General features: G+C 44.9%; 1 protein-coding gene across 1 annotated transcript; it reads left to right on the forward strand.

The window, feature by feature from the left end:
- Nucleotides 1-49,487: 49,487 nt before the first annotated feature.
- On the forward strand, nt 49,488-189,247 carry LOC138581799 (baculoviral IAP repeat-containing protein 5.1-like). Its single transcript, XM_069652817.1, has 4 exons — nt 49,488-50,128; nt 76,673-76,782; nt 120,852-120,969; nt 188,467-189,247. Exons 1-4 carry the CDS (start codon nt 50,021-50,023, stop codon nt 188,581-188,583), a joined length of 453 nt encoding a protein of 150 aa, XP_069508918.1. The 5' UTR covers nt 49,488-50,020; the 3' UTR covers nt 188,584-189,247.
- Nucleotides 189,248-288,358: the final 99,111 nt, after the last annotated feature.

Raw genomic sequence — 288,358 nt, forward strand, 5'->3', positions numbered from 1 at the left:
GATGAGGACAGAACTGATGAGATGGTATTCAAACAGAACAAATGGTTGGGAGGTCAGATTTTATTGAAACTCGATGGTAAAGGCATTGAGGATGTGAGACAAAAGGGAGAGTCAGACGATTCAAAATGGAAAGAGAAGGAAAAGGAAAAACGATTGACAGGCGAAAGATACAAGAAAAAAAGATAGACAGAGACAAGAGCAGCTATATTGCGAAGAGCAAGAAAGGAAATGCAATCATAAGCCAAGAGCAGCTAATGATCAGGACAGGCAGGAACAGCGAATAATAGAAGAAGAAGAACAAAAGATACGGGAGAAGAGAATAAAGAGACGGAGGGCAAATGAACGTAAAGATGCAAAGAGACAGGAAGAAGATAGTGTCAGAGAGGAAGCGAGAAAGCATAAAGTGTTTGATGACGACATAGAACGCAAGCAAAGAAAGAGGGCAGGGGATCTTGAATATCTAGAAAGAGAGGTTAAGAAACCCGATCCAGTAGTAGACTGGGAGGACATAGAAGAATTCTTTCCGGAGTACGATTCAGTACCAGGCACGTCTAGGGAAAATATCGAAGATGACTTCGACACCAGAAGCATCGGAGAGACGATCGATAGAATATATGATAAAATGGGACTAGAGCAGGTACCCCAAGGGAGAGGAGAGGTCGAGCGTCTTGAGAGCACTCAGTTGTATGACACTGAGGACGCCTCCCGAAGTAGCAGAAATAGAGAGCTGTCCCTAGATAGGTTGACACTAAATAGGAATGAGGAGGATAAGAGGAGTTACACGAGTTGGGCACAAACAATATCAGACCCAGAAAGAGAGGAATATGAGGAAAAGAAAGATGAGAGAAGACGTGAAAAACACTTCTCAAGGGGAAAGGGAATAAGATGGTCAGATTCTAGTGAGTCTGCACCTAAGGCATCAGAGTCAGCCACACAATCAGACCGACACGAAGGAGTATCTTACGGTCAGAGGGTGGTGTCTCCACCACCCTATGTGATCAGACTAAGTACATTACCAGCTAGATGGCGCTGCAGGAATATTACCCCTGCAGTGGATAGGAAAATGATGAGAGAGAAGTGCCATGTGTTAAAATTCCCGTTACTCAAAAAAGGAGGAACAAGGCCACAGTATATACCCTGGCCACACATGGATCGAGAAAATCTGAAAAATAAGCTTCCAATGTTAACATCGGGAGCCGGAAAATGGATACAAGAGCTCAAAAAAATGAAGAGAGGGAACACGTTAGCTATCGGGCATATTAAGGGTCTTTTAGTCACCATACTTGGTGATAGGGCTGACGATGTGTGGACACGTGCAGATTACCCTGGTGTAACTACAGTTAATACTGCGCATGATGGAGCTCCATTTAACAGTTGCAGACCCACTGTATGGAAAGCATTACGATTGCTACACCGGATACTTCTGACATGGGAGCTATAATGACACGAAAAATGAAGGAATCAGAGGATCCTTTGCTTTACATCCAGAATTTCCAAGACACATGGATGCTGGAAACACGTGAATCTTGGGGGAAATCCATACCCGTGTTTTACCATACATTGTGCCAAGGCCTGCCAGATCAGGTACAGAAGCAGCTCAAGAAATTGGTAGGAATTGAGGCCAAACCATGGTCTGACATACAGTTGACCATATCTCACTATTGCAGGCTATTGCAAGAGAAAAATTAAAAAAAAGAGGCTGCACGAAAAGAAATTGTCAAAAATATGCCATTGAAGGGGCAATAATAACTAGCACAGACGGATCGAACATACAGCAGGTTAATAACCAAAGGCAGGTTGATCAAGGCAATAACAGGTTTTACCCCAGAGGGAGAGGCTTCGAGGAAGAGGACGGCAGAGTAATCAGGGAGGTTTCCAAGGTAATTATGGAGGCTTTCAAAACATGCAAATTGGCAATCAGGATATGTCAAATGGGCAATAATCAGACCACCGCCAATATGTTGGACGTGTGGGATAGCAGGGCATCTAGGGATGGTGAATCCACCTATGTTTCTACAGCAGGGTGGAAATGAAGTTGCACAAAATCATACAGTGCAACAACAAGCGCCGGGAGCACAACAAAGCTTGCAACCTCAGAATCGCGACAGAGGAAACGTGCAGACACGATTCTGTTAAGCTATTGACTGTATTGGCAGAAAAAGGATATAAAGTTGACAAAGAGAAGCCACAATACTGTTGTAATGCACCAGCCGTAGAAGGTCTGGTTCCGTTGGAAATACACCTAACATGGTGGCTAGGAACTTCTCTTAGCGGTCTATGCCTCTTCCAAGACGGCCACCAGCACGTATTTACGTGTTACGCACCGGGGCTCTGGTTCGTTTTATCTGATTACTTCCGTATTCCCCCAACGCTTGTCACTGAGCTCTTTTTGCTGTATTTTAATACTTCAGACTATTATCGGATTTCTATGATTAGACTTTCATATCACCGTGGCTTGCATCTTTAGTGCGTAACTATTTTTGTGGGTTGTATCTCTGTTATTTGCACCAAGAGATAAGCTTTTGAACTCCTCAGTCATTGTTCCTTTTCTCGTTAACGCTACTTTCATTTGTTTACTTAGTTCCTGGCTACCGACTCCTTCCTTTACTTACTTTTGTTTATTTCCTATTCTGATATCTTCTGCCTATTTCTTGCTACCTGTTTTCTGTTCTGTCCAACCTTTGGTCCAGTTTGGATCAGTCTCAGCGCCGTTCCTGGCGTTCCTGGACTCATCCGGTCATTACAGTTCCAGTGTACCCTGTGCTGCTTACCCTCATTTCCCTGCTTGCCAGCCTGTTGAGCACCTTTTTCGTCCATCTGTACTTGCTGCTTGCAGAATCCGAACTTCAGCTACAGAACATTCTGATTACTCTACCACCCCTATTCTGTCCAGTATCTGCTATTTCCACAATTTCTGTGGGAGAACTTACAGAATGGACTTTCCACCTCCTGCCTTCCGGAACCAGAGTCCATGCTATACTGAATAACTGGTTCGGATTCATTTCAACTCTCCAACCTAAAAGAAGAATACCATCGAAACAGGCTTTTTTTCCAGCCGTACCGCTTTTTCCCTGGAATTGGGGGCTGACTCCTGGGAGGCTCCTGAGATTTGGTTCTCATCCGGTCACGGGGGCCTCCGGGGAGTCACATCCGCATTTGCATCAAAGGAAGAGTAAGGAGTCCAGAAACTCTAGAAGGAAAAAGAAGACGGGACCCCAAGAAGACTTTGCAAAGAACTCAGGTGAGGAGGAGCTGGTAAAAAGGGGTACTAAGGTTGCGAGTTTTTTGTCAGTATACAACGCCCAAAAAGAAAGACAATGGCCACGCCAGAAGGGATTCAGGAAATATGTAATGCAATTCAAGCCCTACGAGTCGATATGCAGAAGCTACAGGCAGAGAAACAGACCGTTCACCAGCAGGTAGCTACCAGAGACGAAGGTAGAGGTGAACTACCCCCGATGCCCTTTTCTATGAACAAATATGATGGAAATCCTAAGGGAATGAAGGAATTCCTCGACGCTTGTGCCGTATATTTTTCATTCAGTATGGAAGTATTGAATCTGGAAGGTCTCGGGTTGGGTTCTTGATCGCTAACCTGACGGGTAGTGCTTTGAAATGGGCAACACCACTTGTGACACCGGATGAACCTTCGGTTAATGACTACGATCTATTTGTTCTCAATTTCAAGGCAAGGTTCGAAAGACCAGAGGTCCAGTACTCTAGATATGAAGCCCTATTGGACGTCAAGCAAGGGAACCAAGATGTCCAATCTTATATATCTCAATTCCAAGGGTTGGCGGCATTGGCAGGTTGGCCAGACACTGCCCAGCAGACCATATTTCGTAGAGGGTTGCACGAAGATGTAAAAGATGAACTGGCGCGGGTGGCAAGACCCTAGACATTCTCCGAATTGGTATCCTTGGTCCTCCAGATAGAATTCAGATTGAATGAGAGACATGAGAAGAGAAGAAGCCGAGGGCTTCAATGGAACTATCAAACGGTTCCACACTCTAAGGATCATGCTTCCCACAGAGGAGCCAATGCAAATAGGTGCTACAAGAGGACCTCTGTCTACTAATGAAAGAAGATGTAGAAGGGAACAAAATTTGTGCATGTATTGTGGTTTATCGGAACACCAGTTGAAAGACTGCACAGAGATTCCATCCCGGCGTTTGGGAAACGCACAACCCCGAGTCTACGCGGAAGGTTGCACAAACCCTTGCAACACCACTAAATCAGGAGAAGACAACCAACTGATGATTTTTCAGGTTTCTTTAAACGCTTCAACTGGAATCTCTATTCCAGTATTGGCCTTGTTGGACTGCGGAGCAGCAGGCAACTTTATAGACATCTCATGGGCGCAGGATAAGAGGATTCCGCTCAAACCTAAGAGGAGAACCATTCCTGTAGAAGGGGTAGATGGACGCCCTTTGTCGTCAGGACCTGTTACTACGGAGACCCTGCCTTTACAAGTATCCATGGGAAACCATACAGAAGAGATTATCTTCGATGTCATCAGGACTGCACACTTCCCTTTCATACTTGGAATCTCTTGGTTAAGACTTCACAACCCCTGCATTGACTGGAGTTCAAATCGAGTTTCAATTCAGATTTTTGTGGACGGTATTGCATCAAGGAACAGCCGGTAGAAGTGCTTGGCTATCTAGCCAACCAGCCTGCCATATCCATATCAGCTATTCCTATACAGTACAAGGAATACAAAGAGGTTTTTGAAGATGTTTTACCCAAGCTCCTCCCACCTCACCGACCAGAAGATTGCAGGATAGATCTTAAGGAGGAAGTGTCCCTACCATTCGGAAGGATGTTTCCGTTAACCCAGCAGGAACGGATTGTCTTGAAGGATTATCTCGATTCCAATCTTAAAAACGGATTAATAAGGAAGTCAAGGTCTTCCGGAGGGGCATCTCTTTTTTTGTTGCCAAGAAGGGAACTAAGGCGCTACGCCCTTGTATCGACTACCGGGAACTAAACAGAATTACAGTTCGAGACCGATATCCTATGCCCCTGATAAGGGACATTATCGAAGCATTAAAAGATTTTCACAAAGATCAATCTACGCGGAGCCTACCACTTACTCAGGATACATTCAGGCGATGAATGGGAGACTGCTTTTCAAACACCGTTGGGGTTGTTTGAATATTGTGTAATGCCTTTTGGACTTGTCAACGCCCCAGCCGTGTTCCAGAGATTCATGGACCACATTTTTGCGGATATGCTTGGTACTTCGGTTGTGGTGTACTTAGATGATATTCTGATATACTCCTCTATGCTTCAGGAACATCAGAATCAGGTGAAATAGGTACTACAAAGGCTCAAGGAAAATCATCTGTGCGCTAAGGCTGAGAAGTGTACTTTTGAGACAGCCGAGGTACCCTACCTTGGTTTTATCTTATTCTCAAGTGGAGTACGGATGGACCCCGACAAGGTAAAGGCCATTCTCAGATAGCCAGAACCTTCCTCCATTAAGGAGATTCAATGTTTTCTTGGCCTGGCAAATTTTAATCGCCTTTTCATTCCTCACTTCTCAGAGATGGTACTCCCTTTGACTCTACTTCTCAAGAAAGGAAGTACCTTTGATTGGAACCCTGCAGCTCAATCTGCCTTTTCTAAACTCAAGAAGCTGTTCACCACGGCTCCGGTGCTTATCCAACCGGATCAGTCTAAGCCCTTTATAGTGGAGAAAGATGCTTCGGGCAGAGCCATAGGAGCAGTTCTGTTACAAGAAGATAGCGAAGGTTTAGAACATCCTATCGCCTACTACTCACGTACCCTGACGGTCAGTGAAAGAAACTATTCTGTACTTGAGCGAGAACTATTAGCAATGAGAAGAGCATGCGAGGAGTGGAGACACGTGTTACAAGGAGCTACAAATCCGTTTCTAATCCGCACTGATCACAGAAACTTGCGGGTCCTCCAGCAGATGGAATGCTGCAATTCTCGTCATGCCAGATGGGCCTACTATTTCTCCAACTTTGATTTCCAGATTATGTACATACCTGGTACACAGAACGGGGTAGCAGACGCTCTTTCTAGAAGCTGGTCTAATGAAGAACAGGAGACGGGAACTACGCCTACAGAAAAGGAAAGAATACTGCCTAACCCAAGATTTATAGCAGTAATCAACAGTTTCCTCCAGAATGTGCAGGATGAGTACAAGACATGGACTAGACAGAAACTATTGTCTCAGGGTCTCCAAGAAAGGGAAGGACTATGGTTTCTCGAATCAGCTCTCTTTCTTCCCACTCAGAAACTCCAAGAACACGCTCTACGCCTTTGCCATGATCTCCCCTTAGCTGGACATAGGGGGCAAAAGGCCACATACAAACTGTTGACCAGAAGTTTTTGGTGGCCTTCGGTACGAGCAGATGTACACTCATACGTTAGGTCCTGTTCAGTTTGTGTCAGTTCCAAGGTCTCTAGACAGAAACCTCTCTGTCTTTTATAACAAGCTGACTTACCTTCTCGTCCTTGGGAGAATCTATCTATGGACTTCATTGTGGAATGACCTCCCTCTCAGGGAAAGACAGCAATAATGGTTACTGTTGATTCATTCTCCAAGCAGGCCCATTTTCCTCCCTAACAGGAGTACCTTCTGCTACTGAAACTGCTTCTGTGTTTCTTAGAGACATCATAAGACTACGTGGACTACCTCGAGTCATTATATCAGACAGAGGGGTACAATTCACCTCTAGATTCTGGTCCATTTTGTCCAAGGAACTAGGGATTCATAGGGCATTATCGTCAAGGTATCACCCTCAGTCAAACGGATAAACGGAGAGACTTAATGCCACTCTTGAAGAGTACCTTCGGTGTTTCTGTAATAAGGAACAGGATAATTGGGCATCTCTGTTACCGATGGCAGAGTTCACCTATAACAACACCGTTCATACCACCATGGGAATTAGTCCTTTTCAGTGTACCTATGGTTACCATCCGCATTTTCTACCTGCTATAGCCGCTGGAGGTACTAAGGCTCCTGCGTAGATGAGATTGTGTCCAAGATCCAGCGAATTCATAGATCTGCCCTACAGACATTGGAGGAAAGCCGGAGGATTTATAAGAAATATGCCGATGCCAAAAGAAGACCGAATCCACAATGGGGTCCTGGTTCAATAGTTTGGTTATCCACCAGATACTTGCCTCGCTGGACACGAATGGGCAAGTTTTCTCCAAGATACATAGGTCCATACAGGATAGAGGCAAAGATCAATCCTGTTGCCTACATGCTGAAGCTACCTCTTCGACTCAAAAAAATACACCCGGTCTTTCATACTTCCCTTCTAAAGGGACAAGATCAATTTCATAGGAGTACCAAGAAGACGAGTGTAGCGGATCCCAAAGAACCACAGGAGTACGAGGTAGCCAGACTGGTGGATTCTCGTTATCAACAAGGAACCTTACAGTATTTGGTACACTGGAAGGGATATCCCAGATCTGAGAGAACCTGGGAGCCCAAAGCCCATATAAGTGCACCAAGAACGGTTCAGAAGTTCCACAGATTGGACCCGAGTAAACCAGGTGGACCCAGACATCGAAGGGGGCAAACTGTAATGCACCAGCCGTGGAAGGTCTGGTACCGTTGGAAACACGCCTAACAGGGTGGCTAGGAACTTCTCTTAGCGGTCTATGCCTCTTCCAAGATGGCCACCAGCACAGCACGTATTTACGTGTTACGCACCGGGGCTCCGGTGCATTGTATCTGATTGCTTCCGTATTCCCCCAACGCTTGTCACTGAGCTCTTTTTGCTGTATTTTAATACTTCAGACTATTATCGCATTTCTCTGATTAGACTTTCATATCACCGTGGCTTGCATCTTTAGTGGGTAACTATTTTTGCGGGTTATATCTCTACTATTTGCACCAAGAGGTAAGCTCTTGAACTCCTCAGTCATTGTTCTTTTTCTCGTTACCGCTACTTTCATTTGTTTACTTAGTTCCTGGCTACCGACTCCTTCCTTTATTTACTTTTGTTTATTTCCTATTCTGATATCTTCTGCCTATTTCTTGCTACCTGTTTTCTGTTCTGTCCAACCTTTGGTCCAGTTTTGATCAGTCTCGACACCGTTCCTGGCGTTCCTGGACTCACCCAGTCATTACAGTTCCAGTGCACCCTGTGCTGCTTACCCTCATTTCCCTGCTTGCCATCCTGTTGAGCGCCTTCTCTTCCATCTGTACTTGCTGCTTGCAGAATCCGAACTTCAGCTACAGGACATTCTGATTACTATACCACCCCTATTCTGTCCAGTACCACAATTTCTGTGGGAGAATTTACAGAATGGACTTTCCGCCTCCTGCCTTCCGGAACCAGAGTCCATGCTACGCTGAATAACTGGTCGGATTCATTTCAACTCTCCAACCTAAAAGAAGAATACCATCGAAACAGGTTTTTTTTCCAGCCGTACAGCTTTTTCCCTGGAATTTGGGGCTGACTCCTGGGAGGCTCCTGGGATTTGGTTCTCATCCGGTCACGGTGGCCTCCGGGGAGTCACGTCCGTATTTGCATCAAAGGAAGAGTAAGGAGTCCAGAAAGTCTAGAAGGAAAAAGAAGACGGGACCCCAAGAAGACTCCGCAGAGAACTCAGATGAGGAGGAGCTGGTAAAAAGGGGTACTAAGGTTGCGAGTTTTGACAACTGTCAACAAGAAGTGCTGTACATAGGCCAGCTGATATCACATGAGGTTTCCAGGATTATGCAATTATGTCAGGGCATGGGTCTTTGACTACAGCTCTTATACCAAGCCCTTGTTACAAGCCCTAAAGAAGGCACCGGGGACGAAAGAAAAAATTGAATTGGACCGAGACCATGGAAGAAGGATTTATGGAACTGAAGAGTTCCATTTGCACGGCACCAGTTTTAGGAATTCCCAATTATGCTGAGGAATTCTACCTGTTTTCACACACGAATGGCAGTGTTATGACAGCAGTACTCACACAGAGAACCACGTTAGGGTACAAGCCCCTGGCATACTACAGTGGGAATTTCGACCCAGTGATGAGAGGTCACTTCCAGTGCGAACAAGGTTTAACTGCCGCAGCGTTCGTGTCAGGGTTCCATTTTATGCCCCATCGGACAATCAGAGGAGGATTTCACATAATAACCAACTGTCTAGTAAACCCAGGGGATCTAACGTTTTTGGGTCCAAATTGAGAGGGTGTCAAGCGGGGTCTCCTCCTCCCCAGACTCCTCCTCACCTGTTTGCTCAGGTACCTCCTCCACTCTGACCGACCTCTTCTTCTTGGTCTTGATCTTGGTCTTCTTCTCAGGTTTCTTCTCTTTTTTTTGTCATAAGTAGGGCCGCGCTCCCTCGGCCGCCTCTGTGGTCTGAATACAGTATAGATCCGGAGGTAAACCGAGGAGCACGCCCTAAAATGGGGAAAAAGCCATTAGGCAGAAAAAAAACCAAAGATCACGAGACTGTTGTGATGGGAAGGTCCAGATAATTACTAGAAGGCTAGCTGAAGTGAGGAATCCGGTCTGACGATACCACAGACGCTACCCTCTGATCTTGGATGAGGAGGCTGGTTGCTGGGTCTCTAGTACCCTTCGGGAACCAGGGATAATAGGTGTGTAGTGAGACCGTAGATCCAAACGGTCTCACAGACTTCCGTGAAAGTATCTGCACCGCTGGACTGAGGCAGAAAAGTACAGAACAGAGAAGGTAAACAATAGAGGAAACAATAAAAATAGAATAGAACAGAGTAAAAACAGAGTCTCCCTTCCGCTCCAGCAGGTTCTGACAGTGGAGAAAAAAGTGGGTGGCAGAGATAGACACGTACAAGGAATACGCGTGGTAAATAGAAAACACGTAGTGAAAGCGAAAGTAGCTTGAAAAGATCCCAATCACCTTACCTGAAGACCTTAGGACACCACGAGTGGCAAAGAACAGGAAAGGCTAGAGCAAAGCGATATGGGAAGAGGATAAAGGCAAGTCACTGTAAGAGACTGGCAGTGCAAGTAACAATTACGATACAACGCGCCGTGCGCTAGTTTGATCAGCCAGTTATAGGTTCCGTCGGCCATCTTGGAATAAACTAGACCGTTGGGTTTTCTCCTGGAATCCATGTTAGTAGTACTTCCAACGGTAAACTAGCTTCCAGAGCTGGTGCATGACAGAGGGTCTGCTATGACTCAGACCCGTTCTCCCTTGTTTCTTGCATGTCCTTTTGCAGAACGCTATGGGTTACCGTGGAAATGCTGGCAGCCATGGTATTCGCGTAGATGCTCAGGTCTACGGCGCCATCCCATGCATAAGGTCAGGTGACCGTATTTAAGCCACGCCTCCGCGCACGGCGGCGCTTCTGAATTTGTCTAAATTCCTAAAGCTCCTTACCTTCTATCTTATTTTCTTGGCTTCTTGTATCCCCAGCCCTGTCTTGTTACCTGCATTACCTCCTCCTTGACATTGCTACCAAGTCTTACCTGCTTGTACCCGACCCGGAACAGCCACGGATTGCATTTGTCTGAATCATCAAGTCTTACCTGTTCTTACCCGACCCGGAATGGCCACGGACTGCATTCGTCTGAATCCTCAAGTCTTACCTGCTCATACCCGACCCGGAACGGCCACGGACTGCGTTCGTCTGAATCCTCAAGTCTTACCTGCTCATACCGGACCCGGAAAGGGCCACTGACTACATTCGTCTAACCCTCCAAGTCTTAACTGGTCTTACCAAAACGGAACGTCCACGGATTGCAACTTCTTCATCCCACAAGTCTTACCTGTGTTTAATCTTCTTTCTGGAACTGTCAAAAGACTTTTTTGGACATTCAGAATTAACGCGCATAAGCGCAAGGACCAAAGGACATTGGCGCATTGGCGCAGGATTTAGGGAACATCAGCGCAATGGTGCCAGGATCAATGAATTTTTTAGGCATCCTCAGGCGGGCGGGTATAGGAAAACCAAAGACATTGGGCCTCATTACGAGGTTGGAGGTAATGGAAAAACGATGCCGGTAAAGGATTACTGGCATTGTTTAGCGCTCCGGTGTATTATGACCCGGAAACCTGCTATTAGCGGCACCCTAAATAATGGTGCCTCTAATAGCGGCATGGACGCGTACACGCGCCCCTTTGGGGAGCAAATACTGGAATGCCGGTAATAGAAGGACATCCCAACCCACGCGGACATGCAAATACCGGCATCCAGAAGCCGGTAATCACGGGCTGCACGATGCAGGCCATACAGGCATCGCGGACCACCCGCAAACAGCAATCAGCAATCAAGCGAGCTGCCACAGGTGCACACAATCACCACAGGTGGAGTCAAAGGAGGCTGGGCCAGTATAAAATGAGCACACCCACACACCACACCCCTTCCAACACCAAAATGCTACCACTAGCTGTTGCAATCCTGGCGCTGGAGGACATGCCTATACTGCTACAACTACAGCAACAACACCAACTACAACAACAACTACAGCAGCAACAACAGGCAGCACAGAGGAAACGCAGGAGGAGAGGAAGGGTGAGACAGGCCCAGCAATTACCACCAGCGCAGCGAGCAGTGCCTAGTAGGCAGCCACCAATTTCTCGCATCAGACCTAGGCCATTCAACCTAACCCCTGAGCAGATCCACACCCTGTACCGGTTGGACCGGGACACCATCACCACCATAGTGGACATGATGCACAACGACATTGCCAGCCTCATAGAAATATGCACTGCCATCCCCCCGCTACTAAAGGTGGTGTCCGTGCTCTACTTCCTGGCCACAGGCACTTATCAACACACAGTGGGGCAGCTGCATGGCATTTCGCAACCACTATTTTCACACATGTTGAACCAAGTGCTGCATGCCCTCCTGAAGCACGCAAGCACCCACATATCCCTACCACGGACTGCCCAGGAGATAGCCGACACCAAAGTAGGCTTCCATGCACTGGCAGGCATGCCCAATTGTGTTCGTGTCCTGAACTGCACCCATGTGGAATTGGTAGTCCCCCATGCCATAGAGCCGGTGTACCGCAATCGCAAGCAATACCACTCCATCAATGTGCAGATGGTATGTGACTCCAGCAAGATCATCACACATTGCTGCGCCCAATTTCCCGGATCAACACATGATGTCATGGTGCTGCGCAACTCCACGCTATCCCGTCACATGGAGCGACATGCTGGACCATGTGCCTGGCTGCTTGGTGAGTTGCCCAACTGGCCCATGGCAGTGCTTTGGGGCTCTGATGTGTAGGGATGCATACTCCACCTAGGTGGGAAAGGGGGGGGTGCATACTCTACCTGGGTGGGAAAGGGGGGGTGCATACTCCACCTGGGTGGCATATGTCAGTGATTGTAGAATGCATGCAAAGCTAAACACTCCTGACCTGAACCTCACAAACAGAACATGACACATCACTGGCACACATTTTACCATTTATGCATATCGAAGACAACAAGTAACTGTGCCAATGTGGCTAGTGTGACCATGCACAGTGCAGAATACACAGCATGAACAGGAGGCTAAACATTGTCGTACAACCACAGTACATCCGCCTCAGCATGCATTATTACACCCTGCATCATCTATAGAATGCCATCCAGACTACCACACCTCATAACATTATAGTATGCATTAACGTAACAATCTTGCATACGTACAGGGACATGTGCATGTCCACACCAAATAGCTGCAGCCATGACTGTGCTTCCTGGTGTATTTGCTTGCAGGTGATGGAGGATATCCCTTGAGGCTGTGGCTACTTACCCCTGTGCGGAACCCGCAGAACAGCCATGAAGAGGAGTACAATCGTGTGCACACTCGTGCCCATGTTGTGATTGAGCATACCTTTGGCCTGTGAAGGCGCGTTTCCGCTGCCTAAGCAGATCTGGTGGGGCACTCCTATATAGTCCTGAGAAGGTGGCAAAGATCACCATGGCCTGTGTCATGCTACACAACATGTGCGTCCGGAGAAATGTACCACTGCCACCTGACATTGACATGCATGCACCGGGTGAGGATGATGAGGATGGAGACGGAGGTGAAGTAGCCCCCCTGCCAGTACGTGATGCACGGGATGGCCATGCAGTACGCCAATCACTGATTCACAAATACTTCTGAACCACAGGGACTATGATAGACATGTGCCACTGACACACTGGTTCCATGTGGACATGCACACTGGGATTGTTGGGAGTTGGCCACTGAACACCGTCACACATTAAATGGATATACACAAAATGAACAATGTCCAGCCATTGAATTATTTTGCACACAACGGGTGTATTTGTTCTAACACAGAAAAATGTGACCACTCCCTCCCAACCCCCAGTGAACTCCCAAACCCACCGAACAAACCCCAAAAAACCCCAGTCAACTCCCAAACCCACCCAACAAGCCCAAAAAAAACCCAGTCAACTCCCAAACCCACCCAACAAATCCCAAAAGTCCCCAAATGTACTCCATGAAATGGTCCCCTTCACCCACAACCATGTGTCCCACTCCCACTGTCTGACCACACTACTTCCGGGACTTTTTGCGGTCCAGGGGTGGCATCTCTGAGTGCCATGCACTCCTCCGGGTCTGGCGCACAGGGCTTGCAGGGACTGAGGATGCAGGTGGCTGTGGACGAGTCCGAGGCAGGTTCCACGCCTGCTCCAAGCGTGGCCGCTGCATATGGAGCAGGATGGAAGTGAGGACTTGGGTTACTGCCCCCAGACAGTCCCTCATGAGCATAGCTGACGCATTTGCGGCGGCTGTGTTCGCTGAGACGGCCGCTGTGGTCCCCGCAATGGCAGTTGCAATACCCCTCCTTGTGTCCTCACCATCGGCAATATACTGCTGCAGGAGATCCAACATGGCCTCCTCCACCCTCGACAGGCATGACTCCAGGGTGTTGGTGGGAGCTGGAGTGGTGGGAGCTGGAGTGGTGGATGGTGCATGCACGGGGCCTACATCCTGGGTGCTGTCCTCCTCGAAGGGGCACAGGTCCGAATCCCTCAGGTCAGAGTCATGGAGGCAGGGATCGTCACTGCTGTAGGTGGTTGAGGGCTCCATAAGCGGGGGTTGGCAGGGGGGCTTGGGGTGGGTGTATAAGTCACTACTGTGACTCCCTCAAGGTCCACATTGCCATCCAAGATGTCCTCGGTGGTGGGTGGTGCAGGAAGGGACCCCCTCCAACTGGTGTGGGTGTGGGCTGCTGGTCCTGATGTGTGTCCGGCACACTGGCAGCAGGTGTTGGTGGCTGTGTTTCCACCCGGTCAGGCACACTGCCTGTGTGTGTGGCCTGCTTGGCTGCCAGGGGGTGGTGGTGGCGGTGGCCCTTTTCTTATGGTGTGATGTGGATGCCCTTGTGGTCTTCTCCTGGCTGGCATCTTCCTCATCGGTGCCTGGGGGGCAGAAGAGATGCAGGTCATCAGTGATGGTGTCACATGCCAGAGGCATACAATTGTGTTGTTCAATATTCATACATACATGCATCCATGTCTTACAGGTGTGTCACACTTGGTGTTCTGAGGGGGCATATCGGCATTCAATGCATGGCAGGTGGCATGCCGTTGATTTGGGGTTTGTGTGATGTGTTACATGGGCACGGTCCAGGTGTGTTGGCCGTGTGTTGGTTATGGGATTGTCACTCAGCATGCATTTATGTGTGGCAGGGTTTGGCCCGCAATCTTGACTTGGATATGCTGATGTGGGTGTAGGGACATGCATTGCCTTGCCTAGGCTCTCTTTCACATCACTTGTGCTACGTCATGGTTTCCCCTACTTGGATGTGCAGGGTCACTCACCTCCTTCTGGGGATGATGCTGCACACATCTCCATCTCCCCGAATCCCTCTATCGACTCAGGATCGATGAAGCTGCTAGCAATCTCCTCCGAGGGCATCATCTTTGCAGCTGAGTGGGGACCCCTACCTGTCGCCATGGCCGCCCTCCTTTTGCTCAACATGATGTTTCTGACCCTCAAGCGTAGGTCGCCCCACCTCTTACGGCAGTCACGGACAGTAGGTGGGGTGGTCCCCACGGCCGACACCTTCCGGGCAACCTCCTGCCAGATTTCCTTTTTCTTGAGATGGGCCTCACCCTTCATATCGTTTGCTTTAATGATGTCTGCATGTGCAGCGAGAGTGTCCGCCAACATATTGAGCTCTGCATCAGAGAAACGCTGTTTCCGCTGCCTGGAGGTTGGTCTTCCAGGTAGTCTTGGACATCCTCAGGGTATTTCCACAAAGCACAACAGGATTCGACTGGTGGTTTGGGAGGATTGCAATGGATTGTGTTTTTAAAGATGACCATCGGCCAATTTCCGGTTCCGACGCAATGACGTTATTTCCGGGTCCGGTTTTACAAGCCCGGTATTAGCATGTTGGTATTACCGGGTCAGTATTTAGGGGCTCCTCCTAGGCGGTGGTGGTATCGGCAGGTCCCGTGATGCCGCTATCTGGGGGTTGGAGGGCCTTTAGCAGCATGCCGGTATGGCCATTACCGGCATGGGTGTTCACGCGTGCTCGCACACTCGTAATCACCCGCTATTTGTGGCGTCATACGAGCACGGACCCGCTCGTTCCACCGTGCCGGTAATGAGCACGGTTTTACCGCGCTACTCGTAACGCGGCCCATTGTGTTTCCCGGACTACCAACTCATTTCCTACATTTTCTGCAGCGACTATCCAGGACACTCATTTGGTAAGCACAAGACTCTTATTTCTGCTTTCCTAGTTATTTCTTGTGCTCTTGGTAATAGTCCCTTTTTGCTTTCAGGGTACTCAATGATCTAACTTGGAACATTCGGTCCCAGTCTGATTTTCTTGTTTGTGAGTATCAGTTTGGTATCTTGCTTTGGAGTTCTCATTGCATTTAGCGTCATGTTAATGCCTGATTCGTTTTCTTGCAGCCAGCTGTTGAAGTACCAGGGTGTACCTTATTTCGGGCAGTACTCACATCAAACTGTCCTTATGTACACTTGAGGGGTATATTGTCAGAAAGCCTAAATTGCATCACGACGTGTCAAGCCACCACTACTATATTGCGCTCCTGGTTCCTGACATATTCAGAAGCCTAGAAAATGGAAGAGGCCATTGATCATTTGGCAGCTCTATCCAAAGTGGTGGAAGACCTGAGGGCTGACATGACAGCCGCTCATGATGCTACCCAACGTTGTATTAATGAATTACATGCTGGCCTGCAGTCAGGGGCTGGAGCAACTAGTCCAGGAGTGAGTTCAACTCCGGGAAGAGCTCAGTCAGGAAATGAGTCAAGTCAGTCTATATGACTGCACAGTTTCCTCTAGCCCACCCAGAAAGGTTCTCAGGAGACCATAGGACTTTTCGAACATTCATTAATCACTGTCGTTTACACTTCTTGTATAGGCATGCATCTTTTCCAGATGCTACTACTAAGGCAGCCTTTGTTCTGTCTAACCTTGGGGGCACTGCTGCAGTGTGGGCCAATCCCCTGCTGGAACAGAGTAGCCCGTTACTTTACGATTGTGAAGCCCTGATTACAGCTATGAGACGTGTGTTTGATACCAGATATAAGTCACAGGCAATGGATTTGGAATTGCTTTCTCTACAATAGAAAGACAAATCATTTTTGGTGTATTTGGCAAAATTTAACCAGTTGGTTGCCGAAACTGATTGGCCTGACGAAAAGAAATCTGCACTGTTTTACAAGGGTCTTTCGGAAGGCTTAAAGGATGTTTTGGCAACAGTACCAGTGGTTCCTACTGGTTTCCCAGAACTGGTTGATCTGGTCTTACAAATCGATGCCCGTCAGGCGGAACGTAAAGGAGAACAAAGAACCACCCTAACTGTTCCTATGCCAGTGACCTGTTTCAGCTTCAGAACCAATGCAAATTGGTGCAATTCAAGGTCGGCTTACTCCCTCAGAAAGGGAGCTTCGAAGGCTCAACCATTTATGCTTCTATTGTGGTTCATCAGGTAATTTCCTGAAACTTTGTCCTAAGAAACCTAAGAAGGCGGGAAATGCCAAAGCTCGACAATAGAAGGGGTCCCTTTGTCCAGTCAAACTGTCATGACCCCAGATCCTCGGTTCCTTTCTCAGTTTTGGCTACTTTGTCTTGTACTCCTGAGACTACTTGGTCTGTTGAACCTATGATTGATTCCGGTGCAACTGGAAACTATGTTGATGCACAATTTGTACGTGTCACACCGCGGGGAATCTGGCGGCTGTGGAATAGGTGGAGACTGCGTCCGCCTTTGCTGGCACCATCACGTCCAATGTAAACGTGAGGTGTCGGTCTAGTTGTTTCCTGCAGCCTCCCGACACCGGTATTTATACATTTCACTTCCGGGGTCGGGTTGCGTTGCAACGTACAGTTTTCGTTCTGTCTCTTGCCTGCGCTATCTCCGTTTGGTATTCCCTTTCTGGGTATTACTGTTTTCTTCCATAGTTTCCTCCCCGCCTGTTTTTCTGATCCTCTTAATATTCCCTTCCACCCTCCCGTCTTCCGTGAGTGCGCTTCCCTTCGTTTCTTTCAGTTTTCTTTTTCCTGGCTACCCTGGTCCCTTCCTCTCTCGCGGAGTTTGTTCTCCTTCCTCTCTCCTTCTTTTCTTTTCCTTCCACTGATTTCCCGGTTCCAACTTTTGCCTGCATATCGGATTGCCCTGCCTCGCCCATTCCTGCTTGGATTTACCTGTTGCTCCTCCCGTGTATCGACCACTGCCTGCATTTCGGATTGCCCTGCCTCGCCCATTCCTGCTTGGATTTACCAATTGCTCCTCCCGTGTATCGACCACTGCCTGTTATTCGGATTGCCTTGCCTACCATTTCTGGCTGGAGTGCTTACGGCTTCACTCTTTCTATCGCTATCTGCCTTTCTTGTCAGCACCTCCACCCCCGCTGTGTTGGATCCATTCCTACTTCACTACAGTATCCTTTGGAGTCATAATACTCGAGCTTCCTTCAGCTGCGGAATCTCATCTCTTCTGGGGTTTTTTATGCCTTTGGCTTTTTCCCCAGTACTCGGCGGCTGCGGAGGGTTGCCACAGATCACCCTTTGGGTGTCACTGTGGCGTCCTACCTTGGTCGCCTTCATCTGCAAAAAAAAGGAGTAAAGACTCGAGCAAAAGACAACCCAACGCTGTCACAACGCCGGAGACTTCAAGGTGAGGTGGAAAGGGAGGAAGGGGAGTCGGGGGCATATTCGGAAGAAGAGGATAAGTTAGACCAACCTGACAGTTTGCAACGCCCAGAATCAGATATGGCTACGCCGCAACAGGTCCAGGAATTGATCGCGGCGGTTCAAAGCCTGAACTTGGAAGTTCAAAACCTCAAGAGCGCCAACGTTGCGCTACAACAAAGAGTAGCAGAGCGGGATCCACCCACTGCTGACTTACCCCCTTTGCCACTGGTGTCTGGGAAGTTTGATGGGTCGCCTAAGAGGTTACAAGAATTCTTGGATGCCTGCCACCTGGATTTTTCTTTTCGGGCTCATGCCTTTTCTACGGGTCATGCCAAGGTGGGATACATGATAACTCATATGTCTGGCAATGCCTTGGCTTGGGCCACCCCACTGGTTAACAGAACCGAACCGGTTCTCCAGGATTATGATGCTTTCAAAACCCTGATGAGACAGACATTTCTACGAACCGAAAGCACCTACATGGCCTCTGAGGACCTCTTAGATATCAGGCAAGGAAGCTCTGACCTGATGTCCTACATTACCTCGTTTAAGCAGGTCGCAGCAGAAGCTGGGTGGCAAGAACAGGCCCAGTATGCCATTTTTCGAAGGGGTCTTCGAGAAGAGTTGAAGGATGAACTTGCACGTATTGAACGTCCCCTAAACTTTGCAGATTTGATCACTGCAACACTTCGGATCGACTTCCGACTGTCCGAACGTCGAGCGGAGCGCCGCAAGATCAAGAGTGGTGGTGCCATGCCCCTTGTCCCTCCTTCCTCGATGCCACCTCCCTCTACACGTCTTTCACGAGAAGAACCTATGCAAATCGGAACCACTCGTTCCCCTCTCACTACTGAAGAACGCAGACGACGAAGAGAAGGAAATCTATGCATGTATTGCGGATCCTCATCTCATTTACTTCGGGATTGTCCGTCTGTTCCTCCCCGGCGCTCGGGAAACGAGCACCCTCGGTAAACTTAGGGACTTATTACCGAGGGAGTGATTCCAGTCCCTTTGTTACTCTTTCAGTCACTACTTCAGACCGTTCAGATGAATCAGATGATGCCCGACTCATGGTAATGGCCGTTACTCTTCTGATTGGCAAGAACACCATTCAAACCCAAGCACTTCTTGATTGCGGGGCTGCTGGGAACTTTATGGATACTCATTGGGCAGAAAGCCAGGGCTTGTCACGGATTGCCAAGACGGAAGATCAAAAGGTGGAAGGTGTTGATGGGGAACCTTTGAGCTCAGGCCTCATCACTCATGCCACTGAAATCCTCACGATGCACATCAGGCAGCATTCCGAACGTCTTTCTTTTGATTTAATCCGAGCGGCCCACTTTCCCCTGATCATTGGCATTGGATGGTTACGTAAACACAATCCCACCATAGACTGGTCCAGAAACCTGTTGAGTTTTCACTCCGAGTACTGCAAGACAAACTGTTTGGCAAAACCCACTTTTTCTACCATCCAAACCTCATGTGGAGAAGAGGAAGCAAAGACCATTCATTGTATACCCGCCTATCTCCAAGAATATACCGAAGTAGTTACGGAAAAGATCCCTTTGGAACTTCCCCCCCACCGACCAGAAGACTGTAGCATCGATTTACATCCAGAGGCTTTGGTCCCGTTTTGTCGGATGTATCCTTTGACGGTACTAGAAAGACAGTTTCTGCGAGACTACCTTGATAAGAATCTGGCCAACGATCTAATCAAATCCTCCAAATCCCCTGCAGGCGCTTCTTTGTTTTTTATACCTAAAAAAGACACCCAGGAGCTACGACCTTGTATAGACTACCGGGGGCTGAACAAAGTTACTGTCAAGGACAGGTACCCGATGCCCCTGATCTCAGAAATCATCCATGCTGTAGAGTCAGCCACGGTGTTTACCAAACTCGATCTCCGTAATGCATACCATTTGCTTAGGATCCAAGCAGGGGACGAGTGGAAGATGGCGTTCAGAACCCCTTTCGGGTTATATGAGTACCAAGTGATGCCCTTTGGCTTGGTGAACGCACCGTCCACATTCCAACGTTTTATGGACAGACTCTTTTCGGATCTCTTAGGACACTCAGTCATCGTATATCTCGATGACATTTTGGTCTTTTCCTTCTCTAAAGAAGAACATGTTGCACATGTCAAAGAGGTGTTCCGCAGACTCAAAGACAACCACCTTTCTGTCAAGTTGGAAAAATGTAAGTTTTCTGTGACATCTATCTCGTATCTGGGTTACGTTCTTTCCTCAGAGGGAATATCGATGGATCCTCAGAAGGTTAAATCTATCTTGGACTGGCCGTCCCCTAAATCTGTGAAGGAGATCCAAAGATTCCTAGGATTGTCAAATTTCTATCGGAAGTTTATTCCGAACTTCTCTCAATTAGTACTCCCGATGACCACACTCCTTAAAAAGTCCTCCCTACCATTTCAGTGGACTTCTCAAGCAGAGAAAGGATTTCTACAACTAAAACAGGCCTTTTGCTCCGCTCCCATACTAAGACAACCTGATCAACACAAACCCTTCATCGTGGAGACGGACGCCTCTTCAGCTGCAGTAGGAGCAGTCTTGCTGCAGGAATATCAGGGTGAAGAACATCCAGTGTCGTACTACTCTAGGACACTGAATCCTAGCCAGCGTAATTATTCTGTTATAGAGAGGGAACTGCTGGCCATGAAGTTAGCTTGCACTGAATGGCGACATCTCCTTCAAGGTGGTGAACACCCTTTCACCCTTCGTACAGACCATAAGAATCTACAAGTGTTGCGTCAATTTGAATGTTACAATACTAGGCAGGCTAGGTGGGCTCATTTCTTTGCTCAATTTGACTTTAACATAACCTACATCCCGGGAGAGCAAAACGTTGTGGCTGATGCCCTGTCCCGACGTAGTGACTACTTGTCAGAACAGGAAACCACCGTTGAATTGATGTTTGCCAGATCTCCCTGTATCGGTTTGGTATCGACTTTCCTACAACAAGTCAAGGATGATTCAAGAGAGAGATTTGAAGATGAAATGCAGGGAGAGAAGCCGGAGTACGTTCTGAAGGATGGGTTGTATCTAGTCAACGCAAGGTTATACTTGCCAACCGCATCCTTGAGAAGGACGGCCTTGTTCTGGTGTCATGATACCAAGATAGCGGGTCATCGTGGAGTAAAAAACACTCAAGATCTCTTATCGCGTTATTTCTTCTGGCCAAAGATGAGGGAAGAAGCCAGACTATACGTACAATCTTGTATCACCTGTCTCCGTAACAAGTCTTCTACCCAAAGACCATTGGGATTGTTGGAATCATGCCCGGTTCCCACAGGCCCGTGGACCACATTATCTACCGATTTCATCGTGGAATTGCCCGAATCTCAAGGATGCACCTGTATAATGGTGGTCGTTGATTCTTTTACCAAGATGGCACATTTTACACCTTTACCCGGAGTGCCTTCAGCCTCCAAGATGGCAGGGGTATTTCTCAAAGACATATTTAGACTACACGGTCTGCCTACCAAAATCATTTCTGACCGTGGCACCCAATACACTTCGCATTTTTGGGCAGCCTTTTGTCGGCGGTTGGGCATAGAAAGAGCTCTGACCTCTGGGTTCCACCCACAATCAAATGGTCAGACGGAACGTCTCAATGGTACATTAGAGCAGTATCTTCGATGTTTCGTTAATCAACAACAAGACGATTGGGTCCAGTTGCTTCCTACTGCTGAATTTTCGTACAATAATTCTTCCCATTCTGCCATCGGTACCAGCCCTTTTTTTTGTACTTACGGTTTCCATCCCCATATTTTTCTACCATTGACTGACATAGAGTCCTCAGTCCCTTTTGTTGAAACAACATTAGCAACCGTAAAAGAGGCCCAAGACCGGGCTAGACAGGGACTCAAAGATACACAAGACAGAAACAGGCTCCAAGCCAACAAACACCGGAGACCTGTCCCAGATTGGACAGTCGGTTCTAGAGTGCTTCTCTCCACTAAATACTTACCACGGTGGGTGCGTCCTTCAAAATTGTCACCTAAATTCATCGGACCATACAAGATAACACACGTGGTTAATCCAGTGGCCTTTCGTCTCCTATTACCCACACAACTACGCCGAGTGCACCCAGTGTTTCACACCTCCCAACTAAAGACATTTGTTGAAGACAAATGGCTTCGGACGAAAGGGAAGGAATCTGTACCTCCGGATCCCTCTAAAGGTTTTTATGAGGTCTCCCGTATTTGCGACTCTCGTTATCATCAAGGTCGATTGGAGTACCTGGTCCACTGGAAAGGCTATCCAAGCTCTGAGGACACATGGGAACCCAGATCCCACTTACGTACCCCCTTCCTTCTACGACAGTTCCATGCCAAGAACCCTTCTAAACCTGGGGGTGTGGACCTGGGGAGGGGGCATACTGTCACACCGCGGGGAATCTGGCGGCTGTGGAATAGGTGGAGACTGCGTCCGCCTTTGCTGGCACCATCACGTCCAATGTAAACGTGAGGTGTCGGTCTAGTTGTTTCCTGCAGCCTCCCGACACCGGTATTTATACATTTCACTTCCGGGGTCGGGTTGCGTTGCAACGTACAGTTTTCGTTCTGTCTCTTGCCTGCGCTATCTCCGTTTGGTATTCCCTTTCTGGGTATTACTGTTTTCTTCCATCGTTTCCTCCCCGCCTGTTTTTCTGATCCTCTTAATATTCCCTTCCACCCTCCCGTCTTCCGTGAGTGCGCTTCCCTTCGTTTCTTTCAGTTTTCTTTTTCCTGGCTACCCTGGTCCCTTCCTCTCTCGCGGAGTTTGTTCTCCTTCCTCTCTCCTTCTTTTCTTTTCCTTCCACTGATTTCCCGGTTCCAACTTTTGCCTGCATATCGGATTGCCCTGCCTCGCCCATTCCTGCTTGGATTTACCTGTTGCTCCTCCCGTGTATAGACCACTGCCTGCATTTCGGATTGACCTGCCTCGCCCATTCCTGCTTGGATTTACCAATTGCTCCTCCCGTGTATCGACCACTGCCTGTTATTCGGATTGCCTTGCCTACCATTTCTGGCTGGAGTGCTTACGGCTTCACTCTTTCTATCGCTATCTGCCTTTCTTGTCAGCACCTCCACCCCCGCTGTGTTGGATCCATTCCTACTTCACTATAGTATCCTTTGGAGTCATTATACTCGAGCTTCCTTCAGCTGCTGAATCTCATCTCTTCCGGGGTTTTTTATGCCTTTGGCTTTTTCCCCAGTACTCGGCGGCTGCGGAGGGTTGCCACAGATCACCCTTTGGGTGTCACTGTGGCGTCCTACCTTGGTCGCCTTCATCTGCAAAAAAAAGGAGTAAAGACTCGAGCAAAAGACAACCCAACGCTGTCACAACGCCGGAGACTTCAAGGTGAGGTGGAAAGGGAGGAAGGGGAGTCGGGGGCATATTCGGAAGAAGAGGATAAGTTAGACCAACCTGACAGTACGTGATAATTTCATTCCTCTAATTCCCAAGAAAACACCAGAATTAGTGAATGCAGTAGATGGTACATCACTGATTTCTGGGCTGCTGACAGAACAAACCATCGACCTTGTTTTGTCGATTGGTGACAGTCATTCGGAGAACATCCAGTTCGATGTAATTTCAGCTCCTCAACTTAAACTGATTTTGGGGTTTGAAACACAACCCTTCCATTGATTGGAGGTCACATGCGGTCGAGTTTACCTCAGACCAATGTCCGTAGTTTTGTCATACAGACGTAGTTGAACTAGGAAGCCCCAGTGCAAGACTCCTAGATTCAGCCTTAACTATTGGGGTGGTTACCACTATGCTTCTTCCACATGAATAAGATTCTTTTAAGGACGTGTTTGATAAGAAGGCAGAGGGAAAACTACCCCCTCATCGCCTTTATTATTGTCCAATAGAATTAATGGCTGATGCCCGTATTCCCTCTGGAAGAATCTATTCGCTTACACAAAAGGAGGATGTGATACTAAAAGAGTATTTAGATCAAGCACTCCGGACAGGGTTAATCTGCGCCTCCACTTCTCCAGCAGCGTCACTGTTTTTCTTTGTACCTAAGAAAGAGGGAGACTTACGCCCCTGCATTGATTATAGAGAGTTGAATGCTGTGACTGTATGGAATCAGTATCCAATTCCCATAATATCTGTTCTGTTGGATCAACTAGGTTCTTCCAGGTTTTTTACCAAGCTTGATCTAAGGGGGATTATAATCTGGTGAAAATCAGAGAAGGCGATGAATGGAAGACAGCTTTCAAAACCAAGTATGGGTTGTTCGAGTACTTGGTTATGCCATTCGGCCTTTGCAATGCCCCAGCCACCTTCCAGTATTTCATCAACGATGTCTTCAAGGATTTACTGGATCGGTTCATGATTGTTTAATTTGATGATATACTCATTTATTCTTCTACTTATAAGGAACACGTCAAACATGTATCCACTGTTTTACAGAGATTGCATGAAAACAATCTGTATGCTAAATTGGAAAAGTGTGTCTTTCATGTTGACCAGGTGGAATTCTTAGGCTACGATATTACCAGTGAGGGGGTGAAGATGAGCAAAAATAAAGTTAAAGTCATCTTGGACTGGCCTGTCCAAAAAGATGTAAAGTCCCTTCAGTCTTTTCTAGGGTTTGCAAACTTTTACAGGCGGTTCATACACTCTTTTTCGGCCATCGCAGCACCCTTGACTGCATTAACCAGTGCTAAGAAACACTTTGTATGGTCTGATCAAGCCCAAACAGCCTTTGAAACACTAAAGTCCACGTTCACTTCTGCCCCGGTCCTACAAAATCCAGATCAAAAGCGCCCGTTTATTGTTGAGGCCGATGCCTCGGATGTGGCTGTGGGAGCGGTGCTGTCTCAAAGATGTGAAGACTCTGGTCTTCTACATCCTGTGGCATACCATTCCAGAAGGCTCACTAAGTACGAGATGAACTATACAATCACAGAACGTGAACTTTTGTCTATACGCGATGCGTTCTTGGTATGGAGACACCATCTATTCGGTACTATTACTCCCGTACAAGTCTTCACTGATCATCATAATCTTCTTGCTCTCAAGTCTGTCTGGTGTACCACCGCTCGCCACGCAAGGTGGCATGAATTCTTTTCCATGTATAATTTCCAGATCACGTACCGTCCCGGCAAGATACATTCTAAGGCTGATGCATTATCAAGAGTGAATGAAGGCGATCTGACGCCTCACAGGGAAAGCATTGTGCTACAACCATCGTTTGTCATTTGTTCTTGTACCATAGACTCATCCCTGAAGGGTATGATTACATCTTGGATGGAGACGAACCCTTCTGAACTCCTGAAAAACATATCATCAATTCCATGCCTTATGTACAAGAACGGTTGTATCTCCCTACCTCAGAAACACATATCTTGGCCCTGCACTGGTGTCATGATGCCCTGATGGCCTCACATCCAGGGAGACACAAAATGCTCGAATTGTTAAAACGTTATGCATTCTGGCCTTCTATGGTTAATGATGTTTCGGATTACATCAAGAAATGTGCAGTTTGTGCTTAGTGTAAAGGTATGGTGTCTAAACCTATGGGTTTAATTCAGCCTGTCCCTGTTCCTAAAAAACCCTGGCTGATGATCTCTATGGATTTTGTGGTGGAACTACCTCATGTTGAAGGTTATGATACCATATGGGTGGTCGTTGACTACTTTTCCAAGATGGCCTTGTTTGTACCATGCCAGGGTATACCTACAGCTCCGGTTCTAGCAGATGTGTTCTTGCAGAATGTGTTCCGTCATTTTGGACTCCCTGAGATCATCATTACAGATCGTGGCTCACAGTTTACCTCCCTTTTCTGGCACCACCTGGTTACTGCACTGGGCATCGATGCTCGCTACTCTACAGCTTATCTGTCACCAGGATCGGTGATATCCTCGTCAGAGAACGTAGAATCCGATTCTCCACCCTCCCCTAACTCCTCACCTTCATCACTTCTTCCTGTACCCTTCTTTCCTTTACTTCTTGGTCACTCCTTTTTTTTTATGTAGGTAGGGGCGCCCACAGAAGGAAGCCACCGTGTCACCCAAAAAGGGTTCCCGGTGCCTCCTCCCGGGAACGCCGGGAAGGGGAAAAAGCCAAAAGGCACAAAAAAACCCTAAGCGACCTGCGTGACTCTCCTAGGAATGAGCTGGTATGCTGGGAGAATGCAGTCGGCTTAAACTGAACTCCGTGGTAGAAAGGATGATGCTCCGGAGGAAGGTAGTCAGTAAGTAGTACGGAATCTCACAAGGGGAACAAAGTCCATAGGTGTAGCACAATAGGGGGCAGGCAGAAGGAGAAAAACAGGAAGGGGAAAAATAAGGTAGAAGAACGGAAAACAGAGAAAAGCCAGGAGAAGGAGGGTGGCGAGGAGAGAGGAAGGAAAATAGCAGAAGAAAAAGGGCAGCAGGCAAAACAAGGGGAAAGAGGACAAGGACCCGATAGAGATCGGGTAATACTGCAACAAGGGCGAGCGAGGGAAGAGCAGGCAAAAGGCAGACAGCACTAACGGAGGAAACCGGAAGCATTGCAACGCGTACGCAACCCGGAAGGAGCTGTATTTAAACTCCGGGCTGCGTCAGCGCGCAAACGCACGGGCAGAGCTGCAGGTGGGATTGACAGGCTACCAGCGTGCACGGCGGAATAATGTCCGCGCCGCCAGCGGTTCCACAGCCGCCAAGTGCCGCGTGGCATGACATTATCATCCCGAAACGGATGGACAAACCGAAAGAGCTAATGCCACTATGGAACAATTCTTACGTTGTTTGATTATCCAGCATCAGCAATCATTGTTAAAAGTGCTGGGAGTGGAAGTATTTGCATACAACAACTCAGTACATTCATCTAACGGTACTTCTCCATTCTTTCCTCTTTACGGTCTCCATCCTAAGTCATTTCCTGAGGATCTGATACCTACCACTGAAAATCCGGCAGCCCAGGCTTGCATTCGTGATTTCATCTCCCTTAGGGAAACGGTCTTTGATCATTTCAAAACCGCTTAACAGCAAGCCAAACATTACACTGACAAACACCGGAGGCCGGCTCCTGATTATCAAACTGGAATGTTGGTCTGGTTATCCTCCAAGAACCTCTGTTTGACTGGTCGTAAATGTTTGGTGCCTCGTTTTGTGGGACCTTTCCCTATTAAGGAAGTGATCCATCCTTTGTTGGTTCGTTTAGATCTGCCTTCCCAATGGAAGATCCATCCGGTATTTCATGTATCCCTGCTAAAGCCATGTCCTGCAGGTACCCGTCTCCCCTCTCGTCCAGCTCCAGTGATAGTGGAAGGAGTAGAGGAGTACGTGGTTAAGGCCATTCTGTATACTAAGTTGGTGCAGGGAGTCCGTCATTTCATTATTGATTGGGAAGGTTATGGTCCAGAGGAGCGTACCTGGGAACCAGAGTCTAATGTACATGCTCCACGTCTCTTGTCTGAGTTCTTGGCTGCACACTCCGGGGAGGCATCTTTGGGGGAGGAAACTGTCAGGGTTCCATTGTATGCCCCATTGTATAATCAGAGGAGGAGTTCACATAATAACCAACTGTCTAGGAAACCCAGGGGATCTAATGTTTTTGGGTCCAAATTGAGAGGGTCTGCTATGACTCAGACCCGTTCTCCCTTGTTTCTTGCACATCCTTTTGCAGAATGCTATGGGTTACCATGGAAACGTTGGCGGCCATGGTATTCGCGTAAACGCTCAGGTCTACAGCGCTGTCCCGTGCGTAAGGTCAGGTGACCGTATTTAAGCCGCGCCTCCACGCACGGCAGCGCTTCTGAATTTGTCTAAATTCCTAAAGCTCCTTACCTCGTATCTTGCTTTCTTGGCTTCTTGTATACCTGGCCCTGTCTTGTTACCTGCATTACCTCCTCCTTGTCATTGCTACCAAGTCTTACCTGCTTGTACCTGACCTGGAACGGCCACGGACTGCATTCGTCTGAATCCTCAAGTCTTACCTGTTCTCACCCGACCCGGAACGGTCACGGACTGCATTTGTCTGAATCCTCTTATCTTACCTGCTCATACCAGACCCGGAACGGCCACGGACTGCTTCATACTCGACCCGGCAATATAGTAGTGGTGGCTTTACACGTCGTGATGCAATTTACGCTTTCTGACAATATACCCCTCAAGTGTACATAAGGACAGTTTGAGGTGAGTACTGCCCGAAATAAGGTACACCCTGGTACTTCAACAGCTGGTTGCAAGAAAATTAATCAGGCATTAACATGAAGCTAAATGCAATGAGAACTCCAAAGCAAGATACCGATACCGAACTGATACTCACAAACAAACAATTGCACTCCTGGTTCCTGACAGTTCGCCATAGAGAAGGCTACAACCATTGTGATGGGATGCTCAATGACGTTGTTCGGCGAGCACGCACTATTTGCTATTCTAGAGAAACCAAAAGGCACCTTAACCTCTAAGAGAGCTTCTGCATATGAAGTGATCATATCAAATCCATCGATTAAGATGATTCAATGTAAGATAGTGAACCCAGCTATGTTTATAGCAGAGCATAGGGAATGACATAGCAAATGAATACAGCCCAACCTTGCTGCTGCAAGTGAACGGGCAAAGCCGTGAATTTCTCATAGACACCGGAGCCACAGTGAATGTCATCAATCAAGAAACATATAAGTCCCTCAACCAAAAGAAGGAACTGAAGAAAGGGAACACTGACATATATTCATACGGCACAAACAAACCGCTTGACTGCAAAGGAATGTTCACAGCCACGTGTATGTATAAAGATAAGAGTCTAAAAGTCAAGATATATGTGGTAAAGGGAGAAGTTCCAGGGGGAAGCATTCTCAGTTTTCGGTCGGCCATCCAGATGGGCTTAGTACATGTGATGTACCAGATCATGTCAGTTTACACGGCAAGTCCGAAAGAGATGATGATGAAAATGTTCCCGGCACTGTTCAAATGGCTCAGGAACTTCAAAAGGAAACAAATTAAGCTGCACATAAACACTCATGTTCAACCGACGGCTCAACACTATCGGGGTATACTGCTTGACATTCAAAGACACGTGGAGGACGAGATACAGTCCTTACTAGGGCAAGACATCATTGAGCCAGCTTCGGGACCCACACCCTGGGTATCCCCCATCGTACCCATGCCAAAGAAGGACAACAACACGAGCATTCGCATTTGTGTGGACATGAGAGCCCCCAACATTGCGATAGAAAGAGAACGATACCTATCACCCCAAATGACTGATATGATGCACTTGTTGCACGGGGCAAAAGTCTTTTCCAAACTTGACTTAAATAAAGGCTACCATCAGCTCAAATTAGATCCAGACTCCAGATCTATAACTACTTACTCCACACACCTCTGGCTTTTCAGATATAAACGGCTCAGCTAAACACCAAGTCATCAAGCACATCCCTCACTGCTTAAACTACAACGATGACATTTTAATCTTTGGAGCCACACAAGAAGCACACAATGACACACTCAGGAGGGTGTGCATGGCGCTTGAAGAGGCAAACTGTCACGCTTCAGCGCATGCTCCCGGCGCTCCCAGCATTATCCACACATAAGGGCAGGCAGACTCACTTGAAAACAGGCATTGGCAGGGTTACAGCTCTCAGGCATGGCGTACAGGGCTTTGCAGCTCTATTCCTCACTCGGTGGAAGCTGCCCTGGAGACGGGCTACTGCAGTCGTAGTCGTGAATGACTCTGTCTACGTTTCCCAGAAGGCTCAGGTCACCACTTGAAGTGCGCCGCCAAACGAGAGTCTTGTTTTCATCAAGCTTTGTCATACATTTAAACCAACGCAGCCCGCCGAACGCTGCTTCTTTACAAAGTTGCTACCAGCACATTGAAGTCTCGTTTTCGGTTGCCAGCGTTCCTCTTTAATATCCAATTCCTTTTGTGCCAGACCTTGCTCATGCCTATCAGACTTCTTTTAATTCCCTCGGCATTGAAACTGTTAACCCGTGTGCCAAACCCTTTGTGGTCATATATATTACTAGTTACTGATCGGTTGTCCTTTCTTTCAGCTCGGTCTGTGGCGGTGTGTTCTCCCTGCTTTTTTAGGTGATCATTTCCTTTTTCTGGTTCAGTATTCTGCAAAGGGGCATATCTTCGAAAATAGTTTTTTCCCTCATTGAGAGGAGGCTCGGGTGGAGGCTCCAACCCGAGCTCTTCAATCAACAACCCAGAGAAACTAAGCAGAAGTGGTCTCCTGCCTCGGCCATTCACCCGTCCACAAACCTGACATTAAATGCTGACAAGTGGGAACTCAGCAAATCGACGCTCAAATTCTTTGAGCACATCTTCTTCCACAATGATCTACAACCGGGCCAGGACAAAGTGCAAGCACTAGTGGAAGCTCCCGCAACAACCTCAGTATCTGCGGCCAGATTGTTTCTAAGAATGGAAAGTTATTGCACCAGATAGAATCAGGACTTTGCTTCAGTTAGCACGCCCCTCCGATTACTCACAGGAAAAAGGCAAGAAATTTCCTGGTCGGCAGCTTGCGAAGAGGCATTTGAAGAGATCAAAAAACGCATTGCCTCTGCATCATGCATGGCATACTACGACCCTGAACTTGAAACTGAAGTGACAGTAGATGCCAGCCATGTCGGTCTGGGGGCGATTTTAGCACAAATAAAACCAGGTGCTCCATCTAATTCGGCAAGGCACATAGTAGTGTACGCGATTTGCAGCCTATCCACCACAGAGTGTGCATACTCGCAACCCGAGAAAGAGAGTCTCGCCGTCGTATGGGCATGTGAACATTACCATTTGTTCTTATATGGGCGCTCAGTCACCATCATTACGAACCATCAAGCCCTCACAACCATATATGGCAAACCAACGGCCAAGATGCCCCCTCGCATCGCAATCCTGCATACTTCCTATCCCGATATCCGTTGCCAGCAAAGATGAGAGACAGTCCATTAAGGCCAATCAATATCTAAACTACCTTGTTTGCAATGCACTACCCAAATCAGTCACAAGAGTGCAACTGCTAGAAGGCATGAAGAATGACCAGCTGCTCATGAAGATACGGAAGTGTGTATCATCGGGCCAGTGGCACCTCAAAAGAAAGCCCGACCAGCCACTATCAGCAACAGAAGAGAAACACTTGCAGACATTCCGACTCATAAGACATACTCTGTCAATCTCCCGGAGGAGTTATTGCTAAAAGAAAACAGGATTGTCATCCCTGCAAACCTACAAGACCAAGTACTCGTTCTGGCACACATGGGACACCGGGGCATTGTGTCCATGAAAAGAAAGCTCAGGACCAAAGTGTGGTTCGAGCAGATGGACGACAGATTGGTACAGGTACTAGGGAAATGCATAGGGTGTAAGGCTGTCACCCCGCGCACATTTCCTGAACCCCTCAAGATGACAACAATGCCACTACAAGTATGGGATGAGGTTGCCATTGACATGTTTGGTCTGCTAACCAATGGTAAATATGTACTGGTAATCATTGACGAGATGTCCAGGTTCCCTGAATTCAATTTGATCCACTCCACCAGTGCTCAGGCGGTGATTCCAGCGCTAGACAAAACATTTGCCGACTATGGAATTCCCTCCATCGTTTAGTGGGCATGACTTTGCCTTGCTCGCAGAGCACCTTGGTTTCCAGCATCGCAAGCACACACCTCTTTGGCCACAAGCCAATGCAACAGTGGAAAGATTCATGGGCAACTTAAAACGCACTCTACAAATCTACTCAATCACCAAATCTGCTCAATCGACAAGGGATCCTTCATGCAGGCCCTCTACACACTACTCTGGGACTACAGGAACACGTGACATAGCTCCAAAGGAACCTGTCCGGTAGCACTCATGATTGGGCGCATGGTAAGAACCACTCTTCCCCACAATCCCCACAGCGCCCCATCAAGCAAATGCGCAGACCCAGCCCGGACAAGGGATCGTGAGAGCAAATGCAAAATCAAGGAGTACGCAGACCATTGACGAAAGGCTAAACCCAGCAATTTCCAGATCGGGGAACAAGTACTTGTACGTCAAGCACAAGACTCCAAGGAGGTCCCCGCATTTAAGCCAGAACCGTTGACAGTGACTCACGTTCAAGGGACCATGGTAACACCTGCCAGTCCCACTGGCAGTGTCACCTGAAACTCCTCATTCTTTCTTGTGAAGGCGAGATGAATCATGAGAAAGATGATTAAACAGTCTGTGAGGATTCGTCTGACATGGACTCGGAGTTCATGGAAGGTGACGTGGATACTGATGATAGCGATAGTGATCGCAATGTGGAAGACACTCCCCTCCTGCGAAGACCCTCTAGAACAGCAGTATTAAACTGTGTGGCGCACCCCCGCAGGGGACCGCGGCCTCATCCCTGGGGGGCTGTGAGAGCCCAGCATGAAATGTAAAAAGTAAATAAATAAAATGTAAAAAAAAGATTTTTTTACATTGGAAATGGGCAGGGGCGGCTCACATAGTCTGCTGAAGCATAAAACTGTCTCAGGCACCAATGAAAAAGTGGCCCGTATTTGAAAATGGATATTTATTCCTTTAGTCACAGACTGTTTGAATAGTACCCAATGGGGTGCTTTGTGTTAAAATATAAGTAGATTGTGATCTTTAAAGAATATATTTTTTTTATTTGTGCAGTGGATGATCGATTTCCTCAGTATAGTCTATTGTCTGTTGATTTTTTGCTCTGCCCTCTAAGTCAAGGCTCTGGAGGATCTTTGCTGCTGCGATGGTCAGGGATGTGTTCTCGCCACACATCATCCTGTTCTACCAGGTCTCTTCCTCAAGTATGTATGACTCTTGCCAATGGTGTTTCAGGGAAGTGGTTCTTAAGTTGGCTGTTCCTGAGCATAACTATATTTGTACTATATTTTTAATATTTTGTCATGTTGCTGTAATGTGTAAAAAACCATGATTTGGTTATATCACAAACAAAAAAAAAAAAAGATTTCACACATTTTCGATTTGATTTCCGTCCTTACAGTAGCGGCACGTGTTACTAGGGGATTGACATCTAATAGCTAGCACCTCATTAGTTTTCCGGACGTTCAGTCGTGCCCTTAGGTATATTGTGTGCACATTTTTGTCAGGGAATTTCTTTAGGTATTTTCGGACCTCGTCCACTTTTTGCCTATTCGTGGGCAGGTGGGTGGTCAATTTGTATTTGTTTGATTTGTCCAGGGTCTCAATCCAATCCCAGATTTTTAATTTTGTTATCACTTTGTCCGGAATGCGCTCTAGTTCCTCTTGTGAGCTTCCAATAGTCTTGAGTAGGTCCGTGTTTTTATTAAGCCAGGCTGTCAGCATCCGGTTTCTCCCGCTCGTCATTTCGTTATGAATGATTTCTGATATTTTTGGTCGGGCTTTCTTTGAATTTTCCTAAGGAATAGCAGACTATTTCTGTCTGTCACCGATTTCCATGAGGACAGGCTAAGTTCCCTTCTAATTACAGCCACAGGAGTTGATGATGGTAGTTTTAAGACCTTGCGCCAGAATAAGCCCTCAAGTTTATTCCAAAGTGTGGGTGGAAGTTGAGGCATCGCTTCTACGCCGTAGGTGATTGCCGGTATGACCTTGGCTTTGTAAAGGTTGATCACTGTTAATAGTTAAAACCTGCTTTGAAGTTGGCTACTGTTTCCAGTCTCTGGGATTCAATGTGCCAATGTAGGTTTTCTGCCTTTTTTGATGTTTTCTCTATTACCATGACCTTAGGTTTGTTTGGGTTGATGTCCAGGTCGTTTTTTTTCCAGGTATGACAGGAGGCTGTTTATCTGACGCTGTAGTCCAATTTCTGTCTGGTCCAGAAGGATTATGTCTTCCGCATAAAGGAGCCTTGTGATTTTTGACTCTCCAATGGTCGGCGGGAAAGAACGAGTGTTCTTTTCAATATCTACTATGTCGGCCATGTATGCATTGTATAGTGCTGGTGCCAAGGGACACCCCTGTTTAACCCCTCTGTTGGTCTCTATGGGGTTAGACAGGTGGCCTGCTGCGTTTACCCGTACTCTTATAGAGGTGTTTGAATATAGGCTTTTGATGGGTTCTAGGATGGCGGTTGGACATTTTGCTTTCATTAGTTTAGACCATAGCTTTTCTCTATTCACACAGTGGAATGCTTGGACCAGATCTATGGAGGCTAAAAATATTCTGGGTCGCCCTTCCATGACACTAGCCTTGAGGATACTGATCATCATTATGTTGGCAGTTGTACCAAGATTTTTAACAAATCCAGTTTGCTAAGGGTCCCGCCGGCCTGTCTCCTTCAGCCAATCTAAGAAGTTATCCAAGAGTAAGGAACCAAATAGCTTGCCTATGACATCGAACAATGCTATTGGGCGGTAGTTCTTAGGCTCACTTTTTGAACCTTTCTTGTATATTGGGACGATGTTTGCAGTTTTCCATGTTTCAGGTAGGTTTTTTTGGGCTACACATCTGCTGCTGATCTCCGAGAACAAGGTCGCCCATTCGTCCGGGTCACCTTTTAGTTGAATATTCGAGATCCCATCGGGGCATGGGGCTCTTGAATTTTTATCTTCTTCAGAATTGAGGGTTTGTCATGAGTGACGTCTCATTCACACAGGCTGGGTTTTTCGTCAGGGTTTGCTCCTGTTATGGGATGTTGGAACAGGTCAGTAAAATGTGATAACCATGCTTGCTCACTAACACAGTTTTGTAAAGCGTTTTCCATTGTCGATGTTGTATCTTTGACCAAAGTCCAGAAGTCTTTGGAATTCCTGCTGCAGATCACTCGCAACATTATTTTAGAGTCTTGTTGGTATAATGTTTATAATGGTAAGAATAATGGTAAGAATATTTATTCAGCAACAATGGTCACAATTACTAACTGCATAGTGAAATACCTCATCAAACTGGCTCACATTGGCCAAAAAGGTGTCCCATTTTGAATGGCCAACACTAACATTTTTGGTAATGGCATTGCCTTATTGCCCTTTAGGCCAGCCCTAGCCTGGCGGCTCATCCATAATGGCGAGGGGGTGCCCACCCAGTGGCCCCTCACCCATTATGGAGGAGCTAAGGAGCCAGCCCAGTGAAACAATGGGCACTCCCTCAGCTGCTTTATCCAGCTGAGGGAGTGCTCCTGGGCTGGCTGAACTGTCAAAGGTAAACACTATTTCCCTTTAACAGTTCAGTTCCCCCGCCGCACATGCTCGCTGAGCCATGCAAGGCTGGGGCGTTTTGCTTCACCAGCATTGCATAGCTCATTGGAAATGCTGGCTGGGCAGTGCATGTCTGAATGTGCTAGGGGAGCTCCTGCGCCGCCTCGCACATATGGACAGAGCAGCCTGGAGAGGGGCGTTTCAGCACCCATACGCAGGCCAATACAGAGGTACGTTTATGTTTATTTTATTTTATTTAAACATGTGTATGGATGCGTGTATGGTTGGGTTATGAGTGAGTGTATGGTGATGGATGCTCGTGTGAATGATAGAGTGATTGCTGTATGAATGTGTGTGTTAGTCTGTTGTGGTCCGTTACGCTGATTTTGGCAAGTGGTGGATAGAGGGGGGAAGGAGGGTTGTACAACAAAGGCATTTGAAAAATGCCTAATGCCTTTGTTGCACAATCCCCTACCCACCTGCCAAAATCAGCTCTCCTTCTGAGTCGCTGTGGATCCCAGGGGACAGGGATGGTATTTTTTTTACTGGATTTCTTTCATAAATGTCCAGTCAAAAATACCATGCCTTCCCCCTTGGCACCCCAGCGCCTTGCATACACACATAATCATGTTGATTGTGTTAGGCCCAGTGGGGCCCAGGGGACAGGCATGGTATCTTTTTACTGGACATCTAACATAGATGTCCAGTAAAAATGTCACGCCTGCCCCCTCGGCCCCCCAGCACTAATTGAAAACTGTTTGGCTATTTTTTTTTTTTTTTTGATCTGTTTTATTATTTTCATTGTGTCATCAACGTGAATATACACAAAAAACAAAGTGCAATCACACCCATCCCACCCTCCCCCCTCCCTATCCCAACTTGTCCGGGCCCAAACGTGTTACACCACCAGTTCATCCACGTGATTGTTGTGAGTCATCTGTGTCATTGCCAGAGGAGCTTCCCTTGTTGGGGCTGAACAGCGTAACCGTTAGCTCCACCCATTGTAGTAGGTCGTCTGAGGTGTCCTGCCTTTGTTGGCACTGCGCCATCTCCCAGACCGCTGTCTCTGCGTTCGTCCATTTGCGGAGGTCTTGCCACCAAGTCAACAAGCAGGGGGCCCGCGGGCGCTTCCAATTCATTGCAATGCGTCTCTTCGCCAGTATATACATTAGGTCTTTTAGTTTATTGAGTGGTCTGTTCTTCTTGCTTCCGGGGTATCTGCCGAGGAGGCATGCTTTTGGCGTGTGGACTTCTAGGGTGATGTTCGCCTCGGCCACCTTGGCTTTGACCTGGGCCCAGAAAGACTGAATGGCGGGGCATCCCCAAAACATATGTATCATCGCCGTGTGGGCTTCGCTGCATTTGGGGCACCCAGTGGTCTCAGCCCCACTAAATCTGGAGATGACGTCTGGTGTGAGATACGCTCTATTCGTAATGTAGAATTGGATGAGTTGGAACCTGGCGTTCCTGGATACTTTCCTGTGGTATCCCATTATGGCCCCCCATTCATTGTCTTCGAATTGTGATCCTAGTTCCTGTTCCCACGCTGCCTTACACTGGAGGTTTCGTTGGGTGACGCTGTCTAGCAGTGTGTCATATATTCTCGAGGTCTCATGGCCACCCTCGGCCGCCCCGAGCAGGTCCTCAATGTGTTCGTGACCAGTGTTTAACGGATCCGTCGATGGCCAGCGGGTCACCAGTTTCCTAACCACTGCGTTGTGGAGTAAGAACTGTCCCGTGTGGATGCCAGAGATTTTTTGTAACTCCGCGAAGGTTAATATTCCCTGATCGTCCGCCAGGTCGCCCAGGGTGGCTACGCCGCAAGGTTCCCAAGTGTCTCTTATTATCCTATGGCTTCCCGGTCTGTTGGCCATGATGGCGGCTATAGGGATCTGAGGAGAGTAGGGGTCAGAGATCAGTGCAGCCTTACAGGCCCTCCGCCAGATTTGGACGCCCAAGAGAATCAGGTATGAGTGAGGTTGTTTAGACTTGGGTTCAGACCATAGCAGGTCCCTGAGGAGCAATTGCGGGACTTGCGGCTGTAGCAAGCGAGTGTCCGTAGTGGCCTCGTCGGCCATCCATTGTATCACGTGCTTCAATTGTCCGGCCAGGTAATACAGTTCGAAGTTGGGCACTCTGAGGCCCCCCTTGTCATACGGTCTCCGCATCGTTTCGAGGGCGACCCTACGCCTGCCATCCTGCCACAAGAATGTTCTGCACAGTCTGTGTAGTTCGTTGAAAAATTGTCGTGGTATGTTGTGTGGTACGTTGGTGAAGAAATATAGTAGTCTGGGAAGCGCCACCATTTTCAGTAGGCCCACCCTGCCCGCTACCGATAGCGGCAGCCTGCTCCAGAACTCCATTGACCTTGCCAGGCTTCCTTTGCCCTCACTGTGTTCAGTACGTGCTCAGTCTTGGGGTCTCTGTGCACTCTGATGCCCAGGTATTTGAAGGAGGAGGGTTCCCAGTTTAGGGCAAGATCGGGGAGCTGACCGGCCATTTTCCCGCTCAAGGCGGCGAGGGGGAATAGGCATGATTTGTCCCGGTTGATCTGGATCCCCGTGTATCTGTGAAATCTATCTAAGGTTTCCAGTATGTAGGGCAGTATGTGTGTAGGGTTTGTTAGATAGAGGAGCATATCGTCGGCGTACATGGAAATCACATGGTTCACCCCGTCTACTAGTATGCCTCCATCTCCGTATTCCTGTCTCACATATGCTGCCACGGTTTCTATAGCTATAATATATAGCATGGGTGACAGGGGGCATCCCTGCCTAGTTCCTCGAGAAAGCTCCCATTTGTGTGAGAAGGTGCTGTTGGTGCGTACTCTGGCCTCTGGATTGGTGTAGAGGAGTGTGACCCATTTTATGTAGCTGTGCCCTATCCCCATCTTAGACATGGTGGCCAGGAGCCATCTCCAGCGCACTGAGTCAAATGCTTTAGAGGCGTCAAGGGATGCTACTGCACATTGTGTCCGTCTGCCTTCAGTGCTGTAGATGACATGGTGCAGTCTACGTAGGTTTTCCGTAATGGTTCTACCGGGCACATATGCTGTCTGGTCTTGGTGGATCAGAGACGGGATAACTCTGCGTAACCTCATGGCCAGGATTGCCGCAAGAATCTTGCTATCTGTGTTCAGTAAGGATAGCGGCCTGTACGAGCCGCACTCTGCGCCATCTTTATCAGGTTTCAAGAGGGGTATGATGGTTGCCTCCCTCATGGTGCTGGGTAGTCGGCCTGTGTCGTATGCCTCGTTGAAGACTTGGGTAAGTAGTGGGGCTAGTTCGTCTTCATAGGCCTTATAGAACTCGCCCGGGAGCCCATCCGGGCCTGGGGTTTTCCCTGCGGGGAGCGTTCTAATGATCACTGCGACCTCATCGTGGGTTATTGGCCCTTCCAGGGATTCAGCCGCGTGTTCCTCGAGGTGTGGTAAATCAATGATGTCCAATACATCCTCTATTTCAGTGTCTGTTGGCTGTGAGGGGTCGGTGTAGAGGGCCTGATAGTACCTCGTGAATATATGGTTTATGGCTGCTTGTGAGTACGTGTCTACGCCTTCATCATCGCGCATGTGGCAGATAGGTATTCTAGGGGTTTCCCGCTTGCAAAGCCACGCTAGTAGCTTGCCCGGTTTGTCACCGAGGGCGTGGTTTCTTTCGATGTATTTTGTGTAGCTGAGTTTCCCGAGGGCCTCCCAGTGTTGTAGACAGGCCTTCTTTAGTTCGATTATGCTATGTACGTGGGCTGGGTCTGAGGAGGCCAAAGATTCTAGTTGCTGCAGCTCGTTTTCAGCAATAGCCAACTTAGCTGTGATAGACTTTTGGGCCCCCCCTATGATGGCTATCGCCTCCCCCCTAATCACTACTTTGTAAGCTTCCCATGCCGTGCTGACATGTTGGACGCTGTCCTTATTTGTCAGCCAATAGTTCGCCGTGCATTGCCTAATCTGTTCTTGGAAAGCCTTGTCTAACAGTGCTTCGCCTCTGAGTCTCCATGTGGGAATGGGGGGTCGCGGTGCCGTTAATGTCCAGGAGGTTACTATGGGGGAGTGATCAGACAGCACTCTAGCGAGGTATTGCGTGTCTTCAAATGTGTCTAAGTGTTCCTCGCTCACCAGTAGGCTGTCAATTCTAGTGTAGACCGCGTGAGGGGGTGAGTAAGAGGAGTAGCCTCTGTCTTCCGGGTGCTGAGTCCTCCAGAGGTCTAGTAGGGCATATTGATGTAAGAGGGCTTTCAGTATTTTAGCGGGAGGGGAGGGGCGGGTATGTTTGCTATCCGATCTGTCCATACGCGGGTCAAGGGTGCAGTTATGATCGCCACCCCATATGAGCGTGCCGTCTCTGTCCGGGCTAAGCCGGGTGTATAAGGAGCGAAAGAAGACCGTCGCATCATGGTTGGGGGCATAGGTGTTTACTAGGCAGAATTCTCTGCCGTCTATGGTGCCTCTGAGCAAGGCCATCCTACCTTCGTTATCGATGTGGGTGCATGTGAGGTTGACGGGAATGGAGGGGGCAATCCATATTAGGACTCCCCGTGCATAGCTAGAGTACGTGGTGCCTATCAGGGTTCCTCTCCATCTCTTAGCCAGTGCCGCTAGTTTCTGTGCATTCAGGTGGGTTTCCTGCAATAGGGCGATTCCTATCTTGTGGCGTTTGAGGAAGGTGTGGACCCTGTGTTGTTTGATGTAGCTGTTCAGGCCCCTAACGTTCCATGACATGACTTTAACAACGTTAGTCATGGGTGTAGCATGAGTGTGAGGACGTGGGTGGGCTGCCCTGTGGTGTCGCCCCCCGGCTTATCAGTGTGTGGTTCAGTGGCCTGCTCTGGCGGTGGCATTTAACAATACTAGTTTGAAGTGGTGATGTGTGGTGGTCAAGGTGGTTCCGGACTTTCCCATTAACTAACTGGGACGGGATGCTAACGGGCGATTTCCCGACCCTGCAAACAGTGAACTTGGCGTTAGCCAATAACAGAACTAGTCTAACGGGGTTCCCCCCATCCTGACATCCCCGTTTCTGCTCCATTAGACCTACGGTCCTCTGGTGCCCTACGGGCGGGTTAGATACCCAAAGAGATTCGGGGGTGCGGGCCAATCCCCTTGGTAGTGTCCGATACCAAGCGGTGCCATTCGGTCAGCTCCAAGGCACTCGATGGTGCCACAATCTGCAAGGTGAGATTACTTCGCATACGTCCCGATAAAGTGGTTTCATTAGGCTTCCTTGGGGGTGCCGTTTTCTCTTGTTTTCCGCTGCCTTCCTTCTATGTCAGGGATCTGCTCCCTGTCCATCCATTCATTTATATCTGTCGGTGATTCGAAGAGGTGCGTTCGATTGTTATGGATGATCTTAAGTCTGGCCGGGTATAGTAGCATGTATCGCAAGCCCGCATTTTTCAATCTGGCCTTGATGTGGGCGAATTGAGCTCTGCTCCTTTGGACCTGGAGGGTATAGTCCGGGTAGATTGCGATTTTGGCGGAGCCAGACTCAATGTGGCCCCCATTCCGTGAGTGAGCCAGGATAGTCTCTCTGTCTTTGTAATTGAGGACTTTAGCTATTATCGGCCTTGGCGGGTTCCCCGGTGGTGGGCGCTTAGTGAGAGATCTGTGCGCCCTCTCGATGGTGAACCCCTGAGACAATTTGCCGGCACCGACCTCTTGCAGCAGCAGATTTTCGACAAAGTTCGTGGGGTCGTTCCCTTCCGTCCCCTCCGGCAATCCGATAATTCTTATGTTATTGCGGCGTGCCCGTCCTTCCGCCTCGTCCGCCCTGTCTTCGAGGTTCTTGACTTTCTGGGCTAGGGCATCTACCTCACTTAAGAGGCGAGTTTTGGCGTCAGTATTTTCTTTAACCTGGGACTCCAATGCCTCCGTTCTGCCCGCAATGGAGCGCACATCTTGTCTGAGTAGGTTTAAGTCGATGGCCACGGCATCTATCTTGCCCTCCATGGTTTTTTGGAGCGCCATAATGGCTTCCAGTAGTTGCGAGTTCGTGGGTTCAGAGGGTCCTACCTCCGAGGTCGTCGAGGCGGCATCTGGTTTGAGGGCGCCAGTGGCTGCGAACGCCTCCATGGTTGTCTGCTTGTGCTTGTTCCTGGCGCCTTTTGCAGACATCTCTTGTGCGGGCGGGCTTGAAATGGGGGGCGCCGGCGGGTTGGGGTGATGGGGGGCGAGGATTATGATCTCGGCAAAACCATTGCTTCCGGAGCGCCCCGGCCTCCAATAGGGCCGGTGGTAGAGTGCAACCTCTCTCAGGGATGATGCAGCAGGTTCGGTCGACGAGCCGAATGTCCCCCCAGCCCTGTTCCCACTTCGTACCTCGTAGCGCTGTTACCGGGTCTGGGCCCTTCGGTGTGCGCCTCTACCGCAGGGGAGGCGCACGGGGCAGATGCAGTCTCCGGCCGTCGGTCGATTGGGCCAGCAATTCCCCCTGGTAGCCGGAGTCCGAGGCGAGCCTCCTTTTTCGCTCTGTGTTGGGCGCGATCCGGCGCTCGTCTCTTCCGCGGTCAGCAAGCGGTCGCCATTTTGAGTCGTGCGCTTTCCTCCTACACCACGGCGTTTCTCCTCGGTGAGGCCACGCACCGGCCCCAAAACACCGTCGGAAGGTCAGCCGACTGTACCGAAGCGATCTTCGGGTCGCAGGTGTAGTTTCATTTAAGGTGGATGCAGGTTGTGGGCAAAATGATGAGCGCATCAACGGAGCTGCTACGAAGCGCGGCTTTCTCACATGGCGGTCGGCCACGCCCCCCCAACTGTTTGGCTATTTACCCATTTTTTTTAAAGAATGCTCTACAATGCAACATTTTAACACATTATTTTCAAGAAAATTCATGGGGGGAAACCCCCCAAACTCCCCTCGATTGGTTCAGGCTCCCTGACTGCGTTCAGTCGCTATGGCATTTTTGGGGGAAATAGTTATGCCCCTCCACTTAAAACATTCACCAGCCGCCACTGACCCTCGGACTGTGTTGTGAACGCGATGGGGGGAGCCCAGGGACTGTGGTGGGAGCAGGATGGGCGGGAACCATGGGATAGTGGTCAGAACAGGATGGGGAGAGTCCAGGGTATGTGATGGGGTGGGCAGAGCCCAGGGACTGGGTAGGAGTGGGATGAGGGAGCCCAGCGACTTTGATGGGTGCAGGTGGGGGAGCCCAGGGACTATACTGGGAGTAGGGTGCAGTGACTGCGCGCAATACATACTGTCCATTTGGCATTTTTGGGGGGCTCAGCCTGCCCAAATTTTGCTCAGGGGGGGCCCAGGCCAAAAACGTTTGAAGACCACTGCTCTAGAAGGATAGTTTGCAAGCCGTCTAGATGGATTGAGGAAATGGGTTGAGAGCCCCAAGTACTTTACTGAGCAAGGGGGAGATGTAAAGTCCCATCTTTATGTTGATTATGTGTGTGAAGGGCAGGCCCCTGTCCTCTTTCCTTTGTTGTGTTTTGTTGTGGGTTGCGACCCATATAATGTTGAAGGCGGGGCTACCGGCTTCGAGCCAGTTCAAGATTAATCATTACATTAGTATTTAATTGCATATTGATATAATATCGTTATTTTCTCTGCTTCCCTCGTGTGTCCTGTCATGTTGTTTTGTCTTTGATTTTCCCCTGCCGTCGTCTCCCCTTTACACAATTCTATGGCACGACAAGGAGGCTCATATTATGCCAACAATCTTTACTACTGACATAAATAGCAGCAAGAAAGTTTTTTTTGTTTAACAGTAACTTTTTCATTTATAAAGAGAAAAACACATAGTTCATATGAACACAATGAAATAGCCCAATCCAAGATGGGGGCTAACCAACAGTCCATCATCCAATCAGGATGAACCGCCACCCATAAATGTCCTTTACTCTATCAGCAACTCCTCTTTCTTTGCTGCTGACGCACAAGATAAGTCCTTTGTTACACACTCGTCCTTTCTTCAATGTGAAGGGGGGTTTAGTGTTACTTTGTTGCTTGGTTCTTTGTTGTTAAGCTACTTTAGCCTCTAGCGTTCGCTCGTTCGAACGTTCATTGTTTCTATTGTTTGTGGAGCCGCTCGGCGTGAGGCGTTCACCCGCCTCAGTCACGCCTCGAGTCGGCCCCTTTCTACAGCCTGCCCGCCTCCTGCCCCTCCTCCCCCGGCATTATTATCTAGCCTCGCCTGCTCGGCGAGGGGTGTGCCGTTTAGCGCTGCTCGCGCCTCCTCCCCAGTGGTGTACTGTTCGCGCCTGCTTGGCGCACGTGTATTTATTTTCATAAGCTTCCCCTCAGCTCGATTCCGAGCGTTCTAAAAGGGGTGGCGCGGTCACGCTGCATGTGAGAGAAGCTATTTTAGGAGTGCAGCATTCGCCTGCTCGGGGTCGCTTGTGTCAGTCTGCCTCAAACGTTTGATTTCTCCCAGTACTGCGTTGCACACGCGAGTTTGTGAGGGCATTGCCTTCCCTCTGAATTGTGCCTGTTTATACACAGGTTGTTCCAACACCGGTTGGTTGTTTGTATATGTGTTTGCACACATCCTAACGTTCCACATACTTAGGTGGAAATCTTTGTCAGGCCTGCTTGGTCCTTCCCTTCAGTCACAGTGCACTTGGGGGTGTGGGTGTGTGTGCTTTTCCCTATACTTTTGTCATAATGCAGTCTAATAAGAGGTCTGAGGGGGTTCCTTATGTGGATGCAAGTACCCAGGTTAGGGTAGCTTCGAAGAAAACAGATAAGCCCAGAGAAGAGGGTGTGATGAGGGGGTTTCTCCTCCTTCAGTCTCAAGAGCGATAAAGGATTCCATGGATTTGGCTCTGGGGAATTTAAACTCTACCCTCGCCTCAGCCTTTGACAGGCTAATTGATAAAATTTTGGATTTTCATCCGGGTCCTGTGCAGGGACCTTCGATAGCCCCCAGAAAGTGCACTTCCAAAACTAAGCATTTGCAAGGGCAAATAAACCCAGTTTTAAGTTCATCTTCCCCGTGTTCCCCGTTAGGACCCTCAAACGTAAGTTTGGTGAGGGGGTGGCCCAGTCTTCTGCCCCTATTAGAGTGACTTCTACCCCGTTATTATCCCCTGAGTCCTCTGAGGATTCTGATTCCCCTCCTAAAAGGAGAAAAAGAAAAGTAGCCGCACCAGAAATGTCACATTCTGTTGGGGAACAGTTGTTAGATGGCAGTGGAGTACCGTTTTTTGACCCTTCCCTCATCCAACATCCGCGGTCGGCGGAGTGGCGTCCATCAGAGGCAGTATCCTCTTTCCTTCACCATTGTGTTAGGAGGGCTCTCCCCAATGAGGATAGGAGTAAGCTGCGCTCAGAATGCCCCGTCCCGTTATCCCGGATAAGGTGGCGGTAACCCCCAGCATTGACCAGTCCATGGTGGCCTTTCTGTCCCAAAGGGGTAAAGATCCTAAGAAGGGTGTGGATGGGGCTCTTAAGATCTGTCAGGATAAACTTTTGGACGTATTGGGGCCCTTGACCCAAATCTTCGACTTGGCAGAAGAAGCGGCTATGCATGAGTCGCAAATTGATGTTGAAGCACTCAGAGGCGCTCCATTTGCCTGCTTGGCAATGCTAACTCCTGTATTTCCAAGGAGAGGCACAAGGCACTATTAAGGTGCATTGATCCCAAACTTCAGGATATGGCGGAGGGAGAGGCTGGTCCCAAAGCTCAAGGGAACCTTTTTGGAGATAAGTTTATTAAGGACCTTTCAGCTTACGTCCATACTTCCACGGCCTTAGACAGGGCCCAGACGAATATTAGAAAGGTTTTTGCACCCCGAATTTTTGATAGGGCCGGAAAAGGAAGAGCCCGCTCCTCTGGCCGTTCATCCTTCAGGGACTCTGCCAGACCTCAGCAATACACCTCTAGACGGGCCCATCATTCCTCCTCTGCTAGAGAAGTGCAGACCTTCTATCCCCAGAGAGGAAATCAATGGAGAGGTCGGCGTGGCAGAGGTTCGAGTAGAGCGAGATCCGCTCCAGGTATTGGCTCGTCTTGTAAAGGTTTCTTCCCACAGAGGTTTGGGGGACAGGTTGGTGCGATTTCTTCGGCATTCGGAAAATCTCACAGCAGATCCTTGGGTCTTACAGACAGTGTGGGGGTTTCAGATAGAATTCTACTCCCCTGCTTGTCAACTCTTTCCCCCTCCACCTCTTGTGTTCAATCAAGAGAAGCAGAAGCTGGTGGATGCGGAGATCCAAGATCTTATTTTCAAGGGTGCGGTGGTCCCGGCCACGTTCAGAGCTTCCCAGTTTCTCAGTATGAGTTTTCTGGTCCCAAAACCCGACGGGGGATTCCGCCCGGTGATAAATCTCAAGGCCCTCAACGCCTTTGTGGTTTACCGTCATTTCAAAATGGAGGGTATTCATCTTCTGAGGGATACACGGTTCCTGGGGATTGGATGGTCAAGTTGGATCTCAAAGATGCGTATCTGGTGGTCCCGGGGTTTCCCCATCACCAGGAGTTCCTTCAGTTTCATTGGGGGGGTCGCCTTTGGCAATTCGCCTCTCTCCCATTCGGCCTGTCATCAGCCCCGTGGTGTTTCACCAAACTAATGAAACCAGTGATGGCTTTCCTCAGGTCGAAGGGGGTCAGGAGCATAATTTATCTGGACGACATACTTCTCTTAGCCCAGGATCTCCAAGTTTTACAAGACCAGTTGGATCTCACAATCTCCCTGTTGCAGGATCTATGGTTTGTTCTAAATGCAAAAAAGTCCACATGTTGTCCTACTCAATGTATCCAATTTCTGGGCTTCGATATTGATTCCAAAGAGTGCATCCTTCTTCTCCCAGACTCCAGACTTTTGAAGATTCAGAAAGAAATTCGCCTTGTCCTCAGGCTGGGAGTGGTTTCCCTTCGATAGTTAGCAAGGGTAGTAGGGATGTTGTCAGCATCTATTCAGGCTATTTTCCCAGCTCCCCTGCATTACCTGGCGCTTCAACATCTCAAGGGAAGGCACCTGCGCAGAAGCCTGTCTTATGCTCAGAAGGTGAAACTGGACCCGGAGGCCAGATTGGAACTAATTTGGTGGCTCAAACATATGAATGCCTGGAATGGCAGGGCGATTTTTGGGCCTTCTCCAGATATGGTTCTCGAGTCAGACGCCAGCAGATCCAGTTGGGGGGCCAGAGTAGGTCAGATTGCCACGGGGGGAAAATGGTCCAAACAGGAGACTCTACTTCATATAAATTGCCTAGAATTGCTCGCAGGTTCCTTTGCTGTCAAGAGCCTGCTCAAGGATCAGGGAAATTTCTGTGTCCTCCTTCGGATGGACAATGTGTCAGCAGTTTGTTACATCAACCATCTGGGGGGGACCCACTCGAAGGCTGTAGAGCATCTGGCAAGGGAGTTCTGGCACTATTACCTAGACAGAAACATTCTGCTTCAGGCAGAGTACCTCCGGGGATAAGCAATTCCATGGCAGATTGGAATTCCCATTACCTTCAGGACAGCAGCGACTGGATGCTGGACAGGAGGGTATTTGCATTGATTCAATCTCTGTGGGGTCCCATTCACATGGACCTTTTTGTCTCCCTGCTCAATTGTCAAGTTCCCAGGTTTTACAGTTGGAGACCGGATCCTCGGGCTCTGGCCACCGATGCCTTTCTCCAAGATTGGTCAGGTCAACTTCCCTATGCTTTCCCTCCTTTCGCCATGATAGCCAGGGCTCTGGTTCAAATACGCAGGCAGCGAGCTTCCCTGGTAATGGTGACCCCGTTCTGGCCTTCTCAGGTTTGGTTTCCCGCTCTCCTAGAACTGGCAGTGGATTTTCCTCGCCTCTTGCCGTCTCATCCCCAGCTCCTGACGGATGCTTCAAGGACATCTTTCCCTTATGGTTTGGAAGATTTCAGCACTTCCTGGTGCTTCAGAGGTCTTTTGCAGGACTCTATTGGGGTCATCAGGGATTCCTGGGCAGCCTCCACCAACGCAGGATATTCATCAGCATGGGCCGCTGGGTTAGCTGGTGTTTGGTTAGGCACCTCAATCCCGTTTTTGCTCCTCCAGTAGACATAGTAAACTTTCTGGTGGAATTGGTTAAGGAGGGTAAAGCCTATCGAACAATTAATGGGTTTAGGTCAGCAATATCGGCTGGCCATATTCTGGTTAAGGGAGAGCCAGTGGGTAAACATTTCCTGGTCAGGAAGGCTCTTAAGTCAATCAGGGTTAAGGTTCCCCCTAAGCCTAGATATTCAGTTTTGTAGGATCGAACCTAACGTAAGGTTCTGAATTTGTTTGTATCGTGGCCTCATAATCAGGATTTATCCCATCAACAACTTTTTTCAAAGTTAACAATGCTCTTATGCCTTGTCTCCATTAAGAGGGTTTCTGACATTCGAGCGCTTGATGTGGACAATAAGATATTCTCGCCACAGGGAGTAATCTTTTTTATTACTAGAAGAACTAAATGTATGATTTCTTCGGTTTCATATCCGGCATTTCCTGAAAATAATAAATTATGTGTAGTCCATTGTTTGAAATGTTTTGAAGATAGAACTGTGGAATTTCGTCCCCCAGGTACCTCTCAGCTGCTTATTTCCTATCGTAGGCCTTATAAGGCAGTGTCCTCAGCTACCCTCGCTAGGTGGGTTCGATGGGTGATGCAAGAGTCTGGTATTGACATCTCTTCATTCGGAGCTCATTCAGTTAGGGGTGCCATGGCCTCTAAGGCCGCTTTCCTTGGGGGAGGTTTGGAACAAATCCTTAAAGCAGCTGACTGGTCCAGGGAATCCACATTTAAGACGTTTTATCATAAACGGATTGATCACGTGGTTTTCAATGTGATGCAAGAGCTTTAAACTTGCATAATATGAGCCTCCTTGTCGTGCCATAGAATACCTAATCCCCCGCACTATCGTGAGTGGGGGTTTAGATTATATTAAAGACAAGGAGGCGAGTATTATCCCGCCCACCCGCCCAATTTTAACATCTGTCTCCTTTTTTCAGCTTCGGGTTGATCACCTTGGGAGATTCCATCGGCGGAGGGTCTTCGGAATCTACACCTGGATGATGTCTGGATTGTTTCCTCGGTTGGACTTGATCGTGTTATGTTTCACTGTTAAAGCGTCATTGCAGCTTCAGAAGAGGAGTTGCTGATAGAGTAAAGTACATTTATGGGTGGGGGTTCTCCTGATTGGATGATGGGCTGTTGGCTAGCCCCCATCTTGAATTGGGCTATTTCATTGTGTTCATATGAACTATGTGTTTTTCTCTTTAGAAATGAAAAAGATACTGTTAAATAAAAAAAAAACTTGCTGCTATTTATGTCAGCAGTAAAGATTGTTGTCATAATACTTGTGGTGTCGCCAGTCTCATTGTGTTTGGAAGACGAGTCCTCTGTCTGTTGCCATTGATTAGTGGGCTGTGACCCACGGGAAGTTAAGGGGCGGGGTTACCACCCAACCGTTAGTTCCAGATACGAAGTTGATGAATAAAGACCTGTTGCACCCCAGCTCTGTGTCGGCTCATCCTTAGTGATATGTTGCATGAGTGACACTACAGCGTGACGCGGTCCACGTAGCAGAACATCACAATACTCGCCTCCTTTTCTTTAATAGAATCTAAACCCTCACTCACGATAGTGCGGGGGATTAGGTTTTCTAATATGATTATTGACTTAGATTTAAATAACGCTTATTGACACTCTGTTTTACTCGGTTTTGACATGTTATTTGATTTTTTGTTGTACTTTTCTCAGTTCACCAGTTGGTTTTACATCATTATGTTCTTATTTAAAATTAATAAAAACAGGTAAAGGGGCTACAACTACTGCGGACGTCTCCTGGTGTTTTATTTTAATGCACCATCATTGTATGTAGGCTCGTGGTGAACTCGCAAGAGCAGATTTAACACCGAACTCAGTATTAAAAACTGTCATGAAAGCTTGCAAGGCCTCCATCCATGGAGATGTGGCACATATGAGGGTACTGCAAACCCCCACCCTCACCCCTAGTATTCCAAAGTTTAGCCAAGACGCAGAATTAGGGTGCTTTCCGGCATTGCATGGGCAAGGTAGTCGCCTCACAATAACATCCCGCAAAATATTCTTGGAAATCTGGGAATTGTAGTTTTTAAAAATGTTAAACTGCTAAGAAAACGCAAAACCGCGACGCCAAAGAAATAAAAACAGGACTGGGTGGCCTTCCCACGGGAAACTTGAACGCTCTGAATCTCTCTGCATTCTCTGATAAAAGAGTGGCGGGCATTCCATTATAGACGCATACTTACTTGTGCGATACAGTGCTGCCATGTTAGTAGTCAGTTGCATTTTGGGACTTGTATATTCCCCCCACCTCATTACACGAATGTTCCTACGCCTCCCAGAACGCAGTTACCTAAAAGTAATCACAAATTAACTGAAAATACGTGATACGCGACCGCTCCGCAGCTATGTTGAGTGCATGTATATTCGTGTAGAACGTTTGCAATAGCGCCAGAGAGAGGCGAAGAGTTTATTTTTTCCAACGTGCAATCCGCGTATTTCCCCACTAGAGAAAGTACGGCCGATTGCATGTGTTTTTAAGGGTGTTTGGATGGGTTCTTACGTGGGATGGTGATTAAGGCCTCGGTCGGGGCTCAGGGCAAGACGTGAGCTGAAAAGTGACAGCTTGAGTCGGGCGTAAAAGTGGGGCTGCCTTGTATTCTGATGCAGGCAGGATTCGCGGTGGGTGTGGCTTGTGAATCCGAGGGAAACAAGGTTTAAGCCAGGGTGTTGTGTGGCCTGTCAGTCTGAGCGATAGGTAGGCCGTAGGAAGCAGGCCTCCTGGTTGCTGACTCGTGGTAGTCATTGGCTACGCTTTAAATTGCCTATTTTCCGGTTGCAAGGTCTGGAGTTTTTGGGGCGTTTTCCATCGGAGGGTCTTGGGGGGTGAGTTAATGATGGACTTGCTACACCAGTACAGTGAGATGTACGAATACACCAACCGCCTCAAGACCTTCGTAGACTGGCCGTTCACGGAGAACTGCTCGTGCACTCCCGAAAACGTAAGTTTCTCAGTGACTTGTCTACCCCCTAACCGTCCCCGCTTCCCAAAAATATAACAAACCCCGTGTCTTTCTTGAGCAACAAATATACTGCACGAATGAAAGGGCGATGATATGATAGATGCTAAACTTCCCCCGAATTGTTATTTATTTTATTGATGTGCGTTTTTAATTAGTTCGTAGATTACATAATCAATCCCCCTCCCCGCCCCCCCCTCTACGTTTAAGCTGTTGAACTGTATTGTTTATTGTCAAATTCACTGTAAATGCAATGGTGGTACATGATCGCAAGAACACGTTACCTCCACGTCCCAGTACTTGCACATGAGAGCATGCCTCCCTCACAGGCCCACCCCCTTTACTTTGGAGGTATAATGCCCCCATACCTTCCCACAGTTCATTCTTTTTATTCCAGTCTCTGACAGGGACTGGATTCCTTTTTGGAGTGGGGTCGAGGGAGCAACTTGCAGTTACTTCCCTGGTGGCACCTGCCCAGCGGTATAGTGGCTATTGTATCACTGTGGTGCTTGGATTCTGCAATTGTCTCTCTGACCCTCTTGGTCCTCTTGTTGGGTCTGGGGCTCCAGGTGAAGTGACACGTTGGCCTCCTGCTTCATGCCTCTGTTCTGGGAAAGGGGGCGGGGGGTGTTTATTGCGGCCCATTCTTGCGCCCCTCTCTTTGTACGGGTCCTTCCTGATGCGGCCTGTGTTGCTGGGTGTGTGCTGCACTCCCTTGCTATGATTGGCGAATGTGCTGTCACTCCCCCTGCTGGTGACCGGTTGCAGCATCTGTTTTTTTGTGCAGCCTGTGAGTGGGCTGGGTTGGTGTGCGGACTGTGGATACCTCTTCTTGCTATGGGGAAGCACAAGGAGAAGAAGAAGCATGTTGGAACTGAGGGTGATTACTCTTGTCCAGAGCAGCATTCAAGATCCCCTCATGCCTGAAGAGACCTGGCATGCCCTATATGTCCGATGGTGGGTCTTGGAATACCTTTCTGGGACGTAGGGGTTTCAGTGGTCAGACAGTAGTCTCCTGGTGGCTTTTGGGCAGGAAGGAGTCTGTGGTGTCCACCAGTTGATGGAGTAAGCCTGCGTTGCTTTGGCTTCTGGGTTGCAGGTTCTGCTGTCGATGAGCGGCATGGTGGTCCCCTGGGCTGATGCAAAGGAGGTCTCTCTTCACAAGATCTGTAGAGCGGCGACCTAGGCGGATCCCAAAACTTTAATCACGCACTACAGACTTAATGTGAATAACCCCAGGGATGGTTCCTGTGGGGAAGGGGTGTTGTCAGTGGGCCAACTATAGCCTTAGGTTGGTTGCTTCTACAAAATAATTGGTGGTGGCTGCAGGATCGATGCAGTGTCTTGGTTTGTCTCGTTGCGCCCTCCACATGCATTGTGGCTTGTTTACACCTCCTAGATAAGTATTGGGACGAGAAAGAGCGGTATGGAGGTAATGCTACTCTTCCTCGTCACAGTACTGACAACCTGCCCGATGTGTGGATGGTACCATGATCTGACTTGGAATTAAATGAACTGAGGATTGTGGGTAAGTAAGGGACATTCTACTTCCAAGTTCTAGGCGTAATGCCGGTATGATATGGCATTTATAACGTGCCTGTACGTGTTTCTAGGCGCAACAAGACAAATGGGGGGAAAAGGGAGGACAAAATAACGATCTTACTAGGCCTTGTCCCATTCAGATCGTGCAAGTGCGGGGAAGAGGGAATGGGAGAAGTGCCAGGGGTGGGGAAGTGCAGTTAACGCACCAGTACAGCTAGCACTGGCTCATAAGTGCAGAGAAAAGGGAGTGTAGGGTTGCAGATACATACCTTAAGTGCTTGGGAGCCCGAAAGATGTGCGAGGGCGGCTGGATATGCAGGAGCTTGGGCCCAGGTTCAGGGGGTGACCAGGTCACCAGTGGACGCAGCAGTCGGGTGCATCAGCAGGAGAGAGGAAGAGAGAAAGCGGAAGCGAAAAGGAAGGTCTTGAGTTGCTTCCGGTACCGAAGGTGGTTCTGCTCAAGTTGCAGAGAGGCACGGAGGCTGTTCAGAGGGAGGCCCCAGCCGAGGAAATGGGTCTGTCCTCAACTCTTTGCTTGGAGAAGCGCCTGACCCTCTGTGAGTTTTATGAGCAGAGAGCTCGAAGAATGTGTACTGTTTGCATATTGGCTAACGAGGAAAGAAATCGGAGCAATATTTGTCATTTTCACCACCGGCTGTAAACTTCACTGTATTATTCAATTTCTACCAGAAACGAAAAGCAGGTACTGTTGTGGTGTTCCTGCGGTCCATGAGCCAGGGTGCTGGAGGATCAGGCCGCACTGTGTAACATGCAAATCATTGACAGACACTGATTCCCGGTGTCATTGGCTCCCCGCTCGTAACTGCTTTGAAGGTGAGCATGGGGCTGTCTTTTAGGGCACCCTGTGACATGCAACCTCATAGTGTGTCTTCACACCACATCACACTCCTCCCTTTTCATACAAAACCTGAACATTTGACAACCAAACACATAACTGTGCAATTTATCAACACATGTTTGTATCATAGTCTTGCAGGTATGCCTGCTGGCACCTGGACTTGCGTATGGGATATTGTCGCTTTCTTATCAGTTCTGGCACATCTCCCACCTGGTTGATGTGCCCTCTGGGTTCGGGTCAGTCGCTCCATCCTGTGATGGCCCTCAATGCTCATCATTGTCACCATTACTCATCAGGTGCGGAGTGCGACCACTCAATCTTCTCCAGTGCCTTTCTTTTCTTGGCTTGGAGAACCTGCTAGCTTATGGAAGAAGCTTGATTTCCTAGTAATTTGTCCTTGGCTGTCTGCTGCTCTCACTTGCAAGCCGTGTACCGTCACTACCTTGAGTGGCGTTTTTATTTGTAGAGCGCACCAAGCCCCGAGGCATCTGGGCGCATTTCTTAGGTAAAGATACGTTGCATACAGGTTAGTGAAATACAGTAGGTTCAGTAAAGTACAAGACAGGAGTGCAGTCAAGCAAAAAAGTGGAGTGAAAGTTTCTAAATCTCTTGTGTGAAGAACCACATTTTTGCGTTTTTCCTGAATACATGGTAGGAAGGTACTGCTCTTAAAGTTATAGGTAGAGTGTTCCACATCTTAGCTGCTCGTACAGCAAAGCTACTACCTCGTGCCTTCTGGAGTTTGAACCTAGGGATCTTGAGGCAATGTGACTGTGCAGATCTGGTAGGACGATCTGCAATGTTGCGTGAGAAACTGTTGGTCAAATATCTGGGTGCTAGATTTGCGAGGCACTTCTGTGTAGGGGACAGGGTTTTGAAAGCAATCCTTTGACAGATGGCCAGTTCAGATTGCAACTAGATTCGAAGATGTGTTGCTATCTAGGGATGTTCAGCGCTGATCTGATGGCATTGTTTTGTAATACTCTATGTTCCGTTGGTTAGTTCCCAGGTAGAGCGCATTACAATAGTCTAGTTTTGATAGGACTAATGCTCTGGCTATGGACATGCAATGTAGCTGTGGTTAGGAACGGTCTACAAACAGTAATTCATTTGCCGGTGTAAGCCGTCGAGGAGGCTTTCACATTGATTTGTCTTGATAAAGTTAGTGCACAGTCAATATAGGTGCCTAATGTTTTCACATCCTAAGAGACCTTGCTGATCTTACCATCAATATTGAAGGCGTTACTGCCCATCTAGTCTATTGAGTTTTGTTTGGGATCCTAAGAGGAGTAACTCTGTCTTATCGTTTAGACAGTCTGTGCTTATCCATCCAGGCTTGACTGATGAGGCAGATGTCATTAAGTGCTTTTGCGTCGGTTGTGTAGTCTCCAGTGATAGGCATGAGTATTTGGGTGCTGTCAGCATAATTAGTGTAGCTGACACCCAAATACTCAAGGTCATTGAACAGTGGCTTTGTGAACACATTATATATGGTTGGGGATACGCAGGATCCTTGGGGGGGGGGGGGGGGGTGGGAAGACTCCACACAAGACTGGTGCTGGCTCAGCAGAAGCCGAAGGTGCGAAGACCCTCATCAATCTGAAATCAAGGAAAGACTGGATCAAAGCATTAGCTTTATCGGAGAAATGTTCTGCTGAGGTTAGATGATTACAGGATTTTGTGATTTACTAAGTGGAATGCAGCCGGCATGTCTAATAATAGGAGGGCAAGTTTGTCTTTTAGATCTTCAATTTGAGTCTTGAGGTCAATCGGAGCAGTTTCCGTACCATTTTTGGGTCTCAAGCCTGATTGCCTGAGACCAAGGAGGTTATTTGTTCTTGAATCTGCAGGTAGGCTTCTCTATCCTGAATTTTTAATAGAAACAGAACCGTAGTGATTGGTCTGTAGTTAGTGGGGATGTTTGGGTCTGGAGTCGTGTTTTTTTTTTTTTTTGTTAGAGGAGGACCAAGGCGTCTTATAAATTGTTCAGGATTATGCTATTTTCAAATGAGGCGTTGATTAGGGACGTGATGAATAGGGCCAGTTCCTTGGCTGCTTCTTTGATGATAGGAGCAGGGCAGATGTCTCCCCGACATCTTGAAGTTTTTAATTTTGTGATTATGTCCTCAACCTCTTTAGTAGAGAGAGGAGAAAAGTTAAATAGTTTGTGAGTGTTCAAGTGTGGCACTGATGGGATTGGTTGAGAGGTGACAGAGGAGAGACTAAGTTTCTTAGATTCTATTTTACCTTGTAACCTCGTTATTTTATCCAATAATGCTTTCTGAATATTAGTGCACCTGGTAATATCTTTAGTGCAAGTGTTTGGTGGTGAGGCTGGGGATTCCAAAGTTCTTTAGTACTAGATTTGGCATGTATGATACGGTCATTGTAAGGTTTTTATTTATTTAATTTTTGGTCTGGGCAATAGCCTCTTTGTTAAGCGATGCTATTATGAATTTGTCTTTGTTGGACTCTGATGGAAGATTCTTCCAGCGAGCATCTGCATTTCTTTAGATTTTGCGTAATGATCTAAGGCATGAACCACAAGTTTAGGTGCACACAGGGTTGGGCTTTGTGCAATTTTAAGGCTGCTATTGTGTTTATAGCCTTGAGTAAGGTGTGGTTGTACAAAAACAGTGGGGTTTCTAAGTGTAGTACAGGCGTTGATGATCGGCTGTAACAGGGGTAGTAATTACTCTGTTGCTTGGAGAAAGGTTCTGGTGGTTGGGTTCGTTACTTTCCTTTATGGTGAATGTGATAAGGTGATGGTCCGACCAGGCACACAGTGTGTTGGAAAGGATATGTGTGTCACAATTGAGATCGCCCAAATCTACCAATCTAGTGTCCTTCCTTTTTTTGTGTGTAGGTTCAGTGATGTGATGTATAAAGCCTAATTCAGAGATCGTATTAGCGAGGGCTTGCGCCTTGCGATCTTTAGGATCCTGAAAGCTTATGTTCAGATCACCCTTTAGGATAATTTGAGATCCTGGCTTAGTATTAGCATTGAGGAGGACGGTAATGTCCTCTTCGAAGGTAGATAGAGGCCCAGGAGGTCTATATATGAGGTGTATAGTAATCGTTCTGGATGCTGAGATAGGTAATGGACAGTAGTTCTGCTGAAGGAATAGATTGGCTTGGTATGTGCGGCCTAGAGTAGTTTTGACAATGAAGGCGAATTCCCCTCCCTCCCCTCACACCTCCCTTTTAGCTTGATTAAAATCTGTCATGACAGATGATGGAATAGTGAGGGAGTGAGGACCCCACGGCAGCATGAAGCCAAGCCTCTGTAATTTCTAGAAAGTCGAGGTCATGAGATGTTATGAAGTCGGCAATATATAAGGTGTGAGCTGGCATTAATGAGTGCGCCCTTAGTGGAAGCATTTTTCAGATTACGTTTTGTATGGGATGTGTTTTACCTGGGCGAGTTAGCGTTCTATACTGTGTTCTTTAGGCGGTTAACAACTTTGGTAGTGTTTTTGGAGTTGGGTGAGTAGTGAACTGGCGAAAATCTAGAGCCTAGTCCCGAGTTCCTACTTTTTAGTGAGCATGGTTGGTTTGGTGTGGGTCTTGTGGTAAATCGTTTGCTCCGTTGGGCCGGTGTGAGGAGATGGGGATTGCTTATTGTAGATGGTGTAGTGAGCACGGGTTTGGATACTGCTTGAAGGCAGGATGATAGGAATTCTGAGGGTGGTATGCTATCAGATGAGGGTAGTCTCACTGACATGGATAGAGAGATACTAGGAGTCCTGGGCGTATTGTTGGGGTCACGGTTAGAAGGCAGTGGGTCATTGCTGACATCAAAGGAGGTCATGGTAGAAAGGCGCATGGAGCGGAGCAAAATTAGAAGGTGCAATATAATTAGGAACATGACTTAGCACCGTAAGTGTTACTCTAGGGTTGGTTGAGTGACTTGGCTCCTATTACTGTTTAGCAAGCTAGGAGGTCGGGTGGGCTACTAATTGGAAGAGTAGGATATGGTCTAGGATGGGGGAGGGGAGTAGCAGTTGGAATAGGATCATAAAGCAGTCTTCCTGACTCACAGGAGTGTCTAGAGTGATCATACATATGTGAGTGAACTCAGTTGCAGTAGCGCACACCAATTTAGTGGGTACATACATGCAATAAATTACAATACATGTATGGTAAAATGAATGTTTGACAAATATGTTGGAGTCTAAGCACGTAAGGCTCTAAGCAGGTTAGGGAGTATTTCAAGGCAAGGAATAATCAATAATTGGGATTTGCAGGATATCGCAAAACTTATGAGCATAGGATGCAGGAGTACATGTGTATACCAAATATACAGTCGATAGGCACAGAATGCATCCTGGGGAAAATCGAGGCAATTGCAGAACAGTGAGGGCGCAGCCATCCAGGTGTATGTGACTATAGATTGAAGGGATAGACTGATAGTAGCCACATGCCTGATTAGCAGCAACATAGAGGAGCAAGATGGATTGTGGAAAAATGGTTCAAGGAGTAGAGCAGTTGGTAGCAGTCTAATAACAGACGTGCTAGGAGAGAGTAACTTGAGCGTTGGCGGTCGCCACTGTAGCTCCGAGTTAACAGGACGCAGAGACTCGGTGATAAGTAATTTTTGCACGGTTCTTTGCTCAACGTAGCAAAGAGAAGCGGGTTCCCAAGCTGGCAGGTGGTATGGGTTGCCCACTTTTGTAAGTGTCTGTAATTCCGGTAATGATGTTGGTGAGTTAGGAGTTAATGCAAGGGATGGGCAGAGGATGCAAAGCTTGCTTACCCTATGGTCTGTTTGGAGCAGGCGATGGTGCAGGTAGTGGTACAGTCAGTGTGGAGGGGCCCGGTTCACTGCTACGGCCCGGACAGGCACAGACAGGTTTGGGCCTTGTACTGTAGACCTTTGACTGACCGGCGACGAAGATTGGTCAAAAATGAGTTCCTGGCCAATCCAAGCTGTGATAGGATTGTTGCTTAGTAAGGAAGAAGCGGCAAGGTGGTGGCCATTTTTGAATCGTTGTGTAGATGCATACAGGAAATACAAATAAGGTGGATTTGCAGGATATTTTGAGCTGATCGATGCAGATCAGTCAATAATTTGAGGCGCAGATGCCCTGACAGAATCACAATGCAAACATGTGGTCGCAGCTCAGCTTACCAGCATAGAATGTGCAAGTGACATCTTCCCAGCAGGGTTTAGGGTGGGCACGAGGACCAGTCGCCAACAGATCTGCCGTAAGCCTCTCTGTGCATTTTCCCAGTTAATCAGCATCTCTCTATTTACACGTACTGCTTAATTGTCTAGGGTGCCTGGGTGGGCACCTTTGAAATGGGGCTTCTGCCAGGGCCATACCAGTTGAACAGTGTTGGGTGGTGCGGTATTCAAGTAAACATTGTAATTGTGCCCTTTTCTCACATGGACTGACTTTGAGCAATTCTACAAGTTATGTTAAGGGTCCGCATGAGTCTCTCTGCCTCCCCATCCGCCCGTGGCAACGGAGGGGTGATCTTCCATTGCTGTATTCCTTGCTCTACCAGAATTTCTTCCAGACCTGTGCTTTGAAAGCTGGGTCCTTGTCTGAGCAGATTGTCCTTGGGGGGGGGGGGGGGGGGGGGGGGACAGAATGGTGTCTCCAACACGGGCACTACGTCGTGCAGGGCCACGGATTGAACAAATTCTACTAGGGTATCGGGACCATTGGTCCACCATGACAAGAAAATGACACCTGCTGCGTTGAGCCAGGTCCATGTGAACACAGTCCCAAGGTTCTTCACTCCTTGGCATGCAGTGGATTCTTTGGGTCTCGGGGCAGTTCCCTGGCACCACATACAATTCTTCACAAATTCATCCGCTTTTTATTCTAGGTCGGGAAACTACACTTTCAGCCGGAGATGACTCTTCGTCTTTACTGTCCCTTGATGTCCATGGCGGGCTAGTGCGATCATCCTCTCAAGTGCAGTGGGGACCACCATCCGCGAGCCTCTCGGGAGGAGGCCATCCTCGGTAAAGGTCAGCTCGTGTTTTACTTTCCAGAGCTGTTCTAAGGTCGCTTTTGCCTCACGTGTCTTGTTTCTGAAACTTTCTAGGGCAGTTTTCCACTGCCTTGACTCCATGGCACCCCTCAGGAATCGCGAACATCTGTCACTTGCCGACGCTTCTTTCAATTCAGCGACTTACATGGAGTTTGGTATCGTTTCAGCAGCAACTAACCTCACAAACTCTACCATCTCCGAGACACTGTCGTGCCCACCATCAGTACATTCGTTTGCATGCCTGGATGCAAAGTTCACCCCCGGTCTGTACGCTAAGTTCACCCCATACTATACTCTTGCAGCGCCAACAGCCACCTTTCTATGCGCGGTGGGGCGGGGTGTTAGCCGAGCCACCCGTCATGATGGGAAGTAACGGTTTATGATCAGTGACTACCTGTACTGGCTTACCATAATCCTAAAAAAGGTAGTGGCCGAATTCCTGGAGTACAGCCGAGGTTTATATCTCAGTTCTGAGAGTATCTCTGTTGAGTTGGGGACAGAGCGTGACTGGCATAGGCAACTGCTTGTCGATTTCAATCTTAGTCTGCTTGCGTGAGCATGGCTCCTAATCCGAAAGGGTGGGCATCTGCACCGATTTTTGGTGCTTTTGCCAGGGTTAAATAATGCCAACGTGCAGTCGTCAGGGTGGTTTTGATGTCATTCAACGATTGTTGCTCTAGCGGTGCCCATTGCCACGGCGTAGATTGTTTTGTGAGGTTCTGCTAGGGTTGCCAGGTCTTTTATAAACCTCCTGCAGTAAGTAACCATGCCCAGGCAACTTCTTATTTCAGAGATCGTGTCTGGTACTTTGGCTTCGCGGATGTCTCAGACTTTGGTTGGGTCGGCTGATCTTCCACCTTCTTGGAATAGGAACACAATTCAATTACTTTCTTTAAGAACTAACATTTCTCGCGCTGGAGGGTGAGCCCTTGTGACCATATTCTTTCCAGTACTGCCCCCAGGCGTTCCAGATGTTCAACTTCTGATTACTCAAACAAGGATGTCGTCACTTCTATTCGAGTCCCTTGTAGTTCGTCCAGGGCTCCTCGGATAGTGTTCTGAAACACTTTGGCCTTCTACTAGATTCAGAAGTGGAGCCGTTTGTACCGGAACAGGCCGACAGTCATGCCTGTGCCACTGGCGCCCACATTGGCAACCATCATGGACTATTTGGAACTCATTTATCTTCATAATACTCTTTGAACAACTCCTATCCACACTTTGGTCCTTCATTTCCATTTGCACGACTTTGGTACTTTCTTATTTAATTCACCTAACTACATGTACCATAATGCACCTTGCTACAGTTATTATTTCCTGGCTATTCCCATTCATCAGTATTGGAACCACAATCCCCAGAAACCCTAGCGATCAGTACTGCTTCCACCTTCTCAGGACCAGAGAGGGAAGAGGCAGATTACCTTCAGGTGTGTTGCTCCAGGTGCTGCCAATTAGCCAGCCTCAGTACAGGGCCGGGCTGTATTTAAGTAACTGCCTGCAGGAGCACAGTCTCTTGCATCAAGAGTTCTCCCAGCCCCTTTTTGTCTTGAGCCACGATTTGTTTGCTGTTCCTGTTGCCGTATTATCCTGCTTCTGATCCAGTGCCCTTTGCCGGTTCCTCTGGGCTCCCTGCCTTACAGCCTGCTACACTCCTCTGCCTGCAGCCCTGCTCCTCTGCCTGCAGCCCTGCTCCTCTGGGCTCCTCTGCCTGCTGCCCTGCTCCTCTGGGCTCCTCTGCCTCGCTGCCCTGCTCCTCTGGGCTCCTCTGCCTCGCTGCCCTGCTCCTCTGGGCTCGTTCCTTGCTGCCCTGCTCCTCTGGGCTCTCTGTCTGCAGCCTACTACAGCTCTCTGTCCGGCTCCTCTGGACTCCCTGCTACAGTCCTCTGCAGTCCACAACAGTTTGCCTGCACCTTGTGCCATCTGCTACTGCAGCCCTGGTTCCTTGTTTGCAGCCCCCCTGTTTCCTGGCTACTGCTCCCTTGCTCTCCTCCTTGTTTGCAACCCCCTGTTCTTGATCCCTGTCCTTCTCTTCCTTGAGTCTTCTGTCCTCCCCTTAGGTTATCCATTTCCGTTATACTGTTTCCTTCTTTTCCTTCTGCTAGCTTTCTCTTGTCTTTCCAGCCCTGAGTTACTGTTCTACTATTCCGTGTACAGTTTCCGGTCACCATTCCCTACAGTTAGATACTAGGTTCTGCCCTTCCTTTCTTCCGGATCCTGTTCTGAACCTTGTTCTCTTTGACTTCCTTTTCCCTGGATATTTCTGTTCTTGTCTTCACTTGTGTCTTATGTAAATCCTTTGTACAGAGCTTGACTATTGGTTTCCGGCAGGCAACCTCTGCCCCTTACCTTGTCGCGTTTCCAGTGTCATTGTTTGGTTCCTGCTGGACCAGTACAGGCTTCAGTCTTGTGAAGTACTGTTACCTTGTTCGTGCCTTAGGGTTCAGTTGTTCCCAGCCATGAGCATACTGAGTGGGCCCCCGTAATAGCAATCTGTGCAGAAGGCTGGAGTTTCCAAAGGTCCGTGGAACACTCTTTCCCATTTCTGCATACACCCCAAGAGGGAATCCAGTTTTTTTGTACCTTTGTAATCCCTGCCCTTTTTTGTTCACAGCTACTGTTGCCTATTCTTCTTTCTTGTTGAGCTTCCTGCTGTGTGTGCTTATCTGTCACCTTACATCAGCGCAGCCACCCAAAACCTACCCGGGTGCCCTGTGCCACTCTTGACAGAGTGCCATTCCTGACAGACATGTGTTGTGAATTATGTACCTGGGTTCTTAGTGTAGCACAAGCTAGTGATAACCTGCTTGTGGATCCAGTTTAGAGAAGAAAGTAGCGCCTTCAGGTTGGCCACAATGTTGTCGATCGCTGGCGTAATATGGTGCTGCCTTTTGATCGCTTTATTTGGAAGCCTCATGTTGACGCATATTCTTACACTATCGGGTTGCTTTGACTTCTGAGTGACAACTATTAAGGACACCCACAGTGTCGGTCCAACTAAGGGATCAATGAATCCAGATCAATGAGGTTCTGTATTTTCTTTCTCAACACTTTACAGTAGGTAGAAGGGTACTCTCCTGTGCTTCAGTGCCACGGGCTGGACCGTTTCATCTATGTAAAGGTGTACGGGTTCCTCTGTCATCCACCCAACGCCTGTAAAAACCTCCTTGAATTGCTCCTCTAGCTCTTCCACGTTTTCCACAAAGACTCTGTGTGCGAATTGTACTAGCTTCAGGGCCTCTGCACACCCTAGCAGGGTTTGGTTGCCCACTTTAGACACAAAGAATTGCTCTTTAAACGTTCTTTCCTCGTACTGTACTGGGGTTATGAATGCTCCTGCAGAGGTAGTGGAGTCTGGCTCCCAAAAGGGCAAATCCACACACCCAGTGCTTTAAAGTGGCTGCATAGTTTCTGGTAGTGGGTTATCACGTTCACTGACACCCCGGTTTCCAGGAGTACTGGGATTGTGGTGTTTAGTGTCCCCACCGAGCATTTCGGCTGACTTCCTCTTTCCACTGATGCTCAGTACTGGCGATATGAAGAATGTCTTCATCGCCACCCTCTTGAGTTTGTCTCACAACCTCTGATGATGCAGCATTGTGGTGCTCTGTCAGGCGCCATTCATTTCCTCGGGGCACTAGGGCTGGTGTCGGTGCTTTGCACACATGGCAAAGTTATTTTGAGTTCTGCATCTGGTACCGGTGTACCCTTTTGCTGGACAGTCTTTGCTGTGCGGAAGGCCATAGCTGCATTGTGTGCATGGAGTCGGGTGGCACTGTTACGTTGCTTTCTTTGTAGCCAGTTACCTCTGCTACCAGGGTTTCTTGCTTGCGTTTTTCCCTTGCGCGCACCTCCTCCAGTTTGACAGACTTCAGTGGCTGCTCCATCCTGGATGCCCTGACGTCAGCCAGTTGTTCGCATCCCATCTCTAGGATTCTGGGTAGCGTGATCCCGGGCTCACAGAAATTCTGTCAGCGTAGTTTGACTGAAGAGCACCCAATGGTTATTTGCAGTCTTAACTTCTCTTCCTCTTTAGTCCACGCATAGGTAGATGCAAGTCGCAGTAGGCGGCTGTGGTATGCATCCAGACTCTCGTCACCTTTTTTGCAATGCGATTGTTATTACGAATTTCTCATAGTCTGTATTGACCATCGGCATGAAATACTCCGACAAGGCTGCAGCTGCGTTCAATCTATTAGTTGGGCTCAACGTTTTAATATCTTGTGGACTGCAGGGCCAGCTGAATAAATTGGTGTGGACTTTTTGGCTGCGTCATCGTACTCTGCTGTGGCATCAAAGTGCATTTCCAGGTATTTGTGGCAGTTACCAGTGTGGGCCTAGACTGGCAGGGGCCCCATCAATGTCAAATTCAGAGTGAGGCTAAGGAGCCTTGTTGATCGAACGCCCTCCCTCAGGGTGGTGTTGCCGGCATGCCATCCTCCCCTTCAGACAGGAGGACGTGTAACCACTGCCCTTTGGGCTTGGACAGCTACAGTGCGCGCCCCTTGCTGGTGGGCTCACAGGCACTCCCGGGTGGAGGCGCAACCCTCTTACACCTGGCCAGGTGTTACCCCAGATGACTCGAGCGAGTGGGCGCCCAAGCACTCTCGCGATAGAGCAGCACACACTGTTGCACAACATGGGGTAGATGTATCCTTCCTGCCACCAACCCTACTGAGGAGTAGGCTAGTGTGGGGCAATGAAAATAAGGAAGTCTGGCGTGCAGACTCGAAAAAGGTTTCAAAATTAGTGGTGGGGTACCTCATAATAATGTGAGGGGACAGTAACTTTGAGCATGGCCCGTGCCTCTTATTGGCGGGATGGCGTTGGATGGTGAATCCCTCCAGACACAGCGAGTCTTTGCAAACGTCAGTGTTGGATAATATGCTAATTGCATATTAGCGTGCCCGCGCGCGTATCATCTGCCTCTCGTCACCATTTGTTGTGTCGTGCCTGTGGCCCATGAGCCGGGGCCACAGGCCAGACCGCACTGCGCAAAGTGACAGACACTGATTTCATTGTCATCGGTCCCCCACTTTTAACTGCCTTGATGGCGAGCATGGGGCCGTCTTTATTAGGGCACACCATGGCATGCATCGTTACAGCTTGTCTTCACGCCACATCACGGGACCAGTCATTTTTACTGTAAACGAATGATTACATTCCCCTTTCAAATCCTCACCACTCGCTTTGTAGAACATCTAATCTGCCATTTCCCATAAGCCTCGTCACTGCTGAAAACAGGATTTGTCAATTTGAAATTTCTTGTTGTCTTACTCATTTGAAATGTTAGTTAAACGAATTTGGCTGTAGAGTTAGTTAATTAGTGCGGCTACTGCCGGCAGATTTTAGAGGTTAAGGACGAAAGAAGCTACTTAAAACGTGGGGGACTTTTCAAACCAGATTTGGCAAAGCCAACATGTCTGCTAGTATGCGGATGACCGGCTAGTCCGATCTGGTGTAGGTGAGAGGGAAGACTGATGAGCCACAGAGGGGGAAGGCATGTTATTGAGTGGATCAATAGGTTGGTGTTAGTGGACGGATGATAGGTGAGTGAGTTTGTTTCAGTGCTCCAACTCGCCCTCCCCCCGCCCCTTTTATGGAGGGGAGCGGACTGTCAGTGATGTGGGCGGGACTGGGGCTTAGTTGTCAGTGGTGTAGGCAGAAATGCAGGGGCAGAGCAAGTTTCAATTGATGTGGGTGCCCTGAATATAGGATGCTAAAAAAAAGTGCTTTTTGGGAACATAAAATGACCACTAATTTATTAAACGTGTCTGTTCTAGTAATTCAAAGGTTCATTGCTTCTGAGCATGTAATACACACTTGGTCTGTCAGAATAGTCACCCTGACGGTAAAATATGTGCGAAGCATGAGCCATATATACAGCGTTGGACGGTTTCATTGTTTGAGCTTAGGCTGTTGAGCAAAGGACTACTTTCAGATGCAGAAACAACTCTCTCTCTATAGGTGTGATATGCAGAAAGTGCTGTAGCCCCACCACCCCCCAACCACAAGGAAGCTCTTTGCCCCAGACTGCTGCGTTCAGGAGACTCATGGCAGTCGAGGGGGCAGAGAGCCTCCCCAACCCGGGGCGTGCGGTGTGAGTGTGCGCTTTGTGTCTGCAAGAACTGCACTCCGGCAAGACCGTTTTAACCGGAGTACAACACCGTCTTGTTCCGGCCCAATTCCTCTGCTGGATTGTTTGCATTTTGTGGATGTCTCTGTTCCGCCTCCATCTTTCTCAATGTCGCTTGGCCACCCGCTCAGTGCCCGACCCTGGTTCTTGCACTTTGAAAATGCCTTCCCGCCCCAGCTTCCAATTTTGTCTTTCCCGTCATGTTTCTCTGTGGCATCCATTGCGTGCTGTGCACCAGACTACTGGAGCAGGAACTTAGTTCTGCTACTATAACTTTGTTGCTGTTAATAGTTTCACGACGGAAAAGACCCAAAGAAAATGGAGGAGGCAGCATGGTCACCGCTGCAGGGTCCTCACACAACTTGTTCCCCCCCCCAAGCCCCTGGGGAAAGGAGAGGGTACAGGGCGGAACGGCGCCAAAACACCCCGAAGCCCGCGAAGGGCAAAACAAAGGAAAGGGGCGGGGCAAGCCCCTTTATAATCAGCAGGGTCCAACTACAGAGACATCTTGCTCCGGCAGAAGGGCCCTACAGACTCGCCGTGCTGAAAGGATTTCGTGTGGATTTGTTTGTGTTGCTGTTCCTGAGGAAGTGTTGCTGTGGGCCGTTACAGATTAAGAAGGGTTCCGGTGATTGGGTGGGGGTTCCAGCAAAGGAGGATCGGCATTATGGCAAGGAAGGGGCATCGGGGTATGGAGCAGGGTAAATAGAGAGCGAGTGGGACTCTGCTGAAATGGGGACTCTGCTGAAATGGGGACTCTGCTGAAATGGGGACTCTGCTGAAATGGGGACTCTGCTGCGGGTATACCGAGATCGAGATAAAGTGAGGGCTGGTACAGCAACTATTACGTGCTCCGGTGGGGAGAGCGAGCTTCTAGATAAATAGCAGGCAGTGGTTGCAGCAGTTAGATGTTGAATTGGTGGCTAAATGTCATGCCAAGGGGAAGGGGCCTCAGGCTTTACTAGCTACCCCTTGCCTAGTTGCTTTTTGGCGGGAGTTAGCGGGTTAACCGCGTTATTTAAAACTGCACTCAGATGGCCACGGTCATGCAAAATGTTTGATGCTGGTTTCACATGTACACGTGCGTTAGCCGCGTTAACTCAAAAAACACGTGCACAAGCGGGGGGTGTTTTCTTGTTGCCGTATGTGGGTGGTTGGGCCTGGCCTGTGCGCCGTGCGTTGCCTTGGTTGATTTTAATGTAAAGGGGATGGCGAGTTACCCATGGGACCTCAATAGCTCGATGGGTGGAGCATCAGTCCACTGGAAGCCACACGCACGGCGTCAAGCAACTTCTCAGGCATGTGAATACAAAAGGGCAGTTTGGGGTACACGTCGATATCTGGCCTCCGGGACGCACACCTTTTATGCAAGTATTCTGTAGAAATGTTTATAATAAGCGCACCTGCGGGTTAACCCCCCTCCCTGGGGTATCTGGACACTTATCTACTGGCATTTACGCTCAGCTGCGCATTTTATACATGCGGCAGCGGCCATTGCAGAATGAGACGGGGGAATAGACGTTTTTGCAGGCCTTTTGCTACTGGCTGCCTACTTGTTATGAACATGATAGCCGTGTTGATTAAGTCTCCCGGGCAGGGGACAAATTATGTGGTGGAACTGCAGTCTTTGAGGGAGAAAGGTCCACCTTGTTAGGTTACATGCACGGGGCATGTACAGCCCCCCCCCCATATGCGTACGATGTTGTGAAGTAAGTTCTCGCTTGTGTTCCCCAGCTGGTGTGTGGGCAGCTAAAGTGGGGGTGGTGAGCACGCCAGCGTAGCAGCTCGTCCATGGACACCGCCCACACCAGTTTGAAAACCAATTTGGCCATATGGACTACACGAGGGGGGGTTATTGCCAGGAACTGGAATGAGATGCTTTGCTCCAAAGCATCTGGGCGAGGAGTGGGGCCCGTGACTTCTGGGCTGCGGGGCGGCCAGGTCAGGGGTTGATGGAGTGGGCATCCTTCGGCCGTAGCTGCCAGCAGGCACAAGGGAGTGAGTTTTGGTCTGTGTAGGGATGCGACGGGGAGCTAGGTGAGTTTGGGCATCTTTGGGGACAAACGAGATAATGTGGGATGAAGCGGTAGCGCTGCCCATTGTTCAGCGAGTATCCTGTTCCTCCCACATGTTATTTGGGATGCTAAGCAGACCAACAGCTTTCAATTTTGGAAACTCTAGCTTGTCAGCCTCCAATTAGGTGGGGCGATGTTTACGATGAAAGTCAGCAATTCCATCTTGAAGTGCGAGCCATACCTGGGTTTTGGCATAGTGTCTGGTAGTTCATTAATTAGTAGTTCACAAAGTCACACCTGATTTGTATTGTACACTTGCCCACACTGAGTTTGGGCCAGCCATGGCTGGCTGTGTGTATTCTCCTCTAGACTACTTTTCTCTGCTGTAGTCAGCGGTACAGAAGGCTGGGAAGTGTCTTTCTTTGACCCTTTCTGAGAGGTTGGGTAACCTCCCTCTAGCCCAGGAAGCTCTCATGAGCGCCCTGAGAAAAGAGCTTCAAAGTGGCACACGTTAAACAAAAGGCCAGCCTTACACTGGGATGTTGCGTTCCAAAGGGCCTTTGAATTTGCAGGTTTGGGAAGGAGGCAGGATTAGACTGAGCAAGGGTTCCTCCATCTTGGTTTTCTGTGGGCTTATCCTTCCTTCCTGTCTCGCCTCCCCTCATAGCCAAGCCTGTTGAGTAGGATGCAAGAAGGCAAGTCACTTGTTACCTAAACAGGGATTGGACACCGTAAATCGGGCTTACTTTTACCCATTCCCTTGGGCCTTTTACCTCTACATGGAAAGACATCAATCACTCCTTCCTTGATTCGTTCTTGACCTTGTAGGACTCTTAAATTTGTTTTGGACCCTTTTTGGGTAGCAGTCCTTTCCGAAGTCCTACAGTAGTGCAGTGAAGGCAGGTAATCCACAAGGTCTGCTCCTTACCCATCCCCAGGGCACATTGGGGTGAGCTGCGGTTGGACCAAGGCTAGCAAGCCTCCCCGTGGTGGGAGTGATGTGAACAAGAACCAATGATCAATCGGCACCAGAAGAAATGAAGCAGCTGAGCGCCTGCACTATACAGGGTTGGACCATCATTGATGTGATATGGCATTAATAACGTGCCTATACACAAGTGTTTCAAGGCGCGACGAGGCAAGGGAGGGGAACAGAGGGAAGATGGGAGACCATGATCCTACTAGGTCAGGTGTCATTCAGATCGCACGTGCATGGGGAAGGGGACAGTGCAGTATATGGGATAATAGAATAAATAAACCGTAAGTAAAAAGTGCTGGAAGTGGGACTGTAGGGATACAGAAAACGGTCCCCAAGTGCGGGGGTTGCCAGAAGGCAGTGCAGGTATGCGACTGACTGGGGAGGGGACCTGGGCCAGAGGGTAGAGGGTGGCCAGGTAACCAGTTGTCTTGCTTGCCAAGTGTGCACGGACAGTTATTTATCACCAGTACATTGCAGAGCAAATACTTTGAACGCTGGTAGGCAGAAGCAATGACTCACACCCACACTCTCAGTTGGAGAATAAGTGCTCTTATACAGCTATTTATTCATAGTTAAGCATACATAAAGCAATAAGTGGTAACACAGAAATAAATCACAGAAAAGATAATAAGCTAACAAAAATACATTACCATGGGCGTAACTGAATTCCTCACCTCGCCAGAAGCGGCTGGAAGACCCCGGTAACAACCAGGCTGAGAGCACAACGGCCCACATGTATTTCGGAGCAAAGCGTCCCCCCTCTGACTGAGGTCTTTGTGTTTTTCCGCCTGACCTTTCCAGAGCCCTGCATTATATGCCCTCCTCAAAGGGGTGGACATTTCTCACACCTTCTGGCATTAGCGATTGTGCGTTGATGAGCAACCGTTGGTTGCCGGCTGCGTCGACCGAGGGTAACCCCAAGGAGCAAAGTGCTTCTCTCTCCTAAAGCACCACGGAAAACGCGTCAATAACTCCTCTTCAACCTTGGCACGGGCATAGCAAACCTTATCTGGTACCAGCCGGCACCTGCAGATTCTATCCTCTCCGAGCTCCGTGTCCCTGGACGAGCCATGCAAACCAACACAAGCAACGAATAACGCTGAAAACATGTTTTTCAGTGAAATACTGCTAACCAAGCTGAAAATCTGTGTACAAGTGCAGCTTCCGCTGAGGCATGGAATAAATATCCATTATGGCTCTGAGTGCCCCCAGAATGCACTGCGCACCAGCGCCCTATTTTAGCTCCAGCATCACAATCCACCCTTGGATATTTACCTTCCATAGCCCAGTGGCAGAGGAGCTGGTCTCTGAAACTGACAAAACATTAGAACTAAGTTGCGAATGCATTGAATAAAATAACCAGCAATTATAATAGCTAATATAATACAAATGCAAGCAAAGGCGTAACGCAGTGTACCCCCAACATCAGGAATCCATGAAAATAACCAATCCCACCAATTCCCAGTACGAGCTTGAGACAGTTGGGGATATTCAGTCCCTCAAACCTCGAATATGACTTTCGTTGGATTGTGAATGGTCACTCAGATTAAAACAACACATACCTTCAACTGCGTTACAACCCAAGTTATGTTTCAGCAATAGATGATAAACAGCAGCCCTGTTTTGCAAAGCTGTTTTTCTAATAACTTTGCTATCAAGGAGCAACTCTTCTAATGCTCGAGGTATGATTACGTCCTTTTACCACTAAACATTTGATTAAAGATTTATAACCTCCAGCAGCTTACCCCCAAACTCCCACCAATGACGGGGCCAATGCTAATACCTCATCCTCTGATAACAAATGCACCTTTGAATCACAATTTGGAGATAGACCCAAAGATTCGAAAGTTGATCTTTTGCTTCGATATGTTGCCTGGTGTAAAGGAAACATCAGCCCTAATCGAGTTAAGGCACATGGACCTCAAGAAATGTTATCTGGAATGTATGTGTATGTGATATTGTCACATGAGAAAAGCCATTCTATTGGATGTTTTAAGACTAGCCGCTACCACTGTGTGATTGCAGGTCATGGTGTTATTCACATTGGCACATGTGCTTGGAACTCATGCACACAATCTCTTCTCAAATGCAGCTTGATTTTCCTGTTTGGTTAAATTCAGCTGTTTGCATTTGCCAATTTCTCTTGCATTGCAGGTCATGATGTAACACACATCGCGTTGGGAGATGTTAAAGGTTATAAATCGTGTCAAGTTTTTCCACGTGCGATCTGTTTCCTGGCAAATCCTGCATTACTCATAAACAGACTGCCTGACATCGCAATCCTGTACCGCAGAATCATTGTGCATGATGCCGAAAATGTGCCTCAAGATTGGAGCCGGCGTCGGCACCGCTACTAAACAGGTAGTCGGCAAAGCTTCTGCACGATGCACGTCAGTTAGGCAGAAATGGGAGATGTTCAGGACGTACTGAGCGAGATACGTCCACATGTTCTTGGTTTGGGCAATCATCGGTGCATGTCGCCGTCGCCCTAAAGACCGCTCTTGCATAGCTGAAATCAACTTTGTTTGCGTTTGCACCTGACGTGTTATCCGCATTCCACAAATCCAGTTCTTCGGTCTGGATGGCTTGTCGGCATCAGCATTGGGCTGCTTTCAGACATCATTGCTCGTCATCAGTTTCCCAGGGATCACTGGCACAGATGTGACATTTCTCACTGGTTGCAGCTTGCCGTTTGACTCTCCCAAACGTAGCCCATTTAGTCCCACAATTACACCAGCCAGACACAGGATCTACAAAGCAAACCCATAAAAGAGATCTCTTAAAGTAACATATGTCTGCAGGCACATGCCATTTTCTTTGCCGGGTTCCATTACTAAGACTACCTGGTCTTTGCCTGATGTATTGACATCTGCGGGCACCAGTGGACCACTTTGGCTTTCGACCCACACCTTTGCACCCGGTACCATACTGTCTGAAGAGCCAAAACCACAATCCCCACAAGTAGTTAACACTCTGGGAGGCTCCCCCTTTTTGATCATGAACAATAAACTGGGCCACTCGGTTGCCCTTATGAATTGGTAACACTTGGTCTCCACTATTCATTAAGATGACATTGATCTCGCCTTGGTAATCGTCGTCTCTGACCCCTCCTAGCACTTGAACCCCCTTCATTGCTAATCCAGATCTAGGGGCAATACATCCCATATGTTATGGAGGAATTTGTACTCCAATCCCTGTTTCAATCACAACGATCCCTCTCGGGTCTAATCTGATTTCTTCATGAGAATGCAAGTCTACCCCTGATGATTCTGGGGTCACTCGATAGGGAGCTAAAGAACCTGGGGTAATTTCCCAGTACAATAGGGTCTCTCTAACTGAGTTGGGTTGAATCTGTAAAGCGGGAGTCATTAATCGCAACAATGGAGTCTCATGATTATTCACTGGCCTATTGTTTGGTGTTTGGTAGAGGGGGCAAAAGTTATGGGGGGGGGTCCCAAAACATATTTTTTCCGCATAGACTGAATGGAGGAAAAACTTTGAGCATGCCTACAGGTGAAACTGTTGGACGGATTTTCACCAAATTTGCGGCAGGGCCTTGGTCTGGAAAGCGTGCTTTTGTAAATTTGGTGACAATCCGTCCAGTAGCTTCCTTTTTAAAACGACCAAAAAAATGAGTGTTATCTATGTCCGCTTCGCGGTCACACTTCCCTGTTCGCTCCGCAGACAAGGTACTGATTGGCCAGGGGGTGGCGTCATGACCGCGGAAACGTAACGTCTTACCCGATTGGCTGCAGAGAGCCGTAATGTGCGTCAGATTGTGTGGATGCGCCTGACCTCTTGGATCCCAGGACAGAGCGGTCGCTAGCAGAGCCCAAATGTTTCCGAAACTGTTTTTCTGTCCTAAAGTGTGTGGGGAGGTTTACAGCATAAGAGATGGGTTACATAATGCACTTGTTTGGCCGACAGTTGTTAATGATCTATTCTCCATGAGAATTGCTGTTATAGGAACCTACTTTGATCTCCTACAGTGCTTGAGGGGGGTCAGATAGTTAGAAATGGGTGTAATACTGTACTTGTTGGTCAACTGGCGTTGGTGATGTATTCTCTATGTGCACCTTTTTTGGGATTTTGTACATGCAGAAAGTGAGGGATCTAGTAAGGGTAGTGTTTTAGTCCATGCTGTGGCCAGGTACCTTTTTAACTGATGTGAGAACATGTGTGGTGTTAGCAACTGCTGCAATTGTACATATCTGTAGTACATTTCCAATTTAGTGTGGATGTGCTATTGATTACTACGCTGTCATGGGTGTGACATACTGCGGTGGTTGTGGCCAGGGGCTAGAGTCTTGGATGAATGGCCGTAGGCCTAAGGCCATACTTCCAAGACTCTAGCCCCAGGCCACAAACACTGCGGCTTGTCAGAGCAATGCATACACCTGCACTATTGATTGCCGATTACATGGTTGTATGGAGTGTGTACAGTGTTGGGAGCATGGGCAAAGGCCATGCACCCAGAAACGACATTATACGCAGTGATGTCATAAGCCAATGTACCCCCATACATTCTCATACTTATGGCCTTATTCCACATGCCTAGGTCCTGCACACAACCGCTACTGCATATCACACAGGTACGTTAGTGGATGTGTTCTTATGGTGTGGTTCCTGTTTGCTTAGGAGGAGCACTTTTTGGGTGCCTTGCACATCTCTCCCCCTTGGACGATTCCTCACCAAAGTTTGTGAAAAACAAATATATCAGACGCTCTGCTTTTCCTTGCACATTTTCATGATGTGTAGTGCAGCTGGTGGAAGGCTATAAGCGGGATCGTTCCTCACAATGTGTCTTTTCAGCTTAGACTGATTGGGGGAAAAAGTTTGTGCCCTCTAATGGGAGCACAAACTGAAAAAGTGCAAGTTTTTGTGTCTCCTAATTCATACGTTTAAATGGAAGTTCGTCCTTACAGTACCATTTGCGCGCACTGGGTGTGGTTGAAAATGTTTTTGGAATACTATTGCCGTCAGACTGGAGTCCTAAGTTTTCAAACCTACGCCAACATCTGCACTCTTGCTAGAAACAACGATTCCTTTGTGTATTAATTTGCACACTATTTTGAATTTCTTTGAAATCACGCGACGTAATAATTTTTTATTTGTCCATTCATTTTGCTTCCCAACCTTCATTATCGCCTTCCTGTTTAGTTCGCATTTTTTTTCCTCTTACGGTGCATGCAGATTTTCAGCCTTTGTAGCCTGTTACGTCATTTTCACATGCTCATTAGGACGTTTTCAGTACAATGTTATGTTTGACCACTAATATTTGTGTATGACTTTGCACCTTTTTTTTTGTGTCTTTTTGGCAATCTTTTGGTCCAGGTTGCTTATTGATAAGTATTTTCCTGTAACTTTTCACCCCCTAGATATATATTGCCGTACTATCCGTGCCACGGCTTTCAGATGCCAAGTGTAGGCTTCTTCGGACGGCAAGTAAAGTGCTTGTGGCCGATTGCCTGTCCATAACAATTATGTGGGATGACACCCTAATTCCGCTTTGTCCCTACGCTGAACCCTCTATTCGGAGCAACATCACGTCCTTTATGGTGCTGTAGGCCGCATTTCATGATGCCTTCTTGGAAATCACTGTGTACACAAAGCGCCTACTTTATCGGAGAACCCAACATTTTTGTATGCGAACCAACCCACTTGTTCCTCTACATAAACATTTGCAAATCTGCCCTTACAACTATTGTTAACGTTGCTTTGAAAATGGCATTACTCCGATGGTTCTCTGACATTTTGCTGTTAAATAAACCTACTGTATGAACTCTAAAATGTTCACGTTTGTTTTTACAATGCAGTGTATTATTTCGATATTCTTAGTGTGCAACTCGCTGTACCTTTATTTACAGGTCCTGCGTCACGTCCTTTACTTGTGTTTTTGGCAGCCTACCATTGAAAGGGAAGAGGGACTACGTACATAATAACCACCTTCCCTTTCTATGGCGGCCATATTGACAAAGATTTTTCTTTTGTACTCCGACCCGCCAAAACCGCCACAGATTACCCACGTAATCTTTCTTTTAATTACCATATGTTTTGCAAATTTACACTATTACTGGCAAGAATTATCTATGTATTCCACTGAGATATATGCATTAAATGGAGTGTATGCACATTTTTTTATTTTATTGTTCCTTTCACTGTGACCCGATGTCATTACCGCATTATTACGTCTGTTTACGGGAGGCTTTAATTTTTGGTACGGCAGCTCATAAACCTTTTGATTACGGCAATGCGCAAAGAGGCACCAAACGGTAATATGGGTCGGTAGATGTACGGCGCCAACTTTTGTGCCTTTGTCATTTGTACGGTAGCGCCACTGTTTCTCATGCTGCATCATTACAGAAATGCGACTGTTTCTTAGGAAGGCAAGATGTCTTTAGCTGATGTCATTTTCAGATAAGTTCAACTTTTGCTAAAGATATATAATGTGTCGTGGATTGCTAATTGCCGCATACCAATACGTGTTGGCATTGTGTAAAGGAAGTGTTGAAGTTGGGCGTTCCTACATCCATACCAAATGTATTTCCACACTGTGCAGGTGGCATACGTGTTACTGGTAAGTGTGTACTGCTTCTGGGAACATGCTACCGTTCTGTATGCCCGCATATTGTCATGTTGCTTCTTGCTAAAGGAACGTTACGGTTAGGTTGCCCTACTGATAATCTGTGTCAATCACTACAACATATTTTTATAACCCGCACGTTCTGCTTAAATTGAGCTACTAAAAATCTTTAAAATTCACTAAAAAAAAAAAAGTTAAGGCGATGTTATGATTAAGTTGCCCTACCAAAAATCTGTGGGCTTCCAATAAAAAATGTATTCGCACATCCCATTATGGTTGGAAATAAAAACCGAAAAACCCCTGAAATTCGCCAGTTATGGTCGGCTAAGCACCCATACCTGCCCTCACCACTCTGCACTGCTAACACTAGCCCCCAGGACATGGGAGATGGCATCACAAATGTCATTGATGACATGATATGTTTAGGTTAAGTTTTGTGGATAATATGGCCCTGGGGAAGTTGTAAGTGCGCACCTCTGCAATAAAGAGGGACCTTTGTTAATATGTGCAGTATATGGACGGCTGCAGCCGTGTGGTTAGGCTGGTTATTTTCCACTATTACCTATATGGAAAATATGTCTTGAGAAATGCTAGGCTCACAGACTGCACTCGTGCAAACATAATGGAACACAGTTGTATTGGTTGGTAGGGTTTTGGATTGTAAAGTAAAGATGAGAAGCAATTTCTGAGTATGTAAAGTAAAGTTCCTTTATTTAAATACAGCAATAAACAAATGTATTAATACATTATCTCAACAATAGACCATTGTATTCCATACATTGTCTGCATACATTTGTGTATTAGTTTCATACGTTATTCCATTTTGACATTTATATGAGTAACTTTGTCACGCCATAGGTTAGACAATTGCATTCATGAAAGAAAACTCTTCGTCACGCCAACACGTGTTTCAACCTAACTAGGCAGTCTTCAGGGCGTAATGGCAGTGATAATTGGCACAACTAGCACTTATGTTCTATTTGTTAGTAATTCTTTTGCAAAAAGGGAGCCTGACTATATGTTCGGCTGTCGGAGTATCTTTGGAATCCTACTCCTGGATTAAGTTCGATAGATTCATAGGCGGATCGGCATAGGTGTGTTGCGTTTAGGCCAGTTGTCGGCTCAGTTCTGATTCACGGACTGGTGTCAGAACTGAGACGAATACGGCATGAATATATGAAGCTGCTCAATGATGGCGGACTACCTATAACTGAAAAGCAATATATATATACACCAGACAACTGGCCTAAACGCAACACACCAATGCCGTTCTGCCTATGAATCGATCAAACTTAATCCAGGAGTACAAGTTTGTACTCGGTCTCAGACTACCCGGACAGTACTTTTACGGGACCACCTCCATGCACTGGCACACCAAATCCAACCACTGCAATGCTCTAACAAAGATTATTCCTTTCTTAGCAAGTAGTAGGCTGTCTTCCTCACCTTCCTCAACCAATACTGTAACCACACCGCCTACTTCTGTGGGACACAAAATGCTACCAGCTACCTTGCAAGCAATAAAAGGGTCCGTTGATCCATATCTTTCGAGACAACAGTCCTCTGTATATACTGCAACACAGCACCCTCAAACAAATAAATGCGGGTACGCTACGCCAAACACTGTACGGTGTGCGCGCGCGAGTCTGCTCCTAAATCACACGCCCATCAAACATACTATTCATAAGAATAAGGAAAAGCACTTAACTCGCTGCCGAGCAGCAGAGAAAGAGTATGTGAAGGGACACTGTGGTCATGGACAAGGACTATACTGATTCGTTAAGTTTGTCACATGATCAATTTGAGGACCAATAATATCAGAACTACCGAAGACTAGTTTTTAAAAACTTTTTTATCATAAATATTATTGGTTGTACGTTGCTGCTGAAGTAATAAAATGGAAAGAGAAGCATAATCCGAGCCTCCGGTCTTGACATAGAATTTAGGCTTTGTCGTACACAGGATTTCGCCGGATTTTGATCTTCTGGTGGCCATCACAGTTGCTGGTTCCCTTTTCTAATCTGGGTACCTGCGCATTTCTCCATCTTTATTTTCATTACTATTTTGCGCTGTTGTTGCACCCGAAAAAACATTGATTCTTTTTACAATTTTGATCTTGTTTTCAATGTTATAGGAGCCAGGTGCAAGCCATTAGCCATTTGGACAGTTGTCTTTCTTTGAGCATCTATAGCAGAAAAGGTTCTAAACTTCTGACAGATTCCATTACCTTTGTTTGCTTTAAGCATATGCTGGCAAGGAAAAGTCTGACCTCTCCAACCCATTGTTTACAGCAACATTTCATTAACATGACTCGTCATGAGTTTAACTCGTATCGCCGCCCCAATCTCTTGACCCTGCTAATTGGTGAGTTTCACCCCTTTCATTAATGGCATTTCCTTTATTTTGCAGATGGCGAAGGCTGGCTTTATCCACAGTCCGAGCCAGAATGAGCCAGATGTGGCACGCTGCTTCTTTTGCCTGAAGGAGTTGGAGGGCTGGGAGCCAGATGATGATCCCTGGTGAGTTAGAGCTGCAGGATCCTTATTTTCAACCCCACCCCAGTTTGCCGTACATGGATTTTTTGCAGGCAGTAAGCAGACTTTCTCCACTTATACCTGGGACCCTATTTTACCTTTGGCTGTTCGGTGACTGCTTAATCTGTTTGTAGCCCTTGGGCAAATTTGGGCCTGGCTAGGCAGGGCTACATGCTTGTTCCCTGAGGGAAATGGACGTGAACATCAGGATTGAGTAAAATATATTGTATTTAGTGGCTTGTTGGTGTGTTTACATTCACTTACTTGTTTCTGAGTGGATGATACCGTCCAGCCCACCGGGGGTTGGATGAATGCAGAGAAATAAGAACCATGAACATAGCCGCCCCAGCCCGTAGAGGTCAACCAGGCTAGGTCCTGACCAGTGATACACAGGCTGTGTCAGATTATTAAGCAGGATACCGTGGTTCACTGTGAAGCAGAGGATAGATCGAGGACTGAAGGAAGATTGGAGTCTAGATCAGAGAGCAAGTCCTCACGGGTGTTCAGGGGGGCAGTTTCTGTGCTTCTGGCTGCTCTGAAGCCAGACTGGTGGTCATAGAGACAACCAACAGATTCAGTGTTTACATTAAGCTGGGAGATGGCCAGCTTTTCCACGAGTTGGCCCAGGACAGGAGTGATGGAGCTCGGACGGTAGTTTCCCGTAGTGGACGGATCGAAAGAGTGCTTGTTAAGGAGGGGGTGCACAAGGGCCTACTGAAGGGGCAGGGGAAGGTTCCAGTGACAAATTAGTGATTGCAGAAATTGTTGTTAAGGCTGGGGCAATGGTTCTGGAGGAGCAGGGGAGCACCTGCTTTGACCAGACTTTCATAGATCCGGGGAGACTGGGAGAAGGTTTCACCCCAAGAAACCATTTTTGTCCCCAGTAAACCATCAAAGATTCTTGGCAAGATGGTCACTGTGGGCTCTTGGTGTCTGTTGCCTTTTACCTTGTTTCCGAAGTCCTGGGAAGCCCTGACTCTGTCCCTTCCTCCTGACTGGCTGTTGGGTGGAAATACCATAGATGGCTCTGGGGAGGCCTCTTGTCGGACTGACCGGTGCCTTCCTAGGGGCTGTGTGTTGTGCGTGCACCCTTGGGGTGGGACCTGTGTGAATGGAGTCTGAAGTGAACCCACATTCTGTGTTGTGGGTGTCTGGTTTGTGTGTGTGTGACGCAATGCTGGAGACAGCCCCGACTGAAACTGACATGAATGCAGTATAGTTTGCTGAAAGGCTGGGTACTCGCCACAATCCACATTATTTGTTATGGGTCTCTGGCAGAGTGAATGGCCTGAATGCCTGTGAGCCTGGTTGGTTGGCTGGCTGCCTGCGGTATGAATGCCTTTCTGCATGATTGGTTGACTGAGCCTGGCCCAGCCTGAGTGAATGGGACCAAATGTGTATAACCAGATACCTCTCCCTCACCAATTTGTTCAGAGCTGAAGTCTCAGCTCAAGCAAGAAGAAGCTGTTCCTTGAAGCCCAGCTGGAGGAGAAGTCTGCTGCCGCAATCTCTTCATGCAAACCGAAAGCTCCTGGGATCTTCCAAGGACTGATCCAAGAGAGGGCCTGCAAAGGAGACCTATCCCCGATACGAGGAACCATTGTGCAACCTGCTGCTCTTCATCCGAAGTACCCTGGAATCCAATTCTGTGTGCCTGCTGTCCGGAGAAGGGGTCTTCGTGAGTCCTGAAGAAGAGTGCCTGGGCATTTCGAGTCGAAGTCCATTGGTGTCACCCAGGGTCCGGAGGAGCGTTTGTGACCGATGGAAGCCTGTTGCAGTTTGCCGCCCAGAATAGAGGGTACCTTGGCATAGTGCTGCTTGACACCGGATCTGCGAGTTTCAAACTGCTGAAGAATACCTCCAGGAACATCCTTGCCATCATCACTGACCACTTTTTTCCCCCACTGGCGGAGGTCCAGGGCTGCTGAGTGCAGAGGAAGGTCAGCTGGTGGGGTTCACACCACCAGATTCCAACAAAGACGTTCTGAGGGTTCAGACTTGGTGAGGGTCCGTGGTGGAGTCCAAGTCGCCAGAAGCCATCCAGCTGTCCATAATGTGGCCGCAGCATTGAAGAACCAAAAGTTGGAAAAACTACGTAATTCTGAAACCTGACCCCAAAGTGCAAAAAGAGGTCCAGGCACCCCTCTGTAAGAAAGAACACGGCATGATAACCTGTTCTGTGGGAATGTACCACAGCCACATATATTAGCTCACTGTACTGTCACAAAGGAGGAATATCCATTAATTCTTTGTCCCGCCCAGTTGAGCAGTCCAGCACCGAAATGCTATGGCAATCCTCCTTTGAACAAGTGTACCAACAGCAACCCCAGACACATGTTTCGGCCTAGTCCGGCCTCATCTGTGAGGTGGAGCTGTGCCTCTCTGAGCACAGTGAGCAAGGGGTCCAAAAGTGGCCTATGCACCCGTCGCCGCCAGGAGTCAACTAGGGTCCCTTGAGGTCTCATTCTCGTCTGCCAAGCCTTTAAGGAGCCCACAGCAAGTTTCCTCCTTCCAAGACTTCTACAGTCGGAGAAATGGTCAACCAACAGAGAGCACTCCAAAGAGCAAATGTTGGGATGGAGATGAGCCTCTAGGACGCTTTCAAGTTGGGCGGACCCCACAAGAGGCGATCTGAACTACAAGGGAGGGGGCGGGAGTAGCCCCTGGCCCATCTGGAGCCATATCGAGTAGGATGAACCAGCCAATTAGCACCTGGCATCCCCCAGTAGTAGGCACTTGTATATGTATTGTACCAACCGGCAATGGGGCTTTCCATTCTATAAAATGTCACGGATGACGCCTCAGGCCATTTTAATGTGCTGCCTGTGTAATTTTTGGCAAAGCACTCTCGGGCAGCTTAGTTCTTTGCTGGCATTAATATTATATAAACTTACTATCTCTTGGTTTTTTTTTTTTTTTTTTTTTTTTCTTTCCCTAGCAGGGTGTATTTACTATGGAGTGTACCTTGAGTGGTCTAAGCCTTCATTTGGTGACCCATGCGATGTGATTCCTTAGCTCCCGTACTTGCAGCGATATCTAGGGACCCTCGCTGGAAAGGCTGTGCCCACCTACAGCTGACCAGTCCCCCTAAAACATGTACGCAGCAGAAGCGGCTCTTGTGGGTTCCAGCTTTGCGAAAGTCCCACCTGCTCGTTGAAGCGTGGTGCGGCCCCAGGGAGAAGCCCAGACATGTTGTGGATTAACCGCGAATGGAGGCTTTTGGAAGAACGCTGTCACGACCACTAGGCCAACCCTGCCACAACCAGAGCATTCATTGACATGCTGCTCCCATTCCTCTACTATGGAGCCATCACATAGGAGGGCCGTGAGTAGTGCAGGGCCAAGAGAGACCAGCAAGACGCAAAGAAAGAAAGGACGAAAGGACACTGTCTTGGCGCCTTTAGCACCAAACTCATGGGTGGACTGTTAATTGAACTACTTCCTGTTCTCCTAACATGGCTGACTCCCTAGTTCCTGGGTTTCAATCCATGCCCTCTAGTATTTAGGGGTGTTTGGGTGTGGCTGCCTATATTAGCCACACCCTGCATCTGGAGACTTGCTTCGCGTCATTCTGCAGCAGCAGCGTGATGCTCACCGTGACCTGTGGGAAGAAACATCAAGAGCACATGGCTTGCATGCATCAAGCATTCAGCATCCGCAAGCAGTCAGTCCACAACATCCTGAACACCCATCTGGCGGCAAATCATCGTGCGTAAGAAATCGAGGGCTGGATTGTGCATCAAAAGCAGCGCAAACTTACAAACCTGGAAAACTGCAGCCCACATCAGCGCGAACAGAAGCCTGCGGACGGAAGAAGAGAAGGAGACTTTAAACATTAAACTAAGCATACGCTACCATACCGTGCAGAGAAAGCAGCGCTAGCAAACTTAACTCGGCTGTTTCAACACCCATCCATGCGAACAAAAACCTGCAGAAGGACAGGTAGAGACCTTTATTAAACAGTGCAATTCCATACGTGCACAGCATAATTCGCAGCATAAGGGAAAATACTTACATCTGCATCGCCGCAACAGTGCGATCCACGGCATTCCATCCCAACAAGGCCAAACCTGTGAAAAAACAAGAAGGCAGAGAGTGAACTAAGATGGAGGAAAACGCTGCAACAAGGCGGGACAAAGGTTGTGACACAAGCACGACTAGAATTGCAAAATTCAACACACCAGCACCGCAGCAGGACTGGGTCTGGCTCTCACTTCCGAGTCAGTGAAGTAACTGGACTTGGACAAGCACGGACATTGCGCCCCTGTGGAAGAGTAGGACGGAGAGCCCACCTACTAATACAATTGGGTTAGCAGCAGTTAACTTGGAGAAGTAGGGGGTGAAGTTACCGGGAGAAGAGGCTGAGAGGGGTCCCACTACATTCCAATTCCTATTCCCTTGATGTAGGATTTGTGCCACAAAAGCGAGTCGGGGAGGAGTGAGGACAGGACAAGCGCACATCTCAGCACCCAGTATCGAGGCTCACCCCCGCAGAGACAAGGTGAGCATAACCGGATGCAAAGCCTTATCGGAACCTCTGCCTGGGTGTCATGGAGACCTCTGATGTAGACCAACTAGCCCAAGTGTTGGTGACTTACGAGCCGAGGTACATGTGGCACGACAAGAGACCAATGCTTTGAGGAGGGAACTGGTGGTAAACCGGGATCGCACGGACGAACTGGCATGGCAGTTGCTCCAGACGCAGGCAGGTCAAGCTCAGCTACCTGGAAGTAGCCCCACGGTACAAGCACCATTGACTTCACCAGTGCAAGTTGTTCTTCGGGTTGGTTTACTGGAGATTCAAGTAAATGCTCCATATTCATGAACCAATGTCGCCTACACTTTCTTTGTAGGCCAGGAGTGTTCCCCACAGAGCAGGCAAAGGTTGCCTTCATATTGTCCTACCTGGGTGGCAGTGTGGCAGATTGGTCGATTCCTTTGGTGAACAGGGATGATCCGTTGTTACGGGACTTCATGGGCTTTCAGCGAGAACTCGAAAAACTATTTGCCCGTCATACTCTGGGGCCAAGCATTGGACAATGAGCTGCTGTCACTCGGGCAAGGTGGCCAGGACCTGTTAACCTACATTGCTACCTTCAACCGATTGGTCGCAGAGGCCAATTGGCAGGAGGAGAAAAGGATCACCTTATTTTACCAGGGCTTGCGCGGAGAGCTCGAAGACGTTTTAGCCCAAGTGGTGAATCTTCCGGACGGCTGTGCTGAATATATCAATCTAACCGTACAATTGGATCACAGGCTGCAGAACAGGAAAACCCACTGGGTTCGGTCGGAAGGGAGGGCTGTCTATATACGACCCCGAGAAAATCAGGCCAAGCAGCCGTAAAACCATCCGGAACCAATGCAGATAGGTGGGGTACGGAGCCCCCTTACCAAGGCTGAAAGAGAAAAAAGGAGACAACAGCTATGTTTATATTGTGGCAAGGCTTGGCATTTTCTGCGTGAATGTCCAGTTAAACCACCTCGAAAGATGGTAGGCGCTATTGACAAGCCAAGTGAAGAACAAATCTCGTACCACTACACATGCTAGGCACTGAAGTTTTCCATTTGCTGAGCAAGAAGAACGTACAGACCTCATCTGGTCATCCCAGTAATCTTGATCTGCCAACAACCGCCATCTCGAATGCATGCTCTGAAAGCATACGTGGACAGTGGGGCCGTCGGCAATTACTTAGACCAGGATCTGGCAAAAAAGGATTGGACTTCCCATTCGTCTGAAGGCAACAACAGAAAATATCACGGCAGTCAACGGAAGTTATCGTCTGGGCCTGTGACCCACTGTACTGAAGCAGTGACTGTTCTGTGCCAGGACAGCCACAGGGAGGATATCGTCTTCGACCTTATTAGCGTACCGCAATTCCAGGTAATCCGGGGGATGCCCTGGTTGGAGTCCCACATTCCTTGCATTGACTGGTGTGTAAAGAGTCTTACCTTCTCCAATGAGTGTGCACTTACCTGCTATGTGAAAGGATCGTATCCAGGGACACCGATGGAGTCTATACCAAAGAAGGAAGCAGTGTGAGTGTGACGGGTACGTTGCCTTCTGAATACAGTGACTTTCAGGATGTTTTCAGGAAGGAGCAGGGAAACCTGCTTCCACCCCATCGCCCTTACGACTGCCAGATCGACCTTGTACCAGGTGCACAGATACCCTGCAGCCTGATTTACGCACTAACTGTAAAAGAGAACCATCATTTAAGAGAATATCTGGACCAGTATCTTGCACGGTTTCATTCGACCGTCCAGATCCCCAGCAGCCTCACCTCTCCTTTGTGCCCAAGAAGGAGCGGGACCTGAGGATCTGCATTGATTATCGGTCATTAAATCAAGTCACGGTAAAGAATCGATATCAGTTACCACTCATCCCGGAACTCCTGGACCAGGTGAAGGATGCACGCATCTATGCCAATCTGGATCTTGGAGGGGCGTATCACTTAGTACGAAAGGCAGTTTTCCACTCGTCCCCTTCTTACGCGTACTAAGTATGGTCTCTACGAGTACCATGTTATGCCCTTTGGGCTCTGCAACGCCCCAGCCGCATTTCAATATTTTATAAATGATGTGCTGTGGGGATTGCTTCAGATCTGTGCATTGATTTAGATCAATGACATCTTGATATACTCCGCAACTGAGCAAGACCATGTCACCCACGTACGAGCTGTCCTTCAAAAACTCTGACAACATTGTCTCTTTGCCAAGTTGGAAAGTTTGTTCCATGTTTCAGAGGTCGAGTTTCTAGGGTTCATCCTCACCCCTCAAGGAATTAGAATGAATAACCTGAAGATGGATGCTATCCTCCATTGGCCCCCGCCATCGTCTGTGAAAGGAGTCCAGAGCTTTCTTGGTTTTGTGAACTTTTATTGCTGGTTCATCCCTGGCTTTTCACAGACAGTTCAAGCAATTACGTCCTTGCTCCAAAAAAAATAAACCTTTTCATTGGTCTACTGAGGCAGAGGAAGCCTTTCAAGTCCTAAGCAGAAGTTCACTTCAGCCTCGATTCTACAACACCTGAAACCCGATCTTCCATAAGTAGTCGAAAACAACGCTTTCAATATAGCCATGGGAGCAGTCCTCGCAAAGGAACCCAGAAACCACCCAATTGGTCTTGTAATTCACAGCACTTGAGTTAAACTACGCAATCACAGATAAAGAACTCCTTGCGATCAAGTTGGCATTCAAGGTATGGAGAAATTACCTCTTGGGGGCCGGACGCAAGGTTACTGTTATCGCAGACCATCGTAACTTGCAATATCTGAAGTCAGCCAGGGCCCAGTCATCACGCCTACTTGGATGGGCCCTATTCTTTGCTGAATATGATCATCACATACCGTCCCAGAGTGCGTAATGGGAAGGCTGACGCCCTATCTCACCTTGGTGAAGGTGACAACGCGTATACAACAACGGATCCCATAACCATCATTCCAGAAGAGAAGGTTTACTCCCCACAACCTCTCCCCTTGAAAACCTGAAGACCGAAGTTCATCGAAGCATGAATAAGAAGGAACTACAAAATTGGACCGCCAAAGACTCGCCACACTGTTGAAGATGGTTTGCCATATTCTCCAGCATTGGATCTTTCATGGATTTGCATGCTTAGGATATTCCCCGTCGACAGACTGGGAACCCTCTGTGCGCTTATAAAGTCGTTTCCCATATAACAAAAGTGTCGGAAGTTTTCCTATCTACGTCGTTTTTGGGGCCGCCCACGCATGCCCCACTAGGACGTAGTAGTATAAATGCCCCGCCCCCGCGGCTCCCTTCAGATTTCAACCGTCTCCAAAGTAGTGGGAGCACCTTGTGTAGTGTACTGTTTTGTCTAGGTTGTGCTGTTTGGAGTTTTCTCCTGATGTCAGGAAAAGCGCTGTTCCGCCCGTGCGCTACGTGCGGGTTGAAGGTGTACGAGGGGGGCGGACATATGGATTGCATATATTGTCTACACCCTCATCATTCGGCAGACAAGTGCGACATATGTAAGGGCTTCTCCCAGAAGACTCTTAAATCGAAGTCAAAGACTAGTGGCATGGTTAAACAATGGAGCGGGGGCATACCCGCCTTCGGAGGTGGGCTCCACGCACAGCGTGGCCTCCGTTTCAAAATCTTCAGGGGCCCCGCGCCGCTAGACATCGTCGGAACCCCCGGTGAAGAAATTACGACCGGCGGAGAAGGAATCATCGAGAAGCCATTCTAAGGAGTCTTCGTCGAAGAAAGCCTCGTCATCCTCATCTTCGACGAAGAAAGACGGAAAAGAAAAATCGAAATCCTCCTCGGGCGATCATCGTAGATCGACCTTGAGTCGAGATGCAGAGAAGCGTAGGTCGAGTTCAGAAAAGGCGTGACCGCCTCAAGGACCTACACGACCACCACCGTCGTCGACGGCAGGGCAGTCGTCGACCACTTCTCTGCCACTGACACAATTGGTCTCAACCGTTCTTGGGCCGCAGACGGTGACGACGACAGGGCCAGCTTTAGCCTCGTCGACAGAGATCCCGCAAGAGGCCTGGCGACCAGAAGTATTTGACCCAGTTTTCCGGTTACCCTACTGCAGCAAGAGGCCTTGTCGGTGTCCTCGGGAGATGAGGATGTGAGAGTAGCTGGCCCTGCAGACCTCGGGTTACGAGGGATTACCAGGCCTCTATCAGGGAGCATTCCGGGGTCTACCCCTCTTCTCAATCCGCAGTCACTCTTGTCGCTGGAGGTTTTATCCACGTTAAACGTTGCTGAAGACACCGGACGAGAGACTACCTCAAGCAACTCTGGCCAGGTCGGCCATCGACGAACCGGGCCCGTCTCGTCAGCCACCTCCGTCAACCCCCACGGCAGTGCCAGCAGGTGTAGACCTCTCAGCTCCACGCCACGAGGAAGGAGAGCTGATAGATTCGGACTCGGACAGTAGAGCCTTATCGGATGTCTCACTTTCCCCCTCCAGGGATCCAACCTGGGAGCCTGAAGCGAAATTAGAAACCCAGAGAAGCCCGGCTCAGCCGTCTCCCCCGGACGAGATTGGGTCATTTCACACCATGATGGCCAAGGCTTGTACAGTCCTCCCAACCAACCCCTGACTCGGTGGTGTCGGCAGCGAGAAAGGGGGCCGAGCACAAGTGCACGAACCTCCCTCCCCTCCGGGAAATTGAAGCCAGAAGACAGGTTGTCTTCGACAAAAAAGTGCTTTTGGTAGGTGCAACCACAGTGAAAGCGGCCAATTCTCTGGCCATAGTAGCCAGATACGACAGGGAGATGTGGCACCGACTGGCTCCTATGCTGGAGCATCTTCCAGAAGGACATCGTAAGGCGGCAATGTTACTGGTCAGGGAAGGTGAAGAGGCCTCCAATCATGCCATAAACATCGCGGTGGACCTCGCAGAATCGGGGTTTAAGAAGGTGAATAACGGTGTAGTTCTCCGAAGGCGAGCATGGCTGAAATGCACCAACTTTAGACCAGAGGTGCAATACAAGGTGCTGGATATGCCTTTTGAGGGAGACCTTCTGTTCGGCGAGAAGGTGGACGAGACCCTGAAGGGCATGAAAGAGGACTCGGACACGGCGCGTTCCTTGGGGCCCCTCCAAAGTGGTCGAAGTATCAGGTCTTTTCGTCCCTTTAGGGGAGCATCGGGAAACTCCAGATTCTAGGCATTGAGAGACAGATCCTTCAGTAGGCCAGCATACCCCTCCCAGGCATAAAGACGGGCTTCTCAAGCGGCAAAACGACGCTGAGACTACCAGGCCCCCAAGAATAGAACAGGTTAATCATCGTCGACTAGGGATAAGCAGACCAAGGAACAGCAATGACGGGCATCGGAACGTTCTGGGAGGCAGGGTATCGTGCTACATCAACGAATGGGAGCAAGTAACAACGGATCAATAGGTGTTGGACACTGTAAGATATGGACATTCCCTGCAATTCAAAAGCAACCCTCTGCACATTCCACCGGCGTTTGTAGCTCAACCCCATCTGAGCGTGTTGCAGCAGGAAGTAGCACTTATGTTACAAAAATGTGCTATAGAATTGGTTCCGTCGTCGCAGAGGGGTCAAGGGGTTTATTCCCGATACTTTGTGGTGAAAAAACCAAATGGAAAGTGGCGTCCCATTCTAGACCTGCGTGATCTAAGCAAGACGTTGAAAAGCCTAAAATTCAAGATGCTCCCGCTCCAGGAAGTGATCCGGTCAGTTCAGGAAGGGGACTTTCTGGCGTCTCTGGACCTGCAGGACGCGTACTTCCACATACCAATGTGTCGGCGGCACAGAGTTCCTAAGGTTTGTGGTAGGACGGACTCACTACCAGTTCACAGTACTTCCTCTTGGGCTGAAATCCTCTCCCAGAACGTTCACGAAATGTTTGGCCCCAGTGGCGGCCTGGCTGAGAAGGCAAGGCCATCATGTATACCCGTATCTCGACGACTGGTTGGTGAGGGGTTCCTCCCCTATGTCGACTCACACAAGTTTGCAGGCCACCATGCACCTCTTACAACAGCTGGGGTTTGCGGTCAACTTTGAGAAATCCTGGTTAACGCCATCGAGAAGCTTGGTGTTCCTGGTCATACAATTCGAGACCCTGTCGGGGTTAGTGAAGCCATCCCTCGACACAATCACCAAACTCCATCGATTGGCAGGTCAGCTGAAAATCAATACCAGGCTATCGGTGAGAAAATGTGTCGATTCTTGGCACTGTGGCGTCCTGCATTCCTCTGGTGGGCAACTGCCGCCTGTTCATGAGGCCGGTTCAAGAGTTTCTGGTGGACGCAGGCCCAAGGGCTCTGGTCAGACAAACTGACCGTCGACGACGACAAGCTCCTACTAGCTCTTCAGTGGTGGCAGAGCTTTCAGAATCTATCCAGAGGGGTACCCCTACAGGAGCCGGAGTTTCGTTTAACCATATTCACGGACGCGTTGCTGACAGGCTGGTGAGCACACATGGGCACTCTACAAACGCAATGTTGTTGGTCTCGGAGGGAATCTCTCCTGCACATCAACGTTCTGGAACTGAGAGCAGTGCGCTGGGCCCTGAAGTTTTTCCTGCCGCACATCAGAGGGTCCATAGTGAGAATATTGACAGACAACAAGACGGCGATGTTTTACTTGAGGAAGCAAGGGGGCCCGCGATCCAGAACCCTTTCCACCGAGGCTCAGAAGGTGTGGCATTGGGCTCTGAAACACGATATATCCATCGTACCTCATCATCTTCCGGGAGTAAGGAAAGAGCAAGCAGACTCACTCAGCAGAAAAATGGACCAAATACACAAATGGGAGATAGACAGCGTTCAATTATCGAAGGTCTTCGAGAAATGGGGACGGCCTCCGCTGGATCTCTTCGCTACGAAGAGGAACAAGAAGTGCGAAATGTATGCCAGCAGGTGGCCACAGGAAGGTTCTCTGGGGGAAGCGCTCTTCTTCCCGTGGACGGACCAGTTCCTCTACGCCTTCCCTCCGTTCCCTCTTATACGGAGAACTCTGCAGTGGATACGCAGGTACAGGTGCCGGGTCATCCTAGTGGCACCGTGTTGGCCGAGGCAGCCGTGGTTTTCCGACCTGCTTCACCTGTCAGTGGATCAACCAATAACGTTCCCGAAGGTTCCCAATCTCCTGTCCCGGCATCACAATCCAGACAGTCTCAATCTCACAGCTTGGCTCCTGACTTTTCGGAATTTGGTGCCTTGAGCATTTTGTCGGATTGTCGGAGAATCCTGCAAGCCGCGTGGGCCCCTTCCACCAACAAGTCGTACGAGTGTAAGTGGAGAAGGTTCTGTATGTGGTGTCAAGGACAGACGGGAGTGCAACCTCTAAGGGTAACTCCGGAACAGCTTCTGACGTATCTGCTACACCTGGCGAAGAGTGGATTATCTTTTTCATCAATAAAGGTACACCTGGCGGCCATCTGTAGGTTCACGAGGAGGAGGCTGTCGTCTCCCTTATTTAGTGACAGGTTGGTGAAAAACTTCATGAGGGGTTTGTTCCGGACGTTCCCTCCGGCTAAATGTTTTCCACCAACGTGGAGCCTTAATGTGGTGCTAGCAGGGTTAATGGAAGCACCCTTTGAACCAATGGCCACATCATCGATGACGTTCTTGTCATGGAAAGTGGCTTTTCTAATAGCTATAACATCAGCTAGGCGGATCTCGGAGTTTCAAGCGTTGGTCGTAGACCCGCCGTACCTATGGTTTTTTAGGGACAAAGTGGTTCTGTCAACTAATCCTAGTTTCATTCCAAAAGTTCCTACGGCTTATCATAAACACTCATCGATTGTCCTGCCCACCTTTTTCGCGACCCCCCCCCCCACCCCCCTCCCTCATCAGCTGCGGAAAAGTCCTTCATACCTTGGACGTAAAGAGAGCTCTAAAATGTTACCTTCATCGGACTCAGCAGCTTAGATCTACGCAACAACTCTTCGTTGCATATGGTCCTTCGGCGAAAGGAAAAGCAATTTCAAAGCAGGGACTGGCCCGATAGGTCTTGTCAACGATTGCCTTCTGTGATTCCAAAGCGGGAAAACCGCTACAAGGGCGTCCGAGAGCTCATTCCACAAGGGCAACTTTGTCGTCGTCGACGGCGTTGTGTGCAGGAATCCCGCTGACAGACATTTGCCAGGCGGCGGCATGGTCAGTGCCTCACACGTTTACCCGCCATTACTGCCTCAAGGCAGCATGCGGACGAGATACAAATGGGAAGAGCAGTTTTACGCCATCTGTTTCAATAAGGTAAGCCCTTTTCACAAAGGGTCTGTACTTATTTTGACGTGTGTGTGTGTGTGTGTATATATATATATATATATATATATATATATATATATATATATATATATATATATATTAATTACATGGCCACGTTAGTGGCCATGTAGTTATGGTTAAGTTGGTGTTTCCATAGGAACAGCACTTTTTGGGTGGCTTATAACTTAGCTCTCCCTGGACGAATCCTCACCAAACTTTGCAAAAAAAAGAATTTGGGTCACTCAGAATTTTTGTGTGAGTTTGGTGAGGATTCGTCCAGGGGGGCAAAGTTATAGGGGGGGGGTCCCAAAACTTATTTTTTTTTCCCGTAGACTGAATGGGAAAACTTTTTTGCTTGCGTCTACAACCCAAACCGCTGGACGGATTTTCACCAAATTTGGACCAGGAGCAGCGGCTTGGTCCCGAAAGCGTGCTTTTGCAAATTTGGGCAAAATCCGTCCAGTAGTTTTTTTTAAAATGACCAAAAAGTAGGTAGTAAAAAATTAGTGATATGTGTTCGCTCCGCGGACAGTGTCCTGATTGGCCAATCGGCTTGCGTGATGTCCACGGACATGCAACGTGTTCGCTGATTGGACGGCGTGGAGCGTGACGCGCGTCAGATTTTCGGTAGCGCCCGCCATCTTGGATTCGCGGACAGCGCAGTGAAATTTTGTTCAAAATTTGTATTTAGTAGTGTGTTGGTATGTAGGAGTGTTTGGGGAGGGTGGGAGTGTATGAGGATGAAAGTTGTGTTTTTTTATGTGTTAGGCGTTCTTTTTGTGTTCGATTTGTCTGCGGACTTCACGGGTGTTCTGAAATGTTCTAAATAAACTGAATGGGGGGTGTTCTGAGGACTCAATATGTGTCCGTTTTGTTCGCAAGCAAGCTGAAACTGTTCTAAGAACACTTGCGGTGTCCTGAAATGTTCGCAAATGAACAAAATGGGGGTGTCCTGAGGACGCTGTCCGTATTGTTAGTTGTCAAGTTGAATGTGTTCTAAGAACACTGGCGTTGTTCTGAAATGTTCGTAGGGGGTGTCCTGAAGATGCTGTTTGTATTGTTCGATGGCAAGTTGAATATGTTCTTAGAACACTCATGGTGTCCTGAAATGTTTGCAAATAAACGAAATGGTGGTGTTCTGAGGACACTGTCGAATTGTTCGCTGGCAAGTTGAAAGTGTTCTAAGAACACTCGTAATGTCCGTGGAAATTAAAAGTTTCCATAGACCATAGTTGAAATGTTTGACCATGCACCCAAGACTCTATGCCCTGGCAACAACCACTGCAGCATATCACATTCATATTTGCTTATAACTTTGGGTGAAAAACAAATGTATAAGGTACAAAGGTATTAGATACTATGGATGTGATATGCTGCTATGGTTCTCCTTATTATTGTATACTTACTGTTTGGTCTGGTAACCGGAGTACATGTATTTCTTGTTAATTTCTGTGATAAAAGAAAATAGCATGTTAGTATTAGTATTTTGTAATGACTTATTACATTGTATAATCAACATATTTTTTTTTTTGGATCCTCCTTTAGTAGATTACATCAGAGTACTGTGCAATTTGCTCAGTTTCTGTATTTGTTGCTAAAATCATTGGGTCTGTGGGAGAAAAAAAAATCCATGTTGGATTAAAAAAAACCCTTTTTCTGTTATGCTACAGTTTGTTTTCAGTGTTCACTTGTTGTTTCTGGCTGGCTAATGCTTTACACTTTGGCTTGTTGCATTCTTTTGGAGCAGTAACATATTATTTATTCGTTTGGATATTGTTAAATTTTGGGACAGTTAGATACCAATTGGCGTATTCTAACTGTATTTTCTGGTCTAATTTAGTGGTATTCATTTATCTGATTAGTTTTTGTAGAATCTTTGAGCAGTTAGATAGCTTTTGAAGTATTCTAACAGTTTATATTTTTTTAACACAAGTTTACTTAGGGTTTAAATACAGTTTAGTTATCAAATTTTGGTTTTAAGAACATCAAATAAGCGTTTGTAAGATTTGCTGGTAATCTCTGCTTTAGAGTAATCGTACTATCATTACATTCAAACCATCCACATTTCTTTTTTATATATGCAGTGTAGTGCCCTGAATTGGTTGTGGCTCCTGCGTGGTAGATTATACCTATTGTTGTGAAGGTTTTCTTACCAAGTGATATTTGACCATGTGTGAATCTAGTCCGCTTGCAGTTGTTTTTGGTACCATCTGCATTGTAACGTAGAAGCATTAGTATCATGTATTTACTATGTGTTTGTATTACTAACGTGGAGCGATTATCTGAATAGCCGGTAGAGCATAATCTACCATGGTTTGCATTTTGTACAAGTTGCTGAAATGGAATGGATTCACAATTTGGTATTGATATATATATATATATATATAGCGTTCATTGGGGATTTCTTCTTGTCACATTGTTGCAGAGTGCATGTATGTTTCCACATGTATGAAATCTGAAAGATTTCATTTATAGGTATGTTTTTGTTTTCCAGTACTTGTAGTAAGTACATTAGAAATTCTTGTGGATCTTCCTGTGAGTTTATAGTGAATTTCACCATTCCAGCACAGTAGTCCAATTGTTGTCTTATTCCATAAACAAGATACGTGTTGTCAGGATTGTTTGCTGCATTTCTGTGAAGTACTAACATTTGCAAACACAATGGGTCTGTACTGTGTAAGTAAATGTTGTCAACAATTGGTGGTAATTGAAATAGAATATTCATTTGCGTAGCAACTTACACCAACTATATTTGAGAATTTAAATGGTCCAGGTAGTTCTGTATCTAACTGCTTTTTTTGGAGTTTGTCTTCCTTCTTTAAAGAAGTACCTGGTTTACTTTCCTAATTTGATTTTTTTTGCTTTTGGTACTTGATGAAGTATTAGTTTCTTTTCCTCTCTTTGGAGGATTTGCAGTGACATCCTGTTGCATTTCTGTTTGATTTATTTTTCTTTTATAACGTTTTACTTTTTGTGGAACAGAATGTGTTTAGGTGGGGGGTGTATAGTGAGTGAAGTCTATTGTATTCTAAAATGCAATGAATATCAGCGTTTATTTTACTTGCATCAAAGTTGATTAGAAATAGACCGTCAAGTGTACGTAAGCGTGATAGTGCTATGTAGCTCATGCCTTCTTTAAAGACTGTTACCAATATCTATCATTGCTTTGTCTAGGGTAAGACCTTGTGATTTATGAATCTTGACTGCGTATGCAAAAGTTAGAGAAAATTGTTCTCTGCGTACATACATGTCTTTGAAGAGAAGGAATCTAGCTGTTGAGCATCCTATCCTTTTTACTTCTGAAAGTTTGTCAAAGAGTATATTGACAAACTGAATTTTGTTGTCGCGTGGGTATGTTTGAAAGCCAACAACTGTACCCAGTGCTCCATTAACTAGTCCTTGGTCCACGTCAAGGTTACGTTTAAGCATTACTCTGCAATTTAAGGATAATTTTAATATCTTTTCTAAGCTTGCTGTGTTTGAGATTGATTTTTCTAAACTATTTAGTCTTGTTGTGGCTTGGTCACATATGGGTAGTGTCATACCATGTACATCTAGTTTGTCTGTGGCGCTAATTTCCATGATTGGTTGCATTTCTTTACTTAACATGATTTCATTGAATGTGAAACAGCTTGCAAGAGTTGGCATTAAGGCCATACAATTGACATTTTTGTCGGCTAATTGTTCCATAACATCTGTAGCACATGCATTATCGCCATAAAGTGCATTAATGTGCCGGGTTTTCAATATTGCTTCTGCTTCTTTAGAAAGTATACCAACTCTGATGCTTTTTAAAATGTTGGCATAAGTGCGATCTGCAGATTGCCGCATGTTTTCTGTTAATTCTCTGTATTGGAAATGTTGCCAAAGGTTGACATTTCCAATGCTGCCAACAGTTTTACGGCAGAGTTTGTGCCCTAATGTTTTAAAAATAGGTTCACCTTTTACTGGTGTTAATTGAAGCAGATCCCCAAAAACAATGTGTTTTCCTGCAAAGAGCTCTTCATAGTCTGTTTTGAGTACTTCTTGTAATCTGAGGTGAATCAAAGCTAACATCAGGTTGGAGACCATGCTCACTTCATCTATTAGTAGCATTTTCAATTGTTTAAATACTCTGCGTAATTCCATTGCAGCTTAATCGTCGAATTTGTTCTGGTGTTCTACTGGTAATAGTAGTAATCTGTGTAATGTAACACCACCTATGTTGTAGGCAACTAAACCTGTGGGGGCAGTGACAACAGCTGACAGTTTGTTGTTTGTCAATTGTTGAAGGAACTTACTAATGATTTTGATTAGGAATGTTTTGCCAGAACCAGCTTCACCACTGACGTACAGTAGTATAGGTTTATAATTATGGCAGGAACATTCTTTATTTTCATGTTTTACACCATGTGCAATTTGTTTTGATACTTCTTGAAAAATGCTACTTTGCTCATTGTTTAGTTTTGATTGTAGTATAGTTAAGTCTTCTTTATCTTCATACCGACACATGGTGTTTTCTACTTTATCATAGATAATTCTGCCTCATTTATTATTAGTGGTTCTCCCAGTGGTTTTTGGCTTCCTGTTACAGAAGGTTGACTACTGTCAGGAGTGTCATTATCTAGTTGGGCTTGGAGTTCTTCTTCGTGATGCTGTTCTTTGTGCAACATTGTTTTGTACTGTGTAAAGTTTACATCAGGTATAGTGCTTTCATTTGCTTTGAAAGTATCGTCATATGAGTCATAGTTATCTAGTATTTGTTCTTCTTTTCTCCATGGTTTGAAGAGTTGTAGCAGGGACATGTAATATACTTCTTTATGTTGAGGAGTCTTTAATGACAATTTGATATGATTAATTAAATTTGGTTTAGTGAGTTTAACTAAGCTGCCTTCAGTTTGTCACTCTATATTTACCTTTTTTTCCATCAGGTTTCATATTATTTTTGTATGTGTAGTTTTGGGCTATGTGGTATAGACATGTTTTCCAGTTTTACTTCTGTTTGGGTAGTATGTGTCCAATAAATTGTTTTTTAAAATGTCTTGGCTGTTGGGATCACGTTTGGCTATTGTTTCTATATCTTCATATGATTTTAGAACTCTTTTTCTAGATTTAGCTGGACCAAGACTTAGCCATACTATATTTTCAGATTTACCATACAATGCAGTACCAGTTAAACGATCAGCTGCTTCATATGATCCACATTCTCTATGGTTGAGCATTTTTATGCCCAAGCTGTATAATTTCTGAGATACTGTTTTATCTGATGACGGGTCATTCCAGAGGTCTTGGAGCTCTGTCTTTTCTGCTTTAGTTAAGTATGCTGTGACATATCGTGCAACTGCAGTAGAATTGTCTGCAATGTACTGCACATCTATGTTTGCATTCCATAAGTGGGCAATGATTGCATTATAATTAATATATTTTTCTTCTTATTTTCTTTTTTATCTAATATGTATTTTTAGGTGACTTACCTTTAACACTATGTCTAACTGAAGACATGAGGTTGTTCACTTGACCTGTATTTGTAACTGGTTTAGGGAAACCAAATCGGCATTTGGTGTAGTATTTCCCTTTTGTTTTTGTATTTGCGACGACAATATTTTCCACATTTGTGTCTTTGAAATTGTACAATTTGTGCATGAAGATCACTATTTGTGGCTTCTGATGGAATTTCAGAAGTGACCTATTTTTCAATAAACTGTAAAACAGTGGCATCACTGTCTTGACCAAATTTAGGAGCATCTTTAATCCATAAAAGCATGTGGATATGTGGTGCTCCGCTGGCTTGGTATTCTTTTCTCCAAAAGAAGTGTTGCACTTCTCCAAGGGGAGGAACATTTTTTTATTACAAATAAAATGTAGCATAGCAATGAAGCGATGGTGAAAATATCTTGAAACATTAACAGGATCCAAAGAACAAAGCTCTCCAGGTGTTAGTATATCTATGTTTGTTTTGTTTTTATTTGATATGCGTAGGAAATCATGTAAATCTTCCCATGCATATTCTGCACAACTTAATGTAACAGACCAAGTGGGTGGGCAAGGTTTCTGATCATACAACGTACATCTCCATGATGTCGAAACCAGTACACTTTAGTACCACGCATATTTGCTAATAGATTTGTAATATTTGATTGTAAAACCTCATCCTTTTGTTGCACTGTTTGTAATAATTGTGTAGCTGTCATATTTTGAAAGTATGATCCTGATTTTAATGTGTGCAACTCCGTAACATAAAGTTGCTAGTTCACTTTCAAAGAGTAGGTGGAATATGTATTCCCAGATTTAGACAAAATGTGGATCTTCAGAATACATCCGTAATGAGCGGTATTCTGAAGCTGATATTTGAATAGGTCTATCATCATACCTTCCTCCTTTGCCAGTAGGAAAGAGTAGAGGAAAAGCATGTGCTTCTATACTTTTTTCCCATATGCTGATTGGCGATCCTTTTGTTTGACGCATTTGGTACGTTTCCAGTACATCTTCTACGGTGTCATTAGAGTGCAAAGGATGAATTGTATAATGGTCTAAAGTATTTGATATTGTAGCAGGATCTAGTAGCTCAAATTGACCAGCTTCTTGTGTTTCTTGAATTATTTCAGTTGTATCTTTCAAGATTTCTTCAATATTAATTTCTTTGTAATATTCATTATTCTCTTTAAGATATTCGAAGGCTTGTCTAACTTTATATAAATCTACCAGCTGTTGCCATATTGTTTTGTCTTTTGTAGGTACTCCATTTACTAAGATAATTAAAGATTGCTGCATTGGATGTTGCACTCCTAGAGTATGCGCATTTTCTTTTAGATCTAATGGTAAATAAACTACTTTTCCACGAATGCCTTTTACCAATTCAGAGGGCGGTAATTTTGCTGTTTTTGGTTGAAGGCGTATTATTGCTTGAAATGGGTGTACTGTTTGAATCATGATGCTCGCATATAAATTAAGTTGTTGTAGGAGTTTTGGTACTAGGTATAATTCCAAATTATTTGTGATAGCACATGAAGGAGTTTGGTTGTTGTCAAGTTTTGTAGTGCAGTAACTGCAAAGTATTAAGGGCTCAGTTATTTCGTATGTTTTCTGCTACAAGGCAGAGAGCTAATTCAACCATTTAGAAACTTCATTGTCTTCTATTTTGTATGATGGGTCTACAGTTTTTGTGTTACTTTTATAAAAAGTTCTACGGCAACCTATACATACATGGTTTGGTACTTCAGCTGATGTACTTTTAAATTTTAGTATTTCTTTTTTGTATGTGTTTAGCAAAAGGTTGCCATGTGTAGAATTGTTGCTTAATTGGTTTAAAGCTATTTCATTCTGTAAATGGCTTTCACTTCCAAAATATTTTTTTCTGGATATAGTGAATTTCTTCAAGTAGGTCTTTTGCTGTACCATGTAGAAGGATGTTATTTAAATTTGCTAGTGCTAAAGCAGCACTTTTAGCATAGTACAGTTTATAGACTAGATTTCTTATAGTTGAATGATGTGTTGATATCCTTTTGATATCATGGAAAGTGGTTTTACAAGTAGGTCCTGTAATGCAGGCCAATGAATGTCCTTGTAGTCCTGTGTACTTGCGCACTGGACAGGTATCCATATTTTGCAGTAATTTAAATTTTGATTTTGTCTTTGCTTTTTACATATTTATTGTGGAATTGGCCTAAAGACTTGAAACATTGTTTGGGAATGTTACACATTGACGTGCATTTCCATTTGTACAGTAGAGGTTCTGATTTAGTTGAATGGAGGGTTAATTCTAAGTTTTCAGGGCATATTTTTGTAAGGAGTACTTCTTGTTCCATTATGGTATTATTCACTTTTTCATAACCTCGACCACTGCTATGTATTGCAATTGTATTTGTTTGCTTTTGTTTGTACGCTTCTTCATTAAAATATGGTTCTGTGCTCGTAGTGTGATTCCATTCACCTCCGCAGATACTTAAGAAGTTCTTTCTGTTGACATTTCGCTTATTGAGAAGTCTTTTTTGTAATTTAGTTATTAGTTTTGTTAGTGGTTTCATTTTGTTTAATAGTAAAATAAATAACTTTCTTTTGAGAAGAATTGCACTGTCCAACGCTTTTAAGATTAATTTCCTACGATAGGTTTTAAGCATTGAACCTGATTTCTCTCCTGTTTTTATAAGATTTTGAAGGACTTTGTGATGGTACATTTTGGCTAAAATACTTTTCTTGGTATGCTTACTTTGCACTATATTAAAATTTGAGGAAGTAGTTTTATCTGTAGTGATAGCTGATTTTCTTGTTTTCTGGTTTGTTTTACATTTTGATAGAGGAGGCAAAGTTTTGTATAGCGCTATTTTTAATTTAGATATTGATTTTTTTTAATTGAAATCCTCAGTGCCTTCTTTAAAACCATTAAACTCATTTATTTACATAAGATACATTGCATCAGTTCAGTACATATGATATGTTCTTAATGAACAAATTGTATTGAATGACTAACTGTAGCAAAAAAAATATCTTTACTATGTCTTGTGAAATTTTATAATATACCAGTGAATACCAATATTTCTGTAACTTAGCTGTTCTAGGTAATAGAGCCTCAATGTCATGTCTAAATTAAAGTAATTAAGTAAATAAATAAAAACAAATAAATATGAAATTGCATAAGTATTTTTTTAAAAGATTTAAACATAGATTGTGCTTGCATGCAATTTTGTTTGAATATATGTAGTCTATATATTTCATTTAAATTTTTTAGTTTAACCTGATTTGAGTGTGTGCGTCTGTATAAAGAAATAAATAGTAGTTTATAAGTGATAGTTGATTTTAGGAAATTGAAAAAAATACAGTAAATTCATTTTACAGATTACACAAGCTAAATGTCTGTTTAGAAATGTGTTCATCTACTGTACAGAAAATATGCATACCTGAAGTTTGTGTTCATGCATATGGATATGCATGGAGCTGCAAGTAGAAATATTGGAGACTTGTACAGTATTTCTGGTAGATGGTGCTTGCCAATGATATGACACTTGTACTCGGAGAGATTCACAGTACATTTGCAGTGCTGATCTATGAGGATGCAGTGAGATGTAGAGGTCTTCAATGTGATTGGTGCATGGTCATGTGATTTCTTAGCTACATCCAATGAGGGAATGGCAGAGAGAGTGAAGTGGAAATTGTAGAAGGGCTTTTCATGTTACGATATGTCCGCGGACATGGCGGTAGTTCGCGGACATCGGGAGTTGCATCCGGGGATTTCTGGGTTCAGAAGTCATGCAAATGAGAAGGAGTACTAAAAGGGATTGGTCAGGAAAGTTTAGTGGGTGTGTTGTGCCAGAAGAGAGTTTCTCATATACTGTTTTTGCTGAGAGAACAACAGATAGCTATGTCTGTGTATTTTAGGAAAAAGATTGTATGGATTTTGGGAGATTCATGGATATATTGGTTGAAGGTGCATGCAGAAAGCTGTGGAGTAGCTGTAGATCTTGGATTACCACATGTGGAAGTACACTGGCATGGAGTACGTGGAATGAAGTGGTTGAACTTGCTACCTCTCTGTGCTACTTTGGAGACAGAGCAACATCCAGACATAATTGTAATTCATTGCGGAGGGAACAGTTTAGGGCATGTGACTGGAATTTTTTTGCAATTTGCTATGAAAGAAGGACTTGGGAAGGTTATGGACATGTTACCTAATTATCAAATTATATTTTCACGGATTGCGCAGAGAAAAATGTTCTTCATTTGGTCCACAAATAGAAAGAGCAAGGCACAATGTTAAAAAAGCTGTTTGTGCCTTTCTAAAAGATTTTGGCATGTCTTCTTTTCACAATGAAAATATTCTGTTTCGTAGTACAAATTTTTCGCAAAGATGGAGTCCATCTTACTTATGGTGGCAATCAGATTTTTCTGAGAAATGTACGAAATGCATTGCAACCTTTTTTGGAATTACAACATCCATTTTGAAGTAGGTGTTAAGCATTTATAATTTTTGACTTACAAACACCTCCCAAAGGCTCTTTTCAGAGCCACCACTTCCCAGAGAAAATTGCAATGCTTGTGATAGGGTAGCAACCCAATTTTTTAAATGTTCGCGAACTGTCCGCGGACTTCTAAAAAATACAAAGAGCCCTGCTTCATTTATTTTCACTTCTATTTTTTAACTCTGAAAGGCGGCTCTGAAAAGAGCCTTTTTATTTTTTTTTTATTTTTGATATTTTGTATTTTTTTTTTTTTGGTTTTTTATACACGACACACTAGGAGAGGAGGGGAAAGGAAGGTAAAGGGGGGGACACCAACCACAGGGATAAGAAAGGGCAAGCTGAGAGCGGAAGATGTATAGTGGGTTTTATTTGGGTAGTGAGCAGATCTTCTCGTGCTCTGAGACGATAGTCTCAAAAGCACTACGAAGTCGCTCCCCCCTGCAGAGTACTGTGTCACAGTACATACATACAACTGTGACCCCCGAAAGGTAAGGGTCATCAGCATTCTGTATGGCCTGTGAGGCAGCTTGAGGAAGACGCTGTCCCACAGAGGTGGTCCTTGTGATGACAGGATCAGAAACTGAGGATGAAGTAGAGGAAATCAACCTGCTACGTTCTTCGCAAGGTACAACCCTGCGAATAGCCCCAGAGTGAAATGACCTCAGGTGTCGCTTCATAGTAGTGGTCCCAAAGCTGTACTTGCCGTGCTTCCCGCAACGGAGTATCATTTTGCACTCATTGCAGGTAACGCGGTTCGCACGAGCCTTAGGAACATTCCCATGAATGGTAAATAACCGCCACGCCCAAGACGCACGCCTAGTGCGGGTAGTAGGGATTTCCTCTACCCTCATTCTCATCATCTTCTTCCTCCTCTGCATCCTCACTCCTGTTCCCCTCTTCAGGCCCTTGGGGAGGTGGTGGTGGTGGTGGAGGGGGTGGTGCTGAAGCAGGTGCAGCACCAGGTGGCAGTTCAGCAGCCAGGGATGCCATCTCGATGATGGTGTAATCTGCAGGTGGCAGCAAAAATCGCTGTGTTCTGAAGAACAGCCAGAAACACAATGAGAATAAGCTCTAGGGCGTGGTCTTTTATAGGGGTGCTTGTGCGCGGTCCGCGGACATGCGCGCTGTCCGCGGACAGATCGAACACAAAAAAAAGTTCGAAAAGTTTCAAAAGGTATGTAGAAACTCAGGATTACTATGTGGGACTTGTGCCATGGTGAGATTTTATTGAAAAATATTATGGATTAATTGAAAATGTACTTTTAATTTGTTCGGGGACACGAACCGTGTCCGCATTCAGAACATGCGATCAGCGTGGGCGCGGTCATATGATCCGTTCGCGAACAAGTCCGCATGTCCGCAGGACACCAAATGCACAGAGATTGGCTAGCGCATGCGCGTTGATGTTCTACGGACACTGTTTGGGTCCTGAACTAATTAAAATTGCGTCACACGTGAAACGAACATTTCAGGACACCAATTGTGTTCTTAGAACATTTTCAACTTGCTAGCGAACAGTACGGACAGGAATAGTGTTCTTTAAGACACCTCCATTTTCGTTTAAATACAAACATTTCAGAACACCTGCACTGTCCGCGAACACCTACATTGTTTTTTTTAAAAAAAACGAAACTATTTACAACGCATTATAAAAATATAACTTTATTTAAAATATATTAATAATTTATGACAGAGAAGGTGAGGCAGAAACAGAAACAAAAACAGGAGAATTAGGGGTTTCAACATGATTGTTATTAGGTGAAGAAGGGATGGAAGTCTCATCAAAACGTTTGTGTTATGGAGAGGGTTTGGGGATAATTGACTGGGATATGGTGAGGAGGGACAAGCACATGTGGGGCAATGGTACGAGGTTTTTGGTTTAAAATGATCTTCCACAAAAGTTTTCAAATGATTAAAATTAGTCAACAATAAATACATTTTTTCTTCTATACTGTGAAAAGTGTTATCCATAACAAGTTTTTCTGAAGTATTTTCTATTTTGGTATGCTCTGTACAAAAAAAATGATAAATGTATACAAAATAATAATAATTAAATGGTTTATATTATAAAGTGTTTACCATTAGTTTCACTATCTTGTGACTTTTCTTCATGTGGGAAATGCTCCTCTAGCCATTCTAGAGTGCTAGACATTTCTGTGAGAGAAAAAAAAAAGATAATATATTTTTTTTATCTAATACAGAAAGTTTATAAACATATGAATAAAATTAAGTACATTTACTATTTCAGTTAAGATATGTCCTATGTACTCAGTGGGTCTGCTCTTGTTCTCAGTTCTGTCGTGTTTGTGAGGTAATTATGTTGGAAGCCAATTTATCTTCTTGTGGTATATTCCATTTTAGAACATAGTGCATTTAAATGAATGGTTCGTGTGTTGTATATATGGGTTACATTTCTTATGCATTAGTATATATAATGTGTTTGTGTGTTCCTTTTTGAATTTGTTAAATGTTCCTATGTTATGATATAACAATCAAACATACCCCCCGGAGTTTTTAGGTAGTGGTTCTGTTCTTCGAACATGTCCGCGAACATTAAATGAGTTCGCGGACATCGAGTACAGTAGAAGAGCTTCAGTCAGTTCCATATAACATGTATATAAAGTCAGTCATTATTGTTAAGTTGCACTACTAAAAACCTTAGAAATTCAGTGAAAAAACTTTGTTAAAGGGACGTTATGGTTCCAAGTAAAACCGAAAAACCCTTGAAATTCGCCAGTTATGGTAAGCTAAGCAACCATAACTCGCGCCACCACCGTGCACTGCTAAGACTAACACCCAGGACATCAAAGATTACATCACAAATGTCATTGATGACATCACATGTGTATGTACTTTTCATGAAAGGTGTACAAGGGATTCTTATTATAATGTTGCGAAACAAGTGTCAACGATCATTGCCCTAAATATCATACCCTAATTGGTGCATTGAACGATGCATTGATCTAAATAGCATTCTATTATGGGGTTCTATCTAGTATACTAAGCTACTCATACAGAAACATAACATTGTGTGCAGTGTACAAGATGAAGGTATAATATTCGTAATGTTAATATGTTGAATAATGATAATTGTTTTCTTAATAGATTTTTGTGTACTGTGAAATATGTAATCGGTATCTAATAAAACACATGCATTACATAATTGCATTACTATAGACAAACCACAAAGACACAAGAACACATACCAATATGGGTATATACAGGGAAAGTGAAGTTAGCAAAAAAGCACAAGTAGTAGCAGAAACAATTCATAATCTAACTGATTATTTTCATGCAAATAAATGATTGCTCTGTTTCATAGCTGCTATTTACCCTAGGTATATGTATCACTTGATGTGATTGGACCCTAAGGAAAGTAGTGTGAGTACAATGTATACAAATATGACCATATAAAGTGAAAGTACAGCCATAAAAAAAACAGAACTATCAGAAAGTGCTATTGATTATCTTTATGCACAAAAAGGATTGCTGTCTTTCAAGCTTGTGTCTTCCCGTATGTATATGTTTCATATGATGTGACTGGACTCTAAGGGAATTACTGTAAGAACCTACTTGAAGGATACGTCTACAAATAAAATCAAATGTTTAGTTTCTGACTGTTACTGAAGAAAACCATGTGGCCTAGATATGTCAGCAAAAGAAAGAGTGAGCCAGACATGTGATGTCATCAGTGATGTCATCAATGCCATTTGTGATGTCATCTTTGATGTCCTGGGTGTTAGTCTTAGCAGTGCACGGTGGTGGCGCGAGTTATGCTTGCTTAGCTTACCATAACTGGCGAATTTCAAGGGTTTTTCGGTTTTACTTGGAACCATAACGTCCCTTTTTGTTTTTTCACTGAATATATATATATATATATATATATATATGTACTGTTCCGTATTTTTAAATTGGCATTTTACGTAAGCGTGGTTCGCTATACATATGCTTAGGAGGGTGCCGGAATGCATTCACACCTCTTTTTCAGGATCGCTGCTGTGCATTCTATTCTAAGCATGTGAATCCATGAAAGATCCAATGCTGGAGAAGGGAATAGTTTCTTACCTGTAACTCCATTTCTCCAGCATTGGTATCTTTCATGGATTCATATGCGCCCGCCGGCCTCCCCGGAATGTAATTGTCTTGTATAACTAGGTTTTCACCCCATTCTGCTTTGGAGGGGTCGAAATCTGAAGGGAGCCGCAGGGGCGGGGCATTTATACCGCTACGTCCTAGTGGGGCATGCGTGGGCAGCCCCAAAAACGACATAGATAGGACACAAAAGTGTCGGAAGTTTTCCTATGGGAAACGGCTTTATAAGCGTACCGAGGGTTCCCAGTCTGTCGACGGGGAATATTCCAAGCATGTGAATCCATGAAGGAAACCAATGGTGGAGAAATGGAGTTACAGGTAAGAAACTATTCCCTTATCATGGACTTTTGTATCTTCCAATAAAGGACCTGCAGGAACAAATCATCTCGAGCTACCACAACACGCTGGTGGAAGGACACCCAGGGATATACAAAACTTATGCAGGACCTGTGCACAAAACAAATCCTACAGGAAAAGACCTGCACGCCTACTACACCCCTTAACAGTACCGCCTTCCCCATGGCACACATTATCACTTGACTTTATTAGAGATCTGCCAACCTGTAATCGGTACAAGACCATCTTAGTCGTGGTAGACCTATTCTTCAAAATGGCCCTTTTTTATACCACTGAAGGGCCTACCTACAGCAACTACGTTGGCAAAGGTCTTCCTAGAACAGATTGTTTGTTTACATGGATTCCCTTTGATACTGATCTCGGACCGAGGCAGTCAATTTATTTCAAAATTCTGGAAACTGAGTTGTGAGCTTGCACAGATCGACATTCGACTGTCTACGAATCACCATCCCCAGACAGATGGCCAGATCGAACGCACCAACCAAACACTCGAGCAATATCTGAGGTGCATGTTACATCAGTCGGAAGGCACTTGGAAGGACATGTTATGGATAGCAGAATATGCATACAATAATTCCAAACATACCAGCACTGAACAAATGGCACCCATGAACATTTATCTTTGATTCACCTTAGGTATTGGAAATGCCTGCAGTGAAGACCTTGCACACCACCATTACTCAAGTATTTAAAGATGCAATGGAACATCTCACAAAAGCAAAAGAGACACAAGAAATCTGCAGACCAACATCGAGATATGGCGCCAACGTAGCAAGTTGGGGACGCAGTTTGGTTGGCCTCGAAACCTATTCCTCTGAAAGGAACATGGAAATCACCCAAGATACCTGGGTCCTTACACCATTGAAGCAATAATGCATCCGGTTGCCATGAAGCTGACCTTGCCTCCAAACATGAAAATCCATCCAGTATTCCACGTATCCCTACTGAAACCCATCCCGCCTTGCACTCGAATCATAGGCGCACCACCTCACATTTTGATAGACTGGAAACCGGAATGTGAAGTCGAGGACATTCTGGACTCCAAGACAATCAGGTCCAGGTTATATTACCCGATTGACTGGAAAGGATACGGACCCCAGGATAGGACATGGGAACCTGGTGACCACATCCATGTTGCCCGTTTGATAATAAAATTCCACCGCAATAACCCGGACAAACCAGGACCAAGGGGGAACCCGTCTTTGATAGGGGCCCTAGGGGGCAGTGCTGTCACGACCACTAGGCCAACCACATCACAACCGGAGCATTGATTGGCATGCTGCTCCCATTCCTCTGCTATGAAGCAATCACATAGGAGGGCCGTGAGTAGTGCAGGGCCAAGAGAGACCAGCAAGAAGCAAAGGAAGGGAGTATGGACACTGGCTTGGCGCCAAGCTCATTGGTGGACTGTTAAATGAGCTACTTCATGTTCTCCTAACATGGCTGACTCCCTAGTTCCTGGGTTTCAATCCATGCGCTCTAGTGTTTAGAGGTGTTTGGGTGTGGCTGCCTATATAAGCCACACCCTGCATCTGGAGTCTTGCTTCGCGTCATTCTGCAGCAGCAGCGTGATGCTCACCGTGACCTGTGGGAAGAAACGTGAAGAGCACGTGGCTTACCTGCATCAAGTCTTCAGCATCCACGATCTGTTACCGAGTACACCGCATCCTGAACACCCATCTGTCGGCGAATCATCGCGAGTAAGGAATCTAGGTCTGAATCGTGCATCAAGAGCAGCGCAAACCTACAAACCTGGAAAACTGCAGCCCGCATCAGCGCAAACAGAAGCCTGCGGAAGGAAGAAGAGAAAGAGACTTTAAACATTATGAATACACTGCCATACCGTGCAGAGCAAGCGCGCTAGCAAACTTACTCAGCTGTTTGAATGCCCATTCATGAGAACGAAAACCTGCAGAAGGAAAGGTAGAGACATTTATTAAACAGTGCAATTCCATATGTGCACAGCATAAGGGAAAATACTTACATCTGCATCGCCGCAACAGTGCAATCCACTGCATTCCATCCCAACAAGGCCGAACCTGCGAAAAGACAAAGCAGAGAGTGAACTAAGATGGAGGAAAACGCTGCACCAAGGTTGTGACACAAGCACGACTAGAACTGCAACATTCAACACGCCAGCACCGCAGCTGGACTGGGTCTGGCTCTCACTTCTGAGTCAGTGAAGTAACTGGACTTGGACAACGGACATTGTGCCCCTGTCGAAGAGCAGGACGGAGAGCCCACCTAATACAATCAGGTGAGCAGCAGTTCATGGGAAGGAGAAGCAGGGGGTGAAGTTACCGGGAGGAGAGGCTGAGAGGGGTCCCGCTACGTTCTAATTCCTATTCCCTTGCTGTAGGTTTTGTGCCACGAAAGCGAGTCGGGGAGGAGTGGAGTGAGGACAGGACAAGCACACATCCCAGCACCCATTATCGAGGCTCCGGACACCCCTGCAGAGACCAGGTGAGCATACAAACACAGACACGCGAGTATAGACTGCAAGGGATAACAAAGTTTGGGGTCTTGGGTATAGAGCAGTATGATTGTAGGGAACATTCTGTGATTGAAAGTGAATGAACGGTTTGATTATTTGGATATTTTTGATGGCCATTTTTTAAAATTTTTTTCAAATTTTTATTTATATGGAGAATATTAAAGAGGAAGGAAAGGGAACCTATCCCCAAAAAGGGAATAGAAGGTGGCTCCACGGTACACCCTTATAATTAGAGGGCTCGGGAACAAGTAGTGGTTGTTGTTTTAACTTGTTATTTTAGTTTATTTTCAGTGGTTTTTTATTTTATTTTTTAAATGTAGGCTGGAGGCCCAGGAGAAGTGCAGGTGTGATGTGAATGAGAGGCGAGTAAGGGGAATGCTCTATGGGAAAGAAGCAGGATTAAGTATATATTTTGTATGTGTTTTTGTGGTTACAAATGTTTTGTGTCCATCTTGTTTCGACCATGCAAAAGGCAGTTTTAACACACATGGGATGTTTATTAATTGACTGACACTGTGGGACTTAGAGAGGCGGGTGAAGGAAAATCTGTATGAATATTTTTTGTGACGCACATTCTAGAGAAGGCGACAAACAATGAGGATAGACTCCCCCACCCCCCTATCCCATATATGTGAATGTTGGCCAGAGGAAGGGTCCTTCGACAAGGATGCTTAAGACCATACAGCCACATATCTGACTGATAAATACAAGCGTAAGACACTGCAAAATAGTAGAGAAATATTAGGTTTGTGGCAAATGTGTGAAGAAACACCCGCCACAGAAAAGAGAGAAACGGCATAAGAAAATGTGACCACGGGTGATGGGAACCAGGGAGAAGGGGAAACAAAGAAAATATACCCGTTACTAACACGACCAGCTGAGGGGTACTCCAATCTGACCTATGTATCAGGGGGGGGTGGAAGTGCTCAAGCAAATGCGAGTACAGCACCGCCCCCACCATATGACCCATCGACCACAACCTCTGCCCCCACAGGTGTAAGCGCAAGGGACATCAAAGTAGCATTGACCCTCCACCAGTACAGAGTTGGCTAGATTACGAGGAGTATCCGAGGCAGCGAGAGGATCAGAGAGTGTATCTCGACCCCCGAGTATCCTCCTCCACGGCCAGAAGACAAGTGGAAATCTAGAGACTTTCTCTTTAGAATTGATAGCGCACCCATAAGGGCTGTGCGCGTAGAAAGGGAGGCGGAAACAGACAGTTTGGGATATGAGAACGTTGGGTCATTGAGGGATGAAGAGTACTGGAGTGACTTTGAGGATATGGAATAAGGGGCCGTGGGAGGGGTTCAAAAAGTACATTTGACGACACCAAGGGTGGAAGGGACATGGGAAAGGGAGGTTAAGGGAGAGGTTTGGGAGAATGGCTTTGGCAAAAAAGAAAGGGAGCAGGACGAAAGGTGGAAATGCCCCTGATCCACAAATGAGCACGTGGACCTCATGTCCCATGGGCCCAGACGGATAAAAACCTCCCTAGATCCCCCCCACCCCCCAACTTACAGCGGGCACAGGAAAATGGATATATGCCTTTGAGAAACAGACAGCGGGGTGCCCATCACCATAGGAGATATCCAAAGCCTACTAGTATCTGCAGTGGGAGACCAAGCGGAGTGACCATAAGCAATGACTCCCATGATGGGGCGTAAAATTTAACTGTTTGTGTGTGTTGGATGCACTGTAGAGAGCCTTCCCCGATACACACCCCATAATGCAATGCACTATTAGAGATGAGGAAGACGCTGTGCAGTTAATTCTTCGGGTCCAAGAGATGTGGAGAGCAGAGACTGGTACCAATCAACATCACTATTTTATCAAAGTGGGGACTCCCAAAGGAGGTACAAAAGGCCATTGATAAGATAGCAGGGATAGAAGCGAAAGGTTGGCCCGAAATTCAAAGCATTACAGTACACCATTGTAGGAGGTTCAAAGAGGGAAAAATCTATTCAGAGAAGGCAAGCCGAGGAAGGAAAAACTAGTGCAGATGAAACTAGTGAAGATAGATGCCGCCCACATAGCAGGTGGGGGGGGAAAGAGTGAAGGGAGATGTCTGTCGCTGCACAAGCAAGGATGGCAGCTGTGGGGGCAATTAACTGGCAAGAACAGTGGGAAGGAAATCAGCAATATACGGGACCTCAGTGGCAAGGAAGAACTAGAGGACAAGGTGGGTCCTGAGGGCAAAGGGGAGGAGGATTCGGAGGACAAGGACCCAGAGGGGGTAGCCTGGAGCAGTGCTGGTCGTGAGATAGCTGGGGACATTTTGCCAGGGAATGTCGTAGCAGAATGGGAGGAAACTATCCATACAACCAACAGCAATGCAGGAAGCTCCACCCCGGTAGCCCACAGGGGCTAGCGCAAGGAGCATATGAGATATATCCCTACCCCCAGTTACCTCCCCATATGCCTGGCGCCAGCACCTATCGCCACCCCTCAAATGCAAGGCAGATACGCCAGACTCGCCCCAAATAGGGAGGGTGGGGGGAACAGAAACCCTTTTGCCACTGACGAACGGCACACCCATGCCATGTCAAGGTACTAGTGTGCTAGGAGGGGACCTCTTCACTTGCCCAGGGACAGACGATCCTGACTAGGACAGCCTGAAGAGCACACTCGCGTATCCAGTACTATCGACGACCTTGCATCCAGAAGAGGAACCACTGGTGGGAGCAGAGATGGGGAAACAAATAGTTCATCTTTATGGTGGACTCGGGGACTGAAAAGTCATGCATTTTCGAAGGTGACTTCCCGTTATTGGGCCAACTCGATACGCAAGGATTCTCTGGGGCTGTGGTCACGGTTCCTTACACAGAAGATTTAGACGTCAAGATTGGGTAGAACGTAGTGCGAGCACCGTGCATTTTTACGAGACCTGCTCAGTAAATTTAAATATGACCATATCATTCACTGAGCAAGGGGTTGTTTGTTCCACCCCCGATATGTGCTCCCTCAGAGCAATGTTGGCAATCCATGCAGTGGCGAATAAAATAATGTTGAGAGGGATACCTGTGAACCCTGATATGTCTATCGATGTGGTTCGAGTGTTGGCAAGAGCAGTACCCGAACTTACTAGGAAAGAATGGAGAGTGCCGCAGACTTTGTCTTTCACCCCTTAGCACCCTCTGAGGTAGTAGCTGGTACCATTCTATCTCTAGATCTAGAATGGGTGCAAGTGTCTGGCAAAAGAATTGTCGTACTCGGTACTGACATCCATGGGTGCGAGTGGCGCACAGTGCTGTGCATTGACTTCAATATACCATTGCACAAACTGTTCGCGGACAACAATAATGATGGGGAGATTGTTAGAAATTTGCATTCCCTGTGATATTATGGTACAATACTGTAAAGTGCCAAGCCCCCTAATGGCTGTCAGCGGACCCCCATCATTCTATGAAGCAGACATGCAGCTGGTTCCACCCCACCTATGGACCACTAACTCGCATGATGTGGGAATGCTAAAGGAAGTGACCCCTGTAAAAATAACGCTTGAGCCAGGAGCTATACTACCACAAGTGAAACAATACCCCCCTGTCTAGGGAAGCAGAGGAAGGGATACAGGAAACACTGCAAGCTCTTTTACAACAGGACATAATTGGCCCCTCTATGTCCCCTTGTAACACTGCTATCTATCCAATCAGAAAATGCCACAGGTGAAGTTGGAGGATGATCCAGGACCTATGCCCCCTAAACAATATTGTACAGAAAGAATTTCCTCTTGTCCCAAATCCTGCCTCCATCCAGTGCAGCATCCCAAAACAGGCCACCCACTTAACTGTAGTGGATCTAAAAAACACCTTTCTTGGCTCACAATACCTCACAGCATTCACCCTGGGACGGAGGAGATGGACGCATCGACGTTTACCTCAGGGGTACTATGAAAGCCCCAGCATATTCAATAGGATATTGCACGAAGACCATGGCAATATTCAGGTCCCGAGCACAATCATTCAGTATGTAGATGGATCTATTGGTCTGAAGTGACAGCGAAGAGAGCTGTCGGAGGGACTTCCGTTATTCTGCTCCAGCTACCAGCACAAAAAGGGTACAAAGTGGACAAAAAAAACCTCCAGTACTACTTGGCAGAAGTCTTATACTTGGGCCAGCTTATTTCCAAAGACGATAACAGAATAATTCCAGACAGAGCGGCAACAGTACGTGCCATTGCCAAACCAATCGCCGTAAAAGAAATGCAGAAGTTCCTGGGACTTTGTAATTACTGCAGGGCCTGGATATTAGATTATGCAGCTTACACCAGGCCGCTCCTGCAAGGGCTAAAGGAAGCACAAAAGGGGAAAGCGCCTATCAAATGGACAGCAGAAATGATAACAAGTTTCAATGACCTGAAGAATCGGACTTCAACAGCACCAGTACTAGTGACCCCTGACTATGATCAGGAATTTTATTTATTCTCACACTCAACTGGCACCCTTATGACCGCAGTACTGACACAAAAAAAGCTCAATGGGACACAAGCCACTTTCCTACTATAGTGGCACACTCAACTCTGTCATGCAGGGTCGGTACGCTTGTGAACCGGCGCTTCCAGCGGCCGCGTTTGCCTTTTTAAAAAAAGCTCTACCATTGTCATGGGCTGCTCAGTCACTTTATACGTCGAGCACTCATTGTTCGCAATACTAGAAGGATCAAAGTCCACCCTAACAACCCAGAGCATCAGCATATGAAATAATTCTGTCCAGCCCAAATATCCATGTGGTAAGGTGTAAGACAGTAAATCCTGCCATGTTCATTACAAAATCATGCACTGTTGAGGACATGCAAGAACACAACTGCAACATATGAGGGAGAAGTTGATGACATACCAAAGGCAAAGGAGTATGGCCTAGAAGAGGGAGAAGTGTTCTTCGTTGATGGGTCCGTGTCCATTGACTAGGACACGGGAAAACATGTAGGGGCTGCCGTAGTGAGATTGGGAGATGTGGGGGGGGAGGGGGTACGAAACAATGATCATGAAATTATTGCTGATGCATTATTCCGCACAGGCAGCAGAACTTGCAGCACTCGTTGAAGCCCTTTACTATCCAAATGATGCTGCATGACAATTTATTCTGATTCGGCGTACATCATCACAACGGTACATGCTGGACTGTCCAGATGGAGAAGGTTCAGGAGGGCGGACGGATCCCCAGTGCAACATACAGAATTGTTAAACAAATTGATTTTGGCCCTTGCAGAACCTTCAGTGGTGGCCGTCGTCAAATGCATTGCACACAAACAGAACACAGACGAAATATCTCTGGGGAAACTCGGCAGCAGACGTAGCAGCGAAAGAAGCCGTGCATCTCCAATACATATGGGTGCAGAATGCATCCTGACAAGTAAAGAAGCAACACAAAAATCAGACTCATACGCAGCGCTCCCCATAGCTCAAATAATAGAATTGCAAAGCAGGGCACTGAGTGCAGAACAAGACTATGGCTCAAAAAAGGGTGTAACCAGTCACCAATTGATCTGCAATGGAGGCCACAAACGACAGGGAAGGTTGTCATGCTGAATTACTATAGATGGCATTTAAGCAACTACATTTCCCAGCACACAGTTCGAAACGACACATAGCTGCCGATCTCCAGGAAGATTGGTTTATTCCAAATTTACTGGAATACCTGAACAAAATGGTGGTCCAGTGTAGCACGTGCCAACTATTGAGCACAGGGATGACTCTAAGAACACTGCAGGGCACTCTGCCCTGCGGGTCCCTTCCATGAACTACACATTGATTACGTGGATATAGGGGAAAGGTGCTATGGGGCCCGCTACTTGATTGTGGTGGTGTCCCCTTCTCTCGATGGGTGGAGTCGGGACCCTGTGCCCACTGAGATGCAAAAGTGTGCAGCGAAGTTCCTAGTTGGAGAATTGTTCCCCCGAAGGGGAGTGTGTGAGGTCATACGGTCAGACAACAGAACGCACTTCTTCAATTAACTGTTCAAAGTGGTCACGTCCCTCCTAGCGATAAAATAGAAGATGTGCTCGATTGCCCACCAGCAAGCAAATGGGGTGGTAGAGAAAATAAATGTCCTCAAAAGTAGACTATCCAAACTGTAACTCTTTAATGAAGAACTGGGTGTACTGCCTACCCCTGGCATTGTTCCAACTAAGCACACAGCCTAGCAAGGACCACCGCTTGTCCCCCCATGAAATCTTGACTGTGCGACGAATGCAAACGCCACTGTCCCCAGTAAGAAGAGCCTCTGATGCTCAGAACAGCAACGGTCCTACGGGAAGAGTTCAAAGAATCTCACACAAAGCACACGTGCAATAAAATGTATTACAAAACAACTTGCACCCCTGCTCACAGCAGAAAGTGAGACAACTATGGGACCCCAGTAGAAAGCAGCCCCGTCCAACCCTTAATACCAGAAGAATGTATTTATATGCAAAGCCTCATTCGGAAATGGAACGCTCCAAGGTTCCACGGACCGTAGGAAGTGGTGTACTGCACCTCACTCACTGTAAAAGTGAAAGGGTTGCGGTACTGGATCCACCTCTCAGATGTACGCCCAAGCACCCAGGTTGGGGACCAGACAACTACCACCATGCCCTCATAAGTAGAAGTCATTTTGCATTAGTGCACGTGAAAAAGTAAGAAAGAACATGCATTGCTGCTAGAGTATGAGATCGTTTTCTTTCTTTCTTCCCATCGCATTCCTCATCTCTAGCCTTTTGAGCCAATTGCCTTTGTTGAACCATGCCATATGGCTGGGCTTTTCAAGCCAGCTTGATCAATTGCCCCTCTGTCTCAAATTAGGTGAATAAACTATAGCCACTACAGACTGCACCACATTGTTGGACCATCTAGAGCCAACTTGATTTGTCCGTATGCATTTGATTTTGATGCATCACCACCTCGAAACCTCTTGATGCCAACTTGACCCATTTCAAACACTTAGACGCTGGACTCTGAAATGCTCATCCTCAAACCCAAAACAGTTCTTTCTCCCTGGCCACCCATAAAAAAAGCCCTGGTGACTTTTAAGACCCCATTCTAGATATTCTGCTTTCTTTTTCCATTTCTTTTGTTTTAATGCTCTCCAATAACTTTGGGTTTGTAGACCGGGATGCACAGGCAAGGATTTAATATTGTCAGTGTCGCTTTATTATTGTGGGCCATTAGTGCTTTATTTAGTATAATGAAAGCATCCTCGACTGGACGTTTTTTATTTTGGTACCAGAGTTAAATGATATGGCATTTATAACGCACCTATACACAAATGTTTCAAGACGCGACGAGGCAAGGGAGGGGGAACAGAGGGAAGACTGAGACAACCATCTTACTAGGCCAGGTGACATTGAGATTGTGCAAGTGCAGGGGACACTTGTGTGGACTGCTTCTGTGCTTGTCCCGACTCCCCCTGAAGAGCACAGCCTGTCCTTTACTTGTGCTACCCTGAAAGGTGAAGGAGGTATACCTGTCGAGCTTTTGTCAATTTCACCTTTGATTGGAATCACTTTTGATCTAGTTGTAGAGCAAGGCTGGGAATGAATTGTACCAATTTATCCACCCACATAGGAGTACTCCCTACTCATTTCGTCAATGAGAATATTCATTTTGTGTCTTTGAGGCTGTTGCACTATATGCTCTTTATCCATAATTTCATTTTTCTTTCTGGCATCGAGCTAACCTAGATCAATGCCACAGCTAATCCCACTATATCAACAGAGGAACTCTACAAGCAACTGACATACTTTCAGTTGAAATATCCTTCGCATCAGGGCAGCAAAACACTGCCATTGCACAACTGTTCATCTGCCCATCAATTGTTTCACTAATTCAGACATACAGGTCTGTGTCTATACGTTTTTAATTTCCTTCTATTCAAAGGCATTGGTATCCTCTACAGTCCTGTTCCAGTCAAGGATTACGAAACTCACTGGGCCTCCTCAGCAAAGAACGGGAAACATGAATTGATCACTCCTCTAGTCTGGTATAGTTTGTGAAATCACAACCTGACACTCTGGGCTACTGTGGGGGTAGGGAAGAGAGTTTAAATCCACCTAGCTACAAACCTACATCCCGACTTGATGATCCATTTTCACCCCAAATTGTTACTGTATGTGGTGCTTGAGGGCTCCATTTCCAGAAAGATGTGCTGGATATCTTCCAAGCAGGGTTTAGACAAACTCATAGAACGGAAATTAAGATGTGTCTAGGCAGCAATATGTAGCAGTGCTGGCACCCTGATATTCCACCTGACTGCAGCCGTAAACCGCGTCAACCATGCAAACCTGCTGTGACAATAACATGGTTTGGGGATAAGTTACATGGTCCTGGAGTGGGTTATTTCAATGTTTTCCCCAATTGCAGGCAAGCCATCCCAGTAGCCTTAAGAAATGCCACGCCTTGCCCTATTCTCCCTCCCCCTACATAAACTGTTGACTCATATATATATATATATATATATATATATATATATATCTCAGCCTCCAGCCTATTCTCCCAACCTCAAACTCCCTGTCCCGCCCTGTATATTTATTGTTTTAACCTGTCCTTCACCACCTGGCATCCCTTTTGTGATATCATGGAGATCACTTTCACTCCTAGGCTGATGTTGCCGATTTCTTCCGATGTTTGGAGGCAACCTCTGCCAGGTGGCTACTAGCTTCCACAGATGTATGCTAGAGGTGGGTTCTTGGACTGCAGTTCAACCCTCTTTGGGTGACGGTGCACTCGGGTGTAGCGATAGGGAATTTTGTAATCCCAGTTGATTGGAACTCTTCCCTTATTGTATAGACCTGGAATCCTGAGCTGTTGATTTGCAAACTCGCACTTCTTGATGGGGACACCCACCCCAGATCCTAAAATACTACTGGTGGCCATATTTAAGAAAGCGCTGAAAACCACACTTTAAGCCAGGAGGCAATCCTGCTTTTGTCTGTGGAATATCTCTAATGTCTGTGCTTGCCAAGATGCCTGCCTGCGTGTAAGAGTTCTATAAACTGTATTTCTTGTGTGTAGGGTGAAATTACAAATCTCCATAACGAGTAATGTTGTGCTGAACTGTACAATGCTATTGCAGGGCTTCCAGTACACCCACACAGGGCATTGTGGTTGACTCCAGAAGGTCCCTATATTGAATCGTCCATCATTCTGTCCATTTTGGGAGTGGTGGTTTAGCACTGAAATTACGCCCTCTGGCATCAGGAATTGCAGCAAAGCATTAGTGCCTGTACTTTATTTGCTTTGGGCACCGCAAATGGCATTGATTATTCAGCCTTTAATTGAAATGTCCTTTACATTTTCAGTCCTGTACTGCTGAACTAGTCAATTCTTTGACTGCAGTTATCCGAAACATGGATGTTTATCTGAAAAATCAGTCAAGGAAGATATCGCCTATGGCGAAATGCCCCCCAACGCACATTGCTCAGGGTAGAATAATTAACTGCAGATGAAACTCAGAACATATGTTCTCCAGTCCAATAATAGCCCTATCCATCCACCAATAGTGCCATTGGTTGTGGATGTGTGTCTCTGCTTCTGGGCATAGATGTGATGACACCAACTTTAACCATAGCACGATTTGCATTCCAGATCCCTTATTTGATATATTTTGTTTTCCTCTCTAATATATAATGGCTGTCTGATCTAAAAATGAGCAATTGCTAATCGCCCAAGTTACAGTACTTGGTGATGTGTGGTAACCTCTGGTGAGGCTAGCTGTGCTGAACGGCGACAGTCGCACTCTCAAAGGAGAGCACTTCAGCTCTTCTCATATGTCCCAACAATTTTCTTGAGCCAGGTGGTACCCCTCTAGTCCCACTGGCCAAATGCACAGGGTTGCTTTCTTCCCTCCTGTTACTGAATCTTCCCCCCCCTCTGAAAGACCCCCCCCCGTTCCACACACACTTTGCAAGTGATGTCTCTAGACCACCTCGGCCATCTGCTGGAGATGCTTTAGTGGCTTATTAAGCCCCCATCTCCTTGTCCTTTCCGGAAGCATGCTGTGTAAAATGGCTTTGGATCTGTGCAATTGCTAGACTGCATAGATACCTGTTTAGAGTCTGTTCCTGTGGCTCAGGTTGGCAAGTAAATACCACCATAAACTCTAAAGCCTCCACCCGGAAAGAAAAGACATTACGGCGTGAAGTACATTATACCAGCAACAGACACCCGGGCCTGGGAAGGGCCATTATCCCACAATGTAGACAGATCACAGCATGGTTACAGAGTTTAGGTTGCTGGTTGCATACCCTAATGTAGTATCTTCCCATCTGAGTGCAATGGGAAGCTTGTATTTATCCTGTTTTCTGTCCTTTCGTCATGCACCCCTTTGTTGAAAGATGGAAGAAACCCCAAGTGCATTAAAAAGATTTGACTTCCCCAGAGGGTGCAATTTTATAATGCTGTAAATGGGGGCAGGGTGCTTAAGAGGGCAGTGGTGTTCGATAGTTTTGGTTTGGCTGTGGAGATGTGCACTCACTGGCATTCAACTCCGCTTGTTGGTGGAATGTCTGTGGGGAACATATGATTTCAGAAAGAACAGCTGCCCCTGAAAAGGGGATGGGAATAACTATAGAGCCACTGCCGAATTTCTAGGGAGCCAGTAGTCTATTGAAACGTGTATATTTATTTTTTTATTTTTATTTTTTCTTCTTCTTCACCTCCTTGCTGTACCACTTTAATAGCAGGTGGAAAGGATTTTCAACCATTCGAGCGCAGGCGTAGGTCTTTAAGACAGATGCCCCACTTGAAGAATCACTAGGCTCAGAAGGTCTAAAAGTTTGGCAAGGAAAATTCTACCAAATCCACAGCTGGGTCGTGTTCCCATTCTCTGTAATTGCCCACGAGTTCCAGTCCTCAGAAGAGGAGTCCTTTGTGAGAATTACCATGTCCTAGTCCCATGACCAAGCCCACTTCCACTCAGAATTTTCCCTTGGACCTGCTTGCTCTGTGTTCGCTGCCACCCATGGGTTTGCCCTCCCCGATATCCCACACTTTTCCTCAATAATCCCCACCCAGCTTCTTACCCTACAGCCTACCCTTCCCACTCACTTTCCCTTTTTACCATTGCTGGTGGTATTGGTAGTAATAGTGTAAGTAGCAGTACTTGAAAAGGTCTAATACGTGGTAATAGTTGTAGTACTTGGAAGTATTATTACTTTTGTAATGTATATGTATGTGATTTTACACAAACCATACAAAGTTAATTGCAGTGTTTAAAAGAGGATTTAAAAAATATGAAAATCCAGTATCACAAAACCTATAATTTGAACACATTTTTAAATAACGCAACAGTGCCAAAGACACTATTTGTCGACTCGACATCATACATAACCAAAAGGTTTTAGAATCCTTAAAATCCAGGTTGTTGCAATCTCTGAGCACAAAGCTACTGCATTCAGTGCATAGATGGAAAAAGAGCTTCAACGTATAAAGCGTTGGAAGAGAAAATTGTATTTGTCGTATTTCGCAATCGCATGTCTTCAATTTCTCGAGATGGAGAAAGATTGTATCGAAAAATACACCTTATATGAAACCTCTTCACATGGGGATGAATATCCAAATGTTTAGTAAAATATTCTACATGAGGATTAAAAAAAAGATATTGTTCTTAAGTCCATTCCCATAGCAACACCTTGTATATTAAACTTTAATGTCATTCCCTTTTTTTTTCGAGTATTGCTGAATCTTTATTGCATAGTCCACATTTTTCCATTTCAAGTAATCCAGAACTGATGATGCTGATTGCGTATTAGAGTTCTTGAATGCTTGGAAAATAATAGTTCTGTACGACTAGCCTGTATAGGAGACAACTCCGGGAGGCCTAGAAGGCCTTTCCATATCCTTCCTACCAACAAATTCAATTGTTTAGAAGACGCAGATGGAATATCTGAATGCTGTACAGAAGAGAATGCACTTCTTGTTTTGTGTATATAACTTAATGAGAAAAAAATCTTACTTAGAAAGGAAAAAGCATTTATGAAAATTCTTTGCAAGGACTACATGGCAATCCATCTTTGTTTCTATGAAAAGTATTTTATTAGTAATATTTATACCCTGGGTATTTCAAACCCTGGTATTTCAACCAAAGGACTTCCCAGGTTAATTGTAAAAACTGAAATCGGCATTCAAGACCTACTTGTATTCTATCTACTTATATAATATCTGTGTATGCTAACCAAGCAAAAGCAAACTCCCCAAGCCTAGAAGGCAAATTACAAACTGAATTATTATAAAGGCCCAAGATATAAGTAAAATATATGTGGCTGAAATGCAGTCCTGTATTAGTCTGACCTTTTGTTTAAATTGGCTGGGTTGGAGAACCCCTGGAATCTAGACTAATTTGGATTATGGTGTACCCGAATTTGCGTGTTTCAAGCATACTTAATTTCAATTGACTTAGTCAAATGATGCCTGACAATCTAAAAAGGATACATGTAGATTATTTGTGGTTCCCACTCCAACCAGTTTGATACGCATATTTAACAAAACCAAAATTAGTAAGGTTAAGATTGTCACAAGTCTTGTTTGATAAATAGATATGATTGTTTAACTTGAGCCCAAATTTGGATTTTGACAGGCAAAAGGGAACACAACTTCGTTGGAAGCATACAATAAGCCTAAATGGGCCAGTAATTCTCTGGAAGATTTCTTGAATACAGGAATGATGGATGAATATTGTTGGTATACTTCTACGACCTCCAACAAGCCAGATACATTGTGAGACCCCCTTTTTAAAATTGAAGTATTCACAGTACTGCAAGTAGTAATCCTAGTCGTATTGTAGTGGTATACAGAAATCGAGAAAATATTGCAGTGTAGACTGAGTCCTGATCACCCATTTGTTCACTTATTCCAACAAAGGGTCTGCGATCTCCTGAAATGAAATCCTTTTTCCCAAGCAGGTTCTCTGACATGCCCTCATTTAGGGCATGCTGCACTGGTTTCCGTTTCTTACTTTGCACCCCAACAGTATATAGAGCTCGGTGATGACACTGATGTCAATGACTGGTAAATCAATTGCAGCAAGCTGCCTCTGCCTGGCAGTGAAACTCCTTTGAGATGGCAGCCTTCCTGTCCTATGCAGGAGTAGAAGACCACACACAAGTAATATTCTAAAACAAGAAAACATCAAACATCAAATATCAAGGTGCTCACTTAATACATTTGATTTATTAATGAAGTTCACCAAAGCGTATTTCATGTAATAGTCCACTTAGTATAGGGACCAGTGCTTAAATCCAGGTCAAGGATCAGAGTAGTTATTTCTGGAAAATGTACAATGTGAAGGCACCGCTTATAATACCGGGGCATTTTAATAATCATATTTGTGTCAACCCATGAAGTCACAGTCCCAAGCATGGCCAAAGGCAGTCAATGAATGGGTAAATGGGCATTACCATGGCCATAGGCAGTCAATGGATAGGTAAATGACCAAACACTCAAAATCTATGTGTACCCCTTCCAATATCATCTCTCTCTCCTAGCTGTACTCCAATGCAATAGATTCAGCATATAGGTGTTGCTGAAGCGCCACCTAATAGTCAAAACTAAAAATGGATAGGTTGCATGCACTTACCGCTTAACCTTCGAACTTCCTTAAGATAACCGTCAGCTAGTACAGTGAGCTGTGCGTTCGCCTTTGATGTTTGTGCCAGGTTTGAATCCCAGCAGGGTCAACTCAGCCTTTCATCCTTCTGAGGTTGATAATGGAGTACCACTCTGTGAGATAATGTCTTCTGCTATTTCAGTGCTGAGACCTATGGGTGTGTAGTGCTGTATAAGAAATGTATTATTATTAAGTATTCTATACTAGATGTTGGTGTAATTGGAGGAAAGTCCCATAACCTAAAGGAGGGGCAAAATGGGAAAGTACTGACTTTGTGGGCTACCTTTCCTGTATGGCATCAACATATTCTGTATCACTCTTGTATTGCTATGTCTGTGACTGCCTTTATAGATCCACTAACCTTGACACTATCCCTATCGACCATTTTGTGGCCAGATTCTATTTGTAACCTTATCCATCTGTGATTGGCACTTGTTAAAGTGAGCTTAAGTATCTTCATAGATCATGTTCACCCGGCCATTAACCGCAATTACAATTCATGAAATGAGAAAGTTGCCGATTTTCGGATTCATGTGTGCGCTAAAGCAATATTATTGACTTGCACCCTGTAGAAATTGCAGATTCTGACCCTGCACATTTTTAGCAGGATGCTGGTCTTACTTTGGAGTGATGGGAGGAATTTTCATGGGTAACATCTGGCAATTTTGCCGTGGAAATGTCCTACCATATGATCGCATGTAGAAAAAGGTTTTTTACGCCACTTTCCAGTGTGCAAGTGTTTTGACGCTTTAACCAGAATCTCCCTCGGACCATGAGCGCATTCTTTGGAGCTGCATCGTATTTTTATTTTTGATTTATAGAGGCTGTTCTATTTGATTTCTGTTGTAACCATTTAAAGAAATAATTCCTTCTCCTTTACCTTAGGAATGAACACGCTAGACGCTCCGCAACCTGTGGCTTTCTTAGCATGCAGAAGGACCATCGGGCTCTTGCAATGGATGAATTCTTGAAACTGGAGCTGGAGCGGTTCAAATGTTATGTTGTAAGTATGATTGCCTGTGCTCCAGAGTGGGAATTGCTGGGAAATAGATCTTTGTAACAATGTTTCTCTCTGATTTTATTTTTTTTTTCGTTTTCTAAAACATGGCAAATTAGCTCGCTTTTGTACCCTTTTATATGGGACGCTTAGCTAGGGCAATGCCAGACCTAGTGCTAAGCCATGGACACTACTTTTTCCCATTGGTTATATTGTATTGCCAAATAAACAAATTACACTAAAAATAGATCAGGAAACAGGCTAAACGTGTACCTTTTTATGCTTCTTTAAAAACTCCCAGACACAATAAGACATTTACGTGCACCATGTATGAGACAACATTAGGAAAAAGAAACATTTGCAATGCATCAACTTGGATGTGCAGTTTGTAATTGGAAGAAAAGAGAAGAACATATAATTTTACATTGGAGGAAAACAGTATAATTTGCAGGCCAGTGCAGCCTCATTTGCCATTTACCATTCCTTCCTCGTATACTTTTAGTGGACTGATGATAACATCGGGAAATCTCCTTCCCATATAGTTCAATAATGCATAGTCCCCTTTATTCGCTCCCACCCACAGCAGAGATTTATCTTTTCTCTTATTGAGACTATTTATAAATCAGCACTTGGCAGAAGACATGTGTTTCTTTTTATCTGTATCCTTGGAACTAAACTGACAGCCTTTAGCGCTTCTGCAGGATCTTCAGCATGGGGTCTGGCATGGATTCACATGCTCATGAATATTCCCCATCGTCAGGTTGGGAATCCTCGATCAAGAAAAAATCAGTATCAGTTTAGTTTCTGATCTGTCTTTCTTAATAGTAACCATTCACTGGTCTCTGGGTCATACTGCCCCAGACAATGACTGCCCTCTCCCTAAGCCCCTCCCCCGGCAGCCGTCCTCAGATTTGTACCGCACGTTCAAGTGCTGGGAGTCCTCGTGCTATAGCTCTCGAGCTTTTACTGCGTTTTCCTGCTTTTTTCAAAAAGATTTTCTCATTTTCTGGTTAAATCGAGCCTCGAGCTCCACCGTTCTACCTCCGATCAACGGGGACCCGTTTCGGAATTTTCTACACCCCTCAAGCGTGAAGTTTTCGTCGAGTTACGCTTCTTGGAGGATTCCAGAAGATCTGAGGCCTGACATGGCCCAGGACAAGGGAAGCTTGACGCCCGGATCCAAGCTGTTAAGGAACTGCCCTGCATGCGGGTTACAGAATGTTTTCAAGGAGGACGAGCATTCGAGATGTCTCTAATGCCTTCATGAGGACAAGACGCACGTGGAGAAGGACTGTGCGTTCTGCAAGAACCTATCGGAACGAACCATGAAGGATCGTCATTCCCGCCTCGCTGCTGGCTGGAGAATGGCCCAGCAGTTGAGAAGAAGAAAAGGTCAGAGCGGTCTTCTAAGTCCTGTGAGAGTGCCCCGGCGACGGGGGTCCCACAGAAGGCTAAGCACTGCGAGTCCGCGGGCACCGGGAGTGCCGAACGGTCAGGCTCTACGGCTGCCAGGCAGGGCGCACCTTCCCTGGCACCATCGACCACGAGCCAATGCCCTGGTTCGGGGAAGAGGAAATCCAAGAACCTGGATAAGCTTCTGAAGAGGCCCCGGTCGATCTTGAAGGATTCGGCCGAGGGGGAGCGAGGCAGTGACCCTCCACCCAAGGTGAAGGCCTCAAGTGCGCCAAAAGTGGCGAAGGCCTTGATTCACCCGGCTAAGGCCTCTATCGAGGGAGTTGCGGCGGCCCTGGCGAAGCCTGGGGAGGCTACACCAGTGGAGGCGATATCGGGGCCCAGAGTTTCCCTGCCACCGCGAAGGGAATCCTCTTTCCAGCCCATCGACAAGACCTTGGTGGAAAAAGAGTGGGCTGGCGGGCAGTGGCCATCAGACATGGATTCAGCCTCTGAGGAGTTGCTGGTGGAAACCGTGAAGAATCTCAACGAGAGGTTCGAGAAGGTACGATCCAACGGGAGGATCCCGAAGAGGTGGTCGAAGAAAGCGACGGTGATGCCGACGAGGCCCCAGTGGAGGAGCAGCCATCCCTCCCGTCGCAGCCATTGTCCGAGCCTCAGGACAACTCGGCGGCCATTTTGATGGCAATCCAAACCTTATGCACAGAGATGAGGACAAGATTACCAAGAACCCCGGCGGATTATCCAGAACCGGGCCCGTCGGGAATCCCTCCGAACAAGCGGAGGAGAGTTCATCCCTCCCCGTCCTTCATGCCCCCACGACCCGTGGAGCCCTCATCGGACCCCAGGATGACACGGCGACGGATACGGGGACGGATGACAATGACGACGGTGGTGACGACGGGACCGACCGACCCTCCATCACCACTCCCTCGGGCTTCCTCGCCCGACGAAATTGGCTCCTTTCACGCCATGATCGCCAGGGCATGAGAGCTCTTCCAGCTCTACCCCGAATAATAGGAGGGATTCCTCTATCAACGGCGAGAGGCCAAGAGAAAGACGGTCCTCGCGGTACCGTTACTCGACGATATCTGGGACAAGGGACTTGCGATACTGAAGAACCCGTCCACGACGCCTGCCAAGAGGGACAGGTATGAGAAGTAGTACCGGGTCCCCGACGCTGCCCCTTTGTGCCTCAGGGCTCAACCTATGCCGGATTCGGTCATCTCAGCGGCGGCCAAGAAGAAGGTGGCGGGGGCGACAGCCTCAACCTCTACTTCCCCACCTGACGGCGAGGGTAAGAAATTGGATGCCATGGGGCGATGGGTCTTCTCGGCGGCGACGACAATTAAGATAGCCCCCCTACTGGACTTCCTACCAGAGGAGAAGAGGGCGGAGGCCCTGGAGATTCTGCAGCAAGGTGAGGTGGCGTCGGACCACGCCATAACGGTGGCAACGGACATTGCAGACACCGGGTTTTGCCAGTAAGGCAACAGTGTTTGCCTTCGACGAGGCTGGCTCAAGGCGACAGACTTCCGTCAGGACATGCAGACCAGGGTTTTGGACATGCCGTTCGACGGTAACAATCTGTTTGGGAAAACAGTGGATGAGTCGCTGCAGGCCATCAAGGCCGACAGACGGGCCGAGCCCTGGGAGTCCTTCAGCAATGACAGCCCTTTCGGAGCACCGCGGGCAGACAGGGGGCCTCCCAGGGATCAGGCGGTGGCTCCTCTACGTACCGCCAGGCGGCCCGATCCTCGTCCAAGGAGGCTTACAGAGGTCGCTGCAAGCAAGGAGGATCTTGGTGTCGTCGCCAAGGAGGCAAGGCCGCCTCCAAGCAAGATTGAACCGGCTGTAGCGTCGGGTCCCCACCGAAGCACTCCGGTGGGAGGCTGGCTGGTGAAGTTCGTCAGCGTGTGGGAGTCCATCTCCACCGACCGTTGGGTGCTGGATGCCCTGGCCCTCGGGCACACGCTCTAATTCCGAAAGAAGTGTCCCCGCATTCCTCCCGTGGCCAGGAAGGAAAATCACGTCCCTCAACTGCTGTTGGAGCTAAAGGCGATGCTCAAGAAAGGTGCCATCAAGCTCGTCCCCAAGAGGTTCCGGGGCTTCGAGTATACTCAAGATACTTCGTCAGAAAGAAGACAGGCGGTTGGTGCCCCATCCTGGACCTACATCGGTTGAACAAATACATCAAGGCATAGAAGTAAAGGATGGTCACTCTCCAGCACGTGCTGGGTCAGCTGGAGGAGGGAGACTTCCTATCGTCGGACTTCGAGGATGCTTACTTCCACATCCCCATCCTAAAAGGACACCGAAAGTTGCTCAGATTCGTAGTCTAAGGATGCCACTGTCATGCCTCGGCGACAGTGGCGGATTTGGAACCGCTGGCGCTATGGTCCGTCATAGTCAGTTCCGTCACGTTTGTTCTTTGGGTTGTATTACTGGTCTAGTTGTTGCACGCGTACGTGGCCAGAGGTAATTCTACAACCACTTCCGGTTTACGGACGCGTTGCAACGCTTCCTGGTTACCCACCTGTTTGTTGCCTAACGCTTCTCCTGCGTTCCTTTCCCATTGTTTGCGGACTGTGTCCGTTCCTTCTCCTCCCTCCAACTACTCTTGCTCTCTTGTTTATTTGTTACTCCTGCTCCCTCTCCCGCCTTCTTCCTTATCTACTCTGTTTTCCCGTGTATTTCTCTCCCTCCTCAGCTGTACTCTCTTCCCTTGTACTCCTCTGAACTCTTCTGTCCGCCTGTGTACCAGACCTCAGCCCACCTTTTGGATTGCCTCACCACCTTGACTCTATCTGCATCGCATACCATCTCGTCTACCGGCCCACTCCAGTCAACTAAAGAGGTCGCTCAGGGTTTTTGTGTGCCGTTGGCTTTTTCCCCTTCTCGACGTTCCCAGAGGATTGCCCTTTGTCACCCTTGTAGGTGGCACGGTGGCATCCTTCCGTGAACGTCCCTACCTCCACAAAAAAAAGGAGGGACCCAGAAGAAAAGATAAGAGGGGTACCAAGAAGGACGAAGGTGAGGAGCTCGGGGAGGGTGGTGAATCGGACTCTTCCGTTGAAAACGAGGATATTACTGACTCCAGTCACAGCAACTACCAATTCAGAGCTCTGCCTTTCGGATTGAAGTAAGCACCCAGGGTGTTCACCAAATGCCTAGCACCAGTGTCGGCGCGCCTGCAGGGGATCCACATCTACCCCAACCTGGACGACTGGCTCATCCGTGCAAGGACAAGAGAACTCGCCGTCGACCACACGGCGAAGACCGTCCGCTTACTCACAGAGTTGGGTTTCTCCATCAACTAACTGAAATCCCATTTGGTTCCGTTGCAGGTGGCACTGTTTCTGGGAGCGAAGCTCGATACAGTGGACCGATTGGCGTCTCCGTCGGAGGAAAGGACGAAGGACATCTTAGGCAAGGTGCAGCGCCTGCTAGCCACGGACATGGCCAGGGTGAGATCCATCAAGTCCCTCCTTGGAATGATGTCCTCATGCATCTATCTAGTGCGCCTTTGCAGGCTACGGATGCGTCCTCTACAGGAGTTCGACGCCCGCTGGATGCAAGCGGCGGGCAGCTTCGAAGACCAGATCCCGCTCAACAAGGTTTTATGTCGGGTGATTCAGTGGTGGGGCACCCATGCTCACCTCACGGTGGGCACGAACTTCCAGACCCCGGCACATCAGGAGACGGTGACGACGGACGCCTCCCTGGAGGGATGGGATCCGCACACCGGAGATCTCCATGCAAGAGGCCTTTGGCTCCCGGAGGAGAGGTCTCTCCACATCAACATCTTGGAGCTCCGCGCCGTGTTCTGGGCGCTCAAAGTCGTTCCTCCCATCCCTCAAGGGCAAGGTCATGATCTTCACCGACAACACCACCACGATGTTCTACATCCAGAAGCAGGGAGGCACCAGATCCCCAGCCCTATCCAAGGAGGCCCAGGATCTGTGGCACTGGGCCATCACCCAGGGGATGTTTCTGGTTCCCCTTCCATCTGGCAGGAATAAAAAACACCATCGCTGACTCACTCAGCAGGGCGCTCGTGCAACGAGTGGGAACTACGCCAGGATCAAGTGGATCGGCTCTTCCAACGATGGGGCAAACCCCAGATCGACCTGTTCACGACGGCGACAAACTCCAGTGCCAGAGGTTCGCCAGCAGGTTTCCCCAGCCGAGGAGCATGGGCGATGCTTTCTCGTTCCCCTGGGACGGCCTGTTATTGTGTGCGTTTCCTCCGTTGCCGCTGCTTCGACTCATCAGCCAGCTCAAGAGGTCCCAGTGCAGGATGATCCTCGTTGCACCGGCGTGGCAGACAGAGATCTGGTTCCCGGACCTTCTGGACTTCTCAGCGTCCCCACCAGTCAAGTTGCCGACAGACGCAGATTTTCTCTCCAGAGAGGGAGGCGCCATTCTTTATCACAACCCGGAGTCGCTGAACTTGCAGGCCTGGCTCCTGCAGTACTAGAGTTTGGAGGGTACGATATCCCGGCTGACTGCAGAGAGGTTCTTGCGAAGGCCAGGGCGTCCAACTCTCAAGTGCTACGGACCTAAGTGGAAGAGGTTCTTTGTCTGGTGCTGTGCACAGAAGATCAACCGTCTAAGGATTACGGCACCTCAAGTGCTACCATACCTACTGTCGCTGGGCAAAGCAGGACTAGCTCACTCTTCCATCAAGATACATCTGGCAGTGATATCCCGATACACCAGAACTGCAGGACGGCCGTCCTTGTGGTCTCATCGACTGGTGAAGGAATTTATGAAGGGACTGTTCCGATCGTTCCCGCCGGTGAAGGCTCCAGTCCCGGCGTGGGAGCTCAACGTGGTGCTGACCAGGCTCATGGGGCCACCATTCGGGCCTTTGCATTCGGCTCTGTTGAAGTTCCTGTCATGGAAGACCGTGTTCCTTGTGGCCATGACCTCCGCACGACGCGTGGGAGAGATTCAGGCCCTATCCTGCAAGCCTCCATATTTGACTTTTCACGCTACGAGGGTGGTGCTGAGGATGAACCCCCCCCTCCCCTTTCATGCCCACGGTGCCATCGGACTTCCATCTTAATGAGCCCTTGGTGTTGCCTTCGTCGCCGGCCGAGAGGACTTTGCACTCACTGGATGTGGCTAGAGCACAAGTTCTAAATGGACCGAACAAAGAGTTTTCGCAAGACATCACAGCTGTTTGTGAACTTTGGACCTGTGAACCAAGGGAAGGCTCTCTCGAAGGCTTCCATTTCCAGATGGCTCTCCGGCTGCATGATGCACTGTCATCGGTTGGCCAACCGACCGTTGCTCGGCCGTCCGAGAGCCCATTCGACCAGAGTGATCGCTGCTACTAGAGTGTTCTTGTCTGGTGTGCCCCTGCTGGACATCTGCAGGGCTGTTACGTGGAGGTCGACGCACACCTTCACAAGATTCTACTGCGTCGACTGGGATTCCAGGGAGGAGTCCAGAGTCGGCCAAGCAGTGCTGTGCAATCGGTTCGCCTGAAGGTGGGCCTGGTGAGGGGGCCTGGTGAGGAGGTAAGAGTTGCTTAATGTTGAGTTTATGTAATGTTTAATGTTGAGCCTTTTGCCACCTCCCGTGGTTGTGCATGTGTGTACTGCTATGTATTCTTATATTTTCCTGAGAATGTGAATCCATGCCAGACCCCTTGTTGGAGAAGGAACAAGTTACTTACCTGTAACTGTTGTTCTCCAGCATGGGTCTGGCATGGATTCACATGCAAACCCTCCCTCCTTCCCCTCTGCGGCTCTTCACTTGGTCATACTGCCACTTTACGTGCTAACAAATCTGAGGATGGCTGCCGGGGGAGGCTTTAGGGAGAGGGCAGTCATTGGCTGGGGGCAGTATGACCCAGAGACTAGTGATTGGTTACTACTAAGAAAGACAGATCAGAAACGAAACTGATTCTGATTTTTTCTTTACCGAGGATTCCCAGCCTGATGGGGAATATTCATGAGCATGTGAATCCATGCCAGACCCATGCTGGAGAACAGTTACAGGTAAGTAACTTGTTCCTTCGCATGAGAGAACACAGTCGCTCTTCAGTAACTAAGAACAGATGTGTTTGTTTAATCCCGTGTTAGTTTAATCCCGTGTTTGTTTAATCCCGTGTTTGTTTAATCGCGATGTGGCACTGCCCAAATCAGAAAACAGAAAGAGGATTCAACTTGGGAACCCTCCCGTCCCCTGCACACTTTCAAATGTTTGGATTAATCCAATACAGTTGTTTAAGCTGCGTTATATGCATTGTACATACATTTGTTTCTAACACATATGGTCAGACACAGGAGTGTGAGATAAAAAAATATATATCTTTATAGTCAGGCTGTATTATTTTCAGCAAGAATTATAGTTCAGACAAAGATTATTTACAGTGCATAGAAACAGTATCAATAGATAAAGCTCAAATTGAAGAAAAATGGAGTCCAAATTGATTAGCGACGCGTTTCGAGGAAGTTCTCCTCTTCTTCATAAGGCCACACTTGGACTCTTAATGTAAAAGGAAAGCATAAATTCAGTAAAGAAAATTTTGTAAGCACAATGCATAGACTGTTCATGTCATATTAAATGTATACAGTTAAAAAATAAATGGCATTAATTGTATTTAGAACATTAATCTGTCCCTAAAAAATAGGGAATTGAAACAATGTAACATGTTCTAATATGCATTGTAATTCATGCAACATTATAAGATTAACTAGGTTGCCCCTGCTCGAGAGAGGGGCTGAAGGTCTACTGAAGCATCTTTTCCTGCAAAATTAACTGTATAACGTCCATCATGCTGTAATTTAGTAGAGTACTACCTCTAATGGGATCTATCACGTGGATGGTGAAACATAAGCTAAAGAAAATTAATATGTAGGTAAAACAATACACAGATAATTCTTAGGTTATATCAATCTAATATGGAAGAAATACAAAAATCGTTACCTCTGTGAGTAGAAAATGCTGGAAACAGAGAACCGGACGGAGCGGTGAAAATAGATAGACAGTCTTCGTACATCGGTTAGTTCCTTAAAACATGGCTAATTCCCAAAAAGATACCAGAAATCTAAAGAAAACAAAGCCTGATCAATGCCAAGCTCAATGTTCAAACGTAACAGTCATAGGTGTGGGATAAAAAAAATTATTGAGTAACATACCTAACCAAAATATGGAGGGCGGAAAATAATCAATACAGCGGCCCACATAAGGATGTAGAACTTAAGTTTCCCGCCGTCACTACAGAGGTGCCTCAGTATGTGGGAATTCTGTCATACGAATAGCCAAACTAAACAGGAATGAAGTCCTGATTAATATAATATACCTAGCAATCTGATATGAAGTAATGGAAACATAATATGATGTTTAATCAAGGCAAAAAATGTAAAGAATTACCGTTCTTAGGAGTTCAATGCATCTTTTGACATAAAAGGATGTATCCATGATTACGATTGCTCCCCCTTTGTCAGCCGGTTTAATCGTAATGTCTTCACTTTTCGCCAATTTATCTATTAGATCTAGTTGGCGGTTTTTGATATTAATGGGTGTTTTTCTTCTATAGTCAATTCTGCTTAAATCTTGTAGGACACTCTTCTCAAATAAATTCAAAATTGAATTTTGTACCTGTGGGTCAAATGTACTCTTGGGACGTATTACCAGTAAATCACTTTCTGGTAGTCTAGATTCCTTTTCAGGTTGCGAGTCAAAGAAAATTTTAAGTCTTAATTTTCGCATCAATCTGTGTAGACAGATTTTTTCTTGAAATAATGAAGTATTACACGTAGGAACAAACGATAATCCTTTGTTCAAAATGTTAAGTTGTTCTATTGAAAGAATCTTGCTGGAGATATTCACCACTAGATTATTGTCCTTTATTTGTTTCTCTTTTTTGTTTGTGGCTTTCTTCCCTCTCCGGGTCTTTCTCTTATGCCTAAAAAAGCCCCCGTTGTCATTGAATGCCTAGAGATCTACACCTTCATTACAATATAACCTCGTTCCAAGATGGCCGACCTTGAGGCCCATTTACTTCTTAGTCCTTTTTCTTTACCTATTACTTCAGTCCTCTATTTATCTCCATGGTCACATGTAGTCTCCATGGTTTGTGAACAACAAGCCACTCGGCTGAACAGACTCTGTTCAGGATTGCCCCCCTATGCTCCAGGTAAGCGTGAATGCATGTGCATTTATCTATCTAGGGACCAGGGAAATAGTTCCTTAGTCTCATGATTCTTTTTTTTCTGTTTTCCTTACACTTTCTTTAGTTGATACTCTAACTGACCTATTACTGCCGGATTCTTCAGCTGTTGACCGGCCACACAATCTTGACATCAGTTGCACATCAGCTTTGAGAATTGTGCCATTTGCACATTCTTACCACGGTAATTCTTTACATTTTTTGCCTTGATTAAACATCATATTATGTTTCCATTACTTCATATCAGATTGCTAGGTATATTATATTAATCAGGACTTCATTCCTGTTTAGTTTGGCTATTCGTATGACAGAATTCCCACATACTGAGGCACCTCTGTAGTGACGGCGGGAAACTTAAGTTCTACATCCTTATGTGGGCCGCTGTATTGATTATTTTCCGCCCTCCATATTTTGGTTAGGTATGTTACTCAATAATTTTTTTTATCCCACACCTATGACTGTTACGTTTGAACATTGAGCTTGGCATTGATCAGGCTTTGTTTTCTTTAGATTTCTGGTATCTTTTTGGGAATTAGCCATGTTTTAAGGAACTAACCGATGTACGAAGACTGTCTATCTATTTTCACCGCTCCGTCCGGTTCTCTGTTTCCAGCATTTTCTACTCACAGAGGTAACGATTTTTGTATTTCTTCCATATTAGATTGATATAACCTAAGAATTATCTGTGTATTGTTTTACCTACATATTAATTTTCTTTAGCTTATGTTTCACCATCCACGTGATAGATCCCATTAGAGGTAGTACTCTACTAAATTACAGCATGATGGACGTTATACAGTTAATTTTGCAGGAAAAGATGCTTCAGTAGACCTTCAGCCCCTCTCTCGAGCAGGGGCAACCTAGTTAATCTTATAATGTTGCATGAATTACAATGCATATTAGAACATGTTACATTGTTTCAATTCCCTATTTTTTAGGGACAGATTAATGTTCTAAATACAATTAATGCCATTTATTTTTTAACTGTATACATTTAATATGACATGAACAGTCTATGCATTGTGCTTACAAAATTTTCTTTACTGAATTTATGCTTTCCTTTTACATTAAGAGTCCAAGTGTGGCCTTATGAAGAAGAGGAGAACTTCCTCGAAACGCGTCGCTAATCAATTTGGACTCCATTTTTCTTCAATTTGAGCTTTATCTATTGATACTGTTTCTATGCACTGTAAATAATCTTTGTCTGAACTATAATTCTTGCTGAAAATAATACAGCCTGACTATAAAGATATATATTTTTTTATCTCACACTCCTGTGTCTGACCATATGTGTTAGAAACAAATGTATGTACAATGCATATAACGCAGCTTAAACAACTGTATTGGATTAATCCAAACATTTGAAAGTGTGCAGGGGACGGGAGGGTTCCCAAGTTGAATCCTCTTTCTGTTTACTGTTTATTGTCGGGGTCTTGTGCCATGACCTCAGTTTTCCCCCCCGCACCTAAAAGTTTATACAACATAATCCTCGAATCTCTTTACTAATCTTACTTACTATAGGTGTGCGCCTCTATCTAAACCCTTCACTGCCCAAATCAGACCAAGGGTTATACTGATTAATTATTTCATTTATTCTTCTTGTTTGAAATCCTACTCACCAAGAGCCCCGTGAATGGGGATTCAGCCTTCACGAGAGATGTCTTCTACGAAGCAGGCAGTGTCTCTCCCACTGTCGGCTGCCTGCCCGAGCTCAGCGAGGATCTGGTCCATCTCCCTCCTTTCTGCACTACCCAGCTCAGCTCCCAGCAGAACTCGATCAGCTCTCTTTTCCCCCCCCCCCCCTTCTCTTCTGACCTTCTTCTCTCGTTGCCAACCTCCAACAAATTGCCTACGTCATCATAAAGATCCATATTGCTTCACCACCCATCTTCGTGCATCCTGCCGTGAGGTCATCAATCAAACCCTTCCCCTTTTAGCCAACTCCCCAGTAATTTTCTCAAACCCTTTCCCCACAACAACCTTTATACAGCAGTCTTCTCCAGCCTGGATGAAATGTGCAACATAGCATCTTGATATCCTCTCTGCATTCCTGTTTAAACAAAGGAGCTGTTTTGACAAAGCACATTCTGCTGCCTCATTGTACTCTGAGCCTTCTGTCCATGAAGCACACTGCAGTTCAGCTTTCAATTCTTTTGCATTTATTCTCTAAACCAACATTGCATTGTGGACTATGGCTTACGCACCCCCAGTCTAATTACTAACAATCACTTGTATTAGTCTTGTTAAGTTTAGTAATTAATCATTTTAATTGTTAGCATTCTACACTGTGCTGAGCTAAATCCCAAATCACTCCTTTAGTGCCTCACATCAGCAAGGAGCCACACACCTAACGCAAGCTGCAACATTAGCATCATTTGTCCAGTTGAACACACAACCTACTACAGGAGGCTTGTGTCGCTGACATTAGTGCAGTTAAAATGTGTGTATTAAATATCCCTACATCATCCCCCTAAACAAGGGCATCTAAAGAAACATGAGTCCTAGCAACACTTCACCAACCCGTGTGATCCTCTGACATGCTCTGATACTGTGGGAACCTATATTTTTTGTGGCTTAAAATTAGCAACATTTATCTGTAATCGTTCAGTCACAAATGTTCATGGGATTAAGCATGCGAGTGCGCGTTTTGCACTTGCAAATAGGTTTAAAATAAAATAAAAATTCCAATTTCTTTTGTTTTTTATTTATTTTATTTTTTTAACCAAGCTTAACAATATGCCATTTTAATTCATACACGAGTATGTGGTCTGTTAAATATTGCAGTAACCAAGTCCTTTCTAAAAAAATCAAATGCTAGTTCAGATTCCTTGAAGAAAATAAAACTAGCAATAATTGTCAATTCGGTTTCTAGTGATTATTACTAATAAAAAATTAAGAATTAAATTATAACAAAAAACAATGAAAGAATACTGAATTAAAAAAAATATGTATGTCGTGTAAGGGGTTAAATCTGGTGGGGAGGGTGTTGGGGTGGAGTTTAAAACATGTGGAAATAGGGGGGGGGGGCTTGGAGTTGGGATCCCCCAAAAAGTAAAGTAGTTTTTGCGCTACTTTGGATTTGTTAAAATGTCATTATTTTTTGGTTCGTTAATATTACAGTAAACATGTCCATACAGTCAACAAATGCCAAGGGATTGTAGAGTAACCCTTCAACGCCAACACCAGAAAAAATACAACCCACTAGGGAAAAAGGCCCACACTTCTTGCAAGGAGAAGGTGTAATCTCACATGAATACAAGTACGTGCCAACAAATAACTCTGCTGCCACCAAACGCTCTGTCGAGGACAGCATGAGCATTAGCTTTTAAGGCTAGACATCATCACGGATAATGTACATCAAATAGTTGACAAATCCAGGTAGCTGGTTGGTTCTACCCTATACACATATAGCCTGCTCCATACGGGATGCCAGGTGATTGGTCCCAGCACCTTCTGTCCATCTTCTTCCACGTGGGGATCTTCTTTTGTCATTGGAGAAATGTATAAAACATTCATTGGCAATTGGGCTACACAAACGACTCGCAGTACTACAGGGCACCTGGTACCAAGGACATGAGCGAGGGGCTACTTTAGAGTTTGTGATCCTCAGAACTAAATGAAGACCTTTCCTTTCCCAGATGCACCAGCGCCTCCCAAACTTTTCACACACGAGGCATATGCAAAGGTGGAGCCAAGTACCCCCACCCAAAGCTCCTCCCCCATGCTGCCTATATGTTGGGAGCCAGAGTGTGAGACACATGCATTACCAGTGAAAATAACTATACCAAAGATAATCTTGGAAGTAGGATTCCCATTGAGAAAGCCAAACATGCATTCACGATAATATGATGGGCATTTGAATGAAATCTCAGAGAGAGTGTGAAAACTGAGCAAAAGAGAAAATTGGTGACGTCATGGAAAAGCAGAGCTGACGCACCAGAAGAGACGCAGAGACGAGAGAACATAAATATTCTATAGACTGTAAAGAGGAGGTGTTAAAGATGAGCAACATTTCAGGCTCGAGATGAAGATTCTAATGCTACAGAAGTAATGAAGAACATACCAAGTCCTTTTACAATTTACAGATGCAGTAACGCAAGTAGACAAAGTATTCTTAAAGGCTGGCTATGTAGTGAATAGATTGCAGCGATGCGCCAACTTATGTACATAGTAAATGTAAGGACTATGGATGATTACACAACATAGTTTAGCAGAGCTGGATCCCGTGAGCAGAAATACATTTTTCAGTATGTTGCAGTTAGAAATTCAAAACGTAACCATGGAGGTGAATCAAAGAAAGGCTTGGTTGGCCCAAGATCAGGAAGTCAAGGTCACTGTGGTTCTGAATGTTCGAGCAGTGGTTACAGAATGTGTGAAAAGAACAAAACTCCTGTCTTGGGTGTGGAGCGAGAACATTGAAAACGTTGAAGGTTCATCATTTAATAGTATTTTAAATGCAGCAAGACTCAAACATGGTCTGTAGTCACGTGGTCAGATGGAAATACAGTGGGACGAACTGTATATCGAAAACCAAGAAGACAGAGTATCCCCCATATTCTCCAGCAGAGAACATTTCCAAGGCCAAGTTCAAAGCCTTAATTGACTTAGCAGGCTGCAAGAGTGATGAGAGATGACAGGCTAATTGGTGGGAAGCTATGGTTATGACCAGCCCACCAGCACCTGGGTGCCAGCCTGCGCTCTGCTTACGTGTGTGGAATATTAGAGGAGTACGAGGGTGCCAACCAATTATAGAGGGCTGCGTAACAGAGAGCCCTATAGTTTGTATAAACAATGGGATGTTGTGTATTTGATGTTTGTAGTGATCTACACTAGAGGAGGGTTAGTTGCCCCGCATGATGTTAGAAACCTAATCACCTTCCCTGACAAGTATGCAACGTGAACCTAGATGTTCCCTATAAGCCTATCACCTTCGCAAGTAGGTTTTTATAGTTTGCCACAAAGGTAGATGTTGATGATGAAATTTTAGTACATAACCTGTTTTTTTTATTTTTATGAAATGCATTGAGTGAGAAGTTCGAGCGACTTCGTTGATGTTAGTTTTACTCCTTGTTTTAGATAATTGATATTAAAACAGATGCACTTTGCCAACTTCCTGAGTCGGTTTGATTATTGATGTTTGAGTATATTGTGCATCTCCATCCATCTCAAAGTATTGCTACGTCGTCTTAAAGGCTGGGTCGGATACCCCAGTTCACATATATTTGTTACCTTCTCCCCTGGCACCTCACAGCACAACTTGCATGAACTGCTAGTGGGGGCAGCCAGTCCCTATTCTATGATCTTCCTGATCGATTGGTCTATGTACAGCTTTATGGCCAGGGGTCTTCGGTTGGTCAGTGTACTCGTATGCTTATGTCTTGGGGGTCTTCGGCCGCTATAACTTAACAATCTGGCCTGGTGGAGGGCTAATGGCCTTGCCCCCTTTCACATGGGATAGCTTCTTCAAAGTGTGTGTGTGTGTGTGTGTGTGTTCTCAGGAAATGAACCTTCTGCTGAGCTGCTAGGGCTGCGCGTGAAGAACGCACACACACACACCCTCTAACTGTGAGCATCTACCTTCTAAAATGGGATTTCGCTTAACACGTGGTTCTAAGGTTACAATTCGCTCTAACTTCATGAGTGGGTCTCTCTCCCCATTCGATCTTATAACTCTCCTGCACTGTTTCCTTCTACAATTGTCTTGTCCTGAATCGCTGCAGGGCCTGGGACTTTCTTCGCCCCTGCTTCCCAACAGGATCAATGGCAATACATGTCCATATCTAGGAATAAGTGGCAGTGATTGTCCATACCTAGGAATAGATTTTAACCGGTGTCCAAAGCTATGAATAAAAAGGCAACAATTGTTCATACATGAAGGATAGACTCAGGTTAAAGATATGGGCATATAGATAATTGTAGAGAAGGAATGGAAAGTGAAAATTCCTTTAGACCGACAGTGGCATCTCCATCACAAGGCCCAATGCTGGCTCTGGCAATTTTGCACAATGGGTCTGTTTGCCCCAAGAGGCCAGTGTCATGCCACACATTTCATCATCATAACAATGCAGGCTTGCATCCCTTACGTCTGGGCTCCTCCATTACGCTTGTCAATTTCCCCATTTTTTCCCCATCTTTTTTCCCTCTTTTCTGTCCAGAGGACTCCGGTCCAGGGTCCTCCTCTGTCACCACACGGCTCCAGGGGCACTGGTAAGGGAAACAAGTTAACAATCTAAACCAGAAGAGAAAGACAAGTATCAAGCACATTTCTTTTTTATAACTCCCCTTCCAATTACCTGGAAAGCAAATGTTGGTATCATATGCATGCCTAATTACAATCCTTACTGGCATCCTATATATTTCTAATGACCATAAACCTGTACCTTTCTTACACTTTATTTTATTTATTTTCATACCTATATACACAACACTCCCTACGGTGTGTACGAACCTACTCTGATGAATTATTGAGCTACTTACCTCACTGCCATTCCCTGATCTATTCATCTTGATCTTTATGGAACGTTACTTCATGCCCTACTAGTTTCTCCAGTCTGTTCCAGCCTTTTGACGTAGTGCTTCGGGTGGAACAGCTTTATTTGATTGACATGGACAAATTGTTCCACAGCCAGATCTCCTTCCTTCATCATAATCCTGTAGACAATAGGCAAAACCTTGTCTACAATTTTGTACGGGCCGTGCCATGATGCCAGAAATATAGCATTTGTATTGGTTTTTGCAAAATTAAACTTCAACACCTGGTCACTTACTTCATACTCCCTCATGTCTTCCTATCATAGTATGATTCGGCAACCTCAGCTGCCCTGTCCAAATTTTGCTGTGTAAATGCATGCTGCAAATGCTTTCTTAAATCTTCCATATATTCATGAATTGTGGATGCATTTACCAAGACTTGTTCATTGGTCCTGTATAACAAACCATTTTCCTACCACCTAAGGCCTGTGAACCTTGATGGTGGTGACTTGATTGCCTTTAGGACCAAAGGGAGTCACAAATCCAACTGGGCCCTGCTTCAACCACAATAATTTTTAAACTTAAATTATTGATCTATTGCAACGTTCCACACCACCAGAAGAAGATGGCCAATAGGAAATATGTAGCTTCCTCTTCACTACCAGAATCTGCCACATCTTGGTCATCACTGCACTGGTAAAATGACTTCCACTGTCTGATTCTATTCTTTGTGGTAAACCAAATCTAGAAATTTTGACTTCGCCAGCAAAGTAGCCACTGTTTGCGCACTGGAGTCAGCTGATGGTATGCACTCCAACCATCATTTTGACATTAAACGGATAACTGTTAACAAGTACCTGTTTACCCATGCTGATCTTTGGACTGGGCCAATAAAATCTATTTGCAAATCTGACCAGGGCAGTGTCGGATGCCATTACTTTTTACCCACACATTCCCTATTCCTGCCACCAATTATTTTTCAGAATTGCCCCCACGTGATATGCACATCCATTCACATACACAGTTGGGAGATTCTTGTGCACTTCTTCATTGAAGGCCTTGTGTGAGGATTCTTCAAATTAATGTGTTTTTTACTCTATGCAGCCCTTGGTGCCCAGTGATGATGCAATCCGCCAGCTCTTGAGCAACTGGGCTTTTTGTTCTGTCCATATCTCACTTCCACTGGGAATACATGCAATGCCAATGTCCATGATGTAATTCTTGATTGGACTAAGTTCCCTGACCTGATCCTTTTACTCTGCAAGAATTGCAGAGGCTGATTATCAGTTTCATTTTGTTTCGATTTGTGACCATGCTTTACTTTGGCATATTCAATGGTTATTTGAATCAGATTTCTGATAGAAGGCTGCTGACACACACTGATCTGTGAACCCTATTTCTATTCTGTAAATCTGGTTTATTCTTTGAACAACCTAAACATGGGGCTTTATCAGACAATTGTTCAACTCGGTTACTGCATCAGTGTTCCTTTCCCTATTTCCAGGACACTCCCTGCTTCAGTAATTTAGTCCATGGTTGTGTAATTTCTGCCTAATCTTCAATACATTTTCTGTTGTAACTTGTCATCCGTAGCAAACTCTTCAAACACTTTTAGATTTGTGGAATCTTTTAAATTCTGGATGGCTTCAACCTTTTTCTTTTGTGGTTTTAACCCTTGCTCTGTCACAAGAATGTATACTACTTCTACACCCCTGTGCTTTCTGCAATGAACCTCTGCCCCAGCCTTTTGCAACTGGCTGAGCACATCTCTAATTTCATTGAAGTGGCTTTTTATGTCTTCATTTTTTTTTATCGGGACATCCACATAGATCAGTTACTCTCTCGGCTGCATCTGGGAGTACTTTGTTCAGGAAGATCCCAAACTCTCTTCCACTATTGATGTACCTGAAAGGAGTATAATTCTATGCATAATGTAGTCGATTACACAAAAAGGAAAATCATTTTGTATATCTTCGTCTAGGGGCACACACCATTACCCTGCTGTAAGAACGAATGTGGTAAATACCTTTTTGACCCTTGAATTTGTGCGAGGATTTGATCAATAAACTGAAGTGGCCACCTTGACACAGGTGCCCTCTTATTTAGCGCTCAAGTCTGCGCACACACGCCATTGATCATTGGCCTTTAACACACCTAATACAGGTGTATTTGAAATACTGTCAATGGGTCTAATGATTCTTCTGGATTAAAATTATTTACATTATTTCTGCCAAGTATTCTAAACAAGCCAACAGTAGCATATATTGCTGCACAAATGCATGCTCCCTTACCATATCCTTCTGACAGTGTAGCAACATGCCAATCAGTGCGACCACAATTCTAGGCATCTTTGGCAAATACCTCTTTGAAATCCATGAATATTTTCCTCAACTGACCAATCTCCTCTTCATTGGTGGAAGCATCTGTGGCTTGAATTTGCTCCTCATCCATCTCCGAGAAATTCTCTAAATGAGGAACTTCAGTACTTCTGTGTGGCAGTGTCCCTTGGGAGACGCCACCCTGGAGTATCTTGGCATTTCAGCCTCTACTTCAACTTGCTGGTTTTCCACCTCATGTTCATTCATTTGAAATGGGATGCAATGGTCCTGATGACAACAAATCACATCCTTTGCTTTGGTTCATAATGGTATACTGACTGAATTTTAAAAATCCTTTTTGGTATAGAATCTAAAGATTCAGGCAGTTCACCCTTTGAGGTGACATACATTTCAGGAATATTCCCAATGTCTGGGTTCTTTAAATCTGCAGTGTAGTGATTTTTTTTTTTTAAACTTGGTATCTCTGTCCTGGCCAGCATTTGTTTGAAAACATTCTCATTAATGAAAATGTTTTTGTTCTAGCGCCAAAACTGCCTCAAACATTTCTGGATACCCATTCACATGCACAGGTATCCCTTCTCTCACGTGTATGTCTGCAATTGTTGAAATATACTTTTTCTGATTCTGAAACCTCACGTTGTTCAGTCTTCATCCCTTAGATGAAAACACATTGCGGTTTTATCTATCTGTGTTTGCCAGTTCTTCTTGGGATCCAAGTAAATCTTTATAGATTGTTTTTCTTTTTCGCCTTGTATTTTACCCAGGCAGATGAGAATGACCGTGACAATAGGTAAACTAGCAATGGTGTCATTCTTTTGCATTGCTACTCTAACTCAGATTTCAGGGTTTTTTTTGTCCAAAGACCACCACAACCTATTTTACCCCATCAATGAGGGGTGACGGCCTCTTAAGGCAATTTTATTTTTTTGTAGGAGTGGGTTTTCTTCAATAGGTCTGACCACCACCTCTTGTCTGTCTAAGTTTCCCTATCTTGATGTCCACTTCAATGGCACCTTCCACTGGTATTTCCTCCCCATTGAAATTATGCATAGAGCCTTCAATCTGTCTCAATTTCAGCATGTCTTGTGGGTGTCTTCCTTCATTTTTTCTGTCCAATATTTTCCTTGACATCACGGTTGCCTGTGCGCCTGTGTTCACCAATGCAAGCACATTTCATTTCTCTACAACGGTAAGAGGGGCATAATACCTGTCTTCACATTCTTTAAGTATACAAAGGAAGTGTGAATTATTGCTAATCTGAGGACATAATTTCATTAGGCCTGTCTGGCTTGTTGCTAAGCAAAAGCGGCATATGACACTTTACCCGCCCTCTTTCAGTTCTATGTTCATTTTTCTGTCCTGAGGATTATTTTGGGTCTTTGCCACTGATTGCCCTCCTCCTATATCGCGGCCACATGTGTTCTCACCCCATTCCTCTTTTGCTTTTTTTCCTTACTTACCAGTACTCTGGAGCACAATTGTTTTGTATCCTCATTAGCATTGTGTGGCAGAACATCAGCATCTTGTGTATGAAGCTTACCTGTTTCTTGTACCATTCCTGTCGGTTCTTTCTCATGGAACATCCGTGGCTCTAAATACTCCTCGGGGAACTCATCCATGCATCTCTTTTGCAACATTTGAATTTCTGTGGAAATGTGATCACTGTTCGAATTGTTGGGCATTGAGACCCTTTCATTTTCTATTTTAACTTACTATTTCATTCATTTCATGTTGCATGTTCTTTTTAAATTGTCTTCTGACCCTTTGCACTTTGGGTTCTTCCTGTGTTTCTAATTTTTTCTCATCTTCACATGCATGCATGAATGGTTTGGTTCAACTCAAAATAAAACCACACTCCCTTCTTATGTGTGGTCTTAATTCCTATGCCAGCATTTGCTTATTTTCTTCGTTTTAAATTGTTAGGCAATCTGGTTTGTTCATATAATGGTGGATCAATGTCATTTGTGCTTTCGTTATGGGAAGCCTGTCTGAATAGTAATTTGTCGCTGTTCCATGCAATGTCACTCTCTCACTCAGCTGCTGTTTATGCACCACCCACAGTTTTTCTATCTGCTCTGCCAAAATGTTCACTTGTGCCTCTAACCACTGGCATCTGTCCACATCCCTAAACTCATCTCTCTGTGCTCTAGGCCAGCACTGGTTGAATTCAAATTGATCAGTCCTGTTTTGGCTCCCTTCAGAAGACTGATTTCTGTTTTGTTTTTCCCCTGAATTCCTGGGACACAGAGGGTGGGGAGCGTGGGGTGACCGTCCTCTGTCCATGGTCTCTGTAGAGTTGGCTGAACACAAGGGCAGAGGCCATTGGTTACATTCTGTCTCATTTTGACTGATATTGTTCCCTTTTCTGAATTTCTATTTTGAATGAATCTAGCTACATACCTTGGCCTGTCTGTCATATTAAGCCTTGGGGATGCCCAACATCTGAAATAGCTCAATAAAGGCTTCCAAGTGTTCTTCGATACTTATACCCGAGTCTTTCTTGAAAGACTTAAACTCTTAATATTCTTCATGATTTTGATCGCACTAGACTGCAATTCATCTTGATTGCCCCACCCCTTCCCCTGCTGAGTAAGCAAGCCCAGTTCCTGAGCATTGGAGAGCAGCAAGCTCTTACCGAGTGAACAGTAGCTGACACATCTCCCATACTATTGCTGTATTCAGCCTCAGTGAGAATAATGCGCTGCTGTCCACTGGAATTCAAGAACAGCTCTGTACTTCTGACACCCAAATTTTGTCGGTTTTATCTTTCCAAGCTGCGTGTGTAATTCTCGCGTTTCCACATAAAATGCAGAATTCTCCTTTCTCAGTTTAACAATTAACTCCTTCAGATCTGTGAATTTCATTTTATAATCCTGGATTGCTTCCAACTTCTTATCACCTTCAGACATCAGGCGGAAAATCTTATCTTCAAGCTAATGTATGTCTTTAGAGTATTGAAGTACGTTTGCGTAGTACCTGCATTTGTGATAATGCACATTTTCCACAATATTAAAATTCAACGGTCTCCAACCTTGGGAGCTACTGGCAAGAGTTACTGGGGTGGTGATGTCCATGAGTAGGAGAATTTGTACTAACATTTTTTTGGGTGGTTTATTTGCTGTTTATCTAACAAAGGAACAACATATGCATTTACCATGACATTCATAACTTCAAAAACATCTTTATTTAATTATCCTTTGTCATTGTCAATCATATCGGAAGGTAGGAAACCAGTTGAGACATTCAATGTGAAGGCTGACACAGCATGGTCTCCACCAGTGCTCAGTAATCTGATGTGTGGCTTGAAACCGCAACAGCACTCGCAGGCTGTCAGACGGGATCATCGTGTTGATTTCAGGATGTTCATGTCTGAAAAAGACTGATTCAAAGAGATGGGCATTCAGATTGGGTGCAGATACCATCCATGCCATAGTTCTTGCACCTAGTTGCACATCTAACATGGCAAACATAAATTCAGGACCTCTTTTCTCTTTCAACAGACTCAGCCACAGGAGTCATTGCACCCTTCACAATTAACAACATCTGTAAAAGAGAATTTGTCCATCAGCAAACAATTAGCAACTTTGAAGGAATTCCTCTATAGCAGCATTTGCATTGCAGCGTTTTTTACCTACTTTATAGGATTGCAGACTGGTTCCTTTGGTTTCCTTTAATAATTTGTGTGTATTATTGCAAAATGCCTCAACGCTTTTCACACTGTAATTTGGGCGTTTTACATTAAAGATGCACGTTTTCTTTTTACGCTGGAAGAAAGAAATGTTGTTTTCCACTCTGGATGGAAATGGTACATCTTTTGCTTTTTGTTGGATGGTGCGTCTGCATCTGCATCCAGGATTCCAACAACGCGAGTTTGTTGCTTTTGGGGCTGCATGTGCAAAAACAATCTGAGTATTTCAATCAATGTGTTATCTGGTTTTAAAACAAATTCATCATATATTATGTGCTGTTTAGTTAAAAAATAAAATCCACTGCCAGTTTAGCATATCCCTAATTCATGCTAATCCATGTGATCAAGGTGTATATGCACAAAAAGTGCAAGTCACAGGGCTAATATCAATTCAGTTTCATAGTGATTTCTTGAAACGTGCACAAATCATATTACATACCAACCAGACAACATATGAATCGTTATTTTGACATTTTGCGCAAAGAGTATGGTTGTAGTGAGGGGTTACTTATTCCTAACGGGTGGCCGGCCACCTGACACCCGTCTGTCCTTTATGAAGGAGGCAGTATCACAGAGTACCTGGTGCAGGACCAATGGACCATGCCTGGCTTGCAGGCACAGCTTTTTCAGACATATTGGGTGCTCCAGCATCACAAAAATGCTTTAACATGACAGTTATGACATATTGTTTGCAATGACATCAACATGTGTTTTACAGTGGCAGTTGGCATATCCTGCATACTGTTGGTAACCAGGCATCTATTGAACCTTTTCTAGTGTTGGAGAATTACTTGTAAATTGTATGGTGTTTTGCCCAATATTTAGCAAAAACAGTGCTCATAAATTGAATTTGAACATATGCATACACATTTCCCACAGATCTCGATAGACCTCCCAGTTTGTGTACATAACCAAAAGGAATCAATCCTATTGTTCTTCCATCCTATGGCTCTCTTCAATAGTCTCTCCCTGTATTCACCAGCCTGTTTTGTGTACTGCTCCGTTACTTAGGTTTAAGCTATATTAATCCTATACATGTTAAAATATATACATACAAACCACTGCTCACTTTTCTAACCTAATTACTTAATGTGGACTCTCGTTTCATAAAACATAGGCTGAAACAGAACTCTCAAATAATGTTTAAGTCCTGGCATTGATGTAACATGTTTTGCATTCCTGTTTAGTTTTTATAAATGTAAGTGGGCAAGCAACAGAATGAAGTGCAACTAGTAGTTTTCCACATTTGCTTAAAGGTAAAATTGCTGTTAGCTCTTTAAGTCCTGTATTGGTACACAGAGGTGGGCTCCTCCATATTGCAGCAAATTACATATTAACCTTTAATACATTTGGGGTACTACAGCCTTAAAACAAAGGACTCTGCATCTTCTGAATTCAGTTTTATCATAAACCGCAACACGTACCGCTGGATGTACTTTTTTCTTGCAAGCTGAGACTCGCATGGATTGTCTTATTTTGGAATCGGCCAAAATGAGAGTTGAAAAGCCTGAATGCGTGATTTTCCCGAATAACTACCGGATATGTTTTCTAGTATTGGTGCTGATTATTCAAGTGTAACTGTCATTTTGTGTTCCAACGCTGAGGAAATGTTGTGCTCTGTCGGCGTTTTCATTTGATGATGTACCAAGAGGTGTTGATGAATTGCAGGTACCGGTATTACCTATTTCTGTGGAACCTTTACAGAAAAGAGATGGGGTAACCTGGTCCCAAACAGTGTCGTACTTATGGAAATTGCGTTAAAAGCTACCCAATTCTCATTGGCTGCGTTGTTCAAATTATATGATACTCTGACTGAACAGGCTCATAAACAAGCCGCGTAAATTGAACACTTGCTTCTATGGCAAAAGAGCCACGTATAAATTGAAATTGAAATTTTGTAATCCAGCAGTAAAGGGCCCTGACCCGATCACATGCCCAACAGCAGTGAACATGGGCCCAGTGGCTGTGTTCAAACCCATTCCGCAGATGGATTGCATTATTAGTGAGGTCATCGAGAATAATGCGCTTGACAAAATTGTCATGCAGGGGGAGAAGTGCAGAGAGTGAAGACAATGTGAGGTGCTCTATTATGGACACTGTAATGAGGGCAGCAAAAGCTGCATATACAGTGTTTTCCAAACAGGCATAAAGTGGTACAAAACAGAATAATCCCACGAGTAAGAAGCTACCAAAGAACCAACCAATGCCTAAAAACAAAAAGGGGGCCAAGAAATAAACGTTTATCAAAAAATTTAGCATTCCAACTAATACAATTGCCCAAGCAATTGCAAATAAATATCACATGTTCAATTGCTCTAAGGCCAATAGAAAGGGAAGTGGCTTATCGCAACCAGCACTGGCATATGCCCCTCTTGATGCACTCGTTGAGGCAACAGGTCAGAATTTGCAGACGGGGTCCAAGAGGGACAAATATCCAGTCGAGATGCCATCTAATTCCCGGGAAGGGAAGGTCGCAAGTCCGGTCTTGAACATCAGAAATGTCCATCGCCAAGAGATAAGGAAGGTTGTGGATGCATACATGAGTAGACAATTGGTTGACAAGGTGGACATTCCGTACTCTACGTCCTTAAGCAAAAAGGTTAAAAGCGTTCGCTTTAAGGACCAAAGGGTGGAGGAAAATCTTCTGCCGACAGAAAGAACACCTAAAATAATAGTCGGGTAATGGACAAATGGACCCTAGCCAAAACAGAGGCATATTGCCGCTGGGGCAGGTAGACGAGCATATGGTGAATTTGGAAACCTGCCAAAGCGTCAAAGAGTCCATAAGTCCCGTAACATCTCAAAATTCCTTGCTCTCATAGATTACTCCGGAAATTTTAAACATAATACAAACTGCCTTGAGTTCCGGTGGTAGACAAGGGAGCTCAGTTCCATCAGTAGCAGCAGTTACCAAAGCTGGTCTGGTTGTACAACCTGCAACTGCTAATAGGAGACCCCGGGCAATTTATCATTGAGGCTGGCTTGCAATGCCTTTCCGGCAGTGCAATAGGACTTAAATAGAAGAGCTATTTTAGCCATTTTTTACGACATACAACGTCTGGAGGATATCTGTTCCACGGATTTGGAATTGGTGGAATTCCCAGAAAAAGGAATCTACAATGTGTACGCATATGGATGAACTCGAGGTTGGTGCAAAACACAATTTGGCTTGCCAAAACAGAATTGTCAATGTTGGGCTTTACAATAATTACTGAAACAACTGTAAATGTTGAAATAAAGAACGAAGCACAGCACCAATACAATTCCAATAGTTTCAACGTTGCCTTACATAAAAGGAATCATGAACAGGGTGAAGTAAGCAATTGTAATTGTAACCGAGGAAAAAACGGAGCCTAACTAGTACGACCAGCTTTATCCAAAAATCTTGCACTTATTAGTTGGAACACAAGGGGTTTTTACCATTTGTTAAATAATGATAAAAGTGACCTAGTGCAATTTCACATAATTATGTTACAGGAAACGTGGTTGATGTCTGTACCAGTGTGGGATGGTTATGATCTTTTTTTTTTAATCCTGCTACCCGGGCCTTGCATGGAAGGCCGACTTCTGGGCTACTTATAGCCATTAAATCTGAAGAGGGTATTTGCCCTCAGGTATGGGAAACGCCTAATGAATTTCTCCAATTGGTCAAACTTAAAGTTAACAACAAAATATGTGGGCTGATAAATGTTTACTGGAACCCGGTGGCAATATCGGACGGGTGTTTTATTAAATGACTCGGAGACCTACGCAGTCTCATTGCAATAGATACAACCATATCACGAATCCTAATTGCAGGAGATTTTAATTTAGATTGCACAATTGACCATCCCCAAACGTACAATCCAAGACTGAACAAATGGGCAGAATTTGTCTCCTCAAACAATTTGATTAGGTTGAATGGTGCATTCCCGACCGATATTCCCCCCTCATCCAACGTAGCATCGTGGTGGCAGTGTCTCTACTATCGACTTAATTTATGTGAATATGTTTCATGGACTCACAAAGTTTTGTATTGTGGAAAATACATACAGTGATCACAACCAACTTGTGACTCACTGGAAAGTCAACTATGAACCAACCGTTGGACAACAAAACCTACTGAGCGAACATCTTGTAGTAAATAATAATGGCAATAGGCTATGATGGTCGGAGAGATCACAACACGGCTCAAAGATCAATTAGACATTCAAACACGCACAGGGTGGACTGACTTGCAGCCATGTTATTCCGACATGTTACAACACTTTCAAGGAGATGGGTCGGGCAAAGGGGAATGCAGGGATCACATGCAGCGCCCAAGGTTACATGTTTATGATGCTGATACTAGAGCAAGAAAGTCAGATTATCGTCGTCGGATAAGGGCAGCCAATAATTTGTCTCCTAACGAAAGAAGATCAGCTTTGGCTCATATCAAGACAACATATAAAAACTGGCTCAGAGCATACAGATTGCAGCATGATGGTGAACATATGCTGTCCATAGTACAGTCGAAAAATCTGGCCCAAATTTGGGCCTTACTGAACAAGTCCACGCATTACTCACAAGACGTCGTGCAAGCAAATAATGTTACGGAGCAAGTTTGGTGCGCGTATATTTTGGAGTATTATGCTGCCCCTCTCAATTCTGTCGCTACTATTCCTCATGATATGGGGCCCTTCGATCAAAGGTTTGACCTTGAAGATATTAAATTCTTCATAAATAAGATCAGCAAATCAGGTGCGTGTGGCCCCGATGGGTTATCAAATAGGACCTTCAAAAGGCATCCGGAGTTATGGTCCAGGATACTATATTTAATATTCAAGATAATTAATATGAATCAATCCCTGCCAGTATCCTGGATTCATTCTCTGTTGGTCCCAATATATAAAAAAGGTGACCGCTTGTGCCCTGCTAGCTACAGACTTATTGCGTTGCTTGACGCTCCTGGCAAGATTTTCACCAGATTAGTGTTGTGTGATTTCAGAGAATGGACGCTGAAGAACCAGCTGCATGACCCCTTTCAAACGGGCTTTGTAGCTGGGTTGGGTATTAGTCCAAATCTTATGGCACTGAGTATGTTAAAAAATAAATATGCTAAAAAGAACCAAGTGCTGTACATAGCGTATATAGATTTTCAATCTGCGTTTGATTCTATTGATCGGAACATCATGTATCAAAACCTTGTACAGCACAAATTTCCTCTGTCCTTACTTTCTTTGATCATGCGTTTTCACAATAACACAACAGTTCAAGTAAAATTAACCTTGGCTGGCAAACTTTTTGCTAAATGGCATACATTCCAAGGAGTCAAGCAAGGATGCATATTGGCTTCATCAATCTTTAAGTTTCCTTCTTGCTTGAGTTAGGTACTGACTTAAGATCTGTGAAATGTGATCCCCCAATTTGGGTGGAAGAAAAGATCTTGCATTTAATTTATGCCAATGATCTTACTCTGCTATCCCAAACTCAATCAGGGCTACAGCTGTTGCTTAATAAGCTGAATGAATTTGTGGTGAATAACAATCTAGTCATCAACCTGCCCAAAACGCAGATTATGGTGTGTCGTCCTCACGCGAAGACTAAAGTTAAAAACTACAAGTGGCAGTTACAAAACAGAAGTCTTTCAAAGGTATATCAGTATAGATACTTGAGATTAATTTTTGCAGTACCATTGTCTAATAAAATTAACGAACTCGAGAGATATAACAAACTACAGACATTAATACGGCAAGCGGAAATTCTAAAAGGGAAATTTGGGAAGTTTACCTTAAACCACATAATGACCTTTTCCCAACCAAAGGTCATTCACACTATATTGTATGGAACCGATTGCCTGCTTACGGCAAATTTGGCCAAAATTAGAATCCTGGTTTTGAAAAGCTATTGATGTTACCAAAATCCGTCCTGTTGCCTCTGATTAGGCATGAATTGGGCCTGTTATCCCTCGAAGTTCAAGTGAAGTGGAAAATGGCTGCCACACTGAGAAAAAGCATTTTGGGCTTAAAAGCCACAAATCTTTTGGGAATTATGGCAAAACATCTCCTTGCTCGGGATCAAGTATTTACGAAAGAATGGTGCGAATATACATTGCATGCACTAGCTGATGCATCCATAACTTTGGAATTATTGTTGGAGAACCTTGACTGAGCAAAAGCAAAATTATACCAATATGATTGGATAATAAATCTGAATTTATGTTTTGGGTATACTGACTTTAAGTCAAATCCGTTCACACATAAGCAATTTTGAAGTATGGCAGAGTACCTTTCCAAATGTCCCAATCCCCAAATGCGTAACCCATATCTTAGGTTTAGGATGAATCTGTGGCCAACGCGTGAAATTTTGGTGAAAAGAAGAGTTATTCCAAAAGAGCTGGTTTATTGTCGCTTCTGTGGAAATAAATCTGTAAAGGAAAACTTAGAGCATTGTCTAACTGGGTGCCCTAAATTAACAAACCTGAGGAGCATACATTTCAGTAAAGAATTAGTAGTTTTATGTAGTACTATGGAACCAGAATTAGTTTGGCGGTATTTATTCAATAATGGCAAGCTAACAGTTCGTATAGCAATCATTCATTTTTTATTGCCCTTTTTTCCAGATATGTTAATTTTCTGATTGATGTTCGTTTTTTAATTGATGTATGCTCTGATCTGTTGAAGTGTTGATCTGTGTTTTACTTTTTATGATTTGATTAATTTGTTTCAAATTGGTGATTTTATGATATGTGAAATCATTTGAAAGGATTATTTTATTATCCAATACAAATTAAAAATAAAAGATTTGCCCGAATTCCGAATGGCTGAAAAGTTTTACCAAATCATGCATTCGGTACTGGAGGATGCGGGGCTGTCCCGCGAAACCCTTGCTAACTGTATTGTGGGTAAGTCGGAAATGTTCAGGGGTGAAAAGACTGAAGGTTATTTCGGAAAAATAATCTTCGTCTTTTCTCCCTCAAACATTTCTACCTTTTTTTCAACCCCGATCCCTTATTTACGCACACACTGAGCAAAAAATGATTACATCGGTAGCTTTATTTTCCCCATTCTGACTGAAAGCATAAATTACCAGCATGCAAAGTAATGCTAACCAAAACAAATCTAAAATAAAACAGTGAGACTGACATGATCTCCAGCCCCCAGCTTTGTTTCATATGGCAGATTTATGCATGCCTTCCCTTTCTAATCGGCTATCATTTGCACCTCATTGTGAGAATTTGCCACAAAACTAATTTCCCATTCCCCTTCTCTCACACAGCTTTTGACTGTTTGCTTTGAAGGAAGAGGAGATGGAGGGGGGCAGAGAAGAGGCCCTGGGACTCCAGACCTCAAAATAAACGCATTGCTCATTTTGGTGTCTGATGCAAGGAGCTACTGGGAAGTCTAGTTGGAGACCCTGGCTATAGATGATCAACTTCTCCTTCACACTCCACCAACTTAATCTCATTATGTGCAAACTGCACGTTTACATTGTCATATATGGTATGTAATTGTATACTGAGTTCACCTTGTTTCAAATTCTCTTCTAATTGTGACATTTCCTCGTGCATGGTTGCCAAGCAAACCACACTTTTGCAGTGAGACGAATCAAACAATTGGTCTGTGTCTTCCGATCCTCAGAATTAAAGTATTAACAAACAAGTCTGTAAAACGGCTCCTCCGGCAAACAATTTCTCAGGGCTTTCTTCCCTTATCTCTCACACTTCGTTCCCTCCAACTTTTCAATTTTCAGATGTCCAAGTTGCTAAGGCAAAAAATGTGGTTTCTGCATAAATACTGGCAGCCCTAAAAGATGTAATCGACCAAGAGGGGGGGATTATCACTTTCCTTGGTGCGGCATGTAAAGTCTGAGCTCTTACTGAACCTAGAAGATCTCTGGATCAACCCCAATGCATCCTCAAAAGCTAAAATTCTGCACGCTATCAAGGGGGAAAGAATGAAGGAGAGAGTAGAGAGAACAGCCATGTCATTGCAGTTTACTAACTACTGGGCCCTCAAACAGCACCAAGGTTGTGAAGGCTACCTCGACACTGAGTCCTAATTAAATGTGTTCGCTTTTCCTCAAAGCCCGCTTTGATTGTCCTTTTTGCCTAGGGGAGAGGGAAGACCAAACTCACTTCCTGTTGCTTTGTCTTATGTATAAGGATATTCGAAACCCCTCATTAAGGCATCTTTTTCTCCAACTATATGTCTCAACCGTGAATGGGACCCTTGCACTTGCTAAGGACGCCCTCGCCACGTTTACAGTGGGTTGGTTTTTGATTCGGGCTTGGTTTAGGAGAACAAAGAGGAGCAATCTTCTCCCGTAAAATCAAATCTATAGCTGTGCTAAATGGTGCCCCTATACTATCCATGCTTATTGATGGGCTAAAGAACAACCCCTTTGGCCTGGTCCTTCAATTATTTCCTTCTTTGAATGTTTTACTGTTCGAGGAGTATGTAAATTATATCTGCTCCACGTACTGAAGCACTTTTTTGTTCAACTTTGGTTTTAGACGTTTTTAATGGGTACTGTTGCCTAATTCTTATTTCCTATGTTATTTGTTTAAATTATGCTATATGTAGCATGTATATTTCTGTATATTGATTGTATTTGATTCTGTAATGTACATGTTGGCTTTTATGGTATTATCGAAATAAAGTGAATGATGATATGCGCAAAGGTCAGCTATTTCCATTTCTGTCATATCTGCAATCTGCAATGTACCACTATCCCTTCCACACAATATCACTCTAAAGCAATTAAAACATATAAAACATTCAAAGTGTTCCTAGAACAACACAGTTTGACCATGCTACACAGGGCCACGCCCAGCAACTGCACCTACCCAAAATATGTAGGGGCAATGTATAGGCCCCATTCACTCTGCAACAATGTGTTGCTCCGATTTTTCATTTGCTAAAGCATGGGAAATTCGCTCGCTATTATACCCTTCTATATGGGACGATTGGCTAGGGCAATGGTAGACCTATTGCTGACCCCAAGGACACTATTTGCTCACATCCGTTATTGTATTGCCAAATAAAAAAAAAACACACTAAAAATAGATCCAGAAACAGGTTATAATAAATATGTACCTTTATGCTCGTTTAAAAACTCCGACTCACAATGAGACATTTATGTGCACCATGTACGAGACTACATTAGGAAAACATCAGCCTGAAAAAGGAATCTTAGCAAAGCATCAACCTGGATATGCCTTTTGTAACGGGAAGAAAAGAGTAAAGAAAAAACATGAGATTTCATGTTTTACACTGGAATTCCTTCTCTGAATACATTAAGCGGACTGATGATACATTTCATATCTGTTCAGTGATTAATCCCCTTTATACGCCCCCTCCCACAGCAGAGAGTTCTCTTTTCTCCTAGCAAGATGTGCATTTGTTTTATCTGTAAACTTGGAAGTAAACTGACAGCCTTTAGCGCTTCTGCAGAATCTATCTTTTCACATGGGAGTACACTAAAAACAGATGTGTTTGTGTCCCCTGTTTTTGTTTTGTCCCAATTTCACACTTTCCAAATCAGGCCAGGATCTAGCCTGATTAATCTTGTACTCTTCTTGTTTTGAACTCATACTCTACAAGAGCCCCGTGAGATGGGGATTCAGCTTGCACGATAGATGTTTTCTATGAAGTAGGCAGTTTCTCTCCCACTGTCAGCTGCCTGCCGGAGTTCAGCGAGGATCTGGTCCGTCTCCCTCCTTTCTGCACTGCCCAACTCAGCTCAGCTCACAGCAGAACTCTATTGTCTGCCTTCACTTTTAGTTTTTTCCCCCCTCTCTCCTTCTGCTCATCTTCTCTTCTTTCATGGCCAACCCCCACCCGTGGCTATGTCTTAATAAAGATCCGTATTGCTTCACCACCCATCTTCGTGCATCCTGCCATGAGGTCACCCATCAAATACCCTCCTTTTAGCCAACAATGCCAGTGATTTAAAAAAAAAAAAAAGTTTCTTCAAAACCTTTTCTGCTTCCTATGAGAAACCAGAAGGTGACTCACCCGCTAGTCCCAGCGGATCTCTCTCTCTTTCTCTCTGCCAGAGGACAGCCATCGCCGTTGGATCCAGACCCTGGGGGTGGACCAATGCGGGAGGATCACCTGGGTCAGAGGTCTTCGGGGAGTGGCACACCGGATGGCGAGATGTAGTATCCCCCCTTTACCCATCCTACCAGGTAGGATATGTCGGGACCTTACCCCGCTGCGCCCCTACCGACAACCCCCTCTTTCCGTTCTCCAGCATTTTCACACGGACAGCCTTCTCTGGGAGAAAACACTCCGACCTGAGCAGTGTACCTCACATGTCCTGCTACTATGGTCAGGCGAAATTACTGACAATCACACCTGACTTCCATTAAACTTCCCCAACCCGATGAAAGGCAGAGCACACTGAGCCAGCAACACACTTGAAAGAACAGCAGTTTCGAGTCGGCAGCTGAAGGATTGGAGAAAGACGGCAAACACGGAAGAGTTCGTAAGAAGGGAAATACCAGTGACCTTTTCGGCAAGACGCTGTTACTTTCAAGAAACCTTAAAGGCAGAAAGCGTAAGACCAGGAAACCAAACTGAAGAATCCTGCATTGTTTGTCGAAGATAGTGAGGGCCCTCGCGCGTATCTGACAAAGGCAGTGGGAGGCGGCGGGAGGATGAGCAGCAGCAGCAGCAACCGCTCTGGTATAATCCTTGGCTCCAAGAACAAAGAGGCGCCAGGGAGATCAACACCGCTGGTGAGTTGGGGAGACCAATGAAAGACTGTGTTGAAGTCAAGGTTGCAAGCCGCAACATAGTATAACGAGGGCTGGAACGAACATTGTTTTTTTTTAAATAACAAGTTTTATTGGGTTTTGTGCATGTATACAGAACAATCAATATCCAATCAAAGAAAATAAAAGTGAAAATAAACATAAAAATAAACATAATTTGCATACATATGAAAAAGGCATTGCACATGAAAATTGTCTGGGCGCATATACACATCCATTAAGGAGAGTTACACATATACAAGACTAGCTGCGTTATTGTCTTGGCTACACAACTGGATGTTGGTGAAACATTACGTTATGTTAAGTCCTGGCCTGATGGCAAGGCTACGTGTTGCAGTTCATTTGCTCAAACACTGTGTGTTCATAGTACTTGTTCCCATTTTCCCCATATTCTATCCGCTTTGCCAGGGCAGCCACGTGCTTGATATACTCGACGTTCCATCAGGCTGACGGCATCCACATCCGCGGACCATTGGTCATAGCTTGGGCAGATTTCTGATACCCACAATTGTGCAATGTTTCTTTTGGTGATCCCTGCGGACGTCGAAAGCGGCAGCCTTTCGAAGCGGGACAGTTCTCCTTCCTCTTCAATTCCTAGGAGGAGAAGTTTGGGGTCATTGGGTATCGGGCGGCCCATGACCCTCGAGAGTCTTTCACTACATTGTTTCCAAAAGTATTGTATTTGCGTGCACTGCCACTACCTGTTTACAGCGCAGACATTTGGGATCGGTTGCTTTCCCCCAGTTATACAGTGTTAAACGCGGATAGTATATTCTGTGGAGGATCTTTAGTTGGATAAGTCTGATTCTGGCCGAGATTGCTACATCCCTGGGGTGCATCAGGGCCGAGATCCAATCTTCGGGGAGTAGTGGGCCAACATCTCCTTCCCATTTCATCTTCAGGCCTGATAGTTCTGTCGTGGCAAAAGTGAAAATGGCATTGTACATGGTGGATGTGACTTTGTTTTCTACCTTGTCTACAACTATATTTCTCTCTAGGCGTGCATTCCGGCATGTCTACCATTTGGTCCCTTTGAGCTGAAAGCGCATGGTGCAGTTGTTCGTAGTGGTAGCGTTCGGTAGCTGGGAGGGCATATTGAATAGAGATCTCGGCAAATGGAATGAGCTGGTTATTCACAAATAGCTGTTGTACAGTGTTTATATCGGCTGCGGCCCAGCCAGGCCACTTGGGGAGTCTACTGAGGCCTGTGAGATGGGCGTTATTCCAGATAGGCTGGACTGGAGTGATTCTATTATCCCAGCCAATGTATTTGTGTTTCTTTCCATGTTTGTGCTGTCTGTGCCACTATCGAACGCTTGGGAGGGCGGCACTATTTCCCATAGACTTTCGAGCAGGGACACGTCATGCCTTGCGTTTATTTCCGCTTGTATATGCGGAAGTTTTGGATTGCCATGCAGAATATCATTGACTGTCGCCATTTGGGTCGCCCAGTAATAAACTTGGATGTTGGGGAGACCTATCCCCCCTTCCCAGACTGAACGTTGAAGGGTTTCGAGAGCTATCCTCGGGTGTTTCCCTCGCCACAACAGCTTGCATGTTGTTCCATCTATTTTACGTAATTCTTCCACAGGGATATGGAGAGGGGCATTTTGAAGGATGTATAGGAATCTGGATAGGGCCAACAATAGTGTCAGTGCCTCCCAGTGGAGCACATCTTGTTTGAATTTCTTCATTAGTGGGTATAGGTTTTGGGGTATATAAGTGTCAAGTGCATTGGTGATGATGATGCCTAAATACCGGAACTGTGTAAGTTCAATCTGATAGGGGGAGCCCTGTGGTGGTATACAGTCCACACCCTTCACAGGGAAGAGCACAGACTTGAGCCAGTTCACCCTGAGGCCGCTAAAGGTTCAGTAATTTATTAGGATAGCAGTGACTATGGGGCCTGAGATTGCCGGGTCACCTAAGTATATCAGGAGGTCATCCGCATATAGGGATATCTTGTCCTCCCACTCTGAGTTCCAGCGAAAGCCTGACCATGTGTCCGTGTCCCGCAGAATGACTGCCAGTGGCTCGATTATTAAGGCAAAAGGCATTGACGAGAGGGGACATCCTTGCCTGGTGCCCTTCCCCAATCGAAATACATGCGAGAGCCACCCGTTCACTTTCACCTCTGCCAGGGGATTATACAGCAGCTGGACCCATTTTATAAATTGTTCGCCGAAGTTCATTTTCCTCATAATTGTCCATAATGCCTCCAAGTACACTGAATCAAAGGCCTTTTCGAAGTCTATGGCTAACAATGCCGCAGACTGCTGTAGAGTGGGCGCTCTCTCTAGGGCCAGATGCAGCCTACGAATATTCATTCTGGTTGACCTTTGGGGCATGAAGCCGCATTGGTCCGGGTGGATCAGCGCTGTGATGACTGTTTGGAGTCTGTTCGCTAGCACCTTGGCCAGTATCTCTGCTTCAGTATTGATTAGTGATCTGGGCCTGTAGGAGCCGCATTCGTCCGGAGGTTTGTTTTCTTTTGGGATCACAATTATCGTTGTTTTTCAGAGGTCTGGCGGGAGCACGCCTTTCAGTAGGGAGTCTTCGAACAGATTGAGTAGGTGAGTAGGTAAGTCTAAATGGCTTAGGCGTTTCCAAATGTCAACAGGGAAGCCGTTGGGACCTGGGGTTTTGCCAGCCTGGAGTTGTGCTATGGCTGTCGAGATCTCTTCTGTTATTTTGCCGTCCAGCGATTCAGTTTGTTCCATGGTGAGGAAGGGCAGATCAATCTCGTCCAGTATGGAGCTGTTCGGTGTATCGGTGGGAGGCGCATAGAGCCCTTCGTAGAAGTCAGCAAATCATTCTGCTATTTCCGCATCAGTGGAGACTATTTTGGCTTCTCTTGTTTTGATGTTTTTTACTGTACGTTGACCTTCCTCACGTTTTTCTAACCATGCAAGCATCTTGCCTGCTTTTTCCCCTGTTTAATATAGTCGTGCTTTCATGGCGCTATGTGCTTTTTGGGCACAATCTAGCGACAGATTATGTAACTTTTTCTGCGCCAACATTAGGGCTCTATGTGTCTAGGGGGTGTCGCTGGAGATATGTTCTACTTCCTTAGTCACAACTTCTTTTTCGGCGTCAGTGATCAACTCGCGTTGCTTCTTTTTCTTGGCGGAAGTCCATGATATGATCTCGCCGCCTCGCAGGACTGATTTGTACGCTTCCCACAGGATGAAGGGATCATCCGTCGAGCCTGCATTCAGCTCGAAGTAGTTGGAGTTGGCCGTTTCTATTTTTTCTTGTAGGTCTGGGAACCCCAAGTAGTAGGAGTTCAGACGCCAGATGGGCGGCGGGCGTGGTCTCTCCGTCTCCAGCTCCACTAATAGTGGGGAATGATCGGATATGCCGCTTGGAAAGAAGGATGCGTTACAGGCTTTATGGATGCTCTGGGATGGAAGAAAGAAATAATCTATCCTGGACATTGAGGCATGCGCTCCTGAATGGAAGGAGTACTCGCTATCTTCTCTGTGTAGTTCTCGCTACGTATCCCGGAGCCCCAGTGCGGATGCAAAGACAGCAAGTCTGGTGACAGTGTTAGGATTTCTAGTCCGCAGATGTGTACGGTCTAAGGCATTGTGCATTACTTCATTGAAGTCTCTTTCTATTATGCACGTATCTGCCATTCCTGTCGCCAGGATAGTGGTAATGTCAGCTAGCAAGGTGTTGAGGAGGGCTGGTGGGGAGTAGATTGCCGTAATCGCCAGGGTTTGGTTCCATAGTGACGCTTGCAGGTGTACATATCGCCCGCCTGTGTCACGTGTTACTTTTGATTTCAAGCAGTAGTCTCTTGTGGATCACTATCAGCACTCCTCTCGCCCCTGTGGAGAAACCAGCATGTATCGCTGTGCGGTAATTGGGTCTCTGGAATAGTTTACATGTGGTTCCCGCCAGGTGCGTTTTGGTTAAGAGGGCTATATCCGGGGATTGTCTGTTTATGTATTGCAGAACTAGTCTTCTTTTAATGCTGGATGCCAGGCCATTCACATTCCAGGTTATGAGCTTTAGGTGTTTGTTATTAGGAGTCGATGCAGGTGCCATCAGGTATTTGTGCAGTTCCCGGGTGCATTCAGTAGATTACATCTGCGCCGGGGACAGTTGGACGAATTCTATTGCAGCAAATGCCTCGCGTAGTATTCTTATGTTGTCATAGTATGCTAAACGTTGAAAAACATTAACGGTTCCAACTACTCCCTCCCCATACATCACCCCCAACTGAAGCATCTGTCGGCCCAACATAATCTTATAAACCAGTTAAGCTTCAACTAGCATGCGCTCGCCTTGCGTTGGCAGGGCTTTCCAGTCTGCAGGCACCACAAGCCCATGCGACACGGCACAGCTGGATTTCATGAACCTGGTACTAATTGAAGCTTGGTTGTTCAGCACCTTCTCAGGGTACTTCGAGTTCTCTTTGTTGTCTCAAGGGGGGTTGCTGGTCAGTCGCCAGCCTTGTTTTGCCATGTGGTTCGGGTTTGCATTGTCAAGATTAGGCTTCTTAGCCTACTTCATTCGGCAGTTTCTTTCGTGGGAACAGCATTTTTGCTAATTATTCATTTGCTTGGTGCGGGATCGCAATGTGCGGGTTCAGCTGGGGTTCCATTTCCGGTGGTCGTTCAGGATGCGGTCTGCCGCGCTCCCCTCAGCGCCCCAGTCTCTAAGTGCCTTTCCGCCCAGTTCCAAGCCTCCTTGGGCTCATTAAAGTGGACAGATGTGCCTTTATGAACATTTTTTAACTGGGCGGGAAATACCAATCCGTACTTGACTCCCATCGTTTGCAGGTGTTTTTGGAGTGGATCGAAGGATTGGTGCGCTTTCTGTACTTCTCTAGTGAAGCCAGGGAAGAAGGCAATTCTCGATCTGTTATGTGACTGTTCCCTTTGACCTTGCCAGTTGGAGCAGGGCAGCCCTGTCTCTATAATTTAGGAACCTTGCAATGACTGTTCGCAAGAGTGCGCCGGGTACTGCCTTCCCAGTCGATATGCGATGGGCTCGTTCTATGGAGAAAGATTTGGAGAAGGCCTGTGCATCGTATGTATTTATCAGCCAATCTTCGAGAAACAGTTCCATACAATCTCCTTCTGCTTTCTCCGGGAGGCTGAGTATGCGGATATTGTTTCGCTGAGACCTTCCTTCGCTGTCATCTACTCTTGATTCTAGGATCTTAATCCGTGCCATCATGCTGGACATCTAAGGATTCGCCCCTCGTATGGAGTCTTCAGTTTCCGAGATCCTCGCCTCAGCCTCTCCAGTGCGTGCGGTCAGTTTTTGTAGGTCATGCCTTAGCATCGACACATCTGCGCCTATGCTATCCATTTTTTTTCTCCATCGAGGTTCTGGAGCTGGCAATGGCGCTCATTATATCACGGAGTGTGATCTCATCCTCCATGGAAACTGCTTCTGCTATTGGCAGCTGTTCAGGAGAATGAGATATGGGCGTTGTTGCGTATTGTTCAATTCGACTTTGCATCGAGGATTTCCTCGGCTTATCCTTCCCCATTGTCCACGGCTATTCTAAGAAGGGGGGTCGAGGGCATCAATCACAATCCCCAGTTCCAGTACGCCGGCCACCCTCCTCTCCTTACCGCGACGTTGATATTCAGTGTAGCGGGGATTGTCGTCTCAGGGACGCAGAAGGGTCAGCTGGCGCTCTACGCGGAGTGCCCATGTTGTTGCTGACAGTTGAAACTCCGTTGGCGTATTGCAGCAATGTCTCAGCGAGCAGACCCAACGGATTCAGACCCTCAGGGGTGTGTTGGCTGAGTCCGGCCGTGTCCCGTCATTCTCAGAAGCCAGACTGATGTCGCAGTCCTGTCTCAGGCGGCCGTCAGGGGGGGGGAGCTGGTCACGCAGCACCGCTCTGGGTGATTAGAATGCCGGCATCTCCTCGAGTTCCGGGCAACAACAGCGTTGGGATCTCGCAGTAAAGGGTGGTCTGCGACCTCCTCTATCACCGCCAGTGTCGCGTTAATGTGCCGTATTCCCTTCTTACTTTGCTCTCAGCGAGCCTGCGGTGGCCATCTTGGGTGCTGAGCGCGGCTCCGAGTTTGTGTTTACGGGACGCCGTATCTTCGGGATCTTACACCGGTTCTGCTCCGCTCATGCAGGGATCGATGCCGTCCGTATTCGGACAGTTATATGAGCAGTTTTGAACAGTCCACAACGGCTATTTTCGCAGAATTTAGCTCAGGATCTGGCTGGCAGCTCAAGAGCAATGGCGGCTCACGTCCGCATCGTTCGGCGGTTGGCCACGCCCCCTCGGAACGAACATTGTTGAACGCCTGTGATAAAAGATGCGAGTAAAGCTATACTGCTGATGAATGTTTGACCTTAAGAAGGCAAGATACAATACTGTTGAGAGTTGTCCGGCACCGTCAATGTGTTCTATCGAAGGTCTCTGTAAGGTATCCCGCCAAGAGAAATTAAAGTAGACGATTGATGAAAACAATCGTGTGACGTGAATCAAAGTGGTCTTGCGATGGTTTAAGCAAAACCCATCTCACATTCGAAAATCTTCAATTTTGGGAAAAAGAGGATCGGAGCCTGAACGAGGGAGACCAAATGTAAACATTGAGATAAAAGGAGGCCTCTGCCTGAAGAGTGAGATCCAGGATGAACATTGAAAGCGAGAACTTGTGCATGTAAAAATCCTAATAGGAATGGAACTTTAAGACTGTTTGTTACGACAGACCCTCTGCAGTAAGAGACTGTTATTGAAAAAAAGGCTTTGGCAGAAGGCCCTGATGTCTGTGCTTTGAACTGTATACTTGTGGCAGAGTTTCCAGAGTGTGTGTGAAGCTCGAACGTGCTGAAAACGTGGGAAAGGGAAGCTAACTGCTCAACCATCCTGACATATTATTTCTTGAGAACTTTTCTTTTTGCATACACCATTGTCCCACCCCCTTTTGTATTTAGAAGTAAGGATTGGCAATAGGCTTATTAGTATAGGCCCTTTTATTTGACAGAGACTTGACTAGGACTGCTTTATTATTATTTGATGTGCATAGCTTGCTCCCGTCCTTCGATTTAGGTTTGGATAGGCGTTCAACCAACCCATTTGAAGTTCAATTAACACCCTTGAACTGTGATCACGTGTGTTGTCTTCACCGTTTGATACCATGCCTTCCTTACATTCCCCACAATGACCTTTTATACAGTACTCATCTCCAGCCCAGATGAAATGTTCAACAAAGCATCCTGATATTCTCTCCGATTTCCTGTTTAAAATGCACATTCTGCTCTCTCATTGCGCTCTGAGCCTCATGTCCATGAAGCACAATGCAGTTCAGCTTTCCATTTTTTTGCATAAGCCAGCATTGCAGTGTGGGTTATGGCCTATGCAACTCCAGTCTAATTACTCAAAATCACTAGTATTAGTCTTGTTAATGTTAGTTAGTAGTAATTAGTCATGTTAATTGTTAGCATGCTACACTACATTGTAGTGAGCTAGATCCTAAATGACCCCTTTAGGTCACACTTAGTGCCTCACATCAGCACTAAGCCCCACACCTAACACATGCTGCAACATTAGCATCATTTGTGCAGTGGCGCACACAACCTTTTATAGGAGTCTGTGGTGTCGCTGAAATTAGTGCACAGTTAAAATGTGTACACGAAATATCCCTACATCATGATTGGTAATGGCTGTTCAATACTATGTCAGTAGCTTATGTACTTAGGGAGGGTCGTGCTTGTGTGCATGATCAGCAGGGACGTTTCAAGTGGTAGGCTAAGTGGACGACTGACCTGGTAGGTGGTGATGGGGCACTGCAGCTACATGGGCACAATGGGACCCTTGGAACCTAAGAAAGGGAGGCCGATAGACTGTCAGTTTTACAGGTTTCAAGTGGTAGGCTAAGTGGACGACTGACCTGGTAGGTGGTGATGGGGCACTGCAGCTACATGGGCACAATGGGACCCTTGGAACCTAAGAAAGGGAGGCCGATAGACTGTCAGTTTTACAGCAAGACATTGACTTTGAGAGAAAGCAGAATCCTCCCTTACCCAGCACCTTCTCTTCACTACTGCCCCCCCAGCAGCTATAATGTTGCTAGTCATGATCTTAGCAGAACGCAAGACCTCCCATAATGTAGTCCTTGCTTGGTACACCATCAACTTTATAATTATTTTATATTTATGAAATAATTATAGTTTCATCTCTTGCATCACCCAACTCCACCCTCTGACACATCTTTAAAAAAACAGGCTTACCCTGCAAGGGAGAGACGGGTGGCAGTTGAGGGCAGCACAAGAGCCAGAATGTTAGAGCAGAGAAGTACATTGTGATGGAAGCAAGGCAAGCTTGTAGAAAATAATAAAGGCAAGACTAATCCTCAAAGAATCAGAGAGGAAATGGATGGCGCACAATGAATCTGCTTTGAAAAAACCCAAAAGGCTTGCCTCTTTTTACAGTGAAGGAATACATTCACTTAAAACCATGCAGAAGTCCAATGGAATGAACCACCACAAGGGACTGAAAAATAAATTCTGCAGACAGCTGAGGTAGCCTTGGTAACCTAGCCAAGCAGGTTGTCCGTTCTAGTATTTAAGGATATGTAATTAGGTTTTCCCTGAGCGCTACTGGAAGATCATTCCTCAGGGGAGGCCCCCTGCAAGGGGGTGAAGTACCTTTCGACCCGTTTTCCTTTTCAAAATTTCAAAAGTAAGCCAAACTATTACTTGTTACCGTTTGTAATCTCAGATGACACTAAATTGCCCCTTTGTCATAATATGATCAGCTGCATTTTACTCGCTATATACTCACTTTCATTATTGTCCCTGTGCTGCTTTTCTAGAAGGAAAAGCAAATTGTGCAACAGTGGTGGCCACCTTGAAATGGTAAAATCGGTGCATAATTTTACAACCTATACCATACTTCATCCAATTATTCACTCACTGTGCCAATTTACAGCTATTTTTGTAACTTTAAAGTGGTGTAAGATTGCTTTGTAAGTGCCTGATTTGTGCCAACAATAGTACTACATTATGTATGTTCAACATTTAACTGTACGCGGTTTTCATTTATGTAATATTTTACATTAGTGAATTAATACAGTATTTGGGATTCAGAAGTGGAAGCAGCCAATGTTGTTCTGAATGATTTCTCAGGCACTTGGATAAAGTATTATTTCAGAAATCCTCCCTTCACCCACCAGAGATATTTTTGTAGTTCCACATTCGGGGGTCCAACATCCCAAACTTCCCCAAATGTTCTATGCCTTCGGTCAGAATATTACATTGTAAGCTCCTAGAATGCTTACGTGAAAAGGATGAAAATGTGTCTGGCCTTTTTAATTTGCTCTTTAAATTTAAAAACATCTAAAAATGTTGCTATTATGTGCCCAGGGCACAGTCCACCAGGGGCACAAGTGAGAGAACACTTGGGTACTCTGTGATTGCATAATGCTTGGGGTTTGAACATCTGCCATCTTGATGACTGGCACATCTGCAGTACTTTGCCTGATCAATGCCACCACTTTTCTTGGGGGAAATTACTTGCTTTTATTTTTTCTTGAAGACGCCTCTATACCTAGTGTGGTGTGAGGTGGGGGGAAAACCTGTGTGTGGAATATGTATGTAACTAAGCTTGTATGTTAAGAATATACAGCATGTTTCAGAAAGGAAGGCTTGAACCAACGTTGGATAGTACTCTACTAGGAAATAAGTGTTGTCACTTTTTATTTACTTTAGTGTGCTAGCAGATTGGTTAGGGAAGTGTGTTCAGGCGGAACCCTGGCTCGAAGACCATTTTTGTACACTGCTGGGGCTGAGCCCCAGCCCACTTAAATCCCTAACGGGTACTCGAACAAGTTTACTGCTTCAGGCACAACTCTGCCCTTCATCCTTCAAGGCCGATAAAATGAGTACCATTAAACTGGGTGATAACAGCTGTTTTTCTACAGATGTCAAAAGCAGGAACGTGGAACTATTTCTAAACCTGATAGTATTGTAGAGCCCTTTCAAATAAAGAGCCTTCAGTACACAGTAGAGGATTTCAGAGGCACAGTTTCTGGCTGCCTTCGTCATTGGCCAATAGTGACCAATTGACTTACCTTAGCTAGAGCGTTGGTATTATCTAAACTGGATTACTGCAACTTACTTTTGCTAGGAAATTCAAAGGCTAACATCAGAAAATTGCAACTCATGCAAAATAAAGTTGTAAGAGCAGTATTAGGAATAAAAAAGTCTGATCGCATCTCGCAGATTAGGAAAGATGCACACTGGTTACCTATTGAAGCAAGAATAATCTTCAAAACTCTATGCATTACACACAAATGCCTGACAAAAAAACACCCATCTATCTGAATAATGTAGTACAGAAAAAAAAGCATCAGAACACTACGTTCTAATGATCCCAATCCCTAGTGCTCCTCGCTACAATAAAACCAGAGTAGGGGGAAGCAGTTTCCAGGTACTACCACCTAAACACTGGAACTCTCTCCCCATCCTCATCAAAAAAGAGGCCTCATTCTCCAGTTTCAAAAAGCAACTGAAAACCTGGTTATTCAACCAATACTAATACTCGTCTCTCTCCTATGTTAGCAATATGATCAGTTGTCCTAATCTGCAACCTTGTTTGTACCTTAATTGTACAACCTGCATTCCGTCTCCTTCTACAAGCCTTTCTTTGTTGTAAGACCAATTATTAAAGATGTCTGTAACCACGCCGTGATACCCCAGGGTCTGAGCCTGTAACAAATGTAATAAATAAAAAATAAATGGAGTGAATGAGCCTAGAATGTCATTGACTCTTCACTATCGTGGGGCTTTTTCATAGGCCTTGAAATTGGAATGTGGTTGGCTGTCTCAGACCGGCCATCTTTTCGCATACCCACATCAACTGTTCTGAAGATGCGTGTTGGGCTCTGCCAGCTCTGAATTCTTTGTTCCCTTTACATTACAAACACAGCCAGATATGTAATTAATCTGTGGTTATTCGCAGAGCAGCAGTTTTTGACCGCTTTCACCATCATCGTGGCCCTGGGTTTCACAAAATGTCTGATCCTAGAACATTGCATTCACCATTATACACTTGCCAGTCTTTTCTCCTCCTGTTCAAGAAGATTGCAACTCAGCACAGAGTTCTTTCTTTAACTTTAGCATATGAACCAGCTTGGGGTAAAAGGGGAGCAATGCTGCATTTGTATTTGTGGTCAATAAAAATATTATTCCGTGTGTTTCGCAATCCTAGATCAGCCTGTCATTTCACAGAAAATGAGAATACCTCTAAATGCAGCGTATGGAGATAGAATAAATAATCACACTTTTTGCAGGTTATGCAAAGTCAAAAGTAGATATTATAGGTATTACTAATCACGCTGTGTCGATGTCTGTTTTTGAGTTTCAAAATCAAAGCTTATAATGCTCTGCGACTTCCACCAGATGTCGGACTATGCAGAGCATTTGAATCTAAGCAGATACAAGCACCAGAAATACGATTACAGTGAGGAATGTATCCAACATCCTTTAAACTGTCCAAGCTTGTCTGTAGCTGCACCTTGCAGGGCAAGGCCTAAAGTTATATAGCCAGACCAAAAGATGAGCAAACATTAAAAGGAAGGGGAGTCTGCAACCAAATCAAGTGGCAAAAAAGGGATGACTGAAGGAGTGAAACGCTTGAAATGGAACCACAAAACAAGGTGAAGGAAACTAATTTAAAGACGAGTGAAAGGGCAAAACAGAATAGTACAAGGGAAAGTAGGGGAGGGTGAACTAAAAAAGTGGGAACAGAGGTGCGACAATGGCAAGGAGATTAAAAATAATAAAGGGAAGAAAAGAACGATGGTAGGATCGCGAATTGAATACGGAGTAGAGGCGGTCGAACCAGGAAAGAGCAGACTGAGAAAGATATGGGTCGTTGAGAGAAGGTGGTTTTCAGTCTGCATAAGGAAGTGAAGGGCAAGTCTGACCGAAAAAAGGAATGGTGATAAAGGGTGAGGTATGGAGTGAAATTGGGGTGGGGGACATTGGACTGAAAAGCAGGCTTATGAAGCAAGAAAGTGATGAAAATAATGGTTAGAAGAAGGTGGTTGGGGCGTAATTGTTATACTCGGAGAAAGGGTTGCATGAGAATGAGACAGAAGGTGGAAGCTGAGAAATTAAATTGTGAAGGGAGTGTGGGTTGGTGCCAACGAAGGTGGTCCGTGAACTGCAGTTTACCCCCCGCCTATACTATACTAACATTGCCTTTCAATTTGTGACGTTATTTATTGAAAGAAATGCAGAAATGTACCCCGGTAGCTGTGGCAGACGAGTGGAGGTGTTTCAACGTGGAGGCGGAGAGCTCCACAGATTTTTGTGAGTTGTGAAATGATGTCCACTCTGATCGCTGTCTCTCTTCCTGGCTGGTCGTGTTATGCTAGGACGTGGTGCATCAGGTTTGAAGGCCACCGCCCGTAATGTCTCTGCTTCTTCCACACCACCCTGCTGGTGGCCTATTGTCTTTTTTTATTTTACAACAAAGGCAGATTTACCAGTTGCCTGTTCTGTTGCTCTGAGAACTGACCTTTTGTTGGCTCTTTAACAATCTAAATGTTACCAAGAGAATTTGTTGCTTCACTACGATTTAGGGCTCATTCATAAATGCAGCATCTCTGAAGTGTGCAGAATTCCACTCCTTATTCAGCAAATTTAAAAAGACCCAAGAGTGAGACACCCCACTCCCATTCAACCTACCTTTGGACCAGATATGGCGCCATTATGTCAGAATCAATGGCTTTTAAGCCTTTTTTATGGAAATCACAAATTGCAAGTGCCAGTTACTTGATGACCAATGGGCCTCCTTTGAAGCCAGAATGGGTGAGGTAGTAAAGAGGATTAGCGGACTAAGGATTGTAAGGGTGCAGAAGTAAGGCCTGGGCACAATGGTGACATATTTTTGGGTACACACTTTTTTTATTGACCAAGAAAAGGTTGGACAAAGTCCTCTCAATCCATAAATCTAGTAGGGGTTTCCCTGCCTCAAGGAAAACAAGTGAAATTGGCAGGATGTCCAAAACTAAAGTTTGTCACTCTCTCGTCTGAAAAGTCTACCCTATCTCGATCACTAATAACTTATATCAACGGTGCAAGTGTCCAAAGTAATAGTATTTCCAACCAACAGACAAGTTCCCAGTCTCTCTGGTAATCAAAACTGATGAAATAAACAATGTTCAGAAGGCTACGGCTGTGCTATTTCTTTTTTCCCCCTACACCTTCCTTTTCGGCTCCTGAGCCCTGTATCCTTTTAGGTAAATGTCACAAGGCAATTCACAAGGATATGCTTCTTGGATTCACAGTTCTTTATCCCTTCAACTTGGTACACTTTCCTACCACGCGTAGGATTCCTTCTAATTAGTAGTTTCAGTTGCAGGGTTCTTAACCCTCTTATTCTCAATCTATCATGCTGGTGCGGGTCCCAGACTCCCAATATTATGAACGGCTTGGTTTACTCTCATTCCAAGCAAATGTCCTCTCATGGACTGTCAATTTTTCTCACAGGGTCCCAGACGCTCTTATCTTTTCTCTCATATGGGTGCAGGTCCCATTATCGCAATTCAGTGGTGCATCCACTTGGATTACTCCTCTTCCGTGTTTACTTCTTTTACAATCTGGGTGCCAACCCTCTTATTCTCGGCTTCTCATATGGGCAGGGGTCCCAGACTAGCAACTCATTATTGTATCTGCTTGGTTCACTCTTTTGCCAAAGATATGATTGCTCTTCCTCTATCTTGGTTATTCTTGGGGTTCCAGAAACATTAATACTTTGACTTCCATATGGGTGGTGTTCCCAGACTCGCAATCTCTTCTCGGGGTCCCAGACTCTCTCATTCCAACTTCAGTTTTCACCCTCTTGCTTCTGCAGACCTCTAGCACCTCTCAGGTAACCCGTGTACCAGTTTGTCTCTTCTGTGCAGGTACCAGCGTTTCCTGAGCAGCTGCGTCCCTTCTCGAGGCTCCAGTAGCATTCAGGTAACTGGCAGGGTCTGCAGCGGCTCTGCAGATGTCAGACTGGGATCCCAAAGGTTCGACTCTGCAGCAGCTTGAGCAGTTCTGGATCACGTTTGGGTTCTCCTTCTCCTTCACGGTTTGCCTTTCGGCTCACATCTGCTCGCCTGGTGCACGGCTCCTGCAGTTCCTCTTCTGAGGATAGGTTTTCCTTAGTGTCCACCTGAGGTAATGCTTTGGGCCAATTGGATACCGTGAGATGCTAGAACGCGCACTATGGTTCTCTAGAGTGATACTCTGACTCGCTGTCATCTTCACAGTACTTGTTTTAAAAACCATATGTAACATACTTTGTTTTGGCTGGTATTTTAGTCTTGTCAAGCATATTAGGTTGACTGACTTGACAACAGAGCACATTGGCGCCATCTAGAGAGGGGAAAGGAGTATATGCCATTGGCCAAGGGGTTGAGTGTATTGAAGCAGAGCCATACCGCATTCTGAGTGGTCGTCCCCAGTCCTGTAAGGCGCTTCCTTCCTTCTCTGTCATCTTCCCTTTGTGCACCACCCCCCAGGTGGACGCACCATCCTGGCCGCATGGGAAAGGTCTCCCCATTAGGGTCGAAGGAACGACCTCCTCAGATCGGCACAGTACACCATGTTACTTTTCCTGAAAAGTCAGTTGGGAACCATCAAAGACAAAATGAGGAATTGAAAAATAGAGGATGAAGGAATAACATTCGCATTAAAGGCCTACCAGAAGGCATGGGAGCTGATGATCAATACTTTTCCTCAAAAATGTTACATCAGCTCCTTAAAATTCAACCCTCTACTGTATTCAAAGAGCACACAGAATTGGGCCCCATGAGCATAATCATTCTCAAATGAGACCCTAATCTCGTACATTGATTCTTTACCTTTTGGAATTTACTCAAGTACAGCTTATTGTTTCTAAGCAAAAGAACACATGTGGAAAGGCCGCAGGATCGACATTTCAGAGGATGTCTCCAAAGTGACTGTATAAAGTCGTTAGCCCTATAGACCTGCTCTTCTGTATGCCGTGTACTTTCAAAGTTACTCTAAAAGGGAAAACGTCAGTGTTTGGTGATCTCTTTGCAACTTTAAAATATTCATCAGATCTGTTAAAGTGGATGAAATGTACACTTTAATCCCTCCTATTAATCCACAACTTGAAGCTTCAACATCATATGACATGAATTGAAATCTTTTTTTCAAATACTAATCTTGTCTGCTTTTGATGGTGCAGTAGGTATTGTGTGCCCTTTTTACGTTTCGGTGCTCCTGATTTATGCTTAATACCTTAAGTTTGATTATTGATTCTTGGTGTAGGCTCAATCTTAGTGACTCGCACATAATGATACCTATGCTTGGTTGAATTTTTTGCTTTCCCTCGTAGGCATGGTCTTTTTTCCTGAAACTTTGCAAGTAGTCATTACCCCATCCTCTTGTGCTCTTCTGTTCCATCTGTTGGTGGTATTGTAAGGTATGTTAGTGGCAAAGTTGATTTTGGTGGTTATCATTCTACAATTTCAAAGTTAAACATCAAAAATTGCCAATAAGGAAGTATAACTATGAACATTACATTCCTGTTGAGTTCATAAATGTGCTTTTAAATGTGCTACTTTGAATGTGAAAGGTATTCATAACCTGGTCAAGAGGCAAACAGTATTCATACTTGAACAAATTGAAACCCTCTTTAGTATGTATTCAGGAAACTGCTCTGTCTTTGCAAGAATCTATTACATTGAAAAAGTGGTTGGTTGGATTTCAAGAAGAAAAATGGTCTTGCCGTTTTGATTATGAAGTTTTTAAAAATACTTCCTAAAGAATCTGATGTGGGTCTATCTAAAATTCTGATTAATTCTCATGTCCTATCATGCATCTACGTGCTCTAATCCAACCCTTTTGGTTAATATTAAAAAGTATTTTGCAATTTAATCTTCCCAATCTCATAGTTTGTGGTGACTTTAACAACATTATGGACTCTTTTACAGATGGATCGAAATGTATTTTTTAAGGAAAGTAAAACTCATCAAGAGTATGTTACAGGCCAGTGAAGGTGAAAGTAGGAGGCAGTCTAGGAGGAAAAAGGTGAAAGAATGATGGCGTAGGGAAGCGGCCGACAGTGTATAACTGACGTTTAATGGTGAGTGGTAACTTAGAGATGCAGAGCTTTTCGTTTTTCACCTGATTGGTCCAAGATTCAGAAAGCAAAGGATAACAATCGATGATTTTAGTCAAAGTAATGTAATTCATTAACAAGTGGTCAATTCATAAAGCATATTTTAGTTGCCATTTATAGAAGATTCCTATGTATGTAACAATTCAAGATTTTTAAAAGACAATCCGTGCAACATTACATACACACACATACACACACATACTCAAATACAATAATCTTATACGTGATTTGTAACTCTTATTTCTTTTTTAAAGGAAAATGTTATGTGCCGAAAAGGGTGACCAATATAAATAGCACTCCCACTGTTTGTTTTCCTCCAGGAGACTGTTTTAGTTTAGGCTATTAGTTTCGGCAAGAGACACCTATAAGCCTAAACTATTGCAATAAAGGTCAGATCGGGAGGAATGGCATATGAAGAGGGACAACGTGTATAGGTGGTGTTTGGTTATGAGCCCACCAATTGACTGCCCATGGCATTCCCACCCATTCCTGCCTCTCTCCGTCCAAAACCCCTCTGAGCTCGCTTTAATTAAGCCTTACCATCAGCCTGTGAATTCAAAGGGTCTGCCAGAGTTGTTTCAAAGCAGTCTTCCGAGAGTTAATGGTTTAATTGGAGTTGTAAGCACGCTGCTAGTGTAATAAAGAAGTCTTACCTGACTTGTCTTCAGCCACTCCTTTGTCCTTCACTGAAGTTCTGATAAAAAAAAAAGCCCAAATTGACCAGGGCTGGACAAGCATTGACTCTGTGGAATGTAAGTTCAATTGGGAAGCGCTGCCTCTATTTTTCCCCACCACCATTTTCCGGGCCATTTTTACACGTTGAGAACCTGAACTGATCTGGTGTAGTCTTAAGATTTAAAATGCAAAAGGGCAGTTGAAAAATGCTAAACCCGTATTTTGGGTCTCAAGCAGTTTTAGTTGGTGAATATTTTTTATTTTTTTAATCCCAGGATCACATATATGATCACAAAATCCATGTATCCTAAGGAATGCGACGAGTGAATTCAGTGCAACTTAACTTCTGTTTAGGGGAGACGGCTATGGGGTTCATAGATTATAATAGTAGAAGTTTCCTAAATCAAATTGAATGAGTGATATCCCTGATTTTAGATTTAAGGTAGGATAGCTGGTTCCGCTGTTGAACTTTATTAATTTCCCAGCATATTCGAACCCACACTCCGAAGAGCTAAAAGAAGGAGGAAACAGGTCTGTGATTATTGAAGTTTTTGGAAAGGTCTGTCTTTGGCCAACACTGCACAAAGCCTTCAATTTCTGAGGACTAATGCTCTAGGGCATATGTGCACACCATACACTCCACCTTGTGACCTTGTCCTGTGGCAAGCCCGAGCGGATTGGTACAGCCGAGCAGATTTTCACAGGACAGGTTTACTGGACTCTGCATAGCAAAACGAAAGGCAGAGCTTTACCCCCCTGAAATGACCGCTTAAGAAAAGATATTGAACTTTCTTGTCAAATTGGAAAGGCGGTCCCACAAATAGTCCCATTATAACTGAATAGCTTGAAAGGGCCTGACGCCAGCCCTAATTCTGAATCACCTTATTATCCCTGTTATCATCTTCAGACTCTGATTTCCAGAGTCTGGCAATCCATGATCCATGCACTACTTGGGCTTCGTATGTGTCACATTTTGGTATGTGTGAATTCACTTTGGCAACACATTACTACAGAGTAGTGGCAACATATGGTTTCGTTTTTTGGTACTTCCAGGTATTAGTTACCTGTTCCTGTCTGAACAAGCACTCTTTGTTCTGGATACAGCATTGTTTTGCACTTTCGGGCGTTGTTTGCGCATTGAGATGATAGAATTTAAATCGGTTTTTTGGTTGTGTATGTTTGGGATGGATGTTGTGTGAGTGCAAAGTTTGCAGAGAACAATTGTGTTTTTGAGTTTGGAAGCATAAATTGTTGTCTATATTATGTCTTGTTAGAATCATGTACTGTATTTGAATGCTTTTGTAATGTATGCACTTTCACGTTGCAGCTTTTGCACATTTTGAATAATACACATTCAATACAATTGCTTATTAAAATGTGTTAACATTTAATATGCAACAGATATTTCTCTGTTTGGTTTGTCTGAGTCAGTCATGCCCAATTATGACTGTGAGTAAGCTCATCAGGCTGGTTGCTTGGTGACTGAGCATAACTGGTTTCTGGACGTAGTGGTGGATATTGCTGGTGCAGTGGAGTCTCTAGGAAGGGCCGGCCAGATCCTGCCCATAAAGCCTGCCCTCATCTTTTTTTCCCTGCATTGAGCAACAGGAGGCCTGGCGCTGGGGACCTGCAGCACATTCTACTCAGGTGAAATATGTTCACATTGCATTTAACGCATGCTGCCATTTGACATTCTCACCCCAATTCCCGCTGCAAGGAACCTTCCTCATTTCATGTAAGTTTTTGGCTTTCTTTCAGTGGCTGTGTTTTTTTCACAAGAGTACTGGTAGAGAATAAGGTGTGAGGAGATAGGGGGGTGGGAGGCACTACTGAATTAGGCACATATAAGTTCAATAAGAAGATAATCCTCGTAAGAAGGGTAGTGTATTAGTATGTCTCATCAGGTAGAGTAAGATAAATTTCAGGTGCGGCTGGGAAAATCTCGAGGCCACTCGAGATCAAAATACATAGGTACAAAAAACACACCCTGGATGTTGCCGACCAGGAGCCCAAAGCTGCACTCCTTGCGGGATAATATCCCAGGTCAAATATCTCAACTAGAACAGAAGTTGGATGGCTCCAATGAGTCACATATCCATAACAGTTGAGGCTGTAAATTTGTAATTTAGATGGCGAGCAGCATACAACTGTTCTCAATAGTTTAACACAATATCTAATCATTAAAGTGTATATTTCAATATTTCTGTCCGCCTGCTGGAGTAAGACAAGGAAAAGGACCAAACTGACTCAAAACAGGTTAAAACAGAAAGTAAACAGGTTTTATATCTGTTGCACTGTTAGTTTCCACAGTGCACCGTGAAGGGTGTCGTAAAATACAGTAATTCAAAATAGAACAATGGTACGGTTTAAGCTATAAAAAATGTGGGTAAACCAAAAAGAAGGTGAATCGAATGAGTATGTCAAGTTGTGTCCCAATTACATCATTGGTGATAACATGTACAGTTTCCAACATAAATCCCTTTGAAATTTTCAACATAAAAAAACACTCCTAGTTGGTATGAGGTGCCAACGCGTTTCGGATTCCATTAATCCATCTTCAGGGCCGGATGTGCTCATATTTCATAATGTATTCAAGTAGAATCTCTTTCGTTGGGTCCTAAGAATAATTCAAATGAACTCGTCAAGGGGTATAGTGTTATTGTGTTTCAAAGTAATTAATAGGCTTAGTAAATACACTGACCTAGTGAGTTGAGGGAACTGGACTCAAAAAGGTGTTGTCGGGTCTGGAGAGAGTCGCCTCCCATCTAGATCGTTGGTAAATGGTGGCGGGATTCAGGTCTCATGCAGGTATCTGCAGGTAAAACGGAACAGCCCCCATCAGAGGTGATGGCAGATTCACACTAAAGCAATTTAGAAGTCGCACTGACAGACTGTTCTGCCGCGCGAAAACATCGCCCCCATGTACTAGCGTGATGAGCTAGTTTGAGCGTGTATAGTAATAGGAGTCAGAATCTCTCTGTAGGGAGTATCGTATTGGTTTGAAATTCAATTGTACTTACTGGATCTCTGCAGGGAGGATAACCCGAGCGGCCCGTCGCCGAGACGAGTCGCTCGTAAGTGAACCTAGATAAAGTGGTTGTCACGGACGCCACACATGCGCGTTGGCGCTTAAGCCGCCCTGTTGGTGTGGGCAGTAAGCCGTACAGAGCCGTATTGCGAGCGGCGCTTCAATAGTGTCAATCAGGAGAAGAATCAAATTGTACTCGCGCATCTGTATGCGTAGGTAAAAACGTCTGCAAGGGCAGAAAATAGGGTCATCATTAATCTGAGTAGTGGGGCGCAGGAGGGGGGGGGGCGCAATATGGCTCTGTACGGCTTACTGCCCACACCAACATGGCGGCTTAAGCGCCAACGCGCATGTGTGGCGTCCGTGACAACCACTTTATTCTCACTCCTATTACTATACGCGCTCGAACTAGCTCATCATGCTAGTATACGGGGGCGATGTTTTCGCGCGGCTGAACAGTCTGTCAGTGCGACTTCTAAATTGCTTTAGTATGAATCTGCCATCACCTCTGATGGGGGCTTGTCCCTTTTACCTGCAGATACCTGCATGAGACCTGAATCCCGCCACCATTTACCAACGATCTAGATGGGAGGTGACTGTCTCCAGACCCGACAACACCTTTTTGAGTCCAGTTCCCTCGACTCACTAGGTCAGTGCATTTACTAAGCCTATTAGTTACTTTGAAACACAATACACTATACCCCTTGACGAGTCAATTTGAATTATTCTTAGGACCCAACAAAAGAGATTCTACTTGAATAAATTATGAAATATGAGCACATCCGGCCCTGAAGATGGATTAATGGAATCTGAAACGCGTTGCCACCTCATACCAACTAGGAGTGCTTTTTTATGTTGAAAATTTCAAAAGGATTTATGTTGGAAACTGTACATGTTATCACCAATGATGTAATTGGGACACAACTTGTCATACTCATTCGATTCACCTTTTTGGATTACCCACATTTTTTATAGCTTAAACCGTACCATTGTTGTATTTTGAATTACTGTATTTTACGACACCCTTCACGGTGCACTGTCGAAACTAACAGTGCAACAGACAGACTTTTTTGTTTATATAAAACCTGTTTACTCTCTGTTTTAACCTGTTTTGAGTCAATTTGGTCCTTTTCATTGTCTTACTCCAGAAGACGGACAGAAATATTGAAATACACACTATAATGATTAGATATTGTGTTAAACTATTGAGCACAGTTGTATGCTGCTCGCCATCTAAATTACAAATTTACAGCCTCAACTGTTATGGATATGTGACTCATTGGAGCCATCTAACTGTTCTAGTTGAGTTATTTGACCTGGGATATTATCCCGCAAGGAGTGCAGCTTTGGGCTCCTGGTCGGCAACGTCCAGGGTGTGTGTTTTTTGTACCTAGAGAATAGGATGTGTCCATTTAGGGCAGGCAGACTGGATGCTCCACTTAAAGAGCTCCTGGTATAGATTCAGCTTGACTATTTTATCTTTCTATGGCCTATCATTTCGGGCCTGCCAGAATACTCAATTTTGATGGTACTGTGGTCTAGAGTTTTCTTAATGCTCTAAGAATGTTTATTATGATGCATGTTTATGTATAGCACTTTATGCTTGAACCGAAGTGCTATAACTAAGGTGTAATTGCTACCAAATGTAATGGTACTCCGTTTATCAACCTCAGACAGATGAAGGGCTGATTATGGTCTCCAAATATTTGAACTTGGTAAGTACAGGCAAGTACATGTCAGTTGAGCATTTAAATCGCTGAGAACTTATTGCAGATAAAGACATGTATCATATTTGCCCCGCACCCTCTCCTGACCCCTGTTCCCACCAGTCCCTTTTCAATATAATATATAACATTAATATTACCTAATAAGTGTGCCATGACACATTTGTTCTGCTTCTAAGAACTACAAGCGAAATAGGTGTTAAATGTAATCCCCACAGACAAAGCATTAACAAAAGTTGTGTATGTGTGCGCTCATTTAATGAGAAATGCCTAAATGTGTGCATCAGTAATTCTAGACAGAGGCTCAGAATGATAGTCTTAAATCGCTGTTGTCAGTGTTGCTTTATTATTAATAATAATGTATTTCTTATATAGCACTACAAACCCATAGGTCTCGGAGCGCTAAAATAATGGAAGACATTATTATCCTACTGAGTGGTACTCCATGTATTGACCTCAGAAGGGTGAAAGGCTGAGTTGAAACTGCCATAGCAGCCTGCGTACAGATATCTGGGATGAACGCTTAGCTCACTGTGGTGCTATCTGACCAGCTAAGTGTGATTTCTGTGATTCTTACTAAACATCAAGCATGCTCCATACAAAAATCATATCCCAAGCAGTTTGTTTGCTTCCTTGAGATCTGTACTAATCAAATTAGTTTAGGCTTTTAGGAGGCACTTGCGCCACCTATAAACTGAAACCATTGCATTTGCGTACAGATGGGGAGAAAAGCATATGAGGGACACACAGCTTGTAGGTGTTATTTGGTTATGTAACCACACATGACTGCCCATGGCCATGTTAATCCCTATTGCCATTCGCACACAGTTCGTGTTCCTCCCCGCCCCAAACACCACCTCATGGGAACCCTTTGTGCCCTAACATCCAACTTTGCGAATTGCCTTCTCGTGTTTTTCCTAAAAGTCTTCTGAGAATTAAGAATTTAATTCGGGGTGTAAATGCAATACTCGTTTTTAATGAAAATGTCATGACCAGGTCGGCCTACAGCCACTCAATAGCCACTCAATTTATTAGCAGTATGCGTGTCCTTCAGTGAAGTCCTGTTGAAAACAAGCATTGGCAAATACAACAGTTTTGGCTTGTGTATTGGGCATATGCCAGGCAGAGCTATTAAATGGCCAGGTACTTGCACCATTTTGCACCTGCTACCATTAATGGCCAATTAATACCACTTTGGCAGTGCTTGGTAAGTGCCTTTCCTTTGTCTCCACAAGCACAAACTCAATGCGTGTTTGTTATATGGCACACCACTCTGTGCATTTGAATGTTGCTCCGAAGTAGTCCATCTTGTGAACTGTACAGGTTTTTTTTTTTGCATTGCTTACAGCTGTGAAAACCTGCATTGATCTGGTGTAGTCTTAAGATTTAAAATGCAAAAATGCAGTTGAAAAATTTGGCTCTGAAGCAGTTTTAGTTGGTGATTGATTTTTCTTTAATTGCTTTTTTTTTTTATAGTTTCATCCCAGGTTCACGTATCTGATCACAAAATCCATGCATCATAAGGAACAGGAAGAGTTAATTCAGTGCAACCTAACTTCTGTTAGGAGAGGCAGATGTGGGGTGCATAGATTATAAGAGAATGTTTCCTAAATCATGTAGTCCCTTTTGTCAGGATTAGGGGCTGTTTGGGACTGAAGAGACGCCAGAAACTGAACAAATGGGGCAAATAGTACAAATCCCATGAGCACTTGAGGAAACTGGTAGTTCCCTGTCGTGCGCACGTGTGGCCAGCTGAGTTTGATCAGGAACTGTTTATTAAGGCACATGGCGCACGGCAGGTGTGGCTTATTGTGGGTGTGTGCGGAGCTCCATGTCGGAGTGAATTTCCACGGAGACGGCGGCGGGCGGTGACCAGGTGGTTCGAGTTGCAAACAAGGCTGCCGCTGTGAAGTGCTGTTTCATCCAGCGTCCAGGACGGCTTACGAGCCTCCCAGACTTCTGATAAGTGCCTCATGAGTATTTTTCCACGTTTTTGAGTTCTTTGTACCACAGACATTTGGTTATTGAAAGGCTGGGGTGCGGAGGGGGGCGGCAATGTACTCCACTGGTCCGGTACTGAGTCTGAATTACGGCTGCATTGTATACGAACATTGTTAGGGACTACGCCCTGGTATGCAAGGCCTTCTCCAGGACATTCAGACACCAATCCTTATTCAGTGGGGTTACTTTTCTGATAAGAGGAATTACCGTACAAATTATGTCTGGCATAAGGAACTGAGTACCCAAAGTCAGTACTCCTGTGTACATGTGTTTTCATGTCTTGGTGATCACTATTGCTATGTGCTAGCCCAAGAATGAGCCATGTGTTATGTCCTTCATGAGGAGAGTAAGTTTCTCCATTGTATGTTCCATCCTGCTTGCTTTATGTAGTGTTTTATGTCAATGTGCATTGTGGTACATGTATTAAGATGTGCTGTGGTGTTCTCAAGGAAGTTACAAGTATGTCATGTTCAGGAACTATGCAGGGTTAGTAGTGTAGGGTTTTTTCCTGTTGCTTCCCTCGACCTATCCACACTAGGGTTTCCTTCAACTTTTTCCTGGTTTCCCTATAATCCCCCACCCTGTCCACAACCTCTTCCTACTCCCCCCCCCCCCCCCCCCCACTGGCTGCCACGTGGTGTCCTGTTCACTATACCAGGCACCTGTGCCAACCACAGTGGGAGGGTCGACTTCATTCGGCTTCTGTGGTTCAGGGGAGAGTGTCGACCGCTCTTCCCTATTTGGTTGTGTATCTTGACATCTTTCCAGGGCGGCCATTCTTTTTGTTTAAATGTTTTTTTTAAAATGGCTGCCATGGAAAGGGAGAAGGAAAGGGACTAGGAGTAGTCCCTTCTCCCTTTCCATCGCAGCTATTGAGGGCTACGGAACTTCTTTGTGGAGGACAATCGTCTACAATGTCTTTACTGCCTGCACTGACCACCAAAAGGATGGGTGCTAGATATGCCTGGTCTTCTCAAAGAAGACAAAGACAGGCATACAAGGCTGGCGGCATGGCTTGATTCGAACAAGGCCTCTGCCCCGTGCTCCGAGCAGGGTCATGCCTCGTCCAGGACTGGCCGGTCCGAAGAACGGTCTCCCTCTGGGAAGAGATGAAAGTCCTTTTGAGGTCGCCCCATCCGTTTGTGGGACCAAGATAAGGCGAAGAACCGCAAGTCCGATTCCACCGGGTTTGCCGCTAATGCGGTTCCCAGGTTGGATAGGCTGCGATCACTATCGCCGTCTGCCTCCATAGCCAACCTGCCATCGAGCTCCTGAAAGAGGAAGTGGTCCACCCCGGCCAAGTTACAGGAGAAATCGGAAAAGCCTAGGCCGGAGGAAGAAAAGAAGGCTGCGCAGCCCAAGCAGGCTCAACCGGCGCAGCCAAAGTCCTTTGACGACACCTGCTGTGACGACCACGCGGCGGAAGGTGCTGATACGACGAAGGTGGCCCCTATGGCGCAAAGGGTATCCCTGCCTCCAAGGCGCAACACGGCTGCCGAGGCAGCAGCCAAGCCTACAAGCACCACTGTGGGGAGGGGGCGGGGGAAGACGCTGGTCCAGATTCCGGTTTAAACCCCTCAGGGAGGAAAAAGGGGGGGCATAAGGATGCCCCAATACAGCCCTCCAAGGTTTGCGTTTAACCGATTGACATCTCATCCACGGATGATGACCAAGAGTCTGTCCATAGGGTCGACGAGGAAGACAGCAGTGGAGGGCCTGGTGCTCCTTTGTTGCCTCCGCAGCCGAGGGACATATCCATGGACATCCTCTCCACTCTCCACACCCTGTTGACAGAGATGCAGCAGAAAGTGCCCCCTGTAGTGCTGCAAGCCCCTGACCAGCCATCGCATAAGATGAGAAAGTGGCATCCGATGCCACCACATCAGCCTCCTCCCCATCAGGCCCCGACTCCACCAGCAGACCCTGATACACACATGGACACTGGTACGGACATGGCCATAGGAACCGACGAAGATGAAGACTTCGTCACAGCAGACAATCCCTGCACCTGGACGCCCCTCATAGTCTCTCCACCAGATGAGGTGGGATAATTCCATTCAATCTCCAGGACTTCTGAGCGGCTCCAGCTGGTGCCAAAAAAAAAACAAGAAAGAGGGCTTGTATCAGCGACAAGAGTCCAAGAGGAAGACTATCCTGGCGGTGCCCTTTCTGGACGACATTTGGGAGGAAGGCCTAGCCCTCATGAAGAACCCATGCAGGCCTCCAACCAATTGAGACTGGTTGGAGAAGAATGCCAGAGTCTGCACCCAATTGCTTGAGGTCACAACCGTTGCTGGCATCGTTAGTGTCAGATGCTGCAAGGAAATGTTCGGCTAATCTCGGCTGCTTCATCATCCGTTCCCCCGGACAACGAGGGGGAGAAGATGGACGCCATGTGGAAGAGTCATGTACACGGCGCCATCCACGATCAAGGTGGCTAATGCTCTGGCTATATTGGCCCTATACGACCAGGAGCTTTGGTACAAGCTGGGCCCGATACTGGAATTCCTCCCGGATGACAAGAAAATGGAAGCACTCGCCCTCGTTCAGGAAGGGGAGGTGGCATCGGACCATGCCATTGCGGTGGCAGTGGACCTGCCCAACAACGGTTTCCGGCAGATGTGAAGCAGTCTGTCTTCGTCAGCACGGATGGCGGAAGGCCACAAACCCTCGTCACGACGTTTATGTGAAGGTGTTGGACATGCCCTTCAACAGAGAAAATGTGTTCGGGTAGGCGGTCGACGAATCCCTTCAAGCCGTAAAGACCGATACAGAGGTGGCACGTTCCCTTGGCACTTGTAACGGAAGCATTGCTTGTCATCTTTTTGCTCCTCGGGGGAAAATCAAGCAGATCATCCAAGGGATTCTCCACATCATACAGGCAACCTCCCCGATCCTCCATGCAGGGAGCCTGCAGAGGTCACTCCCGGGCCTACGGTAGCGGAGTTACGCGTCAATGTCGCCCAACAAGCCAAGACGGCTCCCAATCGTGCACCCTGGTGGAAAGCCGGCTGACTAGGTTCGTCAGCGAGTGGAAGATGATCGACAAACAGATGGGTGCTGGATGCTCTCACCCAGGGACAAACCTTGTAGTTTCAATACAGGTGCCAACGTATTCCACCGGTTCCTAGAAAGGAGCTTCACATTCCTCGGCTCCTGGAAGAAGTGCGAGCCATGTCACAGAAAGGGGCGATAAGCTTGTTCCCCAACGGCCCCGGGGCTTGTCTATTCCAGATACTTTCTGGTAAGAAAACCTGCGCTGTCTGAACAAGTATCTGAAGTCCCAGAAATTCAGGATGGTCACGTTGCGGCACGTGCTCGGCCAACTGGAGGAAGGGAATTTCTTGACTTCGTTGGAACTAGAGGAAACATCGTAAGTTCCTATGTTTCGTGGTGCAAGGCCAACACTACCGGTTCAAGCCCTTCCATTTGGCTTGAAATCGGCCCCAAGAGGGTTTACAAATGCTTGGCCCTGGTGGCAGCCCATCTGCGTCTGCAGGGCATACACGTATACCCGTAACTGGAGGATTGGCTGATACGCGCCCGTGCTCCGGATCTGGCCGACTAGCACACAAAGGAGACCGTCCGACTGACAGACGGAGCTGGGATTCTCTGTAAACTATCCAAAGTCCTGCTCAACACCTTTGCAGAACACGATACTGCTCAGCACCAGACTTGGCACAGTGGCTTGCCTGGCGTCGCCCTCTGGGGAGAGGCTAGCTGCCATTCAAGTGAAGGTGCAGTGACTGTCTTCAGCTAAGACCGCCATGGTGCGGGCCATCGAGTCGATGCTGGGCATGAGATTGTCCTGCATCTACCTCATCTGTCTTGCAGTTTGCAGATGCGACCCCCCCCCCGCCCTCCCCCACATGAATTCTTGGATGCGCGTTGGATACAAGTGTCCAGGAGTTTTGCAGACAAGATCTCTCTCAACAAGGAATTCCGGCGGGCGATAGAGGCGTGGGGGGTTGTGCTACCACATCGCCCAAGGGTCCGGATTTCAAACCCTGCCATACCAGGAGAGAGTCAACACGGATGCCTCGCTGGAAGTTTGGGAGCTTCACACCAGACGTCTACACGCTGGAGAAGGATCTGCACATCAGCATCCTGGCCAAAGTAAAGTGGAAATGGTGCAGAGCTTGTAAACCATCAGGAATCTGGTGAGGAAATGGTACGTGTTTTGGAAACTCAAGTTGCAAGGCTTTAACGATGATAAATTGTATTGAATCTTCTTTTACTAAAATTGGGATGATGAACATAGTCCCAGCACCCAGAAACCTTTGATTGCTTTAAATTAGTGTTATCTTCATTTGTCTCTCTTTACAAAGGAATTAAATCGGTTGTTTAAATGCATACGATTTATTCTCTGCGCTATTCAAAGGAAATTGGCTAATGCTACAAATGAGGCAGAGTTAAAGATTTACTTTCATACAAAACAGTCTCTGCTGCAACCAGAGCGATCTGATCTTTCACACATCATTCAGATTTTACAGAACACAACAGCAAGGCAAATCCACGCAGGGTTCGCTGGAAGATTTACAGATCGTGACAATCCTGCTGCAGTAGCTACCATTGATTGTGTGGACTCACACAATGAAGTATATCCCTTTGCTTTAACCATAAATCAGAACGCGACTGCATGGAATGACCAAGTGTACCACCACAAAAAGGCATCTCAGAAGCAGAAGAACCTGGACATGACAAATGGTAAAAAAATCACAGAACTGTAAAGCCCAGAACAATAACGTGTCTCAAATTCCTGCGAAATCTCACTATACAGGAATCTCTAGCAAAGACGAAATGGAAGATTTGAATTGCTGCATGCTCGATTGTGTGCAAATACAGCCAACATGAGTAGGAGCCCTAACGAAGTGGAAGTATCCATAATAACTAATGTGTACAATGTCCACCCCGACAGGGCACACTCTTCACTTATAATTGCACACCTGGTTGCAGTTATTTTGTGCAAAACATATTATTGGACCTAAGGAAGTCAGCTGGTGCGATATGTCAATGTGTTTAGCATTTTAAGGGGTCCCGGAGGGCTGGCTCTACGAACCCACCTTACTTGATAGGCCCCCACAGTTGTAGGGGAGATGAAAGGGGACTGGTTCCGCCACATTCATCTGTTCCTAGGTTCCTAATTGAAAAGGCTTTGAAGGGTGAACAAGTGTTCAGTCCTTAAAAGGTTTAATATTCTCACCCTATTTTCAGAGATCACCCCCATCCCCCACCCAAATTGCCTGCAAGTTCAACCAAAGATATAGAGTGTGTCTAGTTCAATGATCCATCTCATACTAACTCGTCATAGAAACCTCTTCAACCAATCGCTCTCAACTGGGTCAGTACCGCAGGCCTTAAAATCTGCGTACACAAACCACACCTTAAGGATAATATGGGTGATGTGGAAGACCTCTCTAACTACACATCAATATCAAACCTTCCCTATCTGGCAAAACTGCTAGAGACCTATGTCTACAAACAAACAGTCTAACACGTAGCAAACCACCAACTGTTGGACCAAGCACAAGTCCGCTTCAGACCCATGAGAGGGACGGAGACAGCACTTTTCTCTATCTGTGAATAATCTAAAGATCAATGCAGATTCCAACATAAACTTGGCACTGATACTACTGGACCTCTCTGCAGCATTCGACATCAGTCACGTCATCAAGAGACTAGAAGAAATAATGATCACCGGCATGGCGCTGCTCTATGTTATCGTACTATCTGAAAGAACAAACAGTATGGATAAAACCATTCAAATCCCTGCCGCGGGACACCACCTGTGATGTACCACAAGGATCCTCCCAATCCTCACTCCTCTTCAGGGAAGCAACCAATCCATCCCATGGCCGCAATACTAGGAACCGTGCCCATGCCATCCAAAATAGTCAAAATCCTAATGGATAACAAACTTACCCTAGAACCGCAAGTAAATGCAATAATCAAGAAATGCTCTTTCCACCTGCACACAATCACAAAGATTCTACCATACCTCTCTTTCAAACGCACAAAACCCTGGCCATCATATCCCTCATGTACAGGATAGTCTACGCCAACAGCCTCGGAATGCCAGATTATCTACTGAAGAAACTGCAATCTATACAACATATATAGAACACAGCGGGCAGACTTGTCGTCAAACTCAGAAAGGGACCACATCACTCCAGCGTTAAAGATGCTACATTGGCTGCCGTCAAAAAAACGAATCGCATTCAAAACAATGTGCTGAACACACAGAGCAATCCACGACCAAGGAGCAGAATTCTTGCAAAAGAAAATCTCAATTTACCAGCCGACCAGAACACTCCTATCCCTCAACGACATTCACCTGGAACCTAAACCATACACCAGGAAAAAAAAAGATTGCTTTCTCCTGCCTAGCTGCTACAGTTTGGAACTCCCTCCCGAGAGAAATAGGAAACCTGAAGGACCATCTAAAATTCAGAAAAACCTGGCTCTTCAACTCGGAACTGGACGAAAACAAATGAGCAACACCCACACCCACAGAATGAACACCCAAATGGCAAGATGGAGGATTAGACCGAACCACGACAAAGTGCAGGAAGGTGAAGAGACAGAGTAGGAGGCAGACCTGTGTGCACCTATTCCCATGGAGTGCCCACATGGAGGTTAGGGAGAGAAATGGGAGTGTCCTAGGTTGAACCACAGAGGGCATTCAAGGGGAAAGCGTGGTGACCAAACAGACCACAGGCCCAAGGGAGCTTAATGGCAGAGGGAAGAAGTCTTCCATCCCCCACCCTCGCCTTCCCCTGCCCCCTCTTTCACTTCAAGGGGCCTAGGGCGGCGATGGTGTCTGCACAGCAGGATAAGCCAGAGGACAAAGCCGTGTAGACATCCATTAGTCTGAACACCCGTGGGGGGTTGAGGGGGTATGGGAGGCATCACCACTAAACAGCCCTGCTGACAATGTGCAACTCTGCACAGAAAATAGAAGAGACTCACCTAGCACACCAAAATGACATTGGCAGGAACCTGTGCCACAGGTGGCCAAAGCGGAAGGGGTACGATGGAGCGCCATCACTAACCAACCCACTAAAAGAGCTCCTTGTTTACCCCTCTCAAACCACAACACAACCATGCCTATACAGCACAACAAACTGCACACTCTTCACTACACTGCAACAATGAAACAAACAACATCTAACCTTGCACAATGTCACGACCACTACAGACTGAAAAATCACACCTACACTCAGCGAATGGTGTAAACCGAACTGCTGCTGCCAACAGCACATCACAGCTTATTTGTGCTTTACCCCTGCTCAGTTCTACTAACTCACCCTACCTTGTTGCGTTTCAGATCTGCCAGGGGACCACTCCGGTGGTGATAGTGCATGGTATAAAAATCATTTAGCATAACAGTGTATATCGAATCTAACATTGTGGTGGAGGTAATTAACAGAGAATCCCCAACATTGGTACAGTTAGGTTTTATTAGTTCTGAACATATTCCCCGCACCCTCCCCCCACCCCCCAACCCTTCACGAAAAGGAGTAGTGACATTACAAATGTGAGGTGCTCCGAGAAGGGAACAGAAATTGCTGTCACAGTTCCCAATAGGGAAACTGAGCTGTTAATTTTGTGGAACCTTTTAATGATTGTGAATTTGGAGCAAGATTGGTCATGGCTGACGGGAACCCTGACAGCCAATAATAGTAAACCTACTGTCTCACACTTGCCCCAGCTTATAAAACCCCTTTGGCCCCCTTGTCTTGGAACTCCAGAGGCCACACCTAATTTTTCACTAATCCACTGTTGATAACAATGCTGGAAAAGTACAAAATGGTTTGCTTACAGGAACATTGGCTGATGAAACGTCCTAGTTTGGATGGGTACTCAAACTGTTTCTAGGATGAAAGGAAAGGAAATCTTAGGCATCCTATGGATGGCTCTGATGATCTTCCTTAAATCAGGTTATGGTATCAGTCGTCGGAATTGCAGTTGGGCACACTAGCTGTGGAGTTTGCTATAACGACACAGCTGGAAAAATGTGTTATTGATGGACACCATATAATGGCATGAGTGGGGTCGGGGGTTAGAGAGATTGATACATTTTTGGAGACCTTAAGATCCTATACTGAATCTTGGATCGGTAAGAACAATCGTGGGCATGTAATCATCTTGGGGGACCTGAATTCTTCTTGTCCTGCATTTGACAACAACACAGTTAAGTCTTATGTTCTACCTGATGGTCTCACACAGAAAGACTGCAGTGGGACTAAATGGCTTGCTTGTATGAATACAGTAGGTTTGTTGCAAATAAACGGGGCTGTGAAAGGGGTTGATCCAGGTTATTCTACGTGGTTTATAGGAGACAACATGTCAATGGTTGATTATAAAGTTATGGATTCATTTTTAATTATGATTTGCTTACCATTGCTTGTATTACCTACTATATGTGACGATCACTGTATGCAGAGTTGTTTAATGGATGTACAGTTAAATGAGCATACAGAAATGTATTTGCATGATATTGGTGTGAATCTGGAGGGAAATAGAATTTTTTGGGAAAATGCCATGACCAGATTTCATTATAGGATCAATGTTGTATTGCAATCCACTAATTTTGAGTGTAAATTGTGTGTGTTTACCATTGATAATATTGAAGTGCTGAAAAATAATCAAAATCTCGCCTTACGTAGGGATTTTCATAAAAAAGCAACTGACTAAAAAGCAGTACACCCGCGTACAACTTGGGAGATGAAATAGAAAGGTAACCAATGCTAGAATTACCCAATGTTATAAGAACTGTGCTAAGAGCGCATCTATTACAATGGACACTGAACTTATGTTCGATATTTAAATGCTAAAAATGTGCCTAACTTTGAAGACTGGTAAATTTATTTGAAGGACAGGCATATGGAAATACAAGTGAACGCGGATTCAGGGAAATGGGTGTCCCATTTTAGAACCTTATATGCGGAAGATAAGATGGACTTTATTACACAAAGTACTGCGAAGGGGTCTAATAATAACTTTGTGATGATACCAGATCCTTGATAATATTATTTTTGGGCTAGCCAGTCGAAGGCATCCTGGCCCGAACAATCTATTAAATACATTCTTCAAAGGGAGTCTGCGGGCCACTATTTTGCCATTTCTTTTTTAGGATATGGAAAAACGAGGGTCCTATCCAGCTTCCTGGAAAATCTTACATCATCCTCCTCTATTAGAATGGCCCCCGCTCGGATCCCAGGAATTGCTGTCCTGTACTTGATGCAGCCAGTAAGATCTACGCACCAATTGTATTAAATTATCTGCAGTCATGGGCGGTAAAAGGGGGTCGTCTGAGTAAATGTCAACTAGGTTCCGTAAACATGGGACAATTCTTTACAGATTTGTATTGAAGTGCTCTCAATAGTTGGTCATGGGCGGTCGCTAGGATTCAATCCATGTAGATCTTTCTACTGCCTTTGATCTCTTATGGCGGAAGCTCGTAAAATGGGGCATTCCATATGGTCTCCTAAAACTAATTATTAAGTTGCATGAGTACACCTATGTTCAGGTGGGGTTAAACAAGTCTGACGCATTGTCACGTAAGATCGGTATAAGCAACAGTTTAAGGGAGCGGTGCGTTCTTGCCCCATGTCTTTTTAACCTCTATGTAACGGACATTGGGGAAGTGGTAGAGACCACCGCTTTGGTTTCTCCAAAAATAGGACATTTAAAGTCCACGTGGGTTGCATATGCTGATGACTTCATATTGTTGGACTCTACCGCAGTGTTTGCAAAGTTTGACAGTGTTTGATAGTTATGTGATTGCTAATTTCTTAAATCAACATTAAAAATACAAAGGTATTAACATTTACCTCCAGTAGAAGAAATATTAGAGGTTGCTGGACACATTGGTTCCCACTTGAGAGGGCCAGAGAACTGATATATCTGGGTTTCACTATTTATCTCGCACATGAAATATATTACGTTTTTATGTATCCACTAACTAAATAATATGTAGGCAAAGTTGTGCCTGCATTATTTATGGCATCTACCCTGGTTGGGCATTGAATGTCCTTTGGAGGGGGTTGGTGGGGTGGGGGGATGGAAAGTAAATTATGATGCTGCTGCAAGAAGATCTGACCTAGGACGATGCTCCTTAAAGGTCAAGGCCCAGTGGAGAGTTTTATCTTTCTACTACAGACTATTAGTCCCTTGTCCTCATTCGCTATCTACAGACTTAAATATGGTAATGAAAAGAAAAAGTACTGAACGATTTTGCTAATCATTGTGACACAGCTTTGCATCCAATTGGTAAAACAAAGAATTCCTTGATGGATGATATGGCAAGGGTTAAAGCGTTTCATCAAATGGATTGGTGTATTACAATAGGCCAGTTTCATAGCTACAAAAGCTTACATCTTAGACAAAAACACGAGTTTAAGAATCCTCCTCTAAAAACTGGAAACTCTTGACCACCTGCTTCTTCATTGTGATCATTTAAATTCTAAACTTGTGGCTTTTTTTGGTACTTATTGTAAATAACGGGTGATTATGGACTTGTCTCCTTTCGAAAGAATTGTTTGAGTGGTATGCCTGTCTCACTTGCCTTGGCTGTGGTGGATTTCATAAACCGGCTGTGTTTGGAGGTGGACATTATGGGTTCTTAAAGTTCTTACTGCTAGTAAGTAGGCAGATCATTAGCTTTGATTTTTTTTGTGTGATTTGTACTAGCAGTTTCTTGTAAATGTTATGATAAGGTTGAACAAGGTTTTAAACAAGAACCAATACAAAATAAATGTAGCCTCTGCTGACCAATGTCAGGCTTCCAGTCCTCCTATTATGAAATTGTAACCGCTGCTGCAGTAGCAAAGACTCCCTACAATGTCTTGAGGGCACGTTTATGGGCGAATTTGCATATTTATATATAGTCCATTGCAGTTCTGAATGTTTCCAATGATGACTTAAATGGTTTGAAAGGAAAAGGTTGCACACTAACTCGTTCACAAAACCTGGCTTTTTCAAAGTGTATCAAATTTGGCAAATGATCCAATGGTTCCATGCGTTGGGGCAACAATGACATGAATATTTTTTATGAATGTATACTAATTTATTAACCTGTTTAAATATTTACAATTTCAGCATAAAAAAACGCAGGACACCATCCTCCATTTTGAAGATGAGCTGAGATGCACCACAAGAAGTCTGCACAAATACTTTGAAAACGATCATCAGTGCAGCGTTGATGTGGAACTCTAGCGCAGTGGGACCGGTGGACACCTTTTTCTACTTTTACATCGGATGTTAGTGACTTTTTGGCAAAGGATAATCACTGACCCAGAAAACAAATTAAATGTGTGCACACTGCTGTGACCACCACTTTGCATGTACACCATTCAACATTAGCGATATTTTATTGGTCTGAAACTTTGCACTTTTAGAGTTCCAACTTGGACATCTGCCAGAGGGCAATGCATGACTGCATCAGGTCCAGGTTGTAACATGCCTGTCCTGTGAGGGTTGCAATACCTGTAACAATATTGGCATTTTTGTTATACTATCCACTGATGACCTTTCCCTTTTTATCATCTCCAGTGTGCATTGTATCCGATGGACTTTGTCACTTTTTTAAATGTTTTTATGTATCGTAAATAAATGCAAATGTACCTACTCCATTGAGCATATTTTTATTGCTAGAGTGATCTTTGAAAAGGAGGTTGCTGGAGTGCCCTATGCATACATACCAAGATGGGAGTTGAACTCAGATTCATGGAGACTGGGGCACAAAGGTGACGCTTTACTGGGTCGATTAACTCATTGTTCAAACTGACTACAGTTCTTTATGCAAGAACGGGGATGTCAATGTTGTAATCCATTTATTTTTATGCACCATATCAATAAAAAGGAAACCTGTGCTACCTTTTGATACGCTTTTTCATAGATTACATTAACAATTATGTACACATATGTAAAGTGCAAATAGTGGTATCTTAATGGTTGCCATATTTGGATATACCATTTTGGTAGGCTTCCACGTACGTCCTGATCCTTGCCCCAGTTACCTAGAGTCTATCATTAACCAGGAAGGCTTTTGGCTTCATCCAGATTTTGTGTCCCTCTGTCTGATCATGGCTGGTATGTAGGATTACTTATCAGCCATAATATCTTCTACCAAAAGTGAAACTCTATACCAAGTTGGGGCCTTGCCTTTGCAAATGCCCCAGGCACTTTTCCTTGGGCCATTTGGTGTGACAACTGGGCATAGTGTGTGGCCATGCCCACTGACCAATTTGCTCAGGGCATAGCATTTGGCTATGCCACTTAAGTCACCATATGTACACGTTTTGCCAGGCCTGAGGCCCTGCCCTGTGGCTAAAGTTCTAGTGACCATGGATGTTCTGCAGGATAGCCTTATCCCTGCGGGTGTGGTTGGTGGGTCTGGGATGGGCTCAAACTGATCCAACACTTGCTTGAGCCTTCAGATGTGGTTTGAACCCATGCCCTTCCAACCACCCCATTTTTTTTAAACCTGCTCCCCCCGCATGTCCATATGCCACATTTTGGTGACATTCTACTTATAGTTCCACTGATCCACCATGAAAATTCATGGCCAACAAAAGCAGGTGTTTGACTGTACAGAAATAAAATCTGGTTGAACGGCCCTGCAATGTTTTCCAGCCTAATTTGCACCTTACAGTTGTGTTGATTTGGAGGAACTCCCCACACGTATTAATGAGGAGGGAGACCAAGGGAATATGCTTCACCTGGATGCTACCAGATGTGGGCATGGAAAGTCATTGGAGAGCTCCTCGCTGAAGCCTGGTTCCTGCATTCCCTTCTCTCACACTGTGATTGATTTCTTTCCTGAATCCATGCAGATGCATTCAGCTGCCACTACGTTGGTGGACTACATTGCCCAGCAGCCCACTCACCTTTTAGAGAAAGTGTGCTTACCTTGCAGGTAGGGCACGGGAACATGTGCACTCATCAGGCGACTCCGAAAGAGGTGGCAACTTTCTTCACAGGGCAACTCTGCATGTTTATATTTTGCAGGACTTCTGTTCCCAAAAGCACCTCATGTAGGGACACAGTTGTCCATCGACAGGAGCAACGAACCTCCCCTGATAGGAAGATGAATGTAGCAGAACTAGCAGAAAAGACAATCTCAAAGAAGCAAATATCAAGGTGCTGCTCAATGCCGCAGATACTTCTACATATTGTGGCGCCAATTGCACCCTAATGGAAATCTTTACCCCATCCAACATTCCCTGACCCCAAATGATAAGGAGGGGGAAGAGAGATTATATCGGGGAATCAACACTCCCAAGAGAATATCGGAGCACAAGAGGGAAGAACCGATCAGTCCGCCTTAGACAATATTGTAGACACTCATTGGTTTTAACAAGGCTGGAAAAACGAATTAAGTCTTGTGGACTTGATGCAAGTAGGCTTACTTTCTGATGCTAGCGTGGTTCAAAGGGAGTCTGCTGGAGAGAGAAGACTGGTATAACTGCTGTGTGGAATAAGGTAGCGCAAACCTGGGGAGACTAGGAGAGGTGCTGCACTGCCAAGTCTTAGCAGCAGTGAACAAAAAATTGACTACAAGGGTAGAGCGAAGCCTCTGAAACCCTTGGGCAATTGGAAAACCAGTCCCTAATGTTTTCCACTAGCACTAACTAGGGAAGGACTCGGGCACGGTGACGAGCCAGTAAATTGTAGCTGCCTGAAAAGGATCCTGAATGAGGGAGAGAAATGCTCAATGAAGCAAAGTTCCCTGAGGAGCATGCTGTAAAGTCTTGGCTCCAGGAGCAGGGGGGGAGTGGGTTGTCTAACCCCGATCATGAGCCCTTTGAAAAATTGAGATATTCAAGGATATTGGTGTATCCGACTTGTAACACAATCGCACATATTCCACAGGGGATTTTAATGTGAATCGGGCAATCTGTATGCACAAAACTGCTTTGTACTGACAGGATTTTGAATACATCTGCGTATTTTATTTATTGTGTTGCCCTTTTTTTCCTCTCCAACCAGACCACAATAAGACACGAGTCGGACCAAACGTGATATGCTTATGCATGTTGGCCACATCTGGTCAACGGTTAGCTGTAGGTGAGCTGAACATTGGCTTATTAGAAATTGCACTGTAAAGACATTTTGGGCCTTTTTCCCATACGGAACTTCATAAACTTCCCAAAATAGTTTTTTTGGCTGCTTGTTATTTTATAAGTTTTTGTTGCAATTATAATCTACGGAAAATTAGACGTATGGGATTTCCAGCATGCCACTACTAGTGTTTCTTTTGGTAACTGAGACCTACGTTGACATTTTTTTTACTGTGAGTTTAAAAACCTTGCATCTATAACGGTGACATTTTGGTATTTTTACCCAACCACCCCATCTATTTTTGGGGAGGAAATCATTTTGCATGAAAGGGTTTCTACCTTGCAATAATGGGATTCAGTGTTTTGTAGTGATGGCTGTAACTGTGCTAATGGTGATGGACAAATGAGGTTTGCATTCCGATAAGTTTCAAAACAAGCTGAAGGGGTCAAACAGTGGGTACATTACTAATGGGTTTGCTAGGAACCATGCACCAGCAGTTTTGAGTGAAATCGCCATAGAGCATGCTGGTTGGGGAGGTGCTTTTGGCTACTTTTGGAACAGTTGGCCACTCATGGATGCTATACGGATGTGCATTAGTGTTCTTGACTATTTGTAGTGAATTCTTTACCTATGTTGTGGATTTGGTCGTGCTCTGCCTGACCTTTGTACTTTCCGAAAGCTACAATACTCACTGGCTCTGTTTCTTGCTGCATCCCATTTTGCTTCTTAATGATATGGGTAATTTGAACTCTGTGATGTAGGCGTATACCTGCAAATCTTGCAGTATACTTATAGAGAAGAGGGCAGATCAGATGAAGAACCACATTATTGTGCTCCAGTTGAGCTGGATATTGCAGATTGGTATTGGGGCAACAAGCAGTGAGTCAACGTCCCTTGTTTTCTCTGATGTGCGGTGTTGTCCCAATTTGTGGCTATTGTGCCGAACTGCCTGCTAACCCGTCTCCTTTACAATGGAGTCAAGGCGACAGGAGTGCAATCAAACCAACCAGACTTCTGCATTGCCAGCCACATATTGACTGAGCATGCTACTTCCAAGTGCAGGCACATGTTGGTGTCCCATCTTAGAATGAGACTAGACTGCCCACAGAAGTTCTATGAATCTGCATACTTGCACCGTAGCAGGACAACTTAATCGCTAGAAGCCATCTGCAACAAATATCAAATCCAGTTTTCATCTCTGCTAGAGACAATGGCCTCCATCATTAGCAGACATCGGAGACATTACAGACTTACCCTAGCATCCTCCTTAGTCATACTGGAGATGGTTGCCTCAAATGGTTCTGTCAAATTGGATCTTGACGATTGAAGTTCACAGGATTTAGTTTGCTACTTGTCCGCTGACATTTAAACACTGGTGCTGAATGTATTGAGGTTTTTGAATGTTGTCAATCAGAAAAGGGTGGTTTTTAATTTTGCTTCGTTTGCCATGGACAAACGCTAGTCATGCTTTTGGGGTGCACATCTCAAAATGGTCTACTTATATTGTCGATTCTTGACATACTTGTAGCTTTACTTGTACTGGTGTGCTTCATAAAAATGTTAATTTACATTAGCCAAACTAAAAATTCTTTTCATAAGAAATAAAGCATTTATGTATTTGTACATGTCTATGTCGGGATTTGTGGGGTGGTGTGGGTAACACATTGTCTTTGTGGCTAGATCCATCTTAGATGGGCCAACAAACCTTGGAGGTGCCACTTTTGGGCCCAGGACTGCTTTTGGGACTACAGTTCCCATGAAGCCTGAGCGACAACGTGCATCATGCATGTGCTGCCCGGTCTTGATAAGCTCTGCCCCTGCTGAGTGCCGATTGTTACTCTTCACGGCATGGGCAGGAAGCAAGGTGGAGGACGGGGCGCTCACGCGCTGGAGGGTCCAGGAGCTCGCAAGCACTTCCCATGGTGACTGTCTTTTCCGGGTAAACCAAGTTTCCCCATGCATCAGATAAGTACTTGTGAATGTTCTCTGACTAAACCGAGGTTTCAGAAATGTTTACTCTGGTGTATCCCTCTGGTGTACCACTGTGTGAATATTAAGAGTCTTGTTAGGAAGCATTGGTAGTTGATTCAAAGAGTAACAGATCTTAAGTCTGAACCACACCAGTACCGTTTTGAACAACTCCAGGCCTCGAGGGCCAGAAACCTGGCAGGTTTTCAGGATATTGTGCATTAATATTCTCTTTTTTTAAAAATATATTTTGATTTGGCTGAGTAAATCAACCTTTCAAAAAGAAAACACATTGTTACAAATAAAAAAACATTCAATTCAATTTTACACATAAAAATTAATACGAGTTTAACAAAAATAAATTTTGCTTTTCAAATTCACACAACTTTACATTCTTAAGTCGTTTGATATGTAGTGACATGTTTGACAAATTGAGCCAGTGCAATCTGAACAGATAAGTTTGTATTAGTTAAAAGGTAATTCCAAATTTCGTCATTGGAACGGAATGTTTGAAATTGACATTTTGCATAAAAATATTTGTGCCTCAAGCAACTCAGTGCTGGACATTCAACCACTAAGTGACGTAGTGTTTCAATTCTTTGCTGATTTAAGACAGTATCTACAAAAGGTTTGATCTTGTGACACCAATTTTCTTCTTCCCAAAATCTGCCTAGTTAGACATAAATTTAGACGAATACGCATCATCTGAGCTCTCACAAAATTAGAGGCACATTTAACGAAGTAGGGTTCAGGGCAATGCATTTTTTTGTGAGATGACTTTACCAGGTAACAGTCCACATATTCTAGACATTGGTTATGTGTACTAATCCAATCGAAACGAAATAGTTTCAGTTTGGCCTTTGTTGGATTCATCAACAATAGTTCGAGAGAAATATCAGCTTTAACTAAAGTGTGTAGAACACAGTAAACCCATTTTTTCGGAAATTTCTGGTCTGTGCATTAATATTCATTGTATACACATTTATCCCATGATTATTAATGCGGCTTATCTTGAAAATCTGACATGGATCCATCCCTCAAGGCCTGACGTTGGATAACCCTAGTTTAGTGGTTCCCTAATGGATTTGGGGATAACGCAGTATTCACAGGTTGCTGCGGCATAGGTTTTGAGCAAAGCAACCTTCACATGATGCATGTTATCATTGTTTTTGTGGCTAGCATTTTTTGTTTGGTTCACACGCACTTCATGCCAAATTATGTGTTTCATTACATGTTTTGTGTTTTTATCGATCAATGTTTGCCATGAACTGCATTTGGTTACTAAAACAAGATGGTGTATTAAGGTAGGGCACTAAATTTAGGAGGGAATCCCATCAATACCACCTTGGTGGAAGCTCTACCTTAAGATGGGTAGTGAAAACTTTAAGTAAACAGGAGATAGATAGCTCTTATTCAACAGATATCAACATTAAACACAGCTGTTTTTGAAATAAGTTCGTAATTTATTAAATCATAAAAAATACAAGTTATAAAAACTTCAACATTTCTCCAGCATTGGATCTTTCATGGATTCACATGCTTAGAATGTTCCCCGTCGTCAGACTGGGACCCCTCGGTACACATATATAGCCTTTTCCAAAGGAAAACTTTCAACACTTTTGTGTCCTATCTACGTCCTTCTAGGACCCGCCTATGCATGCTCCGCAGGCCGTGCTAGTATAAGAGGCCCGCCCCCGCGGCTCCCCTTCAGATTTCAACCGTCTCCAAAGTAGTGGGATCTCCTCGTGTTGTCTTACTATTTTGTACTAGGTTGCGTTATTGGATTTCGAGTACAATAATGTCCTCGGTGTCAGGAAAAGCGCTGTTCCGTCCATGCGCGACATGCGGCTTAAAAAAGGTTTACGAGGGGGACGGACATATGGACTGCATATATTGCCTCCACCCTCACCATTCGGCGGATACCTGCGACATATGCAAGGGGTTTTCTCAAAAAACCCTCAAAGACCGAAACCGACGCCTGGTGGTATGGCTGAATGATGGAGCGGGGGCATACCCCCCCTCGGAGGTGGGCTCCACACAGTCGGCGAAAACATCATGCCGCGTGGCCTCGTCGGAACCACCGGCGAAGAAATCTAGACCGTCGGAAAAAGAGTCGTCTGGAAGTCACTCCACTAGAGACTCCTCGGCAAAGAAATCATCCTCATCAAAAAAAGCATGAGAAGGAAAGGAAATCCTCCTCTGGCGATCATCACAGATCGACCACGAGTCGAGAGTCGAGTAGAAGCGGGCACAGTGTGGAGAAGGCGGGACCGCCAAAACCACCTGCGAAGTCTACGTTGTCGACGGCGGTCCAGTCATCGGCCGCCTCCCTGCCACTTACATAGGGGGCATCCACCGTCCTGTCGACAGTGGTGTCGACGAGGGCCTCGTCGATGGGGGTCCTACAGGAGGCCTGGAGGCCTGAAGTCTTTGACCCGACCCCCCCCCGGAGGCTTTGCTACAAGAACAAGCTATGTTGCTGTCCTCGGAGGACGAGAACGAGAGAGTTGCTGGCCCAGCAGACCTAGGGCTACGAGCGACTGACAAGTCGTCGACGAGGGCATCCGTGACACCGGTATCTGCCCCTCTCCTCAATCCTCAATCGGTTTTGTCGTTGGATATTCTGTCCACGCTTCAGTCCTTGCTACGGTCGTTGGACCAGCGACTGCCCCAGGCAAGCCTGCCACAGTTACCCGTCGACGAGCCGGGCCCGTCCCGTCAACCGACGCACCCACGCACGCCAATCTCAACACTGGCACAGGAGGAAGGTGAGCTGCCAGATTCGGAGTCTGACAGGGGGGGCCATGTCGGATATCTCATTATCCCCCTCCAGGGATCCTACCTGGGAGTCAGAGGCAGAGTTGGAAAACCCCAGAAGCCCAGCTCACCCGTCCCCTCCGGACGACATTGCGTCATTCCATTCTATGATGGAGAAGGCATGCAAAGAATTTGGTCTGTCCCAGGAAGAACAGAAAAAGGACTGTTTTTTTGTTCGACCACATGGGCAAGAGAAGGAGGTCGGTATTCTCGATACCAATACTAGACCATGTATGGAAAGAGGGGTTGCAGACAATGAGACACCCATTCTCAGAACCAGCAGTGAAAGGACGCCTAGAAAAAAAGTTTAAGGCTCCAAAGTCTACCCCCAAGTGTCTATCCTCTCAACCAACTCCGGACTCGGTGGTGTCGGCGGCAGCAGCGAGGAAGGCAAAGGCACAGCACAAGTGCACGACTCCTCCTGAGAACGAAGTGAGACGCCAAGATGCCTTTGGCAAGAAAGTGCTCTCCGTGGGAGCGACCACAGTAAAGGCTGCAAACTCTCTGGCGATTGTGGCCAGATACGATAGGGAGATGTGGCACAGACTAGCTCCGCTGCTTGATCATCTTCCAGAAGAACAGTGGAAGGCGGCGTTGCTACTGGTCCGAGAGGGTGAGGAAGCCTCCAATCACGCAATAAACATTGCGGTGGATCTCGCTGAGTCAGGCTTCAAGCAAGTCAACAATGGGATGGTATTGGGTCGACAGTCATGGCTTAAGTGTACCTACTTCAGGCCAGAAGTGCAATACAAGGTCTTAGATATGCCCTTTGAGGGAGACCTTCTTTTCGGTGAGAAGGTGGACGAGGCCCTAAAAGGAATGAAAGAAGATTCGGACACGGCACGTTCATTGGGTGCCCTCCAGAGTGGCAGAAGTTACAAGTCCTTTCGTCCCTTTAGAGGGGCTTCAGGTAATTCAAGATTCTCTTCTGGAGACAGATCCTTTGCCAGATCGGCTTACCCCTCCCAGGGATACCGACGTGCCTCACAATCGGCTAATCGTCGACGAAACTTCCAGTCTTCCAGAAAACGACCATCATACCCATCGTCGTCGAGAGACAAGCAAAATAAAGATCAGCAGTGACATACCACAAACGGTTCTGGGGGGAAGAGTTTCAGCATATGTCGACGAATGGGAAAGGATAACGACGGACCAATGGGTGTTAGACACTATAAGAACTCTCGAATCCGGTGCATCTCTGCAGAATGGAGCCATGAATATACAACTTCAAAGAAATAAAGATCTCAGAGATTACACATCAGATTACTTAGCTGCCAAACATTTAATGAGGACAAAGGACAAAGAACCAATTTTGAAAACCAATTTTGAAAACCAAATATGAAACAGCCTGAACTGCATTTAAAAAAGTGCCTATAATTACATATCCCTCCTGATGAACCATGTGGAACTAAACATGGGGAAACACGTGTAGAGGGTGTAAGAGGATGTGAGGGTATACTATTTCTGAAAGTAAAGAAATAAGAGGATGTATCACTTCTGCAAGCAAGAAATATGATGTGATAAATTGTTGAATGAAAACGAATTATCATGTTCCCAACGGATGAAAAAATTACAAAATTAAATACCCATTAAGAATGGGATTTCTTTGAAAAATCTTATTTTTGAAAAATCATAATTTGGAGCGCATAGTGGAATCTGTGGAGTATGTTTGTTATATGTTAGACACTATAAGAAACGGACACTCTCTGCAATTCAAACACAACCCTCCGCATATTCCACCTGCATTCACCGCTCAGTCCCATATGAAGGTACTGCAACAGGAGGTTACACTCATGTTAGCGAAGGGCGTGATAGAATTAGTTCCAACATCACAGAGAGGACAAGGAGTCTACTCAAGATACTTCGTCGTTAAAAAGCCGAACGGCAAATGGCGTCCCATTCTAGACTTACGCGAGCTCAACAAGTCCTTAAAGAGCCTGAAATTCAAGATGCTCACTCTGCAGGAAGCGATCCGCGCAGTTCAAAAGGGAGATTTCCTGGCGTCCCTGGATCTACAGGACGCGTATTTCCATATTCCAATGTGTCGGAAACACAGGAAATTCCTACGTTTTGTAATAGGGCGAACTCACTACCAATTCACGGTTCTTCCTTTCGGGCTCAAGACCTCCCCCAGAACGTTCACGAAATGCCTGGCCCCAGTGGCTGCCTGGCTAAGGAAGCAAAGCCACCATGTATACCCATACCTCGACGACTGGCTGGTAAGGGGATCCTCCCCAGCGTCGACCAACACAAGTCTGCAAGCCACCATGCAGCTTCTACAACGGCTAGGATTCGCCATAAACTTCGAGAAATCCTCTCTGCGGCCATCGAGAACGCTGGTATTCTTGGGGGCACAGTTCGAGACTCAGTTAGGGCTGGTGAAACCCTCTCTCGACAGGACCTCAAGACTCCTTCAACTGGCGGCCCGGCTACGGCGAAACACCAGGATCTCAGTGAGAGAGTATGTTTCGGTCCTAGGGGCCATGGCATCCTGCATCCATCTGGTGAGAAACTGTTGACTATATTCATGAGGCCAGTCCAAGAATTCCTCGCGGACCGATGGACACAGGCTCAGGGATCGTGGTCGGACAGGATAACCATCGACGACAAGCTACGTCGGACCCTTCAGTGGTGGCAGAGTTCCCACAATCTGAACAACGGTGTGCCCCTACAGGAGCCGGAGTTTCAGAGCACCATAGTTACAGATGCGTCCCTAACCGGATGGGGAGCGCACATGGGGGCTCTCCAAACGCAAGGTCGCTGGTCTCCAACGGAGTCACTCCTACACATAAACGTACTGGAACTCAGAGCGGTACGATGGGCTTTGAAGGCGTTCCTACCACACATCAAGAGTTCGCGAGTGCGAATACTGACCGACAATACAACAGCCATGTTTTATCTGAGGAAACAAGGAGGGACACGATCAAGGACTCTTTCCATAGAAGCCCAGAAAACATGGCATTGGGCATCGAAGCACGAAATTTCCCTCGTGGCTCATCACCTTCCAGGAGTGAGGAACTGCCAAGCCGACTCCCTCAGCAGAAGCATGGCCCAGATACACGAGTGGGAAATGGACACGGGTCACTTGAGGAAAGTCTTCGAGAAATGGGGTCACCCCCCTCTGGACGCCTTCGCGACCAAAGACAACAAGAAATGCGAGCAATTTGCAAGCAGATTGCCCCAAGAGGGTTTGGTGTGGGAGGCGTTCTCCTTCCCATGGACGGACATGTTCCTCTATGCGTTTCCCCCGTTTCCCCTCATTCGGAAAACAATACAGTGGATACGCAGATACAATTGCAGGGTGATCCTAGTGACACCATACTGGCCGAGGCAACCGTGGTTCTCGGACCTCCTCCATCTATCGCTGGAACATCCCATAGCGTTTCCGAAAGTCCCGTACCTTCTATCCCGGGACAGAGGCACGGTGTGGCATCACGACCCGGACAGTCTCAACCTTACGTCCTGGCTCCTGACTTCTCAGAGTTCGGGGCTTTAGACATTTCAGAGGATTGCCAAAGAATTCTACAGGCGGCTAGAGCCCCTTCTACTAACAAATCTTACTCCTATAAGTGGCAGAGATTCTGTGAATGGTGCAGAGGACAACGGGGCCTACAACCATTGTTGGTGACGCCAGAACAAGTTCTACGTACCTGCTCCTCGTGGCAGAAAAGGGATTGTCCCCCTCATCGATAAAGGTACACCTGGCAGCCATCTCGAGGTTCACAAGGAAGAGGCAGTCGTCTCCTCTATTCAGTGACAGACTGGTAAAACACTTAATGCGGGGTTTATTTCGAGCTTTTCCCCCGGTGAAACGTTTTCCCCCGACGTGGAGCCTCAACACAGTGTTGGCAGGCTTAATGAAACCGCCTTTCGAGCCTATGGCCACATCCGACATAAAATTCATTTTGTGGAAGCTGGCATTCTTGATAGCTATCACTTCAGCCAGACGTATCTCGGAACTACAAGCGCTGGTCGTGGACCCGCCCTACCTAAGATTCTTTAAGGACAAGGTAGTCCTGGCGACTAACCCTATGTTCGTCCCGAAGGTTCCGACGGTATATCACAAACACTCATCCGTGGTTCTGCCTACTTTCTTTGCCACTCCATCATCGGCAGCAGAAAAAACTCTTCATACCCTGGACGTTAAGAGGGCTCTGAAATTCTACCTACATCGTACACAAGACATCAGGGCTACTCGGCAACTGTTCGTCGCATATGGTCCGTCGACGAGAGGAAAAGCAATCTCTAAACAGGGATTGGCTAGATGGGTCTCGTCGACGATTGCTTTTTGTCACTCTAAGGCCGGAAGGCCACTGCAAGGACATCCTAGAGCTCATTCTACAAGGTCGATGTCCTCCTCAACAGCGTTATGGGCTGGAATTCCGCTGACTGACATATGCCAAGCTGCGGCATGGTCAGTGCCCCACACGTTTACCCGCCACTACTGCCTTGCCAGGCAACATGCAGACGAGGTGCAGATGGGAAGAGCTGTCCTGCGCCATCTGTTTCAGTAAGGTAAGCTCCTACCTGTGGAGATTCTGTTGTCTACCCTCTTAAGGGCGATATACTTTGTGGGCAACGTTATATGACTTAACTTATCCCTACGGTAGATATGCATTGTGTAGTAGGGTGAGGATATATATTGTTACATTACATTCTCACCGCCGTCTCAAGTGTTACTGCTATACAATCTATTCTAAGCATGTGAATCCATGAAAGATCCAATGCTGGAGAAGGGAATAGTTTCTTACCTGTAACTCCATTTCTCCAGCATTGGTATCTTTCATGGATTCACATGCGCCCGCCAACCTCCCCGTATGTAATGTATGTGATAAATTTAACCCTTCCTACTTTGGAGGGGCCGAAATCTGAAGGGGAGCCGCGGGGGCCGGCCTCTTATACTAGCACGGCCTGCGGAGCATGCGTAGGCGGGTCCTAGAAGGGCGTAGATAGGACACAAAAGTGTCGAAAGTTTTCCTTTGGAAAAGGCTATATATGTGTACCGAGGGGTCCCAGTCTGACGACGGGGAATATTCTAAGCATGTGAATCCATGAAAGATACCAATGCTGGAGAAATGGAGTTACAGGTAAGAAACTATTCCCTTATAAAACACTGTATAAAAATACAAATTCTAAATAATGACAAAACACTGCCTTTTCAACTTGGCTTCGATCCTAATTGATCAGGGATCAATATAGTTAGAGAGGTTCAAATTAGCTTCTCCAACACACACATCAATTCATTGACATATTGTTCTAAATGGTAAAAACATCAACCATTTTCATATGCTCGACATGTTTCAGTCCTCTGTAAGTCATTAAAGGGACCTTCGTCAGGAGTAGTGTCACTGGTAATTCTATTAAAAAATAGTTACAAGATCTACTCTAAATGTAAATAGCTGTAGGGCTTGACATAATAATTAGCCCCCATGTGGGAAGATGACACCACCCAAGCTAATTGGAGTCTTCCTCTCCACCTTTAGCTGATGTGCTGAAGGCACTTCAGGATATTCAGGGAGAGCTAGCTAACACAAGACAAGAAACGATTGCATTAAAAACACAGGTTAATGGCTTAATCGTACTAAAGCGCACCACTGCAGGGACCCCTGTTTGCTCTTTCACCGCAAGTCTGGGCGGAAAGACCAACTACTGTTGTGGTGAGCCAGCCTTTGAATGTACCCTTGGCCTCTTTGGAACAATTTGTGGGAGATCCTCCTAGGGTTTGGACTTTTTAACAGTCAATTGCATTTTTGTGTAAACCTGCTGCCTTCAAATCAACACAAGCCAAGATAGCTTTCGTCATCTCATCTCTCTGGTGATGCAGCTGCTTGGGTGATGGCGTTAATTCAAAAAGATGATCCTTTATTATATGATTGTTTGTTCACTGCCGAGTTGGTAGGTTAATTGACCAGAGGAATATGTCCCTTGTGCAGGACAAAGAATTAGCGTTAAGACCAGAATCAAAAGATTTGGTCACTTATGCAACACAGTTTAATAGAATTGTGGAAACGAATTGGCCAGAAACAAACCAGACTTTTTGTTTTATCACCGGCTGAAGGAAGAGTTCAAATGCGATCGTACAGGTGGATCCTCAACGCACTACATGCACTGCATTAATGGGTTTGGCCCTATGCTCAAATCGGAGAGTAAGTGTAAAGAGGGGTGAAAAACAAAGACTAGAACCCTTCTCTTGCCTAGATAAAAGAAGGGAGACCAGTGCACGTCGATCAGACCGTGAACCTGTGCAGATGGTATGTATACAGACCCTTTGACTTCGGATGAAAAGAGGGGCCAGACCACCCCTCCCCACCAGTCCTCCCACGCACCCTTCCCCGGATTAACCCAACCTGGTCCACTCTGACCGTCACACTCATCCTCCCTCTCCCCTGGCACTTGCCGTCTTGGCTCCCCATCACTTGCTCACACCGCCCATTTCGGCACCCCACTCCTGCACATCTCCCTCTCCCCTGCACTTACCACCTTTATCTTGCACTTGCATGGCAGGATTGTCACAAGGCCAATATAACCTTTATTGCTGTCTAGCTTTTCTTGTCCCATGTCCCACCCGCCCCCACATTTGTCTTGTGGCACCTGGAAACACTTGTATATAGGCGCAATATAAAGGTCCAATAAAATAAAAACACAGCCGGAACGCATGCTTTGTTTGCCAGGACATGAGGAGGTGCTAGCATTTGATTTAATGGCAGCACCCCAGTTTGGACTGATTTTGGATATGTCCTGGCTAGTGACCCATAAACCATGGATTGGGTGGGGGGGGGGGAAGTGGAACGCACCCTGTCCTTTGCTGCTGAGCAATGTTTAGAACATCTACACAATTTTTCAGAACCTGCTACCTTCTTAGTGGAAGGCACAGAATTCCACAGCAGTATTGGTGCTACAGAGATGGTTCTTCCTGATGAGTACGCTGATTGTGCTGAGGTCTTTGCTAAAGGGAAAGTGGAATATTTACCACTGCACAGGGTTTAAGATTGTTAGCGACCTAAAGTCCAATACAAAACTAGCATGTAGTTGGGTATATGCACTGACTGAAATGGAGAACCAACATTTACGACAGTACATTGATATACTAGCATGTGCATTCATAAGGGATTCTAAATCGCATTTGTCCTCACCGTTGTTTTTCGTGCCCAAGAAGCAAAGCACATTAAGGACCTGTATTGGTTAGAGGGATTTGAACAAAGTCACGATTGTGAATCTGGTTTCTGCCGGATCATGTGAAGTCTGCACTTGTTTATTCCAAATTAGACTTGAGAGGAGCCTATCGTTTGATCAGAGTAAAGGCCGGAGATTAATGGAAAATGGCATTTCAAATGAAATTCATGTTGTCCGGTCATACCTTTCGGACTATGCAATGCACCAGCTGTTTTCCAACATTTTGCACAAGAGGTACTAAAGGATTACATTGATGTGTTTGTGATCGTGCATATTGATGATAATCGGATTTTTCTTTTCTGAGACCGAGGAACAGCATGTCCGAGCAGTTCTGCAATGCCTTCAGGAATACAAATTCTGTGCCAAGCTGGAGAAGTGTGTTTTTCATACAACCCAGGTAGAATTCCTAGGATTCCTTCTCATGCTTAAGGGACTAGTGACAGCCAGAAGGTATAGGCAGTTAAAGAAATGTGTCAAGGACGTGCAATCCTTTTTAGGTTTTGCAAACTTTTATCGGTGGTTTATCGCCAATTCTTCTCATTGTCACTCTAATCACCCCGATTGGTAAAGAAGGTGTATCACTTTGAATGGGACAAGGAAGCCGAAGAGGCATTTAAAAAAAAAAAAGACAGCATTTACGAAAGCACCAATTTAATAGCATCCAGATCTGGATAAACCTTACCAAGTTGAAAATGATGCATTCAATGCGGCGCTAGGGGCTGTTCTATCACAGAAAGATCAAGCAAGAGTGATGCATCCCATCGGATTCTACTCCAGAAAACTCCCTAGTTGCAAAACTTTTTCATCATGGATAAATAATTGTTGGCCATAAGAGCAGCCTTTCAGGAATGGATGCATTATCTTTTAGGAACATGACATCAAGTAACCTTGCTGGGGGATCACACAAATAGACAATATCTAAAGACAGCAAAAACCTTGATTCCAAAGCAGTTACGATGGGCTCAGTACTTTAGTTGGTTTGATTTCGTGGTCATCTACTGTCCTTGGAGTAAGAACGGCAAAGCGGATGCATTGCCAAGACAACAAAGCATGTAATTGGCAGTAACATAGGCTTCGCCAATAGTTCCAGTGGAAACAATTGTGGGGGATGTTAAAGTGGGCCAGAAATCCCGGTTATGGCCAGAGGTAATGGAGTCAATCCAAACCATACTCAATGATGGAGTAGACACAGTGCACATTAAAATCCAACTTTATTTGCATTGAAAAACGACTGGAACAGCACACAACCATTGAAGTCTCGTCGCTCTAGCCATACTTATCAAAAACAGTTGCTTAAGTACTACAAGTGTCATCAATGATGTCCTAACATAAGTCAGTTTACAAAACCTACGAGGATGGGTTAGTGGGTTTGGCTACATATAGATTACACATGGGTTAAACAGTTCATTGGGACATTTTTTTTCCTTTTTTTATTTGTATAGCGCACAACAGCCCGTTGGCATCACAGTGCTGTTAAAGTAAGTACTGATGGCTCCACCTGGAACCACCCCTAATTTGATAAAGGTTAAACTACATCTTCATGGGAAGGGGTTGGATGACATTCTACTTGATTGGCGGCATGTCTCTAAGGCAATGGTCTGCAAATATTTTGGGCCGGGCCCCACTGTGCAAAATGTGGGCAGGCTGATCCCACCAAAATGCCAACTGGACAGGTAAGTCCAAATGGTTATGAACTGTTGCCTGCTGTCACAGCACCCTACTCCCAGTATAGAGCCTGCCCCTCCCCCGCTTGCTTCAATCAGTGCCCAGGCTCTCCCCACCCACTTTGACTTTGGGCTCTCCTCGTGCTCCCACCAATGTCCCTGGGCCCTCTACACCCTGCTCCCACCACTATGCCATGGCTTCCCTCCATCCTGCTCCCAACGCAGTTCCTGGGTTTGCCTCCCTACTCCATCCCAGCACATTCGCAGGGCCAGTGGCGGCTGGTGAATTTTTGTAAGTGGTGGACATACATAGTTCTCCCAGATATGCCATTTCAACCGAGCACAGTAACGAAGCCTGGCCAATCATGTACGGTTCGTGGGATTCCAACTGTCATGATCACGGGCAAAATTCCAAATATGGCTCCTCAAAAGAATTGGACATTAGCCTGGCGCACTTGGGCTTTACGCAAGTTAGATCCTGAAGTAGTTGGTAAGGTATGTACTTCCTGACTCCTAATATGGCCGCCCTGTTGGTTGCCCATGAATTTAACAGTGTTGTTCTATGCATTTTATTTCTGCTTCCTTATAAGCCCCACCCTCCCGGAGGTCTGTGCTTCCTGTTGTTTCTGCCTGGCAGTGCAAAGCTTACTCCGGTCCTGTCTCTGCCCAGTTTCCCTTCAAAGCATTTATTTCCCTTGTTATTCCTTTCACAGTTGTATTCCCTTATTTTCCTCCTTCCCAGCCCGCTCTGTTTCTGTCCTGTAATATTCCCTGTCACATCACTGAAGCTCATTTTCCCGTCAGCCGCTCGCTCCAGAATTATGTACCTCGGGTGTCTTCAACGTTTTAGAGTGAACTCTGGGCTTACCTACGTACAACAAAAACACAAGTAAAAGGAATCCAGATTTAATTTGAAAGAATGTTCCGGCATTGTGTTAAAGCCGTACAAAAGTACCTTCATTGTTCTTCATGATTGTTTACATTACGTTTGAAGATTGTTCGTTCCGCCTTTGTTTTTGGAACACTGTTATCACAGCCCTGCAAGAGTTATTTTCTAACAATTCCTGTGTGTGTGTTTGGACTATAAAGCACTCATTGCTTAGCACTGAAGCATTACATTTGATTCTATTTGCAACTGCGTCATTCTCAGCCCCCACACACTTTCTGTCCAGTACAATTCCCTGCAACATAGCAGGTGTGATAGTATCGCATGCACTGCGTGTCTGTAGAAATAAGTACGTTTTTTTCAAACTTTTCACTGCAAGCTCAGAATTTATATTGCCAACGCATACATGCATTGCGTGCTTCGATTAAAACAGCATCTTTAATACAAACCTATTTTCACCAAAGCTCTGCACACAGATCCTCCTCAGCATAGTGATTCCTGTCAGGAGGCTGTTCCTCTCGCCAGTAGCCATCTACATTAAGTTGTTTAAAAAACATGAACTCATTTTCTCTCTGAGAACTTTCTAAATAAGCATCTTTTGAGTTTCCAATTCATTCCTGTGTGTTCACATATTGAGCGCCACCTCCCTCATCTCTGTGAATCAGAAGATCTTCAGAACGTGTACCCCTGCGCCATAGCAGGATGCAAGTTCCTCTACCATTTGGCAACCCACAGGCTCCAGTTCCAGTAATGCCACCAGTTCCCGTTCAAGTATTTGTGCCTGGAAACATACCACTGGCACCCACAGAGCGTTTCACAGGGGACCTGAAAAAAATTGCAGTATTTATGAATCTGTGCAGGTTATACCTTCTCTCTAGACCTGGAGTATTTCCTACAGATCAATCTAAAGTTGATTTTGTGTTTTATCTTATTTGGGCGGTTATGCTGCAGACTGGTCCATTCCGCTAGTCAACAGAGATGATCCGATGTTAAGGAATTTCCAAGATTTTCAGAGGGAATGGAGAAGCTCTTCGCCCGCCATACCCAAAGACAGGCATTGGACAATGAGTTGTTGTCATTACGGCAAGGCAACCAGGTTTTGTTGGTCTATGTGGCTACCTTCAACAGATTGGTGGCGGAGACAAACTGGCCTGCAGAAAAAAGGGCAACCTTATTTTATCGAGGGTTGCAAAATGAATTGAAGGATGTTTTGGCGCAGGTGGTAAACCCACCGTAGGGAATAGCCGAGTACATAGACTTGACTACTCAATTGGATCATCGTTTATAGGATCGTAGGGCTGACCGTGCCCGTTCAGAGAACGGAACCTACCTTATTGGCCCTAAGGAAAATCCATTGAGAACAGGATCAGAAAATCACCCTGAACCAATGCAAATGCCAGTTGTCAGGGGACCAATTTCTCCGGCTCAGAGAGATGAGGTGCCAACAGCAGCTATGTCTTTATTGTGGAAAGGCAGGCCATTTTCTCAAGGATTGCTCAGTGAAACCACCTTCAAAACCCTTAGGGGGAATCAAGCAAGATAAGAAAGACCAGAGTCTGGAAAACTCCAGCACCGGACAAGTCTAGAGGACAGCTTGTCGAGCATGGAAAAGGTTTCAGTGACCTCCCACTTTGTGTTTCGCATTATCCTAATTAGTCGGAAGCAACCCACTCAAATGCATGCCTTACAAGCTTAAATAGATATTGGGGCTATTGGCAATTATATGGATTTTAATCTGGCTAGCAAAATAGGTTTCCCCTTAGTGGATAAGTTAGCGGCCGAGAACGTTTCAGCAGTGGATGGCACTCCATTAGTGTCAAGCCCTTTAATGCAGCGCACGGACGATCTTACAATCCATTGCCAGGAGGGACATAGAGAATTTCTTTTGACCTCATTAGTGCACCACAGTTCCAGATGGTTGGAAAAGCATAACCCTGAAATTGATTGGCGCTCAAGAACTCTGACCTTTGCTCAGGAATGTTAAGACTTGTGCTGTCAGTTGGAAGGCTATGAGAGATCAGTACATGCCCCACAGTCCGTTGAATCAACTCTAGGATTAATAGGTATGTTACCTTCTGAGTACAGGGAATTCCAGGACATTTTTGAGGAGAAGCAAGTAGAGGTGTTAGCTCCACATCGGCCATACGAGTTCCAGATGGATCTTGTCCTTGGGGCCCAGATTCCATGCAGCAGGATATATGCATTAACCGAGCAGGAAAACGTACATCTGAAAACGTATATGGATCAGCACTTGGCCAAATGGATTTATAAGACCATCTAAATCTCCCGGAGCCTCCCACCTCTTTTTAGTACCAAAGAAGGAGGGTAATCTAAGAACCTGTATAGACCACCATGCATTGAACAAAATTACAGTAAAAAAACGGTATCCACTTCCCCTCATCTCGACATTATTTGGATCAAGTAAAACAGGCTCAAATCTTCATCAAACTAGACCTCAGAGGAACCTACCATTTAATCCGCATCAAGGAAGGGGATGAATGGAAGACGGCCTTTCATACTCCATATGGCCTGTTCGAGTATCAAGTAATGCCCTTTGGACTGTGCAATGCCCTGGTGGATTTTCAATGTTTCATGAATGACATCTTAAAGAAAACTGCTGGATATGTGTGCAGTGCTATATATCGATATTTTAATTTTTTCTGCAGACCCTCAGGAACATGTGAAGCATGTAAAAGCAGTCCTTGAGAAGCTTGGTGAAAGCTCTGTGTACGTCAAGTTGGAAAAATGTTCCTTTCACGTCTCTGAAGTGGGATTCTTGGGGTTTATCCTATCCTCCCAGGGTGTGAAGATGGAAAACAGAAAAGTAGACGCAATACTCACCTCGCCGGCCCCTACATCCGTGAAAGAGGTCAAACGCTATTTGGTATTTGCCAAATTCTATAGACTATTTGTGTCTGATTTTTCCCAGTTAGTACATCCCATCACCTCTCTACTCAGGAAGAATAAGAAATTTGAATGGACCACAGACGCAGAAGCAGCCTTCCAGAAATTAAAAGAAATGTTTACCGCAGCGCCAGTCCTTCAGCACCCACAACCGGACCTCCCTTTTGTGGTTGAGACAAATGCGTCTAATGTGGCAATGGGTGCAGTCTTGTCTCAATGCAATCCAGATACTCAAGTGTTACACCCAGTAGCATTCTGGTCTAAAAGATTCTCAGCAGCTGAACTCCACTACACTGCGACTGATAGAGCTGTTGTTGGCCATTAAGAGTGTGCTAAAAGAATGCTGACGTATTTGTTAGGAGCTCGGCACACTGTTGCCATCCTTACTGATCATCGAAATCTGCAGTATCTTCGTTCCACCAAGGCTCAATATTCATGACCTTGCGATGGGCCCTTTTCATTGCGGAGTATGATTTTATCACATTCCGGCCAGGAGTATGGAATGGTAAGGCCGACGCTTTGTCTTGCATAGGAACTGGTGAAGAGGCTTATGTGACTCCAGCTCCTGTAGACATCATTTCTGGGGAGAAAATGCTTAGAGTGATGCCCCAGATTCATCCCTTGAAGCTCAGAGAGGAAACTGAGTAGCATGACCACGGCAGAACTGCAAGAATGGTTGAATGGAAAAACCCAATGTTGTATTGAGGATGGCTTGCCATTTTATCAAGAACGTTTATATTTGCCAACCAAAAAAGCTACAGACACAAGTGATTGCTAATCACCATGGCTCTTTGATGGAGGGGCACCCAGGGTTGACCAAGACTATGGAAAAAATCAAGAGATCCTATTGGTGGCTAACTTGGCACAAAGATGTAGTTCAATTTATTCAAACTTGTGGAAATTGTGCCCGAAAGAAGGCTCAGAAGAGGAAACCTGCAGGTCTACTCCAGTCATTGGCGGTTCCGCCCATTCCATGGCATACCTTTTCTATGAATTTCATCGCTGATCTACCCCCATGCAAGGGTTTCAATACCATCTTGGTTGTAGTGGATCTATTTTCTAAAATGGATCACTTTGTGGCTCTAAAAGGGATCCCAACAGCACCAGTTTTAGCAAAAAACCTTTCTAGAAAACATTAAGTTGCATGGATTTCCTTCAATTGTGGTATCTGATCGCGGAGGTCAATTCGTCTCGATTCTGGAGGATGTGTTGCGAGCTGGCCAAGATTGATATGTTCGTCCACCAGCCTCCACCCACAAACCGATGGGCAGACTGAGCGCACAAAACAGACGTTGAAACAGTACCTGCGATGTATGCTTCATCAGACCAATGACTCATGGGTAGACACTTTGTGGGTGGCAGAGTACGCCTACAATAATTTGATGCACTCATCCACTGGACTCAGTCCCTTCCACACCTTACATGGTCAACATCCCTGAACTTCTGTCTATGATCCTCCAGAACCCTTAGAGATGCCTGCAGTTAAGACACTGCATGATAATATTTCTACTGCAATAGTTAAGGCACAAGCCCATTTGTCCGCGGCCAGAGAAATTCTGAAGAAGTTTGCTGATCGCCATCGCAGTGACGCTCCAGTATATAAATTGGGGGACTCAGTATGGCTAGCTTCAAAAAACCTCGCTCTGAAAGGGTCTCAGAAATTTCTTCCAAATTTCTTGGGTCTGTTTGTTAAGGAAGCTCATCAATCCTGTGGCTATGAAATTGACACTTCCAAAGAAAATGAAGATTCATCCGGTATTTCATGTTTCCTTGTTAAAACCTGTTTGTCCAGATAAATGGTTTCAAGAGGCCCCAGCACCATTAGAATTGGGAAACAAATCAGCCGGAGTTTGAGGTCAAGGCAATTTTAGATTCCAAGGTGGTGCGCCGGGAGTTATTCTACCTAGTGCATTGGAAAGGTTATGGCCCACAAGACAGAACCTGGGAACCTCTAGAGAATATCCATGCTCCCAGATTGTTGAACGCTTTCATCTGAATCGCCCATGCAAACCAGGGAAGGGAGTATTGAACCTGGGAGGGGCCTTGTGAGGGGAATATTCCCATGATCACGGGCAAAATACCAAATATGGCTCCTCCAAAAGAATTGGACTTTAGTCTGGCGCACTTGGGCTTTACACAAGTTAGATCCTGAAGTAGTTGGTAGGGTGCATACTTCCTGACTCCTAATATGGCCACCCTGTTGGTTGGCCATGAATTAGCAGTGTTGTTCAATGCATTTTAATTCTGTTTCCTTATACGACTCACCCCCTTAGGCCCCGGGAGGTCTGCGCTTCGCATTGTTTCTGCCTGGCAGTGCAACGCTTACCGCGGTCCTGTCTCTGCCCAGTTTACTTTCAAAGCATTTATTTCCCTTGTTATTCCTTTCACAGTTCTCCAGCATGGGGTCTGGCATGGATTGACATGCTCATGAATATTCCCCGTCGTCAGGCTGGGAATCCTCGGTAAAGAAAAAAATCGGTATCAGTTTAGTTTCTGATCTGTCTTTCTTAGTAGTAACCAATCACTGGTCTCTGGGTCATACTGCCCCCAGCCAATGACTGCCCTCTCCCTAAGCCCCTCCCCTGGCAGCCATCCTCAGATTTTTACCACACGCTCAAGTGTTGGGAGTCCTCGTGCTATAGCTCTCGAGCTTTTACTGTTTTGCGATTATTTTTTTTTATTTTTATTTTTTTCAAAGTTTAATCTCTTTTTTTCGGTCAATTGAGCCTCAAGCTCCACCGTTTCTACTTCGGATCAACGGGGACCCGTTTCGGAATTTTCTACACCCCTCAAGGGCGAAGTTTAGTCGAGTTACGCTTCTTGGAGGATTCCAGAAGATCTGAGGCCTACCTCGTGGACATGGCCCAGGACAAGGTGAGCTCGACGCCCGGATCCAAGCTGTTCAGGAACTGCCCTGGATGCGGTTTACAGAATGTTTTCAAGGAGGATGAGCATTCAAGATGTCTCTACTGCCTTCACAAAGACAAAAAGCACGTGGAGAAGGACTGCGTTTTGCAAGAAGAAAGCGGTGGGGGCGACAGCTTCAACTTCAACCTCCCCACCAGACAGCGAGGGAAAGAAACTGGACGCCATGGGACTACGAGTCATCTCGTCTGCAGCGACGCCGATTAAGGCGGCCAACGCCCTAGCGATTGTGGCCCACTATGACAGGGAGTTGTGGTACAAGATCGCTCTCCCGCTGGACTTACTACCGGACGACAAGAGGACAGAGGCCCTGGCGATCCTGCAGGAAGGTGAGGTGGCGTCGGACCATGCCATAATGGTGGCCATGGACCTTGCTAACACCGGGTTCTGCAAGTTGGGCAACGGTGTTTGCCTCCGATGGCAGGGATGGCTCAAGGCAACAGATTTCCGCCAGGACGTGCAAACCAGAGTTTTGGACATGCCCTTCGAAGGGAACAACCTGTTTGGAAAGAGAGTAGATGAGTCACTTCAGGCCATCAAGACCGACACGGAGACTTCTCAGGCCTTGGGAGTTTTGCAGCAACGACGGCCGCCCTTTCGGAACTCCGGAGGCAAGCAAGGTGCCTCCAAAGGATTAGGCGGTGGCTCCTCTACGTACACCAGGCAGCCCGTTCCTCATCGCAAGAGGCCTACAGAGGGCGCGGCACGTAGTGTCGGGCCCCCACCTGAGCACCCCGGTGGGAGGCAGGTTGGCGAAGATCATCGGCGTGTGGGAGTCCATCTCCACCGACCATTGTGTGCTGGATTCCCACGGGCACACTCTCGAATTTCTAAAGTGCCCCCGCATTCCTCCCGTGGCCAGGAAGGAAAATCGCGTCCCTCAACTGCTGTTAGAAGTAGGGGCATTGCTCAAAAAGGAGCCATTGAGCTTGTCCCAAAGAGGCTCCGGAGTATACTCAAGATACTTCCTCGTCAGAAAGAAGACAGGCGGTTGGCGCCCCATCCTGGACCTGCGTCAGTTAAACAAATGCATCAAGGCCCAGAAGTTACGGATGGTCACCCTCCAGCATGTGCTAGGATAGCTGGAGGAAGGGGACTTCCTATCATCGCTGGACTTGGTGGATGCTTACTTCCACATCCCCATTCTAAAAAGACACCAAAGATTTCTCAGATTCGTAGTCCAAGGACGGCACTACTAATTCAAGGCCCTGCCATTCGGATTGAAGTCGGTGCCCAGGGTATTTAGCAAGTGCCTAGCACCAGTGGCGGCCCGGCTGCGCCTGCAGGGGATCCTCGTTTACCCCTACCTGGACGATTGGCTCATCCGAGCAAGGACAAGGGAACTCGCCGTCGAGCACACAGCGAAGACCGTCCAACTGCTCACGGATCTGGGGTTTGTTTGTTTTTTTGTTTTATTTCTAATGCGCTCCAGACCCATAGGTAGAAGGGTGCAGCAGGTAGGATAATGCGAAGGTTCTCCATCAACTTCCCCAAATCCCACCTGGTCCCGTTGCAGGTCGCACTTTTCCTGGGAGCCAAGCTCGATACAGTGGCTCGATTGGCCTCTCCGTCGGAGGAAATGACAAAAGCCATCCTGGGCAAGGTGCAGCGCCTGCTGGCCACGGACGTGGCCAAGGTGAGGCCCATCAAGTCCCTTCTCAGCCTGATGTCCTCTTGCATCTACCTGGTGTGCCTATGCAGGCTGCGGATGCGTCCTCTACAGGAGTTCCTCGACGCCCATTGGATGCAAGCGGCAGGCAGTTTCGAAGACGCATCTCGCGGCAGGCACAGACTTTCAGACCCCAGCACACCAGGAGACGGTGACGACGGATGCCTCCCTGGAGGGATGGGGAGCGCACACCGGAGATCACGCGAGAGGCCTTTGGAGGAGGGGTCACTCCACATCAACATCCTGGAGCTCCGAGCAGTGTTCTGGGCCCTCAGGTCGTTTCTCCCGTCCCTCAAGGGCAAGGTGGTGAGGATCTTCACCGACAACACCACCACGATGTTCTACATCCGGAAGCAGGGAGGAACCAGGTCCCCAGCCCTATCCAAGGAGGCCCAGGATCTGTGGCATTGGGCCGTTGCCCAGGGGATGTTTCTGGTGCCCTTCCATCTAGCAGGGATAAAGAACACCATCGCCGACTCACTCAGCAGGGAGCTCCGCTCGTGCCACGAGTGGGAACTGCGTCAGGACAAAGTGGATCGATGTTTCCGACGATGGGGCAAACCCCAGATCGACCTGTTCACGACGGCGACAAACTCCAAGTGCCAGAGGTTCGCCAGCAGGTTTCCCCAGCCGAGGAGCATGGGCAATGGTTTCTCGTTCCCCTGGGACGGCCTGTTCCTGTATGCGTTCCCCCCCGTGGCCGTTGCTACTGCGACTCGTCAACCAACTCAAGAGGTCCCGGTGCAGGATGATCCTTGTCGCACCAGCGTGGTCGAGACGGATCTGGTTCCCGGACCTTCTGGACTTGTCAGCGCCCCTCCCCAGTCAAGCTGCCGACGGACACATCTCCTCGGCAGAGAAGGAGGCGCCATCCTCCATCACAACCTGGGGTCGCTGAACTTGCAGGCCTGGCTCCTGCGGCACTAGAGTTTGGAGGGTACGATATTCCAGTGGACTGCAAGGAGGTGCTTGCAAAGGCCAGGGCGTCCTCAACTCTCAAGTTATATGGACACAAATGGAAGAGGTTCTCTGTCTGGTGCAGTGCACAGAAGATTAACCCTCTGCGTATTACGGCCCCTCAAGTGCTGCCGTACCTGCTGTCGCTGGCCAAGGCTGGACTGGCGCACGCGTCCATCAAGATTCATCTTGCTGCGATCTCCCGATACACCAGAACCACGGGGCGGACGTCTTTGTGGTCTCATCGTCTGGTGAAAGAATTCATGAAGGGACTGTTCAGATCGTTCCCGCCGGTGAAGGCTCCGGCCCCAGTGTGGGAGCTTAACGTGGTGCTGACCAAGCTCATGGGACCTCCGTTCGAGCCTCTGCACTCGGCTCCATTGGCGTTCTTGTCGTGGAAAACAGCGTTTCTTGTGGCCATCACCTCCGCACGAAGAGTGGGAGAGATCCAGGCCCTTTCCTGCAAGCCCCCGTACTTGACTTTTCACAACACGAGGGTAGTGCTCAGGACGCACCCCTCCTTCATGCCCAAGGTGCCGTCGGACTTCCACCTCAACGAACCCTTGGTGTTGCCTGTTTTCTTCCAGTCGCCTTCGTTGCCGGCCGAAAGGACTTTGCACTCGCTGGATGTGGCTAGAGCGCTGAAGTTTTACGTGGACCGCAGTTTTTTCGGAAGACGTCACAACTTTTTGTGAACTTTGGACCTGTCAATCAGGGGAAGGCTCTCACAAAGGCCTCCATTTCCAGATGGCTCTCCGGCTGTATCATGTACTGTCATCGGTTGGCAAACCGACCGCTGCCTGGCCGTCCGAGAGCCCATTCCACCAGAGCGATCGCAGCTACCACGGCGTTCCTATCTGGTGTGCCCTTGCTGGACATCTGCAGGGCTGCTACGTGGAGGTCGACGCACACCTTCACGAAATTCTACTGCGTCGATCGGGATTCCAGGGAGGAGTCCAGGGTCGGCCAAGCAGTGCTGCGCAATCTGTTCGCCTAAGGTGAGCCTGGTGAGGAGGTAAGAATTGCTTAATGTTGAGTTTGATGTAATGCTTAATGTTGAACCTTTGCCACCTCCCGTAGTTGTGCATGTGTCTACTGCTATGTATTCTTTATTCATGAGCATGTGAATCCATGCCAGACCCCATGCTGGAGAAGGAACAAGTTACTTACCTGTAACTGTTGTTCTCCAGCGTGGGTCTGGTATGGATTCACATGCGAACGCTCCCTCCTTCCCCTCTGCGGCTCTTCACTTGGTCATACTGCCACTTTACATGCTACCAAATCTGAGGATGGCTGCCAGGGGAGGGGCTTAGGGAGAAGGCAGTCATTGGCTGGAGGCAATATGACCCAGAGACCAGTGATTGGTTACTACTAAGAGACAGATCAGAAACGAAACTTATACTGATTTTTTTTTTTTCTTTACCGAGGATTCCTAGCCCGACGGGGAATATTCATGAGCATGTGAATCCATGCCAGAACCATGCTGGAGAACAGTTACAGGTAAGTAACTTGTTCCTTTCATTACCTTATTCCCAGCCCGCTCCGTTTCTGTCCTGTAATATTCCCCGTCACCTCACCGAAGCTCATTTTCCAGTCAGTCGCTCGCTCTAGACTTCTATACCACAGGTGTCTTCAACGTTTTAGAGTGAACTCTGGGCTTACCTACGTACAACAAAAATTCAAGTAAAAGGAATCCAGATTTAGTTTGAAAGAACGTTCCGACATTGTGTTAAGCCCGTACAAAAGTAGCTTTGTTGTTCTTCATGATTGTTTACGTTACGTTTGAAGATTCTGTTCCGCCTTTGTTTTTGGAACACTGTTATTGCGGCCCTGCCACTTTTAAGTAAAACAAGAGTTATTTACTAACAATACCTCTGTGTGTGTTTGGACTATAAAGCACTCACTGCTTAGTTAGCACGGAAGCATTACATTTGATTCTATTTGGCACTGCATCATTATCAGCCCCCACAAACTTTGTCAAATACAATTCCCTGAAACATAGTGTTAAACGCACTGCGTGTCTCAAGAAATATCACGGCTACTAAGTACGTTTTTTCAAATTTTTCACTGCAAGCTCAGAATTTATATTGCCAACGCATGCACGCATTGCGTGCCACGATTAAAACTACAGCATCTTTAATACAAACATATTTTCACCAAGCTCTGCACACATATCCTCCTCAGCATAGTGATTCCTGTCCAGAGGCTATTCCTCTCGCCAGTAGCCATCTACTTTAAGTTGTTTAAAAAACATGAACTCATTTTCTCTCTGTGAAATTTTTAAATAAGCCACCTCCTCCATCTCCGTGAATCAGAAGATCTTCAGAAATTGCGCCATAGCAGGATGGAGAGCTCATTTAAATAAAGACTAAGTTGAGCATTACAATATTCCCCCTTCCTATGGTGAAAATCCTCCTAGGAATAAAGAACTCGATCTAGACACTCGTGGACTGAATTAAAGAATATTCCAAAGACTTCCTAGAGTAATTAATCGTTGTATACTCTTTTCAGAATTGCTGGCCAAGCTCGTCAAAGAAAACTCCTGAGAAAACCTCACTGGACCTGGGCGCACCCGTAGAGTTCAGGTAAGTGTTACACTAACCCCCCCACCCCCTTTCCCCCGTCCATTTTAAAATAATGGGTTAAAATGTTGCATTTTAGAGCATACCTCATTGGGTAAAAAGCCAAACCGTATGCAATTGGTTCTAGGGGGCCAAGTTGGCAGGCATGGTATTTTTTACTGGACATCTATGATGGATGTCCAGTAAAGAGATATCCCTGTCCCATGGGACTCACAGCGCATAACACACAGACACAATCAAAGTGATTGTGTGTATGTAAGACGCTGGGGGAAAGCATGGCATTTCTTTTTACTGAACATCTATGTCTGGATGTCCAGTAAACCGTCCCCTGGGCTCCACAGCACCCCACAGCTCTTCGCAAGGAGAGATGATTTTGGCAGGTGGGTAGGGGGAATTGTGCAACAAAGGCATTTTTAAAAGGCCTTTGTTGTATGAACCCCGCCCCCACCCCCTCGCGCCAATATCACCTCCACAGACCCACACACTCTCCCACCTCTATCATTCACAAACACACACCTCTATCCTTCACAAAAGCACCCATCATCATACACTCACTCAAAACACAAGAATACACTCATCCGTACACATGAATACAAAATAAATGTACATAAACGTACCTTCTGCCCCGGTCCTATAGTTTCCTCCCCAGCACTCCAGCATCATGAACAGGAATCGGGAGGCATGAGCTTCTTGATTCTGGCACATGCGTGTAGGGGCCTGAGTGTGGGTGCTGAAACTCCCTGCTCTGTATGGGCGAGTAGATGCAGGAGCTCCCTCTCGCAAATACAGACATTCAGGTCCACAGCCAGCATTTTCAAGAAGCTATGCAAGGGTGGTGCAGCAAAGCACTGCTAGCCTTGCATGGCTCAACCGTGTTTCCCTTTCACAGTTTAGCCAGCCCAGGAGCATTCCCTCAGTTTGCAAAAGCAGCTGAGGGAGCACTCAGTGTTTCACTGCGCTGGCTCCTCCACAATGGGGCCACTGGGTCGATGCCCCCTCGCCCTGGGCTACCCCCACCCCGTGTTTTCTTTCCTCCCTTTACATTTTTTTAAAATTTCAAGCTGGGGATCCGCGCCCCACAGTTTGAATACCTCTGCTCTAAGGATTTTGATAGGTTGGCACATTGCTTACCAACCTTGGACATTTGGCAGGTCATCAGGATATGAGCCAGACATAGATTAGGGGGATTGAGGCCCATGAAACATTTTTCCTTCAATTAAGTTACCATCCCTCATTCTCGGGTCTTGAGACCAGGCAATCCCTTTGTACTTGGCCTTGTGTGGCGCCTCATGTCTACATGTGCGTTTAGGGAGTACGGCAGTTGTCCAATCTGCGACTGCTTCTAATGAATGGCTTGCTACCTCCAATTGTGGGTCATGTGTGGTGGGACTGTTTGGAATAGGTTTACCTCCTTTTTCTATTGACATTTCAGCTAATATTAATTTGTGTCGTGTCTTCTATTACCACTGTGGACACTCTTGAGTTACCCGTCAGGGAGACATTGAGGTTACTGTTTTGTTGCACCCGTTTAATAAAAGCTGTTGTGTTCTTAAACAATTTTAATCCTCAAATGTACTGCTTGCGTCTTGGGAATTGCCATCTCGTGCCTTTGCTCTGTCATTTTGATCCTCCCTAATTTCACTTTAACCTTGGCATTAGTTGTAAGACACTGTATGAGCTCTGCTTGGATAAGTATTTCTGTGGATTCAGCCTTTTGAGTTTTCCCGAGGCTTTCAGGCATGGGCTTATTCAGAGACTTGCTGTAGCTTCCATTTTTAATAAAATGGCTTCCTAACTTGTAAACAAGCTATATTTGCGTGTCTCAGTTAGTAACGTCCCACCTTTGCAGTATTGATGCAGGGGAGGGGCAGAAGCTATTGAGGTGTTATTCATCTGCCTAAAACACCCCTCCTCCCCCAGTCAAGTCCTTGACCACTCCTTCTGCTCTCTGCCAAATAGGGCACTTTGGGTACCCATTTTTTTTATTCAACCCCCCCCCCCCCTCCAGCTACCCCCACATCGCATTTGTTTGTCTGGATTCCAGGTCATGTAGCAGCATTCCCCTCCGAGTCACAAAATACCCAGTGGTCTGCTGTGTAACAGTGAAGGTCCCAGGGATATGAGTACAATTGGGCTCTCGATTGCATGAATATCCACAAACTGGTCCTCAGTTTGTGGATATTCATGCAAGTGAGTATCCAAGTATTAATTTTCATTCAAACAGCCTTTTTGGCACTCTTTTTGTATTAACTTATTGTTATTCTCAAGACACAAAAAGCAAGTCGTACTACTAGTATTGCCACTAGTATTTTTAACTCGTTAGCCAACCAGGTCGGTATCCATGAGAACAGGTAGGTAAACCAGTGATATGCAATGTTGTCCACCTCTTCCACCATTTTTGTGTGCAATTCTTTCAAGATGGTTATCCCCTCTGTGAGGGTGCTATTCTCCTCATTGTGTGCAGGTATATATGTGCAGCAAGACACTCCAGTTTTTGTGCACATGCCACTTAACATGGCCGTAATAAGGTCAAGGAAATACTGTTCTAGAAAGTCATAAGCCTGACAGCTCATAACTCTTCCCTTATGGCATTAAAGCCTTTCACAATGGCATTTACTGTATGCAGCAGTGCCCACCTTGTTATTTGCAATCACTTGGCATGTGCTTGAAAGCCAGCAGTAAAGAAGGATGTAAATAACATTTCTGTTCTGCTGAACAATGTATGCTCGTCTGGTATGGTGTTTTACGCATTGGTTGCTTTTACCAATGAATAGTTTTCTCTCCTTGTGCGTTTAAGGGTGAGGGACCTCTTATTTCTTAGGTGTGCGCTCATCTGGAGGAAATCTCCAATCTGCTCAGACCCATGCTGGAGAACAACAGTTACAGGTAAGTAACTTGTTCCTACTTCTGCATGCCCGTGAAATGTGCCTCATTTTCCCACATGTCCAACACAGTTGGAGGGTGGGGGGGTCCGCTGAACCGTGGTTGCCCTCCATTAAACCCTCCTCCTTGCGGAGCTTGGAATCCAAACACACTGCGTCTGCATGCAAACTTTCATCCCCAGGTGTAATAATTATATTCTCCTCTTCCTGCAAAATTGCTGTTCATTCCTGGCTGTGCTTGTTTTGCTCATTGTGTATTATAACCTTCAAACCCTCACCCCCTTTTCATTTTGTTTTCTCCCAAAATGGGCAGGTTTTGGGGAGCCCTTGACAAACTTCACGTTTTGAAAATATCATCCAAGTCAAACGTTATTAGCAATAGAATTTTGGGGGAAAATGGCTGCTGTTTCATTTCTGTAAAGCCTCTATTCTGAAAATCCCCATGGGACATATAGCTATATTTTTGGTAGAAATGGGAACCTCAGATCCCTTCCGGATATCTAGTCAATGATTTGTGCCCAAGTTTTTTCCTACCTGATCCAATTCCGTCCTGCGGATTTTTGCTGTGAGATGCAGTAACATGTTGACTTTTTCTTTGAGAAAATGAATGAGGAATAGGCCAAAGGTGTGTGTTTTTTTTTTTTTTCCCCTTTTCTTAACTTACAAATCTTTCCGGATCTTTCCCAAAATGTCCAGTCTGAGGGACTATGGTGTTTCTAAAATTTCAACCAAATGTCACTTAAGTCAAATGCTTTTAGCGATACATTTTTCAGGTTTTCTGTGGAACTGGATACTCACCTTAACTATAGTGCAACGAGCCCCACATTAGCGTAAGGCATAGTTCTATACTTTCTATGGCGTTTCAGAAAATGTCTTTTCTTAACTTTCGAAATGCTTGCATGAAAAATCTGAACATTTTTGGAGTTATATTTTGAGGCAGCAACCTGTGCATGCAAATGTTCACATTTCTACATACACCACTTCATAGTTTAAACACTTTGATTGTGTTTTGAACAGCTTTTAACATGATGCATTCACATAGAAAAAAGAAATTCGACCCAAATATCTCAAAATTGCCTGCTTAGATTGTAATTTTTTTCTCAGATTTTAGCTGGAATTGGTGCACTGAAAATAAGATTGACAATCCACTCTGACGTTTTTGAGATCTACACCATTGGAAATGTATCTATATATGATACATGCACAATGGCAAGTTTTTCAAAGAAAATATGAAATAAGCTAAAAATACACACCAACCATATGCACAGCTGCTGTAACCACACCCAGCATACTGTGAGTAATCAGAAATGAGAGCCGGACACAGGTTTGCCATCTTTATGGGTTAAAGACTTTTATTAAAGAAAAAGGTATTGGGAAAATGCCTCTCCGGCCCTGCTCTAAGAGGATGTCCCTACCTGAACAAAAACTAAGGCTCTGTTGGTGCCAGGATGTCAAAAGTAAAACTGTCCAATGTTCAACGTTCTTTTCTGACCCTCACACTACAAACTTAACTCTAAAGTGCAAAGGGGGATTTGTCTTTAACTTTGATTGCTTTTGAAAGTGTTCAAAAATGAAGAATGAAAATGTTTCCACAAGGATTAAGTTCTCGATTCCAGAAGGTAGTTCCCTTCCCCTGGATTTGTCTTTACCCCTTTAGATTTCCATACACCATAGTTCTTTGGGCTTCTTCTTGCCAAATACAACACTTGCAAGGTAGTCCTTCTAGTGTTTGAGCCTCTCTTGTCTGAGAACAACACTTGTACAATAACTGTTTCAAAACTCTGGTTTCCTTTCAAGAATAGTTCTTTCAGCCTTGTTTGACGAAATGCAAATCTTCAATTGTCTGATATACTTCCCTCCCAGTTCTTCTGTATTAAACACCTGACTTTAACTGATGTACCCTCCTGCCAGGACTTCTGTTTCACTCTGCACACTTGTGGCTGCCTGGTATACTTCCCTGCCAGGACTTCTGCTTCTACTCCTATGAAGGTTGTCTGTATATTTGGTTTGATAATATATCTTCCAGATATATTCTCTTCTGCTTGCTTCGTGTTGACACTGTGTACAACCAAACATAAGAAAACGTTTTGTTTGCAAATTCCCTTTTACTATGTCTGTTACTTTCAGTTGCATGCCTTTTGAGTGTTGGCAGATACGCCCTGGTGTCCCCTGTGACAGAGGTTAAGATTAATTATAAACCTTCCAGCCATCACCTCTTTTGTTTTACTCTCTCGCCAGTCGCCACAGCAGCTGCCCTTTATTTTCTATCTGGGGTATTTACTACATTTGCTAGGCAACACTAGAACGCTCAATATGTTCAGTCTCTTGCTCCACATTACTTGATCCTTCATCTCATTATTTAGTGAATTCTGGTAACAGAAGTCCATTCTAAATCTTTGACTCATGAAACTTGGATGAACATTTCCAGACAGTTTTGATAGTAAGTCATCTCTGATAGATGGAAAAGTGGATTTTAAAAAGGTGCTTCCATCAGATTGACAAGGGTGGCTCACAGATTTAACTGAAGGGGGTTTCCGTTTTCTTCATGCAAAAGGAGGGGAAAGATGGTAATAAGACATTAGGATCTCGGACACGGAAATGTATTCTCAAGGTAAAATTGGCGATACCATGTCTCATCCGATGGAGCCATGACATCTCCCGGAGGCTGTCTCCTGATATGTAGTCACCGCTCTCTCATATTGCTGCACCGAGGGTCCGGATCAGGAAGTGGCTGCCATCCCCTGGACATATGAGAGGAGGTTACCGCTGGGAGTTCTGTGATGATGCCACCGCATTCATCACAATACACACTCCCCCCAACCCACCCACTGCGTACACATTACCAACGTATAAATTGATGCAATAAAATTAAATGCAAGCAACAATATGTAGCCAACATTAGCATGACCACAGAAAACATATGCACCCCCCCCACTATGTACATATTACAAACACACACTGAATAAATGTAATGGACCTTTTAATAGTGAATGCAACTATTGTTTAAATGTGAACATTTTAAATAATTAAACTTCCGCTTCAACAAATGTTTGTGCAAAATTCAGTTATGCTTGTATTACTAGATTATCATTAATACAAATGTAGCCACTAGCATACTGTTAATACCACAATATACACAGTAGCGTACTATGAAGAGCACTATATACAAAAGCTGAATATGAATGTAGGCACTAGTGTACCATAAATAATACTAGATAGAAAATGTGGCTAAAACTGTAAGCTATAGCATAGAATGTCCTTACTATAATAATTTTATATTTTAACCTGTCTGCTTTTGTTTGGGTGAAACACATTAAGAATAGATATCAAAATGAGTTTAGTTACTATACTGTTAATAGCACTGTATACACATGGAGACAGTATTAATAGCACTATATACACATTCAGTATGAATGTATGCACTAGCATACATTAAATAGTACTAGATACAACATGTCAATACAAATGTAAGCAGTAGTATGTAATGTCCTTACAATTATAATGTACAGGTGTGTACAGTAAACGGACCAGCCAATATGCAGCATAGCTTCAACAAATGTGTAAGTAAAATTCAGTTCTGCTTGTAATGCTTGCTAAAAATTAATATAGATATATCCACTTCCGTACTGTTAATAGCACTACAAAATGTCAATACGAATGTATGCACTAGCGTATAATTAATATCACTATTTAAGGTCAATCAGGGTGTAAGCAACAGGGTACTGTAATATAGTTCTAGATACAAACTTTAAAGACGATGCAAGCCGTAGCATCTAATGTCCTTACTATTATAATGTAGAGTTGTGCACATTAAACGGTTCGACAAGTCAAAATGCTGCATAGCTTGAACAAATGTGTACGCAACATTCAGTTATTAATTTTCATCTAGCATTACAAACGTAAGCATAAAGCCACTAGCATGCTGTTAATAGCAGATAGACAAAATGTCATCAGAAAGGTGACAAAATGTAACGCACACATCATTAATCTTTTATGCATAATTTATCTAAAATGGATTATAAAACATTCACAAAATTACTTTTCACAAAGAGCAAACAAAATGTACATGCTAAACCAAAAAATGAATGCATTCACAAACAAAATATAGCCTTTATCATCCTTTGTTGTTTGACCCCTTAACTGCCGAATGTTTTCCCTCCCAGTGCTGAGCCCTTTTTATGAAGATTTCGATTTGTCACCATTCAATCCCTTGTAACTGTTTTGTTACATGAAAGATCTCGGCCACATTTTGCCCTTTTCATCCCACCCACTTGTAGGTGGTCATAAGGCCACCAAGGAATCCTAGTTTGGTGTTTGGAGGTGAGAGAAAATAAGAAAAAAGAGAAAATGTGTTTTTTCAGAAAATGCCAATAAACCGATGTACAAAGGAGCCTGTGGTTTTTTCCATGCAAGTGCTAGGAACAAATGGTTTGCTGTTCTTGAAAGCTTGGAAAATGGCAAATTCAGAACGGGTTGAGTGGAAACAAAAAAAACATTTTTACAAGGTTACCATCAGTTTTGTGAGAGGTAGGCTATTTATTTCCTTTATTTTCCCAATCGACATGCGTGGACGGAATGGAAAAGGAGGGTAGGAAAGCTGAATCGGAACACAGAAAGGCATACATTTGTGAAAAGTAGACCCAATTTGAAGTTTAGGAAGGGGTCATTTGCGCAGGTCAGGCAACAAATATGTAGATAAAATTCCCATAGTTTTTGGAAAAATGGCAGAAAAAAAGGTATGTGCTGGATATGTCATAAGGTAATGGCTTTTGTGAATATTTAAAAAAGCAATGCACTGCTACATTCCCCCGACTCTTCTAGTAAGGAAATCACACATTTATTGTAAGCAATACCACAAGCCAAAAACAGCCATGGTACACATTATTGTTATGCCGACGGCCTAAACAGCTGGGGATCCGACAGTGTGTTTTTTTTGTTTTTTTGGGTCAGCTACTGTAAAGTATGGTGAGCAGGGTTTTGCGGGGCACACCCGCGCAGCCTTTTTTTATTATTATTATTAATATTTTTATTATTCTTATTATTATTATTTCTTTTTTTAACCAACCCCACCAAAACATACATACCAGTAAAGGTTTTAGTAGTTAGAACTTTTGGTGATATGCTTCTTAGGTCTTTTGATGTGGTCGGTAATTTTAACTTGGTAATTTCGTCCTATACCACAGCTGGCATTTGAAAATAAGGAAAACAAATGTGGTGAGGAATGGCAAGCATATCTTTTTTGAAAGGGCACAGGAGACCTTTTGAAGGATGGGTGACTTGTGCAGGTTACAAAAGCATACAGTGCCTAAAGCAGCGTCTAAATGTAGGTTACATTTGGGAAATGAAAGGGTTGTGTAACAAAGTGCAGTTGCAAATTTATGAACACATCAAAACAAAGAGAAAATGACAAATGGCCTACCTTCCCATATTCTCTGAGGTGTCCCGAGAAAAACAATACCTCACATGTGTGGGTGCAAAGAGAGAAGGCTAAACCACTGGTACATCAAACGTCCTTGGGAAGACTGGATTTGGCTTTGTGGACAACCCACAGATTTGGGCTTGAGGTGTCGCAGCCACCAAGGACACCAGAGAACCCCATGCATTTCTGAAAATAAGACACTTGTGGGAATCCAACGATGTCTGACTTGCGTGCATTGCTCTAAAATGTATTACCCACAATACCCAGCAAAGTCCAAAATGTAGGGCAAAAACTACATTTTCAGACATTTGCCACCAGGAATCCACTGAAGCCTGCCAGCAACAGCACATGTCCAACCATCCCACATCTGCCCTGATGAAAGTGGAACCTCACATGTGTGGGTGCACCTCCCTGGGCGCGTAGTGAAAAGGCTAAATCACTGGTATCCCAAAAGGTCTGGGAAGAAGACATTTTTAGGAGTTTGGTCTTTTGGACAACCTACAGATTGGGGCTTGTGGTGTCGCAGCCACCAAGCAAAACGGGGAACCGCATGCATTTCTCAAGATACTCGTGGGAATCCAAAGAGGTCTGACTAAAATGTATTACCCACAATGCCAAGCAAAGTCCAAAATGTAGGGAATTTTTTTTCAGACTTTTGCCACAGTGAAACCACTGAAACACACTGGCACACACTGGCAACACAACACATGTCCTACCTTCCAAAGTTCCCACTGGTGTCCTAACGAAAACAGTGTATACTGTCCCCAAGCCCAGCAGCAGTCACAGGGAGTTCCGGCAGGGTCTGCATCCCTCACTGAGCCCAGCCAGAGGTCTACGACGTCTGGGAATGCTGCACCTGGCCTCTGGTGCCTGTCTCCCATGTGAGTCGACCGCCCCCAAGCCCAGCGGGGTCCCCGTCCTCCCCGGAGTGAAACGCCTTAATACAGCGAAGACACAGCTCCAAGAAAGTCTCGGGTGATGGTACGTCCATGGGAGCCTGTCTCTCATGTGAGTCGATCATCCCCAAGTCCAGCGACAGCCCCGCGGAGCCCCGGCAGGGTCCCAATGCCTACCCTGAGAGAAAACATATAATGCAGCCCAGCCAGAGGTCCAGGATGGTAGGGGGGGTGATCTCCCCGGCCTTAGGTGCTTGTCTCCTATTTGGGTGGATGGCCCCCAAGCTCAATGGCTGTCCCTGCGGGCCCCAGGCAAGGTCACCATCCCTTCAGAGGGAAAAACTATAACTGGACAGGGACACCACCACTGGACCTGGGGATGGTCCTCCCACATGGGAGACAGACGCCTAAGGCTGGTGACATCGCCCCCCGACCATCCAGGAGTTCTGGCTGGCCTGTGTTAGGTTTTCCCTCCAGGGAGTGATGGGGACCCTGCTGGGGCTCCCTGGGACCACCGCTGGTCTTGGGGATGGTCGCTCAACATGGGAGACAGGGGCCCAAGTCCCGAGGCAGCGTCGCCGGCTGTCATGGAGCTCTGGCTGGCCTGTGTTACAGCTTTTCCCTCTGGTCTGGGAAGGGATGGGCCCCTTGCCGGGGGGTGAGGGGGAGGCCACTGGGACCGCTGCTGGACTTTGGGATAGCTGTCCAACATGGGAGACTGGTGCCAAAGGCTGGGGGGAACACCCCAGACCATTGTGGGGTTCTAGCTGTCCTGTGTTGCAGGTTTTCCCTCCAGGTAAGGATGGCGACCCTGGCGGGGCTCCTCTGGACTGCTGCTCAACTTGGGGACGGTCGACCAACAAGGGAGGCAGTGGCCCTGGCAGTCCTAGAGCTCTGGCTGGCATTTTCCCCTCTGGGAACGGATGGGGACCCTGCTGGGGCTCACTGGAACTGCTGGACTTGGGGATGGTCGCCCAACATGTGAGACAAGCGCCCAAGCTTGGACGCAGCACCCTGACCATCTTGGCACTCTTGCTGGGCTGCGTTACAGCTTTTCCCTCTGGGAAAGGACAGGGACCCTTCTGGGCTCCCTGGGACAGCAGCTGGACTTGAAGACTGTCAACCCAGATGGGAAACAGGGGCCCAAGGCCAGTGACGGCAGCCCTGACTGTCCTGGAGCTCTTCCTGGGCTGTGCTTTTCTTTCTGGGGAGGCATTGGTCCCCTGCCAAGGCTCCCTGGGAGCGCCACTGAACTTGGGGACAGTCGACCAACAAGGGAGACAGGTGCCCAGGCCCAGAGGCAGTGGTCTCAGCTGTCCCGGAGCTCCGTCTGGCCTGCTTTACAGCATTTTCCATCTGAGCTCACTGGGACCGCCGCTGGACTTGGGAATGGTCGCCCAACAAGGGAGACAGGCTCCCAACGCTGGGGGCAGCAGCCCTGACTGCCCTGGAGCTCTGGCTAGGCTGCATTACAGCTTTTCCGTCTGGGAAGGGATGGAGACCCTGCCGGGGCTCCCTGGGACCGGCGCTGAACTTGGGGATGGTCACCAACATGAGACAGACGCCCATGTCTGGAGGCGGCATCCCCAACCATCCTGGAGATCTGGCTGCCCTGCTTTACAGGTTTTCCCTCCAGGGAGCGATGGGGTCCATGCTGGGTCTCCCTGGGACCACTGCTGAACTTGGGGACGGTCAACCAAGAAGCCTGATGGGTGCCCAAGGCTGTGGGCCATCACACTGTACCGCCCTGGAGCTCTGGCTGGGCTGAACTAGGGCTTTCCCTCTGGGAAGGGACAGGGACCCTGCCGAGACTCCCTGGGACAACCGCTGGAATTTGGGATGGTCGCCCAACATGGCAGACAGGTGCCCAAGCTCGGAGGCAGCACCCCTGGCCGTCCCAGAGCTCTGGCTGGCTTGCGTTACAGCTTTTCACCCTGGAAAGGACCGGGACCTTGCTAGTGCTCCCTGAGGCTGCCACTGAATGTGGGGACGGTCGACTCAGATGGGAGAAAGTTGGCGACTGTTCTGGAGCTCTGGCTGGGCTGCATTACAGCTTTTCTCTGTGGGGAGGCATTGGCACGCTGCCAGGGCTCACTGGGACTGCCGCTGAACTTGGGACCAGTCGACCACAAAAGGAAGACGGGCGTTTAAAGCCAGCGGCAGCAGCTCGACCATCCTGGAGCTCTGACTAGGCTGCATTACAGCTTTTCCCTGCGGGAAGGGATGGGGGCCCCTGTCTGGGGACCCTGCCAGGGTTCACTGAGACTGGCGCCCGACTTTGGGAAGGTTTCCCAACATGGGAGACAAGTGCCCAAGCCGGGAGGCAGCAACCCTGGCCTCCCGGAGCTCTGGCTGGCCTGCTATACAGCTTTTCCCCACCACGGAATCCCCAGCAGTGTGTCAATCCCTCCAGAGAGAAAAGCTGTAATTCGGCACGGCCAGAGCTCCAGGACGGTTGGGGGTGATGTCTCTGGCCTTGGGCGCCTGTCTCGCATGTGGGTTGACTGTTCCCAAGTCCAGTGGTGGTTTCAGGGAGCCCCAGCAGTGTCCCATCCCTCCCTGGAGGGAAAAGCTGTAACCTGGCATGGCCAGAGCTCTAGGACAGCCTGGGGTGCTGCCCCCAGTCTTGGCAGTCTGCCTTGTATGTGGGTAAACCACCCCCACCTCAGCAGCGGCCATTGGACGATGCAGCAGGGTCCCAGTATCTCCCAGGAGGCAAAAGCTGTAACGCAACATGGCCAGAGCTCCAGGGTTGCCGGGGGTGCTGCCGCTGGGCTTGGGTGCCTATCTCCCATGTGGGGTGACTGTCCCCAAGTCCAGCAACAGTCCCAGGGAGCCCCAGCAGGGTCCCAACATTCCCTGGAGGGAAGAACTGTAACGCAGCCCGGCCAGACGTCTAGAAAGGCCATGGGTGCTGCCCCCGGCCTTGGCTGTCTGCCTTACATGTGTGTCGACCACCCCCTGGCGGTCATGGGGCGTCCTGGCGGGGTCCCTCCCCCTCCCTGGAGAGAAAATCTCCAACGTGGCTCAGCCAGTGATCCAGGTTGGCTGGCGGTGCTGCAACGTCCAAACAGCCCCCACAATCCTTTCCCTAGTAGCCTAGTGCTCCTTTCTGCTTCCCAGGGGTGGACCAATTGGGCCAGAAACTCAATTATGCCCCCCTGCCCCCAGGAAGCAGAAAGGATGTGCCACTCTGTGGGGGAAGGGGGATTCCTGAGAGAGCTGAAGTAATTTGCACCAACTTCAAATCAAAATTATAAAGGGGTAATAATCCTCAGAAATATTACTTTGGAAATTCAGCAATGTTCGCACATATGCGAAATAAACATGACCAGATTTATTTTAGAAAAGGGTCTGCAATTAACTAACACACTTCAATGAAGTTCCACTGTAGATGGTACAACTAAAAAACGCAGAAACTGTCAATGTAGAAAAATGAAATGAATCTGTACTTTCTGAAGCTTTTCAAACATATCAGGTTGGTGATTGTGTCACTTCCAGATTTACCAAGCATTGATCCAGAGCATGCTTATATATACTTGGGTTGCTTAAAATGTGGAACAAGGATTTGTGGTAGGAGAAACTAATGCAGACACTCGTCTGCCGAAATTAAAATATCAATTTAAAAAGTAAATATTTATTTAAAAATGTTTTTCCCACAACATTTATTTAAACATGGATGCGAATCATAGAGACTTTCATGGACATCTGTCAAGTTAGCACTAAAGCTATAGAAGCCCTTATGCAACCCCTCCTCCCCAGCCCCACCAACTACAAATACATAACATTGTAATACATAGGTTCCTACCATTAACATCACAATAGAGTGTAGTTTGACAATAGGGATGGTTTAAAGGTCAGGGACAGGAAGTTATAGAAAAAAAATGGGAGCTACATATCCAGATACCTGGTCAACCAGATATTTATGCAAGCCGTAACTGTCTTGGCATCCAGGATATCCCATATTTTCATCCACCACTGTGCCAACACAGGCCCAGGGGAACACTTCCAACATTGTGCAATAGTAATCCTCGCAGCTAGTAACAGATGATTCACTAGTTGCGTCCTGAAACCTGATTTGGGGTATCCATCCTCAACGGAATATCCCTAAAATACAACTAAAGTATCCATTGGTAGATCCACTCCAGAAATCTCCCTGGCAAGAGACTGTATGACTACCCAAAAAGTATGAATCACTGTGCAGGACCACCACATGTGAAGGCAGCTTCCTTGCATCCTGCACCCTGTCCAACACTCTGGGTTCATCTTGTTAAGCATTCGCACTGGAAGATATCATCTGTGACATAATTTATACATGCCTTGTTTGTTTGTCATACATTTAGAAGATCCATGTGTTCTGGCACAGATTTCCTCCCAGGTGTTGTCCTCTACAGAGTGCCTAACATCATTTCCCAGTTGGTGTAGGAGGGTTTAAATCACCCCCAGCAATGTATAAAGGCCTGAGATCTTTCCACTGTCTAACCCTCCAGAAAGGTGCTTTCCAAGCCCACTGCATCTGGAGCTGCACAGTTCCACACTGTAGACTGGGTGCTCCAATGTCAGATCTGGACATATCTGAATCGTTCAATCTCTTCCAGCGAGAATCTGGTCTTACACTCAGTAAACAAAAGGGGCGATCCATCTTGTGCCAATGTGAGGAGCTTTTCCCTGTAAATCCTAGAATAACTCTGGGTTACCATGAACTGGGGAGCAAAGGTCCAGACCCCCTGCTTCTGGAGAGCCCAGCGCCAGTAATATAACAAAACTTTCAAAGAGCTTAGAAGCATGGTAGTTCAGGGAATCCTACACTGGTCTATAAAGGGCCATGACAACCACTTCCATGGTGAATTGGCCTGTTCAAGAGAAACCCATATGCAAAGTGGGTGGGGGGGTCCTGTTCTCCAGGACAAAATGTGTGATATCTGGGCAGCCAAATCATACCTAAAAAGATATGGAACACCCATACCTTCCCTCGGACTGTCGCTTAACACAACAGCCTTTGGAATCCTAGGCTTTTTACCTGCCCATATAGTGTGGAACCCTACGTCGCAGTAGCGTCAGTTAAGCTATAGGTATTTTGACCGGAAGACCTCGACAGAGATACAAAATTCCAGGCTGGCGGTTCATTTTTATGACCGGAATATGCCCAATCAGTGTCCTCACTTGTTTATTCCATCGTCTGAGGTCATCAGTCAGGACCTTAAATAATCCCGGGCAAGTTGGCCCAGTAGCTCTTTGCTCTTTGTGAGAGCCAGGAATTTTCAACCCCAGGTATTTCATAGAGTGAGGCTCCCAGATGAGAGGATAAATGGCTCTCAAGGAAGCAATCATTTCCTGAGGCTATTGGAACACTCAAGGCCTTAGATTTTTGATAGTTAATGGAGAATCCAGAGACTACCTCAAATTGCACTACCTCGATCATAACCGCCTCAAGCATAGGTATATTGGTTAATGTGTGCATGACCTTGTCGGCATAAAAGCTAGATTGTGTTGGACACTGTTCACTGCCACCCCTTGGATACCCACGTTCTCTCTTAACCCTTTGAGCAAACTGTTGCATGATGAGCGCAAAAATAAACTGCGATAGTAGGCAGCCATGCCTGGTTACTTGTGTAATATGAATGGGAGCCATGACATCCTGATTAACCCTAATTCGAGTGAATGGAGAGTGATAATTAGCTAAGACCATGTGCTGAAATGCGAAGCCAAATCCAAAATCGGGCAACACCTCATGCAAAAAGGACCATTGCACTCCTTCGAAGGCTTTAGTGGTGTCTAGTGGATATGTCAATTGCCAGGACTCGCCTGATCTTCTTGTGTGCACTCCGTTCAGAGGATGAACCCTCCTTGATTAGGGTTGATGAATCTGGGCAACACAGTGGCCAGTCTATATTCCAATAATTTGGAATACAACGTTGTGTCTAGTTTCAACAGAGAAATTGATGTATTCGAATGACAGTCCTGCAGAGACTTCCCTGGTTTAATGATTAGAACGGTAATGCACTGCTCCATAGAGTAACTCTGCCTGATCCCAGAAACGAGTTGGAATAGGTTTAAGGGCCTAAGCAACTGTGGTTGAAAGATGTTGGGGAAACCATTATGACTGGGGGTGCAATGTTTGAGAAATGCTATCGCAGCTGCAACCTCTTCCGTGATAATAGGACCATCTAAGGTGTCCCGGTCTACAGGCGAGAGCTTGGGAAGGGGAGCTGGGCATAAGATGGGTAGGAGGGACACAATTTATTTAGCATAAGATATTTCAATAATTTCCTCCTTCCCTTGTTCCGTGTAATGCACTGCTCCATCTATTTCAGCTTGCCAATGAAAAATGTATTTGCCTTATTGCTCTTTGCATAGGAGGATTGTTTGGTGCGAATAATCGCTTGGGCCATGTGCCCCACCAAGCGCGCTTCCAATTAATTTCTTGCCACCCACAGTTGCCTTCTCGGAACCCGATTGGTGAATTATTTCAGTCTCACGCGCCCCCACCATGTCCCCTGCAGAGCCTCCGTAAGGGCTGTGTTCCTACTGGTCTATGCAGCAGTGTGAGCAATTAGTTCCCTCTGCCCCGAACCCCCCCACGTCGCTGCCTTCCTGGCATCCCATACCGGGCATCCAAGACCGCGCCGTCTTTGTTTTCCTTAAAATAGACAATTATGCCCTTGGCAATAGCATCTCTCAAGACCATATCTGACAGGGCCAGGTTGTACAGTTTCATTAACAACTTTCATTGAGACTGGAACCCCAATATGATGTGTTATGCACAGAATGTTATAGTAAAAACTGCTTTCACTCTTGCTCAATAGCCTTTCTTGCAACTGTGGAAGAAACCAGTCGCACACTTTTATTCTAATTGATTGTGTCCTCCCACGTATTAGGCAGCTATGATCTCTCCTATATCCAGCTTTAGCTGCTTCGGAAAAATGTTTTGCAGAGGGTGCTGTGTGTTGATGCGGTCGACTTGATAGCCTCTGTCTCGAGGATGACGGCATCGAAGGTATATATGGAACGCACAGTGTCTGTTGGCTTCAGTTCTGTATTTTCTTTGTAAGCTATCGCTTCGTGAACTACGGCACGCTTCACATTGTTACTTCGTAGTTGTGAAATTGTCTTCATCTCAGACAACCCTGAAGACCAGGTTTAAGAAATGCCAAGAATGCAGTGCTAAAATGTCGCTGGCAGATGCACATCGGGCGTGTTTGTGGTGCCTCGGCCTGTCAGTTGTGTCAATCGACAGAAACGCTCTGAAGGAGCATAAAAGTTGGATTCCCCAAAAAATCCCCTTTGACTACCATGTCGAAAAAACATTCCTCTGAAGTGATAGTTGACTCTCCTTGATGGAAGAAAACTAAAAGGTCTAGGTCACAGAGTGGCTCTCACCACTCATTGTCATCAATGAGTAAATGGAAGAAAAGGCATCATAAATCACCTACTTTGTCGTCCTCCTCTGACTCATCTCCAAAGAGGAGTATATCTTGCCCTACTAAGGCCTCTACTCTAGCTGAATGACGATCATTCAGGCAGGAAATTATTAAAAGTTTTGAGAGACGGGCCCTCTCGAAGCAAGTAGGCCATGCTCCTACCGTGCTTTCTGAAGCTGGTAAGGAAAGGGCTAGTGCCAAATCCTGCACGCCCTCGAGCCTGGGACAAAGGCAAGATTTTCATTGAGAGCTGCTGAAAAATCATTGAACACTGTCGAGTCATCGAAGTCCGTCATGGACAAGTCGACGTCCAAACCATTGATGCCATCGGCATCCGAGACCGTGCTTAACGCCATTGACGCCAAAATAAAGTTTGGTGGCAACTCCATTGGCATCTGGCTCGAAACCATTGAAGCCTTTACTGGATATTCAAAAATCCTTTAAACCATTGTCATCGGATTTTTTAAATCTCTCATGTCGATATATGAAGACTGAGACAATAGTCCTCTTTTAGGGTTACAATATGGCACACCTAATGTTCCTGACAGTTTTATATCGGAGGATTCTAGGATGCCAGACCCGGCAGATCATGCAGATGCCTCTTACAGGCAATTAATGACCAAGGTCACTGATATTTTTGGGATGGACCAGGCCTGCCCTCCCATTCCAACAGGATGACATCACGGATATCCTGGACAAAGGCTCTCCATCAATCCTACCATTTCGTGTTGCTCTACACAAAAGAGTAAGTGCAATGGGAAGCACCGGAATCAAGTCTAGCGGTCAATAAATATTTGACTAGAAAATATAGACTGTCAGGTAGCGAACCCAGCTATTTGTCTAAACACCCTGCCCCAGAAAGCCTGGCGGTGCAAGCAGCAACCTATAGATGCCCGGTCAAAGAAAGTATTTTCTGCCGGGAGAATGGCACTCAAGACTGCCAACTCTACATGTGCCCATGTTTATCTTCACCCTATGGGACTGTGTATCCATGGCGGCTGAACATTTTCCCAAAGGGGAAGAAAGAGACGGCTTCCTGGCTACTGTAAAAGATAGGCAAGAGGCCATGTGTGAGTCTCTATAGTCCAGTTTGGATTCTGCTGACTGTATCAGCAGAGCCATGGCAGCAAGCACTGTGATACGTAGGTATGCATGGTTAAGGAAGTCTGAATTTGCAGCAGACATGCAGTATAGACACCTTAATATGCCTTTTGATGGGTCTCCTCTTTTTGGCAGCAGGGCTAACGAAAGCCTTGAGAAGCTGCAGACCTTGAAGGCAGCAATTTAGTCTCTAGGTGCCGCCATCAGGCAGGCTCAGCCTTTTCACACCAGTGGATCTTCTTGGAGGGGTAGATCCTTTCCCTTTTACTCAGTTGGAAGAACGAGAGGAATAACTGGTCAAAGAGGCCAAAGAAGATTCCATCGTGGTGAGCGAGGAAGTGGTGCAAAGCCCGCACAAGCAGCAGCATCTTTACCATCAGCCGCTGCTTCAGCCGCATCAGACCTCTCTGAGGTCTTGACTCACGACACCCCAGTGGGAGGCAGACTGTCTCAGCATCTGGAAGAATGGGCATTAGAAACCATAGCCCAGAGTTACAGCCTCCCCTTCATTGAGAGACCTCAGAATAATCAACCAGGAAACCATTCGTTAAAGGTTCCAGATCCATTCCTTTTGCAGGAAATGCTGAGCCTTCTTGATAAAGGTGCTATAGAGCGAGTACCTGTAACGGAGAGGAACCAAGGATGGTATTCTCCATATTTCCTAATCCCCAAGAAGAACGGAGCACTGAGACCCATCTTGAACTTGAGATACTTGAAGTTCCTAAGAAAGGGCAAGTTAAAGATGGGCACACTTTCACAGATCCTTCAGGACCTCCAGCTCCAGGATTGGATGGTGTCATTGGACCATCAGAATGCTTATTTTCATGTGCCTATCCATCTCAAGCGCAGAAAGTACCTGAGGTTCGCCGTTGGTGGTTCTCATTATCAGTTTCGAGTTCTGCCATTCGGGCTGACCTCCGACCAAGGGTATTCACCAAACTGATGGTGGTGGTGGTGGTGGCAGCGAGTCTCAGGAGAAGGGGGATTCACATCTACCCCTAACTGGACAATTTGCTGATCAGGGCATGTTCTCCCGAACAAGTCCTGGATCATCTCAGCGTAACCTGCCACACTCCTCAGACTGGGCTTCTCCCTCAATTAAAAGAAGTCCCATATGATAAACTCACTCTAATTCATCGGGGCAGTACTGGATACATCCTTAGGGGGAGTGGAGGGGGTAAACTCGCCACCCAAGGTGAGGACTCAACACGTTCTGCAGATGGTCACCGAATTACAGAGTGCCCAGCGTCTCCCAGCCTTCAACTTCTCTAGAGGTTGCTCAGCCTCATGGCATCCTGCATTTTCCTGGTGCCAGAAGCTCACCTGAGAATGAGATCCCTTCAACGGGCTCTCAGGTCACAATGGTCTCAATTCTCGGGCAACATGTCAGACCTACTTCAGGGTTGCACAGGATATCCTGTGGTGGGCCTGCGAGGCCAAGATTCTGAAGTGAGAACCTTTTTGGCAACTATGGCTAGAGATAATGGTAGTTATGGACGCCTCACTCACGAAATGGGGAGCCCACGCCAACTATCTGAAAATCGGTGGTCGTTGGTTTCCATCTGAGTCCAAACTACATATAAACCTTTTGGAGCTGAGAGAAATTAGACTTGCATTGAAGGCTTTTCTGTCCTCTGTATGGGGAAAGAATGTCATGATAATGACAGGCGACACAGTGGTCATGTACTACCTCAACAAGAGAGGAGGAGTAGGACCACTAACACTGTGCAGCGAGGCAATGCATCTCTGTTTCTGGGCAATACAAGAAGGAATCTCCTTATAAGCAGTTCACCTAACCGGAGTGGAGAATATTGCAGCGAATGCTCTGAGCAGGCAGAGCAGTCGCCAACGAGTGGGAAGTAAAGTTTCAAAGGGGTTAGGAGTTTGTGTCAGGACAGCCGGTTCCCTGCGCACCTTCTATTGGTGGTTGTAGTTTTGCCTGCAGCCTGGCACATGGTTTGTCTGGAAACCAACTCCTGGGTTCCCGGTTGATTTGATACTTGGTGGGATGACAAACCCTTGTTAGGTGTGGGCGCTGGCTGGATTTGAGGGTCCAATATTTGGAATTTTTGCTGATTGTTACAATCTAGTGATAGTCCAGTCTTTGAATTTTATTGCATGGTGTTTTATTGGTGTTCAGAAACAGCATAACCAATGTGGCATTTAGTGCCAGAAGTGGTGAAACAAAAAGCCGACACCCATTTCGACCGTAGTCTTTATCAAGGCAAAGGTGAAGTGGCAGCAGGCTCGTGGTGGAGCTGGTAGCTGATCAACCCAGGTTAAGGTGCCAGGTGGAGGTTTGTTGGCCTCATTTTGTGCCAGGAGCGGCGTTCGTTCCGGGTGGATTCAGTCAGGAAGTGAGTGCTTACGGTACCGTTACACTTATGAGGCCAACAAGCCTCCACCTGGCACCTTAACCTGGTTTGATCAGCTACCAGCTCCACCACGAGCCTGCTGCCACTTCACCTTTGCCTTGATAAAGACTACGGTCGAAACACCCCAAGTATCTCAGGAAGTACGTCAAGAGATCTTCACCCTTTGGGGAACCCCTCAAATGGATCTGTTTGCGACCAGTAAAGTGGAAAGTCAAACGAAAAGATGGCCCTACTGAGAATAAGACTGTCATCCATAGATCACCAATGGCTGTTAGAAAAATAGATGGGGTTTTGATTTCAACCGGAAGTGCGAACTGTTCTGCTACAGGGAAATTCCCCCAAGACGAGCTTTAGGGGACATGTTTGTACTGGACTGGGAGTTTTCCACTTCTGTAAACGTCTCCTCCAGTTCCCGTAATTCCTCATATTATCAGGAGGTTGAATAAGTTTGGGAAATCCATGATCGTAATTGCTCTGGAATTGGGCCAGGTGGACATTGTATCTGGACCTTCTGGACAAGTCCATCTGACCTCAAAATATCTTCAACAAAGAGAGGACCTTCTCTCGGAAAGGAGGGTCGGGTTCTCCATCCAGAGGTCAATGTGCTCAACCGTCATGCATGGTTTCTGAGAGGTAGAGATACTAGGATTGGGACCTCCTGGATGACGTAATGGAGATCTTACGTTCGTTTGTACTGCTGCCATTGGAACAAATTCTGCAGCTGGTGCAGAGATAAGAATGTGGATCCTTTTCTATGCAAAACACCAGAGTTATCTTTTCTGCTGCATTTGGCCATCTGCGGCTACAGGTTGGTACCATTTAAAGGTTATTTGGTGGTGCTTTCCATCTTCAAGCGCTCGTCTGAGAAAATGTCATATTTTAAAATACCTTGGCTAGGACAATTTTTTAAAGGGACTCACTAACCTGTTCCCACCATCTCCTTTTGAAGTTCCTATTTGGGACCTTAATCTTGTTTTGAAATACATTTGAACTACTCCACTCATGTCCTTTAAGACTACGAACATTCAAAATCATCTTGTTAGTAGTGTTAACATCAGCCTGTAGGGTGACTGAGTTGTCAGACACTATCTTCTAAACCACCTTTTATGGTAGTCTTTAAGGTCAAACCTTAATTCCTACTAAAGATATTAGATTTTCATATGGGACAAAAATTAGTATTACCTATCTTTTACCCAACACCTCATCTTGGCCAGGAAGATGAACGGTTACACAGATTTGACCCAAGAAGGGCTCTGAGTTTCTATTTTTCAAGATGTCAAAGTTTTGTCTAGATGACCAACTGTTTATAGGATATACTGGTAACAGACTGGCACAGGCTGTAGCTAAACAAACCTTGTCCAGATGGATTGTATTAGCTATTACTGAATTCTATAGACTGGCTGGGAAAGATCCCCCAGAAGGCTTGAGAGCTTATTCCACTAGGGGCATGGCTGCTACTTCTGCTTTGAAAAGAGGGGTTCCAATAAAAGATATTTGTGAGGCAGTCACTTGGTCTACCATTCACACTTTTACAAAGCATTACTACCTTGAATCCACCTTAAGTCAGGATGGGAGCTTTAGGAAAGCAGTCCTTCATTCGGTTCATAACAACCCTTGATTACAAAATTCTTACTCCCTCACCAAAACTAATACTGCTTTGGGAGTCTATCATAGATGAGGAATACGTGGCAGGACACAATTAATTTGAAGAACAAGTTACTTACCCCCTGGTAACGTTCATTCGACTGGATGTTCCTCCTATGTATTCCTCAGTGCCCCTCCCAGCCTACCCCGCAGTAGAATTTTTGTGAATTACACTTTACGCTCCTTCAGTCTGGTATGGTCTAAACCATATTAATGCTGGTAGTTCTACTGTAAGAAAAGCACGAAAAAACAGAACTGAAGCCAATGGGCGCACGCGAGGGACATCGAGTCGACCGCATCGACGCACAGTGCACTCTGCCGAAAAAAAAATAATCTGAAGCTAGATATAGGAGATATCATAAATGAGGAATACGAGGGACGAATATCCAGTCTAAAGAACGTTACCAGGGGTAAGTAACATGCTTTTCTAAAGACAGCAGTGATTTTGTTAATTGCCTTGTAAATCCAGGAACGTAGCCTAGCTGTCACAATGCCGCCTTCCATAGAAAAATATAATGCAGTTCTGGGATGACCCACCCTTCACAAACAGGCAATCCCTCATGGAAAACTCCTTCTGGGTGTGCTGAATCAGCTGACTGGTGTTTGGTCATTGCTCCACACACATTCAGACTGGCTTTATCTGTTGGGTATGTGCCCATGTCCTTGCTGCAGTAAACCAGGAGAGGAGAGAGTGGAGCATGGCAGTCACTTGCAATCACCCACAAATAAAAGGTCCATTGCCTTAAACCAAGAGTGAAATGGGAAAACTAGGGATATATGGAGAATAGTATCATGTGAGAGGGTTTTCAGACGGGATGTTTGTGAGAGGTTCCCAATCCAGTCTGCAAAAAAAAAAAAAAACTTCTGAAACTCATTGGCTCAATGCTTTAATTCATGTATTTGTTTGTTTAGAGAACATTTACTCCCTCGCAACCAAATTTAATAGTGTAGTACTCATCTACTTTTCCTTTAAATCTCTTAAGATTTCATGGTCCCCTAATGTTGGATGCTTTTTCGATCATTTAATCTTGATGGAGATTTCTCTTGCTGCTTAGCACATTTTAGTATGTTTAAACTGGATGTTAAGTGGTTTGTAATTCTTGATTAGTGTGGTGGTGCTTTCTGGAAAATTAATTCTACAAGTTCAGTAGGACCCGGTGGGTGGAGGCCACCATCTTGCCCTGCTGTCGATTCAGGTAAGTCCTCTGATACCCCCACCCCCACCTTCCCTCTACTTACCTGCTTTTTTGCTTCTATTCGGGAGCAGACGCGCTGATAACACTTCTGTCTCCAGCCCATCTGCTCACGATCAGCCACAGACCACCATTGAAAGAAAGAAGGGACTACATGGAGTCCCTCATTTCCTTTCCATGGCAGCCATGTTTTTTCTTTCCTTTTTTTCATATTTTTTATTTTTTAGGTCTGCCATGGAAAGAGAAAAGCAACTACATGTAGTCCCTTCTCCCTCTCCATGGCGGCCATTTAGTTTATTTACTTTGTTTTAATTATTTTCAATGACTGTCGTGGAACGGGACTGACTTCGTTTTCCCTTCCCTTGCAGGCCATTTTTAGATAGATTCACAGGTGTAAAAAGTGCACAAGCAAAAACTCAAATGTAAAGGAAATGGACATTTATTTTGGGACACGGGCCATATGCGGGATATGGCTCCACACGCATTTAGTAAAACGAAATGGTTGGAAAGGTCAGAAAAGCAGCTCATGGTCAACTAGGACGATATGATTTGATGGAGGAAGGCTAAAAGGCTATTTCATATGACATTTTTCAAATGCCATTTCCTCTATTTTCAAAGTGCATTATACAATGAATCTGTGACTGTAACACCACCTCACAGATTTTCAGAAGGGAAACAAATAAGTGTAACTGCCGTAGGGTTGAGGAGGAACATTGTATGGACTAATTCGGATGGAGCGAGCACACGTACCTACTGATAAGGGAGGAATCCCTGGTGACACTTGAAAAACAAGAACTCACAAGTGTCTTGTTCTATGTGATCCGGGATAGGTTAGACAGTGAATATAAAGAAATAGAACAAAGGTAGAGAGGACAAGTAAGAGATTGCTATGTGAGCAAAAGTAGGGAGGCCACTAGGAAATAACAATAAAACACTAATGTTTAATAAATTAGAGCAAGATTAAAACAAGTCTTCAATCAGCAAACATGTGACAACATAATCACAGTTTCATAATGTTCACACTGTATGTAGTAGGAAAACAATAACAAAAAATGCCTATTAGTGAACACAAGTAAGAAAGGGTAGTACAAAGATCAGTGGTAAATCACTGTGTACAATTTGCGACAGTTTTACACATATTTCAATTTAGATACTATGATGTTCTCCAGAGGTATGAAGTCTCAACATGTTTCAATTCTTGTTTAGTGTATACAGAACTTTCTTCAGGAGAGTGGTTCAAGTAGAATTCCTATCCTCAAAAAAATAAGTGTAGGCCATTCACAAGACCTGTCATAAATAAAAGAGGGGGAAGACAATGTCAGACAAAAGTGCTGTGTACGTCTCGAAAAGAACCATAAATGGTTTGTGAACCTAAGAAACAAGGCAACCAATTACCTTGACACGGTTCTTGTGGGGGAGAACAGCTCTAAAATTCGAGGTGTAGAAGGATACACAAAGTACTCCTTAAGCGTAACTGTAAAAAAAAGCTGAGAAATGGCTTTTAAGTCGCTCTTAGGTTAGGGATAACAAGCAATCAACACGTGTAGGAACCACAAAATGGTAGGCATTAGGCGGAAAGGAGCAAGGGACCCACCTTAGAGTGTGATTTGAGATGGTCAGTGTCCGTATCCTCCGAGTTAGAGGGGGCTTGGAAATACTCTAAATGCAATCCACAGATAGCAAGGGCTCCGAGTCGAGGAGCCTATAAATGTATAGGAAACCGCTCAGGGCGATGATGAAGTGAAGTAAAATTAAATAAGTACAACCACCATAAATACACTGTAAAAGAGACAAAAGTTACCTATGGCTGTCTGTCGAGTAGAAGAATCAGTTCTAAGTGCACTACGATTCACCTGTAGCTTAAGAGATATCAGCGCCGTACATCAACCAAAAATACTCCAATCTATCAGATAGTGGATATATGTTTGGGTCAGGGTCAAGTTTTAAAGAAATGCAAATAATACATAATATCAACTATCAAAGTAATCGAGCTTGAGGGTACCTTAGTCCATGAATGAGACGGGGGCGCCCGCTGTTATTGGGTGTGCAGTTCGATGTCACAAAACGCTGTGATCCAAAATCCTGCTGTGGGAAGGGAGAAACATTACGATGACCGTGTGAAAAGCGGTTCCTAACAGAGGAGCGTATGAATGTCAGGATAACAAAAAAAAACGCTGTTTCCTTTACATTTACGTTTACAGGCTCCTTGACTTGATTCCTTGTTATCCCTATCCCGCTAGCGACTTAAAAGCCATTTCTCTGCTTTTTTTGCAGTTAGTCTTAAGGAGTACTGCGTTTATCCTTCTACACTTCCATTTTAGAGCTGTTCTCCCCCACAAGAACCATTTCAAGGTAATTGGTTGCCTTGGTTCTTAGGTTCACAAACCATTTAGGGTTCTTTTCCAGACTTACAAAGTACTTTTCGCTGACATTGTTTTCCCCCTCTTCTATTTATGACCGGTCTTGCGAATGGCCCGCACTTATTGTTTTGACGATAGGAATTCTACTTGAACCGCTCGCCTGAAGAAAGTTTTGTTTGCAGTATGTTTTTTTAAATTAATTTTATTCAAACCAACCAACAATACAAACCAAACACGCAGTGTAAGTTACAACCGTTACATTAAACATCATTTAGTGTCTAACCACTGCTCCCTCAATCCCACCCCCCCTTTACGAGCCTAATTGTTCTTCGCATTCAGTATCTGCTACATGTGGCAGGGTCTCGCTTTCCTCGGATTTCGCTGGATCCACTATTGTTCCGAACAGTTCTGCTATTAATAATTTCCATGCCATCAGGGTACCCACTTCTTCCCCACTCATGCTACTCGCCTCTTGCCATACCACCATTTCAGCCTCCGCCCATTTCTGCAACTCCCTCCACCCGTGGCTTGTGACACTTTTTCCATCCCATGGCAATCCTCCGTTTTGCAAGCACATATGCCAAATCTTTCAGTTTCCCAACATGTTTAAGCTTCCGTGATCTGGGGAACCCTCCCAGCAAGCAGGCCCAAGCCGTGTCTATGACAAGCGTGACCCCCTTCTCTGCTAGTTTTTGTGCCACTTCTCCCCAGAAACACTCAATTACTGGACATGACCAAAACATATGTGTCATGTCAGCGTTTTCCTTGTCGCACTTAGGGCACGCCTGTCGCCCAGCATTTCCGAACTTGGATATCCTCAGAGGAGTCATATATGCTCTGTGTTATATACAGCTGTATTTGATTTAGTCTGGCATTTCTTGACACTTTATTGTGGTATCCCAGGGCACGTTCCCATACCCCATCCTCCATCTGGGCTCCCACCTCTGCTTCCCAGTCCAATCTCAAATGTGTCAATTCTTCCCCAACCTTAGTCATCACCATCTCATACAATCTAGAAATATCATGCCCCCCTTCCGATATGTCATATATTGTCCACATAATAGCGTCTGGTTCCTCTGTCAACACTGTTTCAGGAAATTTTCTGCACCAACCTATGATACGTAACATATTGGCCCGTATGCAACCCCACCTCCTCGCCAAGTCCTTCAAAATCCCTAATGGTCCCCTCTTGCCAAATGTCCCCTAATGTTACCAGCCCAACCGATTCCCAGATGGTTCTTATAATCACCCTCAGCTGCCTATCTCCCTCTGCTAAAGCAACCAGCGGCACCGGCGGGGAGCACGGGAATGGGTCTCCCATCATCCAGCATGCTCAACGCCACATTTTTCTGACTCAGGCAACCAAATTATTTCCCTTAAGTTAAACGGGGCACAGTCCTGCCCAAACAACCTAAGTTCAGGGGTCGCTTAATCAGAGAGCCATTTGGCTACATATTGTAATTGACTCGCTACATAATAACCTCAAAGTTAGGCAGTTTGATGCCCCTTTTTTCATAGAGGTTCTGCAACTTCGATAGCGCCACTCTATTCCGGGTACCATGCCACAGGAAGTCCCTACACAAACTGTTCAGTTTAGCAAAAACCTTTTTGGGTATCATATATGGACTATTACTAAAATAATGTAGAAGCCTAGGGAGGACCACCATCTTAAGCATTGCCCCTCTTCCCATCATTGCTAAGGGCATCTTCTCCCAAAACTTCATACATTTACGGATTTTCTCAATGGCTATCCCAGTATTGTGCTTATGTTCCTCTTCTGCCGTGTGATAGACATCTATTCCAAGGTAACAGAAAGAACTAACCATCCATGGTATTTGCAACACCGGTAACCTTTCTTCAGGGGTTCCCTTACAGCTACCTAGCGGGAATATGCTCGATTTTTGGGGATTCACCACTATGCCGGACAGCCCCGCATACCTCTCCATCACTTCCAGAATATATTGGAGATTTTCTTCCGGGTGTTTCAAGTATAATAACAAATTGTCCGCATATAGGGATATTAGGTGCCCCCCCCCATCTCAATACCTATCGTCTCATATTGTTGCCTGAGGTATATTGCCAGGGGCTCCAGAGCCAGAATGTACAACATCGGGGACCAGGGGCACCCCTGCCTGGTGCCTCTGTTAAGTTGCCATCTCTCAGATATCACTACTCCTGTTCGAACTCTGGCTAGCGGATCACTGTATAGCATCTTTGCCCACGTGATGTAACCTGGCCCCACTCTGTACCCTCCCAGGGCAGCCAACAGCCATGGCCACCTAACCGAGTCGAAAGCTTCTACCGCGTCTAAAGACAGAATAGCCATTTCTCCTTTTTTTTTACCTCCCCATTCGACCACCCGGTGAAGCCGCCTGTGGTTGTGAGTTATATTCCTATTCGGGACATAGCCTGTTTGGTCTGGATGCATTAGTTTGCTAATTACCTTCCGCAATCTATTTGCCAGGACAGCCGTCAATATCTTACTGTCCTGGTTCAGCATCGACAAAGGCCTGTAGGAGCCACAGCTATGCCCTGGTTTGTTGGGTTTGGGGAGCGGTATTATGATCGCTTCTCTGAGCAACTCTGGCAACCGTCCCACCTCAAACGCTTCATTAAGCATTTCTAGCATTGGGGGGAGCACTTCCTCTTTATATACTTTATAAAATTCACTAGGGAACCCATCCGCTCCTGGGGTTTTACTGGTAGGCAACTGCCTCACAACCTCCTCCAACTCCTCCAAGGTAATTGGTGCCTCTAGCTCTTCTCTTTCCTCTTCGCTTATCTTGGGCAATCCTATGTCTTCTAGTGTTTCAACTAACTCCTCTTGGCTGCCTCCCTCCCTGTCCCCATATAGCACCCTGTAATAATCCGCAAACTCCTTGTTGACTCCTTCCTGGGTATCCGCTACCTCACCATCTTCTCTGGTTATTGTCCTAATCGGGGGCCTAGGGGTTTCACTCATCTATAGCCACGCTAAGAGGCGGCCTGTTTTATCCCCTCCCGCATGCTGTCTCTCCACATACTTTTCATAATTGAGGTTGCAGAGCCTTTCCCAGTGTTTTGCACACTGCTGCTGCAATTTAAGCACTAGCTCTGTATCCATCCTACCACTTCCTAATGCTCTTTCTAGTTCATCTTCTGCTCTTTGTAGGTCAGCCAGGACCCTGCCCTGCAGGCCCTTAGATTTAGCTATGGCAACCCACCGCATCGCAACCTTAAAGGCTTCCCATAGTATACCTGCCGAGTCAACGCTACCAGTGTTCATCTCGAAATAGTTAGTAATCTCATCTCTCATATCCTCTCTAAAAACTGGATCTTTAAGAGCCTCTGCTCGGAGGCGCCATGTCGGAATCCACGCCCTCAGGCGGCAATATTGCCACCCCAGTACCAGGGGCGAGTGATCTGATGGGACCCTCGCCTTATATTCTATTTGAGTAATTTCTATCACTACCTCTGGCGTGGCGAAGACATAATCAAGTCTTGAGTGCAGCTGCTGCGGGGCTGAGTAGTGCAAATATTGCTTCCCATTAGGATGTTTCGTTCTCCACACGTCTACCAAGCCGAAATCATCTAGCAGCATCTGCAATGCTTTAGCCGCTGGGGTGGGCCTGTCAATCTTGTCATCAGATCTGTCTACCTTGGGGTTCAGTACACAAATGAAATCCCCTCCCCAGATCACCGCACCACCCACACACATACTAAGGTTGGCGCACAGAGTCCTGAAGTATGCCGCCGTGTTTTGATTGGGGGCATACGTGTTTACGATACATACCTCTTTATTCTCCACCAGCCCTCTCACTATAGCCATTCTCCCATCCGTTTCCACCACTTCCTGTATTAGCTGGAACGGGACGTGCGGCGCCACCCAAACCAGTACTCCTCTAGCATAAGCAGAGTACGAAGAACCCACCACAGTCCCTTTCCATTTTTTCCCCACCAGCTCCATCTTTTCTCGTGTCAGATGCGTCTCCTGTAGCAGTGCAATATCTATCTTTTGCCTTTTCAAATACAGCATGACCTTATTCCTCTTCAAATAACTGTTTAGTCCCCTGACATTCCACGTTACTATCTTAAGATTTCCCATAGCTCATTAGTACTCTCCTCCCTTACCTCCAGCCGATCCCACCCGCTCACGCAAAACAGATACAACCCTCTAGCTCTTCCATGTAGGCTCATATTTGAACTCAATCTCCCCATAACTATGTACACACCCAACTCCCCGCCTCCCTGCCCTCCATCCCCTCCCTCCCCCCATCCCTTCCCCAACAACACCCTCCCCAACTGTTGCCCAGCTCCATTCCTGGCTTTCAGGCACCCCCACATCTAGCCCCGACTAGCACAAACCTATGCTCAGGGCCCAGTAGGGTGAAGCAGCCCTAATGGCCACTTAACTATTAGTATCTTGGAGTGGATTGCTTCAATTCTGTTGCTCCTATTTCTGAATCTATTATGCTTTATGTTAATGCTAAGCAGCTACCAAGTACATTTTACTCACTATATTCCAGTCCATGCCGAGCACAAGGCCCGAATGCTACCCAGTGTTCAGCCAGTCTCACTTTCCCAGTATAACCAGGATCACCCTCCCACTTACCCCCACTATGTCAATGGTGCAAGTTCTTCAGTTATCACCCTCCTGCCGGTCTCGTTCCGCTTCTTGTTCCGGGCAACCCTGCAGGTCCAGCCATGTCGACACCTCCTCCGGAGTACCAAAGAAAAGGGCTCTGCTCTTATGTAGCACCTTAAGTTTGAAGTCGTGAGATGGCAGTATAGCAAATCCAAGCACAGGATGACGGATGGTTGAGAAATGATGGTGGTGCTGCTGTGCAGAAAGGCAGGCGCAGGAATACATTGGGCCTGATTCATGGAGCGTTTTCCTGTGGGATTGCGCCATTATAAAAACACTTCCATGAATCGGGCCCAAATTATGTCTGGAGATGGCCGAAGAGCTGCCAGCGAGCAAGCAATCGGAAGAGACTAACAAGGCAAGAAATCAAGCTGGGCCAGGGAGGAATAACGTTGAAAAAGGAGAAAACTAGCGTTGGAGCAAAAGTAGCAACGCAGAGACTCGCCGATTAGAATGCCTTAAGTATTCTGCTGCTCAGTATGTATTGACTTGGGCCCTGACTGGCATGTATTCAAACAATGCCTGACTGCTGAATGGAAACGGAGATCCTGGGTCCGTCTGCCACGGTTAAACTGGAGATGTTTCCATCTATGCCACACGGAACAGGACGGCCTTTGAGTCTTGACGGTAATGGCACACTGTATACACAGTTATTCACTTCACAAGTCAATGGAAAAAGAAGGTACCAGCCAATCTCATAACCAGCCCAGCATCTCAGCCACTACTGGATTAGTTGTGCTTCCCTTAATATCGGACTTGTGCTATAGTTGCCCCAGGTGGCAGGAAAGGGAGAATGAGTCTCGCACCACCTCACTGCCTCAGGGTTCCCGTGATTCGGCTTTGGGGTGTTTTGAATCTTCGCTATCCGGTTTGGACAACAAATTCGACTAGTTGAATGAAAAAGTGGTGCAGCTGGAATCAAGAGCCTCCATGCTTGAGCAGAAAACTACCGGTTTGGATCAGCAATACAGCCAACTGCTCCCAATAGTCAAGCAGATGGGCAAAGAAATAGAAGCAGTCATGAAGGGCAGAGGGCGTCGCCAATCGACTCCTGGAATTGCTAAGCCTGGAGGTGGATGAAGACGCAAGTGTTAGAGACTCAAGGTGAAGGTCTCCTACAAAACTGCGGAATCGACCGGGGGCTCAACCTTGATTAAATTGTCAGAGGTTCAGGACAAGTAACAGATCTTGCAAGCAGCAGCCACAAAGAAGGGTTTGCAATATCAAAAATGTAGGGTTCACCGTTTTCTCGACCTGGCACTTGTAACAGAGAGGAAGAGAAAGAAGCTCAACATGCTTAGAAATCTTTCCTTGCCTGTGGGGTGAACGCATGCCTACTTGGACCTGCCAAGCTGAGAGTTGTATGGAAGTACAAGGAATATCTGTTTTTGGATGCTGAGGGCTTAAGAACATTTAAAACGGATTCTGGAAAAACCCATATCTGTTCCAAAGCAGGGATGAATGACTAGGAGTTCAGGCAACAAGGGTGTTGTTTTATTTTGATACTTTGGCACTCCCTTATTTACTCAATTTGAAATGGGTGGGTGGATGGATGGCTACAATGATGGAAATGCAACTGGATCTGAAGCGAATGGAGGGGGCACTGATAGGAGACAATTGTTGAGACCTGAAGGGCTTGGAGAATGGTTTACATAAAAGATTCTAGTATGATAGTGGGTAGGGTAACATGCTTTTTTTGGATTTCCTACTTCATGAAAATAGGAAAACTGGGGATACATAGGACAATATTGGTATTACGGTTTGTGATTTAGTCTTTAAGTGGTGCCCGGAGATTGGGGCAGGTGATCTGTTAAGTGACGGTATTATCTGTGGGGAATATGTTGCGGGTTAGTTTATTTAGTTTTTACTTTTTTATTTACATGTTTTTTTTGGGTTCCACAAGTTAAAAAGAGGGGTAAAACAAAAAAATTTAAAAAAGTGGGTTTGGTGGGAAGCCCCCCATTTCGACCAAAAAGCAATTAAAAATACATTCAACTTTTTATTTGGACTTTTTTCTAGACATTATAACTTTAGACAGTCATTCGAATTTATCACTATAAACCGTTGAAATATGCTAGAAATATAGGGAAGCGCCACAATGTTCTTTCGGGGGATTGTATTCTCCCTTGTACTGAAAAGGTCTGGGATAGCTCCAACCACCTGGATTTAATAGTTTATTTTCCTGTCCACATCCCTCCTGCCCCCATGTTGGAGGACTGTCAGGGAGGTGCCCAGATGGGCAGTGGATATTTGTTTTGGGATATACATAGTGGATGACTCCCATGTTAAGGGCCTGGTCCTTATGCACCTAAACATTCTAATAAAAACCCGTGTAAAGCCCCGTTAAGTCCCGCTTTGCCGCGGACTTCTCTCCAGCGCTTTCCCGAGGATTGTGGATTTGTTTGCTGCATCTACTACAAGACCCAGCAGGCTTCCCTGCACTAAGGGCTGGGAGGAGCTATATAAGCTCAGGGGCGCGCGCACCGCGCGCGCGCACCCGTGTAAAGCCCCATTAAGTCCCGCTTTGCCGCGGACTTCTCTCCAGCGCTTTCCCGAGGATTGTGGATTTGTTTGCTGCATCTACTACAAGACCCAGCAGGTGAAAGAGTGAACTGTATGAGGAAATACTAACTGCAAAATAGACTGTAAAACAGACTATAATACACTTCTCTTTTATTTAGGCTTCACTGCACTAAGGGCTGGGAGGAGCTATATAAGCTCAGGGGCGTGCGCACCGCGCAAAGCCCCGTTAAGTCTCCGCTTTGCCGCGGACTTCTCTCCAGCGCTTTCCCGAGGATTGTGGATTTGTTTGCTGCATCTACTACAAGACCCAGCAGGTGAAAGAGTGAACTGTATGAAGAAATACTAACTGCAAAATAGACTGTAAAACAGACTATAATACACTTCTCTTTTATTTAGGCTTCACTGCACTAAGGGCTGGGAGGAGCTATATAAGCTCAGGGGCGCGTGCACCGCGCGCGCGCACCCGTGTAAAGCCCCGTTAAGTCCCAATGTTGCCGCTTCGCCCTGTGGCTAGAATGCCTGAACTTAATAATCTAAGTGTATCAAATATAGAGGCGCAGCCCCTCTGTATTGAATTGGAGGTGGGCCCTGCCCAGCAATCTGCCGTGAATCCACAGCTGGTACAGGTTACAAATGGTGGTAATGAGGTGGAGGAACAGTTATGTAATATCTCACTGTCTGACTCGATGATGCTGCAGAATGCTCGATCAGGGGTTGCTAGTTTAGCTCCCCTCCTTAAAGAAAGCCAGGATGCTGATGTTGTTAAAGATGTTGCAATTATAGAGCTAGAGTCATCAGACTCTTGTTTTGTGGCCAAGGAAGACGAATCTGATCTTTCTAAATCTCCAGCTCTATTTAATACTGGAGATATTTCCGAATCTGAAAGTTCGATTTCATTCATTCCGCCGACCCCTAGGAGACTAATCAGAAACAGCTCGGTTAAAAGTCAGGACCCTGTGACAAAAAAAGAAGCTCCAGTAACATTGGAAATTATGAACATGGCATTGATGTCCCTGGCCAGATTATTTGAAACTCTAGATTCAAAAATTAATGTGATACAAGATAATGTTAATAATTTCAAAAGATCACAGAACGCATTCGGTCTGTCCTTGGCCCGGAAACAAGAATCTGACTCCGAGCAGGCAGCTCTTTTCTCAAAACAATTGGGTATGTTGTTATTAACATGTAAAAAAACAGATGACCAACTAAACGGCAAATTGGGCTCAGTTACAGTTGGGGAAAACACACGGAGTGTTAATACTGCGGTGCCTTTTGTTGAGGGCATCATAAAAGAAGTAACAGCTGAGGAGACCATGAATGCATCTCTGGTGTTACAGTCAGGTCCAGGGATAAGAATAGCAAAATATGTTGACGGTGTGAGGAGAAGAAATCTTGTGAAGATGACAGTAACGGTTCCCTCATCCGACCAGTTTGGGCCGAGTGAAGAGGAAGCAGGGGTTCTAATAGCTGATGATTCAAAAACAAGAGAAATACAGCAGTCAAAAGGGGCTTATACGATTTTTGCGAAAAAGTCTAAGGGCCTCTCTAATCAAGCGAAGACAAATGCAAAGAAGTCAAAAAATCAAAAGTCCAAAATAATGGCTTCGAGTGGGACTGCGAAACAATTCTTTAAATCTCTATCCAAACCAGATAGATGCTCAATGTTAGCTTCTAATGCGATTACAAAAAAATATCAGAACTTATCTCAAGAAAGACAAAGAAGGATGAATAAGGGTACGGACCCCCACTCTGTAGCTCCCCCTACGCTCCCCTAGACGAGTTGGTGCATATTGCGCAGGAGCTAGAGGGTGGAGCCAGAAAGGTATCGGCCCAGACTCAAGTCCCAACTGTACTAAAGAATAATCAAGTGAAAGTTGACCCAGTTCCTAATGCAATAGTTAATACGGAGGATCTTAGAAAGGCTGTGGATGAGTATATGAGCCAATACCATCCTAAGCCGCTTTTGACTCATCCCCTGTCTCGGATTTCTATTCCATCAGTGGAAAAACCTGAGCTAGAGTGCGATGAGAATACTAATGCTGGGAGGGCCCTTCCTAGTCATGAAGCAAAGTCCTCTAACAATGACTTACTAATAACCAAAGCAACTCCGGATGCTCAAGACAATCTGCAAAATAACATCTTATGCACAATTAAAGACTGTCTAGTTGCTCTGACTTCAGAACAAAACAAAGTTAAATCGTCCTTGAAGGCAATGAGGAGTGGCCATTCTGATGTGGTAAATTCATCTCATGAAGGAAGTACCTCTAAAAATGTTTCGTTTAAATCCCCATTGGAGGAGACAAATTGCTACATGAATAGAGAAACATCAAGCAAGCAGAGTTACCCTGATGTCAAGGCACTGCCCAAGAGTAAAAAGCCCACCCAGTTGTTTTCTTTGTTTCTTAGCTGTCGTGGGGGTTCCTTTTCAACATACACAATGAACAGAGGAAGTATTATGCAAATATTTTCAGACATCCCAAATTTGGAGGATATCTCCTCACGGGATGTGGTACAAGTTGAGTTCCCTGATGATAATGATCCAACGGTGTCCTGCATATGGTTAGGCTCTCGTATTATTTATAATATCATCTGGTCTGCTAGATCTGAACTGTTTGATTTGGGCTTCAACTTAATTCCAACCACAAAAGATTCCCTACCGGTGGAAGCTACCTTTAAACCTGCTAGTCAGGTGACTAATGGTGAGCATACCTCAGGTAGGGGATGTAGTTGTGGGAAAGCGTAACTAGAAACCGATCATTCCGATGCCCGAGGTCAGAAAATGGTAGTCATGAGCTGGAATACTAGGGGACATAAACACCTGTTAAATGACGCTAATTGTGATGTGAAAGAGTGTGATCTAGTTCTTATGCAAGAAACTTGGCTAACCGTCCCCCTATCATGGGACAACCATTATGTCCATTTAGTACCAGCAATTAAGGGACAAAAAGGTAGACCCATGTCTGGTTTGGCAATCATTTCCAATATGTCCACGATAAGTATTATCTCGGAGAGGCCCAATCCAAACTCTTATTTGCAATGCTCAGTAATAATGTTCCAAAAACTGAAATTCTTAGTCATAAATATATATTGGAACCCAATTGCAATTGCAACTTCTACTTTCCTCAATGATTTGAATGCATTGATGGAAGACACTATAACCATCCCAGATATTGCGCATGTAATATTAGCTGGGGATCTGAACATACATCTGTTGGCACCTTCTAAGAAAAGAAATATGGATCGGGTCTCGCTGTGGAGGGCATTTATTAATACTTGGGATCTAGTTATGCTAAATGGAGCAGTGGAAACTGATGATCCTCCATCGTATACTTGGTCTTGTGGTGCTCAAAATGCTATAATTGACTACATGTATGTTGATAGAGGGCTGTTTGAGAAAATCTCAGGGTAGTTCCCACCACTGCGAGTGATCATTGGATTCTGAGGGCTGAGTTTTTAATTCAAACTAAGGAAGAACTTCGCTCTAGCCGAAATCAATTAAGTGGCCTAATTATAAATCCTCAACGAAACAGACTTCATTGGTCAAGTGATGCACTGCAAATATTTGTGTGCAGTGTAACAAATGACCACCAGCGACTGTCAAGAGGTCTGAACATTACTGATTATCATGATAAAATGCATCTTTTTGTCCCTGTTTCAACCCCAGATACTAAGAAGAGTAATCAGTGTAATATCCATGTATTTGATCTGGCCATTAGAGAGAGAAAGAGGCAACATCGAAAACAGAAAAGGCAGATTTATCATCTACCGGTACATTGTCGAGAGCTGGCCCTACGCAAATTGAAGACTAAATATAGAAATTGTATCCGAGGTCATAAAGCAGTTATGTTCCAACAGGATGGAGAAAGGTGGTTACAGATGGCTAAAACTAAAAATACATCACAAATCTGGAAAATGATAAATAATGGAGTGGGTGCTCCCCAACTAACAGCTCAACTTAATGGTGCGTCGGAGAAAAGTTGGGTCACTTATTTCTCCAGCATTTATGATCTTCCATCCAATAATACTTCGAAGCTGGATTGGAAAGTAATTAATCCATCTTTTCAGATTAATTTTGATCGCGAAGATGTTTTGTTTTACATCAACAAAGCTAGTTCTTCAAGAGCTCCAGGGCCTGACGGCTTGTCAAATTATGTCTTAAAACAGAATCCGGAACTATGGGCGTCTATTCTTTACGCTGTCTTCCAAACCCTGCAAATAAAACAGGCAGTTCCTCCATCGTGGTGTAAGGCCATTACAGTGCCAATTTATAAGAAGGGCGATCGAGCGAATCCTGCAAGTTATCGTCCGATTTCTCTTCTTGACGCCCCGGGCAAGATCTTCAGTAGAATTGTCCTAAGAGATCTCAACAATTGGGCGTCGGAAGAGAATCGGCGAGACCCATTTCAAACTGGTTTTGTGGTAGGTCTTGGCACTAGTATCAACATAACGACTCTTAATGCAATCAAAGAGCTGAATGCCGTAAGAAACCAACCAATATACTTGGCGTATGTTGATTTTTGAGTAGCTTTTGACTCGGTAGATCGGATCATGCTATTCGGAAAACTGCTAAAATTTGGCTGTCCAACCTCACTTGTGTATCTAATACATTTACTTCATTCAAACACCTCAATGAAAGTTAAATTGAACTTAGAAGGACTTTTATCAGAAGAAATACCCACCAAACGCGGCCTGAAACAAGGCTGCATTCTAGCCTCTACATTGTTTAATTTGTTCATACTTGATTTGGGCAATGAATTCAGCAACGTTGTGAATGATGCTCCGAAACTTGGCAACCAGATCATTGCATGGCTTTTGTATGCAGACGACTTAGTTCTCATTTCACAAACGCCGAGAGGCCTACAAAACATGCTTGATAAACTGGATCAGTATGTTGCCAAGAATAATTTGACCCTAAACCTGGAGAAAACACAAGTGATGGAACTGGGGAGGCATGGATCTAGATCAAAGAAACAGTATTGTTGGTATTTGAACAACCAAAAGTTGAATGTAGTTAATGAATATAAATACTTAGGTGTCATATTTAGCAATTCTCCTATTAACATGCCTCAAACAGACAGTATAAAGGGTAAACTGTCGACTTTAATATCGCAAGCGAGGATTTTACAATATAAGTATGGCAAGTTTTCATGCAAGCACATACTTATTTTCTACCAGCAGAAAGTAATTCCTATTGTTACCTATGGTTCTGAATCCTGGTCGCCCCTGCAGGCCGGTTATTGGGACAAAATTGAGGCAAGGTTTTGGAAAACAGTATTGAATCTCCCAGACTCAAGCCCAACGGCATTGCTTCGTTTTGAGTTGGGAATCCTCTTGGTGAATATTCAAGCATCCTGGAAGAGATGTTGCTTATTTCGAAAATGTGTGTTGGGTCTATCTAGCAATAGTGTATTAAGAACTTTGGCAGATTATCTATTGCGATCGGAACATTTATTCCCTTCAAACTGGAGAGCGGCTGTTTTATCGGACCTAACAGAAGCAAACATCTCATTAGATCTTTTACTATCTAATCCCACCAAAGCCAAAACAAAACTGTATCAACTGGATTGGCACTTAACTCAACAGAACTGTGTAAAACTAAAAGACTTTGATAGAGCTCTGTTTGGGCATAAGAAAATCCGGCAAACTGCTGACTATTTACTAAAATGTCCCTCACACAAATTGAGACATCAAATATTGAGGTTTCGCCTGAATTTATGGCCAACTAAACAAATCTTATTAAGGAGGGGTATTATTAAGATAGACTCCTCATTCTGTCGATTCTGCAATGATGGGAAAACCAAAGAAACCTTGAAACATTTATTGATAGAATGTGTTGCACTCCAATTGCAGAGAAAAGACATTCTTAACAAATTAACAAGGTACCATTACACAAGACGCTCTAACGATGAGCTATGGCATGAGCTGTTTGCGACCTCAAAGATAACTGTAAGAATAGCCACTATCCAATTTCTAAATAAGATACTGTGTCCAATATATCCAAGTAAGTAAGCTGTTTGGTTAATGGAAGAAATTGGGTTGAATTTGGCTCTCTATATACATCGATAACCATTTGAATTTGAAGTGCTTATATTTAATTTTAATATGTTATTATTGTCTGACTCATAGAATTAGACATGCTAACTGGAAGTGGTTTCATAGGAGGTTTTACTTATTTTTTTCTTAATCATCAGTTAAGCAAATGTATTTTTTATCTTATTTGTCAAAATTCGTTTTTCTTATGATATCTGTGTTTTTAATTTGATGTATGTTTTGAAAGGTTGATTTAATCAGCCATCCAAAATAAAATAAAAAAAAAAAAATAAAAAAATAAAAAGATATTTGAAAAACAAACTAGCACTGATAAAGCTTATAAGAACTGGCCCATCTTAAAGACATACAAGCTGAGGGATGGTCATCACATGACAGTTATTATTTGAGCTGTTCGCTGCTGCTGGCTGCTGCTGGCTGATTAAATACTTATGTTTTAAATTGGTAGCTGGTGTGCGAAACCTGCAGCTTACTCAGGCTGCAGTTTACACAGGCTGCATTTGAAGGACCCTAAAATGCTGTTGATCTGGTGCGTGGCTTGGCACCAATGAAGATGGCATCCTGACCACTCATCACCCACCCGCAATAACATTAACGTCTTTGCCGCGGCACTTGAATGAGACCAAAATGTAACAAAGTATACAAATAATCTGGCTTGTACTTGGAGCCGAGGTTTATCTAATCTGTATGAATGGTGGTGAACCCAGGATGCTGTAGCACAACTTGAGATCTATGTGGAGGCCGCGGTGCTCATCCGTGATCTGAGCTTTGTGAAGGAAAAGCCTACGTAAGCCCAAGGCACTGCGCCACAGTAGATATGCAGTGCACTGCGTGTTGTTTGACCTTAATACTTCGGAGCTCCCTCTCGTGGGTATATTGAACATTTCAAACACTGCCTCTTTCTTTTATTACGCACTTAATACAGCAGACAAGTTTTTAAGTGCAGGACCGGGATTCAAACCTGTGTTGCTCTGCATTATCTTCCAAAACAAACTTGTTGCCCCATGAGCTATCTGCCCAGCTGATTTTACTTGATTTTATCCATTGCCTAACACTACTGTTCATACCAAATCACCCATAAGTGGCCAGTGTGATAAAAGTGCATGCTTAAGTGGAACTACCATTGTTAGCTAACATAGTTGCCTCACACAGAAGATCCCAAAAAGGGTCAAATAACACCTAACCTCTCTATGAGAACCAAAAACATAACTCCCCATTTCCTATTCAGTCCATTTTGGACACCACAATGGAAACTGTTCTGTCACAATTGAGAGCTTTGAACCCCTTCATGGAAGTGACTAATAATAAATTACTGCAACTTGATGACATTCAAAGCTAGATTTGGGGAGGGGGAGACGGGAGAATCTGTGATGCTGAAGATGTAACTCATCGTGTCCCATTGCTTGAGAAGCAAGTTCTACAACTTCAAAAACAAAATGAGAGTTGGAAAACTGAGTCCGATGGAATAAGATCCGCATTTATGGCCTTTCCTTAAGGATCTGAAGGTGATCACCCGGTGTAGTCCCTTAAAAATATGTTGCCTCAAGTGTTTAAACTACAAGCATCAACCGTCTTCAATATTCAAAGGGCACACAGAATTGGCTCCAGGGAACACATTAAGTCACAGAGGAATTTCCTTACACGAAAAACCAGAGGGTGTTTCACTGCCCAGACCCCAGGGATCCCTTACTCAGGGGGTAAGGGTATGGCCATCGACTTTGGGTCCAGACCCTGGGAGTGGACAAGTTCGGGAGGATCACCTGGGTAAGGGGTCCTTGGGGAGTTGGGGAGGGACACCCGATGACGAGACGCAGTATCCCCCGCTTTCCAATACCCATATCCTATTTTATGGGATATTCAACTTCCCAGATCCACCCCCACCCCTCTGTTTGCTACACTGGGTCGAGGAAGAGGAGGTCTAAGGCTGAAAGGATTGCTACCCATGCAATACACTGGACATGTCCCTCTAACGAGATCAGGCAGGGTCAGGCACTTGACTCATGTACACCTAATACCTATTAACTCTTCCCACATGAATAAACGCTGGAACACTGAAACACATTTTGAGCAAGGTGGTGCACAAGGAGTAGTCCGTCCAGGGCTATGGTGAACCAGGCGATGGAGAGTGACAAACCGAGGGCTTAATCTGAAGGGGCAGGAAGCCAGAGAAAGCCCCACCCCCTGGCGAGAGATCGTTATTTCCGAAAGGCCAAAGGGATTGAGCATGACAGCCCAGCTGGAAGGGAGAAAGAGTCTTCCAAGTGTTACAAGGTTACCAGCCACCCTCCCAGGTGAACGGCAGATTTGGGAAGGTGCAGAAGCAGCATTGGTAATAACCTTGTCTCCTACATCAAAGGCGGGAAAGGTGGAATATGAAATACAAAGTAGTCGAGTGGTCCGGCGAAGGGAGATTGCCCAGTTGGAGGTGTTTGTGAGAAGATTTAAAGCTGTAGAGGCAGCAGGAAGCAAGAGATGAATGTTAAGTGAAAAGCTCATGAACTGTTCAACTTTGTTTTGTTGAATCTGCCGGGAGAAAGAAAGGAGGGTCCGAGCCCAACTGAGGCAGACCCGTTTGAAAAGCAAGAGAAGGGTCTGAGCCCAACCGAGGGAGACCTGTGTGTGAAAGTAAAAGGAGGGTCCGAGCCTGACTGAGGGAGACCCGTTTTGAAAAGCAAGGACATTTTCCAAGAGACATTGGAACAGAAGGACAATATGTAAAGTGGAAGCAAAGAAAGAAAGGAGGGTGAAAGTGGTCATGTGGAGGTGTGAGCAAATATCCTCCTAGTTTCGAAAAAGTCTTTGACCGGGAAATCAGAATACAAAAAGAGGTTTGAGCCCGACTGAGGGACTGTGGACTGTGGAGAATGTGGACTGTGAAGAAAGCTTGGTGAAGGGAACCCCACAAGGAGAAAATGTTTGAGCCCGATTGAGGGGAACCTATAGTGAACCTTGACCAAATACTATACTTAGAAACTGTTATGTTAACTGTGTAGAAGCTTGAAGGATGACCTGGGCTTGGGTGAGAGGAACCCGAGAGATAAAGCCTGTGAACTTGTGACTCTGACTTGAATGACCAAGAAGGCTCTGGAGGTCAGAGCCAGCCGCCTAACAGTGTATGCAAACCAAAGTGTGTTCATCCATCAAGTGGTCCATGTAACCCTGTACTATACAATGTGGGGACGAGAATTAATACTGATTTATATTGCCATTCTGACATTTCGTTCCTTCACCAATTTTTCTTTTTGTAGATACATATCCCTATATCACATAGAGTGTATTAGTGTGAGGGCAGGCATTAGGTTTGTGTTAGTATAGGCTTTTAATGTTTGACTAAGACTGTTTCTTTATTATTTGATAGTTATAGGGCCAGACAAGAGTTTTCAAAACCCCTTGAATTTAACAATAAAGGTTTAGAAGCTGGCAACTCTTGTGTCAGTGTATACTTGTGATACCATGCCTCCCTTACACTTATCACAAAGTATTTTCTTTTTTTTTTTTTTACATTCTAGAATATACCCTGGTTCAAACGATAATCAGTAAAGCAAAAGAAGCTAACTAACTGTTAAGGAGAGGTCACAACATTTTTATGTCACAAGATGTTTCCAAAATTACTGCCCAACACAGGAAGGAATTTTGATTATACAGACCGGTTCTTCGGCAAATGAATGCCAGATTTGGTCTTGTACATCCATGTGCATTCAAAGTGGCTCTTAAAAACAAAATGTTGGTGTTCGATGACCCAGCTGATTTTAAAGGCATATATCCATGGTGCTAAAATAGAGGATAACGACAAGTCTGTTCCAATGACTAATATGCAGCCCTTGACCTCATTTTGCCGTGGGCCTACCTAATGGGTATAAGCCTAGTGCACTAGCATAGACTATTCTGTCATAGATGGCTTAAGGGGGCATAGGCAGTAAGCCCACATTTCTAATTTTTTGTTTCAGTGCCCCATTCTCTGTTTTCAAACATCTGCAAGTGGGAGTGTTGAGTCCTAAATGAGGCTTGTTTAGGGTCATTATAAAGAGCTATACGGTCATGTATATATTCTTTTCTTTTTCAATTGCATGCTTATAGTGCATTTATGTCATAGTGTGTAGAGATGTCTTCTCCCTTACACCCTGTGTTATCCTCCGATGTTCTGTCTTGACATATTGTCTTCTATTTTATCAGCAGTAACAGTGTGTCTGGGTAATATCTTCTGATATGACCAATAATGTGACCGTCTGCCTGCTTTTTACGATGATGGGATGCTTACAGATTTGATTAATAACATTTAAATGTAGAACTTGGAATGTTAAAAGCCTAAATAATCAAATTAAGCGGCAAAACCTGTTCTCTTATTTAAATGATTCAAACCCTGGTTTGCTTGTATTCAAGAGACCATCCCTTCACACAGGAATCTGATAAATTAAAGAAATGGTGCGTACAGGGAGATTATAGCAAGTCAAGCAGATGGGGGTGGTGTTTCTATTCTGATTAATTAAAAACTAAATTGCAATGTCTTACATAAAGATATAGATGGGTAAGGCAGATGGGACTTAATTATGATTCAGCTTGATTCTGAAGTATTATCTATTATGAAAATATATGGTAATTGGAGCCGCGGCTTGGTGTTATTCCAGATTGATGGGAGTGCAGCTCTATACAATGAAGGCTTCACCGCCTTATTTTGGGAATATATATATATATTACACAGCCCAGGGTAGTGGCTGTGTAGTTATGGTTAGGTTGCTAATTCCATAGGAAGAGCACTTTTTGGGCACCTTATAACTCTGCTACCCCTGGACGAATCCTCACCAAAATTTGCAAAATAAGTATATGGCCCACTCTGAATTTTGCTGAAGTTTGGTCCAGGGGGCCAAAGTTATCGGGGGTCCCAAAATTTCTTTTTTTCCCATAGACTTAATGGGAAAAAACTTTGCGCATGCCTACAGCTCAAACCGCTGGATGGATTTCCACCAAATTTGCGGCAGGAGTGGCGGCTTAGTCCCGGAAGCGAGCTTTTGTTAATTTGGTGTAAATTCGTCCAGTAGTTGTTTTTTTTAAATGACCAAAACGTAAGGCAAAAAAAAATTGTGATATCTATGTCCGCTCCGCGGACACACTTCCCTGTTCGCTCCGCGGCCAGGACACCGATTGGCTAATCGCCTTGCGTCATGTCCACGAACATCCAACATGTCTGCCGATTGGCTGGAGTGAGGCGTGAGGTACGTCACATTGTTTCGATGCGCCCACCATCTTGGATCTGCCGACAGCGCGGCGGTGAACAGAGGCAAAATGCAATTTTGGTGAGTGTGTTGGAGTGCAGGAGTGCTTGGAGAGGGTTGGAGAGTAAGAGATGGGTCAAATACTCTATTTGTTTAGGTGGCAGATGCCCCTGATGTGTTTGCCATGTCCGAAGACATAATAAATGCACTACTGGCTATTTTACTTTAGCATGATGTTGGTTTTATCACACCCATAGAATCAAACACCCATCAAATATCCACAACCCAAAGGTTTGTGTACTGTTTCATTTGTAGAGTTTGTATGTGAAGTTTTGGCTAGGCTATGCAGTTAAGATTGTAGATTTTGTATCAAGGACTGCGTCATAAGTTACCCTTGGAAGTAAACATTTTGGATTGTGGTGTATGGTTAATTGTTTACTTGAATGGGTGTGTTCTGCAGCAGTGTTTGTGAGTCTATTTATTTTATACTTATTGGTTGAGTTTTTTGTGGTTCTATGCAGTTTTTTCATGGCATGGTTAACTGGACCAGACATACTTTTCCGATCTCTGTGATAAAAGAAAAGATCATATGTTAGAGTAGGTAGTTCATAATGAGTTATTGCATTGCATAATAGACATTTCTGTATTTTTTTACCCTCATATTTAGTACTTTACAAGTACTATAGTTCAAACCAGTGTACTGCACAATTTGCTCAGTTTCTGTGTTTGTTTTCTAAATCATTGGGTCTGTGGGAAAAAAAATCCATGCTGGATAAAAAAATGTTGTGGTACAATATATTTCTTTCATTGTTTTACTGTTTATTTCTTGTTTCTTGCTAATCTTCTATCTGTTGGCTTGTTGCAAATTTTTGGGGCAGTTAGATACCTGTTGGCGTATTCTAACTGTACATAGTTTTGAAGTTGACGTTTTGCATCACATTTTGATTTTAAGAATATTAAATAAGCGTTTACAAGATTTGCTGGTAATCTCTGCTTTAGAGTAATGGTACTATCAGCACATTCGAACCAACCACAATTCTTTTTTTATATAGGCAGTGTAGTGACCTGCATTGGTTGTGGTTCCTGCGTGGTAGATTATACCTATTGTTGTGAAAGTTTTCTTACCAAGTGATACTTGAGCATGTGTGAATCCAGTCAGCTTACATTTGTTTTTGGTACCATCTGCATTGTAACGTACAAGCATTACTATTATAGATTTATTATGCGTCTGTATTTGTAAGGTGGAGCGATTATCTGAATTGCAGGTAGAACATATTCTGCCATGGTTTGCATTTTGTACACGTTGCTGAAATGGAATGGATTCACAGTTAGGTATGGATACATACACAAGCGTTCATTAGGGACTTGTTCCTGTGCCACATAGCTGCAGAGAATGCATGCATGTTTCTACATGTATGAACTCTGAAAGATTTCATTTATAGGTATTTTTGTTTTTGTTTTGTTTTCCAGTACTTGTAGTAAGTACATTAGAAATTATTGTGGATCTTCATGTGAGTTTATAGTGAATTTGACCATTCCAACAATGTAGTCCAATTCTTGTCATATTCCATGAACACTGTAAGTGTTGTCAGGATTGTTGGTTGCAAATGTTAGTCCTTCATAGAAATGCAAACACAGTTGGTATGTACTGTGTAAGTAAATGTTCTCAATCATTGGTGGCAATTAGAATAGAATATTTATTGCTAAATTTGCGTAGCAATTTACAGCAGTTACATTTGAAAATGTGAATTTACCTGACAGTTCTGTGTCGAAGTCATTTGTTCGGAGTGTGTGTTGCTTCTTTGAAGAATTAGTTTAGTTACTTTGACCAGTAGATTCTTCTTTGGTTGTAGTACTTGATGAAGTATTAGTTTCTTTTTATTTCTTTGGAGGAATTGCAGTGATATCCTGTATCATTTAATTTTCAAGTAGTTTTCTTTTACAACGTTTTGCTTTTTGTGGAACAGGATATGTTTTTAGATGGGGGTGTAGAGTGAATGCAGCCTATTGTATTCTAGAATGCAAGGAATATCTGCATTTACTTTACTTGCATCAAAGTTGATTAGAAATAGCCCGTCAAGTGTACGTAAGTGTGATAATGCTACATAGCTCATGCCTTCTTTAAAGACTGCGCTACCAATATCTACTAATGCTTTATCTAGGGTAAGACCTTGTGATTTATAAATGGTAACTGCGTATGCTAGAGTTAGTGAAAATTGTTCTCTGCGTACATACATGTCTTTGAAAAGAGGGAAGCAGGCTGTTGAGTGTCCTATCCTTTTAACTTCTGATAGTTTGTCAAAGAGAATATTTACAAATTGAATGTTGTCATGTGGGTATGTTTGAAAGCCAACAACTGTACCAAGTGCTCCATTAACTAGTCCTTGTCCACGTCAAGGTTATGTTTAAGCATTACTCTACAGTTTAAAAATAATTTTAATATTTTCTCCAAACCATCTGTGTTGGAGATAGTTTTCTAAGGTATTTAGTCTTGTTGTGGCTTGACACATGGGTAGTGCCATACCATGTACGTCCAGTTTATCTGTGGAGCAAATTTCAGTTATTGGTTGCATTTCTTTTTTCAACATTGTTTCATTGAATTTTGAACAGCTTGCAAGAGTTGGCATCAAGGGCATATTGACATTTTTGTGTGCTAATTGTTCCATGACATCAGTAGCACATGAGTTATGGCCATAGAGTGCATGGATGTGCCTGGTTTTTAATGTTGATTGTGCTTCTTGAACACCAGCGTTAATACTTTTTAAAATGTTGGCCTATGTGAGGTCTGCAGACTGGCGCATGTTCTCAGTTAATTCTCTGTATTGGAAATGTTGCCAAAGAGTGAAATTTCCTATGCTGCCAAGAGTTTTATGGCACAGTTTGTACCCTAAGGTTTTAAAAATAGGTTCAGCTTTCACTGGTGTCAGTTGAAGATCATCTCCGAAAACAATGTGTTTTCCTCCAAAGAGCTCTTCGTAGTCTGTTTTGAGGACCTCTTGTAATCTGAGGTGAATCAAAGCCAACATTAGGTTGGAGACCATGCTCAACTCATCTATTGGCAGCATTTTTATTTGTTTGAAAACTCTGCATAGTTCCATTGCAGCTTCTGTGGAAAGTTTGTAATAGTGTCATTTGTTTTGGTGTTCTACTGGAAGGAGTAGTAATCGGTGTAAAGTGACACTGCCTATGTTGTAGGCAGCGAAACCTGTGGGCGCAGTTACAACAGCTGACAGTTTGTTGTTTGTCAATTGTTGAAGGAACTTGCTGATGATTTTGATTAAGTATGTTTTGCCTGAACCAGCTTCACCACTCACGTATAGCAGTATAGGTTTGTAGTCTTGGCAGGTACAGTTTTTATTTTCATGTTGCACACCATGTTTCCATTTGTATTGTTGTTTCTTGGAAAATGCTACGCTGCTCATTGCTCAGTTGAGATTTCAGTACAGCAAAGTCTTCTGTAGCTTGTTCATACTGACACATGGTGTTTTCTACTTCTATCATGGCTAATTCTGCCTCATTTGCTATTAGTGGCTGTCCAAGTGGTTCTTGGCTTCCTGTTACAGAAGGTTGACTGTCGGGAGTGTCCACTTGTAGTTGGGCCTGGAGTTCTTCTTCGTGTTGCTGTTCATTGTGCAACATAGTTTGGTACTGTGTAAAGTTTACGTCTGTTATAGTGCTTTCATTTGCTTTGAAAGCATCTTCATAGGAGTCATATGTATCCAGTACCTCTTCTTCTTTTCTCCATGGTTTAAAAAGTTGTAGCAGGGACATGTAATACAGTTCTTTATGTTGAGAAGTTTTTAATGACAATTTGATATGATTAATTAAGCTGCGTTTGGTAAGCTTCACTAAGCTGCCTTCACAATTTACAACTCTGTATCTACCTTTCTTTTCATCTGGTTTAATTTTATTTTTGTATGTGAAGTTTGGGCTACGTGGTAGATGGTTTCCAAAGTGGTGCTCCTGTTTGAGTAGTATGTGTCTAGTAAATTGTTTTTCAAAATGTCTTGGCTGTTGGGATCCTTTTTGGCTATTGTTTCTATGTCCTCATATGATTTGAGAACTCTTTTTCTAGATTTAGCATGACCAAGACTTAGCCGTACTATATTGTCAGACAAGGCAGTAATGGTTAAATGGTCTGCAGCTTCATAGCAGCCACATTCTCTGAGAGAGCATTTTTATGCCTAAGGTGTACAATTTCTGTGATAGTGTTTTGTCCGATGATATGTCATCCCAGAGTTCCTGAAGCTCTGTTTTCTCTGCTTTGGTTAAGTTGACTGCGACATATCGTGCAACTGCAGTTGAATTATCTGCAATGCACTGCACATCTATGTTTGCATCCCATAGGAGGGCAATGATTGATTTGTAATCATTGATGTATTTTGATTCTCCTGTTCTTTTTATGTAATATGTGTTCTTAGGTGATTTACCTTTGACACTATGTCTGACTGAAGACATGAAGTTATTTACTTGACCTGTTGCTGAAACTGGTCTAGGGAAACCAAAGCGGCATTTGGTGTAGTATTTCCCTTTTTTTAAAAAACTATTTGTGAAGACAATATTTCCCACATTTGTGTCTTTGAAATTGTAAAATTTGTGCATGAAGGTCACTATGTCTTTGTGAAATCCCTTCACAAACAAGTGACATATTTGTGGATGAACTGCAAAACAGTGGCATCACTGTCCTGACCAAATTTAGGAGCATCTTTAATCCATAATAGCATGTGGATGTGTGGTGCTCCTCTGGCTTGGTATTCCTTTCTCCAAAAGAAGTGTTGAACTTCTCTGAGGAGAGGAACAGTCTTATTACAAATAAAGTGTAGCATAGCAATGAAGCAATGATGGAAATAACTTGATACATTTACAGGATCTAGAGAGCAGGGTTCTCCTGGTGTTTTTATATCTGTTTGTTTTATTATTGTTTGCTACGCATAGGAAATCGTGTAAATCTTCCCATGCATATTCTGCACAACTTAATGTAACAAACCAAGTGGGTGGGCCAAGGTTTCTTATCATACAGCGTACATCTCCGTGACATCGGAACCAGTATTCTTTTGTACCACTCATGTTTGCTAAAAGATTTGTAATACTTGACTGTAAAACCTCATCTTTTTCTTGCACTTTTTGTAATAATCGCGTAGCTGACATATTCTGAAAATGGGTACCTGATTTTAATGTGTGTGCAACTCCGTATCATAGAGTTGCTAGTTCACTTTCAAAGAGAAGGTGGAATATGTATTCCATGTTTTGTCTGAATTTGGGGTTGTCAGAATACATTCGTAAAGAGCGATATTCTGATGCTGTTATCTGTGTGGGTCTATCATCGTACCTTCCTCCTTTTCCTGTAGGAAAGAGTAGAGGGAAAGGCCTGTGCTTCTATACTTTTTTCCCATATGCTGATTGGAGATCCCTAGGCTTGTCACATTTGGTACGCTTCCAGTGCATCATCTATAGTGTCTTTAGAGTGTAAAGGATGAATTGTATAATGGTCTAAAATATTGGATTCTGTAGCAGGATTTAAAAGTTTAAATTGACCAGTTTCTGGTGACTCTTGAATTATTTTAATGGTTTCTCTCAGGTTTTCTTCAATATTGATTTCTTTGTAGTATTCATTGTTGTCTTTTAGATATTGCAGGGCTTGTCTAACTTTATGTAAGTCCACGAGTTGTTGCCAATTTCTTTTCTTTTGTAGGTACGTCATTTACTACGACAATTAAAGATTTATCTATTGGACGTTGCACTCCCAGAGTGTTTACATTTTCTTTGAAATCTAATGGTAAATAAACTACTTTGCCACAAATGCCTTTCACTAATTCAGAGGGAGGTAATTTTGCTTTTTTTGGTTAGAGGCGTATTATTGCTTGAAATGGGTGCACTGTTTGAATTATGATGCTCTCATATAAATTTAGTTGTTGCAGGGGTTTTGGAAGTGGGAATAATTCCAAGTTATTTGTGATAGCACTTGAAGGTGTTTCGTTGTTGTCAAGTTTTGCAGTGCAGTAATTGCAAAGTATTAAGGGGTCAGTAATGTCATATTTGGTTTCTGCTATAAGGTAGAGAGTTAATTGGAACCATTTGGAATCTTCATTGTCTTCTATTTTGTACGTTATGTCTACAGATTTTGTGCTACTTTTATAAAAAGTCCTGGGCAACACACACACATGGTTTGGTACTTCAGCAGAGGTACTTTTAAACTTCAGTATTTCTTTTTTGGATGTGTTTAATAGAAGGTTGCTATTTGTACAGTAGTTGCTAGTTTATTGTACATCTATTGCAAGATGGTTATTTAAATTAGCTAGTGCTAAAGCAGGACTTTTAGCATAGTAGAGTTTTGGACCAGATTTCTTATAGTTGAATGATGTGTTGATATCATTTTGATATGATGGAAGGTGATGTTGCAAATAGGTCCTGAAATGCAGGCTAGTGAATGTCCTTGTAGTCCTGTGTATTTGCGCACTGGACAGGCATCCATATTTTGTAGTAGTTTCATTTTGAATTTGTCTCTGCTTTTTGCATACTGTTTGAGGAACTGGCGTAAAGATTTGAAAGATTTTTTGGCAATGTTACACATTGATGTGCACGACCATTTGTAGACTGGACGTTTTGATTCAGTAGAATGGGGAGGTGATACTGAGTTTTCTGGGGATATTTTTGTGAGCAGAGTTTGTTGCATAATAGTATTACCCTCGTCCACTGCTATGTATGGCAATTGGGTTGGTTTGCTTTTTTTATATGCTTCTTCATTAGAATATGGTTCTGTGGTCGTGGTGTGACTCCATTCACCTCCACAGATGTTTAAGAAGCTATTTTTGTTGATATTCTGGTTATTGAGAAGTCTTCTTTGTAGTTTAGTAGTTAGTTTTGTTAGTGGTTTCATTCTGTTTAAAACTAAAATAAATAACTTTCTTTTGAGAAGGATTGCACGGTCTATGAGAGCTTCTAGGATTCATTTTCTGCGGTCGGCTTTAAGGGTTGTGCATGATTTCTCTCCTGTTTTTATAAGGTTCTGAAGGACTCTGTGGCAGAATATTTTTTGTTAAATATTTTTTTTGGTATGGTTACTTGCCACTACATCAAGATTTAAAGGTGTAGTGGTAGCTGAAGTCTTGTTAATCACTTTCTGTTTCGTTTTACATTTTGATAGAGGAGGGAAAATGTCTGTACTGGAAGCTTATTTTGTTTCACTTAATGACTGTATTAGCTGTTTTGTTTGAACTTTTTATACACAATCTGCTAGAGATGGATGCTTATTTTGGACACTTTTATTTTGATGAGCTCTACTTCTGCGTTGCTTTCTACAGAGTTGCTTTTTGGTAGGCATTCTTTCGGGTCTGTTGGAGAAAAAAAAGAAAGTGTCGGTTGGGCTGTTGTGCAGTGTATGTGTGATTTGTGCATGAGTGTCCGAGTATGATTGTAGAGGTGTGTGATTGTGCAATGGGCAGCTACATCAAGTTGGGAAGGCTATTCTTGTATTTGTGTGTTACTTTACTGGGCTTCAGATGACAATATAAAGTATGCAACTGGTAAGGGGAAGCACTAATACTACATCTAATGGTAAAGGGTTGATACCCTTGTTTCTTCTACAATACTAAAATGCTAGTGTGTTTGAGTAACAGAACATTATGTTAGTATTGTACTTCCTTTTTTGTATGGAAAGAGTAGGTTTCTTCTAAGTCCTTGTTTGTACTTCAGATGCTGCTGCTTTTCAGGAGAGTGGCCTTCACTGCAATTGTAAAAGAAAGAAGTTAGTGAATATGTGTGTGCGTATAGCACTTTTGTTAATGTAGACATTGTGTTTTTTTGTAGTAGTAGTGTTTTCTTACAACTGAGCATAGTATCCACATGCACTTTCCTTTGCTTATGTGCTTCCAGTATATTTTATTAGGATCTGTTGAATATGTTTTACAAATGAGTATAATACTAAACGTATAGAGCACTCTTGTTTTTTTTAATGTTATGTTAATGGATGTTAAGAGAGAAGAAATAATCATATGCATTTCTTGCTATTTTTACAGGGTAAATGGCATAGATTGTACAGAAAAGCATGCAATGGTATGCTTTTGTTAAGGAGTAGGAAATAAAGCAGAAGGATTTCATATAGAGAGAAACGGAAAGGGGGATAACAAGCTACCTTTCGATATCCTCACCCGAGGTAACGCAACTGGATCTCACACCAATCCATGCATTCACAGACCATCAATCTTTTAGCAAATGACACAAGAAAAATAGGGATTGTTTAGCATAACAAGAATAGGCTAATTCAATGTGACCAATGTGTTACTAACATCACATTTTTTGTTGCAAAGTATTATGTGAATGAACACAAGATCTAAATTGTAGATCATGTCTCTTTTATTTGTTTTTTTATGTATAATGAGTTTTGCAAATGTGACCAAATGGTCCGTTTTACTACAAAATGTAATAAATAGGAGATTTTTGCTAGAATTGAGCCTTCCATCTCTTTATATTTTCTAAAAGATTGATGGTCTGTGAATACATGGATTTGGTGTGAGATCCAGTTCTGTTACCTCCGGTGAGGATATCAAAAGGTAGCTTGTTGTTATCCCCCTTTCTGTTTCTCTCTGTATCCAGTCTTTTTCAACAAGCCCCTACCCAAAAAAGGACTCATTCTGTAAAAGTGTGCTCATTGTTTTGTATAAGGATTTCATATAGAGGCAGTGGTGTTGTTTGAGCTGGGAGCCTTTCTAATGATATTGTCTGTGTGTGGGCTTGACTGAAGATGCATGTACTCATCCTGGCTGCATGTAATTTTATAACACACTGGACAGTCTTTTTCATAATTATACTGTTATTTCTCCCATCTTATAATATGAAACAATATTTTTTTAGATAGGTGTGTGCGTAAACAAAAATTTGGAAAGCTGAAAGTTTTGCAATTGACACTTCATCATAGCAGATGGGAGAAATGACAGTATGTTCATTTTACAGTTTATACAGGGTAAGTAGCAGTTACTCTGTTCATATTTTTATTTATTTTATTTTACATTTTTAAAGCGCTTACACAGCCCGCGGTCATCGAGGCGCTGCTACAGGAATTGTAAACACCCAGAGGTTTAAGCGTGGACCCCGGTGATCGAACCTGTGCTGCTTCGTGTCATCTGCCGCTGAGCTATGCCTCAGGGATGTATTATTCCTAGAAGAGCTGTACATGTACTGTGTAGAACATATTCATACCTGTAGTCCGTGTTAATGCATGTGGATGTGCATGAATCTGCAAGTAGAAATCTTGGGGAGATTTATAGTAGTTGTTGCTGTAGGTCCTTTGCAGTCACAGCCAAATTGTACTGAGAGTGATCAATGGTACATCTAAAGTGCTGATCTGTGATGATAGTTAGATGTAGAGTTCTTGGATGTGATTGGTGGAAGATTGTGTGACTGCTTAACTGTAGCCAAATGGTGCAGAGAGTGCAGCAGAAAGGGTAGAAGGGCTGCCCCACTGTTACACGCTCCGGGGTCACTGCGGTTGTCCGCGGACAGGGTATGCCACATCTGGGGTTTCTCAGTAAGCCCAGCATGGAAAAGAGACTGTAGGGATCAGCCAATCAGATATTGAGGTTGTGGTTTGTGTTGAAAGAGGCTGTGTGTAGTGAAGATGGCAGAGGTTGAGAAAGTCAGGGTGTTGGTGCTCAGAGATATGTTTGTTGATAGTTTGGAGCAGTATGCTAAATGTAGGAATGTGGCAAAGAATTTGGATGTAAAAGGAACTGGAGGTGGTGTGGAGTACTGTGCCTGGTTTTCATTTGCATGCAATTTTGCAAGTTTGTCAGGATATGGCTAGATTCAATAGTCCAGATGTAGTTGTCGTGCACTGTGGTGCTGTGCATTTGGGCTATGTCAGTGCCCCTACTTTGTTGCAAGATCTGCAAAACTTGGTTCGGGCAATCATGAAAGTCCTTCCAAATGCCAAGGTTATTTTTTCTGCTTTCTTACCTAGAGCAGTATGGGACAATAGTTCTGTTTGTTGTCCTTAGAAAAATGTTGCTAGGTGTTTAATTAACCAAGGCATGTTTGCTTTTGTGAATAGAGTTGGGATGTTCTTTTGCAATAATGACAACATTGAATCTGGTAATGTTGTTTACTTTAAAGCAGATGGTATTTCTTTCTTTCATGGGAAATGCCATGCTGTCATAGAATATAAAGATTGCTTTGGAGAAGCTAATGTGAAGATATTTGGAGGAAAATAAGAAAAGAAAAAACAAATAAATACAAAATAATAGGTGTTTCTGAAGCATCTCAAACAAAAAAACCCCCAAAAAAGGCTTTTTTCAGAGCCAACCTCAAAGGGGAAATGGGGTACACTATTTAAATTTTAATTCCCCACTCTGATTTTTCGATTTGTCCGTGGACAGCGCGGTTGTCCACGGGCAATGTGTATTACATATGGGGATTTTGGGGTTGAGGGGCATTCTAATGAGACTGAGCAGAGCAAGGGATTGGTTAATAAGGTTTACTGGGTGTAAGGAGAGAGTTTGTCAGTAGGTCTTTTTCCTGAGAGAATAGCAGATGGCTATGGCTGTGTGTTTCAGAAAGCAGATTGTTTGGATTTTGGGAGATTCTTGGTTGTTTGTAGGTGCATGAAGATCGCTGTGGAGTGGCTGCACATCTTGGATTCTCTCATGTGGAAGTGCACTGGCATGGAGTGCGTGGAATGAAGTTGGTGGACTTGGTACCTCTCTGTGCCTTCTTTGGTGACACAGCGTCATCCAGAAATTATTATTATTCATTGTGGAGGGAACAGTTTAGGACATGTGTCTGGAATCTCTTTGCAATTTGCAATGAAAGAAGTACTTGGGGGGGGGGGGGGGGGAACATGGACATGTATCCAATTTTTTCCCGTATTGCGCAGAGACAGATGTGGTTGCGTTCATTTTCATTTGATCCACAAATGGTGAAAGCAAGGCACAATGTTAACAAGCCTTTTTGAGAGATGTTGGTATGTCCTCTTTTCAGAATGAAAACATTGTTTTGTAGCACACACATTTTTCGCAGAGATGGAGTACATCTTACTTATGCCGGCAATTAGATTTTTCTGCGAAATATACAAAATGCATTGAGACCTCTTTTGGAATTACAGCAATCCATTTTGCAGTAGGTGTTGACAATTTGAAGTTTTTGAAACACAAAAAAACACCACAAAAAGGCTCTTTTCAGAGCCACCACTTCCCCCTATAGAAAAGTGCAATGGTTCTAATAGGGCAGCGCCCCCCCAAAAAAAAAAAAATGCCCACGGACTTCTAAAAAATGCACAGGGCCCTGCACTATTTATTTGTCACTTCTATTTTTAAACTGCGAAATGCAGCTCTGAAAGAGCTTTTTTTTGGGGTTTTTGTTCTATGTATTTTTTTTGTTTTTTAAACATGACGCCCAAGGAAAGGAGGGTAAGGAAGGGACACCAACCACTGGGATAAGAAAGGGCAGGTGGAGAGAGCAAGATGTATGGTACATGCACAAAATTGTGACCCTCGAAAGGTAAGGGTCAACGGCATCATGAATGGCCTGCGAGGCAGCTGGACAGATGCACTGTACCACAAGAGTGTCTTTTGTGGAGACAGGAACGGAAACGGAGGATGCTGCAGAGAAAAATCAACCTACTACGTTTATCGCAAGCTACAACCTTATGAGTAGCCCCACCATGGAATGACTTTAGGTGTCGCTTCATTGATGTAGTACGAAAGCTATATGAACCAGGCTTTCCACGATTCGGCACCATGCAAAACTGAGTGCAGATCACCTTGTTCTCATGAGCTTTTGCCTTTCCATCAATGGTGGTAAATAACCACCACACCCAAGACTCACGATGAGTGCTAGTAATAGGGACTTCCACTACCTCATCCTCTTCATCCCTCTCCTCTGCATCCTCATGCCTGTTGCCCTCTGCAGGCCCTTCGGGATGTGGTGCTGGTGGAGGGGATGGGGTTGCTGATGCTGAGGCAATAGCAGCAGACACAATTTGGGATGCCATCTGGAAGGTTAAGAACCAGGAACCAAGAACAGCAACCTACTCAATTGTCCTGTTGTAAATCTTGGAAATCCAAAAGCAGAATGAGGATCAGCTCTGGGGTGTGGCCTTTTATAGGGGTGCTGGGCGCGCTTCGCGGACACCCGCGCTGCCCCCGAACACTTTGAACACCAAGAAAGGGCTCAAAAAGTTCCAGAAAGTATGTAGATCGGCAGGGACATTGTCTGGGACATGTGCAATGGTGAACTTTTACTGTAAAATACCTTGGATTGTTAAAATAAAGCACTTTTTAAATGTTTGGGGGCCCGGACAGTGTCTGCAAATGACACATGCTCAGCGTCGGTACGGTCACATGATGACATTGCGGACACGTTTGCAAATGGGACGGCTGTCCGCAGGACACCAAATGCACGGGGACAGGTGTGCGCATGGGCGCAGGTGTTATACGGACAGTGTTCGGGTCCCCGAATAAAATAAATGTGCGACACACGTGCGGCGGACAGTTGCGGACAGGTGCGATGTTCGTAGGACCCAAGCGTGTGATGCGCATGTGCACGCGTGTTCTACGAACAGTATTGAAGTCCCTGAAATAAAATAAATGTGCGTCAAAACTTTGCAGACAGGTGGAAAGGGATATGTGTTCTACGGATATATTAATTCTGGTTGCGGACATTATGAACAGGGCGGGTGTTCTTAGGAAACCCCCATTTTGGGTGATTGCGGACAGGCGGACATCTTGTGTGTTCTAAGGACACCTCCATTTTAATTAGAAACAGTACAAACAGGTATATTGTCCTAGGACACCCCCATTTCGGTTAATTGCGGACAGACGCGCTGTCTGCTGACAGCCTAACTGCCTTAAAAAAAAATATAAGACACAGGCATATACTAAGAACACACTTAAAATATTGTTATTGTTTAACAGTATAAAAATTATGAAAGAGAGGGGGAAGCAGAAACTGAAACAAATTCAGGGGAATTAGGGGTTTGGGCATGATGTATGGGAGGGGAGGAAGGGATGGAAGTCTCATCGTAACGTTTTTCTTGCTGGGGAGGGTTTGAGGATAGTTGGCTGGGACATGGAGAGGGGGAACTGGTACATGTGGGACAGTGATCTTTAATCTTTTCTTTAATGTGGTCCTTAAACTGTTTTAGTCAATTTAAATTTTTCATTAACATATCCATTTTTAGTTCCATTCATTTCAGAGGATCTTCTAATGTCTCTCTTGGTATATTAAACCTATTGTCTGTATGGTCTGTTAAAATATATATATATATGTTAACTGCACATAAAGTAATGGTTATTAATTGGCTTATATAGAAAAATGTTGTGTCTACCATTAGTATCACTGTCTTCACTCGTTTCATCTCGTGGGAAATTTTCTTCCAGCCATTCCAAAGTACTGGACATTTCTGTGTTTAAAAACAAATAATATATATATTAGTTTTAGTGTACGTAATACAGAAAATGTATAAATATATGAAATAAATATTGTGTAGTTACTAGTTTCTTACAAACATTTGGTGTTACTGCTGTGTAGGTATGCTATTGCTTTTTGCTGCACAGTTTTTGTGAGGTAATTCTGTTGGAGGCATATTTATTTTGTTTTGGTATATTCCATTATATTGGATTCGCTATTTCAGTGGATGGTTGGTGTTTTACATATACAGTTTCCACTTCTTTATTTATTATTAAATGTGATGTATTTGTGTGCTTTTTGAACATGTTTGGTGTTTTTATTGTATGATACAATGATGCAAGATAACCCCTGAGTTTTTGTATAGTGTTGATGGTGACCGCGGACATCAAAATCACTGGCGGGGCAGGGGGTTTAATATTTTCTATGTTGCATGTATGTATGTAAGCTAAGGGAGTCGTAGTAAACATTTATAACATTTACGTTATCTATATTCAGTGAAAAAAACGTTGTTAAAGGGACGTTCTGGTTAAGTTGCGCTACTAAAAACCTATGAAATTCAGTAAAAATAACATTGTTAAAGGGGCGTTATGGTTCGAAGTAAAACCGAAAAACCCTTGAAATTCACCAGTTATGGTAAGCTAAGCAACCATAACTCGCGCCACCACCATGCACTGCTAAGACTAACACACAGGACATCAAAGATGACATCACAAATGTCATTGATGACATCACATGGGCATTTACTTTTCATGAAAAGTCTGTACAAGGGATTCTTATAGTAATGTTGATTTAAAAAAAGTGTGAAGGATTATTGGAATACATATCATGAGGTACGTAGTGCATTAAGTAATGCATTGATACGAAAACCATTGTATTCAGTTCTTTCAAGTATACTAAGCTACTCATGTAGAAACATAGGCATTGTGTGTAAAACACGATGGATGTGCAATATTATTAATCTTACCATGTTGAATAGTAAAATGATAAATGCTTTTTATTACAATTTTGTCTACTGTGCAACATTTAATAACTAGCTAATACAACCCACTTACTACATAATTGCATTATTCAAAACAAAACACAAATAGACAACACCACATACAAATATGAGCATATACAAGGAAAATGAAGTATACAGTATTAGCAGCCAATCTTCATACCCCAACTGATTAACTTTACACACAGAAGTGATCGCTCTGCTTCAAAGCTACTTCTTCGCTATCATATAATGTGACTGGACCCTAAGGAGAGTAGTGTGCATACAATGTATACAAATATGAGCATATCCAGGAAAGTAAAGTAATTAAAAAAAGGCAGAACTATAAGAAAGTGCGGAGAACCTTACTGATTATCTTTATACACACAAAGCATTGCTGTTTTCCAAATCTGTGTTTTCCCCTATGTATATGTTTCATATGCTGTGAGTGAACCCCAAGTGAATTACTGTCAGAACATATTTGAAGTATAACTCTAAAAATATAGTACTTGAATATGAATTCTGAGTATATAAATTGTTTGTTCCTGACTTGCCTAGATATGTCAGTAAAGGAAAAAAGAGGGAGCCAGATATGTGATGTAATCAGTGAGGTCATCTTGGATGTCCTGGGTGTTAGCCTTAGCAGTGCACGGTGGTGGCGCGAGTTATGGTTGCTTAGCTTACCATAACTGGCGAAAATCAAGGGTTTTTCGGTTTTACTTCGAACCATAATGTCCCTTTAACAAAGTTTTTTTCCAATGAATTACATGGCCACGGTAGTGGCCATGTAGTTATGGTTAAGTTGCTGTTTCCATAGGAAGAGCACTTTGTGGGCGGCTTATAACTTCGCTCTCCCTGGACGGATCCTCACCAAACTTTGGTGAGGATTTGTCCAGGGGGGGGAAAGTTATAGGGAGGGTCCCAAAACTTTTTTTTTCCCCTAGACTGAATGGGAAAAAAACTTTCCGCACGGCTACAGCCCGAACCGCTGGACGGATTTATACCAAATTTGCGGCAGGAGCGGCGGCCTGGTCCCAAAAGCGTGCTTTTGTAAATTTGGTGTAAATCTGTCCAGTAGTTTTTTAAAAAATGACCAAAATGTAAGGCAAAAAAATTACTGATATCTGTGTTCGCTTCGCGGACGGACTTTCCTGTTCGCTCCGCGGACAGCACCCCGATTGGCCCATGGCCTTGCGTCATGTCCGCGGACATGCGACGTGTTCGCTGATTGGACGGCGAGGGGCGTGGAGCGCATCAGATTTTCTGTGGCGCCCGCCATCTTGTATTCGCAGTCGACCGCATACAGCGCAGTGAAACGTGGATAAAAAATTGTATTTAGTGCCGTGTGTTGGTGTGTAAGAGTGTTTGGGGAGGGTGGGGGAGTATGAGATAGGTTCAATGTTTTGTGTTTTTATGTGCTAGACGTTTTTGTTGCGTTCGATTTGTCAGCGGAGAACACGGCTGTTCTGACATTTTGTAAATAAACTAAATGGTGGGGTGTTTAGAGGACGGAGTATGTGTCATTTTTGTTCGCAAGGAAGGTAAAAATGAGCTATGAACACTCGCGGTGTACTTAATTGTTCGTAAATACGCAAACTGGGGGTGTCCTCAGGACGCTGTCTGTATTGTAATCTGTCTAGTTGAATGTGTTCTAAGAACACTCGCAGTGTCCCTAAATGGTTGCAATTACACAAAATGAGGGTGTTCTGAGAACGTTGTTTGTATTGTTCGTTGTCAGGGTGAAAGTGTTTAAAGACCACTCCTTTTGTCCGCTAATAGTACAATTTCCTAGGGGCGTCAACCGACCTTTTGTCCACTAAAGAAACGATAAATCCGGCTGGTGTGCGCCGACATTATGTGATAATCCTATGACTGGCGCTATTAACCTGGCTGACTTGCTTTTGCGACACTAAATCATATCTCCCGCCCCTAAGCCTGATATTATCAAAGCATTCATATTCCCCGCCTCTCTCCGTGACGTTACAGGGTGCGTAATCAAACACGCCCAGTTCTCTGCAGTCCTAAGTGACTTTACACAGAACCCGGAAGACAACACATATGTCACAACACAGCGCGCCACAATTCGGAATATGAAACAGTGATTTAAAAGGAAACCGCAAGATTGTAAATGTTGTAAAGTACATTTATTTGACATCAAATGTTTAGAGAATATTCAGCAATTTGCATTTGTCTTTGTTGTCGATCCGCAAAAGTTCATGTTGAGGCACGCGATGTTCCTTTGCGGTACAGAGGGTGTTAGATCAGCTTACAACTCAGTGCGCCACAATTCGGAATATGAAACTGTGGTTTAAAAGTAAACAGCAGGATTGTACATTTGGTAAAGTACATTTATTTCACATGAAATGTTTAGTGAATATTCAGCGATTTGCTATTGTCTCTGCTGTCGATCAGCAAAAGTTTATTTGGAGCCACGCGTTGTTCCTTTGCGGTAGATAGGCTGTTGGTTTATGATAAAAGCAGTAAATGGTCGCTCTGATAATCGGAAGGTTGCTCCAACGACGAGCCATTAGACCACCCTATTGGTTGGTATGTTGTTTGTAGCCGCTAGTACTGCGTAAGGGCATATTGGTCCTCCGCGATTGTCCCATAAAATGGTGAGGGTCATGAAGTTGCATATTTGGACCTGCACCTGGCAGTTGAAGACCCCATCCGCTGGAGTCTGTAAATCGTGACATAGGCAAAATGGAGCCACATACCTGTTTTAAAAAACATAAATTGGTCTCACCAGCCGATCTTCATTAAAAATCATCATTTTATTTATTAGGGCATGAAACTATTTGCTATCGAAGATAGTGCAACAGAGTATGTTAATAATAAAATAATATTTTCCCATTCATATAGCGCTAAGAACCGTGAGGTATATAAGCGGTGCTTATTATTAACCACGGTGTGTGGTGCTCATTTATCGACCACGGAATGATGAAAGGCTGAGTTTGGCCTTGCCGGGATTCAAACTTGCGTTAGCAAGCTGTGCACGGATGTCAAAGCGAGCGCTGTACTCGCTGTGCCACTTGACAGGCTACAGTGAAGTGGCACAGCGAGTAGAGCGCTTGACCGCCTATAGACCGGTTAAATTATTTCTATTAACCCACCCTGTGTTGTCTGCCTTTTTCAGAGCCCTCTAAACGACAGGGGATCAATTCGGCGGTGATAGTGCGCGGTAGAAAACATTATGCCACTTTCAACTAACAAGTTCAACTTGAGCGGTCTTTAATGCTAAGCTATTGTAATTATATTTGGTATAAAATAATCTAAAGGGTTACTTACAGTACAATTACAATTTCCATTGTGTACGAGTGTTGCAGTCCCAAAATACGACTCCGCGTGTGCCAACGATCTTTTGCATAGTGATATAATATATAAAAGTGGTTTCGTTTCAGAAATTTCATCTTTATCTTCTCTTACATTTTAGCAACACTCCTTCAAGAGAAGTCTCATCACAATCTCTGTCTTCAAGGTCAAAACACAATACAACCTTATAGTCCGCTTCGTGAGCCTCTCCGGGGCCCGAGAAAAAAATGGAAGCAGCTGACCTTCACTGTGAACAAGCATAAATTCTTACTTTGCAACATTCTGTGTAAAGCCATCTGTAGAAGTTGTGGAAGCAGCTGACCTTCACTGTGAACGAGCATAAATTCTTACTTTGCAACATTCTGTGTAAAGCCATCTGTAGAAGTTGGTTTTTGCACGCCATGTTTGTATATTGTTTGCGTGATATTAAAACAAGTTAGTTTAAAGTATGTTATGGTTCTAAGTACAGCCGAAAGACCCCTGAAAATCGCAAGTTATGGTAAGCTATGAAAAATAACTGGAGCTACCACCGTGCACTGCTAAGACTAACACCCAGGACATTAAAGATGACATCGCGAATGTCATTGATGAAATCACTGATGACATCACATGTGTATGTACTTTTCATGGAATTTGTGTACTAGGGATTTTTATTGTAATATTGCGAAAAAAGTGTCAAGGATATTGCAATAAATATCATACCGTTATTAGTGCTTTGAACGATGCATTGATATAAATAGCATTGTATTATGGGATTCTATCTAGTATACTGAGCTACTAATGGAGAAACATAGCATTGTGTGCAGAGTACAAGATGAAAGTATAATATTTGTAATGTTAATATGTTGAATAATGAAATAATAATTGTCCTGAAATGTTCAAAAATTCACAAAATTGGGTTGTTCTGAGGAAGTTATTCGTATTGTATGATTGCTTAGCTGTATGCAATGAGGGAATGGCACAGAGAGTTAAGTGGACGCCGTCCGCGGACACCGCGGCTGTTCGTGGACAGGGCGTGCTACATCCGGGTTTTTCCAGGAAATCCAACATGGAAAGAAGACTGTACGGATCAGCCAATCAGATGTCGAGGTTGTGGATTTGTGTTGAAAGAGACTGTGTGTGGTGAAGATGGCAGAAGTGGAGAAAGTCAGGGTGTTGGTGCTCGGAGATATGTTTGTGCATGGTTTACAGCAGTACGCTGAATGCAGGCATGTTGCAAAGAACTTTGATGTGAAAGGAGTGGAGGTGGTGTGGAGCAGTGTGCCTGATTGCAATGTACAGGGAATTGTACAAGTTTGTGAGGATATGGCCATGATGAACAGTCCGCACGTGGTAGTTTTGCACTATGGTGCTTTCCATTTGGGCAACGTCAGTGCCCCTACTTTGTTGGCTGATTTGGAACGCTTGGTTCAAGCAGTAATGAAGATCCTTCCAAATGCAAAAGTAATTTTTTCTGGATTACTACCTAGGGCAATATGGGACAATAGTTCAGTTTTTTGTCCTCAGCAAAATATTGCTAGGTGTGTCATCAACCGAGGCATGTGTGCCTTCATGCTTAGAGCTGGTAGGTTCTTCTGTAACAATGAGAATATTGATGCCAGTAATGCTGTTAATTTTAAAGAAGATGGCATTTCTTTATCTTTTACGGGAAATGCCTTTCTATTTTGGAATGTAAGGGTTGCTTTGGAGAAGGTTATGTGAAGATTTTAGGAGTAAAGTAAGAAAAAAAAAAACAAGAAAAAAAATACAAAATAACAGGTGTCTTGTCAAGCATCTGTAAAAAAAAAAAAAAAAAACGTCTTTTCAGAGCCAACTTCAAAGGGGAAATGGGGCACACTATTTAAATTTACATTAACCACGCTCAGATTTTCGATGTGTCCGCGGACATGGCGGTAGTCCGCGGACATGAAAATCACTATGAGGGGGTTAGTATGTTCTATGTTACATGTATATGAAGTCAGGGATATTATGGTTAAGTTGTGCTACTAAAAACCTATGAAATTCAGTGAAAAAACCTTGTTAAAGGGACGTTATGGTTAAGTTGTGCTACTAAAAACCTATGAAATTCAGTAAAAAAATCTTTGTTAAAGGGACGTTATGGCTCAAAGTAAAACCGAAAAACCCCTGAAATTCGGCAGTTATGGTAACATAAGCAACCATAACTCGCGCCACCGTGCACTGCTAACACTAACACCCAGGACATCAAAGATGACATCACAAATGTCATTGATATCACTGATGACATCACATGGCTGGCTCTCCCTTTTTATCCTTTACTGACATATCGAAGCCACATAGTTTTCTTCAGTAACAGTCAGGAAGTAAAAATTGAAAAGGTATTATATTTGTAGACTTAGGGTCCAGTCACATCATATGAAACATATACATAGCGGAAGATACAGGCTTGAAAGAGAGCAATCCTTTCTGTGCATGAAGATAATCATTATGGTTATCAGCACTTTCTCATAGTTTTATTTTTATTACTCTACCTTCCCTCTATATGCTCATATTTGTTTACATTATACTCACTCTCCATAGAGTGAATGGGAAAAAATGTTTGCTCACGCCTACAGCCCAAACCGCTGGACAGATTTTCACCAAATTTGGACCAGGAGCAGCGGCTTGGTCCCGAAAGCGTGCTTTTGCAAATTTGGTGAAAACCGTCCAGTAGTTTTTTTTAAAATGACCAAAAAGTAGGTAAAAAAAAATTAGTGATATCTGTGTTCGGTTCGCGGACACACTTCCCTGTTTGCTCCGCGGACAGTGTCCTGATTGGCCAATCGTCTTGCGTGATGTTCGCGGACATGCAACGTGTTCGCTGATTGGACGGCGTGGAGCGTGAAGCGCGTCAGATTCTTCGGTAGCGCCCGCCATCTTGGATTCGCGGACGTCCCCGGACAGCGCGGTGAAACTTTGTTCAAAATGTGTATTTTGTAGAGTGTGTTGGTGTGTAGGAGTGTTTGGGGAGGGTGGGAGTGTATGAGATAGGATGAAAGTTGTGTTTTTTATGTGTTGGACGTTCTTTTTGTGTTCGATTTGTTTGCGGACATCACGGGTGTTCTGAAATGTTCTAAATAAACTGACTAGGGGGTGTTCTAAGGAGTCAATATGTGTCTGTTTGTTCGCAAGCAAAGTGAAACTGTTCTAAGAACACTCGCGGTGTCCGGGGAGTGTTTGTAGGGGGTGTCCTGAGGACGCTGTCCGTATTGTTCTCTGTCAAGTTGAATGTGTCCTAAGAACACTCACGGTGTCCTGAAATGTTCGCAAATAAACAAGATGGTGGTGTTCTGAAGACGCTTCTAAGAACACTCCCGGTGTCCTGGAATGTTCGTAGGGGGTGTCCTGAGGACGCTGTCCGTATTGTTCTCTGTCAAGTTGAATGTGTCCTAAGAACACTCGCGGTGTCCTGAATTGTTCGCAAATAAACAAGATGGGGGTGTTCTGAAGACGTTTTTGAGAACACTCCCGGTGTCCTGGAATGTTCGTAGGGGGTGTCCTTAGGATGCTGTCCGTATTGTTCGTTGTTAAGTTGAAAGTGTTCTAAGAACTATCGCGTTGTTCTGAAATGTTCGTAGGGGGTGTCCTGAAAACGGTGTCCGTATTGTTCGCTGGCAAGTTCAAAGTGTTCTGAGAACACTCACATTGTTCGCAGACATTAAAAGTTTGCCATAGATCATAGTTGAAATGTTTGACTCTATGGATGTGAAATGCTGCAGTGGTTGTTGCCAGGGCATAGAGTCTTGGGTGCATGGCCAAATGGCATTTGGCCATGCACCCAAGACTCTATGCCCTGGCAACAACCACTGCAGCATATTACATTCATATTTGCTTATAACTTTGGGTGAAAAACAAATGGATAAGGAACAAAGGTATTAGATACTATGGATGTGATATGCTGCTATGGTTGTCCTTACTATTGTATACTTACTGTTTGGTCTAGTAATGGGAGTCCATGTTTTTCTTCATTTCTGTGATAAAAGAAAATAGCATGTTAGTATTAGTATTTTGTAATGACTTATTACATTATATAAGCAATATACTTTTATTTTTTTTCGACCCTCATATTTAGTAGAGTACAAATCAGAGTACTGTGCAATTTGCTCAGTTTCTGTATTTGTTGCTAAAATCATTGGGTCTGTGGGAGAAAAAAAAATCCATGTTGGATTAAAAAAAAAAAACTTTTTCTGTTATGCTACAGTTTATTTGTTTGTTTGTTTTCAGTGTTCACTTGTTGTTTCTGGCTAATGCTTTATACTTTGCTTTGTTGTATTTTTTTTGGAGCAGTAACAGATTGTTCATTTGTTTTGATATTATAAAATTTTGGAGCAGTTAGATACCAATTGGCGTATTCTAACTGTCTATTTTTTAATATATTTTAGTGGTTTTGATTTATCTATTTGGATATTGTTAAATTTTGGGACAGTTAGATACCAATTGGTGTATTCTAACTGTGTATTTTTGGCCTAATTTAGTGGTATTCATTTATCTGATTAGTTGTTGTAGAATCTTTGAGCTGTTAGATAGCTTTTGGAGTATTCTAACAGTTTATATTTTTTAACACAAATTTATTTAAAGGTTTAAATACAGTTGATTTATCAAATTTTGGTTTTAAGAACATCAAATAAGCGTTTGTAAGATTTGCTGATAATCTCGGCTTTAGAGTAATGGTACTATCATTACATTCAAACCATCCACATTTCTTTTTATATATGCAGTGTAGTGCCCTGAATTGGTTGTGGCTCCTGCGTGGTAGATTATACCTATTGTTGTGAAGGTTTTCTTACCAAGTGATATTTGACCATGTGTGAATCCAGTCAGCTTGCAGTTGTTTTTGGTACCATCTGCATTGTAACGTAGAAGCATTAGTATTACGTATTTACTATGTGTTTGTATTACTAACGTGGAGCGATTATCTGAATTGCAGGTAGAGCATAATCTACCATGGTTTGCATTTTGTACAAGTTGCTGAAATGGAATGGATTCACAATTTGGTATTGATATATATATGAAGCGTTCATTGGGGATTTCTTCTTGTGTCACATTGTTGCAGAGAGTGCATGTATGTTTCCATCTGAAAGATTTCATTTATAGGTATGTTTTTGTTTTCCAGTACTTGTAGTAAGTACATTAGAAATTCTTGTGGATCTTCCTGTGAGTTCATAGTGAATTAATTTCACCATTCCAGCACAGTAGTCCAATTGTCGTCTTATTCCAAAAACACTATATGTGTTGTCAGGATTGTTTGCTGCATTTCTGTGAAGTACTAACATTTGCAAACACAATGGGTCTGTACTGTGTAAGTAAATGTTGTCAACAATTGGTGGTAATTGAAATAGAATATTCATTGCTACATTTGCATAGCAACATACACCAACTATATTTGAGAATTTAAATGGTCCAGGTAGTTCTGTATCTAACTGCTTTTTTTGGAGTTTGTCTTCCTTCTTTAAAGAAGTACCTGGTTTACTTTCTCTAATTGATTCTTTTTTGTTTGTGGTACTTGATGAAGTATTAGTTTCTTTTACTCTCTTTGGAGGATTTGCAGTGACGTCCTGTTGCATTTCTGTTTGATTTAGTTTTCTTTTACAACGTTTTAGTTTTTGTGGAACAGAATGTGTTTAGATGGGGAGTGTTTAGTGAGCGAAGTCTATTATATTCTAAAATGCAAGGAATATCAGCGTTTACTTTACTTGCATCAAAGTTGATTAGAAATAGACCGTCAAGTGTACGTAAGCGTGATAGTGCTACGTAGCTCATGCCTTCTTTAAAGACTGTGTTACCAATATCTAGCATTGCTTTGTCTAGGGTAAGACCTTGTGATTTATGAATCGTGACTGCGTATGCAAGAGTTAGAGAAAATTGTTCTCTGTGTACATACATATCTTTGAAGAGAAGGAAGCTAGCTGTTGAGCGTCCTATCCATTTTACTTCTGAAAATTTGTCAAAGAGTATATTGACAAACTGAATTTTGTTGTCACGTGGGTATGTTTGAAAGCCAACAACTGTACCCAGTGCTCCATTAACTAGTCCTTGGTCCACGTCAAGGTTACGTTTAAGCATTACTCTGCAATTTAAGGATAATTTTAACATCTTTTCTAAGCCTGCTGTGTTTGAGATTGATTTTTCTAAATTATTTAGTCTTGTTGTGGCTTGGTCACACATGGATAGTGTCATACCATGTACATCTAGTTTGTGGCGCTAATTTCAATTATTGGTTGCATTTCTTTACTTAACATTATGTCATTGAATTTGAGACAGCTTGCAAGAGTTGGCATTAAGGCCATACAATTGACATTTCTGTGGGCTAATTGTTCCATAACATCTGTAGCACATGCATTATCGCCATAAAGTGCATTAATGTGCCGGGTTTTCAATGTTGCTTCTGCTTCTTTAGAAAGTATACCAACTCTCAAACTTTTTAAAATGTTGCCATAAGTGAGATCTGCAGATTGGCGCATGTTTTCTGTTAATTCTCTGTATTGGAAATGTTGCCAAAGGTTGACATTTCCAATGCTGCCAACAGTTTTACGGCAGAGTTTGTGCCCTAATGTTTTAAAAATAGGTTCACCTTTTACTGGTGTTAATTGAAGCAGATCTCCAAAAACAATAATGCGTTTTCCTGCAAAGAGCTCTTCATAGTCTGTTCTGAGTACTTCTTGTAATCTGAGGGGAATCAAAGCTAACATCAGGTTGGAGACCATGCTCACTTCATCTATTAGTATCATTTTCATTTGTTTCAATACTCTGCGTAATTCCATTGCAGCTTCTGCAGAAAGTTTGTAATACTCTAATTTGTTCTGGTGTTCTACTGGTAATAGAAGTAATCGGTGTAATGTAACACCACCTATGTTGTAGGCAGCTAAACCTGTGGGGGCAGTGACAACAGCTGACAGTTTGTTGTTTGTCAATTGTTGAAGGAACTTACTAATGATTTTGATTAGGAATGTTTTGCCAGAACCAGCTTCACCACTGACGTACAGTAGTATAGGTTTATAATTATGGCAGGAACATTCTTTATTTTCATGTTTTACACCATGTGCGATTTGTTTTGTTACTTCTTGAAACATGCTACTTTGCTCATTGTTTAGTTTTGATTGTAGTATAGGTAAGTCTTCCTTATCTTCATACTGACACATGGTGTTTTCTACTTCTATCATAGCTAATTCTGCCTCATTTGTTATTAGTGGTTCTCCCAGTGGTTCTTGGCTTCCTGCTACAGAAGGTTGACTACTGTCAGGAGTATCCTTATCTAGTTGGGCTTGGAGTTCTTCTTCATGTTGCTGTTCATTGGGCAACATTGTTTTGTACTGTGTAAAGTTTACATCAGTTATAATGCTTTCATTTGCTTTGAAAGCATCCTCATATGAGTCATAGTTATCTAGTAATTGTTCTTCTTTTCTCCATGGTTTGAAGAGTTGTAGCAGGGACATGTAATATACTTATTTATGTTGAGGAGTCTTCAATGACAATTTGATATGATTAATTAAATTTGGTTTAGTGCGTTTAACTAAGCTGCCTTCACAGTCTGTCACTCTATATTTACCTTTTTTTCATCAGGTTTCATATTATTTTTGTATGTGTAGTTTTGGGCTATTTGGTATAGACACATGTTTTCCAAAGTATTACTTCTGTTTGGGTAGTATGTGTCCAATAAATTGTTTTTTAAAATGTCTTGGCTGTTGGGATCATGTTTGGCTATTGTTTCTATATCTTCATATGATTTTAGAACTCTTTTTCTAGATTTAGCTGGACCAAGACTTAGCCATACTATATTTTCAGATTTACCATACAATGCAGTACCAGTTAAACGATCAGCTGCTTCATAAGATCCACATTCTCTATGGGTGAGCATTTTTATGCCCAAGCTGTATAATTTCTGAGATACTGTTTTATCTGATGACAGGTCATTCAAGAGGTCTTGGAGCTCTGTCTTTTCTGCTTTAGTTAAGTATGCTGTGACATATCGTGCAACTGCAGTAGAGTTGTCTGCAATGTACTGCACATCTATGTTTGCATTCCATAAGTGGGCAATGATTGCATTATAATCATTGATATATTTTTCTTCTTCTTTTCTTTTTATGTAATATGTATTTTTAGGTGACTTACCTTTAACACTATGTCTAACTGAAGACATGAGGTTGTTTACTTGACCTGTATTTGTAACTGGTCTAGGGAAACCAAGTCTTTGAAATTGTAAAATGTGTGCACGAAGATCACGATTTGTGGGTTCTGATGGAATTTCACAAGTGACATATTTTTCAATAAACTGTAAAACAGTGGCATCACTGTCTTGACCAAATTTAGGAGCATCTTTAATCCATAAAAGCATGTGGATATGTGGTGCTCCTCTGGCTTGGTATTCTTTTCTCCAAAAGTAGTGTTGCACTTCTCCAATGGGAGGAACAGTTTTATTACAAATAAAATGTAGCATAGCAATGAAGCGATGGTGAAAATATCTTGAAACATTAACAGGATCCAAAGATCAAAGTTCTCCAGGTGTTAGAATATCTGTTTGTTTTGTTTTTATTTGATATGCGTAGGAAATCATGTAAATCTTCCCATGTATATTCTGCACAACTTAATGTAACAAACCAAGTGGGTGGGCCAAGGTTTCTGATCATACAACTTACATCTCCATGACGTCGAAACCAGTACTCTTTAGTACCACGCATATTTGCTAATAGATTTGTAATATTTGATTGTAAAACCTCAACCTTTTGTTGCACTTTCTCTAATAATTGTGTAGCTGTCAAGTGTGATCCTGATTTTAATATGTGTGCAACTCCGTAACATAAAGTTGCTAGTTCACTTTCAAAGAGTAGGTGGAATATGTATTCCACATTTTGTCTCAATCTGTGATCTTCAGAATACATCCGTAATGAGCGGTATTCTGAAACTGATATTTGAATAGGTCTATCATACTACCTTCCTCCTTTGCCAGTAGGAAAGAGTAGAGGAAAAGCACGTGCTTCTATACTTTTTTCCCATATACTGATTGGCGATCCTTTTGTTTGACGCATTTGGTAAGTTTCTAGTACATCTTGTACAGTGTCATTACAGTGCAAAGGATGAATTGTATAATGGTCTAAAGTATTTGATATTGTAGCAGGATCTAGTAGCGCAAATTGACCAGCTTCTTGTGTTTCTTGAATTATTTCAGTTGTATCTTTCAAGTTTTCTTCAATATTAATTTCTTTGTAATATTCATTATTCTCTTTAAGATATTGGAAGGCTTGTCTAACTTTATATAAATCTACCAGCTGTTGCCATATTTTTTTATCTTTTGTAGGTACTCCATTTACTAATATAATTAAAGATTGCTGCATTGGACGTTGCACTCCTAGAGTGTGCACATTTTCTTTTAGATCTAATGGTAAATAAACTACTTTTCCACGAATGCCTTTTACCAATTCAGAGGGAGGTAATTTTGCTGTTTTTGGTTGAAGGCATATTATTGCTTGAAATGGGTGTACTGTTTGAATTATGATGCTCTCATATAAATTAAGTTGTTGTAGAGGTTTTGGTACTGGGTATAATTCCAAATTATTTGTGATAGAACGTGAAGGAGTTTGGTTGTTGTCAAGTTCTGTAGTGCAATAACTGCAAAGTATTAAGGGCTCAGTTATTTCATATTTGTTTTCTGCTAGAAGGTAGAGAGCAAATTCAAACCATTTAGAATCTTCATTGTCTTCTATTTTGTATGATAGGTCCACAGTTTTTGTGTTACTTTTATAAAAAAATCTACGGCAACATACACATACATGGTTTGGTACTTCAGCTGATGTACTTTTAAATTTTAGTATTTCTTTTTTGTATGTGTTTAGCAAAAGGTTGCCATGTGTAGAATCGTTGCTTAATTGGTTTAAAGCTATTTCATTCTGTAAATGGCTTTCACTTCCAAAATATTTTTTCTGGATATAGTGAATTTCTTCAAGTAGGTCTTTTGCTGTACCATATAGAAGGATGTTATTTAGCTTTGCTAGTGCTAAAGCAGGACT

Source organism: Ambystoma mexicanum, chromosome 3q (assembly GCF_040938575.1).
Source record: "Ambystoma mexicanum isolate Mex_15411 chromosome 3q, UKY_AmexF1_1, whole genome shotgun sequence".
Lineage (NCBI taxonomy): Eukaryota > Metazoa > Chordata > Amphibia > Caudata > Ambystomatidae > Ambystoma > Ambystoma mexicanum.

Excerpts from the sequence above, each read along its gene's own strand:
- LOC138581799 (XM_069652817.1), top strand. The coding sequence starts at position 50,021 with ATGATGGACTTGCTACACCAGTACAGTGAGATGTACGAATACACCAAC. Across the intron at positions 50,129-76,672 it reads GCTCGTGCACTCCCGAAAAC|ATGGCGAAGGCTGGCTTTAT; the intron begins GTAAGTTTCTCA and ends TTTATTTTGCAG. Across the intron at positions 120,970-188,466 it reads AGCGGTTCAAATGTTATGTT|CATAAAAAAACGCAGGACAC; the intron begins GTAAGTATGATT and ends TTACAATTTCAG.